The sequence below is a fragment of the Glandiceps talaboti genome, chromosome 1, assembly GCF_964340395.1.
Source record: "Glandiceps talaboti chromosome 1, keGlaTala1.1, whole genome shotgun sequence".
NCBI lineage: Eukaryota > Metazoa > Hemichordata > Enteropneusta > Spengelidae > Glandiceps > Glandiceps talaboti.
Genome location: NC_135549.1, coordinates 10,769,842 through 11,020,346, shown reverse-complemented (window position 1 = coordinate 11,020,346; position 250,505 = coordinate 10,769,842). Strand labels below are relative to the sequence as shown.

General features: G+C 34.8%; 10 protein-coding genes across 13 annotated transcripts; 3 read left to right on the top strand and 7 right to left on the bottom strand.

The window, feature by feature from the left end:
• Positions 1–14,242: 14,242 nt before the first annotated feature.
• Positions 14,243–58,400, bottom strand: LOC144442302 (leucine-rich repeat serine/threonine-protein kinase 2-like). The gene is made up of 62 exons (XM_078131618.1): positions 58,196–58,400; positions 47,186–47,385; positions 45,527–45,618; positions 44,927–45,009; positions 44,335–44,423; positions 43,328–43,456; positions 43,096–43,227; positions 42,601–42,723; positions 42,259–42,387; positions 41,902–42,021; positions 41,537–41,646; positions 41,114–41,193; positions 40,769–40,875; positions 40,268–40,397; positions 39,640–39,767; positions 39,202–39,282; positions 38,613–38,755; positions 38,222–38,336; positions 37,914–38,014; positions 37,283–37,405; positions 36,855–36,954; positions 36,276–36,362; positions 35,976–36,142; positions 35,414–35,524; positions 34,804–34,940; positions 34,430–34,581; positions 34,010–34,130; positions 33,514–33,625; positions 33,217–33,291; positions 32,640–32,750; positions 32,012–32,110; positions 31,408–31,568; positions 30,994–31,114; positions 30,593–30,722; positions 30,195–30,360; positions 29,910–29,964; positions 29,446–29,562; positions 28,815–28,973; positions 27,987–28,066; positions 27,709–27,809; positions 27,348–27,448; positions 26,957–27,010; positions 26,532–26,614; positions 25,809–25,933; positions 25,303–25,412; positions 25,066–25,130; positions 24,170–24,233; positions 22,020–22,091; positions 20,906–21,076; positions 20,579–20,677; positions 20,034–20,162; positions 19,607–19,681; positions 19,258–19,362; positions 18,570–18,671; positions 18,339–18,443; positions 17,947–18,149; positions 17,507–17,585; positions 16,967–17,151; positions 16,462–16,605; positions 15,983–16,173; positions 15,587–15,664; positions 14,243–15,404 (listed from the first exon to the last, which is right to left on the bottom strand). Exons 2-62 carry the CDS (start codon positions 47,331–47,333, stop codon positions 15,289–15,291), a joined length of 6,981 nt encoding a protein of 2,326 aa, XP_077987744.1. The 5' UTR covers positions 47,334–47,385; positions 58,196–58,400; the 3' UTR covers positions 14,243–15,288.
• Positions 58,401–59,257: 857 nt separating this feature from the next.
• On the bottom strand, positions 59,258–61,547 carry LOC144440141 (sulfotransferase 2A1-like). The gene has a single exon (XM_078129412.1). The coding sequence runs from the start codon at positions 61,545–61,547 to the stop codon at positions 60,621–60,623; it is 927 nt and encodes a 308-aa protein (XP_077985538.1). The 3' UTR covers positions 59,258–60,620.
• A 5,068-nt stretch (positions 61,548–66,615) lies between these two features.
• On the bottom strand, positions 66,616–78,330 carry LOC144439703 (protein SSUH2 homolog). Its single transcript, XM_078128941.1, has 11 exons — positions 78,029–78,330; positions 76,241–76,393; positions 75,015–75,081; positions 74,077–74,206; positions 73,106–73,166; positions 72,044–72,231; positions 70,577–70,686; positions 70,046–70,138; positions 69,280–69,382; positions 68,599–68,709; positions 66,616–67,413 (listed from the first exon to the last, which is right to left on the bottom strand). Exons 1-11 carry the CDS (start codon positions 78,060–78,062, stop codon positions 67,267–67,269), a joined length of 1,197 nt encoding a protein of 398 aa, XP_077985067.1. The 5' UTR covers positions 78,063–78,330; the 3' UTR covers positions 66,616–67,266.
• Positions 78,331–91,731: 13,401 nt separating this feature from the next.
• LOC144453656 (PRA1 family protein 3-like) lies at positions 91,732–98,830 on the bottom strand. The gene is made up of 3 exons (XM_078144987.1): positions 98,652–98,830; positions 96,690–96,907; positions 91,732–96,304 (listed from the first exon to the last, which is right to left on the bottom strand). Exons 1-3 carry the CDS (start codon positions 98,828–98,830, stop codon positions 96,165–96,167), a joined length of 537 nt encoding a protein of 178 aa, XP_078001113.1. The 3' UTR covers positions 91,732–96,164.
• A 528-nt stretch (positions 98,831–99,358) lies between these two features.
• LOC144442238 (NEDD8-activating enzyme E1 catalytic subunit-like) lies at positions 99,359–111,546 on the top strand. The gene is made up of 15 exons (XM_078131559.1): positions 99,359–99,521; positions 101,252–101,369; positions 101,815–101,895; positions 102,291–102,373; positions 102,821–102,901; positions 103,569–103,612; positions 104,187–104,251; positions 104,966–105,121; positions 105,676–105,778; positions 106,317–106,430; positions 106,909–106,999; positions 107,190–107,271; positions 108,073–108,173; positions 108,502–108,620; positions 109,873–111,546. Exons 1-15 carry the CDS (start codon positions 99,505–99,507, stop codon positions 109,977–109,979), a joined length of 1,362 nt encoding a protein of 453 aa, XP_077987685.1. The 5' UTR covers positions 99,359–99,504; the 3' UTR covers positions 109,980–111,546.
• Positions 111,547–111,960: 414 nt separating this feature from the next.
• Positions 111,961–116,343, bottom strand: LOC144440700 (pre-rRNA-processing protein TSR2 homolog). 2 transcript variants are annotated; one of them, XM_078130087.1, is made up of 6 exons: positions 116,268–116,343; positions 115,359–115,449; positions 114,570–114,661; positions 113,941–114,072; positions 113,120–113,228; positions 111,961–112,747 (listed from the first exon to the last, which is right to left on the bottom strand). In XM_078130087.1, the coding sequence occupies exons 1-6, from the start codon at positions 116,340–116,342 to the stop codon at positions 112,671–112,673; spliced, it is 576 nt and encodes a 191-aa protein (XP_077986213.1). In that variant the 5' UTR covers position 116,343; the 3' UTR covers positions 111,961–112,670. The 2 variants fall into 2 exon arrangements, with proteins under 2 accessions (XP_077986213.1, XP_077986219.1); XM_078130093.1 differs by having other exon boundaries at positions 111,961–112,738.
• Positions 116,344–116,671: 328 nt separating this feature from the next.
• LOC144439402 (uncharacterized) lies at positions 116,672–125,491 on the top strand. Its single transcript, XM_078128692.1, has 7 exons — positions 116,672–116,837; positions 117,485–117,727; positions 118,058–119,856; positions 120,809–120,921; positions 121,814–122,777; positions 123,092–123,192; positions 123,537–125,491. The coding sequence occupies exons 1-7, from the start codon at positions 116,672–116,674 to the stop codon at positions 123,664–123,666; spliced, it is 3,516 nt and encodes a 1,171-aa protein (XP_077984818.1). The 3' UTR covers positions 123,667–125,491.
• A 1,603-nt stretch (positions 125,492–127,094) lies between these two features.
• LOC144441448 (cortactin-binding protein 2-like) lies at positions 127,095–184,346 on the bottom strand. 2 transcript variants are annotated; one of them, XM_078131034.1, is made up of 24 exons: positions 184,304–184,346; positions 176,671–176,960; positions 176,094–176,216; positions 154,502–154,732; positions 152,258–152,365; positions 149,662–150,952; positions 142,713–142,901; positions 142,184–142,283; positions 141,584–141,734; positions 140,987–141,286; positions 140,661–140,778; positions 139,947–140,155; positions 139,568–139,688; positions 138,968–139,137; positions 137,131–137,217; positions 136,583–136,682; positions 136,028–136,189; positions 135,479–135,566; positions 134,686–134,982; positions 133,769–133,932; positions 133,224–133,352; positions 133,062–133,163; positions 132,583–132,667; positions 127,095–132,189 (listed from the first exon to the last, which is right to left on the bottom strand). In XM_078131034.1, exons 2-24 carry the CDS (start codon positions 176,731–176,733, stop codon positions 131,841–131,843), a joined length of 4,737 nt encoding a protein of 1,578 aa, XP_077987160.1. In that variant the 5' UTR covers positions 176,734–176,960; positions 184,304–184,346; the 3' UTR covers positions 127,095–131,840. The 2 variants fall into 2 exon arrangements, with proteins under 2 accessions (XP_077987160.1, XP_077987152.1); XM_078131026.1 differs by having other exon boundaries at positions 133,062–133,352; positions 176,106–176,216.
• Positions 184,299–232,552, top strand: LOC144441486 (uncharacterized). Of its 2 annotated transcripts, XM_078131071.1 has the most exons (10): positions 184,299–184,520; positions 194,408–194,612; positions 212,008–212,172; positions 220,152–220,166; positions 221,788–221,860; positions 223,549–223,950; positions 225,607–225,782; positions 227,540–227,746; positions 229,000–229,486; positions 230,629–232,552. In XM_078131071.1, exons 1-10 carry the CDS (start codon positions 184,441–184,443, stop codon positions 230,844–230,846), a joined length of 2,028 nt encoding a protein of 675 aa, XP_077987197.1. In that variant the 5' UTR covers positions 184,299–184,440; the 3' UTR covers positions 230,847–232,552. The 2 variants fall into 2 exon arrangements, with proteins under 2 accessions (XP_077987197.1, XP_077987204.1); XM_078131078.1 differs by lacking the exon at positions 220,152–220,166.
• A 7,048-nt stretch (positions 232,553–239,600) lies between these two features.
• Positions 239,601–249,174, bottom strand: LOC144443349 (ADP-ribosylation factor 4). Its single transcript, XM_078132810.1, has 6 exons — positions 248,937–249,174; positions 243,085–243,165; positions 242,221–242,330; positions 241,653–241,724; positions 240,565–240,690; positions 239,601–240,229 (listed from the first exon to the last, which is right to left on the bottom strand). The coding sequence occupies exons 1-6, from the start codon at positions 249,001–249,003 to the stop codon at positions 240,146–240,148; spliced, it is 540 nt and encodes a 179-aa protein (XP_077988936.1). The 5' UTR covers positions 249,004–249,174; the 3' UTR covers positions 239,601–240,145.
• Between the last annotated feature and the right edge of the window lie 1,331 nt (positions 249,175–250,505).

Genomic DNA, 250,505 nt, shown 5'->3' with positions numbered 1-250,505 from the left:
TTACATTCTGTTAAATGATTTTTGACAATGCTTCTGTTGTTGCTTCTAGATAGTATTTGTGACAATCTGTCAGTTTTTGTGGTGTCCACTGATTTTAGGCCATGAGGACGTTGTTTTCATATTTTGTTTCTTATTAAATATTTCAGTTGAATCTTTGTGTCTGAAACGATAAGGAGAATGTTATTTTTATCACTTTTTTTCTTGTCTTTTTTCTCTATATATTCTCTTTTTACATAGTCTTTTTTCTTTCTCTCTACTTCTGTCTCATTCCTCTCTGTTATCTCTCTGCCTTTCTCTGTCTTTGTCTCTACCATTAATTCTCTTTCTCTCTTTCTGTCTTTTCTTCATATCACATGGTTCTCTCTCTGTCTCCCCTCCACTGTCTATGATGAAACGAACGGCATATTATTCGTAACTCCAACGGACAACTTGTAACCTTTGGCATACTGTGGTGAGCCATAGCATTTTGCCAACAAACAACAGGTGACTGACAGCAAAGACAGGCTTTGTATATCACATTATGCTGAACTTTTTGCTTGGCATGTACAGCAGTGAGTAACAGATGAATCACAACTTCTTGATACTAAACTGTGTTGCCACCAATCTAATACTAACAGCAATATCACACTATGTTCAAGTATGACACAATGTCATAAATAAACATACGGTAAAAGAACACACAAACAATTTAACTTTCTGGTAGCATTGCTGGCCACGTCACGCGCTCGACAATAAAGCTTGTTGTACACTTTCTTTCCAATGCATATCTGATTCGATATCACACCACGTGAAAATATATATCACCCATGTCAGAACAAGATTACCCCATCGGCTTATTTATATGTATGCGGAATTAGCCACATCCCACATTTCGTCGACAATCAACGATTAACGGGTGGTTGACGGAAAGGGCGGGCGTCACATTTCTGTAAGTCATATCTTCTACATTCTAAACTGTGTTTCGACCAAGACAAAACTATAATATTGGATGCAAAACAGTACAATAATGAGACACATAAATGTATTCGATAAATAAATGCACACTCATTTATAACCAGCACTACTGAGCGAATCGCGCAAAGCATGTTGTAAACTTTTCTGCCAATGTGTATTCTGATTCAACATCACACCACATGTAAATACATACCGCCCATGACAGAACAACATTACCTCATTTGAGTTGCTCATGTTTATGGGGAGTTAACTGCAATAACCTTTCGCCGACAATCAACAGGTGGTTGACGGAAAAGGCAGACTTCGCATTTCTGCACGTCTATTACATTTTCATGATACTACACTCTGTGTATCGAGCACGGACCCGTGTATCAAGAATATCACGTCAGAGGCAATACATGTGAAATACAGTGCAGTACAATGTGACGCGATATTAATATAAGTAGATACGATGAATGAACACAGGCAGTTTACACACTTTTCCCAACATAGAATCTATTCAACATCACATTATGTATACCTTGATATAAAAAAAATGTCTTTACTGTTTCCACTGTCCGACGTGAGTAGTGACGGCGGTGGTTGAGGTCGTCCTCTTCGGTTGGAGATGAGTTTTTTCCACAGTAGAAGAAACATGATTTGTGTGTGTTGACATGGCAGCCATGTGACCTGCTACATAGCGTCCTCTCTGTGCGAGGAATGAAACAAGTGCCTGTATCCTATTTAGGCTTTAATGATTTCGTACATTATACCTAGCGTATGTGATTGGGCTATGAATAAATTCCAAGTTAAACGTTATAATTTTAACCATGGCCATGGATTGCATACCTTGAATATTTGACTGTGAATGCCAACACTGTTACAGTACTCCGATGGACACTTTTCAGTAGATAATTATTTATACTTTCCACAATTTCATGTCTTTCAGATGGCTTGTTCACGTCATAATACTGACCCTGCCACATACAATGATGAACTGTGGCTCTGTGATGAAGAGTTAACCTCTATCCCTTCATCGGTCACGAATTTCAGGTCAATAAAAAAACTGGACGCGACAAAAAATTCGCTTTGTACTTTACCTCAAAGTTTTAACAGCTTTACGGAGCTTGAAGCGTTAGATTTATCCTTCAACAAATACAAAACTATACCGTCCGTTTTATTTGAGATAACGCAACTGCGAGAATTGAAGATGGCTCACAACAGTTTGGAAGTACTTCCACAGGAATTCCAAAACTTGTCCAAGCTTGACACGCTCGACTTGTCTTGGAATGCTTTCAAAGCTGTTCCCAGTGTTGTCTTCGATCTTCCTAATTTAACCGATCTAGATATTAGCGGAAATAAAATAGAAGCTCTTCCAGAAAATATCGGGTCTCTGGTTAACCTCCACTCTCTCCATGTTGCATCTAACCATTTAGAAATAACACCAGAAAGTCTATGCCAAATTCATACCCTTACGGAATTAGATGTCAGTGGAACTATACCGCCGTCTTCGACGCCCCAAACGAGAGCTCTTAGTCGTAGTGACAGCTGGAGATCGGGAGTAGTGAAAGAATATTCCCAAGAAACGAATGTTCTGAAGGCAATGTCATTGAGTAAATTTCCAGATTTAAGGATTCTTCATTTGTCGCACCTTTCCTTAGGAAATATCCCAACCGAAATAATCAAATTGAAATCTCTAACTGACCTTTACTTGGATAATAATATTTTGTCTGCTATTCCAAGTCCGAGAGATCTTCCCAAAAAACTTAATTTTCTAAACCTGGCATACAACGAGTTTGACGAATTACCAACTTCATTGGCAGATTTACCTGCGTTATCCGAGCTTAACATCAGCTACAATAAAATCAGCAATGTGAAAGATGAAGTAAAAGGCAAGTTTAAGAATATCGAAAAGCTTATTCTTCACTCCAACCAATTCGAAAGTTTCCCAGAAGTACTGCTCACGTTTCCGGCACTGAGAGTATTGGATATAAGCGACAACAAAATAGCATCTATACCAGAAGAAGTTGCGAGTCTCTGTAAAGTAACAAGATTGAATCTATCGGGAAACCTGGTGGACGATGTCCCCCAGCTTGATCCTACATTTGGCCAATTGATAGAAATTCGCCTTAGCAGCAATCGCCTTACAGACGATAAATGGCATCATGTCGTCGGCGAGTCGATGAAGAATGTATATTTAGGTGATAATAATTTGGTCACATTACCCAAGCCGTTACTTGATTCGCAGAATTTGGCAATTCTGGAAGTCCAAGACAATCGGTTAACATGTGTGCCACCAGAAATAGGAAATCTTAAATCTCTCGTAAGACTTGATTTGTCGAAGAACAATATCCGAGACGTCCCAGCTGAAGTTGGTGAGTATTCATTGACTACGATTGCACTTGTTTGCCACGGAGAAAAGCAATTCCCATATTATACCACCCATATAATTAGACTACTGACAGTCAGTGATTTGTGTTATCGAATTATTATAATCATTACAATTCATGATTTTAGATAGTGTCGCGACGCGTTAGTGCTTAAAAAATCTGTAGTGCCTATTGCGCATATATATATATATATATATATATATATATATATATATATATATATATATATATATATATATATATATATATATATAGCAAAACTATTACGCTCTGCCACTGCGGTATAGAGCATTGTTTTAGCAGATTGATACTCACCGAGTTATATATATATATATATATATATATATATATATATATATATATATATATATATATATATATATATATATATATATATATATATATATATATATATATATATATATAATCAAATTGAGGGAAGAAAAACTGACACGTGTAGGATATATATTTATATATCTCAAATTATTACTATGTTGTTTAATAGGAAACCTCGATAAACTGCAAACTCTTATCCTCTCGGGAAATGGCCTGCACAATCTACCAGACGACCTTCAAAGGTTACAACAACTGAGACAATTAGATTTAAAGATGAATTGTTTTCGGAATTTGCCAAACTGCGTGTCCAATTTGAGCAATCTGGAAGAGCTTGATGTCGGTGATAACGCGTTAGTGGACCTGCCAGAAGACCTATCCGGCCTTGCCAACCTGAAATGTCTTAAACTACAACAGAATCGTTTATCTGAGAAGTCCATTCCCAGCCTCTTCTACCTGAAACAATTGGTCACTTTACATATGCAAGAGAATCCCATCGCATCACTTCCATTGCAGTTGGCAGAGGAACTTCCGAGTTTGATAGTTTTGAATTTGAACAGCAATCACTTGTTCGAACCATTCCCTGGGATTTGTGAACGGGGCATCGACACAGTTCGAAAATACTTAAGACAGCAACTGGAAAAGGAACAACAAACCATGCAAGGTAAACGCTCTTCACTCATTTTGGCTTCTACAAAATGTATAAGCGAACCATAGATCATTATAATGTTTGTGTCGAACTTTGCAATTGGTTATACATATATGTCCAGATTGGAAAAGCCCAAAACTGAGAGTTTAGACCAAAAATTCAAAATTAGTATACTGAAATCATAAACCGTACATAATCAATTTTGATCTCATTATAGTTGAGAAACGAGAGACTGCTGCCACATTGAATCAAAGTGAATATCTCAAAGAGGAACTGACCCCGATCGAAAATAACAAATACGGTGTATGGAATATTCCATTGGAGAAAATGGTAAGCTTAAAAGTTTCGAATTTGAGATGTCTAACACTTCGTTTATGAACCTGACGCCTTATTTCAAATATATGCAACGCATAGGATAACAAACATGTAACACGAATTTTTTATTTGATTAACAGAAAGAATCTCGGCGTTTTGAATTCATGGAGAGTTTCTTCATCGATTTGCCATCCAAATCAGTACCGAGAACAAGTCCACAAATGCTAAAAGTCAGCTGTGATGTGGATAAAGAAAAACCAAATGTTAATGATTATGAGTATATCGAATCAGATGTTGTCGAATTTGTACCCGAAGATTTCAGTTTTGCTGGTACTATTACCCTTGGATTTACGATCCCAAAGTGCGACTCCTCAAGGCAGTACATATTCGTTATGAAAATTGATGGGAGCTGGAAGGAGATCTCTGCAAAAACGCACACAAATATGTTGGTAAATATTTAGAGCGCAGAGTTTCAAATTGCGGTTAGGAAGAGTAAATTAAAAGCACATATTAAGAAATGGGGACAGTTTTTGAACAAGAAAAGTTTCTGAAAACAACATATATAAATGTTGTGTCTTTGTAATAAGCTCAATCAAAACGTTATTAAATACAAACAAAAAATTATGAACTGAAATTACGTTAATCAGTTTTCGTATCCATTTACTGAAACTATATTACTGGCATTTATCGACGAATGCATTCTGTGTTCATGGCATATCAAAAGTGTGGTTGAAGATATACAACAAACGATGGATTATAAGTGAACTTTTACCATGGCATGAATGCAAAGAAACAACAACTTTTTTCATAACGTTCTTTCCTTCTTTCTTCTTTGTAAGACTTGTGTAAATTAATCTATAATTCATTGCACTATACATGTATATTGATTGACAAGACATCACATCACATCACACCTGGCTTACTCACACTGTATGTGACATGGTTTAATATCCATAAATATGCGTGATTGTGGATGATGGCCAAAGACAAATTGGATAACAGCACCCCCACCACAGACACAGATCTCTCTCTCTCTCTCTCTCTCTCTCTCTCTCTCTCTCTCTCTCTCTCTCTCTCTCTCTCTCTCTCTCTCTCTCTCTCTCTCTCTCTCTCTCTCTCTCTCAAATCGTCTATCTTATCGCTAATGGGATTGCTGTTGAACAAACAAGTTACACAGTTATGAATGCAGCTTTACTTGATGTCAAGCTTGTCTGTATAATGTTTCCATATGCGGGCAACATCTAGTTTTTATGTATTTCTTTTCAGGGTTCAGTTGCTACAATTGATGTCAAACGTGTATCTACTTTCTATGTGTTGTCAAGACCTCACCAAGACACGATTTTTATCGATCAATCCGGCTACGAATCTAAAGAGGATGGGGAAGCTGTTGTTAATATTTCAGTGCCTCCAGGGGCACTCAATCATGCAGAAGAACTTACTCTTGAGGTACAAGTTTATATATGTATACATAACTGAAGGTGTCTTCACGAACGGGGAGGGGGGTTACTGCAACACACATCCTGGAAAAATCCTAAACAGTTGACGTCATTTCAGTAATCACTTTACGTGTAAGTAACCGTATCACAATTTAAATGATACTAAGGGAGCCTTCAGTAATTACGGGGGATGGGGAATTGGGAGAGGGTCATATTTTAGAAACCCGTCCAGGGGGGGGGGGGTCACATTTTACGTTGACTCATTTTATGACCTATCTTTATTGTACTTGTTACCATACAGTGAGAAGATAAAATTCTTGTAAAATGCACTCTGCACTATTTCAAACAAAGTCTATAATGCTGAGAGAAACAACACAACACATAAACTGCACGTAGTTACAATTTACTGTTTTCCATATGCCAAACAAGTCCTAATGGCATCTTGTGTAGTTTGGCTGTTTGGAAATATGTCATGTGACAGAGGACAAGGTGCACATTGCTCATTGTTTTAAAATGCATATACATTGCCATACAAGCGCAAAATGTGCACATGAGCCATATACGCGATTTCCATGCAAAGATTGACCTGTATCACACACATGCTGAAACCAGTCACTGGCTTCAATATTTTGTCTCATGAGAATGTCCATCGAGCAGAAAATAGCTAGTGTAGAATATTTTATTTTCTGATCACTGGAATTACCGTTGAAAACGGTAATAAACATATTTTAGAATTTCACAGGTAATTTATGTTGTACTCTGTTATACTGAGTTGCATGAAAAGTGAAGGAAAAATAGTTTTCACTTGAAATGAAGTTTCAGATAAATAGTGTTTTCTAAACATAGCTAATCTGATGTAAATATTCTACACTACAATCAATTCCAGCAAGAAAAAGTCAAATACAATTAAAGGGACAGTATCTGTAACTTGATGATCTTTTTTCGATGCTTTTGTTCTGTGTGTCAAGTGCACTTTCTTGTTCTACTCCTTAAAACATGTTGATATATCCTGTATTTGGCTTGTCAACACAGTCTGTATATGTGTAAAGTGCACTGTTATTGTTGATTATTTTAGTCCAGACTAAAATCCACCTGTCAAAAATAACAATGCAGTTTGTACACATATACAGGCTGTGTTTACAAGCGTTTGCCAAACACAGGAGTGTTTCAATGTGCGCTATGGAGTAGAACAAGAAACTAAAAACTGTAATTGATACACAGAACAAAACATACTGAAAAAATCATCAAAGATTACAGCTACTGTCCCTTTAATATGTCCACATAATTTCCATCCATCCATCTATCAGTGAATTTGTCCATTTTGAGATGGAGGAGGGTCACATTTTAGAAAAAGGGGTAGGGGAGGATCACATTTTACAGCTCAGACTTACCCTAAATCAACCCTCCCTCTCCCCCCCCCCATCGTAATTACTGAAGGCTCCCTAAAGGACCCATGAGAGTCGCCTCGACCATAGCTTTAACATATCTATCTTGTTTGTTTAGCCTGCAAATACAATTTTCCATGTAGTCAAGTTAACTTCTGTATTATTTGCATATTGAAGATACACAAACCAGACCCTGACATCATGTCTGATATTCAACAATGCGAGATTGACGACCCGGATAGAGCGATTTCATTTGGTCCAATCGTGTGCATGCGGGGGAAAGAGGTGGAAAAACCTACACTGGATAAACCCGCTACCGTAGCTATACCTTTACCGATGGTAAATGAAACGGTACATGACACGTCATCACCCCACGTACTGAGGGAACAACGTGATGTGGAAGGAACGGGTTGGGAAGATATCACTGAATTCACTGACACAGAAGTGGACGTAGAAAATAATAACGTGAAATTCCAAACAAAACAGCTATCAGGGTAAGATTCATAATCATGACATTTATTTATCAAAAGTAATTATCAAACATGACATTGAGTGACATTCGAATGTCATAATGAAATAAGAACAATACTTATTTTCCGTGAAAGCCGAAAGTCAGATGTAGCGGTTCAAACAATGTACAGACGAACAACGAATATAAGTGCTGTGAAATGGTCAATACTTATTGATTGGCAATGTCAATATATACAAACCAGTGTTTTAGGTTTGTTTTGGTGTGTGTTTTTATGGTATTCTCTTTTTCTTTATACACTTCCCTTGTAGCTTTATGTCTGCTTATCCTCCCACTGAGTGCACAACTGAAGAACTTACCGATGGTGCACGAGAGCTCGAGAAAAGACAAAAAGATGGTATATATTCCGTCGCAATGCTTCTAGTGCAGTCCAAGAAAAACAGTTGCAGTCTGTTGATGGACGTTGTACCTAGAGGTTCCATACAAAGTAAACTGAGGGAATTTGAATCGCAGGGTTACAAGAGACTTGATGATATTTCGTATACGAAAGATGTTGACCTAAAGAAAGGTGAAAAGGTACAAGTAAACGTTGGTGGCGATTTGCAAATCGAGCAAGAGACTAGTGAAGCTGTTGGTTTAACATTTTTCCCGGGCCGTGCCAATCATTCTCCATTGCTGGTAGCGCCACGTTCAGCAGTGAGGGATATTTACGGGCGTACACTGCGAGGTTTCGTCGAATTTTCTGCAAAATCCCCTGACGACGATAAATTCTGTTTGCCTTTCTCTGTGAACATACGTGTCAAACAGGTACGTAAAATATATGAGATTGCATGCTTTGCAAAGTACATTGAAACAAACTGAGTTCATAAACCGTTTTTATTCGATAAATGAAAATATTTACATAAAATATCAATTGAACTATTCTTAGACTAGTACTAATGTATAAGCTTATATTACTATTGTTACTTTTTGATCTCCGCACCTTCTTGGTAGATCATGTAACTATCACTCTCATGTCTCCATTTATACATGGGATCACTTGGACTTTGGGGAATTAGCTAGTAGACATCACATATTTATAGCTAAGCCAAAGTATACACTAAGAAGCATAGCAAAGCACTTAGTCTCTTATTCGTTCATTCGCCTCGAGTCCTTGGAAGTCCCTCCTTAGAAGTCCCTCCTTGCTACTGCTCTAAGTGTAAACGCCATTATATTTTCATTAATGTCCAAATTTACATAACGCATGTGTATGGCTGAATAATCAATGCAACCATGTTGAGGAGGACTTGCTATGCCCTAATGTCTATTCCAAATAACATTGAGAAACGATTAATATGAATTCCAGTTATGTGTGATGAAATGTAGACTGTTTTCTTACTGACTTAAATATACTCTTGTGGTCTGAATTCCATGTCCTTGAGAAAGTCTACAGACCTTTCAATCGAAGTAGGGTATAATGTAGTCAAAATATGGAATTTACTAAAATTATGAATATGTCATCTGTAACACTATCATATCGTCTTGTAGCTTTGTTAGTGATAGGGGGTTTCCTTGATATTTTAGTACATCTCTACTTTAAGCTATGTCATCGAATCTTTTATATAATATGCTTTAATATTAATATCAGGTTTGAGTTTTACCAATATAGTCAGTGATGGTCTAAGCGTTAGAATACTACATGTCTCTTTTATATCAAATGTGAGTAAAAAAGTCTGAACACGTGGCTACCACCAGAATCGGACTTGACTGGCCAACCATCCATGCAAGAGTTAATAGGAAAGTACCACCATGCCTTTCTGAACGTATAACTTCTAATGATATTGTTCACCAACACAACACAACACAACACAACACAACACAACACAACACACCACAGCACAGCACAAGGAACAAATTCCGAAAGCCCACTCCCGATACTTCAGGTACAAGACATCCACCTTACATATAGTCCATCAATCTAATGATTTACCACCGCAATTGTGCACGGATGACTGGTAGTAATTACGACATCAACCCCTTTTTTCAATACACAATCTCTCATTCTTTGTTGTTCTGTATGTTCTAGTTTTTTGGTTTCTTGTACTTTCTTTTCAATGTTATCTGTATCTATTTCCTGTATACATTGTATGTAATGTACTTTTGTTTGTTTTTTTATCGCAAATGCACGAAAAAAAACATTTTACGGATGCATTCCAGTCAATAAATAGAAAATTAAATAAATAATGAATAAATAAATAAATATATTCACCTAAAATTATACGCTGAAACATTAAACTTGGCTTATTCCCCTTAATAGGAAACCTAGAAACAATTCACAAACTTACTGTAAAAATACTGAAATTAAGTGAGCATAAAACAATGAATTGTTATTGTAAATGTTCTTGAGATAATTAGTTCGTTAATAAAATGACCGGGTAATAAACTAACAAGGTGATAAAGTCTTTACTTAAATCGAACTGTGTCGTTATTATGATGAAACACATTATCACTCATCTACTCGTCTGTTCTTTCTTCTTTCAGACATTTACTCAACCAGGCAGTCAAAGTCGTTCATTTTTTACGAGGTTAAGAGAAGGTACGTTTCCACGGGCCTATTTTATTTATTTGAGATTTCTGTAAAAGTTCTAGTAAATTTTATGTAATGTATTATAACCATATTCGTTTGACATGTAAAATACAGTGACGAAAGAAATAGGTCTTTTCATGAGAATACGGAGACGACAGCTAGCCATTGACAATAAGAGGGACATATTTGGTTATTTGGCATAAATGGTGTCTATATAATTACGGAAGCAACTGATAAATGAATGGAGAATGTCATTCACATGCAGTTACATCTCGATTTCCGGGATACTATATGATTTATGTCTTCATATATACAGACTGAACTCGTCGTCAACGTCGGATATTGATATTCTTACTTCGATACATGTATGTGTAAATGCAAATTTGATCACATTGATATTGAATCTAGAAATTTGTAGATCCGATATCAATGTGTAGAAATTTGCATTTACACATTGTGAGAGTTATTGTCAACTTTATATCTGTTCGCTATGTTGCAGCTCTTTTATTAAAATGTCTGACAGGTTCTTATTGTATTTATTTTTTTATTTTATGTCTTTTTGTGTTTGCTTCCATCGTTGATATCGACAAATTGTTGTTTCTTCTTTTGATTAGACAGTGTTGCCTCAATACACGTGAAAACAATTGGAGAAATGTAAATTTGAACGCAATGTACTTACTAGTTTACACGGTCGCCACACACTAACAAATGCTTGCGTCATTTACTAGCTCATCGATAACCAATATAGGCCCGTTCATCTGTGAATAAAGTTACGCAATGGTAAAGTCCACGGTCAACTTTATATTAAAACAGATTTAAACAAGACAGTCAAATATGAGGTAAACTTTAGATGTAAATAGTTTTTTTAAAATCATTCATCAATATATACATTATAATACAAGCATACCAAGGCTACACATAATCAAGGCAATTCATTGTGATCAATGTTTATACATTGTACGTACATTGCAGGTTTCAATCGCTTCAGGGATCGCCTCGCAAGATTTATATTTCGGAGGCGACGAGGGGAATTTATGGCGAAACCGACAACTATAAAGACAGCAGGTACGGAAAACCTATGATGAAAGAATTGTATCAGTAGCGACAAGCAGTGGGATACCATGGAAAAAGCCCATTTCTCTTGTAAAGTACTTTATACTAATAGTTTGTAGGTAGAAGGACTAGACCAAGTGTTTATAAAAGATCTTAAGATGTTCCATTGTAAGTTTTACTATTACGACGCACTTGAAGTCAACACATCTTTGATCTATATAAATGTAAATAACGTATACGCAGATAAAAAACTTTCACTTTTACATGCCGTAATAATATCTCTCTCTCTCTCTCTCTCTCTCTCTCTCTCTCTCTCTCTCTCTCTCTCTCTCTCTCTCTCTCTCTCTCTCTCTCTCTCTCTCTCTCTCTCTCTCTTTCTTATATATACGAATGTATACATTTATTGATGTATGTATGTAGATATCGAAGATGCTATACAGTACGTTGCAGAGCACCTACGTCTCGACGACTGGAAACATTTCGGTAGAACTCGACTCGGCATGAGTGACATAGACATCGATGATCTTCTAGACCAACGTGATTCCACTTTCTTGGAGAGGAAATACCAGATGCTTCGCAAGTGGAAGGATCGGAGCGCTTCAGACGCAACTGCTGAACAGTTGATCAATCACTTAAAGAGCTTTGGTCTAAGACAACTGGCGGAGGAGATGGAGGAAGAGTTTCACACACAATGACACCACACAGTATTCAAAGAAAGACCAAAACTATGCACATTATTAAACGGAGGCAAACATCGTAACATTATAAATAGAACCGGTACAATTTTTTTTTCAAATTTCACTGTCCTCAAAAAGTCAATAGTACATGTTGTCTTTACTATGGATTTGGTACTGTTCAAATATATTTGATGTTATGAGAAAAAAGAAAATTTGTACCATCTTCTGGTTTCTATCACTCTATGATAATCAGATATGGTAAATATAACTGGCCATGTCAATCATTTTGCCTCCCGTAAGAGGAAGTGATGTTATGCTTTTGTTTGTTTGTCTGTCTGTATAGCTCTTAGTGTTAATCAGTCGTTTTCATACTGAACGATTTACAGTAATTAAGTAATATGTTAAGAATGCAAACATTCAGATTTCGTATAACTTAATACACACATTTTCATTGACAAAATTAAAGCTTGTTGATATAGCTGTTGATTTTAGAAAGTAACATGCATAATTAATGATTGTTTCGTAATTAGGCAATATCTTAAAAATGCAGGCTTCAAATTTCATATAATTTGCTACATAAATCGGTAATAGTAATTAAACTCACGTGTCTGATATTGCTTGATGATATGGCTTTATTTGGAGAAAATAATTTGAATAATGAACGATGTTTTAGTAATTGGACAATATCTCAAAAATGAAGCTTCAACTTTGGTACATACATCGATGATAACGAAGTGCTCGTGTTCGATAATCACTTACTGATGAAGTTTGTAATTTCAATCAGATTTGCATTATTAATGATTTTTGATTATAGGCATGTTAGTATCTTAATGAATGCTTCAAATTTCACTCGACACGGTGCATACATTGACGGTAACAAAACGTTATCAACAATCTTTACTAGATCATAGCAATAAACTGATGGTAAGAAGATTTGCTGTTGTACAGTGTCACTCTCCTTATTAGGGAACCTCCAGTAATCCCTTAGGGAATGGGGGTCATATTTTAGAAATCAGTTCTCTGGGGGATTGTTCCTATTTTAGAAAATTGATTGAATTACTTGATATTACAGTGTATTATCTAAATGTGCGTTATAAAATGATCTGGTTGGCATCCCATCGCTTCTATCGATTGCATGTCCCACCGCTGAAACATCCCACCACTGCTACATGCAGTTTTACCGATATAATATATCAGAACATATCAATCAAATCACTGCTGACAACCATGCAGCTAATAAATTGTTAGTTGTGGTGTGAAGAAAGGAGTGGGTCTCAGAGAGGTGAATGGGGAACAGTGTGGTAAGATATTGTGGTGGAGTAAATGTTCACCTCGGTCCCGAACAATGTCGGTAATGCGCACATCTAGTCTGTGGACGTTATGGACTTCAGTTCAGCCAATTAGATCCAAACACGGGCATTGATTAATGCAGTGCCGCCACACTGTGTCGATAGTAGTGGTAAACACCCAATTAGATCCAAGATCAGTTATGCAGTGCCTTCACACAAATTCATTTGGTGGTAGTAATGGGAAACAATCACTGTCTTTAAAAATATAAATGTGGCGGGATCGAGTCCTTACCATAGATTCTGGGGACGTGTCCGTTTTCATATCAGACTGCATTTTAACATATGTTTTGAACTATTTGAACTGAGGACACATTTTTGAGAAATAAAATTGAGGGGGCCACTTTTTACAAAATGGGCACGAGGGAGTGTCACATTTTAGACCGGGCTCGATTTTCCCCAACCCTCCCCTATAATTACTGAAGGTTCCCTTAGATCCTAGGTACTCTTGCAGATTCCCCAGGAGTCTAGTAGTTAAGACTGAGTGATATCTGAACTGAGAGGCAGGAGTCTTATTACACGTTAGTGTATATCATCAAAAAAAATATACACTAAAATGCTGCTTCTCTCTGTGTGTATATGTCGAGCCTTATGGAAGTTGATGAAGCTCAAGCCGAGATAAACAAACAAATATGTAGTGACAAAACATAACCGTATATCATTTGTCCTTTGTAGATATGATAAACCAGTCGTTGACTGCAACAATTAATGGATATGATGTTTAATATCTTTCTTGTTAAAGTTTCCATGCCAATAAAAGACTTATTTATCTATCTACATCTATAGTTATATTATGTAAATATTTCTGTATGGGAATATATCGTTTATAGTGTATTTCAATAACTGGGCATAACCCTGTCCGTAACATAATGGGAATACCAACGACACATCTAGAGATTTATTTATCTATATCTATATGTAAATATTTCTATATGGGAGTATATCGTTTATAGAGTATCTCAATAAGCAGGCGTAACCCTATCTGTAATATAATGGGAATACCTACGACACACTAAGATTACATGGTATGCTCCATTCATATGGACATTTTGATTACCTACAATCCAATATAATTGTACAAAAAGAATATTGTAAAAATTATCAGATTAACATTTTAATGAAAGAGTTTTACTCCAGACAACACTTTTATCATAACTTGTAAATGATTGCCTTATATGGGGTGAGCATCACTGACTGAGATTCTTTATGTGAATCAAAATCACTAATCAGTATATTGTTTATTGCACAAATTATAAACAACTTTAACGTTATTACTTTATCAATATGCTTTTACAAAACATGATATACGAATATCTCTCTTGATTACATAGTAACTACGCGATAAACAGCTGACTTGGGTTTTCATCAATATTAGCAAGGCATATCATGCGTGCATTTGATTATCATCTTGGTATTTTTCTGAATTGCACAAAATGAATACTATAGTTCTGTCGGGAAAAGTCTCAACTATGACGGCTATTTTATAATCGTCAATCGTTTTAAAATAAAAACAAGTATTTCGTGTAGTATATAGGTTGTTATACGTTGAAATGTGTAGAGAGATATCAAAACAAAACAGTAGCGACATCTTCGAAGTACATATATACGCATCTTTGGCAAACTACTTGTCTGTCCGGCAATTTATATTCACGTCCCGGAGAACGTAGGTAGCTAGACAACAGCATTATCTGGGACTTAAGTCTTTCCTTGATACACGTTGACGAGAACATAGATAGCTAAACGATGCAGTTCTCTGCGACATGTTGTTGACGTCTTCTTGTGTATTTAGAAAGGTGCTTTACTTGCTCAGCAGTATTGGTGTCCCATAGCAAGGCATATGTGGCACATGGGTCTGTAAAATAAAATTAAAAAAATGAATATTTTACGTATTATTGATATGTAGATGAACAGATGGCAACAGCTATAAAATAGTCAGCTTAAATTGCTGACATTTGTAAAGAATTGAAAAAGAGAATCCTTTCAAAAGAAACGATGACAATGAATACTCCTGTATGACAGGTATATTTATCTTACCTATCTTGGCGTCTTGTCCAGGCCGTTTGATAAATCCAGTACCAACAGTTAATACGAACGGCGAGCTTTTACTCACACCTGAGAAGGAATTCAGTTAATTGTACGTGTTATTAAAGAACGCAAATGTCTATGTAACTATTGTAAATTATACGATGACATAACCATATAAACATTGTCAAAGAGTCCTTCTATCGAAATGTCTGTTTTAACTATTACTTCAGAGATTGTGTTTATGAATTTACAACTTCCAATATATGGGACTTCTATACAAAAGTGATTATCATTTTTTTTTAAATTATGTTACGTTACGTGTATACCACTATCCCTCAAACATCCTAGCTTGACTCCCTAACTTTGACTGGTCCAATATATCTACGAATTACTGACATAACTTACCATAGTCATCACTAGATATTATAACTTTGACTGGTCCAATATATCTACGAATTATTGATATAACTTCGTAGGTAGAGGAATCAAGTAATAGTATATGTCCACTTTCTGTGCCAATCCAGAGAGTTGCTTCAGATTGTAATAATAATGATTTGACATAGCAATCCATACGTCTGACATCAGTCTTGGCTTTCCTAGTAACAACAAAAGAATAAAGTTGTTGAACATTTAACTATTTTACTAGATGATAATTGTCAAAATGCAACCAATGCCAGTATTGTTTACTAAGATAAGCTTATGTATTTAGTTTTTATTATATTACTAATTATGTGTTTGTCCATAGCACTGAAATAGCTTCGTTATTCTTCACTATTTGGGGCATTGTTGTGTCAGATACAAGTGCACCAAAAATGTAACGAATGCCAAATACATATTCAACAAAAAAAAACGAAAAAAAAGCTTTAGAATTTAATTAAACGTACCGTATGATGTCTTCACATTTGATGACGTTTATCCGTTGATTGGCGTTACAGTTTTCATCCAAATTCCAAACCTCGACTGTTGAACTCTTCTGTCTGCAAAGCCAGAGTTTGCTGTCTACAGCTATGTGAGTTACCAGCCCATAACTGTAGGAATTCAAGAAAAAATGTCTTACTTTCAAGTCATCCGAGTCTCTTGTTTGAAAAAACATGTTAAACGCCTTCTTATGTCAAGCAAAATCCCTATATATTCGAGTTGCAAATCATTAACATTTTAACAAAGTGCTAGTTTTCGTTTCTCAGTAAGGAAGCCAAAAGTCTCGTTGCCGAATCGTACTCATGAAAGATGTAACCTGGTTATGTATCAAGGAATAGTACTCTGTTATTATTGTTAAATTTCTAGTTCTTATTATTTTTGTCAACCTTTTACGTTACATCATTAAATTTTCAATGAGACAAAATACTTCGCTATCCTGTAAACAAATTACATAGATAGTAATTATCTAACCTAGAGGTTTGAGTGTCCACCTCAAGGACTGGACTGCCAAGTGATCCGTCTAATAGAATGCTCATAACCTGGCCACCACAACCCATCCACAGTTTGCCTCTAGCAATCTTCATGCAGCGTATGGATTTACAGTTGTCCGACACATTGATCATTTTGTCAGGTTGACATCGGCCACCATGTGTAACCTGAAACAATTTTGAATTTGAAGATCATTGTCACATATATCTTAACTTGTAAAGGAATGGTTCGTCCGTGTAGTGGGAAAGATGTCTCTTTCGAAGTCCACTCTTTCGGTCACATGTGTCAATCACCACATTCTAGAATTATACTTTTCTAGTATGGAAATGATATGATATATCCAAATATTGCCAAGGCCGAGTGAAGTGATAACATAACTACATACAAACGAATATGTATTATTGATTTTGACAATACAGGTTTAATTATGGCTATCATTTCTCACAGGCATGATATTAACATTACATAGGTCATTTAGTCATAACTTGTTAAAACTCATAAGGTTTGACATTGACTACTTACTGATTTAAGTTTGGCGACAGAATACAACGCAAGTTTTCCGTTGGCCATTCCAGCAAACACAACTCCTTCATCAAAATACCTAATAGGTGAACAAAAAAAGTTATATACAATCATATTGAGTAACATAGGCATCACCCAGAGAAAGTCGCTTGAACAAAAATGTAATCGCCTCACCGAAGCTAATTTCTACGAGGAATAAAATCAGTGAAATTAGTAATCCCTTGTGTTTCATTACTTTTAGCCTTATGTTGCTCTGTCTCTGTCTGTCTGTCTGTCTGTCTGTCTGTCTGTCTGTCTGTCTGTCTGTCTGTCTCTCTCTGTCTCTCTCTCTCTCTCTCTCTCTCTCTCTCTCTCTCTCTCTCTCTCTCTCTCTCTCTCTCTCTCTCTCTCTCTCTCTCTCTCTCTCTCTCTCTCTCTCTCTCTCTCTCTCATAAACTTACCCATCGTAGTGCTGTAGGCATAAAACTGCGTCTTCCAATTCTGGCAGTTGCACTTCACACTTATGTGTCTGTGAATCACATGTCCACATCTTATTTTGAGAGTTGGAAAACACCACTGTGTCTGAACCAAGAGAAAGGACACTTTCTATACGTTCCTCTGCGATTTTCAAACCTTCTGACTGTTGAACGTGGCGTATACTACCCTATAAAACAAATATATTTATTCATATTATATGTGCATATTATGATATTTATTATACATGTATATGCATTATTGTATTCAAAAACGTGTATACGTGGAAGTGTAGACGTAAATGCCGTTCAACTATTTCCAGTCGAATTTGCAGTAGTGATTCAAAAGAACGGAACATCATCAATGGATTGCATCCTACCTCTTCCTCTCCGTTAGTTATGTTACTCCATGCGACAAATCCTTTTCTGCTTTCTCCACCTCCAAACCAAAGTTCTGTTTGTTCTTCGCCATTCTTTTGGAACTTCTAGTAAAACAAAAAAGTAATGAGCATAAATGAAAATCACTACCGATAGAGATGTGTTTCATCCACGATCACAAAATATCACTTTCTCCGATTATAATGGTATAAATAACTACATAACTTACTCACCCTGATGGCTGTTGAGGTTACTTTAAACTTATCAGACACCTGAATCACTCTCTCAAGACAAATGAGATCTATAGAATTCAGGCGATTAAAAACTTGCCGTGACTACAGAAAAGAAAAAGAAAAATTTTGATTTTATATGTTATTATGTTGGCGTTATTTCATGATGTAAAGACAATCCTAAATTGTCACTACAATACATCCTTTACATATATTTCACCAACTGATTTCAGTAAATTCAATACAAGCAACTAGAAATCACATGTACATATATATGCAATGTACGACCTATTATGGGATATACATGTATAGAATTGTGTGATAGGCAATTGATAAAGTATAGGATTCAAATGACCCTCACGCTTCGAATACATTTGGTATTAATCCCCTGGATTTAATTTGAAGAAACTCGGTTCAGTATTTTACTAGTGAGTTCTTTCACGTGTCTTTTGTATCGCATCAACGTAAGTAGGGCTGAACGTGAAATTGTGAGGGATAACTACTGCCTAGAATACTGACAATGCGAGGAAATTGTAACAAATAAGAAAACGGGTAATCAAAATGAATACATTAAGTTTGAGTATTTTTTGACATATTTTGATAACAGAGAGAAAAGGGTGGAATAAAGAACCCGTAATACGTAAGTTCGATTGTAAAACGATGATGTGATCTTTTTTAAAAAAAAACTTACCGATGGTCTTTTCTCAGGTACACATTCTGTACATTGGTTTATTAAGTCTTGTACATCTGGCCATGGAGCACATCCCATTGATGTTAGTGGTAGTAAAGGCTGAGTCTATTTACAAAACATTACAAAAGGTATTGGCGACAGTACGTAAAAGAGAATTCCCGGCGTTTGAGAAGACATTTTGTCGAGGCATTTATTACATAAAAAAACTGACAATCATAATTATGTGCATGGAGACGAAGCATTTTGTTAGATTATTGACCAGTATCTGAATTAAATAATCGGACTTTGATGTATCGCTGTCAATGATGTAAAGTGGGTCAAACCATAAATGTTGTTATAAGGTCTTTACCTGTGGCATGAATGTAAACGCACTGTTACGAACTACTAACTCACACAGTAGTATACCAAATGAGTACACGTCTACCTGTAACACAACCAGATAAAATTTAGGTTTAGCCTTTCTGTGTTGTCTGACTCAAAATGAATGGTTGGGAAATGACAAATAGTAAGTCAGTATCATTGTTGCTGGTTTGTCCTATTTTAACAAAGAATCAAATATAATATATCGATTTTGTACTAGGAACATGGCCATGGGTGATATTTAGTTTTTATTTATTTATTTATTTATTTATTTATTTATTTATTTATTTATTTATTTGTTTGTTTGTTGAAGGCAATGCATCCATAAAATGATTTTTCGTGCAATTACACATTTAGTTCTCAACTTGCACGTGTGTTGGCTTTGATAACAATGTTGTTTATTTCAAAACAATTACCTTATTATTGTACAAAATATCTTTCTTTCCTATTTCCGGTGCTCTATATCCTGCTGTACCTTCTGATGACGTAAGACCCAGGGGAGTTGCAAATCTGGAAATTCCATAGTCCGAAATCTTGGCATTGATCTAAAAGATATAGAAATTGGTCAACTAAGTATATAATTTAATTTTGAATTAATTAACTGGTCTGTGACCACCACATGTGCTGTGTTATCTCAAGTGATGGAATCTTCCCAGTGGGTGGCATCATTTCGTAGCAATCAGGTAGCTACACACGCGTGCTAACACACACGGATACACACACATCTACCTACCTGCCTACCCACCTACCTCCATCCCTCCCTCCCACCTTCCTTCCCTCCTTCCTTCCTTCCGTCCGTCCGTCCGTCCTTACTTACTTACTTACTTACTTACTTACTTACTTACTTACTTACTTACTTACTTAAAATAGGCTTAAAACAACTCAAGTTGCAATTTGTGCATTACATTTTGTTTGCAGGAACGAGATCTTAGTATTTGTAAATATTTAGAATTATACCTACCACGTCAGTGACAGACAAAGAATACACAAGAACATTGTCTGGTTTTAAGTCTCTGTAAACGAGTTCTTGTTCATGGAGAAAGACCAACCCTTCAGCGACCTGTAAGGAACAGTATGCTTGAAGTGAATGTCAAATTTGTAGTTGATATATTCATATTTTTTAAGTATAGAATGTACTATGTGGAGTTTGATCATGAAACATGGCGACAAAATGTATACATGAGTTAGCTCTGTTTGTGAAATGGCGTTGGACGACTTAACGTGAATGACGTTATACACAAATTAAAACAAGGAAGGTATACATATAATGTCATAACGATTTTCCCACCTGAAGTAAAATCCTCTGCTTTATCCTTCTACTCAATGTTTTCTTTCCCTCCATGACACTTCTCAGGCAACCTAAGGGAGCTAATTCCATCACAAGACGTCGTTTAGGTCGTAGTCCAACGCCCAACATAGACACGATGCTGACGTGTGACATTTTCCGTAATATTGTCACCTGTAATTATAGAGGGTATCAAAATAATGTAAGCATTACTCTGCAAGTGTCCTGAATTTGATTGCGCGTGTAGTGCATATAGTTAGGAGGGTACCAGTGATAATCTAGGGGTGACATGCAATCTAGGTTTTTTTTTATAAATCTGATGTGAGAAACTATGACTTTGCTATATTCTTTTCTTTGAATACTGTTTTATGAAATAAGTAGTAAAATGCAATTGTTACGATCCAAAATATCGTATTTCGGAATTATGGGAATAAATTCTACTTTTCGGCATTGTAGGCCATAGGTCAGATATAGACTGGCGATGACGAATCTGGGCAAACATGATGTAACTGAAATTCACATGATTGGTTAGAGAAAAGTACATAATAACTTTTATGATGGCGTGATCTTATGGTGTTACGATCCAAAATATCGTATTTCGGAATTATGGGAATAAATTCTACTTTTCGGCATTGTAGGCCATAGGTCAGATATAGACTGGCGATGACGAATCTGGGCAAATATGATGTATCTGAAATTCACATGATTGGTTAGAGAAAAGTACATAATAACTTTTATGATGGCGTGATCTTATGGCGTGACTTGCTATTTATATAGTCGTTGTGTAAATTCCATTATATTCGAAGTATACTTAAGATGAGAATAAAACACCCAGAATCGGACGAGAGGAGCTCTCGGATAGGTGATTCTGGCAAGCCGAAATATCTTCTCAGTCGTGACTAATTCCCGACTTGGACCTGAACGATCCCGTACGAGAGTATGAGAGTGTGAGTGCTAGAGTGTAACGTCTGAACTATCCATACTTATACCGTTCAACTCTACGACTCGCATCACAATGATAAAATTGGGTGATGGTTACATTTTAAGTATTAAAAATATGCTCAAATCGATAAATTATAGTAAGGGGATGACAAGTACTACAATAAGATTACATTACCTCTTGTCTCAGCATTCTATGGGTGTGAAAGGTGCCCATACCGTTGTCATGAAACGTCTTCACAGCCACATCCTGTGAGAGGTAAAATAAAATAAAAACTTATTTTTCAAAGGATAAGTTGACGACACGTGAACTCTGTACATGACTGTACATAATTTTAGACGATATATAATAATAATAATAATAATGATAATAATAATAATAATAATAATAAACTTTATTTAAACTCGATAGCCTCATAGGTAACAGCCTTTTTTCATGAGGGTCGAGAACAAAAAGAACAATTAAAATACAATGACAGAAAAGGAGACTAAATACAAATTTAAAAAAAAAAATGCAATAACGACACAAAACGTCCAACAGACAAAATACAGACAGCAAGTGACAGAAAAAATACGACCATACTAAAAATTTACATTGTCATCTATGAAACCCTGAAAGTAATGTTTATGACACGCAATTTTGAAACTTCTAATATTAGTAATAGATCTTATTGCAGTCGGTAGTTGATTGTAGAGTGTAGGCGCTGCTACTCGAAATGATTCCTTAAAAACATTTGTTCTGGCAAATGGGACTAGTAACGAGTGATTTGTAACTGAGCGCAAAGACCGACTAGGTCTATATGGTGAAAGTAATCGAGTGATATAAGTGGGATATTGGCCATGTAATGCTTTATAAACTGAAACAACGTTATTAAATTTGTAACGATAGGAGAGTGGATACCAGTTTAGCCTGATTAGCATCTCGGTGGGAGATATGCCGGCGTCGCAATTTAAAATAAGCCCCATGGAACGTTTCAGTAGACTATTTAATCGGGTGTTGTCGATCTTGCTGCAGCAGCCCCATACTGCTTGACAGTAATCAAAGTGAGGTAAAATAAAGCTATTATAGTATTGCCGCCGTGCCGATTCTGGAAGGAAGCACTTTATTCGCGCCAAGAGATATAACTTAGATTTAATTTTCTTCACAATATTGTTTACATGTGAAGACCATGACAAATCATTGTTTATGACTATTCCCAACAACTTTTCACTTAGAACATTTTCAATATCATAATCACCCAGTTTCACATTCAAGTCACTACGTGACAAGTGTGTTCGTTTCTGTCTAGTTGTAATTAGCATACATTTTGTCTTGTCAATGTTAGGACACATTTTGTTTTCAATACACCAATCACTAATACCATCAAGAGCACCGTTTAACTTGTACTCAAGATCTGTCACTGACTGTGCCGACGTATGAATCGTAGAATCGTCAGCAAACATATCGATTTCACAATTCGAAGTACAAAGTGGCAAATCGTTGATATACAAGAGAAACAGAAGCGGTCCTAATATCGATCCTTGCGGTAACCCAACCTCTAGGGGAACGCTATCAGAAATACAACCATTTATAGAAACCCGTTGCTTCCTATTCGCGAGATATGAGTTGAATAAATTCAAGGATGTTTTATTAACACCATAAATATGCAATTTATCAAATAATATTTCATGATTCACAAGGTCAAACGCCTTCCTCAAATCAAGGAAGACTACACCAACCAGATCTTTGTTGTCAATGTGATTACACCAAGAGTCTAATAATGCAGTTAATGCCGTTTGGCAAGAATGAAAAGTACGAAACCCAGACTGTTTATCATGAAGTAGTTCATTGTTGTCCAAATAAGTGATAAGGTGTTGATGGATATGTCGCTCAAACAATTTTGACAGTATTGGAAGAACACTTACTGGACGGTAATTGCTAGGGTCACTTGCAATACCGCCCTTATACAAAGGTGTCACTTTGGCTTCTTTCCATATACTGGGAAAACTACCCGAGCGAATGAACCTATTGAAAATTGCAGTCAAAGATGGAGCAATAATATCAGCAGATATCACGAGAAATTTAGAATGAATCCCATCTAAACCTGAAGTTTTTCTTGGGTCTAACGATCTTAGTTGCTTTTCTATAAAATCTACTGTCACTTCAGGAATGTCAAAACATAAGTCGGATTGTGATATAAACGTGATTAAGTAAATCAATTATCATCATCATGTAATGAAAATGTATTTGATGACGACACATTGTGGATTATATTTAAAAATCCATACAACCCTTGTTTTTATGTGACACTTTGGGGTGGATTATATAAAACAAACCAGTAAACAAACCTTGTTTTTATGTGATATTTTGTGCACTGATCCAAAAGCCCCTGATCCAAGGCACATGTTTTCACTAAAAGAGAGAAAATAAGAACACAGTAGAAATAAAGTAAGTATTCAGTTTACACACAAAAAAACTGTAAAGAAAATCATAACATAAAATCTTATTTTTATGTTAGGTTAGGTTAGGTTGGTTAGGTTAGGTTAGGTTAGGTTAGGTTGGTTAGGTTAGGTTAGGTTAGGTTAGGTTAGGTTAGGTTGGTTAGGTTAGGTTGGTTAGGTTAGGTTAGGTTAGGTTAGGTTGGTTAGGTTAGGTTAGGTTAGGTTAGGTTGGTTGGTTAGGTTAGGTTAGGTTAGGTTAGGTTAGGTTAGGTTAGGTTAGGTTAGGTTAGGTTAGGTTAGGTTAGGTTAGGTTAGGTTAGGTTAGGTTAGGTTAGGTTAGGTGAGGTGAGGTGAGGTGAGGTTAGGTGAGGTTAGGTTGGTTAGGTTAGGTGAGGTGAGGTTGGTTAGGTTAGGTTAGGTTAGGTTAGGTTAGGTTAGGTTAGGTTAGGTTAGGTTAGGTTACATTACATTACATTACATTACATTACATTATATTACATTATATTAGATATCTATTCAGAACAGTACAATATAATCACTTTTAAACGGCAAATCGAAAACGAATGCGACGTTTCAACCCGTATATGACGGAGACGTTAACATTAAATGACGAAATGAAATCATTGCGTGATCAAGGTCCGTAGTAGGCGATCAAAATGTTGCATTCGTTTCTAATTTACTTTTCCTAGCTTTATCTTACTGTCCTATTGATTCTTGGAGTAATGAACAATATATATATATAAAAAATCACTTAGCACACTTCTGTTAATGATCTCAAGATACAATTGAAAATGTATACTTACAAATCTGACAAATCTTCTTGATCCATGTTTTTGATATCAATATCTTCAAATACTACATCAGGTGCCTAGATATTGTACAAGAAAAGAGAGGTTAGTGGGATTTTGCTTACTATGTCGATCACATGTACTTAGAATTGTCTACTGGACTGAAACGTTGGTACTCTTGTTTGCTAAATGTATGTACTGTGTATTATAATATCATAACCAAATAAATGTAATCAAAGCGATGACACATACCAATGTCTTCAGTTCGATCGCTATATCTTTCTTCGCACATCTAATGGTCTCGTTCAGCCTCGACTCGTATGTCAACTCTTCGAGAGTGAAATGATGAACAGAGGCTACATCTACAAAATAAAATAAACGTGACAAAGTAGTGAGAAATGAGCAGCCACACCAAGAAATAAGAACATGAATTGAATAGTTCATTTTAGATAACATAACCGCCGAAGATTGGGATAGTAGATGGTGGTCAAACTGTTCACTACATTTCAGCGGTCATATGTACTTACCTTTGCTAAGTTATATCATAGACAGTGGAAAATATACGTGTTTGATATAGCTAGGTATTAATCATGAGATATAATTTCGAATCCTTTCTGTTCAAAGAAATCATTAATTTTTCTAACATAATAACGGAAATGAAATGTTTTCACTGGCAATATCTCAAAACAATTTGGCGAAATTTGAATTGTTAATTACTATCTGGTATAAAATCTATACTTAGAAAATACATGTATCACCTTTACATAGAGGACAGGGTACTAGTCGCTCTAGGGCTTCGTCGCCCGTAGGGAGAACACCTTGAAGACCAGGATACCATTCTTCAAACAGGTCATCAGTATGGTCCACCACGTAACCAAACAATCTTATAACAAAACAACAGGTACTCATTATTAAACTCACTCTCAGTCTACAGACTTTGATTAACTGTACCATTATTTTACATTAACTTGAACCAAGTAGTAGCTCTTGCTATGAGATCAATAGATGTCCCAGTAATCCACTCTTATGATGATTGCATAAGAGTAACTCTTTTAATATGATAGACTTAATATTATATGAACATCTCCTAAAATCATAGCTACAGCTGAGAGAAAATGACAATTCGGCTAAGCCATGGGGTCTAACTCTTACAGTTTGAATGTAATTTTTTTTAATATGTTCACTACCGTCATTACAGAACCAGGTCAAGCAAAAATAACATGTTAATTCATCAGTATTGAATTGAACTTTTGTTCGAAACACAAACTTGAAAATTTTACCTGAAACTTTCTCATTAGAGTACTTCATCAATTTTTATATGAGAATAATATATATAAACAACTTATTCATCATATCTTTGAAAATAAAGGTAAGGTAAATAAAAATAGTTGGATAATTCGGTTAGTAGTCTGTAGTCGGTTAAAATTTTCAGTGTTGTGTTTACTGCATGCAATCTGTTTTAGACACCAAGTTACTCTTACCTTATACCATCCTTTGTACAAGGAGCAGTAATGCTAAAGCAGTTTGAATGGTTTGATTCCGGCTCCACGAGGAAGAAGGCCTCCTAAAAAGCATGGGAAACAAAATTCTAGTCAGGTATAACACGCAAGATATTAGGAGTGACAGGAATTTTATTTATAGCGCCTGGAATATAAAGAGCAGTCGATACAATAATGATATGTGCAATCATCACTTGGATTTGTACTCAATTCTTCAAAACATTTTTTAACATCATTTTGGACGAAAAGTTGGAGCAATACTTAGGAAACAGCTCTGTACTGATGGCATTGTTGTGTATTCAATACATGTTGCGGCTCAGACCACCAGAGTCTGATGTTGTGGTAAGTGATATATTTTCGTTCAAAGATAAGTTTACAGTCTTATTAATTGTACACTATATCCATACCTCAGACCATTTGACATAAATGCCTTCTCTCCAGTATTCGTGCTGTTCTTCAGCCTAAACAAATAAATAAAACACATTTCAATTCCACATTTGAAACAATGTGATGCGTGTTGGTTGATAAGATCTCTATTATCCCCCCCCACCCTCGAACTTCCTATATGAATACAATACAATACAATACAATACAATACAATACAATACAATACAATACAATACAATACAAGAGTGACATGTTTAACCACGTTCTTACCGCTATCAGTAAGGGGAAAGGTAAATGTCATAATGGATATTTGATCTTGGGGAAGACCTATCACTCAATTAACAATTTGTAATTGCCTCCCCGATTCTCGTCATTCGGATGAATCTAAATCATAGACCAGCCTGTCCTTACCTTTTCCATCATGGTACGAGAAAATGTAATCAATCTTCCAATCAGTTTAGACCAGAAGTCAATAGGAATGTATTGCATCTTGTAGCGTCGAGTAAGAAGATCTGGAAAATGCAATAGCAATATTTTGATTTGATTGGTTTATGTCAATCTGTTAAGATAGTTATATCATTGCCATAACCGTAATCACTGTCCATGGTTATATCAAATCAGCGCAATCGACTTAATGCATAGTTACTAGACAGTTGAAATGAGTAATGATTCGCAATATATCTTCCTGTAAATACCTGTAAATACTGTATATATGTATGTAGGTAGGTAGGTATGAAAGAAAGTTTGACGAAATAAGAAATCACAAACTTACTTTGACCTTCCACTTCGCTTACAGTAATGTCAGGTCTCTTTTCTGGCATTCTACAGGGAATTAACAATTCGTCGTCACCTTTCGGTACAGCAATTTCAAATCTAAAGAAAAGTAGAATTTCATTCATATATATAATACTACATTCATTTTCATAACGTTGTGTTAAATTTATACTATGGGTTGCGAATTTACAGGATGAACTTTACTATTTGACTTACTATGATACAAAGGATGCGTTCAGGAAAGTCTGGTAAACACATAACAAAGATTTGACTTACTTCTTCATAAGACCTTGGTATTCCTCGATTGACAAGTTACAATCTCGTAGCAGTATTTCTAATCCTGATGCTTGCAATACCTTTGAGGAGGAGAAATGATTAAAAAAAACAATTCTGATTCAATATCATGGTTTACAAGAATTCTATGGTCAGATTTATGTGACTATATATGAAATGTCTTATTAGTCTATCTTCTAAAAGTATATATATTAACTTGATACCATATAATTACCATCTGTTTGCCAATGAGAGAGTGATTGGTCATTTACCCCGTGTTTATCAATAAGATACGAATGGTGATTGGTTATTTACCCCGTGTTTGTCAATGAAATACAAGTAGTGATTGGTCATTTACCCCGTGTTTGTCAATGTAATACGAATAGTGATTGGTCATTTACCCCGTGTTTGTCAATGAAATACAAGTAGTGATTGGTCATTTACCCCGTGTCTGTCAATGAAATACAAGTAGTGATTGGTCATTTACCCCGTGTCTGTCAATGGAATACAAGTAGTGATTGGTCATTTACCCCGTGTTTGTCAATGTAATACGAATAGTGATTGGTCATTTACCCCGTGTCTGTCAATGAAATACAAGTAGTGATTGGTCATTTACCCCGTGTCTGTCAATGAAATACAAGTAGTGATTGGTCATTTACCCCGTGTCTGTCAATGGAATACAAGTAGTGATTGGTCATTTACCCCGTGTCTGTCAATGTAATACGAATAGTGATTGGTTATTTACCCCGTGTCTGTCAATGAAATACAAGTAGTGATTAGTCATTTACCCCGTGTCTGTCAATGAAATACAAGTAGTGATTGGTCATTTACCCCGTGTTTGTCAATGAATGGATTGATCTCTCTAACTGTCACTATCCTTGCCATCATCTTGCATAACCATTCAGGATTGATGAAAACCAGATCTCTCAAGCCTAAAACTGGATCCTCAAAATGAAGTAACAATCCGGATTGGTGAAGAAAACGCAAAGCCTGTTTAAAATAAAGGCAACAATTTTATTTTATATTGTACGTTCAAGTCGGTAAGTCACATCAATAGAATTATTGTTACACGGTCAAGATTGTAACCGCCTAACGGTAAAGTCGGCAAACGGTCGACAGTTTGACCAACCCTGATCAGGTACGCATAGGTATCTTGCTCTTGTAAGAGTACCACTCAATAAACTTATTTTCAAAAAGTAAAATTAAGCATACCTACTCGATCTTTACAAAGTGTATATTACCAACAAAACAATTTTTCATCCAACTTATTCTGGCCATATATATGAAGTCCATACATAACATACTAGTACGGGTGGCTTCACGGTTATCAGTAAGCTTTGTTTCGCAACTACATTCATTTCTGTGTGTTTTTTTCCGATGAGATCAGATATATCAGGTGAAGAAATCAGGATGTAAATGAATGACTTTTAAAGCATATTGAACATATACCAATATTACTTACGTGTGGAAGTTTGACATCATCAAGTTTAACGTCACCTTCACGAGCTAATTCTTCAAACTCTTCATAAGTAAGAACATTTTTAGTTTTAGCCTTCTCAACCACCAATTCTTCAAGTTTCTGTAATGCCATGACAATGTTTTTACATTGTTTAGCAAATATGTCATAATGTAAATTAAAAACGTCATTTAAATCTTTCAACTTTAAAATGTAACCAATGTAACAAATTAGAGGTGATATCTGATACTCTATGGATATTTTATATATGTTATTTAACACGACAATGATGTTCACAGGTGGCTTAGTTCGCATATACTGTTAACTGATCAATATCGCCACATCGTCGCAAACTACAGCCTCTTTTACGGCACCGTCCAAGACGCATCGCCAAGTTGCTTCCGCAGAAATATGTGCTCTGGTTTGCGAGAATGTATCGCCATGATTTGTGACATTTGGTATATACTTACCACATAACTTAATGGAATCTTTTGACCAATGACAGGCTGCTTACCAACCTTGTACCTACAGGTAATTAAAAGACAGACGTTACCAATCTATGTTGCTACATAAGTTCAATTTAGGGGTGAAGGAATGACATATTTAGATTGTGCGGATTTTGCATTCTTCATTCACTGCTTCAGATTCATCATGCTTTATACAAATGTATAGTTTATAACAAAAGGTACAGTAGCATAGAATCCGTTTTGGAGTAAACCACTTGACAATTACGTATTGATATATAGCGTACTTACTCGTCAATAACTTCAAAGATGTATCGTCTTAGTTCTTTCACCTTGTCATCGGGAGATGTGGCACAGACCATAAAGTCGTCTTTCATATTGAGGTTCGGGAAATTCATAGAACCATACAGACTTGCGATGTGTTGTTTTGTCACATTAATTATCTCATCTTTTTTGGCTAAAAAATAAATTTATAATAATTAAATATGTTTACAGTTAAACAAATGCTCATCAACATTTAACAGTTGATAAAATGTTACTATATATCACGTTACTTCCTTTTACTACCTTCGATTACTACTACCTTCGATTCTGTTTTGGAATTATCTCTTCATTGCTACGCTCAAGCTTTCATCAAACAATAGTTTTGTCACTGCTAATACTGTAACAGTAAGTAGTATCATATTTACCTTCTGGTAATTTGTCTGCATGAGTTCCGACCAGGATGACAGGACAACGAGGTGATCTAGCCATGATAGTTAGTAACCAAGGTTTCAGGTCCATCAGTTCTTGGACACCTTTTGTGATATCATACACGACCTGAATCAAGAGACGATTGTTCTCTTACACAAATGATAATATCTTAGCAAAAAACTACATGATTTTATATTATTGTCAAAAGTCATCGGAAAATCATCATTACTTCTATAAGATTGATGTATGTGCAGCACGCAAGCTTATATAATACACATCGAAAAAATTTGCCCAAGTTCCCATGATGTGTATACAAACATCCTACGGTTTCATATTAATGCCCTGGTTGTGTTTTTGCTATGTAACACATTGAGTTTAGTAGCAAGTTTATACTTACCAAGTACAATGACCTTTCAGACAAGAACATCGGATGTGTACTGTAAAAATCTTCTTGTCCACCAAAGTCCCATGTAGTCAAACAATACATGTCATGTTTGCTTCCTTTTTTGGTAATTTTGCTGAAATTCAAGACAAAGAAGAAGTTGGCGACTTGTAATACTAGTAATCAATTACGTTATATACTTGAAATTTCTCGTCTCGTTTATTGTCGCCCATACCACTAAGATTGCACATGTATAGCCTATATTCATTTTTATCAAGTAACTCTTACGCAGTAAAACACGACACGACACGACACGACACGACACGACACGACACGACACATCAAGACATGACATGACATGACGCAACACGACATAAATAAGATAATACATAAAAAAGAGACTCTGTCACAGAATCGTGAAATAATTACTCGAAAATTCCTTTGGTTTTTCTCCATTCCTCTACTTCTACTCCAACAGTTGCTAGGTCATATTTGGGTAAACGTTTCTTTTGTATTTGTTTGAGAAGTGTCGTCTTCCCTCGTCCCCCGTATCCGACAACCATTAATTTCATCCTACAGTTTGGTACAGCCTGTAAATGCAAATAAATACAACACACTCACATTAAAATAACACATCAATATTTTTAGTTGTTCCATTCATTCATTCATTGTCCAAGGTTCTTTGTTTTTGCTTGAATGTTAGAAGATTATGCGAATATTTTTTTATAATTTTTTTAATTCGTATTTACTTCAGTATTATGTACAAATTTGAGTTATTATCAATAATCAATATCCGTTAACATGCAGTTAAAACGTTCAATAATATGTTTCCATGCCAGCAATATGCTGCCTATGTGCACCAATACAGCATTACACACACGAGTTCTATATATACTATCACAAGGTAACTTAACTGTGGACCAATCCCATTCTAAAGTGTCAGTTTGTTTCAGTACATGAATTTGGTGGTTAAGTATGTAATAGGATACAACGAGCTAATGAAATTGAACTTATGAGAAAAGGGATCTATTACCTTAATCAATCTTTCGTGTAAGAATGAAATGATGTCCTTTGGTCTGCCATCTTTGGGAAGTAGTGAGTCGTATTCTAGTTTCAATCCTTTAAGATCCAGCTAGTGAATACAAAGATATGGGGGAAATAGGATTAATCATAATTGCAGTTACAATACAAAGTTTGAACGAGTTTTTCACATCTATGTAATATGACTGAACACTTGACACATGTATCTGTGTGTGTGTGTGTGTATGTGTGTGTGTGTGTCTGTGTCTGTGTCTGTGTCTGTGTCAGTGTCTGTGCATGTGTCGGTGTCTGTGTCTGACTGTGTCTGTGTCTGTGTGTGGGTTTACTCTCTGATGTTATATCCGACATTTCTCTGTAATCTTTGTAAATGCACATGCGCCCTTGAGTTGATTGTGTCTGTAATCTGTTGTGATAGTATATGTATATATGTGTGCATGTGTGTACATGTGTGTACGTGTATGTGAGTGCGTGCGTGCGTGCGTGTGTCTGTGTATGTATGCATGTGTGTCTGTCTGTGTGTGTGTGTGTGTGTGTGTGTGTGTGTGTGTGTGTGTGTGTATACCGTTAAATTGTCAACAATTAGAAAATTCACTATATTTTTCTTCACTCATAGAACTTACTTCCCAAACATTATTCAAGTTTCCCAACTCGTCAGGTAGTCGACGAATTGCATCATTATGACTGAAGTTGAGTGACCCAAGGGATATGATCTGTCCAAGTTCTCGTGGTATCTGCAAGGGATAAATATAGAACCATACATTATATTGCATACATGTCACAAGAACTTCTACACCATGGTTATACTAGTAATGTGTTGTTGTTCTTGTTATTGATGATGTTGTTGTTGTTGTTGTTGTTGTTGTTGTTCTTGTCGTTGTTGTTGTTGTTGTTGTTGTTGTTGTTGTTGCTAATTGGTAGATGTATGTTACTTTACATATTTCATAGATTTGAATATTAAGGCAAAATCTATAACGTTAACAAGGTGACGAAAGAACATGAGAGATGACGTTAAAACTAGCAAGAATACGAAATACAGCAAATTCATTACAACTCTCATTTACATACAAGTATCAACATTCGTTTACTTCATTCATGTTTGCAATTTTCATTTGATCATTTCAAAAGCTGATCAGCTGAACTCAACATTAACGGTAAAAATCAAATTTGAATATCTTCAAAAGTTGATATCCTACTTGCCTCTTTTAATTTGTTGTGACTCACGTCTAATCGGCGCAATGAGCTCCATTTATGTATACCTTCTACAAGTTTAAGCTGTTGCCAGAAGGAATGAACAAGAAACGCCATTAATAGAACAGTTTTATATTAAAACATTATCATTTAGCAATAAACAGTTCAAATATATTACGTATACTGAGATAATGCAATCCACAGACATATTATCAACACTGACAAACCTATCCTATAATTCAGATTGATTGACTAGATAGACATTTAGTTTTTAAAAAATAACAAAGCAGCTATGTATATCATTACCTCTTTGATATTGTTGTGTGACAACAATAATTCTTCTAGGCCGTGTGTCCTCCAAGATGCTGGTGGAGGAATGTTTTCAAGTTCATTCCATCTCAGATCGATATTCGTCAGTCTGAGAAGAGTAGAAAGAGGCCAAATACTTGTTCATACATGATTATAGACGTTCTGTTAGCAATTTAAAAAAGTCGACATAGGCTGAGCTGTTCAAATGGTGTCGACGTTATGAATAGTACAGCCTATATGCCGGAACACACACACGCGCGCGCATGCACATACACACGCACGCAGGAAAACACAAACACACGCACGCGCGCGCGCACACACACACACACACACACACACACACGCTCTCTCTCACGCAAACACACACACACCCTCTCTCTCTCCCCCAAGGCTCACACAAACACACAAACACACACACACACACACACACACACACACACACACACACACACACACACACACACACACACATTTGAATTTACAACATACTTACGCTTGTAACCTCAGAATGAACTTTGGTATGTACATGGGTGCACTTTGTGCCAATTTATTTCTAGATACCAAGACTTTTTTTAAGTTGGGGAGCTTGTTAGCAGATTCGTCTGGCAAGGACTCTGTAGTACATAAAGAATAACACATTATTCCCAACAACGATCATTTTGCCTTGTAAAATAGGTCAGTTAGGTTCTATAGCAAATTAGTGATGTTATAATTGACAAAATTGGGTCATTGAACTTTAATTGATATGCTCTATAATAAATAGAACGAGAAGCAAATGTCAACAAAATGAATCATTTCGTATGTAAGTACACGCTTTAAAAGTGAACATAATATATAAATAAAAAAATAATTTAAAAAATATGTGCCTTCCTTATTAAAACTTTCAAATAAAAGTAAGGGTAGGCCTACTCACGTAAATGGTTTGATTGGAGGTCTAACGTTTCCAAATACATCAGCTCTGATAGAAATTCTGATGGGATAGTTTTCAGTTTGTTGTATCCGAGATTTAACTTAGTCAGGCTTGCGAGCTGAAGTGGCTCTTCAAACAAAGTTTCAATGTTGTTCCTGAAATTAAAATGTGTTATTCAGTAAGAAAACTTTTAAATAGCAAATCATGGTGTGATGAAAAGACCACAAAAGATTGAAAGCTGCGATAAATGTAACGGGGCGCCCTCACACATTGATCAATTCCTCTCCGGCCGGTGAGGGCGGAGCGACACGACATATCTTACAGTTATGTCTTACAGTCCATATGTTAGCCCATAAACCCTGCACGGTTAGCCCTACCTTGCAAATGACAAAGATTCTAGGTTTGGTGCGCAACTCTCAATCCATCTCGGTAGTTTGTCAAACTGGTTCTTTGATAGATTTAAGTCGAGAAGTGTAGATGAAGTTTCATTGTTGTACCCATGCGTCTTTTCGAGCTAAAAGATCAAGTGAAACAGAAGATGTATCTAGATGCATCCCTTGTTCTATCCATACATGTAAGTTGGCCAATCCTAACCATACAATGACATTCATATTAACACAGTTCTTACACACGAGGGCATAATTTTCGATAGATATCACATGTACGTTGTTTTTTTGTTTTGTTTTTTCTTTCCATCACAGGTATATGAAAATCACAGAGAAGGACTCAACGCATGTAACGAACATACATGTATCTTACTACCCGCTTCAGAATAGATAACGTCACACACCACCCGCGGTCTGAGATAGTCTAGTTCCAATACGATCTGTGTTACGATTTTCACTACGTTTATCTGAGACTACATGTAAATGGTATCATATTCCAAAAAATTCCCCTTTTGGTAGTCATCCTAGTTCAGATGTTGGATATCAAAATTATTCTTACAAAATTGAAAGTACATTGATTCAATAAATGTATACTGCTCACCTTATTTCTGGATAGGTCTAGTACTAGTAGTTTTCTTAGATTTAGTAGATCAAATGGAAATATCTCAAATGCATTTTCACGAAGATCTAACTCCTTCAAATTTGGAAGTACCTAAATAGCAGAGATAATGGTAAGTATATCGGCCAATCTGAGAACTGATTACTTCAATTCAAGACAACACAACAACTTTTCAATTGATTAAATTGAATATACTTTTCTTGGTAAGTTCAATTAGAGGCCTACTTCGGCATAGGAGTGTAAAATATAATTAGTTGTCTCTCTTCAACGTCATGATCTGACAGAGGTATATATATATAAAACGTTGGCCCAGAACAAAAGAGTGACCCCGTGGTATCCTAATGGCTCCACTGATGAGATGCCACCACAAGTTTGAAACATAGACTTTTTTTGACTCATAAGATACATATTTCAGTTTTTTAAAAAAAACAGGTCCAGGTTATAAAGAAGTCGATGATAGTATATTCCGTTGGATACTTGTGCATCATAAGCCAGAAAAAAATTACGTGTTACGGATCAAATTCTAAGTTTTCATGAGACTTACCTCTGTGATCATAGCTGGGAGTTCATATAGATTATTTCTACTTAAGTTAAGACTGTATATAGCTGGAAAGTTGATGGACCTGCCGTCCAACTGTGTCGTTCTCAGAGTGTCTGAATTCTCCGTCGTTTGGGCAAACCAAGCTTGGTCGTATCTGTTTGTTCCACAATCTACGACAACAAGTATAGAACGTGTATTGAAATAAAGTTTGTAGCATATTAACTACTATACTTCATTTTTTTTTATTTCATCATGATAGGGGTGAATAATAATAATATGAAAACAAGTATCCCAGGCACGTACCTAGTTTTGTTTCTTCTGAAAACTTTTTATCAAACCACTTCAGGTGAAACGTGTTCAGCTTTAAATTTTCCCATGAAATACCTCCAGCTGTGCATCATAACAAGAAAATGGAATATTAAATATCATAAGTGATAAAAACTAACAAATATATCATGATCATAAATCTTTAAAAAGTTATTTGTCATAACTTTTTGAATTGCCCATATTAACTCTGTATTTAGTTTAACCCACCGAATTCACTACATTAACATATTGCAATACAGTGCAGATCTCTGAATGTTTTTTTTAGGGTATGACTTTATAGATAATTAGACTGACTGACTGACTGGCTCATTGATTGATTGACTGACTAACTGACTGACTGACTGACTGACTGACTGAGGGGATGGCTGGCTGTTTGTTTGTTTGTTTGTTTGTTTGTTTGTTTGTTTGTCGGTTGGTTGGTTGGTTGGTTGGTTGGTTGGTTGGTTGGTTGGTTGTTTAGATAATTGGTGTCGCTGTATGTGTCGTAAAATGCAATGTACAACAGAAATAAATAATTAAACGTTGATATTTCTACTTCTGTTTATGACTACATACCTTGTTTTTCAATCCCTATATGTGCCAGTAACAGTCCGGCAGAGTCAAGATGTCCCTCTGTTAAACAAATATGCAATGCTGATTTCAAGCCGTTTCCCTCCTGTTGGGAATATTAGGAAAAAAAAGTCATCGGTTATCTAAAATCACCAAATACCTATGTTGTACTGCCCTTCTCTCTCCCGCTCTCCCTTTCCCTCCCTCTGTCTGTATCTGTCCGTCTGTGTCTGTCTGTTTGTCTTTTTCTCTCTCTCCCTTCCTCTCTGTCTGTCTGTGTGTATCTTGCTCTCTCTCTCTCTCTCTCTCTCTCTCTCTCTCTCTCTCTCTCTCTCTCTCTCTCGCTCTCATTCTCAATCCTATACGCTTCTCATTTCAATGATTTTTAGGACTATAGAAAACGGTTTTGACATTATTTTTTGTCAGGAACTTACCCTTTTAAGAATGCATTCAACCATGTCCTGATTATTAGCTCTACTACAGGCGTAACACAAGGGCGTGTCAGAGTTACTGCCGGTATTCACATCAGCTCCAAGCTGTAGTAAACATTCTACTTCCTAGTGGTATTACAATACAATCGTGTTTTAAGCCATTTATCATTTATCTGATATTATGTTGCAGTCATTCATATGTATAGCTACAAAACTAAAAAAATAATTTGCCATAAAAATAAATTTGGCCATCCACTTTGTATTTGCATGTAACTAGACCTCACCACGTGCACGTTGTGTTAGACTTTATATGGTAGTATGTCCAGCAAGTGTGTATAAGTGTATCATGGTGGAATTTACTTTAGAATCCTATCATGATATAAGAAAATAGTCGATTCCTAAAACAATCTTAAAGTCCATCATGGGTCAGTATAGTGGAAACTTTCCAGTAAAACGATCACTTATTTAGCGCTACTGAATTCTATATTTTGGTTTGGTTTGGTAATTTAAGTAATTGGAATTTCAAATCAATGTTTTGCCACGTTTAGAATAAATAAATAAATCCACAAATCATCATGAATATTGTTAGGGCTTTAACAAAATAATTATAAAACAACATTGCAATACAACTTACTTTTGTGGTACCACTTTTGCTAGCTGAAATCAACATGTAGTCTTTTGTCGTTTGACAAACACTTGAGTTGCCAACACAGTTCCGAGCTGCTGTCAGTAGGTCTGTTGACATATAATGTATCAAATTCAATAACCAGTTGTCGAATCAAAATCACACGGAAATGTTTTCGCTCGCCATCCATCCATCCATCCATCCATCCATCCATTCATTCATCCATCCATTCATTCATTCATTCATTCATTCATTCATTCATACTAATTAGCTAAATTCACAGAATGGGACGACTCGATAATTTACCAAAATCTTACCAGTATTGTCAGTGTGAAGAAAGATTATGTTGATCAGTTGTCCATAACCAATAGAAGCAAATGCTTGACTCATCTGCTCAGATATTTGGACCAGATATCCAATTGTTTTCCATCCCTACAAGAAAACGGTGACACTATGCAGTTTAATGATTGGAAAACTAAGTGCTTGTAGAACAAATAGCACACCTAGAATGATATTGGTTTGATTAGTTTGTGAACGAGAAAGATGAACGTATGTATATAACAGTCGATAATATCCTCTACCTACTCCTCTCCCTCACCCCCCCCCCCCTCCCCTCCTCCTCCGCGTCATCCTTGTTAATTCCGCTGAATAGACAGTTTGATAACCTGTGCACTCCCCAAAGAAAGAAAGAATAATTCATGGCGTTACCTCGATTTGTAGATCAACACTTTCACTAAATTTGACCATAGCATTGACTACCATCCTAGGCAATGAAGTATGCAATTGGCTGTCGTCTAGAGTACCCTCCTTTATCAAGTCTCTCAGGAGCACAAATCCACTGTTTTGAACAGCTAGGTAAATATTAAACACAAATTTGACAATTAGTACAAGAAATGTTTTCACAAAAATAACCAACTTTATCGCGACACGGTAGTTACTAGATCAAACATTGACATTTCAGTCTTCGTATAGACTTGCTTGTGTGTTTGGTGGTTCGTGTTTTACGCTGTAAATGAGTACATATGTTTCAAGCGAACGTTTTGAAAATCTAAAAAATTGTTTGACTAGAAAAATCACAGTGTAAATTTTGTATGTCAGTTTGCATAACTGTCGAGTTACATTCCTCCCTTTGATTTTAAACGGGAAAAGATTTTTACCAACTTTATGAAGTGGTTTTAACAGTTTACATCAAGATATGAAAAATACATATAGTTGAATACTGTAAAGTGTGTAAAAAAACAACAACAACGGTAGCACTATAGTACCAAACTACCTTCATCATTGCCGCGTTACTTACCTAAACATGAACAGTACTGTTCCATACATTCCAGCACAGTATCTAATACATTGGTTCCAAGGAGAAGACCACTGAAATATTCTAATAAACAAAAAAGAATCATCTGATGTAAAATTGATACTCTAATGACTGAAAAAAATATAGCTAAACGTAGTTTTTTATTTACTGATTTGTGACATGTAACAAATGGTCATACAGTTACCTAGATAACAAGAATTTATAGTGATGATAGGACAGAGATCACTGACGTCATCAAAAGTCCAAACTGTTCTTACCTTGTCTAGTTATTGCTACCTAAAAGAAGCTGTATATTTATATATATATGCAAAATTTGTCCGAAATTCGTAAAAGGGTATTTCATGTTTAGATATGGTTTAGCGTTAGATTTAGATACCAATTGTAAGAAGTGTCGTAAATGTCGTAAATATTGTTTCTTACTCAGAAGGCTTGCAATGACAACGATGACATCTTCAACGATTTCTGAATCATTAGGATATTCTTTGAAAGTATGTACAACATTTCGAAGTAATGCTTCATCGGAAAAACGTTCCGTGATATCATTTTCGCTGGAAAATCAAAAGTAAAGTTGTTAGAATAATTGTCGTTAGTATGAAAATCGACATTTTTTTTAAATTGAACTCTTTGTATTCAGTATAAAATAGTTTTCCTGTTCATTAATATCCGAAAGGGAAGTGAAACTTCATGTGTATCTTTCTGGCTGGTTGCTTTGTACCGTGACGATCACACAGTTTTCTAAGAACTGATATGTATTAGCGCCCTCATCGGAACGCCTGTGTATGGTTATAATATCATATTTATCAATAATCGGTATTTCATTTACAAGTAAAAAGGAAAGTTGAAGTGTTTTCTTCGTTTACTACCTTTAAAATATATAGATTGAAGATACAAAGACGATAACATTGATGTCAATGTAAGAATCGTTTCATAATACATAATATTTCAGAGTGTTCGAATTTTTCACGGTAAAGACACGCTCACAATCGTCTTTATCGTATTCTGACATATCCTACTATCATTGTCATGGTAACAATGGCTGTGAATTTACCTTGATTGAACCAATCCCCACAGAACGTTGCATCCGATTCGTTGTGCTCTGTGATTATTCAAATGACTGCCCAGACCGTACAGCACAGGAACAATGGCACATTGCTGTATAAACATAGACCTGACAGCTCCTATTGAGAAGACATTAACATGAAAATGAAATGATTTCAGAGTACTATTTCCAAAATAAAAAAAATTACAATATTTAATGCCATGAAATAATTTCTGGCAATTCTCATACTTATTCTTGTAGCAGTTGTGTATCTGATTAGTTTTGTATAGTGGAAAGGGGGTCCTGCCATACTTACGTGTTTTCTAGGTCACAAACAAACAAACAAAACAAAACCTCTAGTGTACACGCTTTCATCAGCTAAACGATATTGGAGTGCACACGGACAGCCATTTTGTATTGGAATGCGAACGGTTCGTCAAATGAAGTTCACCTGCACAGCACAAGTCTTAGATCTGTTCTTTTTAAAACAATTTGTCCAATTCAACTTACCATTCCCATTGATAGTGGCGTAGATAGCAGAACACACTGACTGAAAGACATCAACATCCGTCCAGTGACGCATTAAACATTCCAGCAAGTCGATATCGATCGGATGTCTGTGGGGGTGTGGGGGAGAGAGAAATATATGCATAATGAACATCACATATTGAAAGGTACAAATGCAATGTTTATTTACCAAAACCACACGTACATTTGCTATAAAGCCAGAATGTATGAAAACACAAAACGACAATCGTGTTTCTTGATATCTTAACCTCTTTGTACGTCAACACACTATGCTCGGATTTAACAATCAAAGAAAAGGTGGTGAAATAAGAGAAGCTGTATACTTACTGGTTATCATCACTTCCTATATCAGTTACAACGTGTGGATTTATTCCAAGTAATTTGCTGAGGGCCAGACAAGCTGAATCCTGAACATGTATAGTAAGGAAACGAGTACCACTAAAGATTAATTTAATGTTGTTGTTGAAAATCGTACTCAACCTAAAAAAAAGTTAACATCTATGGTGTATCATTCTCAACGTCGTAAACCACATGCCACTTTACGGCACCGTCCTAAAAGTACCCGTTGTTACGTTGCTTCAACAGAAATATGTGTGTGCTCTAGCTTGCGAGAATGATCAGTTCGTGTGTGTAAACTATCAAGATTGAAATGGGGTAGTGTACACACGGAAAGACTAGTTCCTTGTTTTGAGACCAAAAAATTGAAGATTCTATGTCATCAAGTAGATTGTAAACACTATATCTACCTACCTGAACACTTGTGTTTTCTGGGTGCCCCTTCATAGCAGTAGAAATTTCATACAACCAGGTGTCGCATGCTTTATCATGAAAACTGTCACTAACTTTAAAAGCCACATCACCTATCCGTTATCAACAGAGAAATATATTATTATGTAGAGTGAAAACACCAAATAGGCCGTGAAATACATATCGTCCTCATAAATAAAGTCACGACATCAGTCATTCGTAGTGATACATGTATACCATTCTGACAGATGAGTATTTGTCCAATAAGCATTCGGTGAAAACAACGATGTGGGCACGTCTACAATTTTTTTCAGTCTTTGAACTCAAACCAAAAGCGACTTGGTGGTGATAATCTTGATCATTCTCACCTGTCTTTTCTAAGGCCAAAAGAGCACTGCTTTGGATATTACAGTCACCAGGAAAGGTATGTAACGCCCGTAAGATGACGTCCGTAGAACCACTGGCGATGACCACACTTTGAATGTTGGCTGAATAATAGTGAACAAAAGAGAACGTAAATACATGTAGTTTGCAGCATATATACAAAGGTCCTTGTGTTTTTTGGTTTGGTTTGCCTGTCCATTACCGTCCGTCTGTCTGTCTGTCTGTCTGTCTGTCTGTCTGTCTGTCTGTCTGTCTGTCTGTCTGTCTGTCCGTCCATCTTTCTTTCTTTCTTTCTTTATTCTTTTCTCTCAACGTTTGTCCGGTGCACTGTTTACACTTACTATTGTGGGCGAGAGTCTGAATCAAATCACAGCCGGTTAGAATTAAATCTGTATCTTCAGGAAATGCTAACATATCATGAATGATAGACGTATGAACTCCTAATTGCAGTAAAGCATCACGACTGTTGTCTGTAAGAAAGGACAATACAATAGTTCATGTAAAGAACACAACAGATCATTCTAGTACCAGTATTGGAAATGTACAAATTCATACAATATATTTGATCAAAGTTTAATAAACATTTCTCTATAAGCTTAGCGTGTTCTGTGTCAACAAATAGTACTTATAACCGTTTTTTTTTATCCATGATATTTCATTTCGTACATTAATCGTTTCCTCACCATCATAAGCTAGCTGCTGGAACAACTTGTATCCGGAAATCAAAATTCCGATAGCTTCTGACGTTTTCCTCATCGTCTTCAAGAGAGTGTCCTGACCAAGCACAAAGTATTTTGCATTTCCATCTTCCACAGAATATATAAAGAATGACATGTTAATATAAAAGGGAAAACGTCTATATTGAGGAAGCATACTTGAAACAGAAATACGTAAAAAATTAATATTTTTCTGAAATATCAATTATATATTTTAAGTATTAATTTATATCATCACTTCTTACTGTGTAACAATTTCAAAATATTCTTTAGGGGAGAGTTCATGAACAAATCAAGTAAACATTTCATCCTGATTTATTAGTATATAGCAATCACAGGTAAGAGTGAAAATGATTAAAAACAACACATTTCCTCAAAACAACGTGTTTTCACATTTATTATTCCTACAAGGTGATTACCAAAAACGGCTCATGGGAATTGAAATAGTAGGAACTTGCCTACCTGTACTTAACAACGTGTGTAGTGTTCCTAAAGCTTGCTCCATTAATGGAAGGGAATCGTAGTGATTTTCAATCGCTTGGATAACTTTACTGTAATCTTTTGAAATAAGCATCTCCAATTGGGCGTTTGAATCTGAGGAGAAACAATTCGAAAGTAACAATTGTAAAAACAATCAACTTATATATTGAGCGTGAATACAACTTCATACAACAGAAAATATTTGCATACATACCTTTTTTTAAAAGCTGGGTAAGTGCTTTGCAAGCGTTTATCTGCAAGTAAGTGTCACCTTCAAAAGTACCCATTGCTTCGACGATTATTTCCCTCATATTATCATTCAAAATACGCTTACGACATTTTCCTGAAAGGCAAGAAGTAAAATATAGAATCGGTGAAGGGAAAATTTGGTAGACACACTTCCCTGACATTGGAAAAAACCTACATTGTTAGAAATGTGACATCTTTCTCATCTCTCAACAGTATACATCAGATAACTGAGCTGATGATGATTATCCAAAAGATTTGATATGTAACGTTGTTCGTCTTACTTTCAACTTTAATTAATTATACGCACAAGTAAACATGTAAACGTATAAAGTATTTGTCAATAACACAAATGAAAACTGGATGGTCTCAAGAAACTCAACTCAGAGTTATCAAAAGTTCTGGCTAAATTTTGCCCTGTTAACAAAGCATCATCAAGTTACTAAGAGTAAAATCATGTCAGTAAATATGTCAATATACATACATACATACATACATACATACATACATACATACATACATACATACATACATACATACATACATACATACATACATATATTACCATTATTGTTTTCACAAATGAAGTGATCTTAGCTAATCACGAATTATTGAGGGTTGTAGCGACGTGTGACGGTGTGAATTTCATACTTGTTTCCATAGGAACATATTTACTGAATTGGCATCATCATTTTCATTAGTACATTTATACATATTTCATACAGATGTATTTAATGATCGCTACCACGAGGTTTAGCGAGTCGGTTCCTGCCAACTGCCACTCAATATATACCTAAGGCTATGTAGCTCTAGCCCATGGATATCAATGTAGTCTGTGCATTATACGTATATCATATCTTGGTAACTCAACCCGACAGGCTGTCGCTCCACCGAGACTTTTCAGCCAAACATCACTATCGGAAATGTTTCATGATCACTTTAATAATATTATTATTATTAAAGTGTAAATCTTACCGTCAGAGGCTAGATGAGTGACGGTTTCTATGGCAGCCGATACAACAAGTACATCCTGACTATGGTCATCCAATACATTTATTAAACGTCTAGAAATAAAGTAAAAAAAACAACATTTGATTGTAAAGTTCACATTTAAAATTTAAGCGCCCCCCCCCCCCCCCCCGTCAACTTTCTTGCCGTGTACGTGTATAGTGCCATGTAAGGAACTCATTACATGTAAAGCACTCAGGCTGCCTAGTATAAATGTTTCGCGGCTACTCGGTCGCGGCAACGTGTATAATATAGTGGGGTATGCATGTGACAGTGTCTCGTGCAATATCGATACTTCGACCGTTTAATGTAATCAATGCTTTCAGACATACCATTGTATTCCAATTCTACGTAGAGATCGCAACACTGAAGTGATCGTTGTAATATCAAAACAATGAATTCCATAGTTGTTGTGTAACGATACTTACTTCGGCTTAAAGTGGCCATGATGAAAGCAGTTACATTTGTAAATAAACTGTAATAGCCAATACGTGATAAAATTTCAGAATGGAAACTATATCAAGCTGGGTCAGAGGTAAAAAAGAGCTACCACTCTTACCGGTCAACTTTCTTTTCGTTACATATACATCTCTTCAGCTGTTCACTTCGTCTCATCATTGCAGACAATGCTATACATCCAATCTGTAATACCAAGTATAATACATAGCACATAGTTCTTAATTATTTCTCTAATACTTACATGTAATATCCGACATAAATCAGATTTAGTACTAAAACAAGCAAATACCTCGACACAACCATGTTCGTCATAAATAGCCATTGGCATTCATAACAATGTCTTATTCTTAACAAAACAAGACAAGACAAGACAAGACAAGACAAGACAAGACAAGACAATACAATACAATACAATACAAAAAAAACGAAAACTTGATCTCAACAAAACTTAACTTAAAAGCTTTCGTTCAAACTATATCAAATTACAATTGAGTGATAAATTGGAAAATTGTGAAAAAACAAAAGAAACATACATACATACATACATACATACATACATACATACATACATACATACATACATACATACATACATACATACATACATGTTGTATTTAACCAGAATGCTGGTTTGCAGAAGAAACTTATAGTCCTAATCTCGTTGTGAAAAGATGGTAGATATTGAAATGTTTATTTTCACCTGTTGAGTTAGCCCATTGTCGGGAAAACTTTCCATTAGGTCTAATATCGTAGAATGGGCATCGTTTTCTTCCATTATAGTAACATTGTGATCTGTATTGATAAAAAATGAAAGAAATAAAAACACAGAATAGTTACTTCAGCTAAACAAACACATGTCACGTTGTGAGACACAGGAACAAAACTTAGCAACAAAACGGTGTGGTGTCGTGATGCTGGTATGCTGGCACGCACGCGGGCACACATAAACACGGACAGACAGACAGACAGACAGACAGACAGACAGACAGACAGACAGACAGACAGACAGACAGACACACACACACACACACAAATATATATATATATATATATTAAAATTAAAAATTAAAAGTAAAATTAAAAAATGAATTAATGAATTAATTAATTAATTAATTAATTAATTAAAGAAAATTAAAAGGAAAACATGCTAGTCCCCCAAAACACCTCTAACGTACAACTTTTTGTGAAATTAGATGTGTCATCGATTGCTAGATTTATGGTTTGGGATGATCATTGCGAAGATACGAGCATGTTTTGGTGACTGCATCACACAGTTTGGTTTGCTATCAGTTGAGCTAGCTAGTAAACTGAACAGGTGCAGCCAAAGGGCAGATATATTTGTGGTTTTCATTGATTATATGTTGTTTCAGACCAAAAATTGGTGTTTTTAATAGAATCGCCCCCCCCCCCACCAAAAGAAAATTGTGGGAGGGTGTTTGGCCGTTTTTATATACCTCCCACTGGTAGTGAAGGATATCTGCCCTCCCTCACTCCCTCCCATTGGGTTTCAACTTGCTCGTCAGCCACTGCCCAACCAATATTATGAATGGTTTACTACACTTCCCACCAGGAAAACGTTTGTGCTTTCCACTATACCAACAATTCATTTTGACGTACACAGTGTGTGCCACTCCCCTCTCAATTCCATGTTTTACCCTCCTAATGTATCAAAATCAGGACTTTCCTGCCGCAATTCTTCCTTGTTTGCCCCCCCCCCCTGCTGCTACTGTTCGAAAAGAAATAGCCCACCCACTGAAAAATTGCGCAAGGGCAGTTTTTTTGCAAGAACAGCTTCGATGACTTCATCTGTGTCAAAGCCATTAGGTTAACTGTTAAAGGCTGTGTGTATTCCGAGAAGTTCGGATGTAAATTGGCCTAAATATCTACATGAACTGGTAGTTGATCAGTTCAAATGATCACATTGAATAACCCCTAAAATGAAAGACACACAATGATAGCTGTGAATGGTCATTGTGTACTTTATAATACAATCTGTCTGTCTCCTTTCAAACAACTAAACTGATGACAGTTGTTGTGGATTCACATAATTAACTTCCTGTACCTTAATTTTGCCAGTCTGCTGACGTGTGTGTGTCTGTGTGTCTGTGTGTGTGTGTGTGTGTGTCTGTGTCTGTGTCTGTGTCCGTGGTTGTGTGTGCGTGTGTGTGTGTGCGTGTGCGTGTGTTATAAATGATACAAATTGCACAAAACACAATGATAAATAATAGGATAAAATACAAATTATATAATCTGGAACTGTTTTCAGTACCATTGACAAAAAGTTTAGAATAATCTTGTCAAAGACTGAAAAAAGTCATAGTCACGTGTATGAAAGGTAAACATCAAAGGTATACATTACCTTGCTCTGTAAGTTGAATCAGTTCGTTCGTGGTTTCGTAAATGTCTTCCGTTGTAAATAATTCATCACTCAGGATTGATATTATTTCCCTGGTTCTAGCCTCTTCTGTCACTCTACTTCTGCTAATTATTGTATCCGACATTTTCATGGACGTTTACATCAAAGCTTACTCTCAGTAGTCTATACTGTCTCCGATGTTTCTGGAATGGAAGTTTTAATAGCAAACTTCTTACAACTGTTACAGCGCATGCGCATAATCTAAGACTGGAAATCCCAGTTACATATGTATAGGACGTGGGATTTGTTTGTATTGTTTGTGACTTTCTTTTATACGCATGCACATAAGTGTGTGGGCGTTTCTTAAAACTGACAAAAACTTCATTCTCGCAAACTAGTTATTATTTCTACCACTACATTTCGAAATAAAATGTGGGAGGCTCGTTAAGAACGTTGCCGTAAAACAGGCCCTGGTTTGCGACGATGCAAAAACTTCGGAGTCGTATATAAAGTATAATGTGTGACAGGCAGGCAGGCAGGCAGGCAGTCAGTCAGTCAGTCAGTCAGTCAGTCAGTCAGTCAGTACGAAATTTCTACGAAATTCTACTTTTCTTTGAGACGTCACAAAACGCGGCCACAACAATAGTAAAGACCGGGATTTCAACACAATCAATATTTCTGTTCTGGTATTAAATACTATGAAATGTTGTGTGTGTGTCTGTGTGTATGTGGGTGTTCAGCCGTTTGTTGATCTTTGTTTTATAATAATTATAGTTTATTCATCTTGAATTTCCCGAACACATGACTATATATAACATGACTGTATTGCTTACTGTAATAAATGAGTCTGTTTCCTGTCGTTTTACATTCTGATAAACCACAACTCGTTCCCATGCACATAGTTCAGATACGACTGCTTTCATACATATGATCAATGCGTTAGGTTCATCGTTCGTACAAACAGCCAGAATTAAACATGCATACACTGGTAGCTGTCATTTTCTTCGGTCGTTGACTCGTTGGAGGGATCGGTATGGAGGTCACTCTGTGTTTTTGAAATTGGAATTTGGGGGATCGCCCAATTTTGAGTGGGGGGACAGGGTGTCATTTTGTATTGGATTATTGATGGAAGAACAATTCATTTCAACAATTCATGGCCATGTCTGAAGTGGTATTTTTTTTATCCCCATTTCTTACCCACGTGCTTTTAATATTACATCACCTAGACTGACGTTGAAATACTGTTTACTGACGTACAAATATATTACCATACACACTAGTTATTGCACGTCTCATGTAAATACTGTTAACATTTACAATTACTTTAGGTTTTCGAAGCTGTGAAATTATGTATTTCCTAAAAGGCTATGGATAGCCAAAATTGCTTTAATAGGGCCTAAAAACCTATAGAGCTTCTTGGGGAGACCCCTGAGACCCCATCTCCATCCAAGGTAAGTGGGGACAGTCAAGCAAAAATCAGACTCACTAACATTTTGCTTGTCATAATGTTACTAAGCTTTTCTTGAATATGTATAAAGACACATAAACCTGTATTCGTACTTGTCTGTGATAAAGGTTAATAAAACTGCTAATCTTAGATGGCATTGTCTTTTAAAGCTGAGAAATTATTATCTAAAATTCTATGGACAGTCTAAAAAATTTCATGAAAGACGTAAAGAAAGTATAGATCTCCAACTCTCTTTCTATCAATGATACAACCATCAGATGCGCCGACCTTATACTGTGGTTATGCCATTTAACTTGTTAAACATATTTAAACGTTACATATAAAGAGTTTTTTTCTGGTACATGATGGTGTTGTCTTGTAAAGGTGCGAAATTTTTGCCCGAAGGGTCTGAACAATCATGGGATTTTCCATGTCTAACGCTTTTCTCTCGCCTTCTTGTAACTCCGATCAAATCTGCAGACCGATGATGCTATTTTAAGCTTTCAGTGAAGTCCCACACCCCAGCACATTCACACCCTAGTGTTTTACATGATAAACAACTACCGAGAAATGTTTTGTACGCACTCCAGCATGTGACAGGTCACAGACAACTAACACTCTAGTTAGTTGTCTGTGGACAGATCAAGGACTTATGTTTGATATGCTATACAGTCACCTAGTAAAGTTTCACATTCATCACCGTACCGAAGACCAAAGCCTAAAAACAAATACGAAACACAGTTCGACACTCTTCTGCTTCGAACTCTTCTGTGCTATAGTTGTTTTTTTTCACAACACTGAATTAATCTAGACAACACCCAAACAACATTGAACAGTGCAGCAACTTTTTCATAGTGTGCCACTTAAACTTGAAAATTCCCTTGTTCTATAGGCTTCAGCATTATTTTATCTGTATTTCATGGGTCCGAATGTAAAGAGTGGTGTAAGCCCCTTCCAGAAAGTACATTCATTGTAATTCATTTTCTCCACTGACCTAGATCCTGTGACAGTCACAAACTCGATGACAGTATGTCCTGATCTATTGTGTAGAGCTATCATTGTGACAGATTTAGATACCCCCACATTGCCATATACGGTGGAGTGTTCATCGCTGTAGTGTCTATAATGCATATTTTATGACGTATACATTCCACCATTGCTTTCATACTATTGTGATAACACACATGTGCTGTGTGGAACCTGTGCTGTATGGGTGATTGCTTCCTACTAAGAATCTCAGACCACTAACAATACGTATAGTGGTCTGAGTAAGAATACGGTCATGAAAACTACTTAAGTTTTGCCAACGCTCGTAGAAGTTTATGTTCGATGGCACTTAGACGAAACTTTAAATAATCAAACCCACCACACCAGTGAAAAATACTCTGATGAAATGCTGGATCACAAATATGACTAGGAAAAAAGTTGGCAGCGATTACCTGGAACTCTAATAGGTGGTATTGCATTGATTTCATTCTATGGATAATAACAAGTTACATGGGGTTGTGGTTTCTCCTCATATCCAACACTAGCATTTCAGTCATTTGGGTTTCAAGAATATATCGGACTATAGTCTGTAAATGTGAGTTTGTTGCAGAAGCTGCGCTCAGTCCAACTACAATGGTGAACCAACTCACAGACATGGACTTGAGAAAATGTAAAATTGGGTTTGGTAAAAGAAATGACAAGTCCTTTTGTCTGTGTTAAACTTTACTATTACCAACGTTTCAACCTGACACAGGGGGTCTTAGGGTCTAAAAGCAATAACAAAATGGACGAAACGACAGTAAATAAAATAAACAAAACAGTCGATAACAGATGGCTACTACAATAAAAAGTGACAAATACATATGCGAAGTGATAAAAATGCGGTGATAAATGTGTACTCAAAGCATAACCACCAGATCAGAATAATGGCTAATTTATGCCACAATACCTCCTTTCACTCCCCTCCCCCTTACTATTCTCGAAGAAATATGTCTAACTACAGTCTATAACGTCTACTGAAAACATAAATATTAACAAATGAATATATTTTCACGCTGGAATACCTTGATTCGCCCTCAACCCCTCCTCCCTTTCCCCTCAAATATGTTTGAATGTAGTCTCTATGAGTCTGTGCCGAAAACCTAACAATTAGGTCACACCATTGATGTAATAGGGGTCCCTAATACATCCATGGTCACACTTTCGAATGTATGAATGGTCTTTCAACACTGGAATACTTTAATCATCATCACCCCCTCCCCTTTCATTCTCTTCCAATATGATATATCAACAGGTTCGATAAACACGTTCCCAATCAAAGTATGGAGAATTGTTTGATTGTTAGCACGTGGAGGATCTATGCACAAACTGAAAGTTATTCACCAGTCTCGCTGCTGTTCTAATAATACATCTTCCTGTCTTCCTAGAAATTACCACACACTCAGCATTCGTTTCTTATCTACCATTAAATTTCTGTTTGCTAAACAAATAAATCACTAACAACTCGTATGACTGCATGGTATTCAGTATGTACACGAGGAGGTCAAGGGACGAGGGACGAGGGCACATTTTTAGGTAAAGCGGTGAGGAGTTTTGAAGCATGTGTACCTATAAAAATATGTGAACGAAAAGCCAGTCTAATTAATGTCAAACTGAACTGACAGTCGAAAATACATACAGTATGAATAATTGGAGGGTTGTGTTATAAGGTTATTTCTTTTTTTCTGAAGTGAGGGGTAAAACAAGAATATAAGTTTTGACCTGACATCCTCATAATGTATGTTCGCCAAGAGCAGATTATTGTTACATGCACGCAACAAATTAAATTGAGAAAATTTCAGAGTTAAAGTTTCAGATAATTTTCAAAATGGTAAGTGTATATTTGCTGAATCCTGCAACTTGTTCGGGACGGACGTCTACTTCACTCTCCCAACAGTTTGTTCGATAACCCCACGACCCCCTTTCCACACGAGCCCCTTTCGATGTTAATATTATCCCCACATTTGCATTACTTGAATGATTTCTTCCGTAAGGTCTGTGTGTCTGTATGTATGTATGTATGTAGCATAGCATAGTTTTATTGCATTTCCAGGCCTCCGGCCCATTTGCAAGGAGGTTACAAAAAAATTCAAAGTCAGATCATGACTTTCAGTTACAGAGTGCGTGAAATCAAGGGATCTACATTACAGTGAAATCAAAGCACAGTTACAAACAAACATACAGAGGTACGATAAAGTTATAAAAAATCAGAATCAACACTTAACTTGAAGACAAAATTTCTTTACGTCTCTGAAAAGCCTTATAGATATAACTTGATAGTTTCCTAAGAACAGCATCATCTTTTGAGGCCATCAGACGGTTAAATTTACATAGGTTAGGAAACAGTATGAAATTCTCTGGAATAAATTTCAATCTCAAATCATTATAAAGGAAGCATTCAAACAAAAAATGGTACTCGTCTTCAATCATATTTCTTTTACAAATTTGACAAAATCTAGCCGTACTTTCTATACCCTCATGTCTACCTGTTTCAATAGCTAAAGGCAAACATGCACACCGAAAACATGCCATAATCTGTCGTACTTTAAAATCACAGTTCAAAAATAAATATTTCTCGGGTTCAAGTAAACTCTTAAAATTTACATATGTTCGCAATTTTGGTTTAGACTGTATATGAGTCCACCATAATTGTTTCGAAATGTCTTGTGCTCTTGCTACAAATTCGCTAATAAAGATATCCTTATTTCCTACTTCTTGACAAAGCCATACTTGTCCAAACCCATAAGAATATAAAATATTTTTAACAGAGGATACCCAGTTGTGTCTACCCATTAAATCTAAATTATATAACATAAGATACGCTTGACGAGGCAATCGATGGGGAGGTAGCTCGATTAATTTAAGCCAAAAATTAACACAACGTTTAAGTGACCATACGAAAACTGGTACGCGTCCACACTCTCCTACAACTGCCTCGTTAGTCGCACTAGGTGGTAAGCCCAGAAAGACCCTACACCATCTACGCTGAAGACGTTCAATAATATCATAACACTGATAGCCCCATATTTCAGAGCCGTACAGGATAATGGGTTTGATCATTGTATCAAACAGCATGAAATGTATGTCAAAAGGGAAACCGCCAATTCTTTTACTTGCAATTAACAAAATATTCAGAGCTTTGTTTGCTTGCTCAGCTAAAGTAGCAACGGTCTTGCCCCAAGTATTTCTGGAGGAGAGAAGTAGACCTAAATATTTGTAATAGCTTACAACATCAATAATTTGCCCATTTAAAACCCATTTTTCCGATTTGGCTCTATGTCCCCCCTTTCTGAAAATCATAATTTTCGTTTTGTCCATATTTACCTTCATTTCCCATTTTTCACAAAATTGACCTAAAATATTGATAAGTCTTTGCAAGTGTACAACTGTATCCGCAAAAATAACAACATCATCTGCATATAACAATGAGAAAAGGTCATGCAAATCCTGTGTTAATTGAATGCCAATAGAATCAGAATTAATTAACATATTATTTAGTTCCTCTATAAAAAATGTAAATAAAATTGGGCTGAGCATACAGCCCTGTCTAACACCAACTGGACAATCAAAAGATCTCGACGCAATTTCACCTGACTTAACACAAGACTTTACGCTTGAGTACATTGAACGTAAAATGGAAAACATATTGCCATCAATACCAAGAACAGAAAGCTTATACAGTAATAAAGAATGGTTTACCTTATCAAAGGCTTTAGAAAAGTCAACAAATAAACAATAGAATTTGCCTTTTCTGACACTTAGATATTTTTGAATTACGGCATGCAAAACAAAAATGTTGTCTACAGTGCTATGATTCTTACGAAAACCAGCCTGACAATCGGAAATAATATTGTTACTTTCAGCCCAATTAGATAGCCTAGAGTTTAAGATAGACGTGAAAATCTTCCCAAGAACATTCAATAGCGATATGCCCCTATAGTTGTTTACGTCATTCTTGTCTCCTTTCTTAAACAATGGAATGATGACCCCTCGTGACCATGTATCTGGGAAATTTCCCGATTCAAAAATTGAATTGAATAAGACAGAAAGAAAAGGCATAATAATATCTACAGAGTATTTGTAAAATTCACCAGGTAATCCATCAAGACCAGGAGCCTTTCCAGATTTCAAACTTTTCAAACTTGCCAATATTTCATTTTCTGTGATCGGAGCATTTAGATCATTGTCAACTTCACCTGGAGTAAATAACGAATCCAAATTCTTTAAGGTATCATCAACTGACTGTAGAAAATCTTTATCACCACGCTCTGAATCCCCACATTGCTGATAAAGATTACAAAAATACTCGTACCACTCATATAAGCTTATATCATTTGAAGCATAACTTTTACGTTTGATAAAAGAGTTCAGAATTTCCCAAATATTTGAAGAACCAACTTTCGTAGCTTGCCTGAGTTTCTCCCTCACAACATTCTGATAAATTTGTTTCTTTTCTCTGCACGTATTTTTAAACACTTTTTTCGCTGAGAAATACTCGTGCAAAGAAGCATCTGTACTCGTTTTTCTGAAAACTTTTAAAGCATTATACATATTACGTTTTAGTGAATGACAATTATAATCGAACCAAACAGGTTGTTGACTAAAAACAGGTTTTCGTTTGGAAGCAATACACTTCATATCTGCCCCCGCAATCTGTAAGGCCTTTGTAAATTTGTTAATTCCAGCATCAATATCGGGTAAAGTTGAAAGTGATTCTTCAAACATTCCAATTAACGTATCTGAATTAACCCGTTCTACAAAATCTTTCCTTTTTGTCTCTGACCAGCGATATCGGTCCAAATTAAATACATCTACATTGCTTCCACTGATATTAGTTTCTGACTTTCGAAACTCTGATGCATGAAGCTTACAAGACAAGGGTAAATGGTCAGATTCAACACGTGAAAGAATTTCAAAGTCACTTATACTAGTAAACAACTCAGATGACATTATAACGTAGTCAACTACGCTAGCACCAGAATACGTTAAACAGGTAAAACTTCCGTTTTCATCCTTCCCAATTCTGCCGTTCAAAACATGAATATTAAATTTCTTACATAAATCAATCAAAGCCTTACCAGCAGGTGTTATAGCCTTGTCTTTAGACGTGCGAGCTTTACAAAAATCGTCAGACACATACTGTACATTATCTAATGCAGGAATGTGATCAGTTGCATCGTCGATTATATAATCGTTCAATTGACCAATCCTTGCGTTAAAATCTCCTGCTAAGATTATACATTTGTCTAAATTTACACCCAGCACATCTGTTAGATGGTCACTCAACTTTTCAATCTCATCTGTAGAGTTTTGCGGCCGAAAATAGCAGCAACCCAATATGATGTCCTTGTCAATATTCAATAAACTTTTGTCGAAAGTGAGAAAGACGCAATTTTCTAACGACTTGTCATCAACCTTCAAAATCTTATCTACCAGAACCTGTCTAACATAAATAGTAACACCGCCACTAGGACGTCCCCTATCTGACTTTCTAATTGCTGGAAAAGAAAAGGCTCGATAGCCTGTATGTATGTATGTATGTATGTATGTATGTATGTATGTATGTATGTATGTATGTATGTATGTATGTGTATGTGTGTGTGTGTGTATGTATGTATGTATGTATGTATGTATGTATGTATGTATGTATGTATGTATGTATGTATGTCTGTGTCATAACGGCTTGCTCGATTCAAACGAAATTTTGAAGAGGTATTCCGTAGGGTGATGGCAAGACTTGATTAGGTTTTGATAAAAATCCCGTGAATATTAATGAGCAATTTACGTAATTAACGATTTTCGGTAATTAGGCTATATCTCAAGAATGCACTCTTCAAATTCATTATAACTTGGTACACACAATTGCGATACCAAAGCATACCTGTCCTGAACATATTACTAATGAAGCCTTTAGTTTTAATAAGTTATTGGCATATTTTCGATTGGCCATAAAAAAGAAAAAAATAGTTTCTCGTCAGGAAATGTCGTCTAAAGTGGTGAGACTTTATCACCATTTTCTAAAACACGACTGGCTCAATTCAAACGAAATTTATTGCATGTGTTCTGGAGGGTAGTGACAAGAACTGATTAGGTTTCAGTAAACATCCCAAGAATATTAACGAGAAATTTACATAATTAATGGTTTTCGGTAATTAGGCTATATCTCAAAAATACACACTTCAAATTCAATATAATTTGATACATGCATTTGCGATACCAAAGCGCACTTGTCCTAAAATATTATTGATGTAGCTTTTAGTTTTAATAAATTATTGGCATATTTTTGTAGGCCACTAAAAAGGAAAAAATAGTTTCTCGTCAGGAAATGTCTAATTCTCAACAAATGTCACAGTACATGTTGTGGTTGGCCAGGAGATCACTAACAGCAATGAGTAAATAGCAATCAATGAGAAAAAATAACTGATTACATATGTTCTGTTGTATTCCAATAAATGTCTGTAGGAACGACAATCTCAAAACTTTGCCCTGACATTCAGTTTACATCTGGTTTTAAACTGATTTAAGCTAAACACGACGTATGGTTACAGCGCTTACTTGTGTCTGTTTATCAAAAGTATTACTCCACATACATGTAATTAAAATGTGAACATGTCTATATGATTTTAGACAAGGTGTTTTCAAATTTCAACTGAAATGGTGTATTTGGAACTTAATTGTACTTCTTCCCCCTTCTGAACTGAAACAGAAGCTGTCCACTGAGACATTTTGTGTGCTTTCGACCACTCACTACAGAAGAATTGCTCACCCCTTAGTCTAGTTCCTGACGACCGCGTTCAAATATATTTTAGACTACGTTATCTGCACGTAATGTGTGTGAAGATAACGTAGTGTAAAATCGAAATACCGTCGTCAGGAACTAGTATACTCACCCTAGAAAATGAAACAGAGTTTTCCCCCACCTATTGACAGCATCTAAAATACTGTCAGACGTTTGGTGGATATTTGCACGAAACTCCTGATACTTAATCAATGAACGTTTTATGATCGTCGCCATTACTGTTCCTTTTACATGTAAAGCAACTTTTCGCACCAGACTTTCTAACAGTGCTAGTATATCAACTGTTACATCAGCTAATATTCCAATATCACGTGATTACGTCCAAGTCATAATTGATTTCGAATTTGATAAAACGGCAAAGTCCATGTGACATATGGGTAAAACACAAGTGTGTGATAACACAGGTCATATCTTTCGTAATTATTATGTATTACGACGCTTTTAAAGTCCACATACTTTAATACTCACTAATTTGGCTGTCTGAGTTATATTACTAGCACAAGACAATATTCTGTGAATCTCAGATATATCTAGACCTAGGCTAGTGAGTATAGTATAATGTAGTGAGTACAAATACATGTTTAGCATTATGATAACTTCCAACCCTCATGAAATGCCACATTTGCTGGCTTACACATATGAGTATTACATGTACATAACCGTATATAACTAGTAAATAACCGTACCTGCTCTTAGAATAAGAATACACATTATAAAAACAACTTAGAGATCTAGATACTTTACCTGGCCATCGGACCTCACAGATGCTGATTTTATAGCCCATAATAGTCAAGATAGGTATGAGTTTTGAAACAGACACAGATAAAGAGTGCACGTGGAAAATAAATCAAATGAAATGTACACAGTTCATACGTATCGATAATGAATCAAATGTGAACGGTTGACTTGTGTGACTGTTCTGCAATAGTGCTTGACAGTGCTCAGAACGGAGTTCTGGTTTTTTTGGTTTTTTTTTTAAATCTAATATAAGTAAACAGTTGTAGACAGTTTCCAAGTTACTGGTACTGAGGGGTTTTTTTTGTTAATTCAAACAAAATAACAGCTTCTACTATTTTGCTGAAATTACGATGCCATATTCGATTACTTTTTAACCCACTGACATGAATGGTATAGACTTACTCACAAATACACCAAGCATGGATATAAATGCAGATTTAGGCCTGTCATATGCAAAGAGATGTAATTCCTATGGAATGATGCAAATCAAGGTTTGGAATCATAATCCTAATCTTAGACAAGAATGCTAGTGAGACATCTTATTCGTCACACTGGAATTTTGTTGAATTTTCAATCAGTTCAAAATATATTTCGGTCAGATTTCAGGAGACTTGACTCCACTGACTTATACAAGTTTATACTTTTCCACATTCATTTCCAACAGTCTCCAACTTGAAGTCAAGAAATGAAGTACCACACGTTAGTGGAGTCAAGTCCGATTCGTCACTATATTGTCCATACACATGTTGTAAATACTATCTCACACTGAAGACTTAAATTAGGTACCTGATTTCTACTTTCCTCACCAAGAACAACCAAAGCACGTTCCATAGGTCGTATGTCCGGGAAGTCACATCGACTTGACTCAGTCACGAGTTTGATGTATGTGTGATACTTGCTTTACACTAACCTTTATCAACATGGACACAAATATTACCTTGCATATATAATCAAGTTTGCAGAATTAGACGCAGGACGAAAGTGAAACTAAAAGTCAACTAACTTGCAATTGAGTGGGCTTCAGTATCAGTCTTCAAGCAGGACTAGAAGGGACGACTCCGTCGACAAGCAGGACTACACCACAGACACTTGTTACCTGAGATATATATCAGAATGTTGGCATCAGAATACAATAAAATGTCGATAATATCGTTAATATTGACGTATTTAGCCAACTATATATGAAAGGGGTAAAATTACACTTGTTTCACGCAAGTTCACTCACCGCGAAAGATAACGAAAGAGATTATCTACACGTAGAAATACAGTTGGTGTCTTTGTTCATAGCTTTGATCAGTCATCAGTATTCGAATTATTTTTTTTTCTACTTTTTAAAAACTAATCACAATGAATCTATATATTTGATAGGTCGTTTCTTGGACTTACGGTTGTACGCCTATCCAGTGTTGATTTAACGAATCAGTAGTCTCGTGCCGTGATATCGATACCATATGTGGTCATACCCTACTTTTCAACTATCGTTTCCTACGTAAAAACCGGCACTCTCTCATGACCCAGAGGTGACCTGACATAGTGACGTAAACATTCTTGCTATCTTTCCATGGAACTGCCCTCTAGTTTTAAAGAAAACACTGGCAGTATTCCAACTATTCAAATCACAAATCTAAATCTCCTGTCTGTGTTCATAAATGTAACTTATTTTGCACCAAGAAATACTACATGTAGTATATCACCAAAGCTTTCGGAAGATATCCACCATGGCGTCGTTTAATAGTGTTTTCTGAATCGTGACTTCTGTAAAACACTGAGCTACTGGTATTTATTGGTGGAAAATAAAGTTACATTTGTGAACATAGACTGAACGTTTGCACAGATGAGCTTTCATCATTCTAAAAGTGTATGTGTGTCGTTGAAAGCCTGTCAGCTTTATATAGCAAAGAAGCTCACTATCCCATCCGATAGACTTGGAACTCCCATTTTGGGATTAAAAAACAAAAAACAAAAAACAATTATTACTCATATCAGCTTGTCGGGTTCAAAATGGGGTAAATATTTTATTATTAAAGAACGTCGTATTTGATGACGTAAGGGCATTGTGTGGTATATTTGAGTTGGTTGTTTGAAGTTTTCTCAACAGGTTGAGAAAACATTTTGAGAGAATTGGTTTATCAACTCTGGTCTAGCTACCTTTCTAATCATCGCAAGTATTAAACTTAGTTTGTAGCAACGCCAGGTTAGCTTGCATATCCATTTAATACGTATCGCTTTCGACAGCACAATGTCACTAAACATTTCGCTACGATTGGTGCATTCTAGATATTCCTTTGTACTATTGCCTGGCCCTTCTTGATAGTTAATATTCTTCAGTGATCTCTGTGACAAGGTGGATTTGGTTGAACCTTTAGAAGTGAAAGTTACAAACACTGAGTAGGCGCTTCTCAGAATGTTCATGAATACACCATACGTTGAAACTCCAATTTTCTGAATACCCTTCATTATGCAAGTAAGACCTTTGCTTTGTCCATATGTGAACTCGGTGACACATGAGTACATTAGTCGCAAGGCGTGCTTTCCTATAGAGTATATCAACAGGTTTTTATACAACCTAGGCCTTTGTGTTTGTAACGCCTTGGACTATTGGTCTGTACTGGGCTCCTGTCCCATTCCTACCGCTCAGGGCTCAAGAAATAACCACCAGTTGTAGGAATAAGATAGACAAACATACCGGCGTTTGACCTCAGATATGACATATTCATGTACTAGTGTGCAACAGTGTAAAACGTTTATAGCATAAATAATCACATCTATGTTTATAACTTTATCGAATTTAATTGTTCATACCATTTTGCGCGTATAGCCAATAAAAGTTATTACATTATCTGTACACTATTGCAGTCTTGCCATCCACTGATGTTTTAGAACATTCATCAGGTACGACTTACATCACATGATATCTGATATCACATATTCCTATCCAACCACGTGTAAGCTTCCTCTTCTTAAAATAATACATACCAAATAAAAGGAAAACGCTAAAAAGTCATTCAATGTCCTGGTACAATGTAAACTGTGACTGAACTAATCCTACTGTCTTACATAGAGGTCCTTGTTTTCGACAAGCTGCAATAATCTCAGCATTATTTTTGTTACTGATTTGCCATAATTGTGTATAGAATCCATAATAAGGCTTTCAATGAACTGTTTCATATACTATTTGAAGAGGCGGTCACTCCCGGGACAATGAAATATAATAAAAGTACACTATACCAAGGAATTCAGTTTTGGTAAGGTGTTGCACAATCTGATTAAAATCCGAAGTAGATGTCGGCTAATCGTTCATTGCTATTTTACCTTCGTTATTTTGCCTGAATTGACCTTCGAGGTACACGTAAACATGTACCACAAGCCGACATCTACATCGGATTTTAATCAGATTGGGTGTTGCAGTACATGAACATGAACTACGCTTAAACGTATTGAATTTTGATCCCTCTTTTCCCAGCTTCTTTTGTTATCTTGTCATCAAAATACTCATTCTGCGCAACAGTGAAATGAGATTTCCAATCGCCAACCTTGCCTTTACGAAGATATTGACCACTTTTTTTAAACGAACCCTCGTCCATTATAGACCATTTTTGCGAATCCTCGTTGTTTTTCTTCATGGAGGTCATGCTGCAACTCTTGACAACCTCATCCAGTTTAGCGTCACACACAGGTCTACCAAGGAATTCGGCAATCTTCTCTAGCGAGGATTTCAAGTCTGTCTTCATTTCTTCGAACGATAAATGAAACACGTTGTCTTCTACTCCATATTTGTTCCAACCTTCAACATGATCAAGCCAAGGTCCAAACCATACCTTACCGTCTACAAAGGCCTCCACCCATTCCTCCCATGATAGTTTCATTCGTGTGAACTTAATGGATTTCATGAAGTGATAGAGGGAGACACATACGTCCTTTGGATTTCTGGTAATTGAAATGACTTTGCACTTTCTCGTGCCCTCTTTCCAAGCAGTGTGGAAAAACTGAGAAGGTAGATGGCAAACTAGTAATCGAGGTGAAGGCATGTCTTTCAGCGACTTCTTCACGTGACGGACTTGTTCTCCATATAAACCAGGAACGAATTCATCTGTCTTTTCATAGATGTAACTGAGCCGCACTGCCTTGCCTGTCGCGGGTAGTTTCCAGTTCAGATCGTCGTACATCTCAGAAAGTAGCGTGAGTGTCCACAGAGTTCCCGATTTTGCAAATGTGGAAATTATTATATCAGTGTCCCTGATATCCCATAATTTATCAAGACGACGTTCTTCGACTGCCTTGCTGTCATGAATATGATCAATAAAGAAACAACCATCGTTGCAGAACACTGGCCACTCACACTTGTTGGACGCCATTTTACTGACCTAAAGGCTAATGATTGATAAAAGCGTTTACAGTATGTAAACAGTAGAATGACACCCATTTCTACGCACGTCCTTGAGCGACATGTGACATCATCTGCACTGTCAAACAAGTGGAATGACAGCCGCCACTCTAAAGCAGAAGTCGGATGACAGCAATTTCAATGCTTTGAAACTGGAATGATAGCATTTTGAGTATTTTTATGGGCCCCTTCACATCCTCCATTTTTTTCGTGCCCCGCCCCCATTTTCTCTCTCGCCCCCCCCCCGTAGAAATGATTACTGTGCTGTTTTCATAATTGTATTTATTTATTTATTATTTATTTATTTATTTATTTATTTATTTATTTATTTGTTTACTTTCCCATCAACAGCACCGTGCAGATGAGTCAGAAAAATTGACTGCACTTTTAAAATCCTAGAAACAAATCTTCATTAAACAGAGTTTCCAACATAATGGGCCACCATTTGGAGTGACCCTAAAATGAATGACAACCGAAATGACAGAAAATGGATGACAGTATTTCCAGTAAGATAAGATAACACTTTATTTTAGTTAATAATGATCTATGAAATATAAATATTAAAGTATACAGTAGTTCTAGTGTGTGTCTATTGACTACATGTATCATCCAGGTATATGTAGAGAGCGGTTATAATATCCTTATGTTTTGATTGTAGTATATATCTAAATTGCTCTCCTCTATCTAAGTTTATAAAGTTTGAGTTGAGGGTAGTGATAATACTAAACATTTTTTCTCTTTGTTTTGTATATAATTTACAATGAATTAGATGATGTCTTTCATCTTCTATTTCTTTACAATGTGTACATAGTCTGTCTTCTACTGGTGTTTTTGGTTTTGTATATCTACCCTTCTCAATGGCAAGTTGATGGCAACTTAATCTAAATTTGGCTATTGTTTTGATGTGTTGTTTATTGTTCATTACTTTAATGTATTCTTCTTGTTCCAGGGAATTTTTGAAGTTGTTGTATGTACGTAACTTAGAGTTTTCCCTTTTGTTATTTTCATTCCATTGATTGATATAATATTGTCTAATTGAGTTGTATAGTTCTTGTTTTGTTAAATTGTTGATATTCTTGCTGTTATATAATTGTATATTGTGTTCAAAGGTAGTTAGCCATGAACCTGTGTAATCATTGTTCTCCATGTCATTCATTGCATAATAGGCTAAGTTGTTATTGTCTAATGTCTTGAGGTATTTGTAATATTTTATTGCTGAGTAGTATATTCTACTAATCAGTGGTTCTCTCCCAAGTTCCATTCTGCATCCTATTTTGCTCACTCTGTTGCTGACATTTAATATTTGGCGACAAAAACGTAGATGGAATTTTTCTGTCTCTGTTTTGTCCCAAGTTGTTTGATTTTGGAGAACACCCCATATTTCGCCAGCATATGTCAGGATAGGTAGCTGTGTTGTATTCATGAGTTTTTCCTTTATCTTAGTACTGTTTATCTTTGTCGAATATATCTGTGACTGGATTCTTGCAGCTTTGCTGGCTTTGTCTGACAATCTGGTTGCTGTGGAGCTCATAGAGCCATTTGTCTTGAATGTTACACCGAGATATGTGTATTGTTCTGTAGTTTTTATTTCTTCCAAGCCACATTTGAATTGTCTTGTATCTTGTTTGCATCCTGATTTTCTAAATACCATTATTTGTGTTTTGTTTGTTTTTACTTGCAATCGCCAGTCTGTTGTGTATCGATGAAGGTAGTCCAGTGCATTCTGTATTCCTTCATAGGATGTTGACATCAATGCAATATCATCTGCATACAACAGGCTGTTGATTGTTTTGTTATTAAGCTTTGGTGCATTTGTTTCAATGTTTGCGAGTCCGGTAGTGAAATCGTTTACAAAGATATTAAACAATGTCGGGCTTAGTGGACAGCCTTGTTTAACTCCATTATCAATTTGGAACTTTTCTGTTATCACGTCAGTTAATTTCACGATGAAGTTCATATTGGTGTACATGTTTTTCATTATGTTGTATACATTTCCGTTGATGTTGTTACATAGTAATTTATAGAGTAGTGCTTTCCTCCAAATTGTATCAAAACACTTTTTGAGGTCTACAAAGCAACAGTAGATTTTCTTATTTCTTGAATGGTATTTCTTTATAATAGTGTGCAGTGTAAGAATATGGTCGATAGTTCTATGTTTGCGTCGGAAACCTGCTTGGTTTGGGTGGATGATGTTATTTCTTTCCAGATAGTTTGATATTCTATTGTTAATGATCATACTAAATAATTTAGCTATCACATTACCAACTGAAATACCTCTGTAGTTGTTTGTGTCTGTCCTGTCTCCTTTCTTGTGTACTGGGGTTATAACGCTGGTATTCCATATTTTTGGATAGATTCCTGTATCTAGTACATTGTTGTATACTTGTGTCAGTGCTTGTTTAACTTTGATGTTGCTGTATTTTACTAGTTCTCCTGGAATGCCGTCTGGTCCACTTGCTTTGTTATTTTTTATTGATCTTGTCACTTGTACCACTTCTGATAGTGTTATTGGTTTATTTAATTCATGATTGTTTTCCATTTCATTTTCTAATTGTATTAGTTGTGTTTCTATTTCTTGTATTCTATCCGGTGTGGTAGTGTTATTTTTGCCAATTTGTTGGAAGTGTTTAGTCCATATAGTGTGCGGGATTTCTTTCAATTTGTTGTTTTCTTTGGTATTTGTGATAGAATTTATCTTCTGCCAGAAATCTTGTACATGTTCGTTTTCATCTGCAAGCTCTATTTGTGATAGTATTTTTTGTTGTTTGTCTTTCTGCATTCGTTTTACATATTTCCTGAAGTCTTTTTTCTTGGTGTAGTACATTATTCTAAGTGTACCATCTGTTGGGTTTCTTTGTAGCATATTTGCAATCGTTTTCAGTTCTTGTTTCTTCAGGTTGCACTGTCTATCTGTGTAATTCATTTTCCTTCGTTGTGTCTTCTTCTTTGATTTCCTCTTTATGGAACATATGTTTGCTATTTGATGTATCATCTCTTGGAATTTCGTTGCCATTTCATTACTTGTGTTATTTGTATTATTTTTTGTAAATGTGGTCACAATATCCTCGCTTTCCTTTGTCTTCATGTATAGTTTGTATATTTCTTTATTCATTGCATTCCATTGGTAGCTTTGATGTGCAGGTTTTAGGTTTACCTTGGTATCAGTAGTTTGTCGGTATTTTGGTATTTTGACGATAGTTTTGATAGGACAATGGTCACTTGATGGATGAAGTTTCTCAACTTTGAAATGGATGATATACTTTAGTAGTTCTTCATTTACTAATGTGTAGTCCACTGTACTTGCACCATGATAACCATAGCATGTGAGTTGACCTGACCAATCTCCTGATGTCCGTCCATTGAGTATTTGTAGATGGTTTAATTTACATAGTTGTATTAGTTCTTCACCAAATTGATTTTTCCATGTATCAGTGTTTCTTCGTCGTTTGACTGATTTGCCATATGTATATGTGTCTGGTAGTGGAATGTTTATATGTATGTTGTCTTCTTCATCAAGAATTACATCATCAATGTTGTTCGTTCTCGCATTAAAGTCACCTTGTATAAGTATATGTCCATGAGTGTTATATTGTTGTAGCTCTTTGTTGATTTCTTCATAAGGATTACAGTCATTATCATTGTAGAAACTGGAATTTTGGGGTGGTATGTATGTTGTGCATATGTAAATGTCTTTTTCAAGGTTGAAAAATTCTTTATTAATTTTACACCATAGTGAGAATTTACTTGTAGTTGGTATAATCTTGACTCCATCTTTGATACTATTCTTGATGAAAATGCTGATTCCTCCTGATGACCTCCATGCTTTCTTGTTTTTGGGTCTAATGCTGTGGTATGTGTAATATCCCTTTGGTTGTGGAATGAGTTCTTTACTTTCAGTATTCAGCCATGTCTCTGTCATTGCGTATATATGGTAGTCTTTGATTTGTGACTCTATGTCTAGTGAACTTTCTGTTTTGTTGTCTATAGTTCCTTGTCTGGGTTTGTAGTTATACCTTAGACCGGCTGTATTCCAGTGGCCAATTGTAAGGTAACTTGATGTCATTGTATTAATGTTTTTTCTATTTCTTTTACGTTGTACTGTCATTATTTATATTTTAAGTTGATTCAGTACCGTGTTCTTTCTCTGTATCCATCTTGCCATCCAGGTGTATTACTGTGATGTATGTAAACAGTGGAATGACACCCTTTTCTACATTCAGTTAGTTGAATGACATCCACTCCACTGCTAAAACAAGAGGAATGACAGCCGCCACTCTATAGCATAAGTGGAATGACAGAATTTTCAATGCTTTGAAACTGGAATGACAGCATTTCCAGTATGTAAACAGTGGAATGACACCCCAGTTAGTTGAATGACACCCTCTGCACTATTAATTACATGGAGTGACAGCTGCCACTCTATAGCATAAGTGGAATTACAGCATTTCCAGTATGTAAACAGTGGAATGACACCCTTTTCTACATTCACTTAGTTGAATGACAACCTCTGCACTATTAAACATGTGGAATGACAGTCGCCACTCTATAGCATAAGTGGAATGACAGCATTTCCAGTATGTAAACAGTGGAATGACACCCTTTTCTACATTCAGTTAGTTGAATGACACCCCCTGCACTGTTAAACAAGTGGAATGACAGCCCCACTCTATAGCATGAGTGGAATGCATTCAGTTAGTTGAATGACACCCTCTGTGCTGTTAAACAAGTGGAACGACAGCCGCCACTCTATACCAGAAGTGGAATGACAGCATTTTCAAAGCATTTTCGGGCAAGCCCTCACTGCGAATTTTGTTCGCTTATTGTATTGGAAGAAAGCCCGAACGTCTAGCAGCAAGACCACAAAGGACTGTGAGAGAGTCTACTACACGTCTTTTTTTTTTATGTTTATTCTTAAAATTGTCACATTAAAATTACACTACCCCCTGCATTAGAAAGCAACAGTTCATGTACAGAATGACTGGATTGGAAAAGCACTATTAAAATCAAAACTTACATTATCATTATGGTTTTTTTTCACTGATATGTCTCATAGTTTAGTCTTGGCACATATTCATCGAACAATCAATCAGAAAATTTATAGAGTGCCTGTATCCAATACAAAGTAATGAGGAGCTGTAAACTTAGCGAGTTTATAAAGTAAACAAAAACGTGTATTATTAACAAGAGCATAGCTTCATCATATGCAAAATGGAAAATATGATTGACATACATCTGTCACTATGATATTGATGATCTCTTAAACTGACAACACTCAAAATTACAGCTGTAATCCCCCAGCTAGAGCTGTCACCCTATTTATACTTTGATCTATACTACCGTCTTCACTATACGTTAAGTATTTACAGCTTAGGTAATCATACAGCGCAATCATGCAATTTTGTGTGTAGCGAAAGATCGCATCCTCATGTGCATTCAGGTATTCAATAATATTTTCGGTATTGCACTGCGGTGAAAATACCAATATTATGCGCATGTACCAGTGCAAGTAATCTTTGGTACATATGGAATAACAGATTTTATTTTTTATTTGTTACATTTTGTTATTGTACTATTAAATATGCATCTATATCCATTCTCTCTAGAAACTGTCCTAAGATTGTAGTAACTGATAAAAAAACACTTTTTGTCTCAAAGAAACTATATGATGAGTCAGCTAAATGTGATGCAGTTCATATAATCACACATCCCCAACAGCATTTCTGTGGATATTTGGGAAAATATATTTTTCTTTCTTGCCCATATACCCAATATCTACTTGCTTTATTCTTCCAGGTCCAGTGCACTTCAGACACAGGTACAGCTCTGACTTGATGTTTCTAGAAAATCAATGTAGAAGCAACAACAAGGTTGAAGTAAATGATTCTTGGTGTTGAAAAATTAGTTTATATACATACTACCAAACCAGAGTGACTATAGAGTTTCAATATAGGCGGCACGGTGTTACTACCAAACCAGAGTGACTATAGAGTTTCAATATAGGCGGCACGGTGTTACTACCAAACCAGAGTGACTATAGAGTTTCAGTTAGGCAGCATAGTGTTTTTACATCTAACACAAGCTTTTCTGAAACAAATTACAGTGCAGACATTGATAGCACAAAAGCATACAAAATGATACATTTTATCTCACTGATGAACACAAATCAATATTACTGTCCGAAAAAATCAACATGACTGTCTGATGAAAAAAGGAAGATTAACTGTTTATTTGTGTTCACAGTGAGATAAAATGTAATATTGCATGTGCATGTGCGCTATCAGTGCCTGTATTGTGTTTGTGCAGTTCCCAACAAAGAAAAGTAGTCTGTAAGGTACGCCGTGACGGGACGCCCTCACACATTGATCAAACTCAGAGCAGTCCAGTGAGGGCAGAGCAACACAAAGTATCTTACAGTCTACAGAAATGGTTGTGTGAGATGTAAAATAGCACCAATGGCATTGTGCACAAATGATATTGAAATCCAAGCTGTTATTTTATAAAGAATGTATTCTTTATAGTATGTAGATCTCCCGGTGGTGGCAGTCCCAATGCCAAGTATTTTCGAAGTTAACTTTTTTTTTTTACCAAACCTCAGAAATAATATATGCATATTAATGATAACATAATCATTACATCATAGCCCCTACATGTGTAGGGTCTATGGTTATATCAACAACTCTTCATTTGTAACCCCAGAAATATCATCACCACATTTCAGTAACTAATAAGACAGGTCGTAAATTTGAAGTGTTAGCTTTTTGAAAAGAAATCACATTTTTAGGCTTTATTTGCGTATCAACAATAAGGCCATTTGTCTTCAATAATTCTTCATTTAGACAAATTCCCATCAATTTTCAGATAAATTGGCCCAGTAGTTTTGAAAGTTTGAATTTTGACTAAATAAATAAATAGCCTAATAGTTATGCAGGAAATGGTCAGTTTAGTAACGCTACTAGTTCAATATTTCACAGTTAAATGACACAAGACCCATATTGAAACATGATTACTGTTACTAGAATTACCTGTTTAAGTATTTTTAACATTCCAGTCTCAGCTATATTCTCTTGATATCTGACAAGACTTTTAGAGTTCTTGTTCAGTTCCTCATCAGGATGGGCAACAATTGGTTGAACCTGCAGGAATAGGAGCACAGATTAGTTATGAACAGCAACAGGACAAAAGGTTTGATGTCAATGGCTTCTTACAGTGTCTTAGATAAACCCCTATGTGATTTCATAGACAAATAATACTTAACACAAGAAGATATGGCTACAGTGCCACCTAATCATACTCAATACAGTATATTGCATTATGACATAAAAATGAGGTTGTCACATCCCTGATGGCAACCCATTTTTGGAAAGTTTTGGTACATTAATAAGTATGCAAAATATGTTTGATTTGGATTGTTAAATATGTTAAGATCAAGTCATATTATTTCAGATATAAAATGTTTGACCCTCAAGGCAAGGTCACTATTAAATATTACTTCAGATACAAATGTTTGACCTTCAAGGTGAGATCACTATGTAATTTGAATATTCATAACAGACTTCTCACTTCCAATGGCATGACTTGAAAATTACATGGCTAAGGTGGAAAAAATCAACACTTATTGTTTTAAATGCAAGAATTTAGTTTTCAATGCTATTGAGGATTATGAATTTGAAGAATGTTGATCATCGTTTCAGAATGTTTCTTACCCTGTCTTGTGTTTCATTAAAGATAATTGAACCTTCAGCCTCTCTGATATAGTCATTGGGGAAATCAGTATGTTCTACTACATGGTCGTTGGTAAGATTCTTACTGCAAGAAAAAGTAAACAATAAGGGTTAAGATGTTGACTATTTCAGTCATTGTGGTAAATGCATGCTGACATTTCAAAGACACCTAGTATATTATTCACTGCAATAAAATGTTATTCCTCAATATTTGTCTTCGTTCAGCCAAGGAAAATATGAGTGACCTAAGGGGTCTTTGTCACTACGAGTCGCTAAATGAGTAGTAACAGCCCTTAGGTCATGAGTAATTTCCGGCTGAATGAAGACATATATTAGAGAATAACATATACCATCACCAATAATATCAATGAAAAATTGGGGAAAGTACTGGCAATTTTGAACATTTTCACTCATATTTCAAACACAGCAGAACCAGTGACATAGACACGTGTTGTCGTGACGTAGAATGACCAGAGTATATATTCCATATTTTTTGTTCAATTTGGCTTGTGCATGGTATAATAATATGTATGCCATGTGGGACATTACATGTAGTAATGTTTGAAATTAAAAATCCCGCCACATACTAGTATCAAATATTGTTTTGTCCCCATTTTGAAGTGATATTTACCTCCACAGCAGAAATGCTAAGATTTCACTCTACAATACAATATAGTACACCTTTATAATCATAATTACAAAAGTCAAAATTTGGAGAAAGAAAAAAAAAGATAAAAAAGTTACTTACTACGTCACAGTCAATTGAACATACCACTTCAGTTTTGTTGCACCATGACAAGTTGGACATGTCACCCTCCCTGATCCAGAACATCTTCCACACCTGAAATTAGCAATTATGATATAAATCATAAATTACATTAATATGTGTACCATCAACCTGGTACTTTAAACTCAGCAAATTGATATTGTTGATTTCTATACGTTATAGAAAGTATTATCTATGTTGAAGTTTTCATGTTAGATTTCAAATGTTATAAGTTAAATACAGAAATAGCATGAATATGACTGGACTGAATATGGACATTTCTTTTAACATTTACATGTACCCTCTCTATGATCCAAATAAGAATTAACATGGTAACATAACATTTCAAATATGGAGAAATTCATTTGTCTTGTTGAATCTATTCCTTCATTGTGGTACAGAGCTTTCTTTTCTATATATGTATCTCATCTTAAAATAATTCCAAAAAAGTTAAATTTGATTTACTTATTAAAGTTACCAGACCAAGTTACCAGACCAATTTCTCCTACTCACCTCCTCTTTCCTGATCCATGACATGAGCCACATGATCTTGATTTGTGTGTTTTTGTGCTACTATCGTAATACCTCTTCCGTCCTGACCCACTACAGCTACTACATTTAACCTTACAGAAATAACAAGATTGATACCTTTAGCTATTCATGTAGATATGTTAGTCCAGATTCTAGCTGCTCATGGACATCTATAAATATTATGTTGAGGAAATAGAGTGCCTCACACAACATACCATATTTCAAACTAAAGAAAGTGACTTGCATATGCTCCCTATAGTGCCTCACATTTGTGCCAGGTTTAGTTGAAATTGAATAGTGGGTATTTGAGATATAAGTGTCCACAGACAGACTGTCAGATGGACAGATATGGGTCATTTCTCTGGTCTGTAGCTGCTGACCCCTAAAATATCATTTAAAGTACTAGATGTTTTAACTTTACATAGGTATGCCATTTCTGTTACTATGGCTTAGCCTATTGACAGTGCTAGTGGTCCTCATTATTTCATATTCTTCTGAGCTTACACAAAGATTTGTGTTTGTACGAAATTGGAACAAAAACTGCAGAAATTTCTAATGGCAGAATGACCTTTGATTGAACCTCAACCCTTTTACTTGTACACAGCAATTACATGAAGTGTGATCATTTACATACAATTTTCATGTAATTATGTAAATTTAAACTCACCTAACGGCTTTTTGGGTGTGGTTAAAATATTGCTGCAAATCTTTTTACACACTCAGTGGAATATGAGATATTATAAGTACCACTAGTGCCTTAAACAGACTGCATGACTACAGCTTGAAATGCTTAAAGTGTCAGTAAAACAGAATTCAACTGTTAGGTCAAATACAATCTTGCAGCTAAACCCCTCGGGCTATTCTGCTCAATGTGAAGATGACCGAAGGTCACTACTGAGGGTGATAGGCTCGAGTGTTCCACCCTCATACCTATCAGAGGAAAGCCCAAGGTCTAGCAGCTAGACTAGGTCAAATACAGTGTATGTCATTTCTAATGCATTCCTTGTTATGAGGGCTTAGAATGCGGTGTTCTATGAGTCTTATAATTTCTGTAATAAGACACTTAGTCTATCAATTCATAATATTCCAAGGTCTTTGTGCACAAACATCACCCATTACATGTCTTGACAAACACAAATTTAACACTTCTGTAAGTGGCTGCCTTACGACAATGTTGATGGGAACATTTCAAAAGAAACTACAGAAATAAAATTTGCATCACTATATTTTCTTGTTCAGAGTCCTGCATGTAATAAATCATAGTATAGATGTGTATTGATTTGTCTTTCAATTTGACTGTTTTGGGTTTTTTTTTAGTTTTTTTGTGTTCTCTTTCTCATTTTTGTTGATGAGCTGACTGCAACTAAGTACATGTATAAACTAATCCATGATAACATTTCATTATATAGAAAGAATTTTTTTCATTGAATTGAATTGAACTCGACTTACTCTTCCACGGCCATTACAGCGGCCACATGTTACTCTACCAGATCCATGGCATCTATGACAGGTTAATACTTCAGCTGTGTGTGGAACTTCAATATATCGCACTTCAGGTGAAAATATCAATTGAGGTGAACAAGGAATATCCCATGCTGCTGGGGGTGTTCCATTAGCTGGGCCATCAACTGGACCTCCTGAATGTTGAGAAGTACAGAATTTAACAATTACAACATCCCATAACACCAAACTTTAAAGCATTTTGTGTATGTACCACAATTGTTTATAGCATCCATATCAAGTACAACCCATAACACCAAAGTAAAGCGTTTTCTGTATGTACTACAATTGTTTATAGCATCCATATCAAGTACAACCCATAACACCAAAATAAAGCGTTTTCTGTATGTACCACAATTGTTTATAGCATCCATATCAAGTACAACCCATAACAACAAAGTAAAGCGTTTTGTGTATGTACTACAATTGTTTATAGCATCCATATCAAGTACAACCCATAACACCAAAATAAAGCGTTTTCTGTATGTACCACAATTGTTTATAGCATCCATATCAAGTACAACCCATAACAACAAAGTAAAGCGTTTTGTGTATGTACTACAATTGTTTATAGCATCCATATCAAGTACATGTAATCAATAATATTTCATTGATTCTAGCATCTCGTGACAAAAATCAGTATACCCTTGAGACCAGAAATGTCTTAGATTGTGGTAAAGTATTTGGATGAATAGACCATGCTTAGCAGCTCAGAATTAGGGGTCAGGGGTCATTTTAGACAAACAAGACCATGTCAGTTGTTCCTGATAATAGTGGTTTTGACATTTAAAGTTGTGTCGCCATGGAAACGTTGATAAAATCAGTGCAACTAAAACAAACAGAATGACATTCAGTATCAATTTACAACTGTCATGAAATCCACAGTGGTAATAAATACTTCAAATGTGGTTATTTAATAATTATGAACGCAAACAAATTTTTGACAAATCACATGTAGACACTGAAGCCATAAAAAATAATATTTTTATAAGCTGGAATGTTGTCTCTTACCTCGGTAAGGTACATTCGTTCGCTTTGTCTCACGACCTTCAGTAAATGTCACCAGCTCATACTGAAAAAGAGAGATGTCTGATATATATAAATATATACACAATAAAGATGAACAATCAAATCAAAATATATTGAACAAGTTAACACATTACAATTAAAACTATCAAAAATTATCCTTTCTCCAAATAAAAAAAATACCTACAGTAAAATCTGCCATTTAAATGTAAATATCAACACTGACGCTGCCTTTGATGTGTTCTGTTTTAGAGTAAAATGTTGCAGAAAATCGCCAAATGCTAAGCCTTTATGACCAGAATTCAATGTGTCTCAAACACCTCATTTCTAGTAAAAAATTAAGGTCTTAGCATTTGAGGGTTTTCTGCAACAATTTACTCTATAGCAGATCACATCAAAGGATGCATCAATGTGCATCTACAGACCAGTTTGTGTGCTCTTAAACACATCATGAAATTGTAACATTATGTAAGGTGGGACGGTTTGAAGAAGTTGGTATCTGAAAATATTTGTTGCCTCATACTGACTGATCATTTGATATGTTATGTTTCAGAATAATCTTTCACAGAAGACCTTCAAATGCTACGCCTTTCTGACAAGGAGTGCATATGAAATAACATATGTATAAATGCATTATATGGTATTATAAAGTGAAGTATATTCCCCTACAAATGGCATTTTCTTGTCTCATGATGTTGACATTTTACATTTATGAAACCATTTACTCTGGTCATTACTGTCACATCGATGTGCAGCAATTCAAAAACGCAACAATGCTGCATACTGGGCATATGTTTTAGTCTCAGCACTGCTTAAAGATGAAATACACACTGCTTGCAACCAAAGAAACATGATCATATCAATGGCCTTTTAACTTTTGAAATTATGATTAAAATAGGTTGGAATGTACTTATCTTGTTACATGTAAATATTGAAATAGGTTGGAATCAACTTACATGTAATGCATTAGAAGGAAGGATGTTGTTGATGTTCATTTCTCTTGCTGCTCTTTTACCATAGCAACAGTGTTCAAGCACATAAGACAGTAAAGCTTCTCTTGTGTCATCTTCAGTCAGATAAATGATACTGGAAATGGCAAATTAGGAACTAATCATTGAACAATCAACAAATGTACCAGCTACCACCAAGAATTTTACAAAGGGGAACATCACCCACAAAATAATGAACTACATTGTTATGTATAACCTACACGTAAGATCATTACCACATATGTATTAGAGATTACTTACACCAGCACATGCATTATTAGAAGAGGTATTTGCACTGCTGTGCAATATCTTGGCGATTGAGCAAACCTTCAGTGCTGTGAAATCATGAAATATACTCTCCAGAACCCAATGTTTATGAAAATACCTTTATTTCCTGGAGTGGTGTTTCCATTTTAAAAAGATAATAGAAATTGTATCACAGATAACTGAATTCTGAAATTCCTTTCAAAACTGTTTTACTCTCTCTGTAGACATGATATTCTGTTTCTTGGCCAAGTGTTGCCATTCTGTTATAAATATCAAACTTGTTTACTTTCTAAATTAACAACTGCAATATGATAACACTAGCAAGCCATGCAACAAACCCTAACACTACATAAAATCTAAAAGTCAAAAATTAATTAAGTAGTACTCATGATTTTATATATGCAGTAACAAGAACAAATGAATGAGGTGGGTTCTCCTCAGGACTTTACAGAGTAGTGGATTTCACTCTATAAATCAATATTGGCAAACAATGGGTACCATTGTCATGTAAATAACCTAAGTTCATTATGATATATTATTTACATAGAACACTGTTTTGTGCATATATATGATGTTTTTTATATCAATTATAAACAGATCAGAAAGAAATGGCAAACTTTTATCATTATTATACTTACTCTGAGAACTGGTGTTGTGATTCCTGAGACTGAAATATTGCAACATAGGGTGGTGGTACACTGGAATCTATAGATTGTGAATATAGAGTAAATTATAACAGGGTGGTGGTATACTGGAATCTATAGATTGTAAATATAGAGTAAATTATAACAGGGTGGTGGTACACTGGAATCTATACATTGTAAATATACAGTCAATTATAACATAGGGTGGTGGTACACTGAAATTGAAATGAACATAATATACAGACTGTATTGTATGAATTCAACTTGTATTTTTGAAAGGCTAGATTTCTCTGGAATGGGATTTTTTTAAACAGAATCAACCAAAGACTCTTTGGCAAGAAAATTTAGACAGAAATAGAAGTAAATTCTCACCATTTAAGTTACCTTTTTTTTTTAATGTAAAAAAAAACAAACTATTATGCGTCAGCAGCTTAAATTAGGGTCGGTTGGGTTACCAGAAACACACAATTTTTATCATTTGGCCTAATTACTTATTTCTTTGACTTTTAATAATTAAATAAAGTAAAATTGTCATACTTGTAGTTCTATTCTTCATACATATATGTATGATAAAACATTAAACCTTAACATCCAACCTCAGAATAAAATCTGATGTAGTAATACAGTGTGATATCATTAATTACATTATATCCTTCATTTTACTGTCATTCAATTGCAATTTTCTGAGGGTGAATACCTTCATCATACATCTGACACGTTAACATAAAAGTTCACACTCAAATCTCTTGCACATGTGTATAGTTGAAATCGAAGTCTTACAGTTGACACTTCAATATTGAAGTTGAAAACAAACAGACCCACCAAAACAGTAACAGTAACATAATTGTCTGTGTTCTGCTCTTGAGCTCTATTCGTACAGAGTTTTCAATCTGAGGTACTGTACCCTTGACTTTCAGAGTAATGATGATGCATTCTCATTGGTTGAGTGGGTTACTCAACACACCGGATTTGAATGGGAACTTCTATATTATTGTGTCAGATGTTAGGAAGAAAGTGTTCATGCAGAACAAAAAAGAACAAACAACAATAAAATTAGGAAGTTGCACAGTATTCACTACATCAGATTTTAATCAGATTGACCTTTTAATAATTCTTCCTGTTGTACAACCTTTAGTCAGTTGTGAAAACACCAAGTCTTGGCAACAATTGATTTAGTGTGACAAGGCCTTAGGGTAATGATGATTCCAATATTATGATACCTGTATATCCCAATGTTTCATATCCAGGTGGAGCTCCTAGGGTACTAAGGTCTGGAAGAGGAACATCATTGTCATCACCAAATGTGATATCAACATCACTTTCATCAGCATCATCATCATCATCATCACCATCTCTTGCTTCAGAAGCCCATTCTGTGGAAAGCAATACAGATTTCAATTACTTATGTGTGGTGACATTTCCTTGCTTAAATGTGTACTTAAAAGAGATGAACAGTAATAAATAAATGTGTCATGTATTAACTGCTGACAACTAATTATAGTGATTTACCTCAGTAAACTTACAAATTTCATATGGAATTATTAAAAAAATAAACAGAACTGGCCAACAGACGTATTTAGCAGTTCATTTTCATCACATATTTAATAGCCTCATTAATTTATTTATTAATTTATTTATTCAGCTTTGGCATAATGTCAGGATGAGTCACACAGGTGACTAACACCTATAGACAGTGACCCTCTACAATTAAGGTATTAGACCACCCTAAATTACAATTACAGAATATAATATTTCATTTGAGTATTTGATATTTAATACCCTCATAAACCAGACATATTTTGAAAGCTATGAATCTCCTCTAAGTATCTATTTTTTTCAAAACGTTAAAAAAGTGAAAGTTGGTCATGTGACATTGGAATAATTAGCGGAGTTCAAACTTCATATCAGTTGACAGAGGGTAGCAGTCTTGACACATGGAATTGACACCAATGAATTACGCCCGCCTGCATATTTAGCAGATTCCAAGCTAACATGCAGTTTTATTAGCAACACTTGAAGGCAGTATATAGCTTTGAATTCTGCTTTATTGTAGGTTATTCTTGTACAGTGAGTTATATATATCTTGGATAAATCCTTCTTGTTATCTGCACCCATTCACAATGTGTCTATGTCAAAGGTTTATCGAATAATCCAGATAGAATAAATTTAAATAATTTGTTTACATAGATATCCTTTGCAATATTACCTATGGTATATGTTTGCAAACATAAACTTTGCCCTTTGATATTCAACATATTCAAGTCTTTATACAATGTGTCTTGTCCTGGTGTGTTGTGTTTTGCTGTTTTTTGTGCAGACAATGAATGGATACAGGGTGAGAGTGGTCAGCATATATGCGTATATAATAATTTATATATATATATATTTGGGTTTTTTTATCTGACCTACATATAGTGTTTGGTTTTTTGTTTATTTGTTTCTGTATGTTGATTTTGATAATGTATTTTATATTTATTTCATGTCAAATAAAATATCCTATCATGAACTTTACAGTTTACCTGCTGAGTAGTAGTACATGTAAAAACAGGGATGCCAAAGCATTTTTATGTTATCATGATATACAGACATACTATAAATTTTAGTACTCTGTTGAAGAAAACTAAACCCATAGTTTGATATATTCTACAGCAGAACAACATGGATGATTTTCACTGTTACCATGGTTACCCAGACTCCAGAGTGTTATTCCATTTATCTCGAAAAAAAATTATTGCGTCGTGTATTTGTTTATGAAGCAGGTTTGTTTTGGGGACGGAATTTGTGTTGTCTCGTTTACTTAGCGAATGGAAAAGCGGTCAGAAAGGGATCGGTGCCGTGGCAACACCCCTCTTATACCCATAGCATTTGCAGCATAATAGTGAATCACTGAATGTGACGCTGTACCCGCCCTTGTATGGTACATGCATGTATACATATGAAATGAATATGCCACACTCTTTATACTCCGTGGGCGAGAGACGATTTGTCTCAAATGGATATATACGTACCTGGGTCATACGGTGGTGCCGATGGCTGTGCCATGTACACTACAGACTGTGTAGATTCAAGATTGTATGTGGATTGTACTTGAGACAAGGCTGAGCGAAATATTGGGCCAACAACAGGCGATTGATTGTTCAATGGCAAATCCGTTCAGTCGCGATTGCAGCAAGTGTGTACTGATTCCGTTGATTCTTTTTGTCAATGTGACGCTTTGACACCGTTGCAGGTTGACCGTGTATATATTCTCACAACCTTATCAGTATAAAATCACGTGAATACGAATTGTTCAGGTTGCGACACCAACCTATGACTCTCTCCTTCCATCATGCAGATACCCCATTCATGATTCAATGACAATGTGACCTACTTTAATACAATAACATATGCTCCGCCTACTTTCTTTTCAAATGACGTTTCAAGCATTACAATGTAATACTAGTAACACTGAATATAATGTCATCTAGATTCCATAGGGACGTGTAATATTTCATAGATTGTTGTTTTCCAGGTCTGCAGTCTAAATATAACAACCTTTTGACTAAATATTCCTATCTGTAAGGAGATATTTCTACGTAGTATAGAGATTGATACATTTGTAGCAGCAAGATTCGTACATTTTAAAACGAAAGGTTCCAGATGACGACGTCGTATATACAACTATGTACACTTATTGACCAAACCAAGTGAGAGTGACCCTGACCTGTGAAGGTGAAAAACCACTTTTTTAGTGGCCCGAGAGTACAGTTATCAGCTTATCACTTTCCGTGGCACTTTATGCTTGAAATTAGGCCTTGTTTGTTGAAGTTTTTATCTTAATTGTCAAACGTTGTTTAATATTCACATTAAATATCCGTATATTATTTGTATGCAATAAGATTGATTGCTTGATTGATTGCTTGCTTGCTTGATTGATTGATTGATTGATTGATTGATTGATTGATTGATTGATTGGTTGGTTGGTTGGTTGGTTGATACATACATACATACATACATACATACATACATACATACATACATACATACATACATACATACATACATACATACATACATACACACACACACACACATACACACATACATACATACATACATACATACATACATACATACATACATACATACATACATACATACATACATACATACATACATACATACATACATACATACATACATATATAAATACTTTATTGCAGAAAATCCAATGAAGAAATGTAGTGGATGCAATAAAGATTTTATTCTGTTCTATATACAATAAAGTTGTTATGAGACAGTGGGTGATTCATACACAATGTAAGAGTTATTACAGTTTGGCGGAAAAAAAAGAATGTTCTCATTGTGCAATGATCCTGTCACAACTTTTTACTCTTACGAAATACCATATTGTGATATGATATATGATATGATATGATACGATATGGTAGGATATGATATGATATGGTATGGTATGATATGATATGATATGATATGATATGATATGATATGATATGATATGATATGATATGATATGATATGATATGATATGATATGATATGATATGATATGATATGATATGATATGATATGATATGATATATCAACAAATTCAAAACAAAGTTATACATGTAAACGTAACCTGTAAAATCTATGTTGTATAGAGGTTAACAGATTCTCACCGGGGATTTACACTAGTCAAATCCAGTCTGTATGTAATGTACGGCGTGATGGGGCGGAACAACAGGACGTATCTCTATAGTCTAGATTTACACCATTCAATCTTCGATATGAATAAAGTTTGATATGAGTGCTGGTATGAAAAACATTGACACAGAAGTGAGAAAACACATTGTCTAAAGTGATGTACAGCAGTTTGCACTCAGTCTCAATCTTGAATGATACTTTTAACTCAATAGACAAACCAAAGATTTGATGATGAGTGTGAATTTGAGGGAATGACCAGAAAATACCTTTATTTCTCGAGAAACGTTCCCCTTTAATTGTTGTTACCTGCCCTATAAACACATTTCACTGCATCTGTTGTATTGTGTTTATAGGTTGCATGATTGCACTCTCATGTTTTAACATGCAGAGTGTGTCAATGAACAGACTGGTGTAAGACAGGATTTTAAACACATTCTATATTGATATAATAGGAGTAAATCTGACAAGACTGCAATAAATGAGAAAGGACTCGTGTATCACTGGCTTCATTTTTTTCCATACCATCCCATTGTACTATTTCCTGAGTCCTGCTTGATCTGCATTTATTCAAATCGATGACGTACATAGTTTGTCTAGCTATTGTTAGGTGTAACAACTGTATGTAGCTGGGCAATTTTTTCCAATCATTTAGGGTTAACAGTTTAGGCATATGGTCTAGGGCGCCCTCATGCATCGACCATCCCCTTTCATGCCATTTCAGTCCTACCGCAAGGGGACCGGGCTTCGATATACATTCTCTTCCCACATAGATATTACTATTAAAGGAGTGGTGGTGGTGGTGGTGGTGGTGGTGGTATATACGATATGAGGTTACTATTCCTTTAGACGATAAGTATGAAAATACTTACAATACACACAGATATAACAGATTAACTTGTACATTTCGTGTGAAAGTACATTCAACTTGTAAATAATTTCAGATATACGAACATGCAATCGTATTCGACGTTTCTCTATACGTAGAATATTGAAAAAGACTACTTTATTTATTTACCGATGTTTATTTCAGACAAAAAAAATGTCCTCCGAGTACAGAAGTAGGGAAGAGAAAAAAGAAGAGAGAAAAAATACATACAATATATAGAGGCAGTTATAAGAGATAGTTTAAAAAATCCTCTTTAATACACCAAACATTCTCGTGGAGAAGGATCCTTGTAGCATATATAAGATCTAGAAATCCAGATGAGCTTTTTGTAAGAGATTGTAATAAACTAATGACAAAGAATATTCAATGTAGTTCATAAACTTTGTATATAACATGTTGCACTATAAGCTGTACGTAGCTAGTGCTGTGTAAAATAGACATTTCAAAAGAAAGAAAATATAGTTTTAGCGTTAAATTAATTTTACAAAGTAACATTGCGTTGTGTCCGTGCTTTGGTAACGAAATTCCTTCGTTTTGTTTAACACATACTCTCTCTCTCCCCTTGTCCCCTAACAAACATTCACCATAAATATGATATCGATTACTGACTTTTGACTATTATCAATATAAACATTTAATGGAATTGACAATATATGGTTTATTTATTTTAAAGCACATATTTATATTATATGTTGTATTTCTACATGCTATCATTTGCAAAAGTGGATGTTTTGGTGAGAGTATTTAAAATTGTCATCTTATCTTTTTAGAGACAAATGGTGTCTTCATGTAAAACTAAACGTTCGCTTTCTAAGCTTCTGTAACATTCCAAGACAATTGAAATCAAATCCAAGAAGCTTCTTCTTGCAAACCAAGTCCGCCGTCAGTTCTCGCCTCATCTCCTATAAACATGTTGCGCTTCTCGGCATATAGGCCTACTGGCGGTAGGTCGCCGTCACACAATTTCTTTGTTCCAGATTGAGTGTCTATGTCCGGACTGTCTCCGATATTTTGAACGTGTACGTTCTCAAGATTGGTCGTTTCATCGCAAGTGGCATTATGAGCTGTACAGGTCGGAATCTGTCCATTTGTTCCGTTACGAGCCCTTACTTCGGTATCAAGATCAACACTGACTGAATTTGTATCCGTGGCATCTTTACTGTTGACGTTCCCATCTATGTATCCCTCTTTAGGCTGAGTTGCATTTACTTCTGAAAGTGGTGACTGAGTGTCTCCAGACAGTCCGTCAAACTTTAGATCACCGGTCACCGTGCCAATACTGACAGCAGTTGTGCTGGGAACAATAGATAGGACTGTGTCGGTTGAAGCATAAATGTCGTGTTTTAATTGGTTTGAGTTTTTAAATTCTGTTGTCGAATTATGGATACTCGTAACCTGCTTCCGTCGAAAACTTCGCCTTTCATAGAAAATGTTGTCATCTATGAAGAAATAGAAAGAAGAGTATTTAGATTTGTTATAACGAAAATATCGCTGTTCCAATGTTTCTAGTAAGGGCTAATAAAAGATTAAGATATTATCAGTGGCGAAGGGGGTAATAACGCAGTGGACGGGGCTCGATATTTGAGTTCGGGTTAACAACATCTACGCTTAATTTACTTTCCCCAACAAGGGCGTTTTAATTAGTCGCGTTTAATTTTGTTGTCAATATCGTGTTTCGATATCATCCCACTACTGTAGGAAACTAAAATCTTTTTGAGGGCTTTGTCAGTGGTAGAGTGATTTAATGGTTTATAAAACCAAACTTAATCTCTAATCATGGAGGAATCTCACTACTAATACACCCATGCTATGCTCGATGTGGTTCATGTTATTTAAATAACAACTTGACTTACACTAAGTAGTCCATTCAAACATCGTTACCATGGTTACCATATTACGTTATTTAGATAATACCTAGACTGTCGACAGTCGCTCGCGCCTTTTTCCCCCTACGTTTTATCTAAACTCCGATCCGGCGCAACACTAGTCTAATCGCAAACTGATATCGAGGCCCGAGCCATAAAAATATATTTTCCATGGTTACTAAGTTAGGTAATAAACCTAATACTAGTATTCATTTGAACTAATGATATGTGACTTTGACTTTTACATTATTTGTACATTTCTTTCTTTCTTACGTTGTACATGCCGGAGGTCTTGTCAAGAACCATATTAGTAGTAGTAGTAGTAGTAGTAGTAGTAGTAGTAGTAGTAGTAGTAGTAGTAGTTAGGTAACAGAGATATTACATGTACATAATCTTATGTATATGAATGCGTGATTTGAATAATTTCATTTCGTATCCAATCATAATCTGAAATGTTATATTTTGATTCAGATGGCTACACTTTATACAGTAATCAGTCGCCTTCTCAAAAACTGTCTGCTATCATGCTTCTAATCCGTTCATATTATTAAGTCCAGTTCTGTGCGATTTGAATAATGCTTGGTGACGAAGTGTTACTTCAATCAGGAAGTAAACTACACAATTCTATTACAGCATAAAACACGTTGCATTGTCGTAAACTCGTTTTTATATTTTACAACTAGCACCTTTTGAAATATCGACAAAGAACAGCAATACAGTCATTTATGTACCAAACCGATCACCATGGAAAAAAATATAGCTTGACACATAAATCGAATTATAATATCCCCTCGGGTACGCTCTGAAATTTCTATTCAATATGGTGAAATTTAATTACTGCTATAATCCAAGCAAAGAAAAGATATATACCTTTGGGCCGTTTAATCAAGCGGCAAAATGTCAAGTAGTGAAGAGTGAGTTTGATGAAGTACCAGTATCCACGTCGATAGGCGGGTTTGAATAAACCATAGAGTATTGGATTAACCATAGCGTTAGTGTAGAGAAGCATAAAGGCGATATTCTCCAGGTAGATATTATAGTTGACACCCAACAATTCAAACACCAAAAAATTCTGTAACAGAAATATTGACAACAACATCAACATCATTATTATTGGAGTAATTCGAAACGTCGGATGGCATTTATTGATCGGGACTGTTTTCACTCATTCCTCACACACACACACACACACACACACACACACACACACACACACACACACACACACACACACACACACACACACACACATACATACATACATACATACATACATACATACATACATACATACATACATACATACATATACATACATACTTATGTAATAATAACAATGCTTGCAGAATTTGGTCATTCCATGAATCATTGGCATACCTATCAATTGAACTGAAAGATTCTGTGTTCTATTCTATGATTCTATGATGTTATCGCTACATTAGTTTGCAGACCACATCACCAATTTAAAATAATGATAAACAGTTCTTTGTATCATGTAATCTGCTTTAGTGCTGACTTTTGTTCCAACAAAGCAGGGATGATGATCTCCTCTCTTTGTCTGTTGTGATGCCATGTTCGACATAGCCTTGGGAACAGCTTAATCTTTTTTACCCAGCACAGAATTGTCATAATATTCACCATTCAAAAATAACCCAAAGGGTCTTGCAGTACAATAACACACTATTCTCTGTTTTCAACATGTGCGTATGGTCAACAGATGGTAGTTAATACTTGTGGGCAATGAGAAAAAAACCCGTCTGTATGTTAATTCAAACAAATGCAAGGCCAGTCAAACAGGTCTCTATGTATTTAAACGGAGAAAACTTGGCTAGTTTAGTAGATACAAATATATGGGTCTTTTAATCACTTCAGATCTGAAAGACAGTCTCGATATCGAGGCTAAGACCCGTAATTTTTACGCCAGAGGGAATTTGCGTCCTTTCCTGTTAGACATCACTTGTTTTCTGTTTTCTATGATGTGCTATATTGTTCGTATCGGTGGAGTAACATTTTGGTTAATACTTTTAAAACTGCTCGGAAATATTATGCTCATGTTTTTAGAAAGTTATCTGGTTTTAATTATTCAATTGTACATAGTAATAGTTTCATGTTTGTCAGTTCGTCTATTCGTACTTTCGATTAAGTTTTGAGGACAAAGACTGCCAGTTTTTTTTATAGACAGAATGTGTTTATCGTGTAATCCTATCGTTTCAATTGTTGTGTCAAACGTGAGTATGTTTGTGGAATGTTTGGTGTAAGAGGATTTTTTAAGTTAATCTATTGTGTATATTATTATTTTCCCTACTTTTGTTTAATTCTGTATATGGATATTTTCTTGTCTGAAATAAACTTAAATAACAAAATAAATAATGTCTGTAACATGTTTTGATTGAAATTTCGTGTGGATTTACGTATCTCTCCCATGCTAGTTTACATTGTATCCGCTGGCCGTCATAATTTGTATTACGTTACGTCACCAAGCACGATAAATCGATTCATGTATCAAGAGTGAATCTGCAGAATGGTTTACGTTAACATAGCGTCCTTAAGAAATAAACTACTCTGGGAAAAGTCATTATTTTCATTTCATAGACTGGTGGGTATTTTCTGTTAAAGTCCAAATAAACAATTGGGAAGCGATATCAGAGACATTAGAATTCACTGAAGGAAGAAATAAATGAAAATGAATTGACCAGATTAAATTTGTAACTTGCAATCAAAACCAATTTTTTGCTTTCTGGTAAACGAGTCATTACGTCACGTGACATAAAGACAATTTTGATGTCTTTCAAAACCTCAAGTTAACAATGTCTGATCAACAACCCTCACCAATACAAGCTCTAGCCACAGCTGAGATTTATATCTTTTTAGTTACCATTCTAATTATTTACAATTACAGATAATATTCTCTGATATTGATAATTAATTAGACTATTGGTAACTAATAAGTAAACTGAGTACCTAACGTGAGGCCACGTGTAAAGCTAATCATGATCAAAGAAACACAAAGAAAGTTAACAATATCTAATTAGTATACATTGTCGGTACCAACGTCAAATATGAAATTGTCGTTTCCGATATACTCGGCAAACGTTTGATGGTAATATCCTTTGAAATACTGTTCCTATTCAGCTCAATTTATCGTCATTTTAAAATATATTTTAATCTTTTATGTCCGGTATTGTGGTCAGTCACCGTTCTTGTTCTGATTTTAAAATCTGAAATTGTAAATGCGGTTACAATACTAATAACGAAAATCTGTCACAAAGCCTTAACCAAATGAACATGTGTTTATCTTTGGTCTAATGAGTAGCCTTTATTTAAAACGGTAGGTTTGGTACTTTGTGCATTCAAGTTCAACAGAGACATTGCGGATTGCCTATGAAGTGAATAGCTACATCTGATAAATTCTATTTATAAAACATCACATGTAACTCATCATCAGTCACTATTTCTCAATTCTGATATTTTTATAGAAAAGACAGACTGTCCCGGAGTGTTCCTGACTTCAAAGCAATCCTGGGGATCATTCACCATTTACTAGTAAAATCATTATAGTGTAGTAGTAGCATTTCGACTTTAGACAGTTTCAATTTATTAGATTGTGACTTGAGACGTTGTCCATATTGACCATAACATAGAAAAATAAAAACCTTGCTATGCTATATTTAGCTTCACAGTTTATTTATTCACCTTCCAAGTATTTATATGTTTCTGATATCAAAATTTCGAAAGAAACCAACTCGTGATCATGAATGGCAAATAATGTCGACTTCTGTTTTCTTTTCAGGTGTCAACATCATTTAGTCATCATCACATTTCCCCTTCTTTACTCAGATTGGAAAGCATTCTTATTGTTCTTGATGATTCAACAGTCATTGGTGTTATAAATAAAGGGGATCTTGTTTGGAAGAATGTCTAGTGGTCCGAGGATAGCGATGGTAAATTTGGTCTGTCTCGTTTACGAATACGTTTATTCACTAAATGTTTATTTACTACATACCTGTTAAGATATTTGCCTACTCTGCTAGAATTAGCGATGAGATGGTGATAAGATACGATAGTGAAAGCGGAAGAACTGTTACACGAAATTAAAGTGATGGGCAAACATTTAACCTTTGTAAGCATGTCTAGAGTATTGATCAAGATTAGGGAAGTGGTATTCAAAGGATGGAGTCTGTTTGGCATCCTTCCTTTATCCCTTTATTTACACAACGAAGACAGTGTGTCGAAGCTGCAAAGTCTCCTACGGAAACACAGGTGTCGTTGAACGGTAGCCATGGATACGTGCTCTTCTCTGAACACATCCTGTGAAAAAACTGCTGCAAACATAGTATAGCCTAGGAAATGAGCTTTACTTCAGTCACTTTATCAATTCGATAACATAATGGACCTAATATCTTACTTACCAAGTATGGAGTCCAGAAGATAACGAAACATATTGATACTGCCATTATCAAAATAGCGAATTTCCTCTCCGCTCTCATCCTAGAATCAGCCCCCATGTCTCTCGTTACAGCTCGTCTCTTGATCCTGCATAGGGTAAGTGCTACTGCGACATTGCAGAAAGCGAAGACTGCCAATCCAACAATAAAGATTGCACCATTTAATGTCACTACTATAGCATAATACGTGTCTCCCATATGGGAATTATAATTCAGACACAAGAACCATCCCGGTTTTAAGCTCAGACGATCATTATGAGAAATCACAGTCAATAATGAAGTTGATATACTGAAAATAAAGAAAAATGCCAGGGTGTACATGATTTTCCGCATTGTTACACTCCCACGATAGAAGAAAGGTTTGTTTATTGCCATGTAACGATCTATAGTTTGAATTTGAATGTTAAAAAAAGCAAACTTCCAAAATGCCCATGATAGTGAATATTGCATATCACAAGTCACTTCTCCTCCAACCCATTCACCGTGGGCAAGACTGGCAATACCGATGCCGTGGACCAATACAGTCATCAGCAAATCGCTTGTGGCTAGTGTTCCGACCAAAAAGTCTGGTATTGACTTTCGGTGTCGAACAATCGTCGCAGCTACTCCGATGGACAGTGTGTTACCAAGAATGGAGAATGGAACAACGATGGAGTAATATATCACGTTAACCGTCCAGAAAATGTTGTTAGAATTAAATCTATCATCACCTGTCAAATTTCCACACCTAGTTGATATATCGTCACAAGGGATATAGGTCTCCGATAGATTTCCAGCGTACCATACGGTAGAACCGTCGGTGTCGCTCTGGGTATTGGTCAGTGAAACATTGTTACTGGCCAAAGTTGATGCCGTGTCGTTCCATCCATCAAGGCTGGTAGAATGTATTGCTGTGGTGAGCACCCCTTCGAACATTCTGCTTGAAATGTTTGACACGTTTTGTTCTGAAATAAAACGTCCGTTCACCATAGTAAAATACCGTATGTGGCGAGAGACAGTGGCTTCGTCTGTGATTTATGCACGGCGTTTGTGGAGGTTCTAAGGAATCCTAAATGCTGTCAGAAGTCCAACAAGTGGTGTAAAGGTGTCGCGATCTCCACAGTCTATAGTGATGCACGAAATAACACAGCCGACGTATGGTTGGTGTACTTCTATGAAATGCTCCGTGGTCGATACTATACCGTTACTAAAACTACACCAATACATACTAGTATACACGCTACTGATCAAATGACGTCATACAAAAGACAATGCATGCCTCCACCTATTGTCCCAATATGTAAATAAACTCATTAATTACTTTTATCTCTCTCTATTTAGGTATTTGCATGTTTTGCATTCATAGTTTACACAACAGCAAAATGTGTGAGCGCATATACTGTACATGTAAACTATACAGCACAGACAAAAGAAATATGTTGTCTGTCAAACCTACCAGTGTCTAATGATGCGTGAAAAAGTCACCCACCCTTTGTAGCTATTCACTGCGAATGACATGAGGGCTGTAGTGTAATTGATACTACAGAAACGAAGGATGTCGTTTCTATTTACAGGTTAAAACAAAGACAGTGGGGGGGGGAGACTCATTAAACAGCATATACCTGTCTGTGGTTAAACCCCTGTCACAGTCACAGACACCTACAGGGGAGTCACCATCACGTCTATGAGAGTAGTAACAGTTGTAGAATACTATACTATACTTAGGAGTGATCGGAACTGTCTGAAATTTCATCAGGCAGTTTTCATATTCATTTACTGAAATTATATTAGTTACTGTTATTTATCGATCGATGAATGCATTCCATGTCTATGGCATATCAAGAGTGTAGTTGAAGATAGACAACAAACGATGGATTATAAGTGAACTTTTACCATGGCATGAATGCAAAGAAACTACAACTTTTTCACAACATTCGTTAATAATTTCTTCTTTGTAAGACTTGTGTAAATCAATTGCAATTTATAACTAATTTCACTATACATGTATATTGATTGACAAGACGTGACATCACACCTGGCTTACTCCCACTGTATGTGACATGGTTGTCCATTAAAATATGCGTGATTGTGGATGATGGCCAAAGACAAATATGATAACAGCACTTCCACCACAGACAGCTCTTATGTATGTATGTATGTATGTATGTATGTATGTATGTATGTATGTATGTATGTATGTATGTATGTATGTATGTATGTATGTATGTATGTGTGTATGTCCGTTTGTCCGTCCGTCTGTCTGTCTGTGTCTCTCTCTATCTGTCTCTGTCTAGCTTCTCTCTGTCTGCATGTCTGTCTCTGTCTGTCTGTCTCTCTCTCTTTCTCTCGCTCTCTCTTTTTCTCTCGCTCGCTCGCGCTCTCTCTCTCTCTCCCCCTCTCTCCCCCCTCTCTCTCTCTCTCTCTCTCTCTCTCTCTCTCTCTCTCTCTCTCTCTCTCTCTCTCTCTCTCTCTCTCTCTCTCTCTCTCTCTCTCTCTCTCTCTCTCTCTCTCTCTCTCTCTACTGCTAACCACATTAAAATACCACATTGCACCGTCGTGGATGTTTACTAATGTCATCTATTACAGGGCTCTCTCAGATCACAGAAAAGGCTCACTAAAATGGCAAGCATGGCAATTTATCTTTCCAAACTCCATCTGTCGCTGGGCAATATCTTCCACTCCCATAAATCTTCCGGTAGCTGACTCGCTTTACACGTACCAATTCACATCCACGTAAATTACAAGTGTTTTCTCAGACAACATTTAATGGAAACATCTGACATATAATATATATTATTTATATCAAGGTGAGATGGTAAATAATGCCAAGATTAGAAAATCCCAAAAGACATCAGGTGTTAGAGGGTCTTGAAAGGTAGGGTTTTATATTTTGTGAAGCACTTGGACACGAGTACCGAAACAGTTAGTCTAGCTGCAAGACCTTCAGGCTTTCTTCCGATACGACAAACGACAAAAGGTCGCTATAATATGCACCTGAAAGGTGCATCGAGGGCAGAACGGTGTTCAGTTAACAATCAATCAACGATTACAGTTATTCCGTAACAAACAGCAATTTACAAACGTCACTTTTCAATATGGAGTAAAGGTCAGAGATGTTGTACACTTCACAAATGTAGTGTAGTATATGTCAGATCTTGATGTTCTTGTTAATAGACAGGGCTTTAAATTCTCTCTGAAGGCGTAATAGATTTAGGATATATATATATATATATATATATATATATATATATATATATATATATATATATATATATATATATATATATACATGTATTATATATATATATATATATATATATATATATATATATATATATATATATATATATATTATTTTTATGTATAATAGTTACTAGTATGTTTCAACGTCTATGGTTTCCCTTTGTATACTCGGTCTGTTTTAGCAGATCTACCAGGTGAGATTTTCTAGTTATAGTATGCAACTATGGAAGCCTGATACTCAGTACACAGAAGTTGCTCAATATTGAATAAAATGGGTATTAAATAAGTGAAACCAATCCCTTTACAAATATCCTACCGTCATAACAATCCCGAATTATAACAACAGCAGGTTGTTTCTAGTCTCTATTGTTGTGAAGCATTTTATTCAGTATTTTTAGAAATATAATGTATGTGATATGTGGGCTATGTTTGTAATGTAGAATATTTATTTTGTAGTGTACTATGCCATAGTATAATCTATTATCATATTGTCATAATTCTTAAATGACGTTTTCTCTTTCTCGTTAAAAACAATAACATAATCAAATTGTCTATGCGTTATTAATAGGTGGGCGTGTTTTTTGCTACAGCTAATGATAAGACTTTTAATAGTAAGTGCTGTTACAAATTTCCATTTCAAGCTAAGATGACAAAGCCATGACGCTAAGTACCGACATTGTTCAATAATTATGACAGGCGGTGCACGCGGTGCACGGTGTCAGGCTTGCACGATTTCCGATCACTGCAGCCTGCATGCATGGTTTCCGGTCTACTCGACCACTAACACTATTAACTCCTGTCAATTAAATACCACACTTTCACACCAAGGAAACATGCGTGATTTGATTTTGATTTTAACGAAATGTAATTAGTTTAGACGCTGATTGTTAACCATGGAGGTAAATATAAGGGGAGGTGGTCAACTTATATCTGCACAATGCAAACAGTGAACATTAGTCATTAAAATAAGTCTGTATGTATTGGATACGGTGTAATAAATTTACCTGAATTCATAACACCCCCCCCCCCCCCCCATTAGCTATGTCTTCGGCGGAATCGTTAGAAACCTTCGCCGGCCTGTCACATTGTTAAAAAGTTAACAATCAATCAATTTACAAAACGACAGTTTTCAATATGACCATGGAGGTAGGAAGGACGTGAATGACGTAAAGGTCAGGGGTGTTGTACCATGCACAAATGTAATGTAGTGCACGTCAGATCTTCAGGCTCGGGTGAATAGATATGACTTTAAATTCTTTCTGAAGGCGTAATAGATATGTGTTTTCTTTTAATTCCAAAGCTTGTGGAGTATTCTATTGACGATTCGCAGCACCAGAACGCATGCCCACCATACGACACTAGACATATGTAACCGATGGGGGCGCATAACACTTCAAACATAGTAATTGACACTTGAACCACAAATAACGAAGTATTTGAACTTTGAATAACAGTCCAGATAAAAGCTCACGTGAAATTATGCAAAAAAAACCACTTTAAAATACAAATATTGCATTTTGTGCAAAAAAGATGACAAATAAACTTGTTTAAGTAATACTCATACATGTACATTCACATGTAATGTTGAACTTTTTATTCATATCTCAGAAAGGTGCTTTTCTACTTTCACATCAACTGCCAGATACCAATATAAGAATACAATCATAGGCTGATGTTACTCACATAAATACTATATGCTGAAGTCAAAGTAGAAATACATTTTTTTATAACTTATATAACAATATTATGTACCAAATATAAGTGATGAAATCAATGTGTCCAATCAATGTACATACCAAAGTGTTAATTAATTAAGAGTTAATTTCATGTAGCATTTAATTACCAGCATGAATTTAAATAATAATGAGCACATCTAATATTCATAAAAGAAACAAAAGACTTACTATCAATTGGATATTGTACACCAATGTCAATACATAGCCTGTAACTCTGCACCCATTAACCCCTTTCACTTTGATGGATGTTTTCAAATAATGAAAAGTGAAGTATTTGCTGATTTTTTTACAGGTTATATGGATAATATGGGTGCAATAGTTGAAGTCAGAATGAAATTATTTTGAGAATATGTCTATTCATGTTTACAATTCCTATAGCGTTTGAGTAATCTAGGTAGTGGTTCTCCAATATACTGTTTGCCTGTACATGTTGTAAATTATATAATGTGTTGTATGTGATATACTATAGTGATTTTGCATACAATTGTAACTTAACATACAGAACTATGTTTTACCTGGACAAGACAAATACACTAAAATACACATCTTACAATGTAGAACTCACTGAATTGTTTTTAAGTATCTCTACAAGGAACAAAGAATTGACATCTCATTATTGTCTTATGTAATAACTATATAGTAATTTCATCCTTGAAATATACACAAAAATGTACATACCACAATATAATTTTGACATAATTACCTTACTATTATGGATATGATTTTCCCAATTGTTGGTTTGAAAAATACATAACAGATGGAGTGATAAGAGACACAGATTATAGTTACTATTTCATCTACTCTTGTGTGTGTTATTTAGTTTATTTAGTTTATTTAGTTTACAACAATAGTATGTTCTTCCGGTATATCACATAACTATACAAATATCAAAATCCATGTTTTGAAAGTTAACAATTTAAACCCTGTATTGGTAGAAACAAACTTGACAGAAAAAACATAATTAAAGAGCTTCAGTCAGCTGTAACTTCTCAGTGGTTGTAACCTTTGGATAATGTTATATACAGCTTAATTTTAGTTCTGTAAGCTGATGCTATTGTAGCCTAAAAGATCCAAGTGTTGTTTCCACTTTATATATAATATGCTCAATGTATTGTGTAGTTTAGTGAAACACAGCTATCATTTTGATATTATCTAATCTGAGTTGTAGGTGTACAATTTGTGATTTTTCAGCATTAGCGGGAGAATGTATTTTCAGAGTTAACATGTCATGAGTCCCAGGAAGTAACTGCAGGTTAACATACTTTCCATAGAATTTTCACTTGTAATAGTTTATAGCCTTAGATTCTGAAATTCATAAACTGCTAGACTTTATATTTTTCTATATGTTCAAAACTGACATTTAATGATTCCTTTACAGTAAACTTATATTATATTCTGACATTCTACATAGGTAAGTACACACATAACCATGGTGTATGGCAAGAAAGACGTCTGTAAGAAGAGTAGAAACATTACAAAACGAATCACTTTTCTGTTGACAGAAAATTATGAATACCATGATAATTACTAGTACTGTACAGCCGACAGTAACACCGACATATCTTTGTATTGTACAGTTATTACAAAGACTTAAGTAGTTTGTAAGATACCTGTCATGACAAGCTATCAGCCAGTATTTGAAAAGCCTGATGAGGGCTGAACAACCCAGTATATCTTACAGTCTACAATTTCAAATAGGCAACCAAACAGTTGATTGCTCCATGATGCAATGCATACAGTATTCTGTATGTACATAGGGTATGACTAATGGGGATAATAGTCTCATCTACAGGTAGGTATGCAAACACAATTGTTTTTAATATTTATTGCTTTTTTGTACTGATTACTATTATAAAAAATTACAATATAAAAGAGTTGATCCTTTCGCAAAAAAAAAATCAAAATAAGATTATAAACGGACAGACACAAAAAACCACAATATCTTAGAATCAGTATCCTCTATGCATTGCATCTTGGAAGTGTGTACTTTCATAGTTATTTTAAATGGTATGATTGTATGCATTAAACTTTTCTATTCTTTACATATCTATACTTATACATATATATCTATCTATAAATAGTACGTTAGTTGTGAGATACATTGTTAATAAAATTAGCTACAGTCCACTTATATAATGAGAACTAGTCTGAAAGATAAATGTACTTTTACAAGAAACTATATTCAAAAAACTTCATTTTAATAAACATCGCAAAACAAGTGATGATGCATTGAAAATACCATTATTTTACTTGTCTTTAATAAGATCCTTGAAATTGGATGAAATGGACATGGCTAACAGGAAATAGATTAGAATTTTATTCCACAGCACATATCTAGAGTTCTCTCAATGATTGCTGGGTGGTCACTGACATTTGAGGGGCATTGGTACTGAAAAAAAATGATTAGTATAAAATGACATCAATTATACTGTCATAAGTAGGTGTATACATTCATGTAGACATTGGGACGGGTTGAAAGTTGTTTGTTGCTAGTTGTTAAGATTCTGTCAGTTTTGACCAGTGTAAACCAGTACGGCTAGAACTCTATGCCAAACAGCATGTATAGAACTCTATGCCAACCAGTGTGGATAGAACTCTACGCCAACCAGCATGGACAGAATTCTAGGCCAATCAGCATGGATAGAATTCTAGGCCAACCACCATGGATAGAACGCTAGGCCAACCAGCATGGACAGAATTCTAGGCCAGCCAGCATGGACATAATTCTAGGCCAACCAGCATGGATATAATTCTAGGCCAACCAGCATGGATAGAATTCTAGGCCAACCAGCATGGATAGAACGCTAGGCCAACCAGCATGGGTAGAACGCTAGGCCAACCAGCATGGATAGAATTCTAGGCCAACCAGCATGGATAGAATGCTAGGCCAACCAGCATGGATAGAACTCTAGGCCAGCCAGCATGGATAGAATTCTAGGCCAACCAGCATGGATAGAATGCTAGGCCAACCAGCATGGATAGAATGCTAGGCCAACCAGCATGGATAGAACGCTAGGCCAACCAGCATGGATAGAATTCTAGGCCAACCAGCATGTATAGAATTCTAGGCCAGCCAGCATGGATAGAACTCTAGGCCAACCAGCATGGCTAGAACTCTAGGCCAACCAGCATGGATAGAACGCTAGGCCAACCAGCATGGATAGAACGCTAGGCCAACCAGCATGGATAGAATTCTAGGCCAACCAGCATGGATAGAATTCCAGGCCAGCCAGCATGGATAGAACTCTAGGTCAACCAGCACGGATAGAACTCTAGGCCAACCAGCATGGATAGAATTCTAGGCCAACCAGCATGGATAGGATTCTAGGCCAACCAGCATGGATAGAATTCGAGGCCAACCAGCATGGATAGAACTCTGAATAGTATACAGATAGTGGGCTCACAATTACAATACTAATTTTTGCAAATGACACTATCACAAAGATACATTATTTGTAAAGTAAATATAAGTACTCTTAATAAAGTAGTCTCGAAGAAAAGAACATCATGTTTAAAAAATCTTTGGATGATTGGCTGATAGGAAAAGTTATACTACGATGTACAAATATGATAAATTTGCATTTTCAACTACACTTCCACCAATTACAACACATTTTAGAGTTCACATCATTCTAATGACAATGGCAAGATTATCATAACTGGCAGTCAACAGATAGAAATGTAGATGAAATTTTAAAGACATCACTAACCCTGTATACTTCATTGAATATTTATTTGGTTTTCATTTTCCATGTCAGGCAAATTAAAATATTCAAAACATAAACTGACCATATTATATAATTTCCAAATAACGTATATTTCATGAGATGATCTAGTGTTCAAATATGTTATTTATTTAATGACTGAAGAACAATGCAGTATGTGTACTCTTTTCCATTTTGCTCATATGAACTATGAGGGCGCTGTAACAAATGTCGTGTCTCACTTCTAGAACCACAGTTTTCAATTTTTACATTCAATGACAGATGTCATTGTGTGACATTTAGTATGAACCTAGTCTATTACAAATCTTTTGAACAAGGAGTTGCCGGGTTTTTGTTTATCTAGAATTTTTTTAAACCAACAACAGTTGGAGAAGTGAAAGCTAATTTTATCACAGCCCAGATTGAGGATATAGTAGCTTCTGTAAAAACTAAAAGCATTGCAAATAAGCAAAAAACATAAACTACTAACTATGATTTATAAAGTCATTCAGAGTTTGTTGTGCTATCTGACCTCTGACCTTAGCCTAATGATCGGATTGTATGTCTTGTATTTTAATGTTTACTTTGATCTTGACCTTGTTTACGACCTCACTTCTTGTTCTTGTCCCAATGCAGTCAGTAGTACTCCCATCGGTGTTCTTTTCAGTCCGAATGACTCTGCTGTCGTGCTGTATTTGTTCTTAATGTTTCTCAATCTCAGGGATGCATGCAGGAAAATCACTAAAATATAAATGAAAAGAATCCATGAAGAATACATATCAGTTCTGCACTCAATTTCACCAAATTTGGGTGTATTAAGAATGGAAATTAACATTACAAATAGTATAATGACCTAAAAGTATAACTTTGAGTCTTTTCCAATGAAATAACAGCAATCCATGCTATAGTTAGACATCTTTGATAATATCCAAACATTAGGTACCATTTCCCTTGAGACCTAACATTTTAACCAATATACACATCATTCAATAAGCTAAGAGCTCTCGACTATAAACTGTCAGTCTTGTTCACCCTATGATAGGTGGCACTGTTTACAACATTTCTCTTGATTTAATCTTACACATAAGTTGATATTCTAAGGTAGGATTACTACACGTCTACCCACCTGTCAATGGCAGGGCCACACCCCACAAAAATACCAGCAGTGACCCAAAGATATAGACAATGAAATATCCAACAGCTAGAATGGCAAGTACACAAAGGAATGTATGATCCTGTTTGAATCGTCTCACTTGTCGTTTATTCTCACTTAAATAAATAAAGCCGGTAAAGGCTGCTGCCACGGATCCAAGACCAAGCAACATCTGAATAGGATGCAGACATCTGTATAGAAAAAGTATATTAGGAAAATCTCTATTAGTTTTATTATCTGGTTTCTCAGTCATTTGAATCTACAATCGATAGGCGACTATTCCAAAGTCCTTTTCATCATGTCAGTACAAGTGCTTTTAATCTTCTGTGGTATAAATTATGATTTGATATGAGATTTGCAAGGACAGTCCATTTTCATTTTCATTGCATTACGCATTGAATATATTAGATGTCAACCCAATCTGAGGTAGTGTACACTCGCTGTTTCTTTTTGGCTGTTACGTTTACTGTCATTTGTTCTTTTGTAACTGTTCATTACATAAATCTGAAATAATACCATAGGTTTACCCAAGCCACGCAAGAGCGCTGAGTGAATTCACTCAACCAATGAAAATGAATAATACACCAAAACATACGGGTACAGTACTTCTGAGTGCTCTGTTTGGAAAGAGCAAGTGTAAGCAATGATGTTATTGTTATTGCTTGGTCGTTCTCTTTCTTTCAATTTCAAACGCTGAGTGTTATATTGTATTAGGAAGGACTGATTCTGGTTGGCTACTCCTGAGTACGAGATTGGGTTCAGGGAAAACCTATGGTATTGTGTCAGATGTATGTAACAAGCATTCACAAAAGAACAAACAACAGTAAAAGTAACAGCAAAAAAGAAATAGTAAGCATACCCCTACATCGGATTTTAATCAGATTGATGTCAACCCACTTGTATTCTGCCAAATCATATTTAGTGAGGACAGACCTAAGGAGAAGAAAACATGCAGGTAACTATTCCCTTTTATAGGAACTATGATTGCCATCTAAGTGGTGAAATGTACTGCACAGTTGTAGATTGCATATCATCATTCCACTAACTGTAGAGATTGTTGCCTCAGTGACCTTAGATGACATCTAAAAATAATCCATGAGTAAAAATAACAGCTGGTGAGATCAGTTTACATTGAATATCTATTTGAGTTAATTACCACAGTAATGCACAACTATTCAATTGCTATTTTGAGTAACATTTTTATCACTTGCTTCTTGTACACGATAGGATTTTGAGTTTTGTTTTATGGTTGACAACATATTATACTGTGTACAAATGTTCAGTCACCATATTTAGAGATTATTATGACAAGAAAATACAAATATTATAATTAGGTAAAAAAAAATGAGATAAGCAAAATTTGACAGTTAAAGCTTTGCTTCTGCTGACAATTTGAAAGAAAATGTTATTTCTAATTAGTATATACTAATATATATTTATGTATTGAAAGTATTTTAAAAACACGGACTGAACCAAAAAAAATGTAAAATCGTTTTTAAAAAATCGATAGCATTTGCTGTTCTAAATACCATTAATTCTATTTGTACATGAAATTGTACATCAAAGATTTGTAACCGTGTGGTTGGAAGATGAGCTCTTCATGACATAGATGTAATAGTGAAACTGTTACTGTACATCCATGCTGCCACCATGTCCACACAATCAGTCTGTTGTCAGTGTTGATGCTTTCCTATTTCTCGGTAACGCCCATTTTCATTATTTGCATCAATGTTATATATTGCCTTCACGTGTATTTGTGTGCGTTCCTTTCGTTATGCCTCGAGTTAAATGTTGCTATTCAAAATGTAAGAAAAACATAAATGTTGTAAGAACTCACAGGATGACACGAGTATAAACACACTGCCTAATGCATATGCATATATAAGTTACATTATCAGTCACTGTTGTGTAGTCTGAATATTTGTAACAGCTTACCCAACTATCAGAAACACGATAATAGCTGTGAGGAAATAGTTGGTTTGGTAGTATATGAGATTATTCACAACTCTGTTATTCCATCTTAATGGGTCGTTGAAAGCAGGGGCCTGGAACCGTGCAGATTCTCCCAAAAAATCCTTGAAAGGTCGAAGATCGGGAACCTTAACGTCATTCATTTTGGAGGAAATAACCTTTGACATGGAATGGTTAAGTTACTCAAAAATATTATTAAATTGCATGCCGGGAGAATATAGTTTTACCGGATAGCTGCGTAAAAGTTAAAACTATGTGTACGACAGTATTTGTATAATATGATATCACAAATTAAAATATATGTAGATCATTAATATTTATTCCTATGTCGTTATTAATTAAAAGATAAATAAGACCTTCTAGGATTGTGATTATTTTTTGTGAAATTCAAGATGGCGGAAGAACCGTGAGTATTAGTTTTGATTTTGCCGCTGTCATCGAACCTTCCGATTATCTCCGGAGACGAATTGTACCTTTTTGATGAATTCTAAAATTTATAATTATTTTTTCTAAACGTGATTTTATTAAATAATGGAATTTTGACCCGTAGATGGTAATGTATATGTAACACGTGGCCGCAGTGCGTGAATTTATGTTTATTGTGGCTGCTGTTTGTTGTTCACTAGCCGCACAGGGTCATCGTACGAGATTGGAAGGTGACACTGTGTGTGTGTGTCACGCCTCGTACCACCACATCCACTTGTTACACTGTTTTTCACTGTTCTCGCGTTAGTGCTGTTCACTTCCGGTGCATGTGATCGTTTTCTATCGTTGGAGAGACTTTATAACGTAATCGTTATTGCGAAAATCTATCTGCATGAGTCGACGGAAAAGGTAACATTCGAAACATCATAACATGTAGCATGCATAGTCAGGACATTTATTCATCACGTAACACCTATTCTATTCTGTTTAGCGATTGATCGACAAATTCGGACGATTTTTGTTATGTTATGTCGTAAATCATGTAAATCGCATACTCGATGAAGCAAATCCCTGCCCTTTACTCTTTACACGCAGTGACATCCAGGGCGTACATTATCGTCCAAAAATGGCAGGGGCGAAATGGTACACACGATTAGTGTGACACCCGTTGAGATGTGTCAAGGCCTTTAGTCTTTACAGTACACCCTTTCTCTCCGCGTGTGTTCGCAAAGAATTGAGCATTACGAATGCACCAAGTTGCGCGTGTGCATGCGTATTGACCGATTTGCCCAGAATGTCTACATCTCTGTTCTTGAATCCTCCTTATAGGCCGCGCGAAATACGATTGTAGCAGGAAGTATAGTTTACTCGTAGTGTGAGTCTAGTATAGACCCTTCCTAACTTTTGATGTTAACATATTCATACTTGTTATATAAATTAACATACATTTGAAATAACAATGCACTTCAAATATTAATTTCATGTGTCATCATAGTTGACCCTGTTTTGTTGTGATTAAAGACTGATTTGCATATTGTTACCAAGTACATGCAGACCAAGTACATGTAACATGTGTGACACATGTAGAAGAATGTGTTAATAAACACTTTTTGTAAAAATCTGTCTATGAAATATTACATTAAACATGTCAGTATATTTAGATTGGATGGTTGGTATACATCAGTAGAGCTCTGGAAATATGCACCCTGTTAACTCTGACATGTCTTCGTTTTGATGTGATGGAATTAACGAAGCACATATTTCCATAGATAATGTCAGTATTCCCCATTGTTTGGTAATAATGATTATGATACACATAAATACACAAATTTACAAATAGAACTCCTGGCTAATTATTATATCATCAGCTGGTCCTGCTTGCACATGGAGTAAGTTCGAAACTCGATTTTGACTGCCAATGTCCCTCTTCTTCATGGTGTTGAGGGACATTGTCAGAATCATGTCATGTACACTGTCTGCAAGCATAACTAATCATGAGACTGATTTTTATGGTACCAGTAATATGATTATGAGTTGTACTTGTTTTCATAAAATTGTAAAATGGAAAGTTTTGCTAAAATGTAGCCTTGGCGCATATACTTTATGGAAATGTATCACCATTGATTTATAGCTAGAAAAATGTCTTCATACAAAGTAGACTTTGAACTGTCATATTTCATGACTTGTACCATGGTTTGAATACGGTACAACTTGTCAGTACTTGCTCCACATACCTGTGTCCAGTGTACCTTTATGAAAAGACAGAAAATACTGTCTGATTGAAATGATAAAAACTTCATGTGAATTAATCACCACATATTTAAGGGCAAGGAGAATACCAAATGTAGGAGCATCAAAAATAATTTCTGTGGATCGATGGGGCACCAAATTGACTTAATATTATATAGATGGTACATTGCCTATGTTTGTATGCATGTATACAGTTACTATACATGCATGTATGTGTTTGGGGGGCTGTAGTTGGGCATTTCAGACATTTGTATCTTTTACCTTAGTGTGTAATTCAAATGTTGTATGACTTCACTGTAGTATATCTGTGGGGAGCACTCCACAAAATCACAAGTGACTCTATTCTATAATTTATGATCTTACAAACTAACATGTCATGTCCTTTCCAGGATGGCAGTAGACACTAATAGGGTGGACATAGAATGGCCAGGAAGGTGGAACCATATTCGCAAATTCCTGGAAAGAACTGGACCCTTTGCACATCCAGATTTTGAGCCAAATACAGAGGTATGTCAAGTAAATTATTTTGGTTTGAGACTAGAAAGAGAAAGAATTGCATACTACCTTGATTGATTGATTGATTGATTGATTGATTGATTGATTGATTGATTGATTGATTGAATCCCTTTTAGACTAGGGACTTATGAAGTGTAGTAATAATAATAATAATTGGGGCAGCAAAGACAATTAAATTAAACCATAGACCCTCATAGTGCATATCAAGAATTAGAGAAAATATGAATAATAATACTGTCATGAATGAACATTTCAACATACAAATAGAGGAAGAAAACAGTACTTGAAATGTTTTTAATCAAACAACATATTCAGGAGATGTTAGAGATATACGACAATTTCAAGTTTTTCCTTAACATCACACTAACAAAGTATTGCTATAGTAATCACTAATGGTAATCATTTCTGATGTTTTATCTTTGAATTTGCCGTATAGATGTTAGGTTTCTTACTGGAGACATGCAAAGTATTGGTTGTTGGTGCTGGTGGACTTGGCTGTGAAATCATGAAAGATCTGGTAAGATATCTTGCTGTGTACCGAGATACTTAGTTGAAATTGATAGAGAACTCAACTAGCAGTGATGATAATGACTATATGCTATACATGATTTGCTCATATCAAGTTGCATGTGATGGAGTCTTGAGATTCTTGAATCAGTGGGGCACTGGATTATCCTAAGATGATTAATACTCAGAGATGATTGACCGGTGTCTATTAGCTAACAGGCGTTCTTGTACCACCCTCTCTGTTACAACAATTGTGAAAGAGTATCTATGAAATACACCATTACAATAGAACACTGAGAAGTAAAAAACATATATACAAAATTGCCTGTCTTTATGGTTTATCATATCTATCCATAACTGTATATCAAAGCAGTAAAGCAAGGTTGTTGACTTATACTTTTTTAGGCCCTGAGTGGTTTTCGTCAGATTGATGTTATTGATATGGATACCATTGATGTGTCAAATCTCAACAGACAGTTTCTGTTTAGGTAAGGACAGCTTGAATTTCTTTCTAAAAAATAGCCTCTATTTATCCCCAACTAAATGATTATGTATTCCATTGCTTTGCATACCTCAGTTGGTTAAAAAAAAAAGAAGAGAGAAGTGTTTCAATTTTGTAATAAAAAAAAAAATTCATGAAGAAATCTTTTGTTCAAATTTTTTTACGTGGTTTTGATTAACTCACATTGATGTGTACAATATAATATATTCCAGAATTGTTCATTTTGATGTTTATTATGTTGCTGTTGTATTACTGCAAGAGTTTGTGATAAAATGTCATCCCAAATATGCTAAAAGAGTTCATACCTGTGTCCTTTCACACCTATCACTGCAAATTTCACTGTACATGTATACAATATGTGAAACAAGATCTGATTCAAATGAAATGATAAACCAAGTCTTTAAAATGTAGTGATGTGTTTTCTGTCTTTCAGACCAAAAGATGTTGGTCGACCTAAAGCTGAAGTTGCAGCCCAGTTTGTGAATTCCAGAGTACCAGGATGCAATGTCACACCGTATTCTTTTCAAATCCCAAAATAGTCTTTACTCTCATGGCAGATTTTAAGTACATAGAAAACTAGAACTAACTAAAACTATCAGATAAGAATATTCTTGTTAGTGTCTTGCCTTAAACCTGTTGAAATTATGGTTCTTTTGAAATTCAACATATCAAAAACATATCAGAATATTGTACATTCAAATGTCAATAATAATAATAATGATACTTCCTGCATGCGAGTATCCTCAATTTCAAATTTTGATTGTAGATTTCTGTTATTGTTTTGAATTCTCATTCAGAAACGTGAATATTTTTGATATTTTATGTCATCAGTGAGAAATGAAATAATGTTAGTCTGTACAGTGTATCAGTCTTTATTAGAAACAGAATTAGATGTAAAAGGGTCGATGAACTTCATCTTCATTGAAGAACACTTTGCAAACCTAGATTCTGAAAGGACGAGAGGGCAGAAATAAAAGGTACTGGTAGTATATAGCGCCCTCTTGTGGTCATATGACAAGTTGGCATCATTAAAACGTACAAAAACAGTTGAGGGAGACTCAGTGATTTATCCAAAGTATTCTAGGTAAACTAGTTACTCTCTGAGTTTGGAACTAATACAGAATAGATTCAGAAATTTGTCAGTTTTGCTTCAAATGATTCCTTAACTAGCTTGATACCAGACATTACAAGAAGATTCAGGATTATGATGGGTCATTTTATAGAAGTAAGTGTTGCCATGTCTTTGAATTCTCTAGGTTGTGTTTTGAAAGCTAATGGCATATGACACTTGACAACGTACTCTGACTGAAAAGAATAGGTCTTGTGATTAAAGAGAAGAATGCACAGAAGGAAAGATAAATTTTTGCCAATCGGACAGAATAGATGGAATAATTATAATAAATAGAAACCATATTGATTACAGTGGAATGGTGAAATCTTAAAAGTTTGTGTTGCCATGCTTTGAGTAAAATAATGATTGTTAAAATTTAGCTTTCCTATTAAAGAACATCTCAAACTTGTAGTATAGTGAATTTCATGTGTCTCAGTTTATGTTTCATTCCTGTCTTATGAACTGATCTCTATGCATCATCAGAAGCCAAGAAAATTACCTTAAAAGTATTTTCCTCTGATGTTCATTACTGTTCTTTTTATCTATGTCAGTTTTGTAGTCGATATCACTCAACGTCTGGGAATAATGCTTAGTGTAACTGACATACTTCAAGGTTTCCTCTTTACGTTAGTGATGAAGTGATATAAACAATCTATATAACTGTAACCCAACTTTCTTATTTTCATAGAATTTCACCTGGTTATCTGTGGACTAGACTCTGTAGTAGCAAGGCGTTGGCTGAATGGAATGCTGGTGGGTTTTAAATCATTTCCTTAAGAATGTAATAAAAATACAACATGAATTCAACATATTCGGTTCGAGGGTCAACTTTTTGAAACTTGTATGTTGTTTTACTCCCAAAAATGAAAATGAGATTCAGTTTGATTGATTAATGTAAGACAGATTGTGATTGGCAGCATTGCTCAAAATCAATATAACACAGACTGACTAGATGGCAGATCACCCTGAAGTCAATGTAACACAGAGCATGATTGGTTCTTGATATCCCAGAACTCAATAATATTCAAGCAACATATTCTATATTAATCTGCAAATCACATTCACTATCAGTTTGTACATTGCAAACAAAGTGACAATACTTTTGAAAACTTTCCCACCCTAGCACTAGAAAGTAACAAAACAGATGAATGGTTCATTCCTAGATAATATCAAATGAGGGAATAATTCAACCAATTGGAAAAGATGATACAGAAAGTCTCGCAACCATCTGATATGTATCTCAGAAAACACTAATTATAAGTTACCTATAAGTAGTAACTGATAGAACTTTCTCATTTGAAGAAGCCATCAGCTCATAAAATATGATTTCAACATCAATATTAGCACAATGACTCAATAATTTCATAATCAACAAACATAAATTGTCTATGACAACTATCAGTTGTCTGTAGAGGGCAGTGTTGTTAAATGCTAACAAAAACTTTTTTGCCAACTCTTTTTATACAGTTGAGTATGTTGAATTATGAAGATGGTGAACTAGATCAAAGTAGTGTAATTCCATTGATAGATGGTGGTACAGAGGGATTTAAAGGCAATGCTAGGGTTATATTACCTGGTCTGACCGCATGTATAGAATGTACATTAGAACTATACCCACCACAGGTAAGTGATAAGTCTGATCTGACCGCACTTCATCTAATATTTGTTGTGGCCTACACTCCATAGTAATAAAACAACACAAAATATAGAATAAACAGTAGAGCTGTACCCACCACAGGTAAGTGATAAGTCTGGTCTCAATGCACTTGATCTAATATTTCTTGTGGCCTACACTCCATAGTAATAAAACAACACAAAATATAAAATAAACAGTAGAGCTGTACCCACCACAGGTAAGTGATAAGTCTGGCCTGACTGCATGTATAGAACGTAACTTTAGAACTACACTCACCACAGGTAAGTAAACATTACAGAATATACAATATTCCAGTTATAAGTAGGGGTGCAGAGCATTCAATCTTGTAGTATACTTTCAAAATCAGTTTTCAGTGTTTGAAGTGATGTGTATAACACCTGATTTACATTGACGTTTGATAAACTGAGAGAATTGTGGAAGGAATGATGTTCAGTGTGCTGTCTACATATGTTTACACACAGTACTTTGGCCACTATATGTATTGTAGATTTTAATGTTGATAATTCTGTGTTTGATTCAGGTTGTGTTTCCCATGTGTACCATTGCTCACACACCTCGTCTACCAGAACACTGTATAGAGTATGCCAAAGTCTTGGTTTGGCCTCAAGAGAAACCTTTTGGAGGTAAGCAGTACATAGAAAAATGTATAACTTTTACTTACCATGACATGGAAATGTATATGACAAATATGTGTGTGAAATGTGCTGACTGTACACCATGGAATCAAATACAGCTATTATTAAATATTTCATGTAAATGACTTTGAAGTATATATAGTATTGAGATTAGATGTTGACTCAATAATCTTTCTCAGAAGTTATCTTTTAAATCATAGAACTTCTGAAAGGAAGTTAGAATGTTAGCATAGTGGTCTCTCTGTATTTCAATGCTATAAGATGACACATACGATTGGAAACTATCACTGAGAGAGATGCAGAGGATCAGGGTTGGACTGTGTAGACCAGGTAGTTTGCACACATTCTAGATCATATACATTATGTCAGTATTGTCAGACTCCAGGGTTTTGAGTCATGCAATAAAACCTTACCTTGTTCAAAATCTACCAGATTCCTTTTCAATTGTCAGGCACTGTGGTAGCAGTGTTGTTAGCCAGCCTTACTTACACTGTAGTAATTGTTACGATACATGTTATTTTTGCAGAAAATGTGCCAATTGATGGAGACGATCCAACTCATATTCAATGGGTCTTTGATAAAGCCCTGGATAGAGCCAAACAATACAATATTACAGGGGTGACATACAGGCTAACACAAGGTAAGCTAAATACCATTATTTTGATTTTAAACACACATATTTGTATCAGAATGTAACTCAAATCTAAACTTTGTAGACTAGACTTTATATATGTAAAATTTCTTTTCACAAAATAAAAAAAAATTTGAAAGCAAATCCCAAATTTTTGCCAACATCTCATCAGCATTGTCAGGAGTGTACTACAGTGGGCTGTTGTCTTTATATAGGTATAAACTGTATATAATAATTCACTCTAAATACCAAATGGTCAAATCATATCTTTCCATGTACTTGTCTCTGTTGTAGAGGGAAACTTCACGTTCACCAGCCTTCCGTTGACAATCATCTGTTTCTGATCAGTGCTATTTTTTGAATGTGGACAGTCCATATTTACTGTATTTTGTAAGTGTTAAATGTATTGGACAAGTTACTTTACTTTGAACTTTACTTCAATTTGACTGTTGCCCACAATTGTTGAATTTGTTTTTATATTTCCTAGGTGTTGTGAAACATATAATACCAGCTGTAGCATCTACAAATGCGGTGATTGCTGCATCTTGTGTGACCGAAGTCTTCAAAATTGCAACAAGGTAAGATTGAAGAATTACAGTGTACTGCATGGGGTAAATTGTTGTGAGAGTTTATAAACCTCAACATCGGTGTTGTCACCAGCAGTGTTGCTTTGTTTCTGCCCAACTCAAAGCAAAAAATGTAGAATGGAATGGAATATTTGTCTTGTTTACTACACTTCTATTGATACACATTCTTCTTTGTTTACAGTTGTAGTTTACCGCTAAATAATTACATGGTATTCAATGACACTGACGGACTTTATACTTATACTTTTGAAGCAGAGAAAAAGGTAAGAATGTGTACTTATATCAGTCTTGTTATTAAACCAGTGAGGCATTCTTATAAGTCACATCATGTGCATCATAATTCCAAATCAAAATAATGAATACCAACAAGTTATAGTGTAGAGCTAGGTTGAAGATAGTCTGCAAGGTACATGTACGACATTTGTGAGAGGTTTTACCAGCTACCACCTGATAGAGCTGAGTAACACGACATGTCTTACAAATTACAGTCTAGGTTGAAAGACATTTGGTCTTGCCTCCAATATACTGTATGTATTGTTCATACAAAAGTTCAGTATGTTACTGTGTAAAAATGAAGGTGACTGTGACATTATGGTTTGAAATTAGAATATTTTACAGGGTCAGGTTGGTGAAATGTTTGTCACCTGATTTACTTGTTATTTCTTGAAAGTTTTAACTCAGTGCCCTGGCCTTTGGATTTACTCAAGGTTGATCATTCCTAATTCTCTCATTTACTGTAAATGGAACACCAGATTCAGATTTTACAACAAACACTTCTCTCCTGTACAAGATACATTATTAGGTTTCAAATAACAAGAAAGAATACAAATGTCCTAATGCTAGGCAGTTTGATAACACACTTTCAAACTTTCAGATTTCTTTGGATGAGAAAATACTGAAACATTGATATTGTCAAACCTTTCTGCAAAGTGTGTAATCTATGTTTTGTGTTATAATTATATTGTCATCTAATATGTTCTCATCTTTGTAAAATACCTCATCAGTATAATTTATTCAGATATGTAAACTATTTGTAAACATTTTTCTGTGTTTTTCTATTAAAGGAGGATTGTCTAGCATGTAGTCAAATACCACAGACACTTACATTTGATGATGATGCAACTCTTCAAGACTTAGTGAATTATCTCCAAGACAGTGGAGCAATGTAAGTTTACCACGATTTCACAAGATATACATGACATCAATAACACACTGATACAATACTAGTGTGCTATACAGTGTGTGTACTGTGGTAAATAGTTTGGTGGTGGTGGATAGATTGAATCATTCTCACTTTTAAACTTACACTAATTGTAACATACTATATATAGACAGCATTGTGTGCATCTATCTGTCTGTCTGTCACGCTGTGTGTGATTTCCAGTTCATTTGATATCTCCCTGTGAGATATGCATGTTTTGAAGATTTGCAAGCAGAATGAAAACCCCTTCAAAATGTGATATATTTATGTAATGTATATTTCTCAAATACAGGCAAATGAAGGCACCTGGTATTACTACAATTGTTGATGGTAAAAATAAAACACTATACATGCAAACAGTAGAATCCATAGAGAAAAGAACTAAAGTCAATCTACCCAAGAAACTTAAAGGTGAGTGCAGCTGATGTATAGGGTTCAAGAAAGACTTATTGATGCATACTCGGCATTATACACTTTTCTTTTGATGCAGTCACCAATACGTATATGTTATTTGCCAAATACCGTTCCATATCTTGCTGCGAGAGGTAATTTTTCCGGTAATAACGGAGAGCCGGAGGCGAGCCGTTATACCGGAAAAATTACCTCGAGCAGCAAGATGTGGAACAGTATTTGGCAAATAACATACTTATACGTCACCTGCGACGATGAATTAATTTTTGAATGTCTAAAAATGCTGTTTCATTTAAAAATAAAATCACTTCCGCGTTATACTGTTGAGCGTAGTATCATGCACCACTCCGATAACTGCAATGCGGTTGTTTACACATCAGCCTTAACTTTATCATCCAATCAGAGTGCGCGTTTGCTCAGTAGTATGACGTATTGTTTACTATTTGCATATCACTCAGCGATTATTCAAACTTATAACCATCAGCTGAAAAATGAGTGCGTCTTTGTTTTGCGTACTGTATTCCATTAAATGTACAAAAATGTTCGTGATATGCTTTCTTGTTCTACTTAGGCAAAAACTGCACCCTCTGTGGTGGTAATTTTCATATCCTTCATAAATTTAGGAATTCATGTTTACGATCGCGTGACGACCGCGAGTTCGCCGTCACTGGACTTTCGCCGTTCTGTGTGGAATTTTTGACTTTTTCCCTGTAACATGAAAAGTACAGTTCAAAGACTTGTTACAATTTATACAACGGTGATATTTTGTTTGGTTGACAACAAATTTGGCATTGGAAATGCTGGTTATAGCTGTATTTCTAGTTGTCTGCTAGATTTGTTTACAAGGGGACGTGCAGTGATCACGTGATACAACAAGCAAAAATACGGCTGTTGGTGAAAAATACGCCTGTGTATCTGCAGGGCTCTCGACCAATCAGAATGCGAGATTGGTGACAGGTGACGTATAAGTACAGTTACCATGTGGGAAAACATTACCATGTTGGGATTATAAAGGTATGAAGAGAAAGAGATAGGAAATCTCCAGATAGATGACTCTAGCAGACAAGTATTGTATAATCATGATATCATTTGACAACACTATGATGTGATCATGTTCAGTTTATGTTCCATGCTGTGGAATTTTACCACAGAAGTGACACAGACACAGACAATGGTCAAATAATTGAAATTTCATTACATGTTTCATAACTTACACAATTAACTTTCTTGTGTCTGTTATTTCTTCCTACAGAGCTTGGATTGGTAGAAGGTCAAGAGATGATCATAGCTGACCCCACAACACCTAATTCTGTTGTAGTCAATTTACATTTCAGTCAACAATCAAATATGGAAGCCTAAAAGTCAGCTTTCATCAACCGTGTACATAGACAATGTATATAGAAACACCACATGAATGGAAGGCTGTACACCAAGTGTACCAATGACATTACAGGGTTATTCTATAGCCATTATGCACCACAGAATTGTAGTGTGCCTGTGTCATTAACTGTGACATAGGAATAATACATACAAAATGTCTTCAAACTTCTTGAACTGGGCAAGCACTGAGTATAACTATGTAACTCTCCCATAGTTTTGTGAAGTTCAGCCTGGAATAGTCTTGATTCATGGCTCAATACCACAACAACTTGAAGAAGGGTGATGACAAGGCCCCCTTATGTTACTTCACATTTGTGCTATGGTTGAACATAGGAAAACATAATGCTAGGTTATGTGTTATGTTATTCTATGTGAGAACATTTTTTTCTATTAACTTGAGCTTTTTTTGAGCAGGTTTTAAAGAATGCTGTCATGAAATACAGAGTTTGATAGTGTAATAATAACAGGTGCTTATTTATAGCATTTGACAAGTGATATATTAGGGATGATCGCACAGGGTCACACAAGCTCAATAAGTGAACTTCGTTCATTTAGGGAGGAGGGGTTGTGGTGTCATTGCAATTGCTGAACCAGACTTTTGCACTTCTAACCAAATTTCGAAAACTTTCATGCCTTCAATGATAACAGCTTCTGTATTTACTACTGAGATGTTGATAAGTTGATAGAAATTTACTTCTAATGTGATATACAGTGCTGAGTTTATGGTAGTATTTTGATGTGTTTACTATCATCTCAGTAAACAGGTTCATAAGGTTGGAAATTCATGTTTACCGTGTTTTTTAAATTGCACCGATCATAGTGGTGTGACATTTTGTATCATGGTTTACATCATATATGAACGTGTGATGTTATATTTGCGAATGTTCATTTAGGGGAAGGGGGTTTAGTCCTAAATGAACGATGTTTGCTTATTGAGCTTGTGCGACATTGTGCGATTATCCCTTGTAGTAGATTTTGTTCAAAAGTGTGACATGGACACATACATTCTTGGCAAGGAGTTTGTCTTTTTCAGGCTCCCTATTGTCCCTACCCTGTTATCACCAATGTTGACAAGATAAGCATTTCCCATTGCATGATCATTATTCAAAGTTCACAGTTGTAGAAGTTGAAAAACGTGTGTGCAACTGTCTGCAAATTTTGCATTTCTGCTACTGAATCGCTTTGTTCAACAGGTGTATGCAGTATGTCTTTTTACACCATGCCAAATATGCAAAAACTCATCTTGTGCTATGTACTGCATTAGGAGAGAGGCAACTAAAGTAATTTTATGTAATCACGTTTCAATAAAGAAGGCTATCATATGAGGAGTGTACATAGTTGCACCAGATAGTCATTTCATGATTTGAAGATGTTTTGTTAATCAAGCGTCAGTGGACAGTCTATCGTTGTCACATTTATAGTCAAATCATTGTGGTGATTTAAGCAGTTAAGACAATTGAAACATAGCATCTCCGTATAATCCAGTAGATTTATGTGCATCCCTGATGAAATATTTGCACTGTAAATGAGAAAGTTTTGAGTAAGATAACATGTACAATGGTTTTATCATTCGTTTTTCTACCATAAACCTTATATTGCAAAATGCAAATAAACTATTTATATCAATGTTGTACATTGTGTGTGTTCTGTCATTGTTTTCTTCAAATACATGCAGTCTGAAAAGTTTGTTAGCATGCCAGACACAACAGAAACACGTTGATATATTTTTACATCAAACTCAAGATTTGACTTCTCCATTTGCTGAGATACACTTATAAGCCTGTAGTTACTCCTTGGCTAAGGTTGTATCAAAGCCCTTTGTATTCCTGGAGGCAATGACAAATATTGCTATGCTATCTAGCCTTCCCAGGCATCTATATTACCAAGGTTTATAAACCTACCAGATGAATTTATGACAAAACTTTACCAGAAGTGACTACAGACAAGAAATTGGGTTTGGAATAAAAGTTTTATGTCTAAGAATGTTTACATTACTATAAAACTGAGGAATTGAAGAAAAGTCTTGAAATTACTATGAAATCATATCATATTAGCAATTACAGATTGTAAAGCATAGCGAGACAAAAAATAGCAAAAAAAAATAGTCCACCATTGGGTTACTTTCATGATTTATTCTATAACATCTGGCATGCATGCATTTCTAACTTCCATGCAGTTTTCTAAGATTTCTCTGTCAGAGTAAATTACATTTTCTGTAAATAAATAAATTACTTGTCAAAGAAACACAAGTAAATATTTAAAACATTACAACCACTTCTGTTGAGGCCACCTGACTTACCAGATGTTTCAATGTGTTTAGGTTTACTATACCATTTGTGATAAAGGTAAGACAAAGCCAACTAAGACTAAATACCAATTGTCACTTTTGGTATGCGTATGGCTCCATTGTTGACTTGAGTTCACCAGGATAGTTTCTGTCACACACTGACCATCTACATTTCTACAAAATAGCCTTTCTCCTTAAATGAAATGACTGGTCAAATATATTTAGTAGTAAATACTCAATAGACTGCAGTGTATAAACCCTGTCAAACATTACCAGAAGCACCATTTTAGTTTTCAACGTAGCACAGCCTTATGTAGTGGTGGTATAAAGGTCATTTCAGTTCACAAAAGTCTGATTTTGGTGATCCAATGTGATAGTAAATGTTATCTTTTCTTAGATTTAACAACAGTCCAGCCATCATCTTCCTCTGTATCATTGGTTTCCATTGAATCTTTTGTTTCTGGGAAGTAAAAGTTAAGACAGGCTGTAAATATCTAATTAAATGCTCTACCCTGCTGAACCCTACCCAAGACTTGCTGATGAAACTTTACTGAGTAGTGCTTTTGTAGGTAAAAATTAAATTGTTTTAGAATTCACAACATTAATTTTGCTCCAATTCATAATGTCCCCTTATTTGATGTTTTTTATGTTTGACATTAGATGGAGTTTTCCTATGGAAGTCAAATCCTGTAAATTATCTAACCTGACTTGCATATAATGACACAGATAAGAATTTATCACTTAAAATTGACATCTATAAGGTGAAATAGTACATATGCCACAAAATGAATGGCTATAACATAAGTGATGAAAAATTCAACATATTTCTTACCATGCTTAGCTGGACTAATTTCACCATTGACTTGTGTATTGAGGTCCATTCCATCAAGTCTTGCCATTGTATTATGTTGATTGACATCTTCAATACTGTCTGTCATTTCCTGGTGGAACAGAAAATATTCAGGTATTGCAGTGTTTTTGCTAAGGTTTGGGAACCCCGGTAACAGAAAGGGGGAAAGAGGTAAAACTGGTAGTGCTTCCCATGCAATGTATCATAATTTTGGTGGGGAACACCGGTAAAATGATGTGGGAACCCCGGTCGATTTTACCTACTTACCGCCCTTAAATAAAACACTGTATTGTATTAAATAAAGTACATTAGAAGTTCTACGACTCTGGTATTACTGTATGTTGATGCATTGGTACACCATGCATATTTTCCTTAAAGTTGTAGTGCCTTGTTTGGTGAAATTAATAATTGGTGCTTTTGGGTTTGTTTGCTCGTAACAAAACTGTTTTCTATTGTTTGATGATGACACAGAATAACTTTAACAACAACTCAGGATATGGAATATGGTGCATCATGGTAGCGGATACTATTACAGTGTGTTTGCTACGGTTAGGGAACCCCGGTAACAGAAAGGGGGAATGTGGTAAAACTGGCACAGTTTCCAATACATTGTATCATAATTTTGGTAAGGAACAATGGCAAAATGACATGGGAGCTCAGGTAGATTTTACCTACTTACCGCCCTTAACAAAAACACTGCTATTCAAAACACACTTGTTTGATACATGACAATTTCAGCTGAAAACTACTGACAATATGTAATAGAGAGATCACATAATTATTATGCCATTTTTTTCACACACCTCATCACTATCTTGTTGCATCTGTTGACAAGCTGATAACTGTGGTTTTCTAGTTTGCTGTATTTTGGCTAACACTTCAGTCTCTCTCCCGTCTTGGCACAGAAGAAAGTATTGACAAATAACTTGTGAAATCTACAGGAAATGATAAACAATCAACAAATAAAAAAAATGATAGCTGGAGATAATTTTTTTTAATCTCTAAAAAGATATCAGATATGACGATTACATTACCATACATTTATGGCTGTGAATTTGTACAGAAATGTAAGTGTTTAAAGTGGGATGAGGATTGAGTATTTATTTTGGATTTTTAATCTATAAAACAATTCTATCATGGCATCATACTTGAAAAATCAATGTGAAACAACATATGCCAAGTCCTTGTTTGTAACTCAATAAATGACAAAAAATGGATAAATGTGTAAAATGTTTGTTATTGTACGTACAATGTATGAAGAACATCTGATCGAACTTAAAATTATATAAATTCTAACCAGTAATGTATTTGTACAGTTCCTACATAAATCAATGTTCATAAAAATTCACATACAGCTTTCTATGAATCTGTAAAGGATTTAGTAAAAGTATATTTCCTGTTTGAAAACTTTGAGAAATCCCTTAATACTTACTTGAGGTAGACTTCCATCATCAGCAATTGTATCAAATTCATGATCTAAAATATTAGCTAAAAACTCTTCCACTTCGTAAGGCTCTATATTACCTAGAGGTCAAATTGAGAAATAAGTTTAATTGATTATTTAATCATTGTCAATAACATCTGACGTACACCTTGCAAGAACTCAAACGGTGCCAACAGAAAGAATACACAAACGCTGACAATAAAAGTCTAATGAGGAATGATGTAAATCCAGTTTCAAAATCTGATTTCTGATTCATCAAATCATTGTATAATGAAAAGCAATTCTTTTTGGTACATTAGAAAATAAATGTCAGTAGATATAGCTAAATTGATGTGATTTTCATATATTGATATTTCAGTGTTGGACCTCAAATCAAGGGATATGTACTGCTGCAATGCTGACCCACATTTTTTTTCAAATGTAATCCTTATTTTAGCTGCACAATTTACACACAGCTAAACTTTCAAAGAATTACCATGAATTTAAGGGGAATTTATGTGGGGTAGGAAGCCACTGAGACTTTAAAGACCCCTTATCATTCTGAGGTCGTTATCAATACGCGCCTTAAAATGATGTAGTACTAGTAATAATAACCCTTTCTGGTAAGCTGTTGCAAATGTCAATGATACGTTGACTGCAAAAAATATTTACGTATATCCAGAAGCACAATATGGCAGATAAGAATTTCCATTTGTCTACCGGGTAGTTGCAAGAATTGGAGTTGTAGTGAAAATCACTGTTTTGTCAAATGTCAATAGGTGAGCTTAGATGACTTACTGTTTTCTAGAAACCATTGCTCAATTGCACCAACAAACCATCTCGCCTTTTCCTCACTGTGCTGACCTCCAAATCCATGCTGCACTGCCAGCTACACATAACAGAAAAAAGGAAAGAATGTCAATCAAATTTGATCTGTAATACCAAAAGATAATTCAACATGAGATCTTTCTCTATTTCCTATATTATGATGTGTCAATTGTTGTATACATATCTAACTGAATAAGTGTGACAAAATATTTCATCTGAAAATTGAATATTCAAAATGATAATATAAAATGTAATGCTGTAATTGTGACTCTACACAAATGTAAAATCGAACTTCACATATATTTACTTTAAACTGCACAATTTCAATATGTAATCTCACCAAAACAGCTGGCATGTTATAATGAAATAATTAGTTGTACTAGGAATGTAGCATGTACTTTCACAGTTTCAACAGTGTACAATAATATTACTATTTTATTTACACACTGTGTTGAAATGGTAAGTTGGATAATATGACATCATTTTCGGTTCAGATCCAGTATTTATACGTGTATACATTCTAAATACTACACACAAAAAGCCAGTATTGTGTCTTAACAAGATGGCCTGTGAGGGCGCGCTTGATTCACACTGCTGCACGGGGGGGGGGGGGGTTATACACAGCTATCAAATACAAATTTATAATGTCATGTCACGTCAATCCGAAAACACAAAAACATATAAGTGGTGTACAGAAGTTGGTATGAAATACAACAGTGGGTAGGATCTGTGACTTTACTGATGTCAATCATCTGGTGCACCGTTTGATTTCGAGTCAATAACTTTAAACATTGTCCTATTTGTCTAGCAAGTCTCAAACCTATCAAGAAATATAAGACCTGATTTCAAAATAAAATCTCGTATTGATCATGACGATACCTGCAGTACAGTCCAACCTTCAAGAACATTTTTGACTCCATGGTAGAAAACCGACTCACACATGGCGGCGGCCATGTCTCGACCTCGTGTACAGGAAAACATTTGGAATATATAGTATATCACACATTTTAGTGTTAAATTATAAATTTACTGATACTGTGTGTCTTTTAACAAATTTTTTATCGAATTTAGCACAGAGATTTTTATTCTAGACGAAATTTATGGACTTTGAAGGGTATCAAATATTGTAAGTTGAGATGTACAAACTGAAAGAGGTGACAATTGAGTAATGTGTTTCCAAACAAGCAAACCACTCTAATGGAGGGCTCCGATGTTTTTGTACTATTTACTACAATTAATTTAATAGGATTTCTGCCAAATTGCCAATGAAAATGTAGTAAACAATGTCAGAAGGTTTCACTAGAAGTCTTCTGAAGGTGGCTATCGCTCAGATTTGTCAAAGTCTGGGCTGGCAAGCCGTGCACACTACGCCATGCGACTTGTTAACGGATATTCTAGAGCGGTACATAGAGAAGGTTGCAGACACAACACACGCATATGCTGAGCAATGTAAGTTCAATTAGTTGTTGCAGTTTTAGATATTTTCCAGTTGAGGAGAACTTCCTTGCATCATACATAGTACACATCCAATGAAGCATATTCCAACAGTAACATATTATATCATATTATTAGATAAGACAAGATAATGTAAAGATACTATGATCATGTAAACACTCTTGTTTACTGCATCAGTGAATGTGCCATATAATTTATAAAGGGAATGTCAAAATGTAATTTTGTTTTGAATGTTATTGAGAGATTAACCCTTGGAATTCTTCTAAGTTATTACTCCTATACAACACTGTGTACATTTGTATAAACATAACAAGGCAATCTTTAAATTCTCTTCAATCAGCTTCTTTTCATGTTTTTTTTTTTTCAATATTGTAATTGTATTGAGAATAATGATATTTGGTCTTGGCAGTACCCCAACGTCCAACACCATTTCCAAAATATATGCATAGTTGCATACTGAAGTATTAATCATTTATCTCATGTCAGTTCAATGTGAAATCTTCTGTTTGTGTTAGTCAGATTTGAGTCTCCCAATGTAATTGAACAATATTGTCAACTTTTACAGGATGTCCGTGGTTGAGTTCACTCGCACCAAACTACTCTATTTTAATAATTTCTTTTTATCTACATTGACTGTATAGATAACAGAACAGAACCAAACCTAGATGACCTCAGCCTTGCTTTCCAACAGCTGGGTATCAATGTGGGTGAGATAGAAGAATATACTAACTCAGTGGAACAGATTCCATTTGCCCATGATATCCCTCTCTTTCCTTTACCAAAATATAACAACTTACAACATCCAAGGATTGGCAGCTCTGAAGACAGGGAAAGGTTGACGTACATACCAGAACATATGCCACCTTTAGTTCATCTCTCTGAAGGTAAGATAATGACCCTAGGCCAAGAGTGTAAAAATAGGACTCATTCTAAAAGAAAAAAAAAACGAAATACCAGCAGATATTCCCATTTGTAGATCATAATCAGCCACATTGCAGGGGGGAAAGTTATTGATATTAATTTGTGGTTCACCATTTTTACAAAGACTGTCCCCTCATACCTTGATATGGTAGAAATAAGATTTTCCTATAACTATTAACTTAGTAAGCGTCATCTTGCAAAACTCTAGTCACAGATTAATCCATTTGTATATTTTGATTCATTCTCCATTATTACTTGATCATAATTTGTGTATCCTATCCTTGATTTCACAGATATTGATCACCTTGAACCACTGTCTCATGACCATGATGGCATACCTACAGCAAGCAATCCAGTTACTATGGATACAATCACCATGGATTCTAACCAGTTGTCTCCAAGGACACCCATACGAGGAGAGAAACGTGAAAGGATTGGTGTGAACCATGATGAACCTTCAAGTAAAAGGTTACGTATCAATGAAGATGGCACACCACAGGAATTGACAGCTATCTCAATGACAGCACAGGGAGTGATTACGCCAAAACGGGAAGGTAAACTTCCAGAGGCATCTACTCCACCACAAAGTAGACTCCCAGCTGGTTTACAACAAAAGTCTATAGCAGCAGCAACTGATGCTAAAAAGAACAATGACCAGGGTAAAGATGAAAAAATGACACATCCACCTGGAGTGACACACACTGCATCAAAATCAAGACCCAAGTCACCAAAATCACCCAAGGGTGGTGAAAAAATTTCCAAATCACCACATAGCAAAACAAGTTCACCAAAGGGATCAAGGACTTCTAAATCTCCAGATGTAGGGAAAACATCAAATAAAAAATCCCCAAGTCGATCCAAGTCACCAGGTAGACAATCATCGAATACTTCAATACCTACTCCTGTGTCACCAACTCCAATACTCACAGGCTTGTTATCAACACCACATAAAAATAATGTGAATGGAGAAATTGGAAGTGACACTGATGTGGTGATGGCAACACAGGAAAGCATGGAAGCCTCTATAAATGCAGTGGTTTTGAGAGCACGGCAGCAGGCAGCTGAGGCAGACAAGCTTTACAAAGAAAAAGAAAGGGCAGAAAGTGAGGAGAATTCCCGCTGGTGTGATGACAGCATTGAAGCTGTCGTTCTAAGAACACAAAGACTGGTTAATGAGGAGGAATTGAAAGCTAAATTAAAACAGGAAGCAGAAGCAGAACTTCAACCACCCAAATCACCAGACCCTTATGCATTTAGTGATGATGAACCAGCCCCTAGTAAAAACAAAGTGCCAACCAAGGTGATTAAAAAACCTACTAAGAAAAAAGATAAACTTGGACTAAAGAAAAAGAAACTTTCAACAGTGTCTAATATTCCTAGTGGTAAGTCAGATAAAGTGAAAGTGAAAGTGAAAGACAAAATGAAAGTGAAAGTAAAACCACAGAAAGAGAAAAAAGACAAGGTTAAGACTGAGGAAAACAAAGTCAAAGAAAAAAATAAAGAACGGAAAGAGAAAAAAGATACAGTTGCTCCAAAGATATTTGAAAGTAAAGAACCAACTATTCCTGCCCTTGTTGTGAAGGATGGTGGTGGTACTATTAAGATAAGGATCAAAGACAAGTTGAAAAAGAAAGATAAAAAGAGGGACAAGAAAGACAAACACAAGCAGAAAAAACTGAAGGTTAAAAAACCAGAGAGCTCAAACGAAAAGAAAGCTGTGGAAGCACCACCACCACCGTCGTCGGCGGCTGAACTTGATAAACCAGTTCCACCACCAATAGGTAAATTAACATTTAAAACCAAAGACTTATCTGGTACAAAAATGACAATCACAGGGTTAAAGCTTTCACAAGAACCTAAGTCAGTGTCAAAAGTTCCCACTGCAACCACTGAAGCTCCAAAGAAAATCAGTATTGCAAAACATGACAAATACCACCATGATAATAAAGCTAAGAAGAAGAAGAAAGACAAGCACAAAGAAAAACATAAGGAAAAACACAGGGAGAAAGATAAACACAAAGAAAAGGATAAACATAAGAAGGAACATAACAAACATAAGGAACACAAAGATGGGGCTGACTCAGTACATAAGGTAAGTTTATTCCATATATAATCAAGTCATCTAGCAGACTGAATGGCCACCTGTAACTTTTAAGGCCGTTATTTTGTTTGTACACGTTTACATATAACAGTCAATACATACATCATGTATAAATTCATTACATGTATAAAGCTATCAATATTGCAGTGATGTAACAGAGTGACAGTTTTTTAATTGGATTGAATCAAATTTAAGAATTTGGGGATTTCATTTTACACGGTTTAGCAGGTCTAACTACATATTAACAAGAGGATTAGAACGCACATGAACATCCAACACAGAGCTCAGTCAGATCAATACAGCATCCAGCAATACTGAAATGTTTCAGTGTTCATTTGGTTTTCATATTTTTCATACAACATTATACATATACATCACATATATTGATAGCGAGACTGACATTCTAGTATCTCCAAGCATGTACAATCACAGACATCAGACTGTGGATGACCAGAACCTGTTACAAACAGGGAAGTAAACAAAATGAATTGGATAATAACACTTGGCATGTACATCATGATAGAACAGCAGAGAGTTGTATTACATCTCATGGTTTGATAAGAACAGTTTTATAGCCTCTTTGCATGTACATGAATTGCCAGGGTAACTTCAAATTTGTTCATGAATGTGAACTATTAATATATAACACTGTTCCTATCAAATGATGGAATGTAATACAAGTCTCTGTCTTTCCAACATGCTGGGCCAAGAGTTATTAATTCAATTCATTTGTTTACTTTCCCTGTAATTGTAACAGGTTTTGTTCGTCCACGATGTGATGTCGGCTATTATGACCAGAGTGCTGGATCTATTATTAAAGTATGCTTTGTACCCTATCAACACAAAATGACGTATACAAGTAACATCAAGGTTATTGTAATTTTAAGTTGATTGTACACTCTGATTCAGTTTATTGAAATTCCAATATTGCCTTGTCTTACAGTCCAAACCAGAACCTACCATCAGTGTACCTGAACCACCTAAAGATATTCCCAAGATAACCTTAAAGCTTGGTTCCAGATCATCATCTGGTGGAGATGCTGCACCACCAAAGATGTAAGAATTCATTTTTTATTGTTTTTTGGCTGTCACGAGTATTTACCGTATCCAATATGATACCATACTGTCATAGAAAAGAAGTGTTTCTTGTAACGTCACAGTTTCCTTTCCAAAGCCACGTTTATAAGTTTCCAATGCTGTAGTCTACTTCTTGTGCCAATGAATACCTTGTAACTGTGAAGTTTTAAGAAGGACTGTCAATACTGACATGACTATACTGAAAAGAAGTATTCATCCTTTCTGCATCAAATCCTATAGTTTGCAGGTTAAGAGTGGTGTATACTAGTCTAGCTGCTTGACCTCAGATGTTTTTCCGATACAATACGACACACGACCGAACATCGCTATCGAGATATGGAACATCCAAGGTCTAGCAAAAGTCATCTCCACAGTTCAGGGATATAAATAACTGCCAATCAGAGAACCGCATTGATGACAAGCACAAACAGAGGACAATTAGCTAATTTGTTCAAGCATATTCAGCTTAAGGAGGGCTTGTACAAATAACCACCTATGCCTTAACTGAAATGTGTGAATGACAATGTCTACACGCTGATCAAACTCACTATTACCATAGTCGTAGTTTTTATAGTAGTATGTATTATAGAGGTCATGGGTTATTGAATATATTAACATATGTATATAATGATACAAAGCCCAACCCACGGCCATATACATGTATCATCTCAATGGAATGTCAAGTCTGAAAATGACATTAGCTAGATGTTCGGGCAAACCCTCACTGCGAACTTCGTTTGCTTATCGTATTGGAAGAAAGCCCAAATGTCTAGCAGCAAGACTAGGTGTATACCACCTAAGCATGAGTTTTTGAGTAAATGTTGAATATTCATTCAGGGTATTAAAGGTATTCTAATTTATTATTTTGTAGTGTCATCAAACAGTCTGCTCCTCCAGAGAAGCCAGCGACACCATCACCGCCGCCACAACCACCAATGAAGCTGCCGTCACCACCACCAATGCCACAACCAATACCACAACCATATTATCAACCGAGGCCAGAACCCCAGTCACCAACACCCACACCTTCACCACCCTATCCTCAGTTTCACATCCCCCATTCTTCCCCTCCCCCACCACCCTATCATTCACCTCGATTTCCATTCCACTTTCCATCTCAATTTGGTTCACCACCTCCTTCCCATCACCCTCATGCCCCTCACCCCCATGCTCACCCTCATTCCCATCACCATCACCAAATGGCACTGGCTTCCATGATGGCACATTCACAAGCAAACTACCCAGCATGGGCATCACCACCACCAATGCCACCACATCCTGCCATGATGTCACCACCACCAACACAACGTAAACCTATGATCCCAACTGTCCAACCTCCACATCTACCCAAAGTTATGATGCATCAACCCATAGGATCCTTTGCTTCTACAATACACAACAGTCCACCTGCAATGAGACCCCCTCCCCCACCACCCCCTCCCCCTCCTCCACCCCCACCCCCCATTTCTCAACCACAAGTACATGCACCACCAATCAAGCAGGAACCAACAAGACCCCCAGTCATTATGTCTCCCCAGCATAGTCTTTCAAGACCTTCACCAAAACACTCCCCAGCTCAGCAGCCCCGAAGAACTCCTCAAATGCCACCATCTCAACCATCAGTACCTGCTGCAACTCCACCACCACCCCAAGCACCTGTACCAGTACCAGATGTACCATCCCAACCAACTCCACCACCACCTGCACCACCACCACCTCCACCAGCACCAGCACCAGTTACATCACCATCTCAACAAACCCCATCAGCATCAACATCACAGCCAGGGTCAGTGGAGAGATCTGTTATAACAGAAACACTGGGCAGCACAGTGTTGGTAAGTCAATAGTTACTTGCATACATGCATTCCAAATATGAATATTTCATTCTTTCATTTCTGCATTTACTTGTTTTCTCTGATCTGTTTCCTGGTAAAACAAAATACACAATGCACCATAGTACCCTGAGGTAATACCCTTTTTTTTTTTACATTTTTCTTGAATATGAAGTAAAATATCCCCAATAAAAATACACCATTCCACATAAACCCTTCAATCTCACAAAATGTAATAATCTGATAGTTCATCGACAACACATTCTCATGTTTATGGCCACAACAAAGTAATTCATTTTCATTTCATTTTTATTTAGGATGCTAATGGCACAAAGATATGGATCTGTCCAGCTTGTAAATTACCTGATGATGGCAGTCCTATGATTGGATGTGATACGTGTGATGATTGGTATCATTGGTAAGATAAATACCTGATTTCTGATTAATAGGGTCCGTTATGGTGTATCTGTTCTCAAGAGTCAATCTTGACATGGTGTCTGATCTGTGCGTACTTGATACAAGTTCTTTAAATTCTTCACTGTTCTTCACAGCTACATACAACCTGCTAAATTCTTCACTGTTTGCTACATACAACCTGCTAAATTCTTCACTGTTTGGTACATACAACCTGCTAGATTCAAAAAATATTACCTGTCTGTTTAACGAATGAACTTTTCTTTATCAAGAAAAGTAATGTGGGAGATTGAGAGTGGATTTCATTTCACTTAAAGCGTTATATCACTGTTTTGTCTTTGTTTTCAGGCCATGTGTTGGTATAGTACAAGAACCTAAAGAAGAAAGTGACTGGTTCTGTCCAAGGTGTACTGCCAAGAAAAAGGCAGCAACAACCAAGAAAAAGAAGAAAAAGAAACACAAGGGGTCTTATGACTAAGCCATCCAATGACAATGTAACATAATGCCAGTAGTACCCCTATCTCTGCTATGATTAATGCTATATATATGAACTTGCCTGGTAATGGCACCATTTTGAATGATCAGCTTTGTAAGCAAACGTTATCAACAGTATCTACTATCTTGCATTGATTCAAAGATACTAGACTTTGTGAAAGCAATTTGGTGGAAACTGTGCAACCAAACAAACTAGTATTATCGTGCATTGATTCAAACATCCCATTGGTAATAGACTACATATTTAAAGCAAGTTAATGGAATGCTTTGCAACCAACCAAACAATACTGTCTTGCAAACTTTGATTGACTATGTAGAAGCAATTTTTTATTGTATATTTATTCCAGTGAAGGTGGAATTGCATATGTTTGTATACTAGAAACTATGAGACATGAAAATTGAAACATGTATATTTGTAGTTGCAAGTATTACAGAAACTTTTGATATCAACACATCATATTAGAATATCGGGGTTGGGGGGTTGTTATGTTTCCACAAGTAAGATTGATTGATATTTGTTTTACTTAGCCAATTGTAGTCAAAATGTGTGCCAGTGTTTGCGGTAATATGAGCAATACTGGTACAAACGGCATGACAACATTTTTCTTATGTAGATCTCGATGGGGCTACTATCAGAGCTGTGACCAAACCCCAAATACTGGCCCATCTATAGATATGCATAAGTTACCTAGTGAGGTAACATTAACAACAGAAATCCCACTTTTGCAAACATCAGTAATCCATGTAAGTGTTGGGAAGCTGTACAAAAAGCTCTACCCAAATAATCAGTAGTCCTCAAGCTTAGGGGTGGGGGATGGAATGAGATCTTGTAAATATGGTAAATAAGGATAAACACCTTAACATGACAATATTAATACTTAGTAGCTTTAGGGTGTTATTTTTGTAACGAATGTCATCTCACCTATTCATTTTGTTAGCACAACTGAACTGATATGGTTCAGTAGTGCTATAGGCATGGCAAAGTGTCTGTGTGTGTGTGTGTGTGTGTAAACAACTTAAAGTACAAAACTGCTGGACCGATTGCCGTGATATTTGTATTACCTTTGGTGTCTAGTTGGGAAATTGTTCAAATGAAAATGATTTTACCACCGGTGTGTGATTTGGGTCAAAACATGTGATTTTTGTTCAAAAAACTTAAACTCAAAAACTACTGGGCAGATCGGTCTGAAACTTGTTGGAACATTCTTGCGAGTGTTTAGATTAAGTTTTGTACATGACATGATGATCCCATCAGTGATAAGCAAATTAGGGCTAATAATGTGTCTTTTTGGTAAAGAATCTTTAACTCCAAAACTACGGAGCAGATTGGGCTGAAATTTAATGGGAGTGCTTTTAAGAAACTGTACAGTTGTGCTACAAACCCATTGGCACTATTTTTCTTTTTGCCACCATTACACTTTACGCACATTGTTTTGTTATGACCAAATACTATGATGGTGTGAAACTTTCTCCTATCAACATACCGTAACATAAATAGCGAGAAAATTGAATATATTGTACCATTCACAAAGTACTGAATGGTAATATCAGTATTTTGGACTGAATATATCTTCTGAGTGAAGTCTTGATATTTCTAAAGTGATAATGACAAGAGTATGAAAAATTATGTGTGAGGTTGTACAAACCTTTTTAGTGATGTTAAGCTATGTGATTCAATCAATATTACCCGTGAGAAAGTCTAGCAGTGATTATACTTTAACTCATGAAATGATCTTTTGTTTTACATCAACTTTATTTTAATGTTTTTATGAATGAATGAATGGAGATGATGATGATGATGATGATGGTGATGATAATGATGATGATGATGATGATGATGATGATGATGATGATGATGATGATGATGATGATGATGATGATGATGAAGAAACATTTCAAGTGTGCTGTCACTTCTTATTACAAAGAGCGAGACAAAGAACAGTCACATTCACCTTTGACAGGTTTGCAAAAGGTAGCAAGAAAAGCTATGAATGATGAAGGTCATAGTGTGATTAGATTTGAGCCATGAACTCCACATAATGATCGTCCCTTTAGACCTCCTCACTATTGTTTACAGTGTTAGACATTCTGTATATTCATTGCAGGTTAACAAATAGGAAAGGACTTTGTGACAGCATAATAGCAAAAACCATTGTGAATTCATGACACATTGGATGGCCATTCAAACATTTGTATGTAAATGTCATGCAAGATAAAGTATCAGTGTACAGCCAATCATTTCATGATATACCCCGGTAGTTAACATTCCTAAAATGTCAAGAAAAGAGCAATAAAACTTGCATCTTAAATTATCAATAGAAGTTTAATAGACTATGTTAAGTCAGTGGATGGGATTGGGTGAAGAATATCAAACACAAGTGTACTGTCTTTTCTTTGTTTGAACAAACATTACACGTGCACACACACATACGCACACACACACACACACACATGTACTCTCTTTTCTTCACAATGTTACCAGAAAAGTTCTTACTTTATTCCATAAAGTGTGTCAAGGTTCATTCATTTCTTTTTTTTTTATGCCAAACTCTTCTGTGTAAATGATTAAAATGTGTACCACAATAAATTTGTACATTTTAAATTGTTTTTTTCTCAAGTGATTGATGAAGTAAAATTTATAATTAATTGGGGGATTTTTTTGGACAACTACTTCAGATTCAGTTGTACTAATGTCCATGGTGTCTGTCAAACAGTACGTCTCTCTCTCTCTCTCTCTCTCTCTCTCTCTCTCTCTCTCTCTCTCTCTCTCTCTCTCTCTCTCTCTCTCTCTCTCTCTCTCTCTCTCTCTCTCTCTCTCTCTCTCTCTCTCTCTCTCTCTCTCTCTCTCTCTCTCTCTCTCTCTCTCTCTCTCTCTCTCTCTCTCTCTCTCTCTCTCTCTCTCTCTCTCTCTCTCTCTCTCTCTCTCTCTCTCTCTCTCTCTCTCTCTCTCTCTCTCTCTCTCTCTCTCTCTCTCTCTCTCTCTCTCTCTCTCTCTCTCTCTCTCTCTCTCTCCACAATAAACAAATTACCATAATAATTGGTGGTTATGTTACTCTTTGTGTCTACTTGTTAATTTGGACTGACTGTTACTTAGTTCCAAACAACCAATACAAAAAGTTGTTTTCTTAGTTTAAAAACTCTTAACCCAGAATCTACAATGCCAAAAACTAACAAAACAGGCTGAAACAGAAGAAACTGACAGTGTAAAATTATGCCAAAGAACCTTAGGGTGCACCCTTGCAAGTTCAAGGCAACAAGTTTGATATAACTACGGTAGTAAGTTTGGAAAATTTATTTCCATCTTTCTGTTTCCAAATATTGGCATCAGTGATTTTATTCTATTTCTTAAATGAAAGGATAAACACAACACTCACAAATAGTGCAAATACATTATTTTATTTGCAAGTCTCTTGGTTGTGTATTAAAGGTGGAATCTGGAAGACTTATTAAAAAAAATGGTACATAACTTTAAAGTTCGAAAGTTCAACTAAAAAGAGTGCATTATTCCTCAGAATAATCAAAGTATGAACTTACAGCAAAAAAGTTAAATGAGTGACTGACCAGCCTGTTGTCTGGTTCTTTACGGTTCAGTTTGGTTCATTTGGTAAACTTCAGGTATGGTTGATAACAATATTTAAAGCTACACAAGCTGCAACTGGAAAATTTTTTGAAATGGTTTTGCTTGATATAATAACCTAATATTGTACACCCTGAACGGCACTGACTCACATAAATGTATGTGTGCATCTATACACATGGTACAAAAAAATACAATTAAACTGACTTTTCAGTCCACACCCAAAAATCAGCACCCCCAACAAACGTGACCATGATTTCAACCTGTTTGCCATACTACTTATGGATACAATAAACCCATAATTACCATGTACAAATGTCTGATTATTAGCACTTTAACAATTTTCAGAGAATATATTGTTCGTTGTCAGATCGAAAAAAATAATAATAATCAGTCAGAGCTTGTGTAGCTTTAATATTAGCCAATATGTGTGTTATATGATTGTAACATATGTTATATTTCAGTGCAAAATAAAGTGGAACTTATTTTCTGTTTAACACAATCAAAGTATATATTGTCAAGCAAAATAAATAATACCTAGGGACAATTGCACAATGTCGCCCAAACTCAATAAAAAAACTTTGTTCATTTAGAACAAAAACACCTCCCCCCCCCCTCCCCCAAAACAAACGTTCATAAGTTTGATATCGACATGTTTATATACAATGAAAATTGTAGTGTCAAACCACTACGATCGATGCAATGTAAAGACATGATAATAAACACATTCAAATACTAATCGGAGAAAAAGCACAGTATACACTGTATATTACATTAGAAGTAAACTTATGAACCTCTCATTAGTACAAACAGAATCTGTCATCATTGAAGGCATGAAAGTTTTCAAAATTTGGTTAGAAGTGCGCAAATGAAGTTCAGCAATTGCATTGATGCCAGAACCCCTCCCCCCCTAAATGAACAAAGTTTGTTTATTGAGCTATGTGCCATGGTGCGATCATTCCTTAGATAGGTGGTATTTGCCACCATCATCACCAACACTTGTTTACAGCATGATCAAAAACAACTGGAAAAAGTAAATACTTGTTTACAACTAATTATTTTTGTAAATATTGTTCACTTTTGTAATCCACTGTTTAGTAAAAAATAATCTCGATTCATAATCATCAGCAAACATTGTATAACTTGAATATGATTTGTGTTTATTTGAAGTCATTTACATAAAATAGTTTCAGATTTGTCTTAGCTATTTGGATTTACTGTCAAATACTACATTTTCTTTTAGAATTTTCTCACTGGTGCTTTTTTTTCGCTAAAATAAATTGTCAATGAAAATATTTGTTGACTACTAATTACCATGCATACTGATTACTTACTGTAAGGTAGTAGCAGGCAAAGCAGCCACTTTGTCATTTCAGTCACATTTAAACCCCTTGCAAAATATCGTAACGATTATCATTGCAGTAAAATTAAAACATAGGAAGTCGTATACAGCAACAAGTTTTATTCAAACCAGAAAAATGAGTTACTGAAAACTACCATAAAGAAAATTGACAATAATTCAAATAAAAGTGGCTGAAAAGATTTGATCATTGTAAATCTTTTCAGTGAACGAAAAAAAGGAAAACTCTTATCCAATGATAAAATGTTTGAATTACGGATGAAAACTCAGTAGACTGGCCAAGAGTAGAGTTGTCTTTCTGTACAGCCTCTCCTGTTATAACAATGACTTCCATCTTCAGTTTTTCAGTTCCTTTTTACTCATAAATTTGGTCTGTTGGTAGTATAGTCTCCATTGGTGTGTGTTCCAGTACTCTAACTTGATGTCTTTCAGATACACAAGGCACTATAGCCTGTGTAAAACGCTGGAATATTTTATTTTAAAGTACTTTTTATAGTACGTCTGTGTCCTTTAATATACCTAGCCGTAACATGCTGGTTTGAATAAAGTTACTTTTTGGTACCCTAGTTTAATCATAGACCCTCATCATGTAGGGGTCTATGGTTTAATACAACAATGCCCTTTGTATAACGAGAGATAGTCTGCAGAACACTGTGGAATAAATACATTCCATACATGCATACCTTTTAAATTGTCTTATGTTGTCCATACAAATAATACCAATCCACTATCATGTAATACAACTTTGTCATATAAATCACACCTTTCATTAATTCCAATAAATATCATAAGCTATATGTTAACAATTTATTGAAAATAAGACATTGCTTTCTTCAACACGGTTGTATCTCTTTACTTCCTAGATATGGTTGCAGACTTGTGCATGCGTCATATTACCTAGGTCTGGTCTGGTCCATCTAACCCACTTAATGTACACAGATCTGTATACACTCTCTACTTCCTTTTCAAAGAATGCATAGTCAAATTCATACATTAATAAAAGTATTAACTTTGCATAATTTTTTAACTCACATAATGTTCCATAATTTCTGACCAATGTATAATACGTACTATCTTCCCACTGTGTTACATTCTTACCGTATAATTCTGTGTCACATTGATTTCAAGTGTCTGTCATTTACAAGTGGGAAACCCACTTACTTAGTATATGACACTTCATGTAGTATAAAGAGACTGAGCTTCTAAAGCTTCTATCATATAAACTAATTTCATGTGGACAAAATTTTGGATTAATATCGAAATGTTGAAAACCAAGAACAGATTTCCTTTTTTGTTTTGATGCATATTGAACTAAAAATAAACATTAGACCATAAACACTGGACAGGATCCTATTTACTCTATAGTTTACACCATGGTCTACATTTTAAAGCAAACTGTGTGATACTTAATGATATAGAAACATAGGACAGCATCTTAGAATTTTAGTAGCTTCCATTGATATGAAAACAATACACCTATTTCTCTATGTTCAATATGACTGATGCAGAGACACTTTTATAAGTATTATGGTCTAATATTTATATGATATTGACATTCAATTTTAAGGTCACAGAGAGGTCAAACCATTGGATGTCAGTAAATTACAAACTCAGAAAACCAATGGTAGTTTGCAGGCTATTATTCCTAGCTTGCACACCTTGGAAGACATTCATTACAACAGAGGTCCAAAGGTCATGCTAAGTTTACAAAAAAATGTGATTAAAATGTAGTGGGCTCATTAATACATTTCACATTTCATTTAAATAAAATACTGAAGTCAATATTTGTCAACTGAACAGAAACTCTGTCTTAGATAAGAAAAATAAGTATGTTATAAATAAATATCAAATAACACACAGTATGTCAATCATTATATATATGCATTATTAGCCCAGAGACTTGGCTATCTGAAGCTTGGCAATGCTATTTTGACCAAGTAGAACAGAACCAATAGTCTGAGTAGTGTCAACTTGTTGCTAAGCTTTGGAAACCCACTGAGTATTAACAGACGGTGAAAATATGGTACAACTTACATTGTACCATAATTTTTGTGGGGAACCCCAGTAAAATGATTTGGGAACTCAAGTAGATTACCAGTCCTGCTTACCGTCCTTAACAAAAATACTGCTGTGACAGTATAGTAGTGAACACCTTGCAGTCTCTGAGCTAACACATTACACGCATATAGATAGGTCAAATTCAAGCATCTGACAATGAAGGGAGCTCCACTGTCTATGGTTCAAAGTTGTTTTATCATGTTGGCTATGATCTCCATTGGTTTTGACAGTGCAGTCCACCAAATGGACACCTCACCAAACCACAGTCACATCATATAGGAAAGTCTTTACAGTATTAAAATAGAATCTATATTTTGTAAGAAAAAAATAGATTGTACAATTCATCTGGGAATTCAAATGTTCACTCATATCATTTGAAAAGTCGATCAGCACTGTTTATCTTCTGTCTGAATCATAATTCTCTCATCCAGCTGTTCGACACAAAATGTTTCCTTCATACAGTGAAACATTAAAGCAGTGTTCATGACAGGTGAACTTTGACCCTGTGACATCAGGATCTGTGGTGATCTCATTGGCTTATAAATTTCCAGATATTGAAGTAAGTTTGTAATTAACACAATTTTGTGTTTGGTTACTTTGTCAATGAAAGAAACCCCTTTAATACACACTGTCATTGAGTTAACTTTAATTCTAGCAATAAGTGGAACTGCCACTCCGTCGATTGTAAAATGCTACAAATATTCTCAAATAAAAAATGGCAGTCTTCGCATTAATATCTTTCTCTAACCTGTATCAAATGATGTAAAGCTAAAACTTATCATAAAACAAACACAATAATTACACAGCACGCAATATAATTCCACACAAAAAAAGGCACATCAAATACATTGAATGTAAAATTTGGCAGCCAAAATATTAAAGCTAACATTTGCTATGAAAAATTTAGAAAATTCTGTATTTTGTCACAATATCGGCAACTATATGAGATGTAAAAACTAGTGTATCATTACAGTATGCATTGCATTCAGTTACAATGTAAATATAAACGGTTTAATGTTCATAAATTCAAAAACTTTGGCAAAGGTGATAAACTAAATGCAGGGCAGTAAATGTTGGCAAGTCTTTACATGGGGGGTTTTTATAAGTCACAATATTAAAGCTATTGAATCGTCCACAATCATGGAGTTTTATAGCGTATCAGTTACTTCTTATCCTGTTTTGTGGATTCAGTCTTATGCTTGATTGGTTCCTTCACACTTGAAGTCGCATCACCTTTCTTGACATCACCGTTCTTGTCTTTAGTCGTGATGTCACTTATCTTAGGCATAGATTTAGAGGTTTGAGGAGCTGATGTATTGGAATGAGAGTTAGTCTTAACTCCAATGGATTGTCCAAACAGCTGATCATGAAGACGTATTATTTTATTCAGTTCTGAATCGGATTTGCTGGTCTGTATGTCTTGTATAACTTGCATAACTTCTTCTGTGTTAGCTGCTTCCTGTGGTTGGGTCAGGCTTGTCACACTGGCTGTCTTTGTCTCTCCAGATGCACTGTAGAGAAATAGAACTTTAGTCTTTTTTAAAAACTATTAAAAGTTCCTTTATTACATACACCATAAAAGAATGAAAAGAACTTTATCCATCCAAGCACTTTCCATACAGAAGTACATATGAAAGGTTTTCAACAAAACACAGGTTTCTTCCTAGTCAATGAAGGTATATCAAAAGTCCAACCTAACTGACTATAGTTGATATGCATAAGTAGACATCAATGGAATTTCTACATACTTGCATTCAGATTGCAACCAGAGTTCACCCAATCAATGTTGACTTGGTTAACTCTTCAATACTAACATCACTTGGATTGATAATGAATGACAATTTTATATTGAAACAAGATTATTATTATTATAAAATTAATATTAATATTATATAGTTCATCACCTGACTGGCTGATTGAGAGCTTCTAAGACCTGTCTTGCTATTTCTTCAGATGCTTTCTTGGTACTTTCACTAATGCTGTCAGCAGCTGTGGTGGTGAATCAGAAATAAAGTGAAGGTGTTATCATACACTATCACTTGAGAAACACTGTAATTCAAGCATTAATATGACAAAGTAATAACATTCCCATATTAGATTCCCATTAGATGTACAGCCATTACAGATTGGAAGAACAGTTTTATATTGTCTTTTTAAGTTGATGTCAGTTTCTGCATCCACTATTTCTCATGAGACTTCACAATTTTATTTTATTTTTTTCTCGAATACCGTACATTTAAAAAAAAGCTTAGGGTTGGCAATGAAAAAATCGGCGGGGGTCGGGTAATCAGAACCAAGCAATTTTTTTAAGTCTTCGCTGGAATGTTAAGACTTATGGTAAAGACAAACAGATTTACAATTCTAAACTCAGTCACACACTTACTATCATCACTATCATCAGAGAGTGTATCCGTGGCAACAGATGAAGTGCTGCTTGCTTTTTCTTTTTCTTTCTCAGTTTCTTTATCTTTATCTTTATCCTTTTCTTTGTTCGTGTCTTTATCTTTATCTTTGTCTCTGGTTTTGTCTTGGTGTTTCTTTTTGCTGGCAGATGAGCCATGTTTCCAGCCAAAGTTTGGAGATTTCTTGACAGCCTTGCTAGCTTTCTTGGGTACTGCAAGATGAACAGAACCAATGCTTCCACCTCGGAAACTGGACAAATATCTCTCTGCCTCTGATGATACAAAGAAAACAAAGATGGTAAATATTTTACTACTACTAGAAGCAGTATTGTACTGTAGTAGGAATCAGACACTTTAACTTCATTGGGAAAGACGAATGAGTCATTTACATGTATCTTTACATTCTATAAAAACTAAGGTTTCATTTCATTTCCATGTTGATAATCTGAATATCTGAAAAGATATCTTGGCTATAGGTATCAATATTTTTAGCTGTCATCACATTAATAGGATTCTTTAGACAACATCTTGAATGAGTGCCGTTAATCTATAGGTCCATGTACCATTAAACATACATTTGTTATACAACATTTTTGCCGACTAGATATTGACACCCTCAACTGTCTGCTTTATTTATGCTATTTTATATGCAAAATATACTCCATTTGAAGTATGTTCTAAATCTGACCTTGCTGTGAGAGAGGACAGCCAGGTACAACAGCTCTCTGTAGAAGTACAAACAGGGCTGTGGTGGCTACTTTATGATGTCCTTGTATGACTGATGTACAGCCACGCAGCACTGCATCTTCCACTCCTGGTGCTATGGCATGGTTCCAGGACAGACTCAGCCATCTAGGTACAGAGAGAAATAACAGACGATTAATGACATTTATGACAATTATCTTGAGTATGAATGAACAAGAAATGTAATTATTGATCAGTTAATACAACTATCCTCTGATAAGTGTTATAGCAATGCCTTTCAACTCTGTTACTCAGTGAGAAAGAATCTTAATTACTACAAAGATGAAAATCTTGTAAATCCATATTTATGTTCAACTACCACCACCACCCCTGAACCCCCCCCCCCCACCCACCACCACCACCACCACCACCACCACCACCACCACCTTACCCCAACCATCTCAATGGTTAGGAGTAACTGTTGCCACAAGGAGTTAGCTTAATGTCAAATGTTGTTGTTATTTCTTTGTTTCTTTGTTTGTTTATTTAAGTGTCCTATGTGGATTTATCAAATTATAAATTCAGTTCTTTATAATTCAGTAGAGTTTACAAAGAAAGAGCCACATCCATCCCTCTGGCTAATATAAGACAAAAAGTCCTACTAAAAAACAAAATTAAAATAAATAAATAGTTGTCACATGTTGTAACTTTAAGCGTGTTTCCTGCAATTGAAAGCCTCATGTACAAATTTTGTGGTCAAATAATTGAAGAGTAAGATTCACTACATTAGAAAGTAAAACCTAGCCGCAAGACTGTGAAACTTACCAAGCTGCCTCATATAAGTTAATAACATATATTGTCTTAAGAATGCACTGTTCTATATCCAATCAAAAGTAAATACTGGTTGTTTACACCACCTACCTGAGGATAGCTTTTGGTTTATTGACTTCAATTGGACATGCAAAGAAATGTCGTGGTCCAAGTACAAGTTCGGACAGTCCAAGTTTAGCAAGACATGCATTGAGTCTGTGCCAGACACCACAAATCCATTCTACAGCCTTATAGACAGGATCAGATGCAGTTGGTAGTTTGCCACGGTATTTATGAATGAGTCGTCTACGTAAATATCTCTGCAGTAGACCTCTGACTGGTTCACTGTCACACTTCAAATGCACCCATCGAAATCGTTGCTGGGCTGACAGATCTAGACCTGTGGACCTATCAATTTGGTAGATAATACAAATTTCTATGAGCACAAGTTTGTAAAGCAAAAACCATGCACGTACAAATAGACAAAAGAGAAAAGACTTTCAGTCTCAAAACATTAGCTACAATTATCAAAATTACATTTTTATTCTTCATGAAAAAAAAGAAGAACTTGGAGATATCTTGAACATGTTGGGGATACTCAGATGGAAAAGTGCATTTTATTGTGATAATATTTGACTTGTCTGATTCCAACGGATGCCACTATTCATAGCTAATTGGAACTTATTTTATTTGAAGTTGCTCCTTCAAGATTTTATCGTGATTATGTTTGTTAGTTGAAGATAGAAGAAGAAATATCACAAACAAAACAAACTCTGGGTATGGTCAGACAGATGACAACTAAATGATGATTCCCTTTGAGTATTGTGTACAAAGCTCCTTGTGTGTACAGAATACGGAGTGGAGATCGAGGCACAAAGTATACCTTGGTAACAGGTTATCATACCTTGCTTTATCCATGGTTCCCAGGACATAGGAATTCTCTTGAAGATAATAGGAACCAGATTCCGATTCCTTTCCATCTGTGCTTTCACCTAGGGTTTGAATGATAAAAGACAAATTCAATGAAAGTAATCACTTTACTTAGAATACCATAATATTGGGACATACTGAAGTTTAACATAATGCTTCTTTTTGCAGATTTAGAAAAGTGATGAACTGTGTGAAACCTGACATGGAGCATATGTACACCAATGTGTGAAATACAAACTTAAAATGTTCTACCTGTATATAGTCTACAGTGTACATGGCATAGCAAGTCACTTAACGCTGACTGGGTGTGGTAGACCTCTGTTCTCCAATGCATACAGTAATTCACCAAATACTATAACACTTACTTATCTTAACAGTGACTGGGTGTTGAGGACCTCTGTTTTCCAATGCATACAGTAATTCACCAAATACTATAACACTTACTTATCTTAACAGTGACTGGGTGTTGTAGACCTCTGTTTTCCAATGCATACAGTAATTCACCAAATACTATAACACTTACTTATCTTAACAGTGACTGGGTGTTGTGGACCTCTGTTCTCCAATGCATACAGTAATTCACCAAATACTTCTGATAATGAGATACGACTGAGATCATCTAATACCAATATTGGAGTTATCTTCTTTTCAGACTTATTCTCCTCCTTAGCAGACACAAGAAATCCTATCGACGAAAAAATCCAAACATCATTACAATCATATCACTCAAATCCATTCACATCTTCCATCTTCAAGCATAGTAATTTCAAAAGTGCTGAAATATAGCATATTACCATGGCAACAATGTATACTAACAGTACACCATCATTATGGTTACTTGCATCCACATCATCCAATCATCACTTTTCTAGCAGCATACAATACAGATGGTTCCACACAAACTTCCAACAAATTTACCAACATATTTCAGGAAGAGTGCAAATTTATGTATTTACAAGAAAAGATTACTGAAAAACATTTTTTTACCAAGTTTCAAATGTTTGTTCATCTTTTACAATATATACTGTAAAAAATTGACTATTTTCAATGTAAGTTTTAAAAAAAAAATTATCCATACCTTTGGAATGAAGTAACTTGAACAGATCTTGTTTGCAGTACTTAGGATTCAATGCTACGTGATTTATTTCACACTCGTTACTTTTTTGCTTTTGTTTATGCTGAAAGGAAATACAGAAATAGTGATGTCAGATTTGGAATTAGTAAAATTATACTTTGTAAAATATCATCCTTATGAAATACATTGTGATACTATAATAATCTAAATGCAAACAAAATTGACATAGTGAGAAAAAGTTCCTTATCAACAAACTGTACAAAATGACAACACAGCCTCAGTTTCAAACTGGGATTCAAAGCTGACAAGTATATCAACACTTTTTTATTATATTTTTTTTTTAAACAAATGCATTCTGACTGAGCTTTTTCAGGAGGTTTGAAGACAGATTTTCATTTATAAAAAAATAATATGCTGTACATACTATTATGACAATTAAAATGTATAGTTTCATTTTCATTTTCTTGTTGTTTTGTCACTGCATTTTTTCTTTCATAATTAAAGATCCTAAGGTTGGTACTTGGGTAGATCAGATAAGACATTAACTTTACCTTAATACACTCTCCTAATTTCCTAGCTATATAAGTCTTGCCAGTACCAGGTGGACCGTAGAACACTACACTTTTGTATTGTTCAATCTGAAAAACAGAAAACAACAAAGGTTAACAACTGTGTTCTCTATTCAAATAAAGTCATAAACATTTCCTATGTTATGGGCATTCCAATATCCACAAAATACCACTAACTTTAGATGAGTAATAAGTTCTGTTGAAAATACAAAGTTTCACTAAATACTTACCAATCTATGATACTGGTATATTTGTAGACGTATGGGTATTCATATGCCAACTTACCAATCTATGGTATGTTTGTAGAGTCTGTATGGGTATCAGAGATTCATACATCAACTTACCAATCTATGGTATGTTTGTAGAGTCTGTATGGGTATCAGAGATTCATACATCAACTTACCAATCTATGGTATGTTTGTAGAGTCTGTATGGGAATCAGAGATTCATACACCAACTTACCAATCTATGGTATGTTTGTAGAGTCTGTATAGGTATCAGAGATTCATACATCAACTTACCAATCTATGGTATGTTTGTAGAGTCTGTATGGGTATCAGAGATTCATACATCAACTTACCAATCTATGGTATGTTTGTAGAGTCTGTATAGGTATCAGAGATTCATACATCAACTTACCAATCTATGGTATGTTTGTAGAGTCTGTATGGGAATCAGAGATTCATACATCAACTTACCAATCTATGGTATGTTTGTAGAGTCTGTATGGGTATCAGAGATTCATACATCAACTTACCAATCTATGGTATGTTTGTAGAGTCTGTATGGGTATCAGAGATTCATACATCAACTTACCAAGCTATGGTACGTTTGTAGAGTCCGTATGGGTATCAGAGATTCATATGCAAACTTACCAATCTATGGTATGTTTGTAGAGTCTGTATGGGTATCAGAGATTCATACGCCAACTTACCAAACTATGGTACATTTGTAGAGTCTGTATGGGTATCAGAGATTCATATGCAAACTTACCAATCTATGGTATGTTTGTAGAGTCTGTATGGGTATCAGAGATTCATACATCAACTTACCAATCTATGGTATGTTTGTAGAGTCTGTATGGGTATCAGAGATTCATACGCCAACTTACCAAACTATGGTACATTTGTAGAGTCTGTATGGGTATCAGAGATTCATATGCAAACTTACCAATCTATGGTATGTTTGTAGAGTCTGTATGGGTATCAGAGATTCATATGCAAACTTACCAATCTATGGTATGTTTGTAGAGTCTGTATGGGTATCAGAGATTCATACATCAACTTACCAATCTATGGTACGTTTGTAGAGTCTGTATGGGTATCAGAGATTCATATGCCAACTTACCAATCTATGGTACGTTTGTAGAGTCTGTATGGGTATCAGAGATTCATACATCAACTTACCAATCTATGGTATGTTTGTAGAGTCTGTATGGGTATCAGAGATTCATACACCAACTTACCAAACTATGGTACATTTGTAGAGTCTGTATGGGTATCAGAGATTCATATGCAAACTTACCAATCTATGGTATGTTTGTAGAGTCTGTATGGGTATCAGAGATTCATACATCAACTTACCAATCTATGGTATGTTTGTAGAGTCTGTATGGGTATCAGAGATTCATACGCCAACTTATCAATCTATGGTATGTTTGTAGAGTCTGTATGGGAATCAGAGATTCATACATCAACTTACCAATCTATGGTACGTTTGTAGAGTCTGTATGGGTATCAGAGATTCATACGCCAACTTACCAATCTATGGTACGTTTGTAGAGTCTGTATGGGTATCAGAGATTCATACATCAACTTACCAATCTATGGTACGTTTGTAGAGTCTGTATGGGTATCAGAGATTCATATGCCAACTTATCAAGACATCCCTCACTGAGACCCATCAATTGCACATTGACTCTATCACGACTACTAAAAAAGTCAAACGGTTTATCTTCATTGTCCTCTTCTGGGTACCAAGTAACAGTACCTACATTATAATGTGAAAGAAGTAACCAGATGATAAATTAATGTTCTGTGTCTGAGTCTTGACTTATTTTTTATTTTATTCATTTATCTCTTGCTTCACCTGCATTTCTTCTACAAAATTAAAGACACGTATAATCAAATAGACACAAGACTATTATAGATTCATCAAGCATAGACCTTTCATGTAGGGTCTATGATTCAAGCTTACATCAATTTTGAGTGATCTTGTACTTTATAGAAATCACCTTCTCGTGTAACTGTTCACAGTGTTTCCAATTTCTATCCTAAAATAGGTGGACGGTAGTGATTCTCAGTCAACAAATTGACAGTCTGAAATAGTTTTGTTTTGTGGTTTATTTTGTATATTTTTAATATCAGAATGATGATTACAATGCAGACATCACTATGTGTGAATGAATTAAAATACAGACCTGCATTATAGCATAGAATACTATCTCCTGTTAGTCCAAGTCCTTTCTCAGCTATGTTGCTATTCTCATCACTCGTATCAGGATCTGTGTCTTCCATATCTTTACAAACAGCACCTAGATCCTGTAGCAAAGACAAAAAAATCATTAAACCTAAATTTTAATGAAATAATACTTAATATCTTATTTCTTAAATTCTAAATCTCTTCATTTGAAAATTAAGAATTGACCTTTATTTTTGATCATCTATAGAAAAATCTATACAGATAAACATTAACTGGTAACTTATCATTACCACTTGTTTTTTAATACATATATATATTTAAACTAACTATAGAGGGCGCTAGAGTGATGTTTACTGTCACTACATCAACCAACCTACCTTTGAATGTGCTACCAATATGGCTGCTATGACTTCATCAAAAGTTGGCCAGCTCAGATCAGGTTTTATAGTCACCAAGCCAATCACATACTCATCACCTTCTCTGACAACAATTGGAGATGGTGGGGTTGGAGAGGAGGGAGACGCTGCTGGAGATTTAGGGGCTACATCACCTTTCATGTCAATCACAACTTTCACTTTTCTGGCACCTATATAACGAAAACAAAACAGTCTGTAAACATTTACACAGAGAAACTTTGACACCTTGTACTTATAAGACAAAATTTGTATGTATGTTTTTTGTCGAAGAGTTAACTTTAAACTTGCCAATTCTTTTACAGGAAAATAAGCTTTTCTTCAACGAGTATAACCACCTTCCAATAGATTGTGACAACAGTCAGGGACTCAATCACCAGGATTGTAAATAAACTAAATAACACTATGGCTAGTCTAGCTGTTAGACCCATTCCTTTAACTTTAAAAGTGACCACAGGTCACACAACACCGAAGATACTGTCAAGGGCTTTTGCCTGAGCTGCACGCCAGATGTATCATCCTTGGCTTTAGTTCGGCAACCTTCCGAGAACAGATCTGAGGTCTTACTACAAAACTATATCATGACTAGATTGACAAATCTACTGAGATCATTCAATGACTTCCACCATTTAATAAGCATTTGGATAAGCATCAAATACATCAATATTTCACACTTACCTAGATTGTCAATGAGTTCCTTACAGGATTCAGTTGCCACATCGTACGGTTTGCGTTCTTGTTTGTCAGCTTTCTTTATATTCAGTCCATTCAGATTACAAAGCATTTCAAGACAGTCCTATGATAAACACATCAATAAACACACAGAAATTAGCATTCAACCCAGAGACAGAACTATACAGAAATAACACTACGTAAACTCTCTCTGTTGTACAAATGTTATTTTGTAATGTCTCACTATTATATTTCATATTCAGAACAACTAGAAAAAACAAGAAATCTGACAAAAAAAGGAGAAGCTTTAAACTAGAGAAGTAAAATGTTACCTTAAAACCTTTGGATGCTGCAAAGTGGGCTACAGTCCATCCATCCTTATCTGCAGCATTCAACAGGTCAGCTGATACCATTGAATCCTTTGATTGGCCATCATGAATATCATGTGATTCTAAGGACTCTTCTGATTCGCTGAGTATTTTGTCCAAATCTGGTGATAGTTTGTCCACCATTTCAGTGCTATTTGATTCTTTCTTCTCCTTGTGGTGTTTCTTTGGTTTATGACTAAGAAGAATACTTAGACAATGTGCATGTCCTGCCTGTACTGCACTGTGTAATGGAGTCCAACCATCCTATACAAGACAACAAATACAACAATATAATAACTAACTGTCATACACTCTGATATTTCATCTACCTTTCATCCAAAATGTGTTAACTTATTTTGACAGAATCATATTATTTTGAACTTGAACTCATTCCTTCAAAATATATTTTATAAAAGAAGTATTTCTATCTATAATTTTATTTATTTATTGGATTTTTTTTTCATTTCACGGGGGGGGGGGGGGGGGGGGGGGGGGGGGTTAACTTTAGAGAGTGAGAAATCTTCTTCATCAAATTTGTATGGTTGACAGATCACATCATACCTTAGTTGTAGCATGTCGCTGTGCTCCATAGTCTATCAAGTACTTGGCACATTTACTATGGCCATTAAATACAGCCCAGTGAAGAGGTTGCCAGCCTGACTTGTCAGCTTTGCTTGCGTCAGCACCGTACTCCAGCAGACATTTCACACACCTAAGTAAGGTTAGCGAGAAAAAAATCATAAATAATTGGTAATGTACTCTGACAGGTGTACATTTCACATACCTAGTAAGGAAATGAGAGAACATCATAATTACACCTAGGTAATAATCTGTATACACATTCTCATATGCTAATGAAGCACCAAGATATGCTAATGAACCACCATTTAACAGGCCTAATTGTATGTTATCTGCCAAGAATGCAAAATTCACTTCTTCTCCTTCTTTTTGGGAAAGTATAAACCACAATTTTTCTTGGTTTTCGAAAACATATTTTTATGACAGTCCCGCTATACTTGAATCCCCCATCAACATTGTAATACTGACTTACATGTGCGAAATTCACACCATCTGAAAAGTTTGTCAGTATTAAAACTTATGAATGTATTTCAGCTTCTTAGAACAACATTGTAAATGTGGAAGCATGGTAAACAAACTTACCCATGATGCCCCTCACCAGCTGCAGCATGTAATGGGGTAAAGTTGCCCTGTCTTGTAGCATTTGCATCAGCTTTGTGTTTCAATAAAACTTCAACACAATCTGTGTTTGGTCAAATAGAATCATATAGGAATAATGCAAGGCAAAGAAAACTATTCAATGTACACTTTCTCTATATCAATATTGGTAGAAGCTATACAGATGTAAATTGGACATGACAGACTCAAATCTTCTGATATAGTTAGAGGCCGAGGATCCAATCTTCCCTTAGGTCTAAATCTAACTCCCAACAGAACTGTCTTGCCAAAAACATTTTGTCAATTTTGAAGTAATTAAAGCACATTAGACAATTACCAAACATGACAAGCAAAAAATAATGAAGTTCACATCTTAGATGCACAATGTACTTGACTTTACTGTCATGAAGTAAAATTAAATCACAGCATTGACTGAATAATCAATAAGCAGATTTCAGTATATTACTGAGAAAATGAAAGTGATAAACAAGATTATTGAGTTTATGGAATTTACCTTGATAGCCACTTTCTGCTGCTGCATGTAGTGGAGTAATGCCGTCACTAATACTAACATTAGGGTCTTGTTTTTCTTCTGTTAACAGTCTCTTTAACAGATTCACTTTACCAGCAGCAGCTGCAGCATAAACGGGTGGCATGGCTATGTTGCCACTGTCTTTACTTTGTGTGGTCTCTCCTAATGTACCTACAATTAACAATAGCTGTCTGGTTGTATGGATGGAGGAGTGGAACGATGGAACAGATGCTTTGGATCAAAGGATAACATAAGGTTTGAATGGACCAATGACATACACATAAGTCAAATAAGAACCATTTTGATTGGTTGATTAAAGACAAAAGTCAAAGAAAACAGTTTTGATTGGTTGATTAAGGACAAAAGTCAAAGAAAACAGTTTTCATTGGTTGACTAAAGAAAGGAGTCAAATAAGAACAGTTCGGATTGGTTGATTAAAGACAAAGATCAAATAACAGTTTTGATTGGTTAATTGTGCTGAGGAGTTAAAGTTTTGATTGGTTGACGACATTGATATCAATAGAGAATGTTTAGATTATTTGATAATTTACATAATTTAGAGAAATACTTTTGATTGTACACATTAGCAGATTGTAGATTGCAAAAGAGAGTTTAATATGAAACTGAAAGGAATAAATGTGAAAACTAAATGGATTGATGGCTGGCCTCTAGACTCTATATAATATCTTTCATAGTGCCTCCTGCTATTCCACAGTTTGAAATCACAGCTGGGTAGTTAAAGTACCACAACTAGTGTCTTACACTCTAAAGATTGATGGATATGGAAAGAAATGGTAAATATCAAATTTGATCACATTTGACATCATTGATAGATCTAAGTCATTTGATAACGTTTTCTTTTGCACCATTTGCTATTAATTATATACCCATGTTACCCATGTACCCATGAAAGTAGACGATATCAACATGGGTAACAAGATGAACTATGAATAGATTGCACTGTTGGTGAAATTACTTGATTTACAGCCAAATTAGCCTAGTAAAGTACATGACAACTATATACCCATCTATATATGGGGTATACAACTGTGCTCTTTCCATCATCTGTCTGTATGGCCCTGACCTTAAGATTCATGAAATTTCTTGAAGGAAGTCAGACACTCAGTTGGAAATTAACAAAATTCAACTATAAAATGGAGTTTAACAGTGGATTACCAGTCTCCATGAATGAAAGTATGTTTCTGAGGTCAAAGTTCATATAGGATGGCGCCATATGCACAGCAGGTAAACACTGATTGATGTAGTTGGTATCCCATTATACCAATATATGTTACATTGATAACATTTGAGAATTTCCACTTTGTTACTAGCCTAAGGTAATAGGAATTGACTATATTGTATAGCTAACTACTCTAGAAATGTTGACATCCATTATTTTCATTGCTTTTTCATCTGGAAATATATGATATAACCACAGACATTAGAGGGAGAGAGAGAGCTCTCTCCAACATTTATGATATAATATTTTTATCAACTACATATATACAAAAAGTAGAATTTACCAGGGATATTGGGTCACATTATGTTATTATTATAGTATCGCCTGCATACAGCACATGCTGTTATTCACTGCTATCTTTCAACAATATTAGCCCCCACTATTGCACTGTGGTATTATTGTAATGTGCAACAATTTACCATGCAGGTCTGGCATGATATGAAACATTCTTGAAGTGAAAATAATCTAGCCTGCTTATTGACAGGTTAAGTGATGCCACAGCAGTCCTTCTATCATCCATAGTACAACAATTATTGTGTAGTCAATTATGCCAGTAGACTAGGTTATCGTCACACACACACAGACAGACAGACAGACAGACAGACAGACAGACACATGTACACATACATACTTGCACATATGCAAGCAAGCACATGTATAATGAACAAATGTGCGCACACACATACATACATACATACATACATACATACACACATACATACACACACGTAGATACTTGCACATATGCAAGCAAGCACATGTATAATGAACAAATGTACACACAACACACAAAATTTACATATTATAGGACTATGAATTGCAAGACATCAAAAGATAAAAGGAAAATGTATCATAGCTGTTTGGCCCAACAGGAAATGATAATATCTCGTAGTAATAGTAGTAGTAGTCGTCATCATTGAAGCAGTACTGGTAGAAGTTTAAGTGAATTCCGGGGTAAACAGACGATATACCTTTATATTTATCATATAAACAGGATTCCAACCAGACACAGAGGATATTGTCTCAACACTGGGGGCAGTAAACACCACTGGCTCAATTTGAAGACTATATGGACCAATATTGGATTGGGTTTATTTTACTTGTCAATTTGTATTCACTGGGTTTTAATGAATTAAATGCTCAATTTTACTGACTATATGGATATACATACTATGCATAAAACCCAACCTGGGACCATTGATAAAAGTTCTATGTATAAAACCCAACCTGGGACCAATGACAACAGCTTTAGACCATCATGTACAGTACTATGCATAAATAATCTGAATCATCCTTCACTTGTGTTATTATTTGTGTTGAGAAATCATAAAATGTCTTTTGCAATCACGTAGACTGCTATATCATACCCTTGACAATAGTAAAACTTACATATGTTTTCAATTTAAACTTAGAAATCAATTTATAAATTTAATTGCATCTGTGTCACCTGAGAGTGTGATGGTCTGTAAAGTACTCGAGTGGAGGCAAGCATGGAGAAACAGACAAACCATACATACCCATACATACATATAGACAAGATGAGAAACCAGCGTTTTGTCATAAAGGTAATAAGTTGGGTACACGAGAAGAAATTTGATATATTTTGCATAACATGTATCTTTAAATTTGTCTGGTATGAAACAAAGAGGTGATGTAATTTGATATATTGTTATCGTTTTCAACAAAAATCATTTTGAGGGGAGGGAATTAGGGTAAACTTGAGGAACTGTGGTAAATTGTACCAACTTGCCATCCTTTACAAGAACACTGTGTGAAATTGTCAAGCAAAAGTTACAATAGTATTGATCCCAAATGATGTTGAGAGTAGAAATGACTGAATGAAAGAATGTAACATTTTTGACTTGTGTACATGTGGAATCAACAGAAAGTTGGTAAAGTCCAGGTTGGAATTAGATCCGAGTTCAGAACAGAGCCATTCTTACCTGTATCAAAGACAAGTCTTATTAAATCTGATAGCAAAATCAGTTGTTTTATGCAAACAACACACACAGATAGGAGAACAGCAAATTCTGGTGGGTCACTAGAAACTGTGTGTATCAGTGACAGTCAAATTCACTTAGAGGGCACACTGCTGACCAATACTTCTAAAATGTATTGTATGCCAATACTTTACATTGTTTTGTGGCAATACACTGTCTGAAATGTATGTGTGACATTCTGAATTTTGCATCCTATTCTAACAATTGGGATCAACACTACTGTACTAGAATCCATGTGAAGTTATAATAAATGATAATGACACATGCTTGAAGTGTTAAGAGTGATAGAGAGAAAGAGAGAAATAACTACACACCACGCAACAGTTTGAGGGTAACAATCCTTGGCGTTTTAATTGCAATGCAGTCCAATGTTTGTTAGTGCTTTGTACATCGCCATTTACATATTAGTGTTGTTAAAATGAGAGTTGATGTGTGGATCACTGTGGTAAACAACACACTGTGAGTAGATTTCATGGATGACCATGGTCTGTGTAATACAGTCAATTGTAAGTATTCATGGATGAAACTCACAGCAAGCACTGGATCACCAGGTTAGCCATGCCACCAAGCATGTCTTAGCCAGTCAGTGTCTCTCATCATTTCTAACAGCCAATTGTAACTGCTGCTCATAGTCATATGACCAGATACTGGCCAATGAGGAACTGCATGAGGTAGCCGGTTGACAAATCACTTCTTTCTCTAACTACGTTTTAACAAAAGAAAATCTTGCACATGCACTTTTAACATTTCGACAACAGTAGATGTACTTGCAACATCTAGCTAGCAGTGTAGTCCTTTGTTTTCTAACCTCTGACACGGGTAATCTCTATTTATAAATGACAGTAGATTTATAACTTACAACTATACAATGACATATTCCGATATGTGATGAGTAGTACATCATACTTTGTTAGAAGCATTTCATGATCCAAATTTTAGCAAATATTCATTTTAAAACTCCTAGAGGCAGTTGCCATTCAATTGTTATAATGAAGACACATAAAAACTGTGAATAAGCAAAATGTCCTATATGCAATATTAATAAAGAATGGACACAAAGAATGAGAAAAACTGGACGAAATAATTACTGTACTCTAAGCCTTCCAGTTTACCTATCTAACTATCATTTTATCTAGCTATCTAAAAAAAATTCACCTCCATGTATAATCTGATATTAAAAATGTCCAACCTGTCTTAGGGATTTTGAAGCTGTCTTTCCAACTACTTGTGTGGCTCTTAGTGTTTGATATTACTACAACAGGAGGTGACAGGTCAAAGAATAAACATACATCATAACTCTGACAATAACAAATACAACTCATATCAGTCTGTATAAAGTTCTGAGTATGTGACCAACTGGCACCTACCATACACTAGATTACAAATTTTTTATTGTATATTCATATCTCCTTACAGTTCACTGAGTTAGAAGTATGACAAGGTCATGTAGAAATGGCACAATCAACTGTTACCTATTAATTATTTCCGCATTATGACTTCAGTTGTTGAACTTTCTGCTAGAATGATGATTGAAAACATTTCAATGTCAAGGTTAGAGATTGATGAAGTGATGGTACATCTGTACATTCACTACAGAGGTTGAGGACATTCCCATAATACCAATACAACACAAGACACTGTCAATGTCACAACGGAACCCAATAAATCACTATGTCCATCTACACTATATCAAGAAGTCCAAACGAACTGACCACAGAGATGTCAAAACAATTAACATTACTTGAAGAAATATTTCCGATAACAGTTGATATTCCAACTGACTAGCATAGTGAAAGGTCAAGGGTCAAAGTTCAGTAGACAGGTTACATGTCAGTATATGGAAGAGGTCTACTGTCCCTGCACTGTTGATGCAATAACAGCACAGTGCACTACATACTATTACCAACACACTCTACAGCTTATATTGGGACACACTTAGATGGCAAAGATCTCGTTCTCCTACAGGAGAAAGGGCACTAAAGCTGACTCTCCTGTTATTTCCCAGGTTTGTTCTTCCATATCCATCTGACAAATGAAAGGCAAACCACCCAAATTCCACAATATTTGACTATGTAATTCAATATTTTGAATTCTTCAGTATGTGATTTCTGAAAATTTGCCAAGCTTGTAATTGGGACATGTGTTCCTACAAACATACATACAGCAAAAGACTGCCACTATCACCAATGAGTTATTATAACATGTGGGCCTTTACACCAAACATCCAATCATGGTAAAACTATGTTTCCAAATTGTGCCAAGAATATTTCAACCTTCTGTTTCCTACATCAAAGTTTGTGTTAAGGTTTTATGGGCTGTATGACATAACACACTGAGATTGTGTCAAGGCTAGGGTGGCCACATGAGATCAGTAACAAGGTTGGTGTCAAGGACAAGGTTGGCATAGCCACATGAAATGCCACATCAAAGTTTGTGCCTTAGGTTGTACGGACAGCATAAAATGTGTGCAAAGCCATCAACGACCATGTCATGGCTAAGATGACCACATGTCAGGATATTGATAGATATGTACAGATCTCTTCCACATCAGCAGGCAAGGATATCAAAGATCACAAATTGTTCATCCTTGTGGACCCAAACTCTCACCACTAATACACAACAAAGATAAATCATAGCATTGGGAAATACAAGTACACCAGTTTCTTGGAAAATTTGGTAACATTTTCAAATTTGAAAAAGAACGGCATATTTTGTGTGTTACACTCCAATTCATTACAGTATAGATATAGATAGAGTAATAATGTGTACTAGTACCCATCCTAATACTCTCTATTTTTCAACCATTCTATCAAGGAGGTCCTAAATGAGCCGGTCATTTCTCAGAACTCTCTAACAGACTGATATCAGCATGTTGTGTGTGTAAACATTGCACTTTGTTACTAGATCTGTCAAAACATTAAATTTATACGATACAAAACATCTAATATCAATTATTACCAGTATGTATTTTGTTAGCATTTCTATCCCTGTTTATATACTTTCCTGCCATTAGATTCAGCACCAAATTGTAGGTATAACGCTGTCCTGTTGTCATATCATACTGAACAACTGAACAACATAACAACTATGTATACTAAATCTCCCCCCTTGTAGTAACACAATATATTTCAAAATTCAAATTTGTAATGAATGCGTTAGTTAAGTGTTATAAACAACCGCCACTTTTTTTAGTTTTGTGTACTACTTTTCTAACTGGTTAGTTTTTTGCACGTTATGGATTTCATAAACGATAGTCAAGGCTGTATGAATTGATTGATTTCCTTCAAGGTATTGTTTTTTCAAAGAGTTAAAACCAACACATTCTTGCTTCTGCAATTTTCACCTAATAAAAAACAAAAGTTATACTTTCTGCAGCCACAGTATTTGTGTTGCACACATATTACTAGCTAAGCCTGCTTTAATGCCCACTTCTTGGTGAAGGCTGAAATTCCTACAAAGAATCAACAGTGCTTCCTTCTTAATTTCTATGTTTTGTGTCTGAAACAAGTTTGAGGAAAAGTAGTTAAACATTAAGATTATAACTAGAATTTGCAAAATTCTGCTTGTAACTGAAGTGCTAGTTTGAGAAAAAGCTAACAAATTTGAATGTTTTATTTTGAAGTCAGGAAACACTGCCAACCCTATTACTAGTATTACTTGCACTATGCTAGAGTGGTTTTCTGTAGTTTACCTGATGTCATAGTAACCAGTAGTTGTTCAATATCAGTCATATTTGGATTATTTCTGTTTTCGTTATCTGATGCTGTAGCAGCAGCTGACGTGGCTGGTGAGTTGATAGTAGGAGCATCGTGTCTGTGTCTCCTCCAGGTAGATTCCACAACCTGTGTAGGGGTATGGCGTGGGTTGAGAACTACACTTGATGTTGAACTTCCTGATGATGATGCCGTGCTATCTGGACTAGATGCAGGGCTTTCATTGGACAACTCAGTGTCATTAGCATTTGCATTAGAAAGCGGGAGTCGTCTGTTATCAACTTCACTATCACTGTTAAATTTAGTGGCGTAAAATTGTTTTCGTGATTCTACCAGAGAGTCTGCCTTAGTGGATGATGGTGTTGGAGTGTTTTTGTTAGCATCTTTCTTAAATACCGGTTTATTTGGTGGTACTGGTGGCGGTGTTCCCCTAGAGTTGAGTGGACTCTTCTTACCGGAATGCGTTGGTGATGTTGGTGCAGCGTTAAGCCGAGTAGCTGCTTTGCCTGCGTGTCCTGCTTGTAAACCATTTTCTTGTTTGATGGGAATACCGGTCTTTCCTGCATGTGATTTGGGTGTAAACTTAACTTCTATTTTACCTGACTCATCTTCTACAGTGCGTACGCTGTATGGACTACCACCAGTCTTAGTAGGTGTATATGTAGTATACAGTGGCTTAGTGGGTGTAGGACTATGTTGAGATTTCCGCACACCTGCTACTGTTCCATCACCTGATTGTTCACCTGTGGCACTGTGCTTAGAAACAGCGTTTTTGATACTACTTATCATACTGATACTAGTAACACTGGTTTTGCCATCACTCCCAACCTGACCCCCACCTCCCTGCCCAGTTGGTCGTACATGTAACTCATCCTCAAGTTTAAGTATTTGATGTTTTAAGTTCTCCATCTCTTTTCGTAAATCTCTAGTCCTGTTTTCCTCCCTGTGAAATTTAGCTTTCAACTGTTCCCTCTCTATGTCAAACTCAGACAACTGTTTCTCCATTGCAGCTTCCATTTTTAAGGATTTCTTGCTTTCCATTACAAGTCCATCGGCCATGTTTTTTATTCTAGATCTTTCGTCCTCAAGCTGCCTGGTCAGGTCTCTGGTTTTTTGTCTTTCCTCTATAAGTTTAGTGGCAAGTCGTTTTCTCTCTTTTACTAATAGTACTGCAAACTGTTGGTGTTTGAGTCTTTCTTCTTTCAGCAAGTTTTGTGTTCTCTTGGTATCTTTTTCCAGTTTCTTCTGTTGGGCTTTCTCAAAATCCACCTGTAGTTAGTAAAGAAATGAGAAAACAGATCTTTCATAAAGTTTCAAGTAAACACTACTCTTTAATAATGTGAATGGCCCTACTGATTTTGCATTTTTAATACAACGTTAAATTCCATACATTTAAGCTGTACTAGCTGCAAAAGGAACAATTTTTGAAACATATTTTTGTTTAATATAGTGACCTAGCTACTGATAACATTGTACACCCTGAACAGTTCAATCACCTATGGGTACAGGTAGTAGTGTAGCTCTACATATAACATTGTACACAAAGTCCAATCAAATTGATTTTTAAGTCCACACCCTAAATTCAGCGCCCCAATGTGATCACAATTTCAACTTGTTACTGCTCTACTTATGGATAAAATTGACCGCTATTAAAGTAACCTCCATCTAATTATTGATATTCAAAAAAAAAATTCATTGCCTATATTGTTGGTTGTTAGTTGCAGCTAGTAAATATCTTTAGAATAGCATGTGTGGTTAGCTACATAATATTGTAAACACATTTGTAGCTGCAAATATTTGTCCTTGTGAAGCATGAATCATACAACAATGAACACTGCAACAGATGGTATAATTTCAATCAGGAAATGAAAGTATATTCTCAACAGAATTCAGTTATGAATCTACAATGACATTCCAATTTTAATGAGCTATCTATAACTGTTTACAGAAATGAAATCTGTGCCACTTCAATTCAACAAAATTAATACAGTAATATGATATGAACTGACTGAATTCCAGCCTTGGATATCAGTATGGTAAACTGACATCAAGTCGGGGTTTATAAGTGACATGGGGATAATTCACTGTAAAATTGAACATGCGTAATGATATCTCAGTAACATAAAATAGAGAAAATTCCTGTAATTATTAAAACTTATTCACCAAGGACATGTAAAACCAACAACGAAGGTACTTTGTGGCCTTAAAAGATCTCAGATCTGAATCCATAAATTGGTCATACAAAATTTCTGCCATGAGAATTCTGATCATAAAACACAACGCATCCTTCTTAGACACAAGGCACTGCTAAAACTTTATCATTGATAAAGATTGTATATATGTCACCTTGCATGTTCCTCACTCTAATGCATAGTTTGAAGTTACATCCCAGTCTGGCATAGTTTTTTTTATTGTCAATTTCAAAGTTCTTCGTAGATTATGTTGTAGCAATATGACCTTACTATCATCATCCTGACATATACTTTCATTACGATCAGTGCTATGTAGAAGTACAACTATTGGAGGAGGGGATGGATCCGGATGGGGATGGATGGGGTGCATTGTATGTATTACCTGTTGTATCAGCCGTTCTCTTTCCTTTTCCAGCATATATGTTACATCATCACCTTGTGCTGTATCCTGTGCATGTTTCCGTTTCTCATCTTCTAGTTCTTTCACAACCTGTCAAACAGAGTTTCTTTATGTTACCACACGAAGTACCAGTGATTTTGCATAGTGTGTGCATACTAGTGGTATTTGCACTGCAGTGCAATTCCAAAACATTACTGCATACTATATGCAAATGTTTCATGTACATGTGTATGGAATCACAGTAATATTGCATCTGTATATAATTCAATTGGAGCCTGATCATGTTATTACAGCCATACAATGCTAACATAATTTGCATATCAGGGTATGTTTTTCTTGAATGAATTACCCAATTCCAAGCACATGTCAATGTATGTATGATGGAGTACTACTGACATGCACTATTCACATTTTGTCTGCATGTCAGTCCAGCTAGATTTTCACTTGATTAGATCCATTTGACTAGCCATTGGTAATGACTGCTGATCGAAAGCAAATGGTTAGATTCTAGTCAATGTTAAATTTGACTGATTTATATAGAAGACACAGTTGTACACAGATGAAAAATTGCCAGTGGGTCACATCAATATTTTAAACCCTGATTAAATATTTACAGTGTATGGTAGACATCTGTTGACATCAATTACAGTTGAGTATAATGCATTATAAACAAGCCAGACAACTTGTTTGTATATTGTATCAATCTGTTGCATTGTTTGTGTGACACATTAAAAACATGTAGAGCTGATACAAATGTGTGAATTGGCAAGTATACTGTATATATGAAGTAATGTGTGATATCTCTGGTTGTCACCACAACCTGAAAATCTACCAATACTTATTCATAACACTTCCTTCTCTTAGCTGCATATATCATGCAACACTTACATTGTACAGTTTGTCAAAGCAACATATGTTCATTACTAAGCCCAGAGCTTAAGAATCCCTTTATCTCCTGTTTTCTTTAATCTGATGTTAACATAGGACTGGTGTACACAGTAAACCCTTCCAGTTGCTAACACATACTGGTGAGGTGTTAGTGCCAGCCTGGTTTTAACATAGGACTGATGTAGGCATTAACCCTTCCAGTTGCTAAACACATGCAGGTGAGGTGTTTGTGCCAGGCTGGTGTTAACATAGGACTGGTGTACGCATTAACCCTTCCAGTTGCTAAACACATACTGGTGAGGTGTTTGTGCCAGCCTGGTTTTAACATAGGACTGATGTAGGCATTAACCCTTCCAGTTGCTAAACACATGCTGGTGAGGTGTTTGTGCCAGGCTGGTGTTAACATAGGACTGGTGTACGCATTAACCCTTCCAGTTGCTAAACACATACTGGTGAGGTGTTTGTGCCAGCCTGGTGTTAACATAGGACTGGTGTAGGCATTAACCCTTCCAGTTGCTAACACATACTGGAATGGTTTTAGTGCCAGCCTGGTTTTAACATTGGACTGATGTAGGCATTAACCCTTCCAGTTGCTAAACACATACTGGTGAGGTGTTTGTGCCGGGCTAGTGTTAACATAGGACTGGTGTAGACATTAAACCCTTCCAGTTGCTAACACATACAGGGATGTTATTAGTGCCAGCCTTGTGTTACACTGTGCTAGCCTGATGATAGCCCAGACAGAAAGCCATGTGTGTGTAATAATTTACAAAAGTGTGAACTATAAAGTCTACAACTAAAAGTAAAAGCACAAAGAGTGTTTTCAAGATAGAAGTCTAAGTTCATAACCATTTTACAGGTTATCAATATTTTGAAGCAATGACTCAAAACACTTACACCTAAAAGCTTTAAAAGCTTTGATGATGATACAGGTTTTGTCCCACAGTGTAAAACACAGTCATTTTTAATCAAAGAAAGTCAAATTACAAGATTCACAGAAATGGTTTCTCTTTGACCTCTACATTACATCCTTGGTGTATGCTAGGCGATATCAGTCTACAGAAGAATGTATTTGAAAGGTTAAAGCTACAGCTGGGGGCACCAAACTGTTAGAAGAGACCTTCAGGATGACAGGAACATTTACAGCATAACTCTGAAATGTTCTCTAGAGTGAGTGAATTTGAATCGAGAGGATACTTAAGCACCCACAGGCTGTCAGCTGAATTTGAAATGAAAGAACATGTAACAGTACAGGCTGTCGCATGACAAGTACACCTCTATCTAGTATGCATCTATGAATATCTTTCAGCTCTCTCAAGGCAGACATGTTCTTTTTACCTTTGCATGGCTAGCCTCAAGCTCTTTCAGCTGCTTTAGCATTTTATCTTGTGCTTTCTTGTGTTGTTCCATTAAAAGTTCAAGATGCGCCATTGGATTGCTCGGCATGGCTGTATTTTTACTCCCAGCTACTGCAGCACTTTCTGTGTCTCTCTGCAAGGCTGTCACAGGATCACTCACATTAAAATGTCCATATTTCACTTTGGCTTGGGCAAGCTTTTCTTTATCAGTCTGCAAGAACAGATGGGGATAAAATAATACACATGTATTAGTAGTATAAATGTGGGCCTTTGGTCAATTTTAACTTAGTAAGGATATTTTTAACAAGAATGCTATAAATCATATATACAAGGAAATAAACTGGACTCTTGTAAATACACTGTAAAACAAAGATTCAATTCACCAAGATTTTCTCAGTATTTAATACAAAACCACCAACTTTACATTTTTTTAATTTTATATATTTTTTCCTAGTTGATTCCACCTTTTTTAAAAACTTCAAATCATGAAAGTGATCTCTGATTGCTACTCATCAAAATTTATGAAACATAAACAGAGTTCCACCCTATCTGTTCTATAAGATTCCAAAGCATACAAAAACACTGTCTGTACATTGAAATTGCATTCCACTTTCTCTGATGTCAGTCGGAACACCTTGCATTGCTATTTACAATTTATGACGGATAGTGATCAATTTGAGGAATATTAATTAGATTCACTACAAGATAAATATTGCATATACATGTACAGGGATAGTAAAATGGTGCATTACCTTCATTTTACTTCCAAGTGCTATTCAGACTGTTTTAAGTGTGCCACTGAGGGCCCTATTATCATTTTTACTACTTCAAATATCCCGGTCAAATTCCTACTTAAAATTCCAAGCATTCTTACCACATAAACCTTTACATTCTCAGGCAATAGCACCAAACTAATTATCCAATTATGGAAAGCTATCAGTAAAACTAGAATTTGTCTACCTAGCTCTTTACACTGACTGACACAGTCACTACGACAATATACTGACCAGATATGCAATCCGTAAAAACTGAACGACCATACAATCTGTAAAACTATCACTGTATACTATACATCTTTGCACTGACACGGTCACTGGAGAAAATATATTGACCAGACAGGCATAAAGAAAGATACAGTAAAAAAAATCTGAGTTTCATTGCTACAAGCACATCTCAATGCCCCTACCATTCTGCACACTTTCAAGAACATTTGAATTCTAGTTTTGTCTACACTGCCATATATATTCTCTAGGAGTACAATCTTATCCAAGACAAGAATGCAATCTATCTGTGCAATTCAAAGCAATCCCAAGAGGTGCTGATACCTTGAACTCAAGCCTTTTTTTATCTGGTTTTAATAATTCATTACTTCTGCTTTTAAGAGACATCATTGCATATGACACATTTCCTCTGTCAATTGATAATCTAGTCAGAAGGTTGAAACCTGGCATGGCTAGAATCTAGTAGATACAATGATGTTGGTTTAGGAAAATTTAGTCACTGCAGAATGATACTAAGGTACATGTACACTGTGACAGTGTATCAAAGTACACTGAGTAAAGTAAAACAGACATTGGGGAGGTACCTGTACAAGTACATCATCATAAACGTTCATGATATTGTATACCCTATCAAAGCCAATGCATACACTTGCTACATGTACACGTATGTAGCGTGAAAAAAAAACTCAGCTAATGTTATACAATACCTTGTAAGGCCTTTTAACTTTCACCTTGCCCTTTTGACATCTTTGTTGAAAGACATGTTAAGAAACAGAGAGCATAGTTGTACCCTACCTAATTTGGCAACAGCACGCATGAACATGATAAAATTTCACAACAGAAAAAGACAAGGAAATACCATGAACACACCTACACCACTAGACTAAGTGTGGAGATACACATTTTGTACCAGATATACATGTATGTACATTACAGTACAGTGACACACACGATGTGTCAGATACATGTGCATGTTACAAAACATAATTTTGAGAAGCTGTGGTTAAATTGTGGTTGTCATATAATAGTAGTGAATCCTACACAAAGGTATGACCAGAGATCCACTTGAAGTAAATTGGTATTCATTTACTATTCCCTGTGAATAACCAAACTAGAGATACCAATATGCTTCTCTTTATAGCTAAAACAAAATCCATTTCTAGGTTTATTATCCTTAAATCGGCTTTTATCACATAATATTACAAAACTGTACTTTAGTGATTTCTAACATTAATCCAATGAAAGTAAAATATAACACTGACTGAGTTGATAAGCAGTCTCCTTCAGTCTGTAATACCGATTACATGGACTGTGCACTATTGTTCAATTACAAATACTGGTACTTCAATGACAGTAAATTACTAAAAGAAAATAAAGCACATATGTTGACTTGGAATTGACATTGATGACATTTGCATACAAATAAAGTTCACTTCCTGTATGTTGTATTGACGATATTGATCTTCTTAATCAGCTGTGTACATGTATTCATCAATTCTTTACTTCCCCAACTGAGTTCCTTCAAATCTATAACAAACCTCTACAACATACATGTAACAAATCAGGGGAACACTACAGCAGAATGCAAATTAGTAAGCCATGTAGAAACCATTATTGTGTAGAATACTGGTATATATATATATAGATGCATTGTTAACACAAAGATTTGGAAAGCCTGATAATAGAGAGGCAAAATTCATTAAAACTTCCATACATTACTATACTTTGTACCATAATTTTGGTGGGTAACATGACAAATTGACTTTGGAATTCAAGTACATTTTAACTGCTTTAATATCACTAAACATTTTTTTCTGCAAAGAATCGTAACTACAAGTACACTGTATATATTTTACATAGCAATAGCATGATGCCTTATGTGAAATCAAAACTTCAGAGTGCTTCATATTTGCTCTCTCACTGCGGTTGTTACGGCAACATCAACCTGCATGAAAATTAAATTGTACTCAGCAGCAGGAGATTATCTTCTATAACAATAGGAATGCATCATTCAATATTTTCTAGCTCATACAGTACACTTAGGGTCAACACTTACACGAACAATGAATAAAATGCATTTATAAAATTAGATTGTCTTGAGCTTTACCGTCAACACAATGTGTGTGTGTGTGTGTGTGTGTGTGTGTGTGTGTGTGTGTGTGTGTGTGTGTGTGTGTGTGTGTGTGTGTGTGTGTGTGTGTGCTAAGAGAAGTAGTTGGTAAAATTGACAAATGTTGACAACATCAATCTGAAACTAAATACCACTGATCAGGGATTACATTCTACATAAACTGAAATAAAATACTGACCACACCAGGAATATTTGATCTTTAATTTCATTGACCCTTAAGATCTATATATATTTCATTTTATTTATTTTTATCATTTATGTTTATTTATTTCATCTTTTCAAATTTGTTACTCACATGTATCATGTTAAAACTCTTTAGACTTGATTTTTTTCTTTTTGATATAATTATAAATTATATTTCAGTTTTCCTGTTATGCACAAATCATACATGCATGTAATTTATTTTCTATGAAAGTAAATTCACTATATCAGCTTATTTGGAAACATTTTGTATATTATTATATATGCAATTTATGCTGGTATAAATGTGGTAATGTAGAATCACTATGTGCACTTGTACCATGTTGACCATGAAATCACTAATGCCACTAAATGTGTGTACATTCACAAAAAAAACCAATCTAATTCAATATATTTCACCAGGATACAAAATCCACAGAAATCCACTACAACCAAAGCCAAATATAGCACAGCTTTAAATCTAATCAATATTCCAAATAAAAGTAACATAAGATGATGATGAGATATGGTGGCAGACATTGCATAATGTATACACCTAGTACTGTACTGGTAGTTTCAGATAATGTATATCAATATAACAGCCTAACTTTACGACATGTAATTGACCAGTTAGAGTAGAGTTGACTGTGTACAAATCACTACTGGTGCATAATTACAGATACTGTGTGTGTACCTGTATGTGTTTCTACATGCACTATGTTCACCACACTGGAAATAATTTAGAGAACATTACTTGTGTCTGGATTTCAATATTTTAATATGACTAATAGTACTTTGGGAGAATAGTATCATCAACCCCTGCAGGGCATTAAACAAGTACATGTAGTATATATATATATTGTTACAGGTTATTTGAAATAAATTACATTTAAATTCTCACCCACCCACACATAGACACAAATACTTTAGTCCTGGTTGTCATTATTCATATTGAATGCAATGACTAATAGTCACAACAACCTGGGGAGACAGTCATAAATTCACTTCAAGTTCCAAATACATCTCATTCCTACATTTGTACATAAGATCAGAAACTTACCAAATTGCATTCCCTGACTAAAGATGGAAAACAAACAATCAAATTTTACTATACATGATGTACACTTATATTTTGACATCGTTAGACATAATCAAAATAATAATCCTGAGAACAAACTATGTCTTTATATTTTATTTTCATCGTGTATGTTTTCTAGACTTGGTTTTGAAGGTGGCGGTTTAGAGACAATACCTTCCCCATCAATTTGAATTTCTCCAAAAAAATTGAGTTGACAGTTTACAAACTGAAGCTTGTGTCGTTTTAATTAATGTAGTTAAAGCTGTGTGGTATATCATTAGCTGTTTGTGTATGCAGTGATTACACAACTCAAATCTCTCACTATTGTCTTCAAATTCAATACCCTAGGATGGCAGAAATTGAAAGGAGCTATTTCATCGGAGCAAAAATATTTTTTTTCATTAAAAACCAGTATGGTTTGACTTATAATAATACCATTACTATTTCATTTGTTTGGTTGTTACTCAATGACAATTTCTAAGACATTTCATTTCTTGTGTTTTCACATGGACTTAGTCCAACATTTTGTAGGTGCAGCCATTGTATTCTACTATACTGTGTATATGTTTTCACAGAGTAGAGAATGAAGAGAAAACAATGTCAATTTGAATCAAGGACTTTTGCAAGCATGGCTGAAGCGGCTGAACATGCACGTATGAAAACCTCAACCAGGCAACTAACCCCCACTTTATGAGCTGCCATGATATGCATGTATAAAAACCTCAACCAGGCAACTAACCCCTGCTTTGTAAGCTGTAATGCTGAGATAAGAATCCTTTCATTTTAAGTAAACTGAATAAACCAATACAGAATAGATTCTGACCACACTTACAGTTGAATTTCAATTTATACACCATACTATATGTAGCTGTGTTATATATGTGGTGTGAAAGATTACACATCTACTAAAGCAAAATTATTAAGTAAGCCACAAAACACCTTCCAATATCCTGGTAATGATAGCCTGTCATAAATCAGTACAGAACTAATCTATATATATATATATATACATATGACAAGTTGTTTACTCAACTGGATTGCCTAGACCTAAGTACCACTAATGTCCCTGATATCAGTTAAATCATGATTTATTGGAATACCGCAATGACTATAAACCGGAGGTAAACTTCAACAATGAAATATATTAAATTATGCTTATTTTATTGATCTTGATGAAAATGACATCAACCGGTGCAATAAAATATAACTGTTCATAAGTGAGTTTACGGAGACTTATTCAAAATCAATACAGACTACTTGGTAAATAGACCATACCAGTCATTCCTTGCAGTAATTCCAAACACAAGAGTGTAAATATTGTACCAGCTATATATGTGTGTGTAATTGTATATTTTCATGAAATTTATCTGCAGTATCTGATTTATTTCGTTCCTCTTCCAAGACATATTTCAGTTTAAAAATTCAGTTTCACTTCTCTTGAAAGTAAAACGTACTAAACTGAGCAGTTTCCTGATGATACGTGGAGTGAAATACTACATGTCCACACGTTAGACATACTGTATTATCTTTGTTCAGTGATGTCATTTTAATAACTGACATAACACTGCATATTTTTTTTTATCTGAAAACTGTAATTGGAAATTAATAATTGATTATCATATTACTACATGCATAAAGTGATATCAAACAGTCCCAGCTGTATCAATAACCCTGGTGTATGCCGACTACTTTATTTTCGTAACACTGAAATATCAAGGAGTTCATGCAACTTACAGTATATGAAGTAGAACACATTATGTTATTTTAAATATCACAAGGTTAGAGTACATGACAAGGTCAGTTGGTATGGATGGCATGAATCACTTCTGAGTCATTTCCATGACTATTTCAATCTTTTACTGTTTTATTACCAGTGCTAACTATCGATGTAGAGTACCTGAAATATCAAATTAACTATATCAAATTGTTAATGCTATCCAAATCATCCAGCTATCATGCTATTTTTCTAATTCACTACAACAGTGATGACAGTGATTGTACATGTAGCTTGTTACTAAATTTAGCAATGGCTGTGCAATCCTTGTGAATTTTGAGTCATAGGACTGCAGGCTGCAGACTGTATGACTGTCTTGTAAAAAATACTGGTAGATTGTTTTGTCTAGTCTAGTGATGCATTATCCCTTGGTTATTAGCTAGTCCGGTTGGTAGTAAGAATGGACTCACAAAGTTCAACTCAAGCCGTGATTCTGTTTGCATCAAATGTTTCTGAATGCATACATGTATTCATCCCACATTTTGTCAATTGTTTCATGTCACATAAAGTCTAAAAGCCATTATTTTTATCATTTACATAATAATTTGCATATTTGAGGATTTCATTTTATATACAATTAACACTAGTCTATAGTAAATTTGACAAATGTGAACATTTCTGAATACAATTTCATTAAACCTCAAACCACACTCCTCCAAACCAGAACTGTCTTCAAAATAATGTTTTAGTCAAATTAGATTCAACAGTTGGGCAGTGGCAAGGACATGAAAATGAACACATGAATCATTTTCGTGTACATGTCCAGTTCATACCAAAATAAATTTTTGTCAAATATGTATGTATTAAACTCTTTATACATTCTGTCTATTTTACATCATGAGAAGTAGCACCCATAAGAAATGTCTGGCCATGGTAAAAACAGGAAATTGCAAATACATTGTTTGTACTCATCCTAGTAAATTATTATAGTCAAATATTGATAACTTAAAACAAATAAAGTAGATTACTTTGTGTGTGAGTGATTTTAGTATTTCTTTACTTCCACTTTGGACACATTATAAGTTAGGACTACACAAAAGGTTGAAATGCACAATTCAAGTTAATCAAAGATAATATACATAAGCATGCTGGAATTAAGGGATAAAAACACTTTAGGTGTCTAAAAACACTTCAAACTGTTAGTAGGCAAATAAAGGTCATGAGAAAAGCTTCATTACGGGGAAAAATGGCATAGACCATGTATCAACACCTCTGTGATAGAAGACCTTTGTGTCAATTCTTGAATCAAATTGCTGCGGAAGTGACAATGGAATGAGCAAACACCTGAATCTGAGATATCCATGGTTTATTGTGAGTACTGTATACTGTGTATCTAGTGTATACAACAATATATGAAGGCCCCACACTGATAAGTACAATGAAATATTTCTAGTTTCGCAAAGATCAAATGAATTACTCTTGAATCTGTAGCAGTACACGAGATAAGAGTAGGAATGTCTTTACTCAAACAGTTTTAGCCCATCTCTGATTGTCATATGCAACAAGTATTCATACAAGACACATTCCAACAAAATTTTTACTGAAGCTGTGTGACTAATGGATGAAATAAAATATATGTATGTTTGTGTGTATTTCTCTCATTCTTTATTTAATGTGCTCAAGATTTTTAAAAATTGGTCACACTCTTATAACATGGTGTCTGCAATATGCAGCTTGGTTTTGATAACTGCCCCTGAAGCCTGGTCAAGGTCAAAAGTCAATGTCTCAAGAGAAAGCTTGCCTCTGATAATACAGTAGTAGACACTTGAATGTAGTTTCTATTAGGTTTTGAGTTATACAGTAAAAGTTTATTTTTAACTATGAATATGGCCACATTAGGTCAGATTTACATATAACATAAACCAAAGTGATGTGCACATATCCATATGATGTCACCTCTGTGCCAGGTTTGAAAGAAATCAGATATTGCACGTCTCTGAGAAATGAGGTATTACTACATACGCACACACACACACACACGCACGCTTGCATGCACATACGTACGTACGTACGTACGTACGGATTAAACCTCAGTTCAGTCTACTGAAAGACAATTTACCAAGGAGGAGGGAAACTACACTTGAACAACTGAGCTGGATTAAAATACATGTAACTACTCACACCTCATTGCTGGCTGTTTAGTATGTAGCAAATTTATAATGATAAGATATGATGAAACAATATCATTTTTAGGACACACCAACACTGGTATTTAAGAGTTGGGATTAAATTTCTTGGTGGGAGATCAAATATATACAAATTTCTACATGTATATCAAACAAAAAACACAAATATGTTTTCATTGTCATTTTGCACTCAGACCTTTTACATTCTACTAGTACTATATGTATCCAGCTTTGATTTCACTTTATTTGTATGTCCTTTTTTCACACACACTGAAGATCCATAATCATTACTTGTATTTTTACTATTTTATCCTGTAGACACTTTTTAAAAAAAATATCTTTGTTGTTGTTTTTTCATCATTTTACTGTTTCAGTACTTCGTAAAGGCTGTCTGTGAACAGCTGAAATGTTCAGTAATTTTTAATAAATGTTGGTCAATACACAACCCGGGACTTGTCTTTCTTGAACTCAAGTTCAAAGTTATGCACCTATCAAGTCCTAGCATCTTACCCTTCTTTTGCCAAGTACTAACACTTGGACTGATACTGGCTTTTTCAACTAAACCAAGCTATATGTACCATAAAACACAGTACCAGTGTGTTTGTTGTAACAGCATTTCTAGTAAAATCACATATTCTTTGATACAGGCGAACCTATAGTATAGGTTTGTTAGTACAGTGGAAGGGAAAATATTGTAATACATCTGCGCATTAGGACTTCATTTTCAAAACTCTTAATTCCTATCATTCCTAGTGAACCAACCATGTATGTAGAGGTATTTCACCACCATGGGACAGACATACACATAAACATTTAACTAGGTAGATAAGGACTGGAAAGTGACATCTCCTTGTCAACAGATATTAGCAAAGAGATACTTCATATCTCAGGAGAATGAAATACCTAACACCACTTAAATTAATTCATAAATTTAGAGAATAGTTGTCCCAAGGGTACTACCCAATCAATTGGACTGGGTTTATTAATTCAATTCAAGTCTGAGACTCTCAGCTTCATATTGTGATTGCTAACATCCCGTGGTAATACATATGAACTGTTGTGAAGTGACGCATCCAATCTTCAAAAATATGCAAATCAGTTCATTTATATACAATACACACTGAAATTTATAGTATGCAGTATATCTTCACCAGGCAGCCTGGTCATTAACAAAAGTGTGAACACACATGTATAGAATGTCAAATAATATGTATAAATATTTCATTTTATATGACATGCAAATCATTTTATTCTACTTCGCTTCTTATATATCCTAATGATGGAAACTTGATCATTTTTTTTCAGCTGATGATAAGCACAGATGATGACCTGATTCCAGTATCATGTAGCTTAACAATGTGAATTGATTAGACTCTCTCACAGCCTAGGGAATGTCGCTAGCAGAAAGTGACTGTTTTGTATGTACTGCCAATATCTACCACATACATTGTACTCTATCTAATATCCTTGTACTGTGCGTCCTCATCAACTACATAGGACTAACCATTCGTTGGCATGTTATCGCAACCTGCTGTGCTATTGTGACACTTGGGAGCGTCGCAATAACTCGTCAATGTATGGTTAGTCCTATATAGTTGATGAGGGCACACAGTACAAGGATATTAGATAGAGTACGCGGTAGATATTGGTACATACAAAACAGACGTTTTCTATTAGTGATGCTCCCGAGGCTGTGAGAGAGCCTATGAATTGATTAGTTGTGCAGTGCAAGTATACCATATTTATTGATATGAAAGACATCTATCATTCTGATTCTAACTAACTGATATATTCTAATTGTATTTGTTGTAACCTTTACTGCATTTGGGTTATCAAGCAGAACTAACAATATGAATGATATGTCTGATTACATGTACTATTATGGAATGTGATTCAGATAAAGGACATTTTGAAAGCTGTGCTGGAATGAAATTTCTTCATGTAGGTATTTAGGTGTAAATCTCCCACCACTGATATCTCTGTCTGCAATGAATCCTATATTGAAATGTTCAGACTCTACAAAATCCAAATAAATAACTGTTCACTGACAATGCCAAGGTGCCCAATAAATTTAATTTGCTAAAAGTATATGTTTTAAAAGTGTGACTGAACTTGACAATGACATAAACATTCTTTCAAGTACATGTACATAGTATCAAACAAATAGCATTTGTATCAATGAACTGTAGAAAGCCTTTGGGATAAAAGCTATGGTACTTTACATTTAAACTTTGTCTTCTATGAAGATTAATCATAAAACTTTAAAGAAGTCCTCCCCTTCTAGACATTGTGACCTTAACCATTCTCCTCACATACTGACACTTGGCCTTATCAGCCAGCAGCCATGGCCACTGATTAAAATGGAAATTGAAACCATCAGATGTTCACTTCAGGTGCACTGTCAAAGTGGTGATAAATTCAAGCTGACAGATTATACAAGTATTGTACAGTCAGACAATCTCTTGTGTCTCTTCTGGCCAAGCCATCCATTCCCATATTGATGCCGTCAGACTATACCCCTCCAATCCTCCAAGTGTCTCCAACCCATACGTCCATTCCCATGTTGATGTACATGTACAAAAAAATGTAGCTCTGACAATCCCCTCCCCAATTGTACATCCATTCCCATACTGCAGGAGTCTGACAATCCCTTTCAATGCGTCTCCAATCTGTAAATCATTCCCATGTTGATGCAGTTAGACAAACCTCTGTTGTGTGTCTCCTACATGTGCATCCATTCCCACATTGATGCAATCAAACAATCCTCCATCTCTCTCCAAACAGGTTTCCACATTTCTCCTGATCCTTGACCCTGGAAATTCATTTCCACATTTCTCCTCAGCGTCTGTGTCTCTCCAACCTGTACATGTACATCCATTCAACATTTCTCTTCCAGGTGTCCCAACCCGGGTAACTGTCCATGTCTCCAACTGACACATCCATTCCCACTTTGTTGCAGTCAGACAAGTCTCGATGTGTCTCCAGCCTGTACATTCATTCCCACGTTGATGTAGCTCAGAAAATCCCCCCTCCCTCCCCATCATGTGTCTCCCGCCAGGTCATCCTTCATATGTCTCCAACCTGGACACCATTCCCATGTTGATGATCACCAAGGCCATTGTCCTGCATCACTTACACTAACCATTATTACCAATTCTAGTCTGTGTTTAATGAGGCTTACAAGTTCAATCCTGATCTTTGTAGACATCAAGCTTTTCGGCTTTAAACTTAAGACGAGATCAAAGACCATACCGGTATCAATACAGATTTCATTTCAACTGATTAGATAGTCTTGCATTTCACTCTGGCCTCACAATCTTTGTTATTTAGAAATGGCTGCTCATACAGACATAGACATGGGTAGTGTTACATGTACCTCATTCATATCCAGTATGTTACTGTAAACCTGATGCCTCAAGACAGACATCACTATCGATACACAACACTGACTCTATTCAATACAAAATGTGTAAAAGCTGATAGAGCCCATTTCTTGCGATCGATGTCTTATCCACCATTTTCTATGGTCATTTATCAAGAAGTACAATTTGGTTACATGAAATGTCTATAACAAAATTCAAATGCACCAAGTTCACAATAAATCTGAGTAAATAAGTGTGCACTACATGCACTTCAAAGTGTTTTTCATGAGGCAAGCATGAATTCACTTCATCATGACAAGAATGTGTTTACACCATGAAAACTACAAGTTAATTCATTCACTTACACTTACAAACATTATATGTTATATTATGAAATTTTGACGGAACATAGTTTATTGTCACAATGTTTTGTGTCTGTGCATGATTGTGTCCATGTCCATCCATTAGCCAATGTAGTACAAAATGTACTGTGTTATCTCTCAACCTTAGCAATTGTCTTCACTTTGTGTTCTTGGTTAAAGAAAGCAATATAACTCAGATAGTTACTAGAATTACACTACATTATCACTGGGGTGAATGAACTCCAATCATTAGTAATATCGTATGCTTGGATGAAAGGTTAGATTTTGTATGACTAACTGGGCTTTGACCTTGTGGATGGATAGATGTGTGAAGTAAGAGTTGCAATCAAATCACATGGCAGTACATGTATGTCATGGCACCTTGATAACATTATACATGTACATATAAAAGTTTAGAGCTACATGTACATGTACGTGACGTCACAACTAAACAAATATGCATATTGCACAATATGGTGTCTTTTCATGACAAACAACACATCGTTTGAAAATGTTGTGATTGATCAGCTTTTTTTAATGATTTTAACCTAAGAAAGATCATATCACACTGAAGCCTTGAATTTCATCTTCAGTCTCTTTGCCATAAATTGTTTTCCCCCAACAATGTATCTCCTCTCATGAATCCATGTTGCATGTTGAGAATGTGTTATCTACAGGTAAATAACTGCTCTGTTCAGAAATTTAGAGGCTATCACACATCAGCAGATTTTAGGACCTGTTCTAATGCATATGAAATTATGACTTGCCTTGTCATTTACTGGTATGGATTCCATGACAAATTGTAGCTGAAGCAATTACAGCAAAGACTGAAGAACAATATACCTGTTGTAGGAGTTATGTAGCATAGCTCATTTGACATAATGAAGGGGACTGTTACAATAGTCCAGACTTGTTGTTGGCATTCTAACCTAGTGATCCTACATCAACACTGTAGAACTGCTAGATTAGAAGGCCATCAACAAGTCTCTAGGATGGCAACATTTGAGTTTAATAAGGATATTAAAATACATGATAAGGCGGTGACAAATGGATGGATGGATGGATGGAATGGAATGGGATGGATGGATAGATAATATTATATATATATCATACATATATATATATATATTAGACAGATAGATAGATAGATAGATAGATAGATAGATAGATAGATAGATAGATAGATAGATAGATAGATAGATAGATAGATAGATAGATAGATAGATAGATAGATAGATAGATAGATAGATAGATAGATAGATAGATAGATAGATAGATAGATAGATAGATAGACAGACAGACAGATAGACAGACAGACCGATATGGGCAGACAGACAGATGGAAGAATGAATTAATTAATGAATTACTGATTGTTGTTAATGGATACAAAATTGGTATCACTCTAATGTTGGACTCAGTGAGTGACTGTCCTTCATGTCACCGAGGTGTAGCAATAACAATGCAGTTATCTCAGAATCATGTATAGAGAGAGTGAGAGAATGTTTTGTCCTTTAATCAAAAGCTATGCTAATGAAATGACATAACATAACATAACATAATATACAAAGTACATGTGCAATACTTTTCTCTCTTGCTGATAATATTATTACACTCCTTTCATTTCTGGTTTAAATAACTTCCTAGACTAGAGACTGTTCACATCACTCCAGCTTACATGTATCAGTCTGCATGTATATCATTTGTTGCAGGAAGCTTAAACCACACAAATCTCAAATTACAGACACCATGAATTTAATGCACTCCTACAAAAGGATGCCACAGCGGAAATTGTAAACCAGTCGGATCATTGAAAGTTTGACAAATAATTCATTAATTCCACACCAAGATATAATTGAAACACCACAATTGAATGATGGGAGGCAATCACTGCATGTAGCAGCAACAACACTACATCATCATATTACAAAGGATTAGATCACTCAGTCCCAGTCAGATAAGTCAAAGTACAAGAATGTTGGAATTCAAAGTTGGAGTATGTTGGGAATTCTATATTTTTCCACACTCAGACTCTGAACATTCCATCTAAGATTATACTCAACACTCTGTGGGCAATCAGTGGGTGAACTCTGACCTCTGGTATAACTAAACTTCTATAAATATACTAATGACTTAATTTGCTTCATTGAAAAGTACAGGTCACATTGTTTAGAGATTTACAGTTGTGTTGAGGAGATCTGTTGGCAGTCGCTTTACTGTCGTATTCTAGACACATACACAGATGTTTTGCAAACTTAAATTGACAGGTAGTCTCACTAATTAGGCGTGGATCCAGGTCAGGTCATCAAACCTGAGTGAGGTCAACCAGATTGCCCATCTTTGACATTCACTATAAAAGAAATATCTTGCTAATAAGTAGCCATTACTTAGTAGAGTACTTTAGATAAAGATTACGAAAGAATTTGTGGTCGTAGAAAGACTACAAAATCAACAAGGATGGTCACAATTTTACATGCATAATAATGAGATCATTTGAATATTATAAACATGTTACTTATGTAAGAAAATTTGAAATTCTTTACAATTAGGCAACTGCAGTGTACCTCCATAACAATAACAGCATCATCTTTGCACATGAGGTAGGATGTACACTGAAATGATTGATCTCATTTCAAATGTTTTTTCTTAATATTTTTCATCTTTTTAATAATTGTTAAGGTGGGTAAAGTTTTAATGTGCAAATAAATTGATATATGCATAATTAAAATAATGATATAAACACATTTTTTGCAATAAAGCATATTCAATTTATATTTTGTTTAAAAACAACATTTTGTTTCGAAACAACCTTTAGTAATGCCATTTCTAGCAGAGTAGCTACAAACAATTCCGAGTTTACCTTTCCATCATTATCAATAAAAAATTGTACCTGTCAAATGATTTCAATACATTATGATAGTAAATGACCCATGATGTACAATGTATTCCCCTAGTACACCACACTCTTATTAGTACATAATGGTACCCAAATGAAATGAATTCAATGCTTCTACATTCTGAGATAATTGATCACAAAGGGAGTTAATTTGTGGATTAGTAAGAGTACATTTTGTAATTGCCCTCTGTAGTAATTGTTTCATATCATGGATAATTGGAAAGGTCCCATCTGTTGGTTATACCCTTGATGACACGCAGAGTATAAATCGAAAACTGAGTTAAAAGCTGGAGGGAACAGACTAGCCTAGGTTGGGATGTCAACTGCTGGGAAATAGCTAGCATACATGTATCATACCATTGGTCTCTCCTTGAACTCTGGTCAACTTAAAATTCTATGTAGGACTCTCATGGCATTTACAAATAATTGAAAATTTCATGTGCACTGAAACAAAAGATAAGTAAGGTCTAACATACATGTACCTACATACACATGCCTATGTCCTATTTTACTGTTATGATTATGTGTGATGTTTTGTTACAAACAATCTACCCCTATAATGTATATATAATATGTTTTCAATGTATGTAGACATCAATTTACATCACTCGTCTATTTGTCATAGTTTACAATAACATACTTCAGTCATCTACGTAGGCACATTTCAAGCAGTCTGAGTAGCATGAAGAGATCTGGATGTATTTGAGGTCACAGCATCTCACTATCCTTGTGTAAACTCTTGATAACTAAGGCACAGTATCACTTGACAGACTATTTCTTCTATCTCTTAGAGGTAAGGCACAAATAAACAATAGGTATCTTTCAAAGAACATTAACAAACATACACGTAATGAACTTCTTAAGTAAGTTGTGAGGTAGAGTTTTTTTTATTTCCTTTTCTTTTGGTAGAAGAAATGCAAAGATATCCACAAAGCATCACACACTACTTGCGCTTTGGCTAAGCTTCAAGGGCCATATTTTATCTTGGAGGAATTCTATGAGGACAGTACAAACGAAGGTCACCAGGACCACAATAATTTATTGTTTTCTGGCATTAGCAATCATGCATACATGTAAACAGACATACTACAAATGTACATAACACATCTGTTTTGAAGGTTTGACATTTCCCCAGAAATGGTTGTAAATATACTCATACATGTCACACTTTAAAATAGCACACTTCTAAACACTTGAATATGTATAAAAAATGCTGCTCTGTACAACATTTAACTGTAGTTAATAATTCAGCGACCTTCTATCCCAGGTCAGTATCAGAAACTTACATGTCATCATCATGACATTTTTCTTTCACGGTTGAAATCAAATTATCTCACCCTGCTCTCAGAGCCAACGGCAGCTCTCCTGTACATTGTATTTTTCAGCACATTTTCCATTCATCATCATCTGTCAGTATGTGGGGAACCATTTACTAATAGGCTGATGTAAACAGTGGCCAATTTTACAGTTGAACACTTAAAAACAACACAACAGTGATATTTGCAAACAGTGTCTCCAATAATCAGATCATCTGTAGCTTCATAAACATTTATGAGGTTCAGTTCTGGGTAACTATTACAAAGACAGTTCATGGCGCACATTTTATGACATTTCCAAAACAGCCAACTATTGATGCTTGTATTTTTATAACCATTTTAACTGCCTATGAAACTAGACTACTTCAACAAGCTCAAACTATTTTGTATAGTACAACATGCCCTCTCATCAAAATGTATATTTAGGAAGGCATTGCCAATGGTAAATAAATCAATACTACATAAGAACATAACTTACTCACTAAGATTGAATATACCTACCATGGGGGTTACTGGTGACAACAATGAACACTGGGGAGACTACATTCCAACACACATATTATGTTGTTGTGAAACAATGTTGCATAATTTCCACTACTTTGTATCAAAATGTAATTTCTTAGCAAATGATTGGTTGTGTCTTTCCATTACTTGTTTAACTTACACCAATCAGTCAAAACTTGTAAAGTTAAGAACATTTAAAATTCACAGTGTGGAAAAATAAAGTGTGTTTTGTTAATCAACTAGATTCAGGTAGGGTGTGTTGGGACAGCAAACTAATCAAAACAAACAACAAGGTCACATCAAAAGTTTTACAATGTGACATGCTATAAATAAAAAAGTTTGTCAATACTGCTTACTGACTTACACCTGTTTTCATCGTAATTAAACTACCAATATTTCACAAACATTTCCAGGACTACACATTTCATGTGTGCTGGCACAATATAAAACATGTAGTTTATTTTCCACTTTCCTGGCTACATGTTAGTTTGTCCTTCATCAAGTTGTTCTACTAAAACTAACAGGCCATAACTTGTAAACAACTTCACTGAGTGATCCATCATTGAATGACAACCATACACTCATTCACATTTTATCTATGGCCTAATGGACAATGAAAATGTGGAAATAACAAGATTTCACCTGACTTCTACATACTGAATTACTGTGATATTTCTTCATACTTTTTCCTTTTCACTATATGGATACATCTGAAGGTCAATCAGGCTGCATTTAGAAAAAGGACTGCATACCCTGACTTAAAAAACTTAAAACATTTCCAAAGTAACTTCCATCAACAATCCTACATTTGTCAGTCTCACACCAGCTGTTTGTCATCTCTCCAGACCTGTCACCTATAAACCCGGAAAATACACATTGAATACCCATACTCTAGAGAGTAAACACACTTCAACTATTCAGGGTGTGGTATGGGATGTGGCAAGCTACAAAAATAACCCCCATTTCATAGCCTGGATCACATGGTTTGTACATGTAATGCCATTAAATACTAAGATTAGCTGGCAATGACCTCGGCAACATGTTCTCACTGGGACACTATAATATAAAATAGACTGGTTGCTCTTTTGTTAGCCTTACTGAATCACTGACTGAATTCTAGGACTTATACTCTATGAATTCTAGGACTTACACTCTATCAAGGACAGTTCTAAGAATTTCTAACCCAGAGATTTGGCTTGAAAATATCAAACCAGTATGTTGAGTAAGATACATAGGCATAGGCACAAATTAGTCTCTGGGCTAAGAATTTCAGTCACACATGATTTCAAGGCTATTCTCAGTGTCTGACCATCAATGAACATTAGTACTGTGAAAATCACAGTTCATGAATTTTAAATTTATTTTCCAAAAATTCAATCACTGGTCATTTTGTCCTTTATTCATTTCTCAGAAAACTGCCTAGAATTAGTCATTTATTCTTATCTCCAGATTTTTGCGAGAGTGTGGGAAGTTACCCGATAGTCTGTGTGTTCATTATGTTGTGCTATCAGATATCTGGTAGTCTGGATGCCAACATGGTTTCTAACTAAACCATGTGAGTGGAGGTGTAAATGGTAACGATACTGTATAGGAACTAGACTAGTATCTGGTTGCTAAGCCTGTGATATGGGCTGAACAAGAAGATATATCTGACTGGCAGTCTAGGGAACAGTAGTTCTTGGAAGTTCACATCTATAATTATGGTATATCAATGACCCAAAAGTGAAAATAAATCATTCTGCGGTCACAAACAAACTAAAGTTAAACTGTCATGTTGTAGTTTAATCCTTCTACAGTTTCTATGTTGTGTGCAACAAGGAAGTGAAAAAGACTGTCAGACGTGATCTCAGCTGAGTGCATACACTATATGGAAAGCTCAGCCTTGCTTTGTGAAATTGCTAGTGGATTTTTGGCTTTCCTGCTGTTTCTACCTGATAATGAGAGTTCCCAGTACAGTGTGCCAGTTTCTATTTCCTGATATTAGCAAATATGACAAGGCAAGGCATGAATTGCAATCCTTGTAGACCTTGATATCAAGATAAGTACTCTAGGTCCTTTCACACACATATTATTACTTCAGGTCTATTATTGTCTGCCAGAGCAATGATAATGCTTTACCATGGCAAATCATATGGAATTAGGTCTCATGTATTTCAAATGTTGTTTGGAGCTTAAAGCAGTATGATGGAACGGATAGCATTAATTTTACACTAGTTTCAAGTCTGTAACAGCTTGTGTCAGGTACCCCATTTATTGCGCATAATTATTTTGTATGATATAATGTTGAGCGTATTTATGAATTCACAGCCTTGAAGTACTATGAAAGTGGACTGCGTTTTTAAAATGTGTTCAGCAGTTGTATTTTATCTCTCTACATTTTCTCCTTTTATTTCTATATTTCTGGTTTATGAAATGTACAAGAAGTGACACACTATTTACAAGTAGTTTGTTTCTAATTTGTCTTTCTGCGTTGTTAATATTTTTTTCAAGTGAAAGGCTTCATATATTAATTCTCATATGTTTATTCCCTATATACGGCCTGTGAAACTCACAGATCTTCAAAACAGACAGTGCAGATTAATCAGTGATGCAATACATCTATTCAAAATAAACATATCATTGCTTGGGGCTCTGCCAGAAACAAGATGCTTAAAAAATACCATAGTTTTACATGACCAGTCAAAATACCCAACAAAGGTTGTGGTATTCTGGACTCAGGTTCCTGAATTAGTTGTTCATACTTCAAGTTCAAGTAAAATATTGTGAATATGTAAAACAATCTCAATAGTGTTTGTATAATGGATAATACATGCATGTCTTGAATTGAAGACTTTTTTCATTTTTTTCTCAACGAGTATCTTTTCAAAAATGAAAAGAGATATTACATTGACTAAATTATTTACATGTATGTGGTACCTTCTTATCAAGTCTTGTAAATTTATCACAAGTAAAAGTCCTGTCATCTTTGTCAGATTTTAACAAATTGCAAACAACAGACTAGTAAAAGAATGATTGTTCATGGGCTCGTATATTATAGAAAAACATTAATTTCAAATCAATCCTTTGGCAATTTCATAATAATTGTACGAGTACTGTGTTTATAAAAATCAACCAGTGAATAATGTGGTGTAATATCATATTTTGTTAGTGAAAATACTTTTCACAAATTCTGTTATTTTTATTTGTGTAACTCTACATTATCACTTCACTTAGCTCAGGGTTGGTAGAGATGGTCAAGGTACAAATGTAAATAACACTACTCTTACAATAGCTACATGTACAACTAGAGTGGGAATGAATAACATCATTTTTGTTATTATAACATGGTCATCTGACATGTTTGAAGCTACATTTTTTTGTAATACAGTGTAGCTGTTACCATTAGTTACTGGTGACTTCGCACCTTGCACCAGCTGCTTAATTAATACAATCTTATAAAACATGGTCATGGAAGGACAGATGGCTATTTGGCCAAACAATTTTGACAGGTATTGGATCATACATAATAAAAAATATGAGGGTTTTGTGTTACAGCTGGAGTTTAGTATACTGTATTGTACTGATGATCACGTATTATAATACTCAGTTGTTTGGTGGTCTGAGATAGATACTAGTAGATGGGCCTGTGGTAGGTGGGACAATGAAAACATTCACTTTCTCAACTTAAATAACGTAGTCAACATTCAGTCTCTTTTTATATTTCCCTACTCATGTGTACAGTACTGTATTTCAGTGCCTGTTCAAATGCAACCATCAATGTGTTTCATCACGTACACTCACTCATCAGATCAAACACATTTTGTTGCACAGCTCCCCAATTTGTCTCGTAGAAGGACAAGTTACATGATTCATTACAGTGCTGCAGGGGGATGCTAATAACAGTATGAGTATTTACTACCTACATATGCTACTCTGTCAAATTTACAACACTACTCTCACTCTCACTCTCATACTCAGCAAGTCTGAAGTACCATACAAAAAGCTACTGTTTAAAAAAAAATATTTCATTCCTTGGTGGAAAGACAAGTTGACTGTGTTGACGATGTAAATTTCAATTATGCGATATAACAAAATGTGTTTGATGGGATTTTCTGACAGGAAATCAGACACCACCAACAATAAATTCCAGACAAAAATAAATGATGTCATGGTACAACCCATCCATTAAAAAATAGTTAATATTATGTGTATATCAGTTACAATGCAACTTATGAATAATGTGTATGTTTATTCACAGACATCAAAGTTGGTTGCCTGAAAACTAAATGTACCAGTAACATGATAATATTAAAACTGTCTTACATTTTTTTGTACTTTAGTCCCCTGTCCTGATTTATCATTCAGGGAATATGAGCAAAAGAACTGACTAGTTCTACTTTTAATTTTTTGAAAACCATTGAAGTCAATTTATACAATACTTTCATTGTTGTACAAATAAGTAATGGTAATACAAGAGTATCTACTGTCAGCTTCATAGACAGTTTGAAGTGGTTTTTGGACACAGAGTGTTTACTGACAGTTTCAATTCTTTCATATTAATTGTAGTCATGGTACATTGTCAAACATATCACCTTTAGCTTGTCTTAGATCGTCTAATGTGGATCAATGAACTCTCCAAATATACAAATCTACCATTTGAAAGTTTCCTTCCAAGGATCTCAAATTGTGTACTGTCTGGAGATTTCACAATAAATTATAAATAATAAATTGAACAAGAAATTTGATGTGAAATCTCATAAATATTATGATTTTTAATTCCAAATGCGTTTCCTAATATATCTGAGAGTGTGTGGGGTTTTTCTTAGTTTCATTCCTTTGCCAAACCATGACCTGACAGACTAGAACTTGACAGCTTACCTTTAGATTGAGGATGACAAGATCTCTGGCTTGCAACTCTCCTTCCAGTAAACTCAGTAGTTTTAATAAATCTTGCTTGGTTAAATTTTGAGCTACCTTAGATGAAGCACCCTGTAAAAGATAGGGAAAACAATGATAATATTGTCCAGGGACGTGTTTTAGCCTGTGTTTTTCACTGCTATTACACGCTCTTTCAAACTCAGAAAATACAATGTACATTACACTCTTACATATGTGAAGACGTTACGTTGAAGTTGTGAATGTGACATAAAAACACACTTGTACAACGATCAATTGAGCCATCTTCTAACACCAACAACTCTTTCAAAAATGAGCCTATGTTCATCAAAATCGTCTTCCTCTGTGTTATTATTAGGCCGACTACATACGTACATGTACATACATTCTAGTAGTATCAGTAACAATTCATTTTCATTGCAATCGGTTTGCTTTCCGCAAGTGATTTTTTTTCGTGATATTTAACTTCTCTTCTTTGGATAAATAATTACGATATACAGAAATTTAAACGTTCGACACTGTCATAGACAATGACATTGACTCAAACCTTTTGAGTGACCGGCTTTTTCTTCGTTTCCATATTTGTTATACGAGCTTTGAGGTCAGCCATGTTGCCTTCTCACAAAAATATTCCACAAATGTGGCTTGCGCCTCCCACCAAAACTTGTCAAATCAACACCAGCAGTGGTTTTTGTGTGCTTCGTCCACGTCTCTAGACCATGAATACGTCATCTGTGCCAGCTTATCTCAAACTCCCGACGATAATCCATCGAATTTTATGAACCCGATCCTGTATACAACTTAGACAACTCCATTGAATGACTCGAACGTGAATATCTAAATCAAAATGGCGGATATGTCAGGTTGTTTACATCAAGAAAACCACGTGACACTTAGGTAAACAGAGGTCGACAAACATAGTGGTCTGAGTTTATAGGCGCTAATATTTGAATATCTGTTTTGAATAAAAATAACTTTTTGTTTATCATTTGTTTATTGTGGAGTTATATTTTTTTTCATTAAAGTAAAACTATATATCTGATAAATTGGAGGATGGGCAGTTTACACATTTGTTACATGTTTGTAATAGAAATGTAAGGAGTGAAATATTTAGTCATAGATATTTTTGTTACACAAACGTCACCTTCATTTTTTTCATTTCTTAATTTCGACTATTTTCATTGACTCGTAGAGTTGTACTATATACATAAAATGTGTAACCATAGTTTAGTATAAAATAAATCAGAAACAAACTCTGGGGGCGCTATTTAAATCACTGAAGTTGCGAAGCGAAGTCAAATTAACAACGAACATGGTATTTTTCTTTATTTTTGTTTCCAAATAAAAGGTTACTTATATTTGACCATTCACTGTCACTTGTTTAATGACTAGTAGCCACTGTCAAAACCCCCCTCCACTTTAATTACTACTGTATTCTCATTCTATAGCAATACCAGATTTACACTGAACGCCTCCAGAAAGGGCAAAAGATAGATTTTTGGTCTTACACACACTGTTGGAACGCAAAATTCTGTGCTATAGGTATTATACATGATGTACCCCTTAATTGGAACAATAATTATATCAAACTATATGAAATTTGAAGCTTGCATCATTAACATATTTGCCTAATTATCGAAGGATCATTAATTATGCAAATTAACCATTACGATTATAATCTACATCAACAAAATTTAAAGGACACATTATAAAATGCACTTCTTTACCATAATCGCATATAATAAGTTATCTGAAACTTGCATTCTAAAGATATTGCCAAATTATGAAAAATTACTATTATGCAAATTACACATCACAATAAAAAAAACTACATAAAAGACTACACAAACACGTGTGATTTGTTATGGTTGATGTATACACACTAAGTTAAATTAAATTTGAAGATTGCATTGTTAAGATGTAGTTTAATTACCGAAAATTACTCATTACATGTAAAACTAAAAATTATACCAACAGGCTTTCGTTGGGGCATTGATTAAAGTGATAAAGGGTTAATGTAACACTGTACATATTAATCACAAGAGAAATTCTCTTTCTTACTAGTTTATGCATGATCGAATGTTTGTCCAGTGTGATAATCTCCCAGATGAGAGATAAAGTAAACTGTTAATGTAAGTGATCTCTCGCCAATTATAAGATTAGGAATATTAAATGTTTTAATTTAGATACGATTAGAAGAATGGACAAGGCGTCTTTATTTAGTCAATAAAGAAAAGAGAGACTTACATACAGCCTCAGACTGCTAGTGGTCTGAGATATAGCTGAGAGCAAAGTAACCAGGGAAAGAAAAAGATATAGTTTTAAAACTCAATGGAGTGAATTGATCAATATCACACACAAAACAAGTTATATTGCACCACAAAAATTGATCATTCAATCGATCAATCATTCAACCAAATAATAAATCAATCAATCAATCAATCAATAAATCAACCGATCAATCAATCGATCAATCAGCTACATGCTCGCTGCCCCCTGTGGGCAGAATAGAGCAGAATATCGAATAGAGCAGCGCAGCGCAGAGCAGAGCTAGAGCGGAGCAGAGCAGAACGCGCATTATGGGTGATACACACGCAAATTCCCCACAAGCGCATTAACTCCAGATGTACTCCCGTGTACCTTCGCTGTTACTTGCTTCTCTGGTACAACGATATACCTAGATTTTTCAGAAGTACACTCTGTCGAGTTACTCGAGCTCAGTGTAGAGACACTCGCGTTACACCAGCAGAGAAGCCGCTGTTACACTAGCGTAACTCACCTCCAGCAGTACGTCCCCAGAGTACGTTGAGGCATGTGTTTTCATTAACTTACCTACGCGGGAAACATAAACGCGGACATACAAATATGTTCCTAATTATCGAAGTACAAAAAAATATTTTCAACTTTAATTTACAATGAAATAGTAAAGACAATCGTATGAATTTATCTTGGCGAATTCTCCAGCAAGATAGCCCGCTTGTGCAATGCAATGTGAAACCATGGCACATGGTGAAACGTTCTAACAAAGTAACACAAATATTCAAATTAGTAAAACCGTAACAACAGTTTTCAACTACATGCAGACATCTAAATCAGAAAAAATGACATATGTGTAATAACAAGTCCACTGTAATCAAACGTAAACGTCAGAAATGCAGTTTTACAAAATTATATTCTCTTGGAATATGATTGAAGATGTTTTTCTAATGGGAAATGTGCATTTACTTTATGCAATATCTATGTCTAGTAAACGGATGGGAGACAAGTAGAAGAAATTACATACACAAATTACTCCAAATTCTCTAATTACCAACTACTCATTGTCAGACTCAAATAAGTCACTCAGTGTTGGACCCAAATTAGAAGCTCATTGTCAGACTCAAATAAGTCGCCCGGTGTCGGACACAAATTAGATGCTCAGTGTCGGACTCAAATTAGTTGCTCAGTGTTGGACACAAATTAGATGCTCAGTGTCAGACATATATAAGTTGCTAAGTGTCAGATAAAAATTACATGCTCAGTGTCGGACACAGACTAGATGCTCAGTGTCGGACACAAATTAGATGCTCAGTGTCGGACACAAATTAGATGCTCAGTGTCGGATACAAATTAGATGCTCAGTGTTGGACTCAAATGAGCTGCTTAGTGTTGTTAACAAAGGGGAATCTGGTCAAACTTGGATAGATTTCTATGGCATTGTAGCACAACTGTACAGGTGTCAAAATGTTTACCCACATGCTGATCCATGCTACATGTAGGTACAGGTGTTCATTTGCTGAATGACTATCCAGTGCCTATCATGTTGTTATCTCTGCAATATATGTGATCACTTTAATGTTGCTATGGGTGGGGTCATGTTGCTAGACATATTTGCATACATTTTTTAAATGTTCGTTCACTTGTCTATGAATCCCTGGTGTTATCTTTACCATATACATGATCATCTGACTGTTTCTATGAGCGTGGTCTTGTTGCCAGGTATATTTGCATACATTTTTCAATGTTTATTCCTTTGTCTATTAATCCCTGTTGTTATTTTCATGATATATGTGATCATTTAGCTGTTGCCATGGGCGTGGTATTGTTGCTAGGCATATTTGCATATTCTTTTTTGAATGTTTGTTCACTTGTCTACGAATCGCTGTTGTTATCTTTGTGAAATACATCACCATTTGGCTGTTACTATGGGTGTAGTCATGGTTGCTGGGGTATTTGCATACATTTTTTGAATGTTTACTCATGTACCAAATTATTTTTACCAAATATTATACATATGGAAGATGTGTAGCAAGTTTCATTAGAATCGATGCAGTAGTTTTTGTAGATAGTGTGTTCAGAGACACAGACAGAAGTATAACATACGTTTTTGCCAGTGGCTGTTGGTTTTTAGACAAGTTCATTATCACCAGATTTAAACCGAATGCCTTCCATAACGTGGTGAGGGCAAAGTCTTTCGATTTTCGTTCCTACACACAATAATTGTTGGAATGCAACAGAACATATGTGATTAGTTACGTTTTATGTACCAAATTTAAAGAATGTACTTTTAAAATATAGCCTTATAACTAAAAATCGTTAACCCAAACCCAAACCCTAACGAATATGGTAGCAATGAGATGTAGAACTGGTGGCAGCGATGGGATGCTAAAATCACATAATAATGCAAAGTTAGACAATTTATTCAGTCAAACTAAAATGTGATCCTCCTCTAATCCCAATTTCTAAAATATGACCCTCCCCCAAGAACCTCACTTGTAATTACTGACGGTTTCATACATGAATTGTACTTTTCCCCGTCTTGGTGTTGGCGATATTTGTATACAGCCATAGAGACAAAAGAGATATCTCTATTCCATCGTCTCTATGATGACACCAAATACATCTTCCTCTTCACCCAGTGTTTGAGTTTGACTTTATGTATTTTACACAACACAAGTGAAGTTAATACTGCAGGTTCATGAAGCTTTATGTTATCTGTTATAATGACTATTTGGAAGTTCGCATCATTATGTGTTGATACCTGTTTGAAATACAAATACTAGTAGTAACTCGCTGTCTTGGCACCTGTCCGATATAACTCGATGTCTTGATACCTGCCCGGTATAACTCTTTCTTGGTACCTGTCAGAATTAACCCTCTGTCTTGGTACCCATCCTCTCTAGATCTGTCTTGGTACCTATTCCATTTAACTCGGTGTCTTGGTACCCGTCCTACTTAACTCTCTAGATCTGTCTTGGTACCTATCCCATTTAACTCACTGTCTTGGTACCTGTCCAATTTCACTCTCCGTTCTTGACTACCTATACTTATAGTCGTCACTGTACTCTACGTAAATATCACACTCGATAACAATGCATATACTATGGAGGTACCCCATCCATGCACAGACTAATCCCTGGGGACTAGTCCTGAATATATCTGTAAACACGTGCGATACATGCCATGGAAATCTAGTCTGGGTGCCAAAGTGGTCGCTAAGTGGAGGTGTAAATCGTAACGATACCGTATAGGGACTAGAGTATGGAAATGTGAACAGCTGTGAATATATTTAATAAATTTTATCGATTATTTGAGAAGACAGGTTTAATTTGTGACCTGTTTTAAGCTACAAGCTAGATGTATATATAGTCTACATAAAACTGATAATACTATGATTTAAAATATCGACAACAGAATATCCCGACGATGATTTTTTTTCAAATTGTCACGAATTGTTTGAAGAGTTTGACTTTATACTGTGGACCGGACTGACGCATTAATAATATTCTCTTGTTAGGTTTATTTTTTAAAGTGCGCCCCCTATGGTGATAGTTAGCTAACCGACCTAGTTTCCGATAACGACAATCTCGAGCTTGTGCGTTGGTGATGACATTTTATACTATCAGGTCGGGTAATATTGTGAAATAATAATTTTCGGAGTGAAAGTCCTGTTTTAATTAAGGATCGGAGTAACTGTTTTTTTCTAATTAGGAAATACACTGAAAAATACTTGAGAATATTTATTTTAAAAAAGGACCGAAAAAAAGATCAATTTATCACCCAGATATTTGCACAATTTAGACTTAGAATTTAAAAAAGTGCTTATTATCGAAGTTAAAGGTCATGCACATATCCAAGGATATACTTTAATATTATGCCGTATTTTTATAACAATGTAGTTGACTTGGGAAATATTACATGGCGAAATTTATGAGAAGTTTCAAGGTGCAGTGAAGGATGACATCTATGACGTCACAAACTTATAAAGTTCAGATAAAACTATAATACTGTAAGGCTTCATAACGATATTTTCTGAAAAATCGTGATATTTTCTGGACACTGACAGGGAACTTTTGTGTTTCCACCATGGACATCTAGTAGAAGAAGGAGTTATAATAAAATAATGACTAACAGCTGTCTTTTGCGAACATATTTATGGAAAAGTTATATAAAATACATCGCAGAGATTAATTCCGTTGGCTTTTATAGTGAAAAGGTATTCTTCAATACATGGTTTAGACGCAAATAAAAAAATACCTTTGGCCTGAACGGCTTCCCATATTTAGAGGGGTTTGTATGATATTACTGAAAATTTTTATCGAAAAAGTGTGAAAATTGTCCATAGATATATGAAAATTAGATGCCTCGATGATGTACATGTTAGTTGTTGTTATTTATCGTTGAATAACCGAGTTACATGTAAACTGAAGTGACAGTCACAACCTGGCCTAATGATGCCGAATTAATATAAAACAAACACAATCAACAATATGAAAAGGGCACACAAAACATGATAGTAATAGACTACTTGTCGTAAGCGTGTTTACTCGCTACTACTGCGTTTGAAAAATACACCCCAAGAACACACATTGAAACACTGCATATGGTTTTTAGTTAGCTTGTGTGTCTATCTGTGTGTGTGTGTGTGTGTGTGTGTGTGTGTGTGTCTATCTGTGTGTGTGTGTGTGTGTGTGTGTGTGTGTGTGTGTGTGTGTCTGTCTGTGTCTGTGTGTGTGTCTGTTTGGTGTTCGGGACTGACTATCCCACCCTGTTGTTGGGGCCATAGAGGGGCAAGAAGATAATATATTTATTTAACTTTCATCATACACATATTTGCAAAACTCGCCGATTTCACTTTGTACATTACCAACTTTAGGTGAACTTGCGTTTGACTATACGGCCTCATATAAACAGTGTCTAAATTCTTTTAATATTTGCTATAGTAAATTCCGTCGATTCGAGAAATTATATTTACCTGAGATGCTTGAGTACAAATTCAGTCGATTTAAACACACCGTGGCCGATAAATACATCTATTTTACAATAATTGCATTGCCAAGCAGTTTGTCCCTTTCAATCCAACAAAAACTAATGGTACCTAATAGCTGTACAGTTGAAGATATTTGACCGTAAATGAGAACGTCGCGGAAATTGAAAATCTTTACTCAAGCTTATGCACTACAGGACTAAGTTGAAATAAGGCATGAGTAATTTGATGTCGTTGCAATATATAATATTATTATATTCGTTTTATTTTTTTTATTGTCACTTTTCAAGGAAACTTTCCTTTCTATCTTTCATCTCTATGTATGTATTATTGAGAGGTCCTACGTCTGACACTTTGGTATTAAGAAAAAAAATTGAACATTGAAATTCCGGTTTTCAAAGTTCACATTAAAATTAGGGGTTGCAAGTAAAAGTTAAAGAAGGCAATATGTTCCAAAATAAAACATGATAAGTTTAAACCATTTTACCAGAGAGAAACATGCCTTTAGAAGCACAGACATTGTATCAAAGCGTTTTTAAGAAATATTTGAAACAAAGGTACTTGAAAAACCGACATTTGGACATTGTAAATGAGAGCTTAGTTGTTCACGGAGCTGTTGTGTGTTTATACTTATATATTTCGTTAGGCTGCATGTCAGAAACATAATAAGATTATAGATGGAATATACTGTATAATGGCTGTCTACAAAACACCGCAGTCGGTCGTCGGTGTCAGGATTCGATCGTGTGCGGAAATGCATAATACCGTCATTGCTGTAACGTACCACTACTAGTACTAGTATCATTGCATTCTGACAGTGTCGATTTCTTTGGGATAGCCTTTACAATAGCGCTAGGTCACGTGACGTGAAGTTACCATAGAGCGCTGCCATACAAAGTCATGTGATAAACAAAATAGTATGGTGACAACAAACCTGAGCGCGCGGCATCACTGACGGAGACCCTTTACTATCTCACCCGAAGGTCACCTCTACCAGCGCCGTACATGGGCTTCCTGGTTCGATTTCGGCTGTGAAGTGTCATCCCATATTAATGTGTAAGTACATCAAGAATGACGGAACGATCGGGAACGGCACTACCACACATTTTACAGGAATACAACCCGGAGTACAGCCAGGATGCGAGCGCTAGGTAAGCTTTTTATTGACGCTTCCTTTCTTTGACAGTCATTGTGCTAGACCAGTTCATGACCCATCTCATTTGCAAACTTTGTTGTTTCCAACAATCATGCTGCCCTCTGTGCTATATCCCCAAATGATCTGATAATGGATTAAAGGCAGACAGAGGAATAACGATTGTCAAATTAATTGTTGTCGGCCCGAGCTGAGGACGCGACGAAGCTCATTCACTCAGGTTGCAAGTCGTAATATTTCAACAACACTCAGCTCAGCGGCCCAGTGGCGAGCTATTTTTGTTCCTCTTCTCAATCATATCATTATTCACTGACACTGTGAATATCCCGTGGTCGCATGTTGCGGTATTTCTGCACCTTCTCTAATCGTTTTCATTATAAGTTCAACCTGTGAGACAGTTATTATTTTATAATCTAATTAAAAATTGCGACATTTTGTCAACAATGTTGCACCGTTAAATGATAAATATTGAGACATTTTATCGTTAATGACGTTGGAACGTCACAAATTATTGACAAAACCAACGATTTTCGTTTAAGGCTTCACGAAACCTATTGTAGAGTGTAAAAATGAAAATATAAAACAAGCGAGAAAAGAAAAAAATATGAACTATATTTATATAATTATGATATTAGTACCCAGTTCAGCGAGAAATTCCAATTAACCCATAAGTGTTAAAAGCGAATCGCGATATACCAGTTGTGCGATATCTGCAACCGGTTTGATTATTCCTTTGTTGTTAGCGCAATATGGCCCATACTTCCCACCTGTATTAACGATAATATTCAATACAGTTATAAGCAATTAAAATATAATTCGTCTGCCATCCTCTGGTTTGAGAGTAAATAAACCAACATCGCGTTCCTCAATAAACATAATATCGACAGAAAATATAATCCAATCAGCGATCGACGGCTTCTCAACGGGACACTCTTTCAGCTTTCAAAATGGCCGCTGTTTGTTGCTATTCGCGAAAATAATATCAATATGCGATAAGAACAGAATAACGTGAGGTGCTAAGCAAGTGCGTGCCAAAGGATTTTCAATGCGACTTATCAAGTTGACGTAAGTGTCCACTATTTTGTCCTTTCCGACGTAAAATAGTTCGATTTTAAAAAAAAATAATATTTTTCCGTTTGTTTTTGGTTCATACTACCAGAGCTGACCTTGAATAAAGTGCGGTCAATGCTACGAGAAGCAAATTTTGGTTGTTTCAATTTTGGCATTGAATGTAGAACAGTAAATTCGATGCAAAATGTTTTAACGCTAATCCGGAAAGATGTAATAAATTTTCCATTCCAATTTCCTGGTTGTTGACAGGTGCTCATATCCATTAAAAACCGAGCTACTGCAATAAGGTACGAACACCATTTGTTTGCGAAATTCGCGCCTTCTGAAAATTTAGATTTCAAGAAAAAAAATATTTTTGCAAAAATTGATTGAATTTGTTGGAGAAAATTCAAGATCTTATTAAATAAGGTTACATATTTGATTTCAATAGAGTAAAAACGATATTAACACGAGTATTAGCTTTAGTTATCAACAAAAGTGTACACTTCTCAGAACAACACGGTTCGACGGTTTATAATAGACAGGTCAGCAAAGTGAAAACAAGTCCGGGAAAATACATTCTAGGAATGTTTAGTTTGAAATGTAATGTAAATTAAATCATTTACATAAAGCAAGTGCATGGAGAGTGAATTTTGATGAAAATGATGGCTAGATTGCAACATTACTAAAACAAATAGTATTCAAGTAATATTTCACTTACAGTGGGGTGGGATATGTCAAATCAGCTGTGTGGACAATCATCTCAACTCAAAAATAAACATACAGTTTTCAGTGATATAAAGTCAATTGTCTTATATCACTGAGGGAATGACACATATTTTCAGGTTAGATATATTGATAGCATGCATTGATATGCCATTGTATTAGTTGCTTTACACCTTCATTATCACAAATTTAGAAGCAATGTTACCCAACATCTGGGAAACATTTTTGTGTTACTCTGTAGTAGGAAGTAGGATTTTTATTTAAATATTCACTTTTATTGTGTTAGCTTTGCAGCATTTGGCTTGAGAAACCTATGTGAACTGCTCTATTTATGGAGAAGGGGTTGAGATTAAAAATAAGGTCATGGTCATATATGAGTCATTTCCCAGTAAATGTGAGTCACCCAGAATGCATAAAGAGTTAAGCTGCCATGATCTTTCAGTTGCCGTTCATGTCAAATTTTTGATAAGATTTTCATTCTTATCAAATTTACATGCATCAACTATTTGTCACTTACTAAAACCATTGATAGTGAAGGTTTAGTTAAACGCTGGTAAATTTAAAGAAAATATGATATTTCCTTTGTTCTTCCTGTTATATTTCAAATAAAAATATTGTTTTATTTTTGATCGAATATCTATATGATTTCTTTCCTGACAAAAACGTGTACTTTATGTCATTTTGTTGGATTTCTCTGTTGATTTTTATGATATTACAGTATTGAATAATAACAGGATTCATGGAATATGTTACGTATCTTTGGTACATCATACAAAAACATTTTAAAATGAAAATAGGAATGGAGTTGATATCTGTTTCTATGGTAATTTGAAAAGCTGAATGTCATTGTATAATATGCAATACCCATGGTGAAGTAAACACAGTATGGGAATGAGCTGTAGTGAAAATGTATGATTAAAACAGAGCAAGTTATTTATCGTATTCAGTGTATTCTTGAAATTTTTATGAAAATTTTTCATTTATATAAACCATGTTATTTTTTATGAAAAGTTAGACTGGTTGAATCACCTTCTGATTCCATGGTCAAAGGGAATCTGTGTCTGTTGGTGTCATGGTCAATGGGAATCTGTGTGTGTTTTAATGCCAGGAGCAAAGGGAATCTGTGTGTGTGTTTTAATGCCATGGTCAAAGAGAATCTGTGTGTGTTTTGATGCTATAGTCAAAGGGAATATGTGTGTGTTTTAATACCATGGTCAAAGAGAATCTGTGTGTGTTTTGATGCTATAGTCAAAGGGAATATGTGTGTGTTTTAATACCATGGTCAAAGAGAATCTGTGTGTGCTTCATCAAAAGGTTTGTTCTCAAACATTGACCCATTACTCATCCTCCATAAAACAAGGACAGATGATGTATTTTTTGGTTTAAGGTTAAAATGTTTTGAATCGCTCATATTTCATTTGTTGTTGTCATGTCAGTATACAGAAATGAAGCCAGGCATCTTTGAAATACATACTGTAGGTCGAATTTGTCTATTCTAAGTATTATAGTCTTATTGATTGTTTTATCCCAAACTGTAATCTGCTGAAGAGTCTTTTGTGTAGTAAGTATGTCGGGCTGAATGACCCACATGTGTTAGGTCATACCTCATTGACCTGTTGTGGTATTTTGATATAGACCACCTTATAGTATAAAACTTGTGATTTATTGACAACAGATACCCTCTTTTAAAGCTCTTTTTATGTTCACACAAAACTTGATCCCCATTTTTATTTTACTCAAGTGTAAATATTTTATTACTTTGAAATACTTTCCCACCCTTGTGGCTGAAATGTTTCTCAGAGTTTTGATGGGTCATTAATAAAGATAATGCGTGGCGAGACAAAATAGTATACTTTTCACACTTTTTGGTGAATGTTGTTTTGTCAGTAGTATTCACATTATTTTCTTCTTCTTAAATTTGTTCAAATTGGGTCCATATGGCAAAGACACATTTCATTAGCATTTCCGTGAAAAAATATTGCAATACTCTCAGCAGTTTAGTCATTGTTTAAAACTATGGTGTGACGCTCCGAATTGATTTCTGATATAGTGTATGACAAATTATTTTGGGCTGAGTGATAAAATAAGAATTGAAGTATGTTTATATTGATAAAGATATGCTGTTATATCACTGGCTGGCTATGTAAGGATTCAAAAATTAAAAATATGTAACATCAAGGTCTCTGGGTCATCACTGATAGAAAAAAAAATATGAAACCAATAGGCTTATTTTTGAAAAAAGACAACTTGAAAATGACCTTGCCTAATAGTGACATAAATGAAAGATTGTGTTGAATCATTTCCTTTTTACGGATTCAAATTTGAATCATTGTAATGTCTTACTGTGTAGAAATCACTTGATGATTGCATTGCATGAGTTTACGGGTTGACCCCTCGGTTGTCAAGAAAACCAGATATGCTGCCCACTAAGTGTTGCTAAGGAAACCTTTGTGACAGAGTGTGATACAAACCAATTGAAATATTAAAAAGGAATCTACAGGAAACTGCAATATTGATCAAATTGGTTGCCATAGTGACTGAAGTAAACATAGCAGTAATAATCAGCAGTGGGGGTCTGCCTGTTGCATTCAATAGCTGTCATCTGTAAAGCCATGGAATGACATGTAATGAAAACAAGGTCAGTCCGTGTTGTCATTGGTCCAATTACCAAAATTAGCCATTCCTTTCTTCTTCAAATCAAATTTCAGAAGAAAATTGATAATTTTACTTTCTTTGAACCGTCGATTGATGTTTTTCCTTTTTCAAGTTCATTAATGTAGTCCAAAATATTTCTAAAATAATTTAGATTTTAATCTGTAGTTTGACCCTTCAATTTTTTTATTATTTTTTTATTATTTTTTTTTTTACAAAAGTGATTATTTGAAATTCTTAAAATGAATAAAAAAAAAGCATAGCAAACAATGTCCTGTGAACTTTTTAGTCTAAATTTCATGAATCCAAATATTTGTAAAATGTTATGTTTTAGCTTGTTGAAAGTAACAACTAACAATGTAATAAAGGTAAGTTGTGTACAGTTCATACAGAAAGTCATATCATAACCACCACTACTGTTGTTTTCCTCTTTGTACTAATCACTTTTACTTGTCGTGATTAAGAAGATCCATGATTATTTGAAAGGGTTCAGTCATAACATATTGTCCTACATTGTAAGGTCAGTCCATTCATATCAAGATATACGCCCCAATATATGTACCCCCTGGTAGGATTACATACACAGATGGAAATCACAAACATAGTCTACATAAATGTCAAATCAGCCAGCCCGAATAAATATCAAAAATATTCACTTGACCTGCTCTAAATTAAAACATTCCAGGCCCCAGTACAGACTTTGGTTACCATTATTAAAGACAAGATTAAAATATATAGCAACTATTTTATATCATGAGAGTTATGGTAGATTTGTAACTTAGGTTACAAATTAGCGTTAAAATGTTTAAAATGGTATGCTTTTTAAGAGCAGATATTAAAGCAAATATGATACAAACAAATCACAGATTTTATCGCACACTTCATGTTGTCAATGACTGTAGTAAATTTTCATGATACAAACAGACTTGAAATCATAAAGTCTGAATGTGTCACAACTATAGGTTTTCACATCTTCCACATTGATGGATACATTGTTTATTTAGCCTCAGCGTCAAGTCAAAATTGATTGCTGATAATTAAAAACACAGAGCAAGGAGGTACAGGTGTATTTCAACTACCAAATGTAAATATTGTCAAATAGTTTGAAGGCAAAAGCTGATTTATGCAGGCAACGTATTCTTTGTACTGTACTGTGCTGTGCTGTACTGTACTGTGCTGTACTGTGCTGTACTGTACTGTACTGGTATTGTACTGTGCTATGCTGTACTGTACTGTGCTGTGCTGTACTGTACTGAACTGTATTGTGCTGTACAGTACTGTACTGTACTATAGATTTTATACAACAGAATATTTAATAGGATAAATTTGTTTTGTTCCATAAGGGACAGTTGAGTAGTATTGTAAAGAAGAAGATGAAAATACAAGTTGTCAGAATTTAAAAAATGCAAAAAAATATACTAATCTTCTATTATAAACAAATGGAGTAGTATTTGTCTCTTCAGAAATAATGTAATATAAAATCAAATATGAAAAAATGAAGTCGTGTGTGTTAAAAATATGGGAGTATGAAGAATCCTTTCAGTTTATATACAATCTATTCTAGTCGCCCTATTCCCTTGATGTCAGCAGAAAGTGTGAATAAATGTCACCTATTATGATATGTTTTCAGACAAAATTTATTACCAATTTGGCATTGTAATCACAACATTAATTATATATTATTATTTTCATAAATGATGATGTGTGCATGACTTGGTTATAGAATACTTGTTAGTCCTGTAGCGTTCACACGAAGGATACATACCCAAGGCGGTAATGTGAAAAACAAGTATATAAATGGGTTTCTAGTTCACAAATTCGTCTCCTGGAAGGACGAGCGAAAATTCAAAATCAAAATGTCAAGTAGGATAGCAGAAATGGTGTAGTAGTGTTAGTGCTTCATGATGTAGTAGTGTTAGCGCTTCATGGTGTAGTAGTGTTAGTGCTTCATGGTGTAGTAGTGCTAGTGCTTCATGGTGGAGTAGTGTTAGTGCTTCATGGTGTAGTAGTGTTAGTGCTTCATGGTGTAGTAGTGTTAGTGCATCATGGTGGAGTAGTGTTAGTGCTTCATGGTGTAGTAGTGTTAGTGCTTCATGGTGTAGTAGTGCTAGTGCTTCATGGTGGAGTAGTGTTAGTGCTTCATGGTGGAGTAGTGTTAGCGCTTCATGGTGTAGTAGTGTTAGTGCATCATGGTGGAGTAGTGTTAGTGCTTCATGGTGTAGTAGTGTTAGTGCTTCATGGTGTAGTAGTGTTAGTGCTTCATGGTGTAGTAGTGTTAGTGCTTCATGGTGTAGTAGTGTTAGTGCTTCATGGTGTAGTAGTGTTAGTGCATCATGATGTAGTAGTGTTAGTGCTTCATGGTGTAGTAGTGTTAGTGCTTCATGGTGTAGTAGTGTTAGTGCTTCATGGTGTAGTAGTGTTAGTGCTTCATGGTGGAGTAGTGTTAGTGCTTCATGGTGTAGTAGTGTTAGTGCTTCATGGTGTAGTAGTGTTAGTGCTTCATGGTGTAGTAGTGTTAGTGCTTCATGGTGGAGTAGTGTTAGTGCTTCATGGTGTAGTAGTGTTAGTGCTTCATGGTGTAGTAGTGTTAGTGCATCATGGTGTAGTAGTGTTAGTGCTTCATGGTGTAGTAGTGTTAGTGCTTCATGGTGGAGTAGTGTTAGTGCTTCATGGTTTAGTAGTGTTAGTGCTTCATGGTGTAGTAGTGTTAGTGCTTCATGGTGTAGTAGTGTTAGTGCATCATGGTGTAGTAGTGCTAGTGCTTCATGGTGTAGTAGTGTTAGTGCTTCATGGTGTAGTAGTGTTAGCGCTTCATGGTGTAGTAGTGTTAGTGCTTCATGGTGGAGTAGTGTTAGTGCTTCATGGTGTAGTAGTGTTAGTGCTTCATGGTGTAGTAGTGTTAGTGCTTCATGGTGGAGTAGTGTTAGTGCTTCATGTGTACAGGTTGGCTAATGAGATCTAACTGAAATAGTTTATTTGAACAAACACCTTTATTTTTCTTCAGGTTTTAGGTTTATCGAAGCTCTAACTTCGACAGACTTTGGAATAATAAATATTTTATTATTTGATGTCAAAATTTATTGACTGGTAATAACACCATAAGCAGTCCAAATGGTAGCATTTTGTTCTTCTCATATGTTTTGTAGTGAGTACATAAGGTCTGATTACAGCTAACTTTTGTGGCATTTACAAATAATTAGCTGGATACCTCTATACGTGCCAATACATTTTTTTTTATTCTGTTGATATTAAGTTCTCTGTGATCATGATATGCTTAGTGAAAAATCAATAGCCAATACCTGTATTCTGATGAAAACAAGAACACTTATAGTAATTTCACTCCAATTATACACCAAAAAAGTGACATTTTATGCCAGAATTTTGAACATTATCAGGTTGTAGCAAGTAATGTAAATTGGCAATGCTGGTGGATCCCCAAAGTGATGACTAATGAAATTGTTAATGATATTTCTATAATTGAAAACTCCCATGTGAATAAAATAATGAATTAAATGCCAGTAGTTTTCCTTGAATATACTCTATGTCATCCAAGGTTAATGTAATTAACAGAGAACAGTTTAATTGGCTATCTGTGTAGATGTTGTAACAAATTGTAGCTCTATCCTGCAGTGATGGTGCTCTGTAAGATTAATGGGTTTGATAATATCGATACAAAAGTTGGGTATTGAAACCAATCTATGCAACAATGTTTCTGTAGTTTGTGTATATTATATTACCCATATAAACAGCAAAATTAAACACTTGTGTAACTTTTATTCCCTTATCATTAAACAAACAAATAACATAAGCATCACTGAGCTACTTGTGAACAAGTTTGATCATGAAAATCCCTGTACCTGGGTGTCAGGCTATTACTGTATAAAGTGTCACGTCATGGAATTTTAGGCGTCTTTAGTTTGTTTTCATTGATTTTGCATTGTAACTGTAGTTTTTGCCAGTTGCCTTGTATTTCTTTTGTATATTTGTTTTGGGGTCCACGTTTATACACGTAGGTGTTCGTCACCTGTGTGAACTACCTGACTAATATCAAAGTGAAATAAGTAAATAAATAACTAAATTCATTTGTACTGTATTTCTGTAGTTTGGTTATATTGTATTCGCTATATAAACAACAAAATTAAACATTCTCTTGATATTGTGTTCTTTTGTCATTACAAGAAAAATGAATATTCCGAATAGTGCCCTGGGTATTTTCCTTTATTCACTTTTACTATTTTTTAGACAGTTTATTTGCATTTCATCAATTCAATAGTACCAGCTTTTCCTGTTACTAGTTAATTGTTCAGTTTTCCCATTTTGAAATTATTATATGTAAACATTGAGAAATTAAGAGAAAATTCTGAAAAGTGACAAAATGTATTTTGTAATTTTAGCTATTTTTTTAGTACCCCGGTAATTAGTAAATATTAAAAATAATGTGCTAATTTTTTCTAACTGCTAGTGTATTTATTAATAACAATTATAATAATTCAGAAATTAGGAGTAAAGAGTAATTATGTAATCGTAAAATTAACATATTATCGTAGTTTGATTCCATCTTCCTTGGTATGTGATATTACTAGAGAAAGCTAAATCAGAAATAAAAAAGATCCCATAATATCACTAGAATCTGTTTAAAAAAAAATCTATGGTTAAATTTCATTGCTTTCATTGCTACAGAGGAAATCTTTTGGTCGTTATATCTCATTCTTTAATTTTCATAAAAGATTTTTTTTTTTAAATTTCAGAGTATAATTTCTAAGCCTCACCATATGCAATGAAGGAATTTAATGACAGTGTTTTGCATTGTCAATTTCAAAAGCAAAATGGGTTGTGAGTGTTGAGGTGGTTGCCATGGTAACCCAGTGAGGCTATGACGTCATTGTTTAGTGTGAAGTCTGACCTGTAATCACAGTGTACAGCTTCAATGGAATGCATTGAATATTGAATGCCATAGCTTGAAGTGTGCATTGATGTGGTAAACACAATACAGTGATGTATAAATAGCTGGTCTCCACTAGGGACGGACTTACAATATATTATAAACATATATTTATATGTGACCCGTACAGTCATCAAATATACAGCGACAAAAATGCACTTAATAATGGTTCATAACATTTTTATGAATTGAGAAATAGAGATTTTATTTGGATGGAAAAAATATAGTTTGAGCAATCACAGGGTACTTTGCATGTAAATTAGACAATCTTCGAAGCAATTTTCCATTAATTTTATAAAGAACACCGTAAACAGATCACAAGAAAACAGTGATTTTTTATTCAGGCATATATCTCCATTTTAAGATTATTTCTTTAATCTGTTTCTAATAATATACACATAACAAAACACAGAAAAAGGAAAATTGGTATATAAGAAACATTGTGTGAAATATGCAAAATGATGAAGTTTGAGATATGGATTCTAAACAGATTGGGTATTATTTGACACTTTCAGTGGCAGATCACCAAGGCCTCAAGAAAAAATAAACAAGAAAGATGACAAAGAAACTGAAACAACAGCAACAACAGCAAGTCCAGCTGAGACCAAAGAAAAACATTCAGGAGAAAAGAGAAGCAAAAGCAAGACAGGAAAGGAGTCACCACAGAAACCAATATCTAGAGAAAGTACCAGTGTTTATGAACGACGTATTGAACAACAGGTAGGTCACTTTATGATACAACTCACATACATGTACACACACACACACACACACACACACACACACACACACACACACACACACATACATACACACATACACACATGCATACACACATGCACGCATGTGCACGCATACACACACATGCACACACAAATAAATACAAATACATTGCATACATACACATACACACACTGGTACGCACACACACACATACATTCATACATTTTGACCCATAACGGAACATCACATAATTGGGATCTATTTGGTATGGTGACATGTACGGTATGATCGCCATACAGTTATCGGGTACATCCATTTGTTTATAATCATTCCATGATCATGGAAGTGTATGCATGTGTTCCTCATATAGTATGTATTTAAAAAAATGTTTGATACTAGTAATTTATTTAGCTATTTATATGATCTTTTCGCATTTTGTATACTTTTTATTGTCATTATAGTGATATCATTGTACATCATTGAAAGATACAAACATTATGTGTTGAAATTTGTAATGATAAAACACTGTTTAATCTCAATGTTACTCTCTGTCATACAGGTCAAAAATGAAATGACCTCAATGAAAGCCTTAAAAAATAGTGTTTATTAGGATTTCTACTTGTGTTCAATGCAGTAAAAACAAAACCGTCATCAACAGTGGCATCCATTTTTAAACAACCCCTGGCAAGCCATCATGTGAATTATTCAATGTTCTATCCAAAGGTCAAAAGAGACTTAGTTTTGAAGATGAAATTTTGATGTATCAATGAGTTTTACACAAATGTCAAATAGGAGAAATTCGTTGTCCCTTCCAGCTAATAGATTTGTTAACACCCACACAACTGTAGACCACACAAATAAATAATTATAGGGCAATTTATGTAAGATTTCCTGAAGGAGATCAAAAATCAGATAGGTGGTATTTTAAGATGCCTGTCAATTCCTGTCATCATGAATTAATCACAGTGAAATGACATCAAGTTAAAACATTTCATGATTTGTGAACTCGGGGTCAGACATATACTCACAATTTCAGATAAATCATGTGTAAAGTTGTTGCCAATGGCATTACATCTTTATAGCATCATTTTGTTCCAGCTTGATCTTTTAAGATCTTCTTTGTTTGTAGTTGTTGTTGTCCCCTCATAAAGAAGAGCACATTTGATGAGGTGGACATTTCTGTCCATATTTTCTGTTCATTTGGTGAATTTCTGTAAATAAATAAATAAATAAATAGATAAATCACATACAACATTATTGTTTACAGTAGCCCTTATATATGTATTATTTGTCTCCCTGGTACTTTATCACCTCATAACATAAAGTAAATTTGGTTCTTTTCTCCATATTTTTCTTTTTTGTATGACTACCTCATTTTTTCTATTCACAAGATACTTCTTTTGTAATTGATGATATTTCATGAACTAAAACTTTTGTAGGCAATCCAAGGATGTAGGAAATGCTATAACAGTCAGAAAACAGAGAGGTTATCATTATTCATACAAATTTCATGGTTGAGTAAGACTTTCATTTATAATACTTTTCTGAAAAGTGGGCAGTGTACATTCAAACAATTATCAAATTAAGGATGTGATAATAAATAATAATGTTGGTTTTTATATAGCTTTCCTACTCTGTGCTCAAAGCGCTTTACATTTACAACATTTTAACATAGATTTAGTGGGAATTTAGATCTTACTGTGATTTAGTTCAGTTCACTCCAGATAGAGGGATAAGGTATCTGCAGATAATACAAATTCTTTGATGTAGGCAGTCATAGACATTCCTGAAGGCATTGACTGATTTAACATTGACAACACTTTCTGGTGACTTGTTCCACTTGTTCTGGATCAGAAGAATTTCCTGGTATTTAGTTTCCTAAGACATCCACAAAGAATTAAGTATATGTTGTAATTAATCTTAATCTCTTACCTCTAGGCCTACCATTTGTTATATTTGATAGAAGTTCATTTTTATCAAAGTCTACAATGTCATCAGTGTTTCACCAATTCACAAACTTAGATACAACTACTTGATAATTTTGATTTACTTGGCCAGGTACATTACGTTATCATAACTTGACATACTTGCAGTGTTTCGGTAACTTTCTGGTTTTTGTTTGATGAATTTTCCTGACACACTTTTATCATGACCTTCTTGCAAGGTCAATTAAATCTTATCAAGTAAAGGAGCTGTGTAAGTACATGATGGTTCATTTGCATAACAATAGACAGTTATTGTTCTACAGCAGCTGCAAGTGTTTACAAAAGATTATTTCCACAATGTAAGAACAATGTGTATTGTTTCTGAAGTGAATTATGGTCTGTGGTCTTTTGAAATAGATAAAATCATTGGCTTTTTAGCACTGACTGAACCAAATTTTTATTGAATCATATGTTGTTCTACACTTCTCGTAGTAATGGCCATTTTTTCCCACCCATTGGAATGTCATATAATTTGACAGCTTGGCGTCTCAGAACACCGCACACAATTGGCTACATGAGATTGCATACCAGCCATCCAGTTGACCCCTCAAATTGATCAAACGTGGCCTTTGTTGTGTTCAAATTTGAATGACGTATATGTAAATGTGGCGTGGAAACGTTAAACAAACATAAGTATACAAGTTATTATTTACTTAGCTTTGTATATACCTCTTCTCAAGATTGAATGGGCGGTTTTTGAATGGAACAAGCATGGCTTCCAATTGTACAAATGACTCAAACACTAAGTGCAATGTGGGCGTTGGGAGTCATGCAAGAATTTCTGCACTTTCAGTTTGAAATACTTGAACACACCTTCATGAAATGTGAGTTGTACTTGTAGCTTGATATTTTTTTGTAGAAATAAAGAAATTTAAAAAGGAGAGGAAAATTATTTGTGATTTTTGTTTCTGTATTTTTTGTCAGTGACGACTGATGTGAAATTTGTGACAAATTGATTTGATACAGTTCTTAGCCAATTGCTGTACACTATACATCATGATTCTTATGCAACCAATCAAAATTGCAGTTACTGACAGAGAGTTCAAATTTAATTATCAGCAGTAACCTTGAAAGTGAAAAGCACTCAATAAAAGTCAATTAAACAAATAGCTCAAACACTTTTGAGATGTAGTTTGAGTTCTTGGGTCTTTGAAACCTTGAAGAAAGAGTCAGGCTGTCTCTACCTATTTTGTAAATGGTAGTGTCCATTATTTATTTTTTGGGGCTTGCCATCTTTTATGTTAGTATTGGTGAATAATGGGAGGCACTCATGAATGGTTAACAAAGGGGTATTTGGGCAAGAACTTCATTCAAGACCTCCAGCTGCTGACTCACAGCATAGCAACCCACCTTACTTTTTATGACAGATTTACTGTACTCATTCATGTATACCAGTGATTGACCAAGGTAAGTTAGAAAACCACTGCTAAGATAACTACTGCCATCGCTACCAGTAATATATTTTATGTACTTTAATAGTAACTAGTAGTAATTCTCATAAGTCATGCAAGAAATTTCTTTGTGTAGATTTGTAAGTTAATTATTTTTTTTGAATTGAAACTGACAGTTAACTGTTTGAATTTTTAAAATAATTTACCATGGGCCCCCCTAGGTGTTTTCAGAGTGGACCTCAACAGCAAAGTTCAGGATTCTTGAAGGATACCCACACTACTTCCTGTATGTTTTTACAGCTTTATTATCCTTGCATGATTACAGTTTCATAAATGGATATACCGGTAATGTCTTCAGATACTCTAGTGAAAGAAAACAAGATACACCACTTTACATAGGGGCAAGTTAACCGCAGGCAGTAAGTGTGACTCAGAAGTATGTGTTTGGTGTCAAATAGTGTTACGAAGTGAACAGTTTAAACCAGTTGATGTCATTTCCATGGTGGACGTATAAAATAATCACAATTTATTTTTGTTAAAAAATGATTTGATAGTACATTTTTTGAGTATTATATTGTGGACGTTGAGATGCATTTGGCTTGATATAAGTGATATTGTCATGGCATGCTCTCAGCATGTGTCATTGTGGTACTTACAAAGTGTACCACAAAGATATAAAGTACATATCATAGTTCAGTGAATATATAAGGCTGATTATGTTGAGAAGACCTCCTGGTAATCCTTCTTGCACGACAGCTCCAACAGGTGGTTGTGTGGATTCGATCATGTCAACAGTCACATACGTGTCATTTGGACTTTGAATATAGTGGACTCATGAATTTGATAATATTATATATGTAAAACTTCAGATAAATTATTTCTGAAATGAAAAAAGAAAACTTGATTTCTATTCTTTTTTTGAGTAGAGAAGAAGCATTCAAATTTCAACCAAAGATGACTTCCAAATTGTTATCAAACTGTGTACAAAATGTATTTAGTGCATGTATTAACAATTCTTGATTGAAATGAAAAGTAACTTGGTTATCAATGTCCACATTAATATACATAATTTTTTTAAAAGAGCTCAGTACATGTATAAATCATTATGAGCAGTTATAAAAACGAGTCAAAAAAAGTTAGATTTTCAGTCACTTTTACCTGGGGTGATGCTTTTCAAGTCTGACCAGTTTCAGTTTTTACTTACAAAAGTAAAGGTAATATTTTGGACATCTCTACCCTTTATTACATCAATTTGTATAGGTAGTATTGATTACTGAGTTTGTACCATGTCCATGTCTACTAATACTCGTAATAGCTTAGTGGTGAATAAGATAAATCGTGAACAAATCCTGACAACACGATAGTTTGGTAGTTTGGGTTAGTTTCTATCAATTGATGTTAGATTTAACTCATAATGGCACTAGTGGAATAGATATTTGTTTGTCACCAGTGACAAAACCTTACTCTTAAATTTTAGAATATCATTAAATTTGAAAGAAAAATGGCAACGATTTCAGTGATACCTTTATTGCATATACCCTAGTAAATCAGAGTGCAAAATTAGCAGTAGTCCAGGGCACATAGACAACTATTAAGCATCATATCTAGACTAGTTGGTGATAGGTAACTGAAAATCAATAGAAACTTGTATCAGAGGCAGTTCACTTGGCTAAATCTGACTACCACACATAGGAGATAAATTCAAGCCCAGTTATAATGTGTTGACATAGTTTGTGTGTGTAGTCTCCTCTCAGTTTCAGTTTTAATACTGATTTCAAGGTAGATCCAGGCCATTGATTGCTAAATTAATTCACAAGTGCATTGTGTATATATAGTGATATTTTATCACATATTTGTGTTTGGATAATTAATGATTACCAGTAACTGATAATATAGTATACAAACAATAGAATTATTGATTTGTAAACCCATTAACAGTTTGCAAAATATAACTAAGTCAATATTGTACAATTACTTCCATCTGATCTAATGAGGGTATATCTATTGCTCCTACTAGTATGTTTATGTGTGGTCATTATAGTTCAGGTCAAAATGGTGGCAATGGCCATTGTTCATAGCTGTGGTACCCAATACTTAGTTGGACAGTTAGTTGGTAATTGACCAACTAATAATAGCCAATGGAGAACTGCTACATTATGTAACAGCTCATTTAGTGCTTAGCACACTGTAATAGGATATCATCTTTTCTTTATTGCGAGGGAGTTTCAAGAAAAAAAAATTGCCATGATTTCAAAGAAGCAACAAATTAGCCTATCAAATGGAACCGTGTTTCCCTTTGTACCATGTTGTAACATGTTCATGTCACCTCTGTCAGGTGGGGGCTGACCAATAGCAGTACATCAGCTAATAGTATTTGCTTTAAGAATTTGTAAAATTAGTCAACTCAGGCTCAAATTTTGACAGACTATTTGAAGCTTTCAAGGGCCCTTACTTCAATTTGGCTGCTGTATTGATTGTTTGGTCTGTATGCATTCCGTTCAAGTAAATGCTTAAGAAACTTTGCAGTTGTACACAGGACAAAGGCCAGCACTGCAATGGCAATGTAATTTTCTTTGTTTGCCTGCTGTCTTTTGAATGTCATTTCTTTCCAAAATGGTGACCTTCTTTTTTTATTAAACATGGGGTGTGTTTGCTTTGGGCTTCTTTGTAGCCTTGAAATTTATCATCATTTGAATAAATACAAAGAAAACTCAGTGGCCTGTATTGAACACACAGAAGAACTATAGCTAGCTTTGTCATACACTTTTATAATTTTTACTTTATTTCCAAATTGACCCCCTCCCCAAAAAAAAAAAATTATAAATGAAAAATAATTAGGCATTTGTTACATGATGTGAACATATGAGAGTACATGTCTGATGGATATATAGGTATTTGTGGGAAAATTTGTTAGCGCGCACCAAACAGTAGATAAACTTGGACGTACAACGTACCATCAATTTTTTAAAGGAGACATTGTTATGCAAAACTCTTTGAAAGTTTCTTTGTTTGGTTGAACACAGAAGGTACCAACGATTGTAATGTGGTGTTGGCGTTTGAATACAGAGGTGAAGCAGACCTTGGGGTTATTTAGAAAAGTATCGTTGTAGTTTGAATATCCGGAGTTTAAACGAAGGATGTACATACTACCATCATATTTGTCCAAAGCATTGGTTTTTTTCATGTCCCGGAAACCGAAAAATCTGGATATTGTTCACAAAGAGACTGTTATAGGTATGTTGTAAAACATTTGTATGTGTTTTGTAATTGCTGCATGACATGGTTAGGTGCCACTGTAGAATCAGTTGTACTTTACTGTTTCAAGGCAATCTCTCTGATACAACTATGTACTAGTAGTAACACATGAAGACTATTGCTATGGTGAATGCTTTCATTGTGAATGCAATGATATTTTGCAACATTCACATTTTCCACATGACAAAATTTAGGGTTTTTTTCTTTGAAATAAGAATGGTTGTTGATATCACCAATTTGTAAAGAAAAATAGAATTATCAACCAGTCTCATAAAATTACAGAATTTTGGATTTTCTCTTACAAGAATTTCTTTTTGTTAAAAACAGAAAATGAAACTAAAATTCAAAATTTGTTTTATTTATTAGGTCTGAGTGATAGAACGAAATGGAAAATTTAAATATAACTGTCAATGGGATGTTACATATATTGTATGCACATCAAGTAAATTATAGGTTTTTACCTTTTTAGTATATACATTTCATATGAAATGAATGTAAATTTTTTATTCACTTGCTAAGCTTGTTATTTTTTACTTAAAAAATAATCCACCAAGGACAATATGAGTTACGTTTTTTATAAATAATAAAAAATGTTATAAACATCCAAGTATTCAAATTGACTTCACAAAGTACACATTGAATTTTTTTTTACCCACAATCCATTGCTGTTAGGCTAAGCACATGCTAGGGCCAGGTCATAAACATTGATCGCCATAGCAACAAATTGTTGAAATAATTCACATAAAATACAGGTGTCACTGCAATAGAATACTCAGAATTCAGTTTAATTGATCTGTATGTGGAATTTCTGTCTTTTTTTTTTGTATATTTCAATGTCTACTGTTGTAAATCCCTGAAGGCAAACATATAGACTATTTGGCAGAGTTATGCAAATACATATTGTCAAAAACAATTCAAGTTATATTATGTGTTTTAATTTCAATGGAATTGACATAGTAAATTGATCAGGGAATTTTTTGAAAGGAAATGAATCGATGAGAACTATCCAATGAAAGAAAGTAGACGGTTTGTTAGTATCGAAATACGTAGAAGATATAATTATTTTATTAAGTGCAATTTATCACATTTAAATATGACAGACATTAAGTGTTTTCACATGAAATATTCACTGAAAGGAGGACATTTTTGAAGGTCACTTGCTGAAAGAAAAACTCCATTAAATTGTAACATTTGATTATTGTCATCAGTTGAAATAAATGGATAGATTTAAGTCACTACGCTGCTTCAAACCAATTTATAACTTTTTCCTCTTTATACGTTTGTTTTGTAATTCTTTTATCATTTTTATTCTCGTTTTTGCATCTTTTTATTTTTATTCCTTACAAAATAACCCTTGTATTATGTTAATTTATTTTATTGTGTTATAGATGTTTGTTGGTTTGCTGCCACGTACTAGCCTAGACTGATAAATGCGACTGCTGTAAAATGGCAAAATGTCATCAACTCTGTGTTCAGACACCATCAATTTCTTTCCCCACAGTAAAAAGCTGTGTGGTTTCAATAGGATTAATTTCTGTTTAATTCAATAGGCACCTGATTACACAATCATGAACAGGTCAACAATGTGCCCACTGCTTTAGAGACTAAGACATTAAACAACAAATATTGACACTTACAAGGTAAAAGTGTATGCGTACAATGTAGAGCAGTGTGACAGAAAACGTATTAGGAATTACTCATTATTACACACGTATCAGAGATTACTTGCATTGGTTTGCATGCATACTAGTGGTATTTTCACTGGCAGTGCAATACTGAAAACATTATTGCATACCTGCATGCAAATGTTATGCAAATGAGGGCACAATCCTTTCTTGCCCTTGAAATTGCCAAGATCACACAGTATCATATATTTACTGAAATTTTCTGTTTCAGATAAACATACTGTAAAAATAACAACTCCGTGCCATGTCAGTGCCAGTTTGGGTTCTCTTGGTTTCTTGGTTTCTGCTAAATTTTCACTTGCTACACTCATCTAGTATGGTCACAGAGAACACTGCAAACACTTGTGCAAATACCCCAATAACGCCATGCATCTTGGGGTTATAATATAGAGGAGTCACTACATGTAACAGAAAATATACTATGAAACACTAAATATTCACACCAGTTTTAGTTTCTCAGTTGTCCCAAATGTCTCTTTTCAGATAAAACATTATCCTAGTGCAAAGAGTTTTCACCTCATCTAGTAATGAATCTCATCTTAAATCAATGAAAAATGAAACCAAAGCTAAAGTATCAACTTTTTATTTCAAATCTCTTGGAAATATTTGTTGAAATGAATATGTTCAATACCAGAAGTACTTTATTGTTTAGTGGACAACATTCATTGAAAGTGGAAAAGTATTTGACCTTTCACCTTTGTAATCTGTCACCTTTCACCTTTGTAATCTCCTGTCAAAGTGCTAAAGCAGACTTAAATTGTTTGAGCAGACTTAGGCTACAGAACAGTGTGTAAGGTCACCATGTATACTAGTAATCAATTTGTAATAAATCTTTTAATGTTATACAACTATATGCAACCAAAAATGCAAGTTTGTCATTGCATATACTATATATAGTAACGATTGAAAATATTTGACCTTGGCTATCTGCCATCAAAATATTTAGAACATTCAAATAAGTACTCAAGTTAAGAAATAGTATTAAAAGTTGATGAAATATGAAATCAAAAGTTGATATTTGCTTTATAACAGAACAATACTGACTGTATATGTTATACAACTGTGTCTTAATTTGGTTGATGTGTTTTCTTTATACTGTATTTCGCCATTTGTGATAAGTGTAGTCTGCAAAATTACACACCATGAGAACTTCATATCCAGATTACCAGGATGTGATTTGAAATGAAAATACACTTGTACCTACCTGCCTGCATTGATTATATGGTTGTAATTTAAAGCAACAGTGTCATATGATTGTGGAACAGTTACCCCCTATAGCATAGTTGTGAATGTGGAACAGTTACCCCTAATAGCATACATGTAATTGTAAATGTGGAACAGTTACCCCCTAATAGCATACATGTAGTTGTGAATGTGGTACAGTTACCCCCTAATAGCATAGTTATGAATGTGGAACAGTTACCCCCTAATAGCATACATGTAGTCGTGAATGTGGAACAGTTACCCCCTAATAGCATACTTGTGAATGTGGAACAGTTACCCCCTAATAGCATACATGTAGTTGTGAATGTGGAACAGTTACCCCCTAATAGCATACATGTAGTTGTAAATGTGGAACAGTTACCCCCTAATAGCATACATGTAGTTGTAAATGTGGAACAGTTACCCCCTAATAGCATACTTGTGAATGTGATACAGTTACCCCCTAATAGCATACATGTAATTGTAAATGTGGAACAGTTACCCCCTAATAGCATACATGTAATTGTAAATGTGAAACAGTTACCCCCTAATAGCATACATGTAGTTGTGAATGTGGAACAGTTACCCCCTAATAGCATACATGTAGTTGTGAATGTGGAACAGTTACCCCCTAATAGCATACATGTAATTGTAAATGTGGAACAGTTACCCCCTAATAGCATACATGTAATTGTAAATGTGGAACAGTTACCCCCTAATAGCATACATGTAATTGTAAATGTGGAACAGTTACCCCCTAATAGCATACTTGTGAATGTGGAACAGTACACCATAGGAGTGTGAAATTTAATCGCTGTGACACACCATTGCTAAATGGAAATGTGTGGGGTGATATGGCTGGCAACATTTACACACAAAGTAAGAGAAGTATAGTTTTCACCGGATGCCATGTGTGCCATTGTCCTTAAAGGACCCAAACAATGTATTGTGGAGGTGATATAATCCGATCAAAATATCCTCCTACAACAACAGCCAGGACACTCAGTGTTCTGGTATGCGGTCTATATAAAGAAACATTAAATAGGAGAGGGTTACTCAGGGAAAAACAATTTTAGTGTTGTGTTGCTACATTTTAATAGTCAAGCTGTTTCCACAGTTGAGTTTTGCTAAGTGAAATGTATAACCCTCCTACAAGTACTAGTACCGTTGTATGCTATTGAAAACAGTTTAAAGTAATGTATTTAGATTTTGCTAAGTAGTATCAATAACATGTTTGTATTTCTAAGTTTTCCCCAGTGTGCATTTTTTCTCAGACCTGTGTGAATGATAGGGGACGCCTACTCGCTACAATGGTGAACAAAACCTAGCCTTAATAATGTGTTCAATATCAAACATTTTATCAATGCAATTGTGTGTTCTTTTTGTAAGGTTTTCCTGAGATTCATCTATCATTTTGTCAGCAGAATAAATTTTTTGTAACATTTCCTGTGAAGGTAATTCAGTTATTAAAAAAAGGAAGAAAACAGGAATATCAGAACAAAACCCAACCCAAAAACTCTTGCACCTCATTTTTATTTGTAACATATCCACATTTATCAAAACTTTACAAGATATATCAAAATATTAATAAGAAACAAAATGTTCATTTTAATAGATTTGACATTGAGTGATGATTTTCCTGCTTTATCCTCCTCATCAATATCATCAACATATCAACTGAACCATATCAATTTCAAAAATCATATTTCATTAATTTGACAAAACACTCCAGGTTTTTATTGAAGCTGTTCGCCGTATGTAATTTGATAAGGTTATATACAATTGAACACAACAAATGAATTAAATTGATCTAATTACAAAATTCCAATTTCAGTGTAGTTATTACTTTCTAATTACCAATATTATGTAACATTTTCAAGGTAAAGATAGTAATTAAATATACTGACAGTGACTTAATTCAAATTTCTAAGACCAAAATTTGAAATAACAAATCATTAACATGATGTTAATTAGTTGATTTCTGGAATGAAATGACTTTTTTATGGGATGTGAAGAAACTTTGTGATTCTAGAGTGGTAGACAGGAATGAAGTGTTCAGGATGATGTAAAATTAATATCGAATATGATCATTAAATATTAATTGGTAAATTAATTATCAATGTAAGACTTAATTGCAAATAAATCAACTATATTTTATATGTCAAAGCTACAAGCTCTGATAGGATGTGACAGTGTTCAATGAAATTGCTGTCAATTAAGTTACATTTGAAATATAGCACCAAAGATAATACAGGTTGGATTGATACAGATACATAGATTATATATCTTGAAAACAACTCTACTGCTATATAGATAGATAGAGCATTGTGTTATGCCTGGAAGGGAGAAAACCACATAATGTACATATTAGTTAGGGTATATCGTAGGTGGTATAATCTGAAACGTCAGTTAATTCTCGCTGGCAATGATTTGTAGGTCATTTGAGGGGTTTCTCAGATCAGAAAGTATTATTCATTTGAACTGTAAACCCAGTGAGACTAACATGATGGATTTTCACTGTACAGTACCGGGTAAGGATGGCTTAGGTTCAAGGGATTACGGATAGTTACTGAAGTGAATACTTCACTGCTTCTGGGGACTTTTTTCATCAGTTTATGAAACAATGCATAAATAATTTGAATCTCAACAATATTTCCTTCAAGAATGTTTGCATAAAATAAATATTGATAAAATAGCGAAAAAATTCCCCTGAAACATGTATTCCCTGTGCATTTACTCTTTCTGTTGTTTTTTTTCAAAATGATTTTTCTTAGCAAAGAAAATCTCAGTACTTCTAGAAATAATATATTCAAGAATTAAATTTTAGCAGTACTTGTAGAAAAAATATTTTCAAGAATTAAATTTTAGCAGAAAACAAAAATTCATCAAAATATAAACCACAAAAAATAAAATAAAAAATGGAAGTGTTACACTTATTCTATTCTACCAACCAGTCCTGTCAAAAAATATTTCTCGCATAAATTTCTTTTATTCAGGTATTTTTCTTGCATTTAGAACAATGTGGTATGTATTCATATTCAATATTAAAATTAAAATTGATGTAAATATTGCTGAAAATAATACTGGCATAACACGTATGAAAAAATTGAGCATTGTGGAATGAATATAGTGTCCGTGTTTATTCAGTGCAGAAAAGCAAACACAGTATATGCAGTATTCTGTTGACCTAATTTCACAACTGCCTCTCAATGATCCAAAGAAAAAAATTATGGTGAGTTTAGTAATAGCTTGTATAATAATAACCCAGTGAATTGGAAAATATGGAATTTATCATGATGGCAGTTCATAGTTGAGTTTCAGTTCAGAAAATCTAGATGTTTTAAATTTTTTATTTGTTGGGGTTACCGTATATATCTCCAAGTATAATACTCATTGACTCTACTCCAGTGATGATTGGTTCACAGGGATTCTATTTTAAGCAATTGACCCCATCAGAAGCAATTCAGAAGAAACCATTCACCAAAGAACAACCTTGGAAATATATTGTTGAAAGAATTTATGCATCTTTTTAAAAGTATGTTAACTTGGGTAGATTTCAGTTGTAATGAACTTGAAGGATAATGTGATTTGAAAGGATAAATTAATAATGTGTATGTGTGAGTTTTTTATGCAAGTTATACGAAATGTCCTCAAACCATGGACCCTGTCACCCCTTTTAGATAATGGTTAAGTTCTTATAGTGAATCAAATGATACACTGAGCAGCAATATTTTTTTATTTTTTTTTTATTTGAAGGTTGATAGATTATTGAAGACAAATGGCAAAAAATAGTTCAAAATGTGAAATTAGAAGTCTTGAAAATTTTCTATACGATAATATTTGTTGAAACTATTTATGGATATCAATTTCATTTATAATGGGTGGATCTAAATATGATTTCATCTTAATTTGTGTATTAATATCACATTTCATACTGTTAGTAGATACAAACAGTAATATTTAGTTACAGTTTTAGAAATCTAAAAATGTGAACATGAGTATAAATGACTAGTCCCTTTAGTTAATATGTGAAATAGTCCCATATTGTACTCAGAGTCCATGTAAACAAGTAGTTCTCTTTCATTTCATGAACATGAATAATTAATCAACGTTGTACCTATACAAATTCCTTTCACAATAATGTAATCGCTAGCACTTTGTGGGTTTCTACATATTACAGGAGTGTACAGGGTATTCATTCAGTACATTATTCCACCCACGCAATGTTGAAATAAAAGTGGTTTCAGCAGTGTATGTTTATTTGTGGTTTGAGGTGTCAACCACAGTATGTTTTTTAGGATTCAAGTGTCTGTATTCTGTCCAGTGCAAATATTACATAGCACCCTTCCCCCAACAATACAGTCATCGGCCCCTATTTTAGAATAGTTTGATCTTGCTGACAATTTGTGAGAGGATGTTATCTAGCTATTGAATGAATGCTTCAGTTCTTTCAGGGTTCTGAAACAATTTCCTGTCATAGTAGTGAGCTATAAAAAAAAATACAATAACAATTTTGAATGGATTTTCATTAACTTCCGTTGGGGTTTTGTATAAAATTGACAATTGTTATCAATGTGAAAGAAAGACTGCAATAATAGAAATAACAACAATGTTGCAATGTTATTTCAGTAATGTACATTATAGAACACATCTACATAGAAATAACAACAGTGTTGCAATGTTATTTCAGTAATGTACATTATAGAACACATCTACATAGAAATAACAACAGTGTTGCAATGTTATTTCAGTAATGTACATTATAGAACACATCTACATAGAAATAACAACAATGTTGCAATGTTATTTCAGTAATGTACATTATAGAACACATCTACATAGAAATAACAACAGTGTTGCAATGTTATTTCAGTAATGTACATTATAGAACACATCTACATAGAAATAACAACAATGTTGCAATGTTATTTCAGTAATGTACATTATAGAACACATCTACATAGAAATAACAACAATGTTGCAATGTTATTTCAGTAATGTACACACAGTACATCTGAATTGTTATTATAATCACTCTTGTCATTAATTCCTGACCTAAGTGTTTGTCACTACTTGAATAGTGACTTGTAGTGACAAGACCCCTTAGGTCACTTGTACTTTCCTTGGCTGAACGAAGAAAAATAATTGGGGAATAAAATCTAATTATTCTCTGTACATTACGATATGAAGGTCAGGACTTGAATTTAACCTTGGTATGCTAATGTGTCTCATAATTTGATTGTAGTAATTTATTATAGCATTTCAAAAACACAATTCTCTGTCAATTGCCTATAGAAAATTATCAGCCATGAAAATAATGCGATGGCAAAAATGGGAAAATGAGGGAAAAAAATCAAGAAAATAAAATCATTGTGATTTGAATGTGACAGTTAATTCTCCATGTATGTGGTACTAGTGGACTATATGAAACAAGGTTAAGGAATTAACACGCTATTTATTCATTGCCACAGCAGGAGGTGTTTTTTAACACTGTCCTAGCAAGTTCCATGAAAAAAGAAAATCATCAAATTACCTGCACTACTACAATTGATTTGTCCTCAACCTTTTTGCAATCTGAAACTCAATCAATTATGTAAATAAGAAGTTCTTTTTTAACCAACACATTGATTGGACCTATACTTACAGGTTTAGAAAATGACAACAATGGGTTGCCATGGCAGTAGGTAAATAGTGATTGACAGGTCTGAGCATAGGAACAGTGTTACCTTGTAAGGTATTCTTTTCCCTAGTCAATATGATTAGAGGGAAAGAAATTGTGTTTTGTCCACCCACTCTGAGTCGTGCATTTTTCCATGTGTCATTCATTTTTCTCATTTAAATATTACCTCCTTTCATCTTGTTTGTTAGCTTTCTAGGTGAGATGATTGTTATTCAGGTGACATTCCATAGGTATGTTATTTTCTAACAGAATCTAATGTACAGCTTCAGAGGATATCATTTACTCTCTTTTCTGTACATAACACAGAATGCAAAATCTAACATTATTTGTAAGGTACGTGTTATGCAGAAGAAATATCAAATTTGGACTTAATCAGTCAGTCAATCAATCAACCAATCAATCAATCAATTAATTGAAAATCTAGGTTTAATTACTTAAATGTTAATTTTTCAACATTATTTATTGTTAAAAATATTACTAGCTATAAATCGTGTCATGTCATAATGTGTACATTAATATTATATCATCCCATTATACGATGAAAGTACTTGCTATAAATATACTAAAAAATCTAAATGTTCTTGATGACTAAATTGGTATGTATATTCCACTCAACTCCTTTAAGGTATGATTATATGGATATGAATATTTATAACGTCTTCCGTTAATAGCAAAAGTTGGGTTGAAGGTTACATGTAAACGTTTAATTGTATGTTGACATCACAGCATACATGATGAAACATACCAGGGGACATAAAAGGGGTTTGCTGTAACAGAATGTTCAGTCTATCAAAGTCTGTATTAAGGAGATTACAATATAGATGTATAATTGATGCAAATACGTAAATATTTGATGTTTTTTTCCAGACGACAAATCTGACATCATAGTGTTGCAGGTGATGATATATTACCCTTCAACACTCTACATGATTGATAACAAAAATCTGTTTATATTTTATAAACAGTCATTGTTTAAAGATTATTGATGTAGCAATTTGTTATTCTTTAAAATGCAAATATTGTCAACACTGTCCGCAGTTATTCCACCATGATGGTACTGGCATCCAAGTAGCGGATATGATCACATCTGAGTAACTTTCCATTTTTTTTTTTTATACCAAGAAAGAAATTTTTTTAAATGAGATTTGAGTAGGTTTTATCTACCTTAATTTGTACTTAATTCAACTCTTATTTTAAACAAAAGACTACCGGTGGTGTGTTTTACATGCAATCTCTGCATAGGGAGGAATACATCAAAGTTAGAGATTACGAGAGTCTAAAAATGTTATTGTATTATTTCATCATTAAATAGAGAGTTTATAATCCTGATTATTTTAAGCACAATGATATCAGTTGTGATGTTAAAATGTTATTAAAAAAATGACTATTTTGGTATTCTTTGGAGGATTACTGATATAAGAATATATTGTCTGAAAGCTTGTATATTTGTAGTTATTTCTAACCAAATATTTGTAGGATATGACAGAGATCAACTCAGTGACATGACAGTTGACTGCACTACTTCGTAAAAGAATCACGACATTTCTTTTTTCCTCTCTCTCTCATTTTACTGTGTTTGTAATTCTAATCCGGTATTTAATGTATAAAACTTACAGTCAGCTTAAAAACACTACATCATGGTTTTTTATGTTACTCTAGAGAAATGTCTTGGTTGGTGCTGGCAAACATAGAAACTCAGCAGGGAATGTATGTATGCTGATATAAATACACAGACAGTATTAGATGTATGGCTACCTGCAGGGTATGAAGCGGTTGTGTCCCTGTGATAACACAACTTGTCTGGATTAGTTTATCGCTATGACAGTTTTCAATTTCCCTAATATTGCATGGTGTGACCTTTAACCTCAGACCCTTGTCACCATAGTGACACAAGAATACAACTGAGCACTATTGTTATGTGACATATTTGTTAAAATGAGTAATATAGCGATGCCAGCTAAGGTCTGTTCTTGTTTATTATCTGCAAATAAAATGAATATTTTATTACATTAACTTGTAAAGAACATTGTACTGTTAAATTAATTTTAATAAACAAATGTAGTAAAGTTATTCTAACTATGTTGTTATATTTCATTTATTTAAATTGATATGTTTTCTCAAAAAACTAACTTAATAAGCTTGGAGTAATGCGGTGAATAAAACAAGATTTTTCTCATTTATTTACGTTTACAGAGAAACGAAGAAAATTATCAAAAATGGCAGGAATTCAAGATGGTGAACAGAGACCAAGAATTAGACAAATTGAAGCAAAAAGTAGCTCTCCAACATGAACTTATCCAGGCAAGAGATGAACTCTATCTTCAGAAACAGGAAGAAGAAAAAGAACGACAAATAGCGGTAAGTGTTATGTTTCGTCGTCGTCAATGTACTCCAGGGTACAAATTATGCTTTTTACATTGGAGACGTTTCATGGTATTCATTTGTGTATTTTGATAGAGTATAGCCCTAAGGTGGTGACTGATTCGAAAAGGATAATATCATATGATTTCTTTCACCTGTAACTTTCAATATAGATCAAATTTTAATCTTACTGACAGATTTAGTATAAATAATTATTTAAAGGACATGAAAATGATCAGCTTGTATTATACTTGTCTCTTGTCCATCAATTATCTTAGGTACATTTGATATATATATATATACAAGCAATGGGTTGTCGGTGGCCGAGCGGTTAGCTCGTACGCTTCTTAACTCTACAGTCTGGGTTCGAACCCACAAAGCATCGGCTGGGTTTGATTAAAATTTAACCGAGGTTGTATGTAAACTTGAGAAGGGTGATGCTCAGTTTGATACTGCTAAACAGTGCTAGGTTTTCCCCTGGCTACTCTGGCTCCTGCTTCTTCAACACTAAGGGCACGAGGGCACTGCTCTTGTGGTGACCGACCACTCAACAAATTTCCAAATTTATTTGGATGAATAAAGATTATTATTTATTGATTTTATTGAAACAGGTAGAATGAATTTGATAGAAATACTACAAATGAGGTCATTTAGTATCACCTCAATTATAAGTTGTCACATCATTAGACGCTAGTATGTGTCTTCCATATGTTTAAAAGATATCATTTGAAACTTAAAAATCTCACAGTCATTTTCAAGGCTTGTTCAATCATCAACGATAGATAACATTTATTATTCACCTGTGACCTGTGAACTTTGACCTCTGGCTTAGGAATCTGATTTCAAGCGGTGGATAGATTTCCAAACCAAAAGTCTAGCACCATTTGAAATCAGTGTTCCTAAGCAAAGAATATCACCATGGCAACCATGTTGTTTACCATGACAGCAAGAAGCATTGAAACAGAAAGATGTCAAAAATACCCTGGATCCTTATCAAGAGTTATAATCTAAATTCTTGTGCATAGCAACACAGTATATTGAAATATGTAGCAATCACCAACAATTTCATATTGATAATTATTTTAACAAAGGAAACTGTTAATTTATCATGCTGCTACTCAGATCTTGCATTTGTAGAGCTTCTTTCTCTTGAATTTTAGGTGAAAACAATTTTTTTGAAGAATTTTTGTTCTGTTTGGTTTATAATGCAGACAGTTGGAATGTGGAACTTGTTGTCTGTCATGATGTTTCTATTCAAGCAAAACTTTTAAATAGAATTTCACCCGTAATCTAATCGTAAATGTACCCAGGCAGAATCATATTGTACTCTTCGAAAGTATTCCAAAACATTTAAAAGTCAGAATAAAATTTACCAGTTTTCTCTCTTTTTTTTCGAATATACTAAGAGAATTAATGAGAATTATTTTTGTAAATTTTCATTGACAGGATTAGGTATATTAAGACAAGGCAAGAGTCAGACTTTTTTATCACTTCTTCAAAAATAAAACACTGATAAACGATTCTGTTTTTGTTTCCAATAAATTCTGAATTACATAAAAAATTCATGCAAGAATGAATATTCATGGACTCTGGGTTCATACTTATGTATGAAAATTTCTACTCACAGAGTCAAAAAAATTCTTGGCAATGAATCCCAAATGTTTGCTGACATCATCAGGGATGAACTAAAAAATTCATATTTCTGGAAGTCATGGGGAAATGTACAATACTTGAATTGTTTCATGTTTGACAATGATCAGTATAAAGTAGAAACCAACTGTCTCCAGTATTATGGAGCCTAAATGCTGAGATCTATATCTGGTCAATTTAAAGTATCAACATTTCTTAATGACTAAAGACATATCAATGAGCTGGAACTAATTTTTAAAAGCTTTCCTATAACTTTCTATTTACTGGGCCAATTATTTAATACTCAAGTGTAATCTGATCGTCTACACTTGAATTTTTATTGAATAGTAAGACTTATTATAATAGTTACGCCCACTAACATTTCTCCAGAAGCATCAATAGATATCTCATATATTTCCATTCAGAAAGTACAATTTCTATTCTATACATTCCTCCCTTTTGTGCAACTTGTGGAAAAAGAATGACTGTGACCTTAGCTGACCTGTGACCTTGTGATCACAAAAGGTGAAAGGTCAAAACAGGACGTATGTATTTTTGTGTGATCCTACTGTGAAAGAACATGCTTAGTAAAGAACTACATCATAATTGGTTGTCATGGAAAAATAAAGACTGTGACCTTAGCTGACCTTTGACCTAAGCTCCTCTTAGGTCAAAGGTCTAAACAAACAGATATTTGTGTGATCCTACTGTGTGAGAATATGCCAAGTAAAGAACATCATTATTTCGTTCTCATGGAAGAATTTTGACTGTGACATTAGCTGACCTAATTTGACCACCTGCACTCAACTTTAATAGTTCAAAAGGTCATTATCTGACACATGTATTTGTGTATAATCCTATTGAGAGAAGTATTCCAAGTAAAGAACTACAACGTTGTATTTCTGATTCACTAAAAAGCACTTTATTTTATGAGACAGCATGATAAGAGTAAGAAGAGTCATCCATTGCTTTCAAGGATGGATAGTATGTTCTTTGTTCACACCATCATTAATTTGAACACAGTTAACATTAATTTTATATCATTGACAGAAAGTAGAATAAAATCAAGTCAAAGTCAAACTTTCTGAAAGGATGAATGATTTTTCATTGCATGAAATCCAACCTGAATCATCTCTGGTTGTCGTAGTAACACATTGTACCACGACATCTCTGAGTTGAATAAATAAGATCTGTATAGTGTTATGAGTTCATATCAAAGCATCGCTGGAAATAATCTTTTCTGAAATGTAAAGTATTATAATTGTGAACATAATGCCGTCCCCTGGAACTTATACAGATGTGGAATTCTTTGCTTCATGCATTTGTAAAGTGAAATTTTCAGTAAAAATATGAGAATTCGTATGATGAAATCCTACATAGAATTATCAAATGAATAACATAGTGAATTATGGAGTTAGGTTTTACAGATGAAACTTTTATGGGATCATATGGCTTTACAGATCTGGAAGATGAGGTCAGCGGTCAGAGAAATAATTCTAGAAATATAATTTGATTATACCATATATGGTTCATATTTTACGACATATTAGATTACCCAGGTAAGGAAATGACTATCAAGATGAAATATACAACTGTAAAATAATCTGACAATACTTTGAAACAGTAAAATTAATGAGATTTTGGACTTCAAATTTTTGTTTGTGTATTAAATTTATGATGAAATATTTGAAGTGTGTGTCAAAAGTAGTAAGTTAATATGAAGGAGATTTCCTAGATGCAGCGGAGAAAGAATGGCGTTATATTGTTGTCCCCTAATCTTGTGCAATTGATGTAAAGGTACACACTGACAATTATTGACAATTGGATCACCTGACTCAGCTGTGAGAGTTGTCAGATTAATTAAAATACTGATTCAAAATGATGATCTGCCTGGAAAGGTCAGAATTCCTTCCTTTGTATGTCAAATAGACATGAAGTTGGTACAGCTGGAGTACAAATATACACACTGTAGTCATTGCAATAAATACAAATTAGGTATCCAGTGCTCTCTGTAGTCTCCAAATGATATACTGTATTTCCCCCTGGTATGTATTTGTGGTGTTTCAGTCTGATTGTCATGTCAAATGTATTCTATTCATCTTAAACAGTATTTTGCAAATTTAAGCCATGACATTATTTTTCTACAATCATTTATTCATTTCATTTTGGAATACAAATTCTCATAAATAATGATTTTTTTTTTATTCATCATCAAACATTTTTTGTATGAGTAAATTTTTTTAAAGGTAATTTCTTTTATCCAATATGCCATGAATTGCAAACACATCACACTTTCATTTTAAGAAGGATTGAGGCACGAATGGAAAGCTAAGAAATTCAGTGGTTTGAATAAATAAGGTCGGTAAAGCTTCTTATTACAAGTCATGTCATGACCTCATTCATATGAAATCAACACATTATGAAATGAACGATGCTTCTGTTGATAAATTTCATCTGTCAACACATATGTTACTTTTATATTGATGATCAAATCCATTTTAGAAATATTGACATTTTTATTGTTTATCGTATCACCATCTAATTTTGATAATTTTTCATTACTTAAGTAAGACCTTGAAAATACCTCGCTAGTAGTTACTTATACTGTGTAGCTATTCAGGATTAAAAATATGAATGATGCTTGACTTCATTCAACTCAAATCAGCATGTTGTGATTCAGGTTTAAAACCTGTAAAGTCTTTGAATAAAGGAATATTTTAAAACCTGACAAACTGAAAATGTATAATTTATAAATTCAAAGTAGTCATGAATACTTTAAAAAAAAACAATATAGCAGGAATAGTAAGAAGTGCAATAATGGAAAAAAATTGATAGAAATTAAATTGATAAATACCAATTATAACTTTCAATAATTAATTTGAGCTGTGTTTTTATTTTAACAAAATGTATACAGCGATATACTACATAACTGAGACTAACTGGGTGTTCTAGTGATAGTGTTTGTATAACCCATCATTATAGCTATAGTTAGTTGTCAATGTCAGGTATCACAGTGATATGTCACACACAGATCCTAACCTAACAGATCTCTAAATCCCCCGTAACTTACATGGTACTTATTTCTGTTATTTGATCTTTTTGTGTAAAAATAGACATTTGCAACGACATGTCAGTTTCTTTTTGAACTTTATTACCTGTATTGTGTAAGATTTCAATGTTTATTAATTATGTCCAAGCATTTCAAATGAAATAATGATAATTACAATCTAATTACATCAGTGAGTCATTTTGATGTACGTATTTCAAATTTATGAAATGTCAATCAAAATTTTCGGGGAAAAATTTGAGAATGTTTGAAAAGTTCAAGTTTGATTTTCTGATTGAGGTAGATTTTTTTTGTGAGACAGTATTATATGTATAAAAGTTCAGTTATCACTTGGATGATAATAATGGTGTTTAATAATTTATTACCATAGTTGTTAAACTAGATCATCAAATGAGATCTGTGTTTAATATGTTTCTAGTTCTTCACTTCACTCAGCAGCTTAGATCAACCAACACTCATTAAAGACAGCTAGAAAAGAAGCTTATGGTTCTGTCATAAATTGCAGATATTAAAAATTTAAAAATGAAAAGATTCCATTCAATTCATACTCAGTAGTAATATGGGGGACTAATAAAGACAAATATAACATTTTACAACCTTAGAACCACAAAAAACTTACTTTTTTCATTTTTTCCCCCAATTTTTGGAGAGTTAACATTTTCAATACATCATTCCCAACATATGCTAGCTTCCAAGATTGCATGCCAATTTCTAAGATTTTATGCCAGTTTCTACTGTTTCATGGCATTTTCCAAGGTAGGTGACACCTTGTCATCTTTGGACAAGTATTTTTCTTCAAACTGATATATCAGGTGTTCGTGATCATTTCCTACTCACCCCCTTATCTGTAGATGTATTTGTTTTCCGTCAGTCAGTCAGGCTGTCTCTCTGTCAATTCTTTGTTTTATCTCCAATGACAGATATAGCCATCTTAGTGTTTGTTTTTTACCTACATGTATGTGAATCAAATAACTAATGAGTCGTACTGTCATATATCAGAATGTATAGTTAAAATCAGTGTGATGTACAAGGAATGCCAATATGGATAAAAAGGAGCAGGTAATAAAAAAATGTAACCAGATCAAAATATTCTGTTTTAATATTAGATAGCAATTCATTTTAGGTTATTGTAAAGTAAACACTATCAGTGTCGTATTCTGCATGATCTTCAACTTGGCGGCTAGTTCATCTGATTTATGCATTGCGTGACAAGAAGTATACTGTTGCTAGGGGAAACTGGTATACTGTTGCTAGGGGAGACTGGTTTCACTTGGTGCATAGAGTACATAGTCACATTTCTAGCACCATATGAAATCAGTTTTTCACTGCATCAAAGTCATCATGTCAATCTCATGTCCAATGCAATAGACCAGTATCTCTATCAAAAGTGTAAATACATTACTAGATATTATACATCATGGAGGAAACCATTATGTAAATTTAAACAGAATTATATTCAGGAATCATGAAAGTGATGAAAAGTGTTATGCAGCTGCATGTATGAAATATTTCATCTACATAATAAAACAGAAAATGTAAGAAACGGAACATGTATGCTTATATTTTGTTTCAACTCTCAGTCTATAAACGTGTATTTACTACACACCACAACCAGTGGAGAAGTCTTCTATGCCACAACCCAACACATGCTGGCAATGCATCATAAATACTGAGTGACAAAATATACATTTTTTGTATCATGATTTCAACTCCTATGATAAAAAAAATACAGTCCTTAACATGAGGAATTATTAGTTTTATGAATATTTGTAATTTATATTATATCTGCATCTAAGATGTGATATATCGTACTCTGGTGAGGATGTTTTTAATCCCAGGTTGAAAAAGACCTAGAATTCATAGCAATTAAAATTAGATAAACAATAAAATATAATTATATATAATTTTGGCAAGATGATATTTATTTTTAGATAATCTATTTTATATACCGGTAGGAGTGATTACCATAGCCATGTAATAAACTATATGTATGTGCAATTTATGTAAGAGATGAAAGAAAAACAAAAAATGTCAGCCAGGTCAAATTGTTTCAAAGATGTAATTTGTATTATAATCTTTAATTAACCATTTGCTTTAATAGAAAAGGAAACTTTAGTCCATTCATCACAAAAAGAATTAAATTTACGAGAATAAATAGTTTGTGGTTGAAGACATACATTGTATCAGAAACCAGTTAGCGCTAGTACAGGTTATTTTATACTAGGTATATTGACATAATTTTATGAAAATATTACACTCTTGTTGATAAAACAAATGGATTCCTGGAACACTTTGGCAAATCTTTTCATACATCGATCAATCCGGATAATGTAGAAAGCAAGTGATGATTGTCAAATGTAACATGAAATGAAATGAAAAGATGTTAAATAAACAGTGTATGTATCACAAGCCACTCTCGTTGCTGCAATATGGCAGTGTATTGTTTGCTAACATCACAGTCTATCTAGGTGACAGTAGTTCATCTATCTGGGAACTGTGCATGTGGATGTAATCAACTTGGCTATCAATGCTTAGTATAAGAGTAAACATGATTATTCTAATGGAAATGCAGAACAGTGTTTTGTGAATGTCGCCAAGTCATAATAAGACTTTTATGACATACAAATAATAATCAATTTTCATTTCACATTTTATTGTCTTGTCCTGATATTGTTATAATATTTGAAATATTACACACTCATTTCCATCACCAGTTTATTGATAAAAACCTGCATGTTTCAGTATAGGATATCTGTGTTTATATTATGGCATACAGTTGTATAGACATTGATCATGTATGTTTAAAAATCACTATTAATGCACAATATTATAATGCTATAATACAGATAATAAATGTATTAATAGCCGACAATCTTCAGCTTTGTAACTTCACCAATGCATGTTTTTTTGTCATTTTCTTAGCATTTTCATTTTCACCTAATATTCACGGGCAAATGTTCCGACCTACTAATTACATTGTTGAATTAATATTTGCATGTATTTTCATAAAGTGTAATTTTTCAAAGAATTAACCGCATGATATATCCTCTGTTAGAAAATTGAATAAAAAACGTTCAGAAAATGTCAGTGGGACACTTGAAAATTTAGAAATTGCTGTGTATGCCCATTATTTTTGGATTGAAACTTACACTTTCCACTTTAAGTAATTTCCCACAATCATGTAATGGCATCTTGATACTTGTGTTACCTTGGTAACTGCTGTGATACTGATCTCCCATCATGCATCACTTTTTTTCTCTATTTATCTGACAACCCACAGGATTTAGAATCTAACGTAAGTTTTTTTTTATCACTCAGTGTTCTGACAATGTAATCATATGTGTATCAGTCAGTAATCGTAGTTCTTTATGTGTGAAAACTTAGAGAGCGCACAGATGTTCTCTTTATGTTTTTTTTGTGCTTTGACAATATGTCATGCATGTGCAGTGTTTTTGTTGTGTTTTGCTGCTTTTAATATCTTTGACAAAAGGGTAATATGGATGTGATGATGGCTAATTATGCGCGACATATTTCTATTCTAAATGGTGACTTGATATCAATTGACTAAATTTGGATAAAACAGTAACTTATTGAATATAATCTGCAACAAATTTACTACATAAATGCACTCATCTCAACTACTTTCCAACCAAATCTTTAGCCTAGAAGATTGTTAAGCTGAATGTAAATGTACAATAACTAGATAAATCTCTACATGTTTCTCTAAGTTACAAAGCAAGTTTTCCGCAAGGTGAATCATTATATTTGTTCAATTAAAATAATTTATCAAGTCACTGTATGTACTCAACCTGATAAAAAATCTGGTGTTTAGGTTAGCTAGTTTTGTCTATGTGGCCATAAAGATGAAAACATTGACATGTAATACAAACAACTATCAAACAGGAAATAAAAGTTAATAAGTAAGATGGCGGTGAAGAACTAGCCAACATCAGATTTTAATCAGATTACTATATAAGATTTACATTCATGTTACCCTTTCAGTTATATGCCATATATTAATCTTGTTGTTAATATATTGTAAATTTCAGCAACCTTCAAACCCAAAAATTGAAACTCCCACATTTATTCCCAACTTCATTTACAACCAAAAACATACTGATTTATACCTGTACATTTACAACCAAATACCCACTGACCTATCCAAATTTGTACCTGTAAATTTACAACCAAACACCCACTGACCTATCCAAATTTGTACCTGTAAATTTACAACTAAATACCCACTGACCTATCCAAATTTGTAACCGTAAATTTACAACCAAATACCCACTGACCTATCCAAATTTGTACCTGTAAATTTACAACCAAATACCCACTGACTTATCCAAATTTATACCTCTACATTTACAATGAAATTCCCATTGACTAATATCCCATACATTCATTAACAAAACTCAAATCATATAAAACATGCCATACCTTACAGTGCCCTCAGCTACTTATCCTGCAAACATAATCAAATCAATTTTCATAGAAATATGACCAAATTGCTGATAGTACCATTATACAAGGAATTTAAATTTTAAATTTATGTTTTATAATGTGGATATGTTCTGTACGACTTTGTTTGATAAATATTGTATAAAGAAGATCTTGTTCTTAGTTGCCATCTCAACTGTGCAGTAATTCAACATAGATAAAATACTTTTAATTTGTGTTGATTTTGTTTTTTTATGTTTTCTATAAAAAGTATTCAAATATTTTTTGTGATAGACATGTCTTCTGTAAAGTATACAAATTTTATTTGTCCTGTGTTGATAAACATATTAAAATGTGTGTACCTATTAAAGAATAACGAATAAATCAACATGAATAATTAATGAATATTCATGTCATATTTAAATATTCATGAGTATGATTTATGTTTGTTTGTTGTTTCATTCCTATTCTGATAGGCAAGGGAAGCAGAAAGGCAGAAGAAACTTGCCAAAGAAGAAGAACTAGTACAGATATGTAAGGAATCTTTAGGTAAGAATTATGTCATGTCTTGATCTTACATGTAAACACTATATAGTTGTAATTATTGTCAGAGAAACGCTACTGTTATAAAATGTTGTCAAGTGCCGCCCCATACCATGACAGGTGAGTGTTCTGTGACCTTAGCCTATCCTTTACCTTTATACAGTCACTGAAGAGATATCGTCAAACAGTCAATTTATGGTACAAAATCAGTCAAAATTGCTATATTTTCATCTTGTTATATTTCCTGATAAGTGGAATTCCTTGAGACAAAGTTCCTTGAGATATATGAACTAGGTTTGGTTGTAAAGTCCGTTTCCAAGTAAACATGGCTATGCATACAAGGTGATGTAATGTCAGCTTTCATGTAGAATCAGATACAGTCACATTCAGAACTTTGATTCTACCATGACAACAGATGTGTTCTTTTGGTTTGAGGAGGATGTGGAGAAGGAATGGGAATGGCCATTTGAATATTTGTTGAATGATAGGTTCAAAGTTGAACTTATTTGTCAAAATACCAGTAGTGATACCATGACAACAGGACAAACAACATGCAAGGCAGTGATTGTCAAATTCTTATATTGTGCCTTATTAATGTCTTTCCGTGCTTTCCTTTCTGTTTAATTTCATTCTGGAACCAACAATTTTAGGAGGGTGTGGATTGAAGTTCTTCGAAAGATTTTAGTTTTGGCAAAATTTCTCAGAGTAAACATTACTATAGTGTAGCTGTGGCTCAGAAGGAGATCTTCAGATTCATAGCCATGGACAGCCTAATTAGACTAACATTACTGTTGTTGACATAGTAACTACCAGGATATAATCAGATTTACAATTCAATTCAGGATTTCAATACAGCCTAGAATCCAAGCTTTCACGGAGGAGATAGTATCTCATTCACAGTAAAGAAAAAAGATAATGTCATATATAACATTGGTTCACACCTATGTAATGTTAATTTGAAAGTTTCTGTACCTTCTGAAATGTTAGCATTGGAATTCCATCAAGGGTATGATGACAACATATAAGATTTGTGGTATTTAGTAGATCACAAGTTACTAAATTATCAGCTGTACTTTGCTGACATGTCATTTACTAAATGTGTCATACTCAAATAGTGGAATATGCAGTGTGTAAAGGTCAGAGGTCAAATTGATTTACAGCTTTGAGTCAGAGGTCAACACAACCGCAAGCTACAATGTCATGTTTTCTATGTTTGAGCTGCCTACACATTTGAATGTCTGAATAAAGAGTGTGTATGATGTATTCTTTTGTAGAATTGTAATGGACTTTAAATTGTTTTGTTAACAAAGTGGTGACAAGTTATATTTGAGGTAACTTTGTAGTGATGTATTGGACATCCAATCTTTCTTGTTATTGGACAAATTATCTAAGACCAGTCCACCTAAGAAGTGTGAAATATACATGCTGTCTATACCATTGAGGATATAAACATGCAGTTAAGTGGTAGTTGAAAGATTGTACAACACTATTAGAGTCCATTAGTAAGGTACAGTCTATGATCAATCATTCAACTTTGTTACATTGTATCACAAAGTATATACTTGTTTACAATAAATCATTTAAAGATGTGACACTTTGTAACAAATTATAATGTAACTAATTGTCAATAGTTACAAAGTAACCATGAGATAACCTTTCATTAACACTGCTTATTTTGTATTTTATCTCTGTAGATTCTGACAGACAGAAGAAAGCAGCAAGGAAGGCACATCATCAGGCTCAACAAGATCACAAAGGCACATCTGAATCACAGAGTGGTGTGTTAGAGACCGATCACTTTCTAGCCAACAGACCTCTAAGTGCCATTCAGAGCCGTTCTGGGGACGGTGAGTCGCAGGTATCAACCTATACTTCTCTAGTGAGCGGTTATGCTGATTTCTCTCGTGAAGATACACAAGCAAGTATGTTGTCAGAAGGTGAGGTGACAGAGCATGTGCTGGATGAATTACCAGAACATAAAGCAGAGTTGTACCGACTATTTGGTGCCAAACAGGCCAACTACTTTCTATTTCCTAGGATTGAACCTATCAAAAAGAAGAAAATACGAGTTAACCCAGCTCTCAGAAGACATGGAGGTGAGTTATACGGCTGTGTTGGCTGCATGATAAAATAGGATAGTGTTTGGGGGGGTCATGTGTTGATTATACTCTATTGAATAGTGCAAGGGGTTGATGATAGCAGGTTATAACTCTCCATGTGTAGTGAAGCATAAACTCAGTCAGGTTCATGCTGTCATATATTGATATTCCCTTCGAATACTATAGTCAGAAAATACTTGAAACAGTTGCCAATATTATAGCTGAATCCTGTGACGCATGAGTGCCGGTGTGGCGTACTTGGAGTATTTGATCATTATTAAGTGTTTGTGGTGTACTCTGTGGCTGTACTTTATGAGGTGAAACGAGTGAAAGTACAGCTGAACACACTGCAAACATGAGCACAAACACCTTGAATACCCAACACCTGTACTCACATGTCAAAAGGTTAAGTCATTATTATCACATCATGGTGTAATTTCAAAACAACACATTTTGTAAAAATGGAATGATGTGTTGTCATGATTTGAGTGCATCATGGAATACTCACATACTCATTTGAATAATATAAATGTCATAATTTTTTCAGTATTTAATACAGTGCAGTGCAAGTAGCAATAGTATAATACACTCACTTCAAAGCAAGTATTCACAGCTACATACACAATTCTAGTAGTTATTGGTTAAGTTATGTAGGTGAATAATGTTAGTTGTGTCAGTGGATTCATCGTTAATACGAGTATTGAATTTTACATAGGAAAATGTCTACAGTACTCAGATTATGTAAGAAATTGAATATGCAATACATGTATAGAGATAGATAAAACTTAAGAAGATCAATAGAAAGAAATTCTTGTAAAAAAATGTAGACACGTTTCTGTCAGAAAAAAAAGGAAGCTAGTCTTCGAAGTTATATGTTTTGTAGTTGACTGTAAAATATACTTTTTACTACTAGTACATCAATACTTTTTTGTACCTATATAATGTTGTCTAAGTCTGAATCATTTTTTCTTCATCTTTTTTGTCACAAGTGTTTTTAACACTATTTATTCCATGTTTGTCAGTGTTTAATGTGCTGTAAATCTGAATCTATCATTATTTTCTTCTTATCTGAATGTCATCATACAAGAGATGAGACATTGTAATTCATCTCTAGTCTACACCAGGTAGTTCTCTGTGATTTGTGCATGATATAAACTTTTTTGTGTGAAATGTCTTGATTTTTAAAATTTTTTTTGCATGGTTGGTTTCGATATTTTGTGACTATTTTTCCTCCCATATTGTTTCATTTTATAGCATATTGTATGGATTGAATTCCTGAACACTTTTCAAATTTCACTACATTTTCAATTTTATATTTTACCTGTATGATTGATTTATTCGGATGCAGTCATTTTTTTTTTAAATTGATTTTGTGTATTGCAAAAGTTATGTGTTGTTACTTTGAAACCAATAATTGAAAAATATGTTTGTGTGGTATAACAGCTCATTAATGATCACTTGCCCAGTATCAGTATTAAAATGTCACCTTTCACAACAACCATAAATAAAAGTTGTATGAAAGACAGAACTTTATTCCTTCTCACCTGCATGTCTTTTGTGAATCAATACTTACACAGAAAATATAAGAAAGATAAATTAACATGGTTATCGCATGGCTGTTATTATAAGGTGTATACTTTGATTTGTTAACAGGGAGATCTGGTGCTGATACACTATGGTCAGTGCTGAGGTCACAATCTACAGTCAAACTAATGAGGGCTGATTCTAAGATTCCTGCTGAACTCAAAGATGCCTATGGGGCCTTTGTCAGAGAATGTCTTACCAGACACAAGACAGTTGCCAAAAGAAGTTTCTACAGTGAAACAGAGGTATGTATGTTCTATCATCTGAATTTTAGTCAATTCACATCGGTTAGTCTTGAAGTACACTATGTATACAATGTGTGTGATGTATTACAGTGTATACACTATATATGAGTATTCTTAGTTTACACATAGACCCTATGGTTTAAAATGTTAGTACATGTTGTATACGATGTATTCTTGGTATAAGCTTATGTGTGTATGTATACAGTGTGTATTATACATTCCTGATGTACTAAGTGTGCATACAGTGTACATGATGTATTCTTTAAGTGTACAGAGTGTATATATTGTACATGCAGTATTCTAAATGCACAGGGTACATGTGTTTATATAGTGATATGATATATTCTTGGTGTACAAAGTGTGTATAAAGAATGTATGGTGTATTCTCAGTGTAAAGAGTGCTATGCAGTGTGTGTGTGTGTGTGTGTGTGTGTGTGTGTGTGTGTGTGTGTGTGTGTGTTAGAGAGAGAGAGATAATCTTGGCATACAATGTATGCAGTCTTTACTATACTTGGTGTTCAGAGTCACTCTGTGTATAGTATGTATTCATGGTGTACAAACTCAAATGAATTCAAAATTGTGGTCACTCGTGCTCCAGTGCTTGTTTTGATGTAAATAGACTTTGTGTGTGACTTATATTTGTTAAAACCCACTAACCACAATTTGAAATGTATTTTTACTTTAGTTCTTGAGAAAATATATTGAAACAGCTGATTTAGAATAATTTCAAGTATTTAAATGCCAATGTGATATAATGGATTGGGTAATTAATGTAAGAGTACATATACTAATGTTCTTAGACGTTTCAACACCAGAAATGTATACCCCATAGTATAAAAGTAGATACTTGCATTTTGCAGTCATACAGTCACTTTTGTATGAAAAATTTATGAAAAATTATAACTGTGCAAACTCTTGTTACGATTAGACCATTACTGGTAGTGTGTTTTAGTTTAACAACACAATTTTGGTAAATTAATGATGAAACAAGAAATATATATCATATATTTATATCATAAATCAGTCTACTGAATGTTGTTAAGGATTTAGTAAAAAAGTGTCTGAGCTCTCAGTGGGAAAATATCTTGAATAATACTTCAAATTTTTGAAATGTTGTTTGTGGTTTTGTTGTTGTCAAATGTTGATTCTGGTTTTTAACAGCTAAAGTTATTGTTGTTTTTTACCGACAATACTCACACTGTTGTGTAATAAAGTCCATTTAGGAAAGAATGCATCCCCAGGGCAGACTTTCATAATATTAAACTATTTCAAATATTTTGGGAACTATTGGTATGTCATATATATATGTAAATCGTACGAGACCATTGTTGACTTTAATACAGTCACTGAGTCAGTCCTTTGGTTCAAGACCAATGGATTCTCTATCGGATCAACAGTTTTGTCAAGTTGCCAGTCCTTGTGATGACGAGAATTAGTAAGGAGCTTGGCTAGAGAACTTTCGCAATCTCTAAAATTCTACAATAGAAATACTGTACAACTTAGAGAGATCAACTTTAACTAGATATGAACAGATCTTAGAAAATATTGTTATAATTTCCAGTAATATCCCTGACTTTATATTGAATGAAGTATTCTTGTATCTTTAAACTCCTATGTCCATTATTATCAGCGTAAGCTTACTTTGGTAAACTTTAAGAATTCTGTCTTTTCATTTTCTGGAAACCAGTGACTTTCTGGTAGTAACCAATATAACACATTACCATGACAACTGATTCATCTTATATTTGACCTGACAGGTTCCAGAGTCAGAGAAGATCCAAGACAGTAGTTACAAGGAGAGGGTGAAGGAAATGAAACACAAAATCGAGGTTATGTTCAGATCAGCACAACTCAATGAAGATAAGACGTCCATTTTACTGTTTAACAACCCACCGCCAGATTTCAATGATTTGGAGGGACAGGAAGGACCATTCCGATATCATCCATCATGGATACCAGATGAGGTGAGAAAAGATGAGGATTTCATAGAAAAGGAGAGGGAAAGAGGAATGTTTTTGACTCTGAACGGAAACTGTCAGACTAACTTAGATTTTCTGTAATTGACCTTACTCAGAGTGAAATCTGGACTTTTTGTTCAACACACATATTCTGTTTAAGTGCATAAATGGACTGGTGCCCAAATTCCCACGAAACCGTTTACCAAATATTTGTATCCTACTAAGATTTCATGTACCCCCTGTACTAGATCAGATATGTTGATTGTATGCCACAAATAAACAAAACAGGTTAGTACATTATCCCCCAGACCCTTGACATCCGCTCTTTTTATGCAGAATGGAATAATCTTTTATAGATAGCAATCATTTGGACTGTACCATTGTGTATGAAAAGACAGGGGTAGTGCATTGAATGCTCATAGAAGAGGGTTTAAATAGTTCTTCTTTCTGGATGTCATTTCAAGCATGACAAAGGTCCTTACTTCTGGTATTTGGAATGTTCACCGTGATGTGGGTGTGTTGTAAGTGTGATTTACTCAACCGTGGTATGAGTTATATTATGTGAAATACCATAGGGGCATTTATACCTACCTTTTCATTTCAATGGCCATGCTACATGCAGCACTTTATTTTCAAGGGGAAGGAATATTGTGGTACTTTGTCTTATATGACACAAATATATATTATTAAAATTTTGATGGTGGTTATGTTGTAGTGTCGATAGAGCTATTGAAACTATACTGACTATAAAGCTCTGATGCACAGACTCACTGACAAGCTAGATTCTACTACAGTCACTCAGACATGAACAAAAAACAACATCACCATTCATAGCAGAATGTGTCGACAGGGTAACTGATACTCCATGTACAAATAGAGATAACTGGTATTAATATTATAATTCATATAATTTTTTTTCAAAAAGTGCTTGACATCAGATGGATACAAGGAACATATAGTGGGTTAATACAGGAAGATGTCGACACACCCTAATCTACACGACATGATCAGGGAGGGAGGGAGGAAGAGGCTGAGGATGGAGGAGGGCTTATTTGACAACCCAATGATTTGATTGATATATATATATATATATGCAGTTACAGTAGACATCCTAGGAATAGACTCACCTCAATCCATCTCCCAAAGATGGTTATTGTAAACTCAATTTTGATGTGAAATTACATTATACAGGGTATGTGATGTACAACTAAATTTGAAAAATTTGCTGTAAAACTGAGTATCTAATCATTTTATTGTAGGAGGAGGAAGAGGAAGCTGATTATAAAAAGTGGTTGAAGACAAGAGCAGTGGATTGGCCAATCATGGAAGGAGAGGAAAAGGTGAAAGAAGACACTCCACGTACAGAGAAGAGTAATGGTAGCAAGAGTAAGAAATCGTCATCACAACCAGAATCTACAAAGGCAGACGGTTCTGATGCAGAGTCAGAAGACTCTGATGATTGGTTGATTAACATGATGATTAACAAACCAGAAGAAGAAGTCGCAGAAGAAAAACCAAAGGAAAAACCACCTCCAAAGTTAGTCTTTCTTACAGAAAACATGTGTAGATCAGCTGGACGATTTCGACAAAGAATGGCTGAGAAGCAGAAGAAGAGAGATGCTCTTTTAGAGCCGTATCAACCCCAAGAAGCTGAACCAGAGGAGACAAAACCGAATCCTGTTCCGACCATCAAGGCAATGTCAGCAGTAGATAGAAGGAAAGTACTACCACCACTACAGTCTCAAGGTTAGTTATTGTGTTCTGCCAGACTTTGGTATTCCCACCTGTCTCCTCAAAACTTAGTAGTGTCTCATGGCCACTTCCAGTCTTTGTCTCTTTTTAAATAGGTCTGAGTCCTGAGTAACCACATGGCTAATTTGCATGACAATCATATATTATAATGCAAAATAATCAATGTTTATAGCAGTGAAATGCTAAGATGGAATTTGCCTTACGTGACCTTGCTAAACATGAAGTTTGTGTCTTGGACTATAATACTCTGATCATTTAACCTTTCCTAATTTGTAATCAAACACAAAATATATCTGTGTTTATTTCTTCTTAGTTAGTAATTGTCAAGTGACTATGTCTTTTTCAAAGAGCAACTTTTGAATACGATTAGGTAATCCCACTTGATTTGATGTAAAATAGAAAATTCTCCCCTGAGTAAAAGAAAGGAAATTAAGTAAAAAGGCTGTATATGTGTGCGTAGATTGTTATGATGTCATATAACTCAGAGAGGATTTTTTTTTATCTCCTAAGTGATGTACATCATTTCAAAATGTTTTTTGTTTTAATGCAAATTATAATAAACTGGAAATGTGTTTGATGAATCAATAATTTCATCAAATAACAATGTCTTCTAGCTATTAAGGCCTAACAAAAAAAAAATTGGGTGCTTCCGATTACGCTCAATTTTAGAATAGGTCTGTGAGTGTCAGTTCAGATAGTTATGTTTTCTGTTGTTTTCCATATGGTCACTGTGTTATTGGTTTCTTCCAATCAGATGTACAGCCATTACAGATTGGAAGAACAGTTTTATATTGTCTTTTTAAGTTGATGTCTGTTTCCGCATCCACTGTTTCTCGCAAGACTTCACACTTTTCGGGATTTTATTTTATTTTTTCTTTGAATACGTAAAAAAGGTCGGGTAACTGGAACCAAACAATTTTTTTTAAGGCCTTGTTAGTATTAATAGTAACAAGATACATCAAATTGTTTGTATATTGGTGCTGAAATGACAGAAAGAAAATAAAAAATAAATAAACTGGTGAAATATGAGACCAAGTAAGCTGACTGAAGTCTTAGATGACACTTTATGTCATCATCATTTTATATATACTCAGTATTGAAACTTTGACTGATGGCCATCTTTCCTGTACATACAGGTAATACACCAAGATCTACAAGGTCAAAAACAGCGCCCCCAACGGCAGATGTACCAAGTCCCAGCACCACAGCAAGATCATCCGGTATGAAAAAGACATCAGGATGGCAGCCATTAACACTTCATGCATTGACTGACTACAAACCAGAAATGCCAGTACAAGGTGATGGAGAATTCAAACATGGACAAGGGGAGTTCTGGAAACCTATTCTTAGTTGAGCAGAGTCAATGAAATTATTCAAATATCTACACAGATATTTTCAATTTACGGAATATTTACTTACAATGTAACTTGGGAGATGTAGTGTCACACATAACATTTTATTTTTCTAAATGCTTGTATTTGCTGTAACCTTTTTTTTTTTAAATTATCAAATTTACTAATCTTTCATTTACCTAATCTTGTAAACCGACATGCATTGGAATACAGTAACACTGACATGAACCTTCAACTCTGACCTTTGACATTACATTAAACTAACAGATTAACACTTTGCATTAGTTTTGTGAAGTGAACATTCATTTTCTATTATCAAAAGTAGTTTTAGTCCATCACTTTTGTGGAGACCTTCTTCAGAACAATTTACTTCTGTGGAAAAGATCAGTGCGTTGTAACTTTTATGCGCAAACACTATAAGATATGTAAATATTTCTAAGAGATATTTTCCATTATCGAGTTTGATATGTACCATTGCACATTAAGAGCAGTAAATAGTAATGCAGTATTATTCCGTCCCTGAATATGTACAATAATTGCATAGAATTTACAAAATGTATAGATCAGTTCAAATTTTCAAGCTATGTATTTTTTGTATTTATATTTTTAGAAACTCATCAAGAATTAAAGAAACTAACTTCTCATACTATGCTATTTTTTGATGAACATATTACTTTGTACATTGTTATTTTTGTAAAATGATAACAGCATTCCATTTTTTTCTGATTGATATTTGAGTGTACATAATTTTCTAACCGATGTGGTGCTAAACTTTCTGACTTGTAAAATTTACAATTTTCCTGAAAAAAAAGAAGAGGAAAAGATGCTGATGCATAAAACATGTTTGAGGTGTGTCTTCAGCTATGAAGTATTCAGAATATCACAAAAACATTACACTAATATTTTACCTGACACAATTATTACATTTTGCTGTTTGCCAATAACCATGGCAACAAAATATGGAAAAAAAACAGAAAGGTGTTACATCGGCATTCTGGTGACCAGAAATTGTAATGAGAGTCATTTTATAGGACAGAATTCGTTCATTTTGTAGTTTGCCAATCACCTCAGGTTGTTAACAAGTCAAGCAGAAAAGTATCGTGTAACTGAGATGTTGATATAATGGACTGAAAATGTCAAAAATGTTAGAAAACCTAACGAGTTCTAAAAAAGCCAACATTTTATCATGGCAAAGATAGAATTGGCATTTTCCAATTTTTTTCCCATTTTAATGTGAAGACTAGTTTTTATCAATCAAGGTCACCAAATTGTACAATTTCACAAATAATAATGCCATTACGGCAAATTCTAATAATAATGATGAAAAAGTGATGTCGGATTGACACTGTAAATTTACCTGATATCAAACAATGACTGATTACTATTAAAAGTAAATAGTTTGCAGTGATCTTGGTTTTCTTGCTTACTTTAATGTAATTAACAGAAAAATGAAAAGAAAGCGCTGTCAGGATTTCTGACATTTTGATAAAAGAAAGAAAATACATAATTTGCATTGAAACATGTGACTTGGTACATTAACGCAACCACAGTCAAACACTTAAAAGCTCAGACTGCAGCTTTTGTATACAATACTTTAGAACTTAATTAAAATGCAAATATCAGATTGCAATTCCATTAGCAGTTTCCAAGGCAACGATCATGTAATTGATACTTCACTGTTGCTAAATAAAATTACTGCATTGCATGCACACGATATAATATTAGTGTGTGTTACTTTATTGTACTCAATTATAGAGTCCTGTGTGTGTATGTGTGTGTGTGTTTATTACATTTTGTCAAAACCTTCCTCGAGTAAAGCGCTCCGGTAGGGTTAAGTTTCATTGCATTCAATTTGTAAATTGTACAAACATTTGACACAGAGATAGGTTTGAAGTCATGCGACAAACATTTCAATATGTGACATATTCCATGTTATCAACATAATCTGTAGCCTAGCCTAGGTAGGTATTATAATGCAACCAATTAGCATACTGTATTTGGGCAATCAACATAATCTGTAACATAGGTAGTTATTATAATACAACCACTCAGCATACTGTATTTGTGCTATCAACATATTCTGTAGCCTAGGTAGTTATTATAATGCAACCAATTAGCATACTGTATTTGTGAAATAAACATAAACTGTAGCCTAGCCTAGGTAGTTGTTTTAATGCAACCACTCAGCATACTGTATTTGTGAAATCAACATAAACTGTAACCTAGGTAGTTATTATAATGCAACCACTCAGCATACTGTATTTGTGAAATCAACATAAACAGTAGCCTAGGTAGTTATTATAATGCAACCACTCAGCATACTGTATTTGTGCAATCAACATAAACAGTAGCCTAGGTAGTTATTATAATGCAACCAATTAGCATACTGTATTTGTGAAATAAACATAAACTGTAGCCTAGCCTAGGTAGTTGTTTTAATGCAACCACTCAGCATACTGTATTTGTGCAATCAACATATTCTGTAGCCTAGGTAGTTATTATAATGCAACCAATTAGCATACTGTATTTGTGAAATCAACATAAACAGTAGCCTAGGTAGTTATTATAATGCAACCAATTAGCATACTGTATTTGTGAAATCAACATAAACAGTAGCCTAGGTAGTTATTATAATGCAACCACTCAGCATACTGTATTTGTGCAATCAACATAAACTGTAGCCTAGCCTAGGTAGTTATTATAATGCAACCACTCAGCATACTGTATTTGTGCAATCAACATAAACTGTAGCCTAGGTAGTTATTATAATGCAACCAATTAGCATACTGTATTTGTGCTATCAACATAAACTGTAACCTAGGTAGTTATTATAATGCAACCACTCAGCATACTGTATTTGGGCAATCAATATAAACAGTAGCCTAGGTAGTTATTATAATGCAACCACTCAGCATACTGTATTTGTGCAATCAACATATTCTGTAGCCTAGGTAGTTATTATAATACAACCACTCAGCATACTGTATTTGTGCAATCAACATAATCTGTAGCCTAGGTAGTTATTATAATACAACCACTCAGCATACTGTATTTGTGCAATCAACATAAACAGTAGCCTAGGTAGTTATTATAATGCAACCAATTAGCATACTGTATTTGTGAAATAAACATAAACTGTAGCCTAGCCTAGGTAGTTGTTTTAATGCAACCACTCAGCATACTGTATTTGTGCAATCAACATATTCTGTAGCCTAGGTAGTTATTATAATGCAACCAATTAGCATACTGTATTTGTGAAATCAACATAATCTGTAGCCTAGCCTAGGTAGGTATTATAATGCAACCACTCAGCATACTGTATTTGTGCAATCAACATAAACAGTAGCCTAGGTAGTTATTATAATGCAACCAATTAGCATACTGTATTTGTGCAATCAACATAAACAGTAGCCTAGGTAGCTATTATAATGCAACCACTCAGCATACTGTATTTGTGAAATCAACATAATCTGTAACCTAGGTAGTTATTATAATACAACCACTCAGCATACTGTATTTGTGCAATCAACATAAACAGTAGCCTAGGTAGTTATTATAATGCAACCACTCAGCATACTGTATTTGTGCAATCAACATAAACAGTAGCCTAGGTAGTTATTATAATGCAACCAATTAGCATACCTTATTTGTGCAATCAACATAAACTGTAACCTAAGTAGGTATTATAATGCAACCAATTAGCATACTGTATTTGGGCAATCAACATAATCTGTAGCCTAGCCTAGGTAGGTATTATAATGCAACCACTCAGCATACTGTATTTGTGCAATCAACATAATCTGTAGCCTAGCCTAGGTAGTTGTTTTAATGCAACCTCCCAGCATACTGTATTTGTGAAATCAACATAATCTGTAGCCTAGGTAGTTATTATAATGCAACCAATTAGCATACTGTATTTGTGAAATCAACATAAACTGTAACCTAGGTAGTTATTATAATGCAACCACTCAGCATACTGTATTTGTGAAATCAACATAAACTGTAACCTAGGTAGTTATTATAATGCAACCACTCAGCATACTGTATTTGTGAAATCAACATAAACAGTAGCCTAGGTAGTTATTATAATGCAACCAATTAGCATACTGTATTTGGGCAATCAACATAATCTGTAGCCTAGCCTAGGTAGGTATTATAATGCAACCACTCAGCATACTGTATTTGTGCAATCAACATAAACAGTAGCCTAGGTAGTTATTATAATGCAACCAATTAGCATACTGTATTTGTGAAATCAACATAAACAGTAGCCTAGGTAGTTATTATAATGCAACCACTCAGCATACTGTATTTGTGCAATCAACATAAACTGTAGCCTAGCCTAGGTAGTTATTATAATGCAACCACTCAGCATACTGTATTTGTGCAATCAACATAAACTGTAGCCTAGGTAGTTATTATAATGCAACCAATTAGCATACTGTATTTGTGCTATCAACATAAACTGTAACCTAGGTAGTTATTATAATGCAACCACTCAGCATACTGTATTTGGGCAATCAATATAAACAGTAGCCTAGGTAGTTATTATAATGCAACCACTCAGCATACTGTATTTGTGCAATCAACATATTCTGTAGCCTAGGTAGTTATTATAATACAACCACTCAGCATACTGTATTTGTGCAATCAACATAATCTGTAGCCTAGGTAGTTATTATAATACAACCACTCAGCATACTGTATTTGTGCTATCAACATATTCTGTAACATAGGTAGTTATTATAATGCAACCAATTAGCATACTGTATTTGTGAAATCAACATAATCTGTAGCCTAGCCTAGGTAGGTATTATAATGCAACCACTCAGCATACTGTATTTGTGCAATCAACATAAACAGTAGCCTAGGTAGTTATTATAATGCAACCAATTAGCATACTGTATTTGTGAAATCAACATAATCTGTAGCCTAGGTAGTTATTATAATGCAACCACTCAGCATACTGTATTTGTGAAATCAACATAAACTGTAACCTAGGTAGTTATTATAATGCAACCACTCAGCATACTGTATTTGTGAAATCAACATAAACAGTAGCCTAGGTAGTTATTATAATGCAACCACTCAGCATACTGTATTTGTGAAATCAACATAAACAGTAGCCTAGGTAGGTATTATAATGCAACCACTCAGCATACTGTATTTGTGAAATCAACATAAACAGTAGCCTAGGTAGTTATTATAATGCAACCACTCAGCATACTGTATTTGTGCAATCAACATAAACAGTAGCCTAGGTAGCTATTATAATGCAACCACTCAGCATACTGTATTTGTGAAATCAACATAATCTGTAACCTAGGTAGTTATTATAATACAACCACTCAGCATACTGTATTTGTGCAATCAACATAAACTGTAGCCTAGCCTAGGTAGTTGTTTTAATGCAACCACTCAGCATACTGTATTTGTGAAATCAACATAAACTGTAACCTAGGTAGTTATTATAATGCAACCACTCAGCATACTGTATTTGTGCAATCAACATAAACAGTAGCCTAGGTAGTTATTATAATGCAACCACTCAGCATACTGTATTTGTGCTATCAACATAATCTGTAGCCTAGGTAGTTATTATAATGCAACCACTCAGCATACTGTATTTGTGCAATAAACATAAACTGTAGCCTAGCCTAGGTAGTTGTTTTAATGCAACCACTCAGCATACTGTATTTCTGCAATCAACATAATCTGTAGCCTAAGTAGTTATTATAATGCAACCACTCAGCATACTGTATTTGTGAAATCAACATAATCTGTAGCCTAGGTAGTTATTATAATGCAACCACTCAGCATACTGTATTTGTGCAATAAACATAATCTGTAGCCTAGGTAGTTATTATAATGCAACCACTCAGCATACTGTATTTGTGCAATCAACATAAACTGTAACCTAGGTAGTTATTATAATGCAACCACTCAGCATACTGTATTTGTGCAATCAACATAAACTGTAGCCTAGGTAGTTATTATAATGCAACCACTCAGCATACTGTATTTGTGCAATCAACATAAACTGTAGCCTAGGTAGTTATTATAATGCAACCACTCAGCATACTGTATTTGTGCAATCAACATAAACTGTAGCCTAGGTAGTTATTATAATGCAACCACTCAGCATACTGTATTTGTGCAATCAACATAAACTGTAACCTAGGTAGTTATTATAATGCAACCACTCAGCATACTGTATTTGTGAAATCAACATAAACTGTAACCTAGGTAATTATTCTAATGCAACCACTCAGCATACTGTATTTGTGAAATCAACATAAACAGTAGCCTAGGTAGTTATTATAATGCAACCACTCAGCATACTGTATTTGTGCAATCAACATAAACAGTAGCCTAGGTAGTTATTATAATGCAACCACTCAGCATACTGTATTTGTGCAATCAACATATTCTGTAGCCTACAATGCAACCACACAACACTCTATGAAGAATCTAGACTTTCACTATTATTTCTCTTACAAGTCACTGAAAACAGGTTCAAAGATATTCTATGACAATAAGAAATATTTGGTTGATTTTCTATCAAATGAATTGTGAAATATCAAATGATTTGGAAATGTTTGGAAAATGTAATGCATACAAGCCAAGATGGAGAAGACATTAATAACAATGGAGAAAGCTGTGCTCATGATTATCTATATTATTACCAGAGATGAATGATGAATACATTATCTCCATCCTATGAACTGACCAAGGTCACTAACATACAGTGTAAATAATGGCTAATATATACTAGTATACACATTTCAAATAAGATGTTGGCCTCGAGGGACGTTTTGCATGTTTGCCCAATAGAGGGCGCTATAACACATGTCCCATTCTTCTGAACCTAGCTTTAGATAGCTAGTTTCGCTACAAGACCATGATAGGAGAACCAACAGTCAACTTGTATCTTCTCCTCACACCTTTGTCATTCAAGTGCACTTTGTATGCCTAAAAATTCGGAAGACATAGAGTCAAGTCTGGTAAGCAAGACTAAGAAATAGGTTGTTGGTGAAACAACTCTTCATAAAAAAACTAGACTTGTAGTAGATGCTTAGTTTCTTTTTTTATCTGAATTTGACATCAGTTATTATTTCCTTTGCAGTTTTTTTGCTAATACCAAACTTGTAATCACAATTTGTGTTTTGTGTAACAAAACTCCACAACAACAACCTTGAAATACACATCAAAATCACTCTGAATAAATACGGATTGACACACACATATTCACAATATCAAAGCAATTACTCGTTTTATTTTCTTTGTGACATAGTCTAAATACATTTCTAATAGATCAGGATATTGATTTGAATGAGATAAAAGTTGACAAAACAAAACAAAAAATAATTTTTACACATATCCAAAAAACATGCAAATGTACTGTAAAGTTAACAAAAACAGAATATAGTATTAAATCGCGAACTACTGATATCATATCTAGAGAATGGATAAGTAATCTTGGTACAGCACTGGGAAATAGGAAGAATGTCTATTTCATTAAAAATTCTGTTGAAACTTGGTCAATTTCTTTTACACACAAGGACTGGAGGACAGTTATATTTTGTCTGTATCTGTAAAGTATTGGAAAGAACCACATCCATAGCATTCAAATTAGACAGTCCAGAATCAAGTCATCAGAAAACAAACGTCGCTTCATTGACAATCAGACCAGTTATAGAGGAACTGGGTTTCATTGTTAAGAGTGTACATCATGTCACAAAGTTTTCTTTCAATTACAGTTCTTACATATAGCCTTTATTTCATTCACATAGTGTTTGTAAACTCTACTCAAAAAAACATAGTTATATCTAAGTAGTATTGTCAAATATGTGAGGGATCAGAAAACTTCATTTCTAGGGTATCATATTATATCATTGGATACCTTACCATACAAAAAGGACATACAATAGACGTGGGACATTGTCTATGGTCAAAAAGTAAGTAAAATATTCACTTTCATCTCTTTAGCATGTATGGGAAATTATGTCATTTTTGAGGCAGCTATCGGAATATAACTTGTCAATATTGCACACCGTTTGTTGTAGCAATGGTAAGGATATGCATGTTATGTGCAATAAGTGTTTCTAAGTGTGATATTCAGCTTTCAGTTGTCACAATTGATGTAAAGAATTGTGACTGAAAATTAGCATTTCAAGGTATTGATAACCTACTAGATTTGAAAAAACAACAGACAATATAATGTATTTACACCAAACCACTGCTAACACATAAAAAAAACCTCACTTTGCCTGATCATACTTTTTTTTAACTTGTTCTCATTACGTCACAGTTTTCAAAGCACCAGATTTTTCCTAACATTGATTACACAATTACAAAATAAACCTCCACAGACAACTTTACTTTGAAACAAAAAAAAAACAACTCATCACAACATAAAGTCTTGTACAAGGAAAATGTTTCATTTCTTATCCCCATTCCCATTCCCAAGCAAACTATCGTCCTCTTTCCATCCTCAAAGTATAAAAGTTAAAAGAAATCTGATCTGTATAGAAGATAGATTATCAACATGTACACCATAACGACATCTAGATCTCAGATTGTTTAGCAAGATTTCATTGTTCATGTCATGCTTTTAAAGACTACATTAACTACCATGACAAATTCAAAATTATGAAGCTCAAAGGTGTCATTTTTCACTGCCTACCCTGCTTTTGAATTCCATACCCATCCCCCCATGCACCAATGAAATAGCCACCCCCCCCCCCCCAACACTGTCATCAAATTCTGTATTTGAATTACACTTAATTCAATGTCATTATAATTTCAAAATTGTAGTAATTTTCTTAACCTATCGTAGTGTCTTATATTGTACATGTCCTGACTGCTGCTAAAGTATAAGGTAGAGGCAAATTTATGGAAATATTTGATTGGCAAAGGTCGGTGTACAGTACAATTCAAAGTACTAGAAGAAGACAAGCAAAATGATCAGAAGTTAGAACCTACATATGACTCTGTTGTTGTGACAAATTCTATGAATATTATCCACTACTTATGCCGTATGTTCGAAGATCTGCTGTCATGACCTTTGACCCGGTCAACTTTACTGTCATGATCTTTGACCTACTGCTACTTCAGCTGAAAAAACAACTTTTAATGTACAACAGAGTTTGAGGTTGTTGAGAATATCGTACAAAGTCAAATCAAAAATAAATTTACTCTCTACCTTCTACATTAGTTTCACATACTTTTTTTTTGTCCTTTTTTTCTCTGTTTCTGATAAGAAACATTTAATAAATAGATCTACTTAACATCCGATCTTTTACACAGCGAGTTCATTGGAAAGCCAATCCAGACCCTCGTACAGACCTTCACCTTGAGTTGCACACGCACTTTGAATGTACCACTGTCAAAGAAACAGAGAACATTGGAAACAAATTAGAGTGAAACATCAGTGGCTGACTTGTAAGTTGTAACATGAGTGGTGTAACAATATTTGTTGAGATTATAAAGAAGAAACTGTGCATTGTCATTAGCAAGACATACTACTATCATTCTTTTCCTCAACACATACACACACACACACACACACACACACACACACACACACACACACACACATACACACACACACACACACACACACACACACACACACACACACACACACACACACACACACACACACACACACACACACACACACACAAACTGAACCTGAATGTCACTGTTAACACGTACCTTTCTGTTCTTAAGTGTGTTGAGACCCAACTGTTCTGTGACTTCTGAAACACTCATTGCATTTGGCAGATCCCTTTTGTTGGCAAATACTAGTAGAATTGCATCTCTAAGTTCATCCTCATTAAGCTGTGAATGGTTAAATAAATAAACTCAAATTAGATGGCTATCTTTTAAAGGCCCGGCTTTAAATCCCAGGTTCTCACGTTAGTGGCTACTCTGCCCCACAAAGATCACCTTATCTACTATCAGTAAATCAAATGCCTAACGTATACATATCAATTTCAAGTTTTACCATCAAAATATACCAAAGACAAGGTGAAGCAGCATCATTATTTTCAATTTTCCACTGCACAAGTTTGGGAGTGTTCGTGGCCATAGCTAGGTTACCGGTTGTGGAGGCAACTAGATTAGCGTCAGTGGCCTGAAAGGGACGCTGTGGATGGCATGCAAAGTCTATTTTTAGCGACACTTTCAATGAAATGGTTTTGGCTATCATGTTTATTTTGGAGATAAATGTAGGCATCTTTAGGATTAGTTTGTGTGTACTACAAGTTGATTGACAGCTGCGTAGCGTTATCAACGACAAAGTCGACGTAGCTTTTCTGACATCTGACTGAAAGTAATTTCGAGAAATGTACCTCAGATTTCCATTCTTATTGAAAACAAATGCAGTAATTACATACGTCATATATTCATAATGACTTGGTCACAGTACGGTAGATGCCAATGGTCGGAACATGTGTGCAAAACTGCAGTTTAGCAGGAGCTATTGCTAGGTTGTTACCACTTCCCTATTGTTCAGCAAAATGACAACAAAGGGCCTTCACCGTTTATATAGGGGAGGCGGGCCTGAGTTAGTAGGCAAAATGTGAATTTTACAACAAATATGGCCGTGATTAGAAGGGAAGGGAACTTAGTACAGGTTTGAACTTGATATGATATCTAACAACAAGACAGACTACACAGAACTCTACTGATTAAAAGTATAGTACGGAGAAAGTGTTGATGAAAATTTATAGACTAATAAACCTTTACTGTATTCCCTTAGCAAACATTTTTACACTCATACATAATGTAGAAAAACTCACCATTTTATTAAGTTCATCTTTTGCTTCAGCTGCACGTTCTCTGTCATTACTATCGACTACAAATATCAGACCCTATAAAAATGAAACATAGATTCAAAGTTAGTTTTCATCAATCAAGTACATTGTTGTACATACTGGTCATGATTTCAAAGACAATCACTGACAAATGAATAAAAAAACTGGCTACAGTATGAGAAACCAAATTGAGGACAGACCAACTACAACAAAAAATACATGTTTGTGTTTGATGTTGTACCTTATATTCCAAACTACTGACACATACATAATTCCCTCTCAATCTAATATATTTGTATATATTGAGAAGTGGACACATTGATTTAGATTTAGTGAACATTTTGTCCTTATTTTAAGGTCTGCATCTCTGCAGTGTCTGCAGTCTTCATAGTTTTTGTCATATCTTTTACTAGTTCTACTACCATTTAGTCATCTGTGCTATGTTATATTTGAACTGTTTTCAATCTGGTATTATGTGGATCAAAATTATATGTTCTAGCAAAAACAAATATCACACATATCAGTGCATGTATAATATTTGATTTGCATTTACCTGAGTGTTTTGGAAGTAATGTCTCCACAAAGGTCTGATTTTGTCTTGGCCACCTACGTCCCATACTGTAAAGGCAATATTCTTATATTCCACTGTTTCTACATTAAAACCTGTAAAACGTAACAAACCAAACAGATGTAGTTATTCCTACAACAGATACATTCATGTCAACATTCAAAACAAAACACTGTTATTCCTACATCTCTATAATGTATGTCAGAATTACACAATAAATGTGTCATCTGAAAATGATATTTTTCTTAGTCTTAGAAACGGCTTTGAATATTAGTAATCTGGGGCTCAAAATTAACCTTTCTTTTCTTAGTTCAAGTGGACTACTATATTCAGAAACTGGTGGCCAAAGATGGTGACCACTAGTACCATAGATGTATTCAAGTATAAACTGAACACTGGATCCCCATGTGTATTATCAAAAGACTTTGATGTTTGTAAATCTTCTGTCAGTGGCAGTCCAAGCAAGCTACTACCTGCAAATCATGGTAGCCCCATGAAAAGAATTGGTAGTGTGGGGATGTAGGACTACCACTAATAATTTTGAGCCCTGTATGCTATATACTGTTATTATATATTAGTCACTAAGAGTAACATATACTGTATTTGGTATATTTATCATTATAAAACTAAAAATATCTTGTTTACTGATAAATTCACTGACTCACTCTCACACTCACTCACTCACTCACTCACTCACTCACTCACTCACTCACTCACTCACTCACTCACTCACTCACTCACTCACTCACTCACTCACTCACTCACTCACTCAATCACTCACTCACTCATTCATATACATGTACAGAAAATATAGGACCATTAGAATCACTCGAATCAACTATTACTCACCAATTGTTGGAATAGTTGTTACAACTTCGCCTAATTTCAATTTATATAATATAGTTGTTTTACCAGCCGCATCAAGACCAACTGTGAAAACAAACAGACAGACAAATTATGTTACTTCCATGATAAATTCAAAGATCTGAAAACATCACATACATAATTTATGACACAATCAAGCAACTACAATTATCATAATAAATCTCATGTTTTTCCTCAAGATTTTATTTTGAAGTGAATGAGAAACAATATTACAACAATTCATTCTAGATGACTACACTGCCAATCATGTGTGCTTCGATGTAAATCTAGGAATACATGTACATACAGTTCATTGGTGCAATAGCTTACAACTACATATGGTTTGTTTTCACAGCATAAATCAATATAACCTGCCACAATAGTAACATATTGATTTGCATGACAAGCAATATGTATGAATATTTTAGTATAGAAACTATAGACAATCACAAAATACATGTTGTAAGGCTGACACACAAAGAGTATTATTATACGGTCAAATGTCATTATTTTTTTCTACAACAAATACTAAATGTATCTGTCACAGAGTTACATATTTTAATAGTTAAATTAAGGTAAGTGTATTTTACCAGTCAGTCATTTGGTTACATTCTTAAGCTAAAAATTAAAACATACTTTCACAGCCATCTACGATTTATTAATACATGCATCGATCAAATATCGATCGTTGCTAGATATTATGGTTTTCAAAGAATTTTTTTGGTACATTTTTATTTATATCTGACACTGTATGAACAAAATCATACATGTACAAGTTTGAATATTCTAACCAATACTTGAGATTGATATTATATCATTGATATCTGTACTGACACTGTCTGCATACTGTGGACTATATATATCTTTTACATAGCAGGCATAAAAGACAGTCACAGTATAAAACCATATACTTAGGACTCTATACATGTGACACATCACACCATGCATAAAAAGAAAGTCACATAGTATAAACTCAGTCTGTGATACAGGAAATATTTGCTGTTTGATAGGTATGAGTCATGACACTAGAACTATCTTATCAGCTTTTACACTGATCAGGTCAGAATGATAGTTTTGACTCTTATACGACATTGACCTCAAAAGAGGTCAATAACCATACATTGACATTGTGCTGACCTTAAAAAGGTTGATAACATACACAAATTATCCCGAGAATATGACATTGACCTAAGAAGGGATGCATTGACCAAAAAATAGTTCAAGAACCATACATACATTGTCCTATCACTCATGGCATTGACCTTAGCTCAGCAAAGGTCAATAACATTATAACTGTTTGACTCCTAGAAGTACCTCAAGATGCCCTGTGTTTGTTATTTCTTGTATATCATTGTGATAACAATAACAAGAACAGTTTGGGATATGTCTGACTCAAGATGGCCTAAAAATAAATGAGTATATTCATTTGTTCATGATATGAAATTGAATATCATAAATATAAAAGTCTCAGTAAAACCATTTTTGTTCAAAAAAAATATCTGTTGAAAATACATGCTTGCCACTACACTACACTACTAGCATAAAATATCTTCTTATACACATACCATGGTACATGTACTTGATGATACAGGTTTTCTTTCTTAGTTTATATGTATTATTTTGTGATATACATCATCTGCTGATCACTGCTTGATTTACCACATATGTATCAACATATAATCCACTGATTTAGAATGATAAATACAATCAAATTTTATTTATTTATTTTTTCAAGCAATGGACTCACGCAGGTGAACAACAGTAGACATTTCAGTTCTTCAGGTCAACATCAACAAAGAATAAAACGTAATACTAATGCTGATCATATGTCGCGGTGTGTAGAAACTGCAGAGTGGCACCTATTACTCCATAAATGTCTGGGTATAACCCCTTTTTGCTATCAAGACATATCACATTGTGTTACAGACAGGATGAGTTGACAACATCTACTGTACTGTATGTATAGTTCCTAAACTCCTGCTGTTCACTAGTCTGTCTATACCTTCTCTCCTACTAGTACTATATCACATCAAAGCCATCAGTTCACTACTAATACAGTTACTTGCAGCATGGACTGTAGACATCACATGTACACAGTCACATATTTGTATAATCAAGTCAGGCATAATGAAATCAGATCATCTGACTAAAGAGCAACGTTTTTACAAGGAAACGAATTCTGTGACCTGGCAGCATGTTGCATTGCTAATGCTATAATAATGAAAGATGACGTGTGATGGATTTGGAACTTAAGACACACATTTCAGCTTCATGTCTTTTGCGTGATGCCCATTTCTGTGTACTTCATTTAATACAGACTTCCACAGAAGACGATACAAGTCAAAGTGTGAGTAAAATTAAAGGTGCTCAGTTGCTGTTGTGAATAATCTCATACAAATCATACCATACACATTGGAGATCTCTCCCTCTCTCCAACATCTGTGATTATACCACTTTTGAATAAATTGTATATGCATGTATGATGTCTGGGAGATTATACTACTAGTACTATATGATTTATCTGTGTTTTGACAAAGCAAGTATACAATACCAAGTGACTTTTGAGATGCAAAGAATTGTAGTCCCAATGGTACATGTAGGTAGTGATGATAATGAGATCATGAAGTGAACAGATTGAACAGAGGAGAAGCGGGTATACTTGCAATTTGATAAACATTTTCACAGTATGGTCGACAACATCCATAAACATATCATGTTATGTATGTCCTAATATTGTTGGGTGGATTTATTGAGGATATCCTGCAGTCATCACATGTTATTACTTACACCACTTTGTGATGCCATGTCTACTCCTAGAACACTTTGTGATGCCCCATCTATTCCTAGAACACTTTGTGAAGCCTAGAACACTTCGTGAAACCCAGGCTGTCAACTACATACAAGAACACTTTGTGAAGCCCTGTCCACTACTAGAACACTTTGTGATGCCCCATCTATTCCTAGAACACTTCGTGAAACCCAGGCTGTCAACTACATACAAGAACACTTTGTGAAGCCCTGTCCACTCCTAGAACACTTTGTGATGCCCCATCTATTCCTAGAACACTTTGTGAAGCCTAGAACACTTCGTGAAACCCAGGCTGTCAACTACATACAAGAACACTTTGTGAAGCCCTGTCCACTACTAGAACACTTTGTGATGCCCCATCTATTCCTAGAACACTTTGTGAAACCCAGGCTGTCAACTACATACAAGAACACTTTGTGAAGCCCTGTCCACTACTAGAACACTTTGTGATGCCCCATCTATTCCTAGAACACTTTGTGAAACCCAGGCTGTCAACTACGTACTAGATCACTTTGTGATGCCATGTCTACTCCTAGAACACTTTGTGATGCCATGTCTACTCCTAGAACACTTTGTGATGCCATGTCTATTCCTAGAACACTTTGTGATGCCATATCTACTCCTAGAACATTTTGTGATGCCCTGTCCACTACTAGAACACTTTGTGATGCCTTGTCTATTCCTAGAACACTTTGTGATGCCTTGTCTATTCCTAGAACACTTTGTGATGCCTTGTCTATTCCTAGAACATTTTGTGATGCCCTGTCTATTCCTAGAACACTTTGTGATGACCTGTCTATTCCTAGAACACTTTGTGATGCCATATCTACTCCTAGAACACTTTGTGATGACCTGTCTATTCCTAGAACACTTTGTGATGCCATATCTACTCCTAGAACACTTTGTGATGCCATGTCTACTCCTAGAACACTTTGTGATGTCATATCTCCTCCTAGAACACTTTGTGATGCCATATCTCCTCCTAGAACACTTTGTGATGCCATATCTCCTCCTAGAACACTTTGTGATGCCATGTCTACTCCTAGAACACTTTGTGAAGCCCTTTCAACAACTGAGTGATCTGACAGTACTGTGTTGGAATATATCTAAAAAAAACCAACACTTTAATACCACCCCCCCCCCCCCCCCCAACCATTAGTTCTTTGATATGAAGGAGGTAGACACAAAAGACCTTGTTTTGGGATACAGTAGGTTGATGGCTGTTCATGATAAGTTAGTTGTTGATACATGTATATGGGGAATTAGCTATTTTTTAACAAAAGTGAAAGGACTACTTGTGGTTTCCATTACTACTTGTGGGTTGTTGATGGCTGAGCAGTTAGATCATTGTTGTCTCTTAATATCATTGCAGTCTTGTTGTGTCTGCTGGGTTTGATTACAATAACCATGTCTTACAAGTAAAGTAATAAGGATGTCGTTCAGTGTGACACTACCAAACAATACAGGTTTTCGCTACGTACTAGTTGTAGTCACCCTGGTGTCCCTTTTAAAGGTCTCAGTGCTAGAAAACCAGGGCATTACAGAGTGGTGACCATATTGAAAGTAAATTAGATTAACATTTTTATTATCATATTATTACTACTGTTAAAGTTAGCCAAAGAAAAATGTAGTGCTGGATGTGTAGTACAGCCATGCAAATTGAATCATGGAAATCTACCACTTCTTTGTTCTTAGTTGGCATATAAACTTGTATCAACATGATCTCATAATTGTCCGATCATGCAATATTTCATGGTATGCAAATAATCTTTTTCACACAGCTTCTGGTTTGTTGTATGCAGCTATACAAGTAAAATCTGGTGACAAACACAGACCTCCTGGCTGTTACATAAATACATACATACAACCCAGCTGTCTACTTTATTGAAGACCTAATCTATTATTTTTGTATTTTTGAAAAAAAACTAACTGTACCACTATAAAAAGCAAGACATTTTCACAATGCAAATCACTTGTATTCATATGAAGTTCACAAGTGTGAACTGTGCGTGAATCAGGCTATGAGTGCATTCTATATGTGTGCTGTGAATGTACACTTAGTCGTCAAGCTGTGTACTGTGAAATCTCACTGTGAACCTGTTCTGTGTGATGTTTGTTGTTACTTCACCTCACAAGTCTGGTAGGTGTTATGTGTAATGCTAGGGTCCTGTGAACTGGTGTACATAATGTACCAACATTATTTATTGAATGAAATATGATCAATTTGTTCATATTAGCTACAACAAGTGTTCTCCCCCCCCCCCTCTATATCTAAAGGAACCTAGCCTAATAAAGTTCAATTTCAAAATCAACATTTCATTCTGGTAGTACTAATACATCAGTGTAGCCAATGTGATTAATTTACCATAAATCCTGTTGAAGGCAGTTATTAATATTAGAATTAAACTTTAAAGCACTAAACTAGTACTTCAAGTTCAATGATGAAGTCTTTCCATTATAGATATGAATAATGTGATCTGGTTTAGTTTCTCTACCATTTAGGCTTCTGTAATTTCTGACTGCTAATATAGTATTTGGTGACAATTATGAGCTAAAGATCCACTTCTATGTTTGTGGAGGGATTTACTTGTCACTGCTCATTTGGCCTAGAAATAGGTCATTATGAAATAACGAAACGTGACGTATCACTTCCTGGTTACAAATTTACCTATCGATCGACCAAGGTGAATTAAATGTTCAAATTCAAATCCTACGAATGAAGCTCTAACTCCATCTCCAGAGAGTGACCAATTTTGACATCGCTTCCCCAAAGTTTCATTGATCAAACGACAAAAGGCTAAATAAGTATACTTTGCCGGCCGGCAACTTTTGATCATATTTTGCGTGCTTCATTTTTCATTCCTGAGTGGGTTTTCATGCCCCAACACAGTATAATATGAAATATCTACACTAAAACACTTTAAAACAAGCAAACTACACATTATGAGCAATATAATATATATATGAGGATCATTATTGATGTGCTCACGGCTAAAAAACGATCGAACTCCAACCTACGAGTACTCACCCATCAAAATTCTCATTTGTTTCTTGCCAAAGAGGCGAGTGAACAGACTGGAAATTGACAAGCCCATTTTCTTCTACACTCTTGATATCTAAAACAAACAAAGTTTGTGAATGTCTCGACAACGTTTTAAATGGTTATATCCCAATGGGAGCTTTCGAATCGTTCTTTCGGTGATATTTCTCGCACAATCTTTGAATACGTTGTCCCTGCCACGTCAATTTGATGCACGCAGTCGGAGATGACGTCACAACATGGCGGTAGATATCCCAGAATGCAATACTTTCCAATGTCGGATCAACATTGGAAAGTGCAAATATAATGTATGTAAAACCATGGATATATCAATGCTGTGCTTGTAATACATCAACGGTAAAACAGACGCGTATATATACAATTATCGTTTAATATTTCTGCTTTTCTTTTTCTCTAATGAGCTTTTCTTTTTATTTTCCTTTTTTTTTTCTTTTTTAAAAACAACTTTTTATTCCAATTTATGATGCTCAACTACTACTAGTATCATGGTAATAAAATCAAACTAATATACATACTAGGTCACCATGTAAATGTACGTAGGCATGCTTGATTGAACATTTGAACATGTGTGTGTAGATGCATTTGTATATGAATATGCATGTATGATGGTTAGATCACAGGGGAACCTATGGTAATTTGTCAACAAATGACTGAACAATCAGGTAAAGAACTAGTATAAATACAAACATTTTTTACCACATTTCAAATAATTTTTGGTATGCCTCTATACATGTACATACATACATACATACATACATACATACATACATACATACATACATACATACATACATACATACATACATACATACATACATACATACATACATACATACATACATACATACATACATAACAGTATGTATGTATGTATGTATGTATGTATGTATGTATGTATGTATGTATGTATGTATGTATGTATGTATGCATTTATGTATGTATGTATGTATTTACGTATGTATGTATGTATGTATGTATGTATGTATGTATGTATGTATGTATGTATGTATGTATGTATGTATGTATGTATGTATGTATGTACGTACGTACGTACGTACGTACGTATGTACGTATGTGCGTAAGTACGTACGTACGTACGTACATACATACATACATATGTATGTATATATAAATATGTGTGTGTGTGTGTGTGTGTGTGTGTGTGTGTGTGTGCATGCATGCATGCATGTACGCACACACATACATATGTTTATACATATACATTTAGACAGCCATTGGGACACATAAGATTGTTTGTACTAAAGTTACCTGTATCTAAAAAACAACAACTAATAAGTATAAAGTAAAGTACAGAGTAGATGACACATTTCTTGGAGCAGGATTCAATGTCATATTTTCCAACAGTCTTCACAAAGAACACAGTCTCCTCAAATATGTTACTTCTATGTGACTGAATGGTGACAAGAAATTGGTGGAAACAAATGAATACCGCAGTGTCTGTGATATGCAAGAAATGGCTTGATTTTGATAATTAGTTCCCGAAGTTCAAAGTCTTCAAAGAAAGCTTACACCTGA

Excerpts from the sequence above, each read along its gene's own strand:
- LOC144442302 (XM_078131618.1), bottom strand. The coding sequence starts at position 47,333 with ATGAAAATGTCGGATACAATAATTAGCAGAAGTAGAGTGACAGAAGAG. Across the intron at positions 40,398-40,768 it reads CGCCACTATCAATGGGAATG|GAGCTGTCAGGTCTATGTTT; the intron begins GTAAGTTGAATT and ends TCTTCTCAATAG. Across the intron at positions 31,115-31,407 it reads AAAACCAAAGGAATTTTCGA|CAAAATTACCAAAAAAGGAA; the intron begins GTAATTATTTCA and ends CTTGAATTTCAG.
- LOC144440141 (XM_078129412.1), bottom strand. The coding sequence starts at position 61,547 with ATGGCGTCCAACAAGTGTGAGTGGCCAGTGTTCTGCAACGATGGTTGT.
- LOC144439703 (XM_078128941.1), bottom strand. The coding sequence starts at position 78,062 with ATGGCACAGCCATCGGCACCACCGTATGACCCAG. Across the intron at positions 76,394-78,028 it reads GGCACCACCGTATGACCCAG|AATGGGCTTCTGAAGCAAGA; the intron begins GTACGTATATAT and ends TGCTTTCCACAG. Across the intron at positions 75,082-76,240 it reads TGAAACATTGGGATATACAG|ATTCCAGTGTACCACCACCC; the intron begins GTATCATAATAT and ends CACAATCTATAG.
- LOC144453656 (XM_078144987.1), bottom strand. The coding sequence starts at position 98,830 with ATGAATGACGTTAAGGTTCCCGATCTTCGACCTTTCAAGGATTTTTTG. Across the intron at positions 96,908-98,651 it reads ATCGTGTTTCTGATAGTTGG|ATGTCTGCATCCTATTCAGA; the intron begins GTAAGCTGTTAC and ends TTTTCTATACAG. Across the intron at positions 96,305-96,689 it reads TGTGGCCCTGCCATTGACAG|TGATTTTCCTGCATGCATCC; the intron begins GTGGGTAGACGT and ends TTTATATTTTAG.
- LOC144442238 (XM_078131559.1), top strand. Across the intron at positions 104,252-104,965 it reads GTTGGCTGAATGGAATGCTG|TTGAGTATGTTGAATTATGA; the intron begins GTGGGTTTTAAA and ends CTTTTTATACAG. Across the intron at positions 105,779-106,316 it reads TCAAGAGAAACCTTTTGGAG|AAAATGTGCCAATTGATGGA; the intron begins GTAAGCAGTACA and ends TTATTTTTGCAG.
- LOC144440700 (XM_078130087.1), bottom strand. The coding sequence starts at position 116,342 with ATGGCCGCCGCCATGTGTGAGTCGGTTTTCTACCATGGAGTCAAAAAT. Across the intron at positions 115,450-116,267 it reads AAGGTTGGACTGTACTGCAG|CTGGCAGTGCAGCATGGATT; the intron begins GTATCGTCATGA and ends TGTTATGTGTAG. Across the intron at positions 113,229-113,940 it reads TGCAACAAGATAGTGATGAG|GAAATGACAGACAGTATTGA; the intron begins GTGTGTGAAAAA and ends CTGTTCCACCAG.
- LOC144439402 (XM_078128692.1), top strand. The coding sequence starts at position 116,672 with ATGTCAGAAGGTTTCACTAGAAGTCTTCTGAAGGTGGCTATCGCTCAG. Across the intron at positions 119,857-120,808 it reads GGGCTGACTCAGTACATAAG|TCCAAACCAGAACCTACCAT; the intron begins GTAAGTTTATTC and ends CTTGTCTTACAG. Across the intron at positions 123,193-123,536 it reads TGTGATGATTGGTATCATTG|GCCATGTGTTGGTATAGTAC; the intron begins GTAAGATAAATA and ends CTTTGTTTTCAG.
- LOC144441448 (XM_078131026.1), bottom strand. The coding sequence starts at position 176,733 with ATGGCTGACCTCAAAGCTCGTATAACAAATATGGAAACGAAGAAAAAG. Across the intron at positions 150,953-152,257 it reads GAGAACGGCTGATACAACAG|GTGGATTTTGAGAAAGCCCA; the intron begins GTAATACATACA and ends TACTAACTACAG. Across the intron at positions 141,735-142,183 it reads GCTGGTGAGGGGCATCATGG|GTGTGTGAAATGTCTGCTGG; the intron begins GTAAGTTTGTTT and ends AACCTTACTTAG.
- LOC144441486 (XM_078131071.1), top strand. The coding sequence starts at position 184,441 with ATGACGGAACGATCGGGAACGGCACTACCACACATTTTACAGGAATAC. Across the intron at positions 194,613-212,007 it reads AACGACGTATTGAACAACAG|AGAAACGAAGAAAATTATCA; the intron begins GTAGGTCACTTT and ends TTACGTTTACAG. Across the intron at positions 223,951-225,606 it reads AGCTCTCAGAAGACATGGAG|GGAGATCTGGTGCTGATACA; the intron begins GTGAGTTATACG and ends ATTTGTTAACAG.
- LOC144443349 (XM_078132810.1), bottom strand. The coding sequence starts at position 249,003 with ATGGGCTTGTCAATTTCCAGTCTGTTCACTCGCCTCTTTGGCAAGAAA. Across the intron at positions 241,725-242,220 it reads ATTACTTCCAAAACACTCAG|GGTCTGATATTTGTAGTCGA; the intron begins GTAAATGCAAAT and ends TCATTTTTATAG. Across the intron at positions 240,691-241,652 it reads AAGATGAACTTAATAAAATG|CTTAATGAGGATGAACTTAG; the intron begins GTGAGTTTTTCT and ends AACCATTCACAG.